The 282,325-nt window shown below is 49.5% G+C and overlaps 6 protein-coding genes, 1 long non-coding RNA gene, 1 other non-coding gene and 2 pseudogenes across 19 annotated transcripts in view; 6 read left to right on the top strand and 4 right to left on the bottom strand.

The window, feature by feature from the left end:
- Window positions 1–36,405, top strand: part of EP300 (EP300 lysine acetyltransferase) — an 83,674-nt gene extending 47,269 nt beyond the window's left edge. For both annotated transcript variants that reach the window (XM_086712175.1, XM_086712174.1), the window contains 21 exons: window positions 4,835–4,912; window positions 6,353–6,462; window positions 8,740–8,877; window positions 9,506–9,943; window positions 11,185–11,364; window positions 11,582–11,726; window positions 13,560–13,678; window positions 15,304–15,543; window positions 16,397–16,485; window positions 18,483–18,563; window positions 20,877–20,933; window positions 21,745–21,822; window positions 23,538–23,605; window positions 25,768–25,918; window positions 26,038–26,184; window positions 26,779–26,892; window positions 27,835–28,000; window positions 29,011–29,175; window positions 30,237–30,398; window positions 32,522–32,803; window positions 33,063–36,405. In XM_086712175.1, coding sequence (XP_086568301.1) covers window positions 4,835–4,912; window positions 6,353–6,462; window positions 8,740–8,877; window positions 9,506–9,943; window positions 11,185–11,364; window positions 11,582–11,726; window positions 13,560–13,678; window positions 15,304–15,543; window positions 16,397–16,485; window positions 18,483–18,563; window positions 20,877–20,933; window positions 21,745–21,822; window positions 23,538–23,605; window positions 25,768–25,918; window positions 26,038–26,184; window positions 26,779–26,892; window positions 27,835–28,000; window positions 29,011–29,175; window positions 30,237–30,398; window positions 32,522–32,803; window positions 33,063–35,273 — 5,219 coding nt within the window. In that variant the 3' untranslated portion in view covers window positions 35,274–36,405. The remainder of the gene's footprint in view (window positions 1–4,834; window positions 4,913–6,352; window positions 6,463–8,739; window positions 8,878–9,505; window positions 9,944–11,184; window positions 11,365–11,581; window positions 11,727–13,559; window positions 13,679–15,303; window positions 15,544–16,396; window positions 16,486–18,482; window positions 18,564–20,876; window positions 20,934–21,744; window positions 21,823–23,537; window positions 23,606–25,767; window positions 25,919–26,037; window positions 26,185–26,778; window positions 26,893–27,834; window positions 28,001–29,010; window positions 29,176–30,236; window positions 30,399–32,521; window positions 32,804–33,062) is intronic.
- Window positions 15,691–91,966, bottom strand: LOC147578870 (uncharacterized). 3 transcript variants are annotated; one of them, XR_015253280.1, is made up of 8 exons: window positions 91,343–91,966; window positions 91,173–91,229; window positions 90,589–90,628; window positions 67,571–67,664; window positions 66,664–66,766; window positions 37,183–37,269; window positions 19,439–19,746; window positions 15,691–15,960 (listed from the first exon to the last, which is right to left on the bottom strand). It is a non-coding gene; the product is annotated as an uncharacterized LOC147578870 (long non-coding RNA). The 3 variants fall into 3 exon arrangements; XR_015253278.1 differs by lacking the exon at window positions 15,691–15,960 and adding an exon at window positions 18,991–19,181 and having other exon boundaries at window positions 91,343–91,965; XR_015253279.1 differs by lacking the exons at window positions 15,691–15,960; window positions 66,664–66,766 and adding an exon at window positions 18,991–19,181 and having other exon boundaries at window positions 91,343–91,963.
- Window positions 25,315–25,409, top strand: LOC112863952 (U6 spliceosomal RNA; annotated as a pseudogene).
- LOC112863836 (large ribosomal subunit protein uL23-like) lies at window positions 36,526–40,058 on the top strand (annotated as a pseudogene).
- LOC112863970 (small nucleolar RNA U13) lies at window positions 79,186–79,292 on the bottom strand. Its single transcript, XR_003223916.1, has one exon. It is a non-coding gene; the product is annotated as a small nucleolar RNA U13 (small nucleolar RNA).
- Window positions 91,967–99,160: 7,194 nt separating the features above from the next.
- Window positions 99,161–119,447, top strand: L3MBTL2 (L3MBTL histone methyl-lysine binding protein 2). Of its 3 annotated transcripts, none has more exons than XM_086712173.1 (17): window positions 99,161–99,303; window positions 101,137–101,380; window positions 102,683–102,816; window positions 106,025–106,148; window positions 106,909–106,988; window positions 108,596–108,713; window positions 109,144–109,278; window positions 109,550–109,638; window positions 112,459–112,690; window positions 113,129–113,205; window positions 113,384–113,488; window positions 114,156–114,303; window positions 114,708–114,790; window positions 115,114–115,348; window positions 115,831–115,896; window positions 116,880–116,996; window positions 118,809–119,447. In XM_086712173.1, the coding sequence occupies exons 1-17, from the start codon at window positions 99,280–99,282 to the stop codon at window positions 118,817–118,819; spliced, it is 2,022 nt and encodes a 673-aa protein (XP_086568299.1). In that variant the 5' UTR covers window positions 99,161–99,279; the 3' UTR covers window positions 118,820–119,447. The 3 variants fall into 3 exon arrangements, with proteins under 3 accessions (XP_086568299.1, XP_025782448.1, XP_086568298.1); XM_025926663.2 differs by having other exon boundaries at window positions 117,382–119,447; XM_086712172.1 differs by lacking the exon at window positions 118,809–119,447 and having other exon boundaries at window positions 116,880–117,375.
- CHADL (chondroadherin like) lies at window positions 116,853–131,108 on the bottom strand. Its single transcript, XM_025926662.2, has 6 exons — window positions 127,796–131,108; window positions 126,120–126,288; window positions 123,878–125,578; window positions 123,122–123,288; window positions 122,042–122,240; window positions 116,853–117,072 (listed from the first exon to the last, which is right to left on the bottom strand). The coding sequence occupies exons 1-6, from the start codon at window positions 127,801–127,803 to the stop codon at window positions 117,046–117,048; spliced, it is 2,271 nt and encodes a 756-aa protein (XP_025782447.1). The 5' UTR covers window positions 127,804–131,108; the 3' UTR covers window positions 116,853–117,045.
- A 2,561-nt stretch (window positions 131,109–133,669) lies between these two features.
- On the bottom strand, window positions 133,670–166,526 carry RANGAP1 (Ran GTPase activating protein 1). Of its 3 annotated transcripts, none has more exons than XM_086712170.1 (16): window positions 166,253–166,526; window positions 162,406–162,555; window positions 157,206–157,333; window positions 153,966–154,025; window positions 150,617–150,796; window positions 147,796–147,930; window positions 144,886–145,044; window positions 143,526–143,639; window positions 143,010–143,109; window positions 142,839–142,923; window positions 141,665–141,845; window positions 140,606–140,725; window positions 138,490–138,592; window positions 137,206–137,294; window positions 136,827–136,948; window positions 133,670–134,740 (listed from the first exon to the last, which is right to left on the bottom strand). In XM_086712170.1, the coding sequence occupies exons 2-16, from the start codon at window positions 162,515–162,517 to the stop codon at window positions 134,671–134,673; spliced, it is 1,758 nt and encodes a 585-aa protein (XP_086568296.1). In that variant the 5' UTR covers window positions 162,518–162,555; window positions 166,253–166,526; the 3' UTR covers window positions 133,670–134,670. The 3 variants fall into 3 exon arrangements, with proteins under 3 accessions (XP_086568296.1, XP_086568297.1, XP_086568295.1); XM_086712171.1 differs by lacking the exon at window positions 166,253–166,526 and adding an exon at window positions 163,041–163,144 and having other exon boundaries at window positions 162,406–162,548; XM_086712169.1 differs by lacking the exon at window positions 166,253–166,526 and adding an exon at window positions 162,936–163,087.
- A 9,788-nt stretch (window positions 166,527–176,314) lies between these two features.
- Window positions 176,315–237,227, top strand: ZC3H7B (zinc finger CCCH-type containing 7B). The gene is made up of 23 exons (XM_086712168.1): window positions 176,315–176,454; window positions 201,467–201,525; window positions 205,573–205,606; window positions 205,740–205,937; window positions 206,895–207,053; window positions 209,861–209,941; window positions 210,758–210,814; window positions 217,233–217,275; window positions 217,819–218,012; window positions 218,361–218,682; window positions 219,646–219,704; window positions 220,532–220,631; window positions 222,073–222,234; window positions 224,289–224,494; window positions 225,566–225,666; window positions 226,617–226,798; window positions 228,979–229,064; window positions 232,568–232,701; window positions 232,874–232,979; window positions 233,122–233,230; window positions 233,495–233,628; window positions 233,747–233,910; window positions 234,299–237,227. Exons 2-23 carry the CDS (start codon window positions 201,473–201,475, stop codon window positions 234,543–234,545), a joined length of 2,931 nt encoding a protein of 976 aa, XP_086568294.1. The 5' UTR covers window positions 176,315–176,454; window positions 201,467–201,472; the 3' UTR covers window positions 234,546–237,227.
- A 4,179-nt stretch (window positions 237,228–241,406) lies between these two features.
- On the top strand, window positions 241,407–264,749 carry TEF (TEF transcription factor, PAR bZIP family member). 5 transcript variants are annotated; one of them, XM_086712167.1, is made up of 4 exons: window positions 241,407–241,625; window positions 254,754–255,086; window positions 259,607–259,827; window positions 261,041–264,749. In XM_086712167.1, exons 1-4 carry the CDS (start codon window positions 241,523–241,525, stop codon window positions 261,254–261,256), a joined length of 873 nt encoding a protein of 290 aa, XP_086568293.1. In that variant the 5' UTR covers window positions 241,407–241,522; the 3' UTR covers window positions 261,257–264,749. The 5 variants fall into 5 exon arrangements, with proteins under 5 accessions (XP_086568293.1, XP_025782583.1, XP_086568292.1 ...); XM_025926798.2 differs by having other exon boundaries at window positions 241,411–241,625; window positions 254,769–255,086; XM_086712166.1 differs by lacking the exon at window positions 241,407–241,625 and adding an exon at window positions 250,593–250,785 and having other exon boundaries at window positions 254,769–255,086.
- The last annotated feature ends 17,576 nt before the right edge of the window (window positions 264,750–282,325 follow it).

The following is a 282,325-nucleotide window of genomic DNA, read 5'->3' as shown; positions in this document are numbered from 1 at the left end:
GGGTCATGAGTTTAAGTCCCCACATTGGGTCTTAGATCTTAAATTAAGAAGAAAAAAATCGGGCACCTGGGTGGCTCAGTCAGTTAAGTGTCTGACTTCAGCTCAAGTGATGATCTCACAGTTCGTGAGATCGAGCCCCACATCGGGCTCCATGCAGACAGTTCAGAGCCTAAAGCCTGCTTCAGATTCTGTGTCTCCCTCTCTCTTTCTGCCCTCACCCCTTTGTACTCTGTCTGCCTCTCAAAAATAAACATTTTTTTAAAAAAGTCAGTAGAGAGATGATAGACCTATAGAAAAAAATTTGAGAGATTTGGAAACCCAATGTTAGGTACTATTATCCCCATTTTACCAGTAAGAAACTAAGGCATAGAAAGGTTGCCTAACTTGCTATGGTCACACAGTTAGTGAATGGCAGAATCAGGAGTCAACGCCCCCCCACCCCCCCCCCCACCCCCCGGCATTTTGTCTTCCCAGTCTGCTGTAAATCGTTCAGATATGTTAAATAAAGAAAATTGTAATTAAAAAGTAATAGAAGAAAGTTTTCTTGAAAGAAAAGACAATTGCCCAACCAAACCTAGCTCATCACTGTTTTAAAGTAGATGATGAAACATCCAGAAAATAAAATCAAACTATAAAGAAAAGGAATGATTAATTTGATTAGGTTAAAAAGCCCAAAATGCACCATAAGGAAGAAACTAGTTTAATAAGGTAAACATATATGCACCCCCATGTTCATTGCAGCATTATTTACAATAGCCAAGATATATCCATCGATCAAGAAAATGTGTGCTCAGGCACACACACACATACCCAGAGTACTATTCAGTCATAAAAAAGAAGGAAGTCTTGCCATTTGTGACATGGATGGAATTTTTTTTATTATTATTATTTTTTTAACGTTTATTTATTTTTGAGACAGAGACAGAGTATGAGCGGGGGAGGGGCAGAGAGAGAGGGAGACACAGAATCTGAAACAGGCTCCAGGCTCTGAGCTGTCAGCACAGAGCCCGACGCGGGGCTTGAACTCATGGACCGCAAGATCATGACCTGAGACGAAGTCGGCCGCTTAACCGACTGAGCCACCCAGGCGCCCCAACATGGATGGAATTTGAGAGCATTATGCTAAGTGAAATCAGTCAAAAAGACATAGCATATGATTTCCCTAGAATTTGGAATCTTAAAAAAAATGAGTTTCTAGATAACAGTTTGGTGGTTGCCAGAGGCAGGGGCGGGGAGGGATGGCAGCAGTATGGGGTGGCTGAAATATGTAAAAGAGATCAAAAGGTTCAAACTTGCAGTTATAAATAACTCCTGAGGATGTGTAATATACAACATGGTGACTGTAGTTAATAATACCGTAGGGGCACCTGGGTGGCTCAGTCGGTTGAGTGTCAGGTCATGATGTTGTGGCTCATGGGCTCAAACCCCACATCGGGCTCTGCTGACAGCTCAGAGCCTGGTGCCTGCTTTGGATTTTGTGTGTCTCTCTCTCTTGCTCCTCCCGCACTTGTGCTCAGTCTCTCAAAAGTAAACATTAAAAAAAATTTTTTTAATGTTTTTAATAAAAAAATAATACTGTATTGGGCATTTGAAACTTGATAAAAGTGTATCTTAAAAGTTCTCATCACAAGAAAAAAAAACTTGACAAAGACGTACTGTGGTCATCGTTTGTAACATATAAATATCAAATCATGTACGCTTGAAACTAATGGAATGTAATACCAATTATATCACAGTTTTCATACTCATTTAATGTGATATACTGAGTATGATTTATTTCTATCTCATTTGTATATTTGCATGAGAAAATGATTACGGGTAAGAGGAAGGAATATAGAAGACTTGAACTTTCCAATTTTTATATTTCTGTAGTTTGTTTTGTTTGCAAAGGGCATGCATTATATAATCAAAGGGTGGCTATGGTAGGTATTTGTATTGGCCTGGAAAGATGTTTATAATAAGTGGATATAAGCAATATACATTATATGTAATGTGAAAATGATGAACCTAATTATTAATGAGGTTGAATAAGTGGCTGACTTCTCAATTTTTTTTTTTTTGCAAACATAAAAACTTTGAGAGTTGACAAGTATGTATATTATCTGTGTGGTTGGACGGGAGGAGGGGTTGTTTTTTGTTTTTTGAGAGAGCACATGCACCAGCAGTGTGGGGAGGGGGGGGAATCCCAGGCAGGCCCCACACTCATCCCAGAGCCCAGTGTGTGACTTGATCTCATGAACCATGAGATCATGGCCTGAGCCAAAATCAAGAGTTGGATGCTTAACTGAGACAACCAGGTGCCCCAATGCTAATTTGTTAATATTGGTTGCTTGGGGGGGGGGGGGGGGGTAGGGGGTGGTGATAGGCTTACTTGGATATATTTAGTGTTGTGTGTTATAAGGAATTTGTTCAATCTAGGTGTGTATTTTGCCTTGGGGTATTTATCTAGATGTGAATGATAAACATTTTAATTAATGGTTTCATATGTGTATGTATATATACATATCTTTTATCTAAATAAAAATTGTCATCAAAATGTTCTTCAGATGTTCATTATATGTTCCTTATGATAAAATTTTTTCAGAGTTTTTTTATTTTTAACATCTATTTATTATTGAGAGACAGACAGAGCATGAGCAGGGGAGGGGCAGAGAGAGGGGGAGACACAGAATCCGAAGCAGGCTCCAGGCTCTGAGCTGTCAGCACAGAGCCTGACACAGGGCTCGAACTCATGAACTGTGAGATCATGACTTGAGCTGAAGTCAGTCGCCCAACTGACCGAGCCACCCAGGTGCCCCCCTTATGATAAAATTTAAGAGCTGCCTCCTGGGCCCACAGTAGGTTTCATTGCACATTTATACCATGCAGTCAGTAAAAACCATCATGTGCATTATAGTTGTAAATGAAAGTGAGCCAGCTGTAGGCAGTAGAATTAGGTTTTTGTTTTTTCATCTTAATATTTTCATGTATTTGAAAAGATTTTGCATAGGGGTGCCTGGGTGGTTCAGTTAAGTGTCCTACTCTGGATTTCAGCTCAGGTCATGATCTCACCATTCATGGGTTCAAGTCCCACATTGGGCTCCACGCTGACCATGCGGAACCTGGTTGGGATTCTGTCTCCCTCTGTCTCTACTCTCCACCACCACCACCCCCGCCCTGCCTTGCAATAAATAAACTTAAAAAAAAAAAACACTTAAGAATATATAGATTCCTGGTTTCCTTTAGAGATGGAAGGATCTAGCATATTTGGCCCTGTCTTCCCCACAGCAGCACCACAGTCTCTCACTAGAGTAATGGCTGCTTGTCATCATAGTTGTGCTTTTCCCACTTCCTCTCAGTTGCTCCCTTTTCCCTGTTTCAGATGCCTGGTCTTTCCCACTGACTGGTACTGACTGCCTGGTCTCTGCTGGCATTTAGCTTGCAACACTTATCTGTGTTATTGACAGGGAAAAAGTTCCTTGTATATTAAGTGAAAATTTTGCTTTTATATAAAGTGTAGATGAATATACATGTGGAAAATTAAAACTATACAGGTTTATCTCTATTCTCTAATTTTTATATAGTGACCATAGGGTATATATGTAATTTTTAGAAATCTTGCACAATTGTGGATAAAAGAGTATATGAATAAATGTTCAGAATTCTCTCCAGTATTCAATTTGACTGTATTATAGTTTTATTAGGAGCAATATTAGTGGCAAATCTTGATGGATTTAGTTAACTTGAATTGCACTAACCCACTTAGTTGTGTGATCATTTCTGTTACTAGTTAGTATAGCACACTGTAGGCTTCTCTTTAGAGCGTAGTTGTCACAAGTGTGTCTGAGATTTGAGTGCAGTAGCACTTTGGGTCAGGAGGTGTCCAAGGCAGAGTTGGGTCACTACAAGCATCCTGTCTTTTCCCACGGTGCTATAGAAATATTATTTGATCTACACAATGATGTGGAGAAAAGTTGGAAGGTCTATGCTAGAAGATGTGCAAATAATCCATGAAAATACTAGAAATTACATACAGTTGACCCTTAAACAACCAAGGGGTTAGGGGTGCCAACCCCTGCACAGTTTAAAATCCACATAAAACTTCTGACTCCCAAAAAAATCTGTTGACCAGAAGCCTTAGGGATAACAAACAGATAACACATATTTTGCCTGTTAAGTATGTTAAATACCGTGTTCCTATAGAAAAATAAGCTACAGGAAAGAATCATAAGAAATACACGTTTACTAAAAAAGTCCACATGTAAGTGGACTTGCAGAGTTCAAATGTTGGTCAAGGGTCAACAGTGTTTACATTTTGATGTCTTTTTTAATTCTTTCTACTTTTGTATTTAAGAGGTGTGCACAATATGTAGAGCAATAGAGTACCTGAATTATTTAAAGTCAGTGTTCACAATGGGTTTGTGCGCATAAAAACACCTATTATTGGGGTACACAATCAAATCTGGTCACTGAACAAAATCTGTAGCTATCTGTTGAAGACATTCTCCTGCATAACAACCAAAAACAACTTAATTCAAACAGTTTAGTCAAATAGTAGCATATTAAATGCTATAATAGCCTTTCTCTTTTCTTTAAAGTTAAGAATTTACATTATTTTCTTGTCAGCACTGAAAGAAAGCATAGGATATACTGTAGTTATTTGGAGGCTTTTCTTATATTCCAGAACTAACAGTTTTCTTCAGGTTCTTGTCTAAATTCATAGCTTTATTCTTTGGAGATTCAGGCTGAATTTTTCAAGATACTACTAAAGATATTTTGTGTTTTGTTTTTTTTTTTAAACAAAAGTGCCGCTTGCCAAAGATAATTTTCTAACCATTTCTCTATTCTACCCTAGATGGCCCTCTGCCTGACCCATCTATGATCCGTGGCAGTGTGCCAAACCAGATGATGCCTCGGATAACTCCACAGCCTGGTAAGTTATGAAAGAAATCCATATATTTATTTAGCCATGGCTTTTTTTTTTTTTTTTTTTTCTTTTCAGAGTAAGCTCCACGTCCAACATCCAACATGGGGCTTGAATTCATGACTCTGAGATCGAGAGTCCCATGCTCTACCAACTGAGCCAGCCAAGTGCCCCTCACCATAGCTTTTTTATTTTCAAAGTTTGTTTTGAGGGAGAGAATCACAAGCAGGCTCCACACTCTCATCGTGGAACCCAATGTGGAGCTCGACCCCACAGACTGTGAGATTGTGACCTGAGCCAAAATCAAGAGTCAGATGCTCAACCTACTGAGCCACCAAGGTGCCCAACCATGGCTTTTTAAAACAGTCTCTGGTGTACTATAAAATTATTCTTGGGGCGCCTGGGTGGTTCAGTCGGTTAATCATCTGACTTCGGCTCAGGTCATGATCTCGCAGTGTGTGAGTTCAAGTCCTGTGTCAGGCTCTGTGCTGACAGCTCAGAGCCTGGAATCTGCTTCGGATTCTGTCTCCCTCTCTCTCTTCTCCTCCCCCATTTGCACTCTGTATCTCTCTCAAAAATAAAGATTAAAAAAAAAATTTTTTTTAAATACTATTCTTGTCACCTTAATTCCTGCCTCAGCCCAGCAGCGTGTATCCTACTTGAGAAATCAGAACATATTTTGGATTTGGAGCCCAAGGAGAAAGGAAGGGTGTGGAACACAGTTTGGCTGGCAGGTGGCAAAAACATGAAATGGTCGAGCATCCATTTAAAAACAACCAGTCCAAGGGCGCCTGGGTGGCTTAGTGGGTTAAGCATCCAACTTCAGCTCAGGTCATGATCTCACAGTTTGTGAGTTTGAGCCCCGCATCAAGCTTGTGCTGACAGCTCAAAGCCTGGAGCCTGCTTCAGATTCTGTCTCCCTCCCTCTCTGCCCCTCCCATGCTCATGCACTGTCTCTCTCTAACTCTCAATAATAAATAAATGCTAAATTTTTTTTTTTTTTTTTTTTTTTAAAAAAACAACTGGTCCAGGCACCTAGGTGGCTCAGTCGGTTAGGTGTCTGACTTTGGCTCAGGTCATGACCTAATGGTCTGTGGGTTCGAGCTCTGTGTCGGATTGTGTGCTGACAGCTTGGAGCCTGGAGCCTGCTTCAGATTCTATGTCTCCCTCTCTCTGCCTCTGCCTATCTTTTGTGCTCTCTGTGTCAATAGTAAATGCATAAACTTAAAAAAAATTATTAAAAATAAATAAAAACAACCGGTCAAGATGGATTTTATTCTAAATTGTAAAATTTTATTCAGAGACCTTATGTTAATGGAACCAATTCATTCACAGTTGAAAACTGGTTCCTTTATTTGTCCTGATAAAATGTCACAGAATCAGAATTCTGTCTTTAGTTCTCCAATTCCATGAAGGCATTCAGATCTAATATTTTGTACTTACTCACAGGTATGAATCAATTTGGCCAGATGAGTATGCCCCAGCCCCCAATTGGACCCCGGCAAACCTCTCCTCTTCAGCACCATGGACAGTTAGCTCAGCCTGGAACTCTCAACCCAGTAAGTTTGACATCTTTGGGTAATTATCTTGGCCTTTAACATTTAAAAATCCTTTTTATCTGTTTGTACTTTGTAAACAATGCTTATAGTTGCTTAAATAGCTAATTATAAGTGAGTAATTTTAATCCAGATTTTTATCTTTAATTCTATTGTATTTGGCCTTTATTATACACTTAATAAATGATTCTATATGTGTTTTGGAGTTGAGGGTAGTTATTTTTTTAAAGTGGAGTAAGAAAAAACTAAACCATATACCATAATTAGGCAGGCAGTAAATACTAAAATCCCTGATTTTTATCTATCTCTTTTACCTATAAATTGTTTTTAGAAATGTATTCTAAAGAAATCATCACTAAGATACCAAAAGGACATCATTTGGAGAAAATTCATGTTAAGCATCTTGTATACTCTGTTTTGAGGGGGGGGGGGTGGAAAGTGGCATCCTGAATGTGCAGTAGGGGATTCACAATGGTTAAATTATGGTACATTCATAAATTGTAATGCTCTACAAGCAATAATTTCAGAACTTACATGTTGGCATAAAAGCTGTTTACAGCCTTAAATGAAAAACCAAGTTTCTAAAGTGTATGTATTATAGGATCCAATATAGTTAACTCTCTTGATTATAATCTGTGTAAAATAAACACTTAAAAAATTTTTGTTTCCAAGTACTATTCATAGTCCTAGTACTAGAAAACTCATAAGAGCATCCAGTCACCTTTCCCTGGAGTTTCATTGTTTAGTAGTTTGCACACTTTGATAGTCCTTTCTCTTTTATAATGCTCATCAAACATACAGCCTACCCAGGTAGGAAACTGTCTTTTGCAACAACGATGGAGGAACAATTGCTTGGTTCTAGACACTGGAGAAGAGGGACTCTGAGCATCTCACTGCTCCTTTTGCAGTCCACCTTTCCATGTTAACCCCAATCCTAGCCCTTTGAGAATTAGCTAGCGCCTCTAATCCTTGAGCCATTTTGGAGTTGTCTAGCATGTCTTGGTGCCATACTGCCATTGTTATAAGATAAATATCTTATTATTGTGCCAATGCTGTATACAAAAGCTGTGGCTGAACTTGGTAGCATTCATGGTCCACAAATACTTGAGGATTGTTACTTTTTTTTTTTTTTTTTTTAATGTTTGGTGAAGTTTTTGGCCTTTGGTATTTCATAATTTCTCTATTAAAGGCCTGTATTGGGGGCGGGGGGGATTTTAGACATGAAATGTAACAGTCCTCAAGGTAAAGCACATTTCCACTGGAGAGTACCCTCATGCCTCCTTCTACTTAATTCCTATCCCCTTTAGACAATGGATACCATGATTTCTGTAACCTGGATTAGCTTTACTTGTTTCTTAACTTCATATAAATGGGATCATTCAGATGTACTGTATTGTGTCTGACCTTTTTGGCACAACATGATGGTTTTGATGTTCACCTACACTGTTGTTTATATCAATAATTCATTAAAAAAATTTTTTTTTAACATTTATTTTTGAGAGAAAATGCGTGAGTGGGAGAGGGGCAGAGAGAGAGAGGGAGACACAAAATCCAAAGCAGGCCCCAGGTTCTGAGCGTTCAACACAGAGCCCGACATGGGGCTCACACTCATAAACCATGAGATCATGACCTGAGCCGGTGTTGGACACTTAACCAACTGAGCCATCCAGGCCACCCAGTAATCCCATTTTTTATTGCTGAGTAGTATTCCATTTTGTGAGTGTGCCACAATTTGTTTATTCTTTGCTATTGATGGACATTTCGAATATTTCCAGTTGTTGACTATTATGAATAAAGCTACTATAAACATGTTTTCACCAAAAATAGAAAGAGATGTAACAGTCCTCAAGTATTTGTGGACCATGAATGCTACCAAGTTCAGCCACAGCTTTTTAAGATTTTAATTGTACCGATTATGGAGTCTTATAATTGTGATGTTACAATGTCATGACATGAGCAAAGACCTCATGAAGTTGTAGTTCATGATCACTTAACAAACAATATGCAAAAGCAGTTACTTCTGTACCTTGTCAGGTGCATTTGTGTATTGGGAGAATCGGTTTGTGTGTAACCTCCTGTAATTGCTTTAGAGTAGGCCTTGGTCAGCTTTGAGGGTGTTCTCCACTATCTTTGCATGAGAGTCCACTGTTGCACACTTTCTTCCTTTCCTACCCCACCTTCCCCTCAGCAGAACCAGAGTAGTTGGGGATTCTGGCTGTAGTAGAATAACCACAATGAAGCAATTTGGTGCTCTGTGTTTATTCTTTCCCCCCTCTGCAGCCAATGGGCTATGGGCCTCGCATGCAGCAGCCTTCCAGCCAGAGCCAGTTCCTTCCCCAGACTCAGTTTTCAACACAGGGAATGAATGTAACGAATATGCCTTTGGCTCCGTCTGGCGGTCAGGCACCGGTGTCTCAAGTATGTCCCACGGATGGGTTTTTTTTACTTGTTTTTGTGATCCTTGAAACTTCTCTTGATCTGGCAACAAATAATGCGTCAAAATAGATTTTTTTTTAAAGTTTTTAATAAGAACAATTATGGACATATGGTATTCTGAATGTGAGTTTACCATGACATAGCAATGCTACTAATTGTTACAAACAAAATAGATTAAATTGATTAAAGTAGCAAACACTTTTTAAAATGAATTCTGAACATGAGATTACTATGACATAGCAATGCTACTAATTGTTACAAAGTAGATTAAGTCGATAGTTGTAACCATTTGTTAAAGTAGCGTACACTTTTTAAAATGAAATCTTAGAACTTTAATGCAAAAGAACTGTGACTGAAGAGAGCAGAGCCAGGCAGAAAATACTGTGGACTCAACTGTCCCGTGCCTCTACAGTGGCTGTGGCCATTCTGGTGGGTTTTTTTGAAGCCTACTTAATTAAATACTACATTGGTTGGATTATCTGAAGACATGCCCCTAGTAACAAGATTTTTGACATATTTTGAAGTGGAAGCATATTGCATATAGGCTGCCTATGTAATTACTTCTTGCATTGTGTTCTGAGTCGTCATGTTGTTGTTTCTCATTTAACAGGCACAGATGTCCAGTTCTTCCTGCCCTGTGAATTCTCCTATAATGCCTCCAGGGTCTCAAGGGAGCCACATTCACTGTCCCCCTCTCCCTCAATCAGCTCTGCATCAGAATTCACCCTCTCCAGTACCTAGTCGCACCCCCACGCCTCACCACACTCCCCCAAGCATAGGGGCTCAGCAGCCACCAGCAACAGCAATTCCAGCCCCTGTTCCTACACCTCCAGCCATGCCGCCTGGGCCACAGACCCAAGCTCTCCATCCACCTCCAAGGCAGACACCTACACCGCCACCAACGCAACTCCCTCCCCAAGTTCAACCTTCACTTCCTGCTGCCCCTTCCGCCGACCAGCCGCAGCAGCAGCCTCTCTCACAGCAGAGTACAGCAGCATCTGTTCCCACCCCAACGGCACCGCTGCTGCCTCCACAGCCTGCGACTCCAGTAAGCAGAGACATGTGTTTTGGCAGAATCCTTCTAGCTGTACCCTAGTGTTAGATTATTTATGTGCGGTTTGTATTCTGTATTGTGCCGTCTCCCCAGTTAGACCAGAATCTCTCTGTAGTTAGGGACTTTCTTTTCCTTCCTGTTCTTGCCATTGTAGTACCTAGCATGGAGGGAGCTCAAAGGTTTTGTTTAGGTCCGATGTTGACCATGGTGTGTTTTGTCTTCTACTCCAAGGCTTACAGGCATGTAAGTGGGGTGGCAAGCAGAAAGAATCCATAGTATGTTTAGCACACCACGTAAATTTTATATATTTTAAAGAATCTTTTTTCAGACAGTCTGACCTGTAATATTTGAGAGCAAACGAACAAAACCATGGATCTATGAATGTCTGTGGTCCGAGCCAAGGTTAGAAAATCATGACCTAAAATGAGAAAAGTATGGGTCTGAAACAGTCTGTAACTTTCTTGTGAGAGGCTCATTATGTATGTAGCAGAAATGCAAGTTCACATCTAATAGCTACATCGTTACCAATTCTCTGTGTCAGGGCATAGAACTTTCTACTTGTTAACTGATACTTAATATTTTAGTTTCTGTCCTGTTAGTAAGCCAAGAAGTCCCATGAGTCACAGCTACTTCATAAAACACCATAAGTAAGCAACTGGTTCATCCCAGCCTCTGATAGGTGAGGAACGGCAGAGTGCACAAAGGGAGCTTTTGATTCAGGTAGTTCCTGAAAATACTAACTACTCGGTATGAGGTTTCTTATTGGAAGACTTAGGATAAAGAAATTACCAGTTATCCCGTTAAAACGTGGTGAGTGTGGGAGTTCATTTTATTCTACTTCTTTTGTACATTTGCAGCTTTTCCTGCTGATAAGTTCAAAACAAAACAAAATAGCCAGTCATCCTTCTTTTCTTTCTATTTCTCTGTAAACGTGAGCTCTTCGGAGGCAGTCAGCTCTACGACCCCATCCCTCCCACACTGCCACAGAATGACAGCCAGTGCGGGCTCTCTTAGGTACAGCAGCCAGTCGGCCTTTGCAAGTCCTCAGTCTCTTGTTCTTAAGCACAGTTTACTTCAAGGGAGTGAAATAGGCCGAGTACATGAAAGCACCATAAACGAATAGAATGATACTAGCCTCAAAATAGGTGGTTAATCATACCATCCTGATGCGGAGCTTGAATTCTGGTTGTATACATGGCAAACTTTTGTGTTTTTTCCCCCTCTTTTCTGTCCAGCTTTCCCAGCCAGCTGTAAGCATTGAAGGGCAGGTATCAAACCCTCCATCTACTAGCAGCACAGAAGTGAATTCTCAGACCATTCCTGAGAAGCAGCCTTCACAGGAAGTGAAAATGGAGGCTAAGATGGAAGTGGATCAACCAGAACCAGCAGATACTCAGCCGGAGGACATCCCAGAGGTGAGGGTAGGGCAATGGCTGCTGTTACTTGGGTAGGACCTCTGTCTAGGAACCCCACTAAACCTGTTACAGGAAAGTATTCTGGTAATTAGGTCTCATTTCATGATTTCCACATGAGAAAGACATTTGTCCACAGGAGAGAGTAAATAGGACGGTGATCTTACTGTTTCCTGGTGACAAGTCTTTGGAATAATAAAAATTTCACCTTGTCTTTCAGACTAAAGCAGAAGACTGTAAAATGGAACCTACAGAAACAGAGGAGAGAGGCACGGAGTTAAAAACTGAAACAAAAGAAGAGGAAGACCAGCCGAGTACTTCGGCTACCCAGTCATCTCCAGCCCCGGGACAGTCAAAGAAGAAGAGTAGGTCTCTTAGGCTCTCTGTTCCTGGAGGCAGGGAAAAAAACACAAACTTTGAATAGATGGGGTCGGGTTCTTGGTCTCAGAAATTGACTTTGATGTGATTTCATTAAGCTTGGAGCCCTTTAGGCCTGGTCTCTGTGTTGTTACTGGTGTTGGAGAAGACTTTGTCTTTCCTGTGGTAGGTATATTTGCTTCCTGCAGTCACTGGGTCAGTCACACCCTTCATTTCTCCAGGGTTGGGTGCTTAACAACCTCTCAAAATTGTCTTTTCTTCAGAGGAAGAAATTGTTACGTACCCTTGACTAAAATGCAAGAAACAGTAGCAGCGATAATAAATAGTACTACGTATTGTCAGCCTACTGTATGCACCAGGTACCATGCCACACACCTGTACTCTCCCATCTACTAACTTTACAACAACTCTGGGCAGTTACTGAAAACCTGAGGCTGGGCAAGGTTAAGTAGCTTGCCCCAGCTCACTCAGCTGGTTAAGTGAACCCAGGCAGACCAATTTCAGTCTGCTCCCAGCCAGCTCCTAAATATTAATGAGTCAAACCGAGCAAGCAGCTCAGCTTAGTACAGAGTGTTAAACTCTGTTTAATTCCCACAGAAACTGATTTACCAACTTTGGGACTAGGACTTCTTAGGGCTCTAGTGACACCCTCTATGGCACAGGTAAGGCTTCTTTCAAGGGAGGAATCTGCCGGCTCCTAAAGATGCTGTATATAAAGGTGTTCCATTAATACAATGCAGCTTAAAATGTTAGGGTTAAAAATTTACTTGGATTTAAATAAGGTTTATGTGATCAAGGTGTATTTTAAGGTAGGCTGCAAGAAACCCAATCTCACTGTTAGGAATCTGTCTTTAAAACAGCTAATTTCACAAGTTTGTTCAACTTTGTTCTTTTGAGCACAACCAGATATGAGAAACAAAGAATCCTCTCCCATCTGTTTAATTTTTTTCATGGCTGCCCCACTATGAAGTGAAAAATATCTAAAGTACTAACAAATAAGCTATCTTGAAGATAAAATGATTTTGTAAACAGAAGAAATAACAAAGCCTCTGCTCAGAGTGTTTTAAAGCTCAAACCTGGACCCTTAATGAGTAGCTTCTTAAATAATAGCTTAAATTAATTCCATTTGGGACATACCAGCAAATCTTTCCTGACTTTAGAAACATACCCAAGTACACTGGAATGAAATTTGATCAGTTGAGTCTGTTGTTTGGGCAATAATAATTTAGTTCTCTCTTTGTTTAGACTTGAACCTACCATTTGTTATTAAGATAATAAATATATGTATTCCTCCTAAGCTCTAAAACATCAAGCAGTTTAATGAGGGACTCTTCCCACCAGGGGTTCTGATTCCTTTAGTGGTGAGACAGTATCAGGTCTTCTGACTCGTTATATACTCTTCTCATGAGTGAGGACCTCTTTCTGTTCTTCTTTGACAGCACACCCCCCTCTCCCCCGCCATCACTAGTGTATTTTGGAATTTTTTTTGACCAGTGTCTTCATAAATTTCTGGAATGCTTAGGATGCTGTTTCTACTTGGTCAAGACTATTTTAACTGAATTTCTGATCGAAAAAGTAGCTGAGCTGTTCAGGGTATTTAAAGCAGACTAGACATGGTGTCTACCTGACACCATTTAAAGGCACTACCTGATGTGGACCAAAAATTAGAAATAGGAAGTGTGCTGTAAGTGGTATTTCCATGGAGATGGTACAGGCAGTTTTGTGTTTTGTGGCTCTTGAGATTTGTTTTAATAGCTTCAGCTTGAGCGTTTTCTTTTTCTTTTACTTAATTGATAACTAATTTCAATTGTGCTCTTAAGTTTTTAAACCAGAAGAGTTACGACAGGCACTGATGCCAACATTGGAGGCACTTTACCGACAGGATCCAGAATCCCTTCCCTTTCGTCAACCTGTGGACCCTCAACTTCTAGGAATCCCTGTAAGTATGTGGTGGCATTTTTTTTTTCTTTTTCTTTTTTTTTTTTTTTTTTTAGTGTTCATGCAGGTGAGTTGAGGAGGAGCAGAGGGAAAGTGGGGGAGAGAATCTTAAGCAGGCTCCGTGCCCAGCATGGACCCCAGTGCTGTGCCATGCTTGATCCCCTGACTGAGATCATGACCTGAACCGAAATCAAGACTCAGACGCTTAACCAACTGAGCTACCCAGGTGCCCCTGTGGTGGTAGTTTTGATTTTTTTTTTTTTTTTTAATTTGTAACAGCTTTATTCAGCTATAATTCACATATTATTCAAGACACTCAAACTGTACAATTCATTGATTTTTGTGTATTGACAGATTTGTGCAGCCATCACCACGGTCAATTTGGGATTATTTTCATCACCCCAAAAAAGAATCCCTGTGTCCATGAGCCCTCATGCCCATTTCCTCCCCCATCCAACCACTAGTCTACTTCTGTCTCTATGGATTTGTTTATTCTGGATGTTTCATTAAATGGAATTATATAGTATGTGTTTCTTTGTGACTGACTTCTTTCAGGGTTCATTCATAATGTAGCACGAACCAGTACTTGATTCCTTTTTATGGCTCAGCAATACTCCATTGTACGGCTGTGCCACATTTTTGTTACCCATTCATTAGTTGATGGACATTTTAGTTGTTTACACTTTTGGGCTATTGAGGATCGTGCTGCTGTGAATGAACATTCATGTATAAAATTTTTGTGTGGTATATGTTTTTGTTTCTTTGGGGTATATACCTAGGATCGTGATTACTGGGTCGTAGGCTTATTTATTTTTATCACCTGAGTAGCAGTAGCTCTGGTAGAAAAGATGGACCCAAAGTAACTTCCTCTGTTTTTATTTATTTATTTATTTTTTTTTTTAATTTATTTTTGGGACAGAGAGAGACAGAGCATGAATGGGGGAGGGTCAGAGAGAGGGAGACACAGAATCGGAAACAGGCTCCAGGCTCCGAGCCATCAGCCCAGAGCCTGCCGCAGGGCTCGAACTCACGGACCGCGAGATCGTGACCTGGCTGAAGTCGGACGCTTAACCGACTGCGCCACCCAGGCGCCCCTTCCTCTGTTTTTAAAATTGCCTTTGCACACCAGACCGCTGGCACACTTCATTTGAGGCTTGTCAGTGGTATTGGATAAGGCAGTGGAGTGCTTACAGGGGCAAAATTCATTAGGAACTTCTTTTTCCCTATATTTTTGAGGCCTTAGATCACTGAAGTTCACTGGGCTTAGTTTTCTCAAGAGTAGGCCCCTTTTAATACTAAAATGTTAAGGCTGTTTTACTTCTTGGTGTTTCAATGGATCACACATACACTGTGGTAAAGTATCTGGAGTTGTTTTAGTAGATCATCAGCCTGCTGTCTGAAAAGTTTATGTAGTGACTCTTGTTATTTCTGCCCTCTGAGTTGCTTCATATCTCTGTAGCCTAATAATTTAAAGAAGTGATAGGTATCAACTTAATTCCTTGGACATATAGTCAGGACAGCAACTTAACTTTTCTGGAAAATTAATGATTATAGGAAGAAACACCAGCTACCTTAAATATACTGAGACTTTGGGGTAATGTTGCTTGGTGTCACTTACCCTTCTAGGATTACTTTGATATTGTGAAAAGCCCCATGGATCTTTCCACCATCAAGAGGAAGTTAGACACTGGACAGTATCAGGAGCCCTGGCAGTATGTGGATGACATTTGGCTTATGTTCAACAATGCCTGGTTGTATAATCGGAAAACATCACGGGTGTACAAATACTGCTCCAAGCTGTCTGAGGTCTTTGAACAAGAAATTGACCCAGTAATGCAAAGCCTTGGATATTGTTGTGGCAGAAAGGTAAGAAATTTTTGCATGGTAAGAATTATTGAAAACTTGACTAATAGAATCCTGAATCATCAGATTGTAAACTCATAATAGGGCTTTGGATCTTACTTATCTATGGGTGCACAGTGCCTGGCACGTACTGTTGTTTTCTTGCACACCAGTTCACATGTAGCTCCTCTTGTCCCATTGAGTTTTTTTGCTAAGTGGCTGAAGGATATGACTGCTAAGCCTACCTCGGAGTGGTGACATAATACTGTACCGTAGTCTCTCCTTACCTGTGGTTTCACTTCCCGCCATCTCAGTCAACCATGGTCCAGAAGCAGAGATTCATCTTCTGACGTATTGTCAAAAGGTCAATATTGTTTATGCTACATCACAGTGCCTCCATCGTTCATGTCCCTTCATCTCATCACCTAGGCATTATATCTTCTGTCATCACAAGAAGGGCGGGTACAGTGCAGTAAGATATTGAGAGAGCCCACAATCACGTAACTTTTATTACAGTATGCTATTGTAATTGTTCTATTTTATTACTAGTTATTAATCTCTTACTGTGCCTAATTTGTAAGTTAACTCTGTCATAGTTACGTACGTATAGGGAAAACCACAGTATGTATAGGGTTTGGTGCGGTCCACAATCTTAGGCATCTACTAATGGTCTCTGCCTGTGGATCAGTGGGACTGCTATAGTATAGTCAACTAGAATGGTTGTGGTTCTGTGTATTGCCTTGGAAACTGAAATAGCTCGTTAACTGCATAAATGAGAACTAAGAATTCACTGACTTTTGTTTCTGATTTGCCAGTGTAAATATTCTAGCTTGTCTTGCAGGTGTGTGTACTATTTAACAAATGGTTTCTGTTGCAGTTGGAGTTCTCTCCACAGACACTCTGTTGCTATGGCAAACAGTTATGCACAATCCCTCGTGATGCCACTTACTACAGTTACCAGAACAGGTAAGCTCAACTATGTGTGGACCATGGTCCGTGTATCCGTGTGTCCAGGGACTGCATGCGGATGGACCAGCACACATACATTCATGGTCATGTGTACCTTGCTTGAAAACAGCTGTACAGCACAAGTTCTGGTCCTAGCATTCTGCCTTTTTTGCAGGATTAGTGTAGTTTTCTAGCAGGAAGTAGCCTTCTGTCAGTTATCTGGCCCCTTATTTTTTATAAGGCAGGAACTCAAAGCCTTGGGAGGTTAAGCAGCTCAAAGAGTTGGTGGCATAGATGGGATTACATCGTGGCCCCCGCTTCTCTTTCCCATTTCTGTTCACAGCTTACCACAGCCTGAGGCAAACTGAGAAAATTTGTGAACGAATTAGTGTTTTCTTGTCCATGAAACTGCTGCTATCGCCTTTCCCAAAAACTATCCACAAACTTTTAACCAAAAGTTTGTTAGCCAGCTGTATCATTTGGGATATGTTTCATTTTTGTGTGCAGCCTCTCCATAAATTGTTCTTCTCAGAGCATTTGAAAACAGGATTTCAGAGTTTCTGCTTTGCCCGGGTTAACCATATAAAAAGGAGTACCTCCAAAAATAGGTCTGCACCAGACTTACTTAAAAAAAGACTTGCATATGACAGTGGATGGTAGAGTTGTAATAAATTAGGTGCCCCTGCTTTATCTTCTCCTGCCCAAACAATGGCTGTAATCCCAGAGATGGCATTCAGTAATCTATTTTAACTAAGATCTGTCTCCTAGATTCATTAATTAGCCTACAATATAACATGCACAGAATGTTTACTTGGGGCTCTGAAACGGTAATAACAAGGCTGGGCAGTTAATATCTTTTAATAAAACCAAGCTCATCGTGGTGGTTTTTGCTGAACTTGTGTGCTACAGATGCATTTCCAGCTTTGAAAAAGTCACTTGAACTTTTTGTTTTGATGACAAAAAGGTGCGCTCTCGTAATGGTTTGTTGTAATCATTAGAATCCACAGTTTTTCACTCTTAATACCTGGGGAAAACCCTCAAGTTGTTAAAAGCACTTGCATTTTAAAAAAACAAGTTAACAACTGGCATGAAGTTCTTCTCATGCTGCAGTCTTGACATTTATACCAGTTTGGATTTTTTAACATGAATCTACAGTGTTTGTAATCTTTGTATCCAGAACATGTCATCATGTGCCTGCACACACCACTGCCTTTCTTTCTTGCCTTTTAAACTATGTCAGTTGATGGCTACGATCCATATTTAAGCACTTGTGCAGATTTTTCATTGAAAAATAGAGAATTTTTTAAATTTATGTGCCTTCCTTGGGAACCAAAAAGAAATTTTGTGGGTTTTTTTCAACCCAGGGCTGTTTTTAGGTAATTGCTTCCTGGTCTTGTATTCGTAGTGAATTTTTTGTTATTTATTTTGCTGTTATTGGAAATGGGGAGAAGTGTGTGATTGCTGTGTTTCAGTAATAGATTAGCAATTCTTCTCTCTCCAGTATGTTTATCCTTCCCCTTTTTGATTATTTGCATCAAATAGCATTAATTACTAAAATGAAAGAATGTAGGTCTGTGTAAGTGATACTTTTTTGTTTTATTTGCTGTAATCATTTGCTGCTTGTGATCCCATTTGAGATATTTAATGCTAATCTGTGCTTTGCCTTGGCTTTCTGCTTTGTGTTGTCTTGTCTTGCTTTTATGTTTTTTGTTGTCCTGCAATCCCTCATTTCTTCGTTTGTTTTGTGTTTTTTTTTTCTCCCTCATGCTTGTCGTTGTCTGCACTTGGCTTTGATTGCAAAAAAAAAAAAAACAAAAACAAAAAAACAAAAACAAAAAAACCCAAACTGTGGGGCCCATAAATCTGCATCATTGAATGTCCTTGTCGCCGTTGATGACCTGCTCTCTGCTCCCGTCCCCCTCCTTGGCCTGCTGTGATTGGTGGCTTCGTTGCTTGGCTTGGGCTGTGTTGTGTGAACGGAACAGTTCACCCCAGTATGGCCTTCTTGCCGACAGGTATCATTTCTGTGAGAAGTGTTTCAATGAAATCCAAGGGGAGAGCGTTTCTTTGGGGGATGACCCTTCCCAGCCTCAAACGTAAGTAACTGCATTATTTTGGGAAGTGCTGTCTTGGTGTGTTGTCAAGTGCTGATGCTAAAGCTTTTTTAAGTGGTCTTGAGTTACACGGCCTGTGTAGTAGCCGTTAGCCGGTTTGCTATTTAAATACAAATTAATGAAAAGGAAATAAAACATTATACTCACGCTGCAAGTGCTAAACTAAACAGACATTTGTGGTTAGTGGCTGCCATGTTGGTCAGCACAGATAGAGAACATTTCTGTCACAGCAGAAAGTTCTGTCAACCCTAATCTAGGAAATATATCAACACTGGATGGTCATTTCGATCTCTCTTTATAAGGAAACAATGAGCTTTTTGCCTAAAAACTGGAAGACTGTAGTGCAAGAGAACTTTATTATTAACGGTTTTAAGTTTGCGGGAATTGAACAAATAACTACCTTACAGCCTTCATCACATAGCCATTTATTAGAGTGACCTAGAAGAGAGAGACTGGTTGGGTGTTTGCAGTCTCACAAGCTCTTGCTAAATTCCAGGACAAATTTCAGATGTAGGCTAAATTAGTTAATAGTTCTTCTGATTGCTAAGATGTAGTTAGTGTGCTTTTAATATTCTTGGGTTCCTTCTTTCCTGGTTTAACCTATAATAAGCAGAAGCGGTTCAGAACATTCCAAGAAGTGAGGAATTGTTATATTACTAGTTAATATAGGGCTTCTGAGGAAAAACTGGTTCGCTTTTCCAAATTAAGTCTTAACGTTGCACTTTTCCTTCAGTTACTATTGAAATATGATGTGGTAGAGTCTAGCCTTAAGGAAATTTTCTGACCCTTGGGTGAATTGAATTAGGCTGACAGCTCTTAACTAGGTTTCCCTGATGTGGAAAGGAAGGCAGCCTTACCGGTACAGTTGAGTGACTTCCCACATGTCCTAAACGTTAGGACAGTGCATCTCTTACACTGAAGACTATAGAAACCCCCATCCGATTCTGCAGGTCTGTAGTGGGCCTGAGAGGCTGCATTGTTGACCAGCTTCTGGGTGTTTCTGCGCTGCTGGTCTTTAGAAGACACTTTGAGTTGCAGTGCCTTCGGTCATTTAGAGAATAATGTCTAGAACCATAACCAGTAGGAAACGGTTTGAAGGTGGAGATGTCCTCATTTTTGTGAAGGGGAGTTGCAGTAGTCACAGTTGGGCCTCCTGAAGTTTATTCTAGGTGGAGAAGGAATAAGACTGTTAGCGTCTGTATTTGTGAGGCTAGGAGTTGTGTGGTATGCTAGATTTCAGGATAGGAGGCCATGTGAAAGTCTTAAATACTATAAAATGAAGAATTTTTACCCTTTAAAATTACCCTTTCTGGGTAACTGTAAATAACCTGAAATAGGTATTCTTAATATTGAGGCTTTTTTTATTTATATAAAAAGTTTGACTAGAGTATTAATTTTAGTGGTTTAGCTTCTTCCATATACACCATCTTTCATAGCTCAGTCTAGGAACATTCAACTATTAAATGATACAAATACTAGGGAAACCTGGCTGGCTCAGTCAGTGGAGTTATGTGACTCTTGATCTCAGTGTTGTGAATTCAAGCCCACATTGGCTGTAGAGATTACTTAAAAATAAAATCTTTAAAAAAGAAAAAAAAAGGTATAAACACCTGATGTTAAGAGTAGTAGACAAGATTTAAAAAGGAAAAGAAGAGGGGTGCCTGGGTGGCTCAGTCAGTTAAGCATCCAACTCTTGATTTCGGCTCAGGTCATGATATCTCCAGTTCATGAGTTCAAGCCCCGTGTCAGGCTCTGCGCTGATGGTGCGGAGCCTGCTTAGGATTTTCACTCTCTCTCTGTCCCCCTCTCCCTCTCCCTCTTCTTCTCCCTCCCTCCCTCCCTCCATCTCTCTCTCTCTCTCTCTTTCTCTCCCTCCCTCTGCCCCTCTCTTTCTGCCCCTCCCCTCCTCGCTTGTTCTCAAAATAAATGAGTACATATATGCATACACATAAATATAAAATTACATATATATAAATAAGTTATAATATTTAATATATATTAAAATTCTCCAGAAAGAAAAGAACAGACTCATGTTTCCAGTTGTTGAGTTCCTGGGTTCTCCATTTCCTATAAGGGGAAATAGATTTACTATAAATTCCTTTCTAAAAACAAAGGCATTCCTTTATGTTATTGTACGTTTTGTGGGAGCCAAGAACGTACCTGTTTAATGATATTCTCAGTATTTTCTTAGAAGTATAATTCGTTTACAAGATTTGTTCCTTTGGTTAGAATAGTGGTCAGACTGCTTCTCTCTCCATATCACTTTTGCTCATTGCGTCCCTCTTTTCTCCTTAGTACAATAAATAAAGAACAATTTTCCAAGAGAAAAAATGACACACTGGATCCTGAACTGTAAGTAATTTCCCTTGAATAATCAGTACACTTTGGTGTTCCTTCTTCCTTCGTTCTCTTGGTTTGCAGAGGCAGTGAGATGGTTCTATATCCTGAGGATACCTGTACATAACATACGTGCAGCATAGATGGTAGAAAGGTGGAAGTTTGCTTTATAGTCCATATTCGTTTAGATTTCACTAAATCCAACTGATAGTTTGGTGCTTTATGGGCCCATGTGAAGCCACAACACACCTCTGCTCGGTGTCCTGTGTTCTGTCCCTGTTTCCTGGTGCATTTTCAAACGTCTTCATGCTCCCCTACTTTGTAGCCAGGCCATTCAGAGCACTGAACTGTGCCAGTACTCTGGGCACGCCTAAAATGGGTAGGATGGTGTCGGACTTCTTTGGAAGTTTAAAAAAGCAGCAGTGAGCTTTCACTTATTACTGTCTACCCACAGTCCATTTAAAATGGTCACATTCAGGGGCACCGGGCTGGCTCAGTCGGTAGAGCGTGCAACTCTTGATCCCAGGGTTGTGAGTTTGAGCCCCATGTTAGGTGTAGAGATTACTTAAAAATAAAATCTAAACAATTAAAAAAATTTTCCCATTTGGTAGCTTAACTTAATTGCTTTTGAATTTGTTCTGCCTGTTAATATTAAAGAGCTTTTAAAAACTAAAAACCTTTTTAAAAAAATAGCTATTAATTCATTTCTTTGAATGTGATGTTTGGCTATCTTTTGAATTGTTCAGAAATCAAGGGAAATGTTGGGAAATTTTGATTTGGTTAAAGTTTTGGATTTCATCTTGACTTTTTGGCTTTTCATTTTCAGGTTTGTTGAATGTACAGAGTGTGGAAGAAAGATGCATCAGATCTGTGTCCTTCATCATGAAATCATTTGGCCATCTGGGTGAGATGGCAGTATTTTTTCTAGAGTTACTTTTCATTGTGCATTTTAGCAAGTTTTTGGTTTTGCAGTGGGAATGGGAAGAGATAATTAAAATTCACTTTTAAAACATTTAGTAAGCTAGAATCCAAAAATATAGGTCTTTTAATTTGCATGCATTGCTTTAATCCAAATACAGATATTTTACTCTGTTGGTTTTTAAAGTTCTCTTGTAAAGAATTTATATCAAAAATAAATGTTTTTGAAAAATCAGTAGAGATAAGAAATCTCTAGCACCTGAAAACTAGCAAAGGGGTGTGTTAGAAGCAATTAAAGTTGCCAGGTTTTGAACGCTGCTTATACTGGCAACAGTAGAAAAATGGGAAGATCTGGAGGGTGTTGATGGGGCAGCTCTGTTGTTACCTCTGAGAAAATGTCATGCTGTAAATGATACGCTAAATGGTGATGCTGGTTAGGATTTGATGTTTTGGGGGTTGGACGTAAGTTTCATGGCTATCGTCCAGTGAAGACAGTTTCATAAAAATGACTAGGTACAGACTTTAATAAACAAGCTATTCTTTAGCCCCATGTTCTGTTTCTGAATATTCTCCATGTATTTACTCAAGCTTCATATTATCAAAGACTTTGTCAGCAATGAGTGGATTTTTGTCCATTCTGACACTTGTCTGCTACTCTGGGTCTCCTGTTACTCTCCAGGAATGGGAGTTGATCCCAGCTCTGTTCCAAGGGTGGGAGTGTCTATGCATGAAGTGACTCAGATGAGATCTAGGGGTGCCTGGCTGGCTCAGTCAGAAGAGCATGTGACTCTTGATCTCAGGGTCACAAGTTCGAGCCCTATATTGGGATAGAGATTACTTAAATGAATAATAAAAACTTAAAGATGGGATGTCTGCACTGCTCTACGCTTTGTTGATGCTGGTTTGGAGGTCACAGAAAAGAGGCAGCTAATCTACACATTTCTCAAAAGTAACACACAGGGAAAATCACAGTCATTTGATGTGTATATGGCTTGTCTTTAGATATGCCTTTTTCCTGTTCTCCTTAATTACAGAGTAGGTAGGAATAGTTGAGAGACTTGCAGTGCTTCTTGCGATTTACTGGTTAATGAACGCTTGTATGTTCTCAGGTTTTTGTAAGAAATTCTACTTACGCACACATCCTTAAATAATTCGGACAAAGAGTGTACCTTCTAAATCTGTTGGTACTGGGGCTCCTGGGTGGCTCAGTCTGTTAAATGTCTGACTCTTGATCTCAGGGTTATGAGTTCAAGCCCTGCATAGATACGTAGATAGAGATATATAGATACATATAAATAAATCTGGTACTCCTCTCAAAGTGTACTTATTTACATTCCTGCCAGTAGGCATTTGGATTTTTGCCAATGTGATTGGCCAAACAAATTCTTGTTTTCATCTGTAATCCATCATCTTGTCACATGTCAACCAGTTTATATGCTTATATGTTTATATGCTTAACATTTCCTCATGGTTTTTTGCATGTTTTTCAATTATGGTTTTTATACTTTTTTTTTTCTTTTAGTGATTTCTTCATAATGCTCTTTGTATATTAATTAGATTAACTCGTTAAATATTTAGAAATATTTTTCTCAGGTTGTCTTTTGGATTTAACTTGGTACATATATATGGTAAATTTTGTGGCATATGTTACTTTAAGTGTTTCTCTAAGCTGTGTAAGCAAAGTTCTGGTTTACGTTTTAGATTTGTCTGCGATGGCTGTTTAAAGAAATCTGCACGAACCAGGAAAGAGAATAAATTTTCTGCTAAAAGTAAGTTTCATTCTTACAAGTAAATCTTGGCAATACTTCACTGAAGCATAGTTAAAAATAACCATCCAAGGGGCACCTGGCTGGTTCAGTTGGAAGAGCATGTGACTCTTGATCTCTGGTCATGAGTTCAAGCCCCTTGTTGGGTATAGAGATAACTTAAAGATAGGTAGGTAGGTAGGTAGGTAGGTAGATAGATAAAGAACTTATAGATAGATAGATAGAACATACATACATAGGAAGGAAGGAAAGAAAGAATAAACCATCCAAAATGAATTTTCTTCCTTCAACCTTATTTAAAATATTTAATTAAGCAAAGTCAGAACCAGAACCCAAAATTTTTTCTATAATCTACCTAAAGGTAAATAGTAAATGTACTTTGTGGTGTAAAATTCATTAGACCTGGGGCTCCTGGATGGCTCAGTCAGTTAAGCTTCTGACTTCGGATCAGGTCATGATCTCATGGTTTGTGAATTCAAGCCCTGCATCAGACTCTGTGCTGATAGTGCACATGATAATAATAAACATTACTTAAAAAAATTTTTTTAACGTTTTATTTATTTTTGAGACAGGGATAGACAGAGCATGAACAGGGGAGGGTCAGAGAGAGGGAGACACAGAATCTGAAACAGGCTCCAGGCTCTGAGCTGTCAGCACAGAGCCCGATGTGGGGCTCGAACTCACGGACCAAGAGATCATACCTGAGCTGAAGTCGGCTGCTTAACCGACTGAGCCACCCAGGCCCCCCAATAAACGTTATTTAAATGTTTAAATAAACATTAGAGAAATTTATTAGACTTAAGGGAAAAAATTGTACATGTGGAGGATATGTGGTTTTCTTGTTTGTTTGTTTGTTAATGTTTCTTGGAGGGAGGGAGACCTCTGGGGGTAGATGGGCAGACAGAAAGGGAGAGAGAGAATCTGACACAGGGCTCAATCCCACAAAACGTGAGATCGTGGCCTGAGCCAAAATCAAGATTCGGATGTTCAACTGACTGAGCTACCCAGGTGCGCTGGATACATGTTTTTCTTTTTCCTACATTTCTTCATTTTGGGGCATTTCTTAACAGGGGCCACATGTGGAAATATTTGTCCAGAGTTGCCATCCCATGAGTCATTACCTCAGTTTTATCCATACCATTAGTTGGGGCTTCTTTTATAATCTTGATTGGGGATTTGGGGGAGTGGTAGTCAAAGATTGTATCATACAGCTGGTATTATCTCGCGATAGTATTTGATTTAATTTTGTAGATGCCTTTGCAAATTTTTGCTGACCTACAGGTTGCTTTTACTCCTGCAAGGTTTTTCCCAATACCCAGCCATTGTTATTTTTAAATATTACTACAGTCAAGGGAAAGTGCATATGGATGTTCTTTGTTTTAACATCTGAGATTGGAAATTTTCCCAACTAAAAGGTTAGGGGAGAACATTTAAAAAGTATTGGCTACCAGGGCGCCTGGGTGGCTCAGTCTGTTGAGCGTCCGGCTTCGGCTCAGGTCATGATCTCGCAGTTTGTGAGTTCCAGCCCCGTGTCGGGCTCTGTGCTGACAGCTCAGAACCTGGAGCCTGTTTCGGATTCTGTGTCTCCCTCTCTCTCTACTCCTCCCCCACTCATGCGTGTGCTCTCGCTCACTCGCTCTCTCTCTCAAAAAATAAATAAACATTTAAAAAAAATTTTTTTTTAAGTATTAGCTACCATGCCTGCCTCACCTATACTAAAATCTATGCTAAAATTGGAATGATATAAAGATTTGCATTGCTCCTGTGCAAGGTTGGTACACAAATTTGTGGAATAGTCCATATTTTTTTAAAAATTGTTTTCAAGTATTGACCACATTGTTTTTTGGTTTTTGTTTTAATTTTTGTAATGTTTATTTTTGAGAGAGCAGGGGAGACACAGAATCTGAAGCAGGCTCCAGGCTCTGAGCTGTCATCACTGAGCCTGACACAGGGCTCGAAGTCATGAACCATGAGATCATGACCTGAGCCAAAGTCGGACACTTAACCGACCAGGCCACCCAGGAACCCCCACATTGCTAGCTTTTAATAAAAGTTTATCCTATTTATACCAAAACAGAAAGGATATTTGATATTGAAGTCTAAGACTTGATAGAAATAAATTTGCACTGTGGTTACAACTGAACTTTTCACTTCTCCATTCCTAGGGTTGCCATCTACCAGGCTTGGCACCTTTCTGGAGAATCGTGTGAATGACTTTCTTAGGCGACAAAATCACCCTGAGTCAGGAGAGGTCACTGTTCGGGTAGTTCATGCTTCTGACAAAACTGTGGAAGTCAAACCAGGCATGAAAGCAAGGTATCTAGTAATGTTCCCTTTTCTTCTCCTATGGTTCTGCAAATGCTTATACAGTCACTGCTGATGATTCTGATCTGAATGAGGTGTTGTGGTTTTTCCCTCTAATCTGAATTGTGTAGGTTTGTAGATAGTGGAGAGATGGCAGAATCCTTTCCATACCGAACCAAAGCCCTCTTTGCCTTTGAAGAGATAGACGGTGTTGACTTATGTTTCTTTGGCATGCACGTTCAAGAGTATGGCTCTGACTGCCCTCCGCCCAACCAGAGGTAGGAATTAACATCTGCCTTCCAATTTAAATGGGAGTTTGAAGTTTAATAGGCAAAAAGCATCATGGGCAGGAAACTGATGTACTTGGTTTGGAAATGGAAATGTGGATTCTCACTGCTCAGTAACACTCTTCTGTGGCCTTAGTATATCAGGAAGGGGATATGAACAACAGCCTCAAATCAGAAGTGGGAAGCAGTGGGCTTAAATCTAGATTGTGTTAACAAGCACCTTGCCTGAGAGGTATATGAAAGAATGTCACACAAAAAAAGTTAGGATATGGTTTTGAATTTCTTGTTTCCAAAATAGTATAAAGGCCAGAATAAGAACACTGCCAGAATACATTTGGATCCATAAATACTGATTCATATACTCTGCTTCAGGCTCTACTGGGCACTGAGATTAGAATAGAGCCATAGGCTCATGAAACTCCCCTGAAGTGTTCACAGTCTAGTCATTTATCTGTGACTACGTGATGTGCATTACAAATGAGGTTTAAAAAAAAAAAAAAAACCCAGAAGAGAGAAAATATAATGTCACAAGTCACATAAGGAGTTGGTTTCTTGACTTGGTTTCTTTCTCCCCACTTCGTATAGGAGAGTTTACATATCATACCTCGACAGTGTTCATTTCTTCCGTCCTAAATGCTTGAGGACCGCAGTGTATCATGAAATTCTAATTGGATATTTAGAATACGTCAAGAAATTAGGGTAAGAATATTGATCAATACTATTTTTACTTTTTTGTGGTTTTTTTTGTTTTTTTCTTTTTTGATCATTTATTTTTGAGAGTGCATGAACAGCGAAGGGGCAAAAAGAGAGGGAGACAGAGGATCCGATGCAGGCTTCGCACTTACAGCACAAAGCCTGATGCGGGGTAGAACTCAAAATCCGCAAGATCCTGATCTCAGCCAAAGTCAGACACTTAACCAACTCAGCCACCCAGGCACCCTGATAAATGCTATTTTTTAAAAGCAATTAGCTTAAACTAACTAGGCTTTAAACTAATCACTGTGTTGTGGTAAGACCTAAGTTAAAACGTACAGATATGTGACTTTTTGGCCCCTTTTCTCAGTGCTGCCAGTCTGACAGTAAGGGATATTTTGACCCTAGTTGTACTTGTCCCAGATTGGTTTTATTTAGTTCAGTTAAGCTGTTGGGTACAGTTTGATTGGAAGGTTGATTGTTACTTAAGGCCAGAATCTTAAAACGGCAGTTGATCTCTGAAACCTGGGTTTCAGAACCAAAAACAGACTAAGGTCGGGAGATACATATATCAGACTGGTTCCTTACCTTCAAGTATATGTATGTGTGCTTAAGAATATTCACCACTTCACCTTGCAAGTTATTACTCTTAACATTTTGCATCTCGTTTAGCTCTCTTGTTGGAATGGACCCATATTCCTTTGCATTGTAGTTTTTGGGTCTTCAAATGCACCTTTTGGGGATCTTTTTTTTGGGATTTTTAGATCCAGGGTTATGCCTGGTTCTGGCCTAAGAATTTTGGTCTGATGCTAAATTGTACACTTTTGTATTATCTTGTAAAAAAAAAAAAAAAATCATTGGTTTCTGTACTGACTCCATCTTGTAGCATTCTTTCTGGAATGGATGATAAATTTTTCTCTTGAATATTCCGTCTATTTGTGTTGATAGATATACAACAGGGCATATTTGGGCATGTCCCCCGAGCGAGGGAGATGACTATATCTTCCATTGCCATCCTCCTGACCAGAAGATACCGAAGCCCAAGCGACTGCAGGAGTGGTATAAAAAGATGCTTGACAAGGCCGTGTCTGAGCGAATCGTCCATGACTACAAGGTCAGGAGGAGTGAGGGGCGATGACAGAACTGGAAATTTACTAATCCTGCTGCTCTGTATTCTGTCATTTGACTATCTTAACAAAAATCTTCTGTTTGTTCTCCCTTTTTCAAAGCAAGAAAAACTGTTTTAAGAGAGACTTAGATCAACAAATCTCTTTTAAAGATGTGACGAGAAATGTATTTTAGCCATTCGTGATTAGAGAGCATCTCACGATAAGAACTTGAACAGATAAGTTTCTTATCTGTTGTTAACTCCTGGGGAGAAAAGCACCAACTGGTTGTTTCCCGAGCAGCATAGAGAGCGGGTCTGTAGCCATGCAGTTTCCAGTATTTGTAGTTTAGGTTGTTTTGAACACATTTCTCAGGAGGTGGGGGATGGGTATAAGGCAGGCATTCCTCACATTACAGTGTCTTGTGTTATCAGGAGTAGTAAAGGCCACAGTGTGATTGATGATGCCTCTGCCTCTGCCATTGGTCCTAGCAGGATAATTTCCTACTTTGTATAAAGGCAGGTAAATCTCCCTGTCCTCACAGGCAAAGAGGAAAGACAAAACCAGAAATACTGACTGCAGACCATGATTTTTCATTGTTTATGACTGAATGTCTCCTCGGGCCATGGGGCTTAGGTATAAAATCTCTGCCACCTTTCTTCCAGATGACATTTTATTATTTTTTTTTTTTTAATTTTTTTTTTTTAACGTTTATTTATTTTTTTGGGACAGAGAGAGACAGAGCATGAACGGGGGAGGGGCAGAGAGAGAGAGGGAGACACAGAATCAGAAACAGGCTCCAGGCTCTGAGCCATCAGCCCAGAGCCCGACACGGGGCTCGAACTCCCGGACCGCGAGATCGTGACCTGGCTGAAGTCGGCCGCTTAACCGACTGCGCCCCCCAGGCGCCCCCCAGATGACATTTTAATCTTTCATGTTTCTTGTGTCCATTAGCTATGACTGTTTTTGTATGGTAAATGCTTTTTTTAAAAATATTTGTACCTGGGTATTTTCACAGGATATTTTTAAACAAGCTACTGAAGATCGATTAACAAGTGCAAAGGAGTTGCCTTACTTTGAGGGTGATTTCTGGCCCAATGTTCTGGAAGAGAGCATTAAAGAACTGGAACAGGAGGAGGAAGAGAGAAAGAGAGAAGAAAACACCAGCAACGAAAGCACAGATGTAAGGGCTTTGCATTTTCTTTCCAGCTTCTGCCTTGATTCTCATGGGTAATCAGGAGCGGGCTTCAAGTTTTGACTAGGTCTAAAGCTCTCAGGTGTGAAAGAGCTTCTTAAATTGGTCAAGAAATAATTGGCTTAGATAAGTTACTAATGTTCTCTTTCCATGGTTTTAAACCTTTTTAACATCAGATGTTGCCCTCCCCCCCTTTTAAAATGGAACTTTGGATTTCTGGTAATGGAAAACAGAAGGAAGGAAACCCTGAAAAACTGATAGAAGAATCACCTATATAGAACAGGGGGTGGCAAAGTACTTCCTGTAAAGATCCTGATCGTGAATATTTGGGGCTTTTTTTTTTTTTTTTTAACACTACTTTATACATGTACATACCGTTCTTAGCCATATGAAAACAGGCCTGGGCCAGAGTTTGCCAGTCGTCCATACACGACCTGGCTTTTGTCAGAGGACCATCTGAGATTTTCCTGGTCAGTTATTTCTCCATAGCGTAGCTAGAATGGTCTTCGTTGAGTCCAAACTACTAAAGTCACCCTTTAAGTAGCCTGTTGAACTCTTCATAGCCTTGTAGTTTGAGTTGTCTTTTCAAGCTGTTGTTTTATTTTTTACAGTAGACTCATAAAATTCTAGAATGTGAGTGGAAGGAAATGAAACCAAGGTGTTTGGCTCCCTGCTTCCAGTGTATTCTTCAGTATCCCACACTGCTACTCCTTGTTCCCTGTCCTCAATTCTGGAATAGGATGGATAGATCTCAGGAGTCTCCACAAACTGTGAGGCTCTTGTCAAAAAGCTAAGACTGCCATTGCCTTATTGAGGGATCTTAGTGTAGGGATTCTTCACTGGGAGAAAATTAGTACAAAAACTTTAGTAAACTTTAGTTCACCGTAAGTAACAGCTTAAAAAATAGGGTACGTGTAAAAGTTGGCAGAAGGCATAAGATTAGAATCTCTAGTGTCAAAGAAAAGGAGGATCCTTCTACCATTAGTATTATTCAAATCACTTCTTAACAAAAATGTTAACATTTTCTTGTCCCCTCTGTTAACCTGCAGGTGACAAAGGGAGACAGCAAAAATGCTAAAAAGAAAAATAATAAGAAAACCAGCAAAAACAAGAGCAGCCTCAGTAGGGGCAACAAGAAGAAGCCAGGCATGCCCAATGTGTCCAACGACCTCTCACAGAAGCTGTATGCCACAATGGAAAAACACAAAGAGGTAAGGTGTGGCCATTTTGGGAGGAAAAGCAGGGCAGGGGTTCTGAAACACTGCCTACCATGGTTGGCATTAAACACGAGCACAACAGACCATTTGAAATTCAGAAGAAAGAAATCATCCGAGGAGTAAGAAGGAAGAAAAGAGGCTAGCTAGAATAGGAGGTAAGAACAGGAAGTGATACGGATGCTTTGATTTGCAGCTGTGTTAGAAATCTTGATGGCTTTGGATCGTGCTTCATACATTAAAAGCATAAGCATAGCCTGTCTGGGGTTTTTTTGTTCGTTTGTTTGTTTTTGAGAGACAGCATGAGTGGGAGAGGGGCAAAGAGAGGGTGGAGACAGAGGATCTGAAGTGGGCTCTGTGATGACAGCAGAGAGCCCGACCTAGGACTCAAACTCAGGAACTATGAGATCATGACCTGAGCTGAAGTCAGACACTTAACCAACTGAGCCACCCAGGCACCCCCCTGTCCAATTCTGTTTGTAACCGTCAGGACTTCTGAGTTCTAGTGGGTGCCTCATTTGATATTCTCAACCATTAATAGTTACTATTTCAAGCAATATTTTGTGTCACAAGATTCTAGCATAACAGAATAGTTGGGAAGTACCCTTAGAGTACATTGTAATACGTTTGACTTAAGTTGTGGATGTAGTCTATGATTTTATTTACTCTGAAGATGTAAATAGTGGGAATTAGAGTCTGAGGTCGTCAACTTGGGTTTGTTGTCTTAGCTGGAGGGTAACATACAATGGAAGTAATCATGATCGTTACTGGAAGGTTGGCCATAGTAAAGATTTCCAAGGGAGTCACCAGATGATTTTATTTGCCTCTGTTTTGAGTGATTTAGTACAGGCATTCCCCACTTGTTAGATTCAATGCTTTCCTGTGTGTCACATTTTCAAAATGCTCTTCCTTGCTTTGAATGCTTTCTTTGAGCCACAATATTACAAGGTCTAGCGCACGTCAAGGTTCTTTGATGCTTTTAACTTTTGGCATCTGTTTGAGATGTGTCTCTACTAAGTGTGCTCTCTTGCTGTATGTTCTTTTTCTGGAAATGTGTCTTAAGGCTCTTGTTTTATGCAAACACTGCTGCCCAAGTATATTACAAGTGTTACTGCCAGTTCGCTGGTCTCTGGGAAACTGGTAGAATATAGTGTCCAGTACCACAGTTGCTCACAAGGTCCTGATCTCTTAAAGGTACATTTTTCAGTGTAATGAGGTTTCACATTTAGAGACTAGTTAATGTAAAATAGACCTACAATATCAGCTTCCTGTTGCAGCCTTTACACTAATGGTTATAGTAGTTCATGGTGATTGGGTCCTTTCAGAATTTAATGAACAAAACTTTTGCTGTTTCTGCAGCAAGAGCTAAGAAGGTTTTGTTTTGTTTTGTTTTTTCTTTCCCATCCCCACCAACTTTTTAACATTTCAAACTTGCGGAGAGTTGCATAGTGGACCCCCTGCCATAGCCCTCGCTGAGATTCACCAATTGTTCGTGTTTTGCTACATCTTTTCTTTATCCCATTCAAGCTAAGGAAGAAGACCTCCTTTGCTTAACCACACTGTGGCTTCACACTCAGGAGACTTCCCCCAGTGCCACCATCTAATGTCTGGCCCTTCCGCTCCAGTTAAGGATTGTGTGTCAGGTTGAGCTGCCACGTCTCGGTTCCTGGCTTTCTTTTGTTTCATAACATGGCCGTTTGTTGTAAGTCAAGGCCAAAAAGTGTTTCGTAGGATGTCCCTCAATTTGGATTTGTCTGACTTGTTCCCTCTCGATTCAGGTCCAACCATGGATTCGGTCTTAGAGTAGACCACTTTGGGGCAAAATGTGCACTGTCCACGCACTGTGCTTGCCCCAGACCCTTCTTGTTTTGAAGGGATTATTAATGAGAAGGTAACAAGTTGTCGATTTCAGGCCCATTGTAGTCGTTCTCAGAGAAGAGACGAGAGGCTTGTGAGCAGGAGAAAGCAAGGGCTATATCGTGGGACCTTGTGTGATTGTAAGCTCTTCCAGTGGCCCCGGCCTCACGGGCATTCAGCTCGACTCACCTGTTTGCTGCCATTGGCCTGGTGCCACGCGGCGCTCTTGTTCCAGAGTCAGACTGAGGTTGTCTGCTTCACAGGTCTTCTTTGTGATCCGTCTCATCGCCGGCCCTGCCGCCAACTCCCTGCCTCCCATTGTCGACCCTGACCCCCTCATCCCCTGCGATCTGATGGATGGGCGGGATGCCTTCCTCACCCTCGCAAGGGACAAGCACCTGGAGTTCTCTTCACTGCGCAGAGCCCAGTGGTCCACCATGTGTATGCTGGTGGAGCTGCACACCCAGAGCCAGGACCGCTTTGTCTACACGTGCAACGAGTGCAAGCACCACGTGGAGACGCGCTGGCACTGCACCGTGTGCGAGGTGGGCCCCAGGGGTGGGGAGCAGAGGGTGCTGGGGTGTTGTGGGTTCCTGAGAGGCAGTGCCTACAGATGTCACACAGGGCTGCGCTCGGTGCCAGGGGTGAAAAGTAGCGCAGAGTGGGACGGGCCTGCTTCTCAGATTTTCATGGTAGAGCTGAAGAGTCTTTCTCAAAGGGGCCTTTGGGACCCCAGCAGAATACATGCAATGTTTCTGAATGACTTAAATCTTAGAGAGTTGACTGTGCCTGTTTCTCCCCCAGGATTACGATTTGTGTATCACCTGCTATAACACTAAAAACCATGACCACAAAATGGAGAAACTAGGTCTCGGCCTAGATGACGAGAGCAACAGCCAGCAGGCCGCGGCCACCCAGAGCCCAGGAGACTCTCGCCGCCTGAGCATCCAGCGCTGCATCCAGTCCCTGGTGCACGCCTGCCAGTGCCGCAACGCCAACTGCTCGCTGCCGTCCTGCCAGAAGATGAAGCGGGTCGTGCAGCACACCAAGGGCTGCAAGCGGAAAACCAATGGAGGCTGCCCCATCTGCAAGCAGCTCATCGCCCTGTGCTGCTACCATGCCAAGCACTGCCAGGAGAACAAGTGCCCGGTGCCCTTCTGCCTCAACATCAAGCAAAAGCTCCGGCAGCAGCAGCTGCAGCACCGGCTGCAGCAGGCCCAGATGCTCCGCAGGAGGATGGCCAGCATGCAGCGGACCGGCGTGGTGGGGCAGCAACAAGGCCTGCCCTCCCCGACTCCCGCCACGCCCACCACGCCCACCGGCCAGCAGCCCACCACCCCGCAGACGCCCCAACCCCAGCCCCCCTCTCAGCCCCAGCCTACCCCTCCCAACAGCATGCCACCCTACTTGCCTAGGACTCAGGCTCCTGGCCCTGTCTCCCAGGGTAAGGCGGCGGGCCAGGTGACCCCTCCGACCCCCCCTCAGACTGCTCAGCCACCCCTTCCGGGGCCCCCACCTGCGGCAGTGGAAATGGCAATGCAGATTCAGAGGGCGGCTGAGACGCAGCGCCAGATGGCCCACGTGCAAATTTTTCAGAGGCCAATCCAGCACCAGATGCCCCAGATGACTCCGATGGCCCCCATGGGTATGAACCCACCCCCCATGGCCAGAGGTCCCAGTGGGCATTTGGAGCCAGGGATGGGGCCCACGGGCATGCAGCAACAGCCGCCGTGGGCCCAAGGAGGCTTGCCTCAACCCCAGCAACTACAGCCCGGGATGCCAAGGCCGGCCATGATGTCAGTGGCCCAGCACGGTCAGCCCTTGAATATGGCTCCCCAACCGGGACTGGGCCAGGTAGGCGTGAGCCCTCTCAAACCAGGCACTGTGTCTCAACAAGCCTTACAAAACCTTTTGCGGACTCTCAGGTCTCCCAGCTCTCCCCTACAGCAGCAACAGGTGCTTAGTATCCTTCACGCCAACCCCCAGCTGTTGGCCGCGTTCATCAAGCAGCGGGCTGCCAAGTATGCCAACTCTAACCAACAGCCCCTCCCCGGGCAGCCTGGCATGCCCCAGGGCCAGCCGGGGCTGCAGCCACCTACCATGCCGGGCCAGCAGGGCGTCCACTCTAATCCGGCCATGCCGAACATGAACCCCATGCAGGCAGGCGTCCAGAGGGCCGGCCTGCCGCAGCAGCAGCCACCGCAGCAGCAACTCCAGCCACCCATGGGAGGGATGAGCCCCCAGGCTCAGCAGATGAACATGAATCACAACGCCATGCCTTCACAGTTCCGAGACCTCTTGAGACGGCAGCAGATGATGCAGCAGCAGCAGCAGCAGCAGCAGGGAGCCGGGCCCGGAATCGGCCCTGGAATGGCCAACCACAACCAGTTCCAGCAACCCCAGGGAGTTGGCTACCCCCCACCGCAGCAGCAGCAGCAGCAGCAGCGGATGCAGCATCACATGCAACAGATGCAACAAGGGAACATGGGACCGATGGGCCAGCTCCCCCAGGCCTTGGGAGCCGAGGCAGGAGCCAGTCTGCAGGCGTATCAGCAGCGACTCCTCCAGCAACAGATGGGGTCCCCCGCTCAGCCCAACCCCATGAGCCCCCAACAGCATATGCTCCCAAACCAGGCTCAGTCCCCACACCTCCAAGGCCAGCAGATCCCTTCTTCTCTCTCCAATCAAGTGCGTTCACCCCAGCCTGTCCCTTCTCCACGGCCACAGTCCCAGCCCCCCCACTCCAGCCCTTCCCCGAGGATGCAGCCTCAGCCTTCTCCACACCACGTGTCCCCACAGACCAGTTCTCCACATCCTGGACTGGTAGCTGCCCAGGCCAACCCCATGGAACAAGGGCATTTTGCCAGCCCGGACCAGAGTTCAATGCTTTCTCAGCTCGCTAGCAATCCAGGCATGGCAAACCTCCATGGTGCAAGCGCCACGGACCTGGGACTCAGCACCGATAACTCAGACTTGAATTCAAACCTCTCACAGAGTACACTAGACATACACTAGAGACACCTTGTAGTATTTTGGGAGCAAAAAAATTATTTTCTCTTAACAAGACTTTTTGTACTGAAAACAATTTTTTTGAATCTTTCTTAGCCTAAAAGACAATTTTCCGTGGAACACATAAGAACTGTGCAGTAGCTGTTTGTGGTTTAAAGCAAACATGCGAGATGAACCTGAGGGATGATAGAATACAAAGAATATATTTTTGTTATGGCTGGTTTCCCACCAGCCTTTTTTTCCCCCCTTGTGTGTGTGGTTCAAGTGTGCACTGGGAGGAGGCTGAGGTCCGTGAAGCCAACCATATGCTCCTGCCTTGCACCTCCAATAGGTTTTATTATTTTTTTTAAATTAATGAAAATATGTAATATTAATAGTTATTATTTACTGGTGCAGATGGTTGACATTTTTCCCTATTTTCCTCACTTTATGGAAGAGTTAGAACATTTCTAAAACCAGAGGACAAAAGGGGTTAATGTTACTTTAAAATTACATTCTATATATATATAAATATATATAAATATATATTAAAATACCAATTTTTTTTCTCTGGGTGCAAAGATGTTCATTCTTTTAAAAATGTAAAAAAAAAAAAAAACAAAAACAAAAAAAAAACTCCTTTCCTCCCCTCAAGTCAACTTTTGTGCTCCAGAAAATTTTCTATTCCGTAAGTCTGAGCGTAAAAACTTCAAGTATTAAAATAATTTGTACATGTAGAGAGAAAAATGACTTTTTCAAAATATACAGGGGCAGCTGCCAAATTGATGTATTATATATTGTGGTTCTGTTTCTTGAAAGAATTTTTTTCGTTATTTTTACATCTAACAAAGGAAAAAATTAAAAAGAGGGTAAGAAACGATTCCAGCGGGATGATTTTAACATGCAAAATATCCCTGGGGTTTCTTCTTTGCTTGCTTTCTTCCTCCTTACCCTGCCCCCACCCCCCATACACACATACACACACACACACACACACACACACTTTCTGTAAAACTTGAAAATAGAAAGCAAAAACCCTCAACTGTTGTAAATCATGCAATTAAAGTTGATTACTTATAAATATGAACTTTGGATCACTGTATAGACTGTTAAATTTGATTTCTTATTACCTATTGTTAAATAAACTGTGTGAGACAGATACCTGACCTTGTTTCACTTCTTGCCATCACATCTTTGTCTTAGCACACATTGATCTGATTCAATGTCTGGTACGTGGGGTTCAGAGGAAAAAACAAAAGCACTAGTTTGCAGCCTTCCTACACTATTACATAAAGTGAATTCACAAATAGATTTTGGTAAATTTATCCAAAGTTCAGGGGAAAAACCAAATACCAGCTAAATGTCAATTTCACCAATTTTAATTGATATTCATTAGCTTTTCACAGCCTGACATAGGACCTTACAGGGATAAGAGTGAGCACCTCAGCTGGATCATACCTAAGTCAGAAGTAGCTCCTTGAGAAAACAGCACTTGCCTTGGGCGACATAAGTGCTTACCCTCTGTTACACTTTGGTTTTGCTACCTGCTAACCAGTAAGTCGATGAGAGGGGACGCGGGGTGAGGATGTAAGAGAGGAAAATGTGTGGAAGTAAAATCTGGAAACCTAAGAGATTACAACAATGAGTCCAGTATTGTGCTAGGTGTTTACAGAATGAAGAGGTCTCCAACTAAATCATTAGAAACTTAAAAAGCAGAATACTGTTAGCTGCTTTGGCGTCATCGGGCAGTCCTTGTTTTTGTCGTAGAGCTTTACCACAGTCCACTAAGGACTAAAGAAAGATCTTCGAGGAGCTTAATTCAAACACCTATTCTATTTTATATTGTCTCAACAAAAATAACCAGCATCTCGATGTGAGATGAACTCGCGCGCTGAGCATTAACCAGAGACCACTCCAGAAAATGTCACGCACCTACCTGCCTTGGCTCGGTGGTCCAGCAGATACACCTGGAGCACCTCCGTTCTGTGCCAGGCAGGATGGCACACAAGGACAGGACGCAGCCCTGCAAGAAAAAAAGATGCTTAAGGGGGATAAAAGTAGAAAGCGTTGATGGTACAAGCAGGGAACAGGTGCAAGTCGGCAAAACCTGCTGATGGGAAAGTCTGGAAAGGATAGTACTTAAAATGGATGTTGGAAGGGCGCCTGCCTGGCTGGCTCAGTCGGTAGAGATGCGACTTAATCACAGGGTCCCAAGGCCGAGCCCCTGTGTGGTGGTGTACAGTTTACAATACATGCGATACTAAAAGAAAATTTAAAAACCAACCTTGGAGGGAAGATGGAAAAGGTGGAGCATGAGTAAGGAGAGAGAAGAATCCGACCCTGTTGGAAAAACAGCTTCAAGGTCCGCTTGACACCAGATTACAGAAGAGGGTGGACACACCTGCTACAGAAAGACCCCTGCCCACCCGTTTTCTCCCTAGTTCTAGGGGCCCAGGATTAATCGGAGCCCCCAACAGGGAAATAACTCAGAATTCTAAGCTATTTCCAAGCAGTAAATACTAGCCTCTAGCTAAGGACAGCTGGGTTGAAGTGTTCAATCATTTTCACTACAATGTTGTAAAGAGGGAGTAGGGGCGGAAATAAGCGGGAAGGGGGGAAAGCTGTCCTTCCCCAGGCCAGGGTCAGTGTTAGGGGGGTAGGTAAGGATGAATCCAGAATCAGGAATACAAGAAGCTGATTTCAATGTTTCTGTGTTTGAATATTCTCACCACGAAAAGTTGGGAAGAGCTGAAAGGCCCAAGTCTCTGGGCTGTTAATAACACATCAGTCTAGGAAGTGGACCCAATGGGGGCGAGTAGTGTTCCAGGTGCTTCCATTTACCTTGCTTATACACAGCCCCAACAGACAAAGGAAAAGTGACAAGTCGCTCAAGGTCGCACAGCCAGTAAATGGCTTCCCACAGTCAAAGGTCTGTGGAGCTCCAAAGCCTCTCTTCTCCGTATCATTCATCCCCCTTAATAGGGAGAAGCCCTAATGACGGCATCAAATTAACCACATACAACACAGGGGCCCCATTCCAAGCAAATGCAACATACAGACTAAAACCTGAGGGGGGGAGGGCAGCAGAGGGGGTGCAGGGAACAAGGAATCATAAAGATAAGTTCCCCAGACTTCTTTTACAACCAGATGGATGGTGTCCTGGAATGCTACATTCATGATGAGGTCACCCTGGTTAAAGAGCATAGACCAGTATCAAAAGTAATAAAACGTTTAAGAATAAAGTTAACAAAAGAGGTGTAAGATTTGTACACTGAAAACTGAAAAAAAAAAAACAAAAAAACAAAAAAACATCGTTCATGGATCAGAAGACTGGGAAGACCTCACTAATGCTGGGCAAAGGTTACGCTCCAAACCCACCTAGAGATTCAATGCAACCCGTACCAAATTATCTGCTGGCTTTTTTCTTTTTCCTTGGAAGACACTGAGATGCCGATCCTAAATTGTATATGGAAATGCAAAGGAGCCAAATAGCCAAAACAATCTTGAAAAAGAAGTATAAATTTGGAGGACTCATACTTCCAAATTTCAAATTTAAACTACAAATCTACATTTCACGAAGATGGCGCTAAAGGCAAAGAAGGAAGCCCCTGCCCCTCCCAAAGCTGAACTGAAAGCACAGGCTTTGAATGCCAAGAAAGTGGTGCTGAGAGGCGTCCACAGTCACCAAGAAGAAGAAGAAGAAGAAGAAGAAGAAGAAGAAGATGATGATCCGGGGCTCCTGTCTGGCTCAATCGGAAGAGCACGCAACTCCTGATCTTGGGGTTATAAGTTCAAGCCCCACATTGGGGGTAGAGATCATTAAAAAAAAATACACTTTAAAACAAAAAAAGAAGATCCGCACGTCACCCACATTCCTATGGCCCAAGACACTGTGTCTCCTAGGGCAGCCCAAATATCCTTGAAAGAGGCCCCCTAGGAGAAACCAGCTTGAGCACTATGCCATCATCAAGTTCCCCCTGACTACTGAGTCAGATATGAAGAAAACAGAAGACAACAACACACTTGTGTTCATTGTGGATGTTAAGGCCAACAAGCACCAGATCAAACAGGCTGTGAAGAAGCTCTATGACACTGATGTGGCCAAGGCCAACACCCTGATCAGGCCCGGCAGAGAGAAGATGGCATATGTTCCAATGGCTCCTGACTAGGAGGATGCTTTGGATATTGCCAACAAAATTGGGATCATCTAAACTGAGTCCAACTGGCCAAATTTAAACTTTTTCACTGTAAAAAATTTTAATACAAAATAAACTACAAATCCAAAGTTGTTAAGATAACAGTAGTAGCATAAGGACAGACATTTAGATCAATGGAACAGAGTCCAGAAATAAACCCAAATATTTCAGTTGAGTTTTGGCAAGAGTGCCAGGAGAACTCAATGCAGAAGGAATAGTCTTTTCAACAAATGGTGCTGGGACAATGGGATATCCACAATGTGAAAGAAAGAAGTTGGACCTCTACCTCATGCCAAATACAAAAATTAACTCAAAATGTAACAGCCAAACCTACAAAAGTCATAGAAGAAAACAGGTATAAGTCTTCATAACCTTGGATTAGTCAATAATTACCTAAATTAAAGCACAAGCAACCAGGAAAAAAATTGGACTTGAACATAATTTGAAACTCTTGTACATCAAAGGATAGTATCAGGAAAGTGAAAACACTCCCATGGAATGGGATAATGTATTTGCAAATTCTATCTGATAAGGGTCTGTGTATCTGGACTATATAAAAACTCTGATACCAAGGGGCGCCTGGGTGGCTCAGCAATTGATTAGTTCAAGCCCCACTTTGGGCTCTGCACTGACAGCGTGGAGCCTACTTGGGATTCTCTCTCCCCCTCTCTCTCTCTCTCTGCCCCTCCCCTGCTCGCTCGCTCGCTCTCTCTCTCTCTCTCAAAATAAATAAACTTTAAAAAATGGAATCATCATGGGGCGCCTGGGTGGCTCGGTCGGTTGGGCGTCCGACTTCGGCTCAGGTCATGATCTCACGGTCCGTGAGTTCAAGCCCCGCGTCGGGCTCTGTGCTGACAGCTCAGAGCCTGGAGCCTGTTTCAGATTCTGTGTCTCCCTCTCTCTCTGCTCCTCCCCAGTTCATGCTCTGTCTCTCTGTCTCAAAAATAAATAAAAGTTAAAAAAATAAAATAAAATAAAAAATAAAAAATGGAATCATCATGATGTATCATCTTAAAAAAAAAAAAAAAAACCTCTCATACTCCACAATAAAAAAAAAAAAAGATACATAACCCAATGAAAAAAATGGGCACCAGATTTGAATAGATGTTTCCCCAAAGATGAGATACAAATGGGTAATCAGCACATGAAAATGAAACGGCTATAAAAGTACAAGTGTTGGGGCGCCTGGCTGGCTCAGTCAGTAGAGCATGCAACTCTTGATCTCAGGGTTGTGAGTTCAAGCCCCATGTTGGGTGTAGAGACTACTTAAAAATAAAAACTTTTTAAAAAGTACAGATGCATAGACATAAAGATAGACACACTAAAGCTTCAGCAAAAGGCTGACTTTAAACTGAGGAATTCTTCTCTTCTTCATTTTTGAAGCCTCCTCCTCCACCTTCACTTGTTGTTCTGTAGAATCCTTTGTTCCAGGAACTTTTTATCAATATAGACATCTCGGTGACCTCAATGTATACTTAGTAACAAGATTCAGACAGCTGTTGCCAGGGCTGGTCATGAGACCACCTTGAAGACATGACGAAGGATCGTGGCTGGCAGCACATACCAGATTCTTATCAAAACAGCCTAGATCCTGTGTTTTCCTATAAAACCCTTCAGCCTTTCACCCCAGGCGGCTCTACAGTTTTTCTTTTTTCTTCTTTTTTTTTAAAGCAGTTTCCATACCCATTGTGGGGCTTGAACTCACAACCCCAAGATCAAGAGTCGCCCGTTCCACCACTGACTGAGCCAGCCGGGTGCCCCTGGTCTACAGTTTTGAAGACATCAGCCTGTGGCAACCTCTCCTGCCTGGCAAAGTAATACAATTATCGTCGCTCTTTATCACCAAACTGTCTTCGTGTTCTATTTCGGCTCCGGAGCAGGAGCACAGAGGTCAGTTCTCGACAACAAAAAGATACTCAACGTCATTAGTAATTAGGGAAACACAAATAAATCGAAACTACAATGAGATGCCACTTCACACCCACCAGAATGGCCATAATCGAAAATAGACAATAACCAGTGCTGGCGAGGATGTGGAGAAAGTGGAATCTCACCCACCGCTGGTGGGGTGGAGAATGGTGCAGCCACTTTGGAAAACTGTAGCAGTTCCTCTAAAAAGTTAAATATCTGTATGCGTAGGAATGATTTATACACTGCAGAAAATTTATCTCAGTAAATGTCTGTCCATAACATAAGAAGTAGTTACATACAGAGTTACGATATGACCTAGCAATTCCTCTCCTTGTTATATACCCAAGAAAACTGAAAACATACGTTCACACAAAAGTTTGTGCCCAAATGTCCATGGCAGCATTACTCATAAAGGCTGAAAAAATAAGCAATTCAAATGTCCATCCAATGGAATAGGATCCAGCCCCTGGAAGCAAGGAAGGAGGGATTTACACAACAACCTGGCTGAATGTTGAACACATCGTGCTCAGTGAAAGGAGCCAGACACAAAAGACGACATACTATATGGTTCTATTTATATGAGATGTTTCAAACAGGCAAATCCACACAGAAAGAGAGTAGAGCAGTGCTTGCCAGGGGCTCAGGAAAGGGGAGAATGAGGAGAGACTCTTGATGGGTACAGGGTTTCTTTTTGGGGTGATGAAAATGTTCTGGAATTAGACTGTGATGATGGCTGCACAGCCCTGAAAGTACTAAAAACCACCGAATTGTAAGCTTTCAAAGGGTGAATTTTACGATATGTGAATTAGATCTCAATTCAAAAGGAGGCCACAGACCAGCCGGAGGGACAGTGCTCTTTCGAGCCGCCTCCCAAGAGCCCCACCTGAAGTTCCAGGGGTGTTCAGTGGGCAGGCGGGAGGCCTGGAAAGTCAGAAAGAGTGGGTCTGCGGGATCATTGAGAGGAAGACCTGTTGTCAGGTGCAGATTTGGGCAAAGTCTGTCCCAGGAGAAGCGGGGCTCCCTTGGGGTGCACGTGAGTTTCTACTCAGTGGAAGAAACAGACCTCTAAGATCGCCGGAATCTTTTATTAAAAATACAGATAGAAGGGCTCCTGGCTGGGTCAGTCAGTGGAGTGTAAGACTCCTGATCTCAGTGTTGTGAGTGCGAGCCCCACGCTGGGTGCAGAGATAACTTAATAATACAATCCTTAAAAATAGAGAGAGAGGGGTAGAAAAAAGTGAATAATGTACTTCATAAATGCTCGATAGTGATACAATGATTTTACCTAAGCCTGACATTTTTGAGAGGGAAATTTGTCATCCTTCTTCCTGGCTATGCAGAAATTAACCCAAAAGGGAGAAAAAGCAGCAGATAACATCTCCCAGCTAAAACCCTAAACCTCAGCTCAGTCATTGCCCATTTATGAAGCACTGAAGGCCTACTGTGTGTGAGAACCCCTGGAGACAGAAGAAGGAAGAACCAAAACAAAAAAACCAAAATGAAGCGACAGCCAAAGTAAACCGTAAAATCAAAAGGTTTGGGAGACAAGTGCCAACAGATGAACGCGTCGAGGAGGCCTGGGATAGGTACCAACGGGGTGGTATCCCGCCTTGAGAAAGAAAGAAATCCTGCCATTTGTTACATCGGTGGCCCTGAAGGGCGTTATGCTGAGTGAGGTAAGTCACACAGAGGGAGACAAATACTGCAGGCTCTCAGTTATATGGGGAATCCAAAAAAAGTCAAATGCGTAAAAACAGAGTCAAATAAATGATGGTTACCAGAAGCCCAGAGGTGGACAGACTTGGGGCATCTGCTGTTTAAGGCTATAAACTTGGAACTAGCAGACGCACGCATCCTGGAGACCTAAAGCACAGCACGGTGATTATAGTCAACAGTTCTGTATTATCAACTTCAAAGGCACCGATAGGCTGGCTCTGAATTGCTCCCACCACAAAGAAACAAATAATTATGTGACATAAGAGGTGTTAGCTAAAATGGTGGTAATCATATCACAATAAGTAAGTGTAGCAAATCAACGCATTGCCCACCTCAAACTGACACAGTGCTACATGCCAGTTATATTTCAATAAAGAAATATCAAAAGGTTTGGGGGCAACTGGCTGGCTCAGTTGGTTAAGCGTCTGACTTCGGTTCAGATCATGATCTCACGGTTCATGAGTTCGAGACTCGCATTGGGCTCTGCTCGGACAGCACAGAGCCCACTTCAGATCCTCTGTCCCCCTCTCACTGCCTCTCCCCCACTCAAGGTCTCCCTCTCTCTCTCTCTCTCTCTGTCTCCCTCAAAAATAAACATTTAGGGGCGCCTGGGTGGCGCAGTCGGTTAAGCGTCCGACTTCAGCCAGGTCACGATCTTGCTGTCCGCGAGTTCGAGCCCCGCGTCGGGCTCTGGGCTGATGGCTCAGAGCCTGGAGCCTGTTTCCGATTCTGTGTCTCCCTCTCTCTCTGCCCCTCCCCCGTTCATGCTCTGTCTCTCTCTGTCGCAAAAATAAATAAACGTTGAAAAAAAAAAAATTTAAAAAAAAAATAAATAAATAAATAAACATTTAAAAAAATCAAAAGGTTTGGACTAATGACTATGGAGACAACTCACCAGTCTGTAACCTTAGGCAAGCAACTCGACCTCAATGGTCTCAGCTGTGAAATGGAGAGAATGTTGTCCACATTCCTCACCAAGCAGCTGTAAAGATAAACGAGTACCAGTGAGGATGTGCAGAGACCAGAACTCTTGCGTGTTGGTGGTGGGAACGTAAAATGGTACGGCGACTGTGGAGACGGGATAGCAGTTCCTCAAAAATTAGACATAACATTATCCTATTGGCCAAGAATTCCAATTCTGAGTAGATACACTAAAGAATTAAAGGCAGGGACTTGAACAAATATTTGGACACCCGTGTCCATGGCAGCATTATGCATTATTCACAATAGCCAAGAGGTGGAAACAGCCCATGCGTCTATCAACGGATGTAATGGATAAAGAAAATGGGGTATATCCATACAGTGGAATATTATTCCTTAAAAAGCAAGGAAAATCGACAAATGCTACGACATGGACGAACCATGAAGACATGATGCCAAGTGAAATAAACTAGACACAAAAGGGCCAATATTCTATGTTTCCACTGTGTGAGGTACCCAACTAGTCAAATTCATAGAGGTGGCAAATAGGATGGTGATGGCCAGGCGTTGGGGACACGGGACTGGGAGATTATTGTTTAATGGATACGGAGTTCAGTTTGGGTTGTGGGACAACGTGAGTGTGCTTAATGCCACTGAACTGCACACTTAAAAATGGCTAAAATGGGGGCGCCTGGGTGGCTCAGTCGGTTAAGCGTCCGGCTTCAGCTCAGGTCACGATCTCGCGGTCCGTGAGTTCGAGCCCCACGTCGGGCTCTGGGCTGATGGCTCGGAGCCTGGAGCCTGTTTCCGATTCTGTGTCTCCCTCTCTCTCTGCCCCTCCCCCGTTCATGCTGTGTCTCTCTCTGTCTCAAAAATAAATAAACAGTAAAAAAAAAATGGCTAACATGGTAAATTTTGTGTTCTGTATAGTTCATCACAATAAAAAGATTACATAAAATCATGTTAATGAAACTATGCTGCAAACTGTAAAGCCCTGACTCATATACTGTTTTTCTCTTTCCTTCATGGATGCTGTCAACCAATTAGTCAAAAAGGAGCCAACTATATATTATTACCTGTGATGGCGAGATTTCTGGCCGTGAATCCTAGTCCTTCCTCCTAGTTCACACACGCAACAGAGGCCGATAGAACAGCACCGCCAAAAGGAAGGGGAAAGACGGCTGCGTCCTTGGGGCAAAAACAACAGGGTAGGCACGATTTTCCATATATGGCCTGGTGATGAGAACCACAGGAAATGAAGCAGTAGGTGGTGACATCCTGGAATACGAGGCACAGAACAGTACCCTCGATTCTCAGGGCTACCAGGTGGTCGAGGGAAAGAAGAAAAAAGACACACCACAGAAGGAGTGTACGATCGGACACACACACAGGACAAGTACTTGGGTGCTGTCCTGAGCGGGGAGCCGGCGGGGGGGGGGGCACTCATGCCAACAGATGGCCCTTCCAGAGATGAACAACACCGTGTCTGGAGTGGAAAGTTAATGAATGGGTTTAACAAAAGATTTAATATCACAGAAAATTATGATTGGTGAATTAGAAGATACAACGATACAAACCATCTAAAATGTAAAGGAGAGAAAAAAGACCGAAAATACTATCAAGCATATGTGTAATTAAAGTTCCAGAAAAGGGGGTAGGGAAAAAAAAATTTTTTTTTTTGAGAGACAGGGAGAGAGAGAAAGAAACACAGAGTGTGAGCAGGGGAGGGACAGATAGAGGGAGACACAGAATCCGAAGCGGGCTTCAGGCTCTGAGCTGTCAGCACAGAGCCTGACGCGGGGCTCAAAACCAGGAACCGCGAGATCATGACCTGAGCCGAAGTCAGATGCTTAACCCACTGAGTCACCCAGGCGCCCCAGGAAAAATAGTTTTTGAAAAAAATGACAGAAAAATTTGCAAATTTGATGAAAAGCATAAGTTCACAGATCCAAGAAGCTCAACGAACCCTAAACAGGATAAACACATAGAAAATAAAACCAAGGCACATAATAGGAAAACTGCTAAAAAGCATGAGTAATAAAGAAAAAAAAATGCTAGAAACAGTCAGAAGAGGGTGCCTGGGTGGTTCAGTCAGTTAAGCGTTAAGCGTCTGACTCTCGATTTCTGCTCAGATCATGATCTCATGGTTTCGTGAGTTTGAGCCCTGGTCGGGCTCTGTGCTGACAGCCCGGAGCCTGCTTGGGATTCTCTCTCTTGCTCTCTGTCTCTCTCAAAGATAAATAAATAGGGGCTCCTGGGTGGCTCAGTCAGTTAAGTGTCCAACTTCAGCTCAGGTCATGATCTCGTGGTTTGTGGGTTCGAGCCCTGCGTCGGGCTCTGTGCTGACAGCTCAGAGCCTGGAGCCTGCTTCGGTTTCTGTCTCTCTCTCTCTCTCTCTCTCTCTCGGCCCCTTCTCCACTCACACTCTGTGTGTGTCTCTCTCAAAAATAACCATTAATTTTTAAAAAAAAAAGATAAATAAACATTAAAAAAAACAGCCAGCAGACAAAAAGACACTTTATGGAACAAAGATGAGTGTAAATTTCTTATCAGAAACTCTGCAAGTCAGAAGTCAATTAAAAAACAAAACAAAACAAAACTCTCAGGGCACCTGGGTGGCTCAGTCAGGTAAGCGTCTGACTTCAGCTCAGGTCATGATCTCAGGGTTCATGAGTTCAAGCCCCAAGTTGGGCTCTGTACTTACAGTGAGAAGCCTACTTCAGATTCTCTGTCCCTCTCTCTCTCTCTCTCTCTCTCTCTCTGCCCCTCCCCCACACCTGTGCACTTTCTCAAAAATAAATACTTAAAAAAACCTGTCAACATATAATTCTTTTTTTTTTTCCAATGTTTGTTTTTGAGAGACAGCGTGCGCTCATGCATGCACGAGCAGGGGAGGGGCAGAGAGGAAGGAGAACAGAGGATCCAAAGCGGGCTCTGCACTGAGAGCAGACAGCCTGATGCGGAGCTCAAACCAACCAACCGTGAGATCATGACTTGAACTGAAATCAAATACCTAACCGACTGAGCCACCCAGGTGCCCCGAAATAGAATTCTATACAAGAGAAAATAACCTTTAATTTAGTAATTTTTAAAAGTCCATTTGAAAAAGTCTGTTTGCCTTCATATTTAAAGGTTGGGGCACCTGGGTGGCTTGGTCAGTTGAGCCTCCGACTTTGGCTCAGGTCATGATCTCACAGTTCGTGGGTTCGAGCCCCCTGTCGGGCTCTGTGCTGACAGCTCGGAGCCTGATGCCTGCTTCGGATTCTGTGTTTCCTCTCTCTCTGCCTCTCCCCTGCTTGCTCACTCTCTCTCTTTCTCTCTTTCAAAAATAAACATTTAAAAAAATAATGTACAGGTTTAAGCCTAGATTTCTAAAACTAATGAAAATAACCTTTAAATATAAAGACAAATAGACTTTTTCAAATGGACTTTTATTCATGTATTTTTTTTAAAGTTATTATTATTTGTTTTGAGAGAAACAGGGACAGCATGAGCAGGGGAGGGGCGGAAAGAGAGGGAAAGAGAGAGAATCCCAAGTGGGCTCTGCGCTCAGACAAAACCAAGAGATCATGACCTGAGCTGAAACCAAGAGTTGGACACTTAACTGACTGAGCCACCTTGGTGCCCCTTTCTCATGTTTTTTAAAGTAAAGTCTACAACCAACATTGGGCTCAAATTCATGACTCCGAGAACAAGAGTTCCATGCTCTACGGACTGATCCAGCCAGGTGCCCCTCAAACAGACTTTTAAAAGTTACTAAATTTGGGGCGCCTGGGTGGCTCAGTTGGTTAAGTGTCCAACTTGATTTCGGCTCTCTTGGTTCGTGGGACTGAGCCCCACATCAAGCTCTGTGCTGGTAGTGCGGAGTCAGCTTGGGATTCTGTCTCTCCCTCTCTCTCTGCCCCTTGCTTGTTTTCTCTCTCTCTCTCTCTCAAAATAAATAAACTTAAAAAAAACTTTTTTAAGTTACTAAATTAATGCAAAAGATTACAAAGAGCAGATAGAAAAAGAGCAAGGTGTGAGATTTAAACTCAACCATAGTATTTATAGTAAATGTAAATGTTCCAAACACTCCAATTAAAACGTAGACATTATTAGATCATATTTTAAGAAAGACCAAAACACAACTATATACGCTCCATAAGAAACCCATTTTAAATGTAAAGACACAGATAGTTTAAAAATGAAGGGATGGAGAAAGACAGACATACAGATGTTAAAAGAAAACTGAAATGGCAATATTAATATCAGGAAAAGCAAACTTCAGAACAAGGAACATCAACAGGGATGAAGAGGGAGATTTCCTGACGGTAAAGGTGTCAGTTCATCAAAAAGATGTAGCAATCCTAATGTGTATGCCAATATATCTGACCACTTATATAAAATGGAAACATTCCTTGAAACATAAAATTACCAAAACTGGGGTGCCTGAGTGGCTCAGTCAGTTAAGCGACTCACTTCAGCTCAGGTCATGATCTCGCGGTTTGTGAGTCGAGCCCCGTGTCGCGCTCTGTGCTGACAGCCTGGAGCCTGGAGCCGCTTCGGATTCTGTGTCTCCCTCTCTCTCTGCCCCTCCCCTGCTCACGTTCTGTCTCTCTCTGTCTCTCAACAACAAATAAACGTTTAAAAAAATTTTTTTAATTACCAAAACTAACAAGAAAAATAAAAAGTCTAAATAGCTCTACATCTATTTAAGAAATTCAACTGATAATTCAGGGGTGCCCGGGTGGCTCAGTCGGTTGAGCATCTGACTTCGGCTCAGGTCATGATCTCACAGCTCGTGAGTTCAAGCCTCGCCTCAGGCTCTGTGTTGACAGCTCAGAGCCTGGAGCTGCTTCGGATTCTGTGCCTCCCTCTCTCTCTGCCCTAACCCACTCGCATTCTGTTGCTGTCTCTCTCAAAAATAAATATACATGAAAAAAAAATTTTTTTAATTCAATTCATAATTCAAACCTTCCCACAAACAAACTTCCAGGCCAAGATTATTTCACTGATGAATTCTATCAAACATATAAGGAATAAATAACAGAAGTCATATATGATTCTTTTAGAAAATAGCAGGAACACTTCTCAACCCATTTTTATGAAATCAATGTTACCCTGGTACCAAAAATTTTTTCAGTTATAAGAAAACAAAAGACCAGTAGCCCTCATGAACATAGATGTAAAAATCCTAAGCATCTACCCAAAAGAATAGCTATTACATCATAAGTGTAATATAATGAGAGCAAAGGATTTCTCCCTAAGCTCAGGAATCAGGCAGTAATCTCCATTCTCACCAATTCTTTTCAACATTATACTGGATGCTTTTGGCAGCAATATAAAACAAAAAAATAAATAAATCAAAGACAAAATTGTTAGCAAGAAAGAAGTGAACTGTTTTTATTCTCGGTGTCATGATTGTGTAAATAAAAAAACCCATTAGGAATCTACAAAATAGCTATTCAAACTAGTAAGTTAATTAATCAAGGAAAGAAGACACAAGAAAAGTAAACAAAGATCATTAGCATTTCTATGTATCAGCAATTAACACTTAGAAAATGAAATCTATAGGGGCATCTAGGTGGTCAATGGAGTAAGCTTCAGACTCTTGATCTCGGCACAGGTCATGATCCCACAGTTCGTGGGATCAAACCCCGCACTGGGCTCTGCGCTCACAGTGCTGAGCTTCCTTGGGATTCTCTCTCTCCCTCTCCCCCATGTTCTCTCTCTCTCTCTCTCTTAAAAATAAATAAACTTTAAAAAAAGAAACATATATTCTATGGGAGCCTAAGTGGGGTGGCTCACTCAGTTAAGCATCTGACTATTGATTTCAGCTCAGGTCATGATCCGAGGGTCCAGGGATCAAGCCCTGCATCAGGCTCCTCGCTGAGCATGGAGCCTGCTTAAAATTCGTTCTCTCTCTCTTTCTGCCCCTCTCCCATTCATGCAAATACATAAATAAATAAAATATATATTCTAAATATGAGTCTTTTGTCAGATATGTGGTTTGTAAATGTTTTTACCAGCTTATAGCTTATTTCCCCATCCTCTTAACAGGGTTTTTATGCAGTCCAGTAATACAATTTTTTCTTTTATGGATCATGCTTTTGGCATCATGTCTAAGAACTCTTCAACCAGACCCTAGGTCTTAGAGATTGTCTCTTATGTTATCATCTCAAATTTTACAGTTTTATGTTCCACAGTAAATCTAAGAACCATTTTGAGTTTATTTTTGTACACAGAGGTTTGGCTTGAGGCTTGCTTTGTTTTGTTTTTTTTTGTTGTTTTTTTTTTTTTTTTGCCTACAGATATCCATCCAGTTACTCCAGCACCCTCGGTTCCAAAAACTATCCTTTCTCCCCAAAATGACTTGTATCCCTTTGTCAAAAATAAAACAAACAAATGAACAAAAGTTGGTCATACTTGTGTGGGGCTATTTCTGCATCCATGGAACCGTATGTGCGTTCCTCTGCCAATACCACCATAGTGCTGATCAACGCAGCCCAAAGTCTAAAAATCAAGCAGAGCGATTCTTCCATTTTTCTTCTTCAGAATTGTTTAGCTATTTTGGTTCCTTTGTTTTCCCCATAGAAAGTGTGGAATAATCTTGTCAAAATATACAAAATAATCTTGCTGGAGTTTTGATAGGAATTGTGCTAAATCTATATATCAACTGGGGGATAACTGACATCTTTACTATATTGTATCTTCTTGTCCAGGAACACAGAATGTTTCTTTATATCTCTTTGATTAATTTCATCAATGTTTTTTAGTTTTCAGCATGCAAGTCCTGTACATGTTTTGTTACATTTACACCTAAGTATTTTTTTTCTTCTTTTTTCTTTTTTTTGGGGTGTGTGTGTGTGAGTGATGACTTTTTTTATCTCATTTTTTAAGAATTTTTTTTAATGTTTAATTATTTTTGAGAGAGAGAGAGACAGAGTGCAAGCAGGAGAGGGAGACACAGAATCCAAAGCAGGCTCCAGGCTCTGAGCTGTCAGCACAGAGCCCAATGCGGGGCTCAAACTCACAAACCGAGAGATCATGACCTGAGCTGAAGTCAGCCACTCAGCTGATTGAGCCACCCAGGTGCCTCTTCATTTTTATTTTAGAGAGAGAAAAATATTGAGAGTGCATGAGCAGAGGAGAGGAGCAGAGGGAGAAAGAGAATCCCAAGGAGGCTCCACACCGTGGAGCCTGACATGGGGCTCGATCCTACGACCCTGGGATCATGACCTGAGCCGAAACCAAGAGTTGGACACTCAACTGACTGAGCCACCCAGGCACCCCTGTAATTATACATGCTATTTTTACTTTTAATTTTGATTTTCATTTTTTAAGTCTTTCTTTTTTAATTTACATCCAAATTAGTTGGCATATAGGTTTTTTTTTTTATTTCAGTCTCATTGATAGTATACAGAAAGAAATACAGTTGACTTCTATATGTTCATCTTGTATCCTATAACCTTACTGAACTCATTTATTAGTTCCACTGAGTTTTATTGCTGTTGATGCCACGGGATTTTCTACATAGACCATCATGTCATCTGCAAAAAGAAATGTTTTATTCCTTCCTTTCTGATCCATATCCCTTTTATTTCCTTCTCTTGCCTCATTGCACTGGCATGAACTCCCAGTATATGTTGACTAGCAGTGGTGAGAGGGGACATTTTTGCCTTGTTTCTGATCTTAGAGGAAAAGTATTCAATATTTCCATTAAGTATGATGTCAGTTGTAGGTTTTCTGTAGATGTTTTTTAGCAAGTTGAAGAAGTCCCCTCCATTTCTAGTCTCTTGAGTTTTTATCATGAATGGGTATTGAATTTTGCCAAGTATTCTTTCTATATCAATTCATACGATCATACAATATTTCTTGGTAAATTACATTGGTTTATTTTCAAATACTGAACTAGCCCTGGATCTCTGGAATTAACTTCACTTGGTTGTGATGTACAATTCTTCTTATACATTTCTGAAATCTATTTGCTATTATTTTGTTAAGTATTTTTGAATCTATATTCATGAGAGATATTGGTCTGTAATTTTCTTTTTTTCTTTTATTTATTTTTTGTTTATTTTTTTACTGTCTTTGGTTTTAATATCAGGGCAATACTGGTTTCATAGAATGAATTGAGAAATGACTGAAATGGCTCTCATCTTCTATTTTCTGGAAGAGATTATATAGAATTGGTGTTAATTCTTTAAACATTTTTTTAGAACTTTCCAATGAAACCATCTGGACCTGGAGACTTCTTTTTCAGGAAATTTTATGAATTCAATTTCATTAATAGTTATAGGGCTATCAGGGCTATTCAGATGATCACTTTAATATTTGATGAAGTGAGGTAGTTTATACTTTTTAAAGAATTGATACATTTCACCTAAATTATCAAATCTGTGTGTAGAGAGTATTTTGTGGCATTCTATTATCCTTTCAATGTCTGCAGATTCTGTAGTGATATTCCCTATTTCATTACTGATCTTAGTAATGTGGTTTGTCAATTTTGTTGATCTTTTCAAAGAACCAGGTTTGGTTTCATTGATTTTTTTCTATTTTTCTGTTTTCAATCTCAATTTTTTAGCTTCATTATTTCCTTCATTCTATTGGCTTTAGAATTTTTTTTTTAATTTTCTATGTTTGTTTTTGAGAGACAGAGAGAGACAGAGCACAAGTGGGATGGGGGGCAGAGAGAGAGAGAGAGGCACAGAAAATGAAAAAGGTTCCAGGCTCTGAGCTGTTTGTGGCTCAGGCTCACAAACTACAAGATCATCACCCTAAGTCGAAGTCAGATGTTTACCCAACTAATCCACCCAGGCTCCCCTGCTTTAGGGCTTTTTAAATCTCTTTCTGATTTCCTGAAGTGGGAGTAAAGATCATTGATTGATTTGAGACATTTCCTCTTTCCCAATAGAAACAGTAAGTGCTATAAATTTCCCTCTCTATTCTGCTTTAGCTGCATCCTACAAATTTTGCTATCTTGTATTTCACCTAAATTCGGTTCATTTTTTTTTTTTTAATTTCTCTTGAGAATTCATCTTGGAGCCATGAAATATTTAGAAGTGTCTTGTTTAATTTACAGGTGTTGGGAGATTTTCCTATCACCCTTCTGTTACTGATTTCTAGTTTGGTTCCATTTATTCCAGTGGGCAGAAATTTTACTTTATATGATTTCAATCCTTTCAAACTTGTTGAGATTTGCTTTATGGCCCCAAATATTATCAATCTTAGTTCCATGGGCACTTGAAAAAAGAATGTGTATTCCGCTGTTGTTGGGTAGATTGTTCTAGAACATCTGTAATGTCCATCAGATCTTGTTGGTTGATGGTGTTATTGAATTGTATATCCCTGCTGATTTTATGTCTAATTGTTTATACTTGTTGAGAAAAGGGTGTTGTCTACAGCCATAACACCCTGAACGCGCCCGATCTCGTCTGATCTCGGAAGCTAGGTCGGGCCTGGTTAGTACTTGGATGGGAGAAAAGGGTGTTGAAGTCTCCCAACTGTAACTGTGGAGATGTCTATCAGTTTATGCTTCACCTATTTTGCATCTTGTTATTTGGTGCACAAACATTTAGGATTCTGTCTTCTTGGTATATTGATTCTTTCACCATTATATAATACCCCTCTCTGTCCCTAGTAATTTCCTTTGTTATAAAGTCAACTTTGTCTAATATTAACATAGCCACTCCTGCTTTCTTTTTATTAATGTTTGCATATTTTTTTCTATCATTTTACTTTTAATCTATAATTATTATATTTAACATGTGATATTTAAAATGTATTTCTTATAAACAGCATATAATTAGGTCATGTTTTGGGGTGCCTGGATGACTCAGTCAGTTGGGCATCTGACTTCAGCTCAGGTCATGATCTCACAGCTTGTGAGTTCAAACCCCGCCTCGGGCTCTGTGCTAACATCTCAAAGCCTGGAGCCTGCTTCAGATTCTGTGCCTCCCTCTCTTTCTGCCCCTCCCCTGCTTGTGCTCTGTCTCTCAAAAATAAATAAACATTTTTTAAAAATTAAAAAAAAAGAATACTCTGTGCTACCCCAGTAGTGCCTAGATGTAGACACACATAAATAAGACATATTTTTAAAAATTATGCCATGTTTTTATGTTATTTTTTTTTTAACGTTTACTTATTTTTGAGAGAAAGAGAGTGAGCAAGCACACAAGGGGAGGTGGGGCATAGAGAGAGAGGGAGACACAGAATCTGAAGCAGGCTCCAAGCTGTCAGCACAGAGCCTGATGCAGGGCTCAAACCCATGAACCATGGGATCATGACCTGAGCTGAGGTTGGATGCTTAACCAACTGAGCCACCCTGGTGCCCCTATTTTTAAATTTTTTTTTAAAAATATTTCTCAGTAATCTCTACACCCAATGTTGGGCTCAAACTCACATCCACAAGATCAAGAATCACACACTCTATGGACTGAGCCAGCTAGGCACCCCTAATTGGGCCATGCTTTTAAACCCATTCTGCCAGTCTCTTCTAACTGGTGTGTTTAGGAGATTTCCACTAATGTAATTATTAGTATATTAAGGCCTCAGTTTGCCATTTGTTTTCTGTTTGTTCTCTCAGCTTTTCACTTCTGTTTTCTTTTTCCTGTCTTACTGTGCTTTACCTGAATATTTGTAGAGTTCCATTTGAATTTATGTGTAGTGTTATTTAGTGAATTTCTTTGTAAAGTTTTTTAGTGTTTACTCTAGCTATTTCATCATTTACACATAACCTATAAAGTCTCTTGGTGTTAACATTCTACCAGTTTGAGTTAAGTACTAAAATCTTCACACCCCTTTATCCTGCCTCATTCTAGTATCTTCTACAAACGCTGAGGACCACATTAGGTCATACTAAAGGTTTTGCTTCAACTGTCAAATACAATTTAGAAAACTCAGAAAGAGAAGTCTATGTATTTACCCATATTTTTACTCTTACAGTGTTCTTTTTTCCTTTCTGATGTTGTAAAATTCAATTTCTTTTATTTCCTTTCTGTTTAGACAACTTGTTTTTGTCATTCTTTTAGGTTAGGGCTGCTGGAGACAAACTCTCTTAGTCTTTATCTGAGAATGCATGGATTTCCTCTTCATTCCTGTCTTGCTAGGCTTCCCATTTCCTGGGCCTTTGGCTTGAGGATTTGTTTTTGTCTGTGTCTGTTGACGGTTCCAGGTTCCAGGCTTCTCCAGATCCAGTCTGGGAAGCGTCAGGCAAAAGGAAATTCAGGAACTCACCGCCATGTCATTCTTTGTGTCCAAACATCCCTATCCGGTCCACCTTCTCTCCACCTTTCAGAATTTTCTTGTTTGTTCAGTGTATAGTCTCCGTATATAGAATGCCCAGGGCTTTTAGCTGTACTTAGCAGGGAAAATAAGGAAAACTATGTCTACTCCATCTTCCTGGAAACAGACACCCAGGAAATTATTTTTTTTAATACTCATATTTATAATGGCATTAAAATATGAAATACTTCAGAATAAATCTAACAAAACATGTAAAATGGCTGTACAATGAAAAGGACTAAGCACTAGTAAAAGAAATTTTAAAAGCCTAAGTAAATGGAGTGACATACCATGCTCCATATTATCCAATATATCCATCCAATATTATTAAGATGATACTTTCCCCCACGTGAATTATAGATTTAGTGCAATCACAGTAAAAATCCCAGGGTGGTTTTTTAATTGATAAGCTGATTATAAAATGTATATGGAGATGCAAAGGATACAATAGCCAATTTTGAAATTGTAATAGCAAACAATCATGAGAAGGAAAGACTAAGTTCAAGGACTTCTACCTGATAAAGACATACCATAAGTTACAATAATCAAAAGAGTAAGACATTATCATAAGCATGAACAGGCAGAACAATGGAACAGAACACAGTCCAAAAAGAGAACCACACATTCATGGACAACTCATGTGCAACAAAGGTGTCAAGGTAATTCAACAGTGACAGAATAATCTTTAGAATAAGTAAAAGTGGAACAACAGACAGAGATCAACAAAACAACAAAAACCCCTTTGATCTATACACCAAACTACAAAATATTAACTCAGACTTTATTTATTTTGAGAGAGAGAGAGAGAGAGAGAGAGAGAGACAGACAGACAGACAGTGAGGAGGAGGGGCAGACAGAGGGAGAGAGAATCCCAAGTAGGCTCTGCACTGTCTTCCTCTGCTCCTCCCCACTCTTGCATGCGCACGCACACGCGCTCTCTTTCAAAATAAATGAACTTAAAAAGAAAGAAAGAAAAGTGCTTACCAGCATTCATCTTCAGGGGAATGCAAATTAAAATGACAATGAGATCTATTATACGCCCACTAAAATGGCTCCGATTAAAAAGACGGTCAATACCAACTGTAAGCACAACTAAATTTCTGTTTGGCATGTAAAACGCCTAACTTTGGAAAATAGTATGATGGTTTTTTATAAAGTAGATGATACCCTTACCACGAAACCCAGAAATTCTACTCAGAGGTACTTACCCCACACGTCTGTCCATGGTGTATGCCTGTTCACTGCCGCTTTGTTTCCAACAGCCCTAAAGTGGAAACAACCTAAATGTCCATCACCAGGCAAAAAGATATCCATACCCTGGAATACTACTCAGCAATGAAAAGAAATAACCTAATACGTGCAAAAAAAAAAAAACATGGATGAATCTCAAAAACTTTATGCTGGGTGGAAAAAGCCAGATATAAAAGTATATACTATATGACTCCATGTGTGTGGAATTCTAGAAAAAGCAAAGCTAATCTATCAGTAGCAAAAATCAAAATGGTGGTTGCCTAGGGCCAGGATACTGGGGGTAGAGTGGGAATGACTGCCAAGGTGAGAAGTGAGAACTCTTCTTTGTGGTGGTTGGTGGCTACATATCAAACTGTATCCTTAAAATGGATGCATTTTAGGGGGACCTGGCTGGCTCAGTTGGTAGAGTGTGTGACTCTTGATCTCAGGGTCACGAGTTCAAGCTCCATGCTGCATGTGGAGGCTACTTAAAAAAAAAAATGGATGCATTTAATAATATACATGTCCTATCGAAATAAAGTCGATTTAAAAGACATTTAACTTTTTTCCTAATTTCTTCACATCTTTCTGCAAGATGTGATGCTCTTCCCACTCCTCGCTTCTAAAACACTGTCTTTGACTTCCTTAATATCATCTGTCTTGATTTTCTTCCTCCTTCTCCAACCACACACCTTAAACTTTTCCCAAACAGGTTTCACAATTTTGGCCAATTTCTCGAGTATTGTTTTTTTGTTTTTTTTTTGTTTTTTTGTTTTTTCAGATTTCTGCTGCTCTCTCTACACACTTTCCTGGCTGACCTCCCCTACTCCCAAAGTTTTACATTAATTAATAACCTCTATTTGGGGCCCAGATCTGCCCCCTAAGCCGCTGGCCCACATTTTCCCCAAAGGCAAGGGAAACAGTTCCACCTTGAATATACTAGACACCTCCAACTTCACATGCCCTATACTGGGCTCATCACCAAACACTTCGGTGTCTCTTTAATGACCACTGAACCCCAGCTACTCAAGTAAGAAACTATGGAGTCTTCCTGGCTCCTCCATCCTATTCATTTTCCATCCAGTGCAAGTCTTGGCTACTCTATCCTCTAAGTTATTCAAGAACTTGTTTCCTTTTGGCCACCCCCACTGGCATATGTCAGGCCCTCAGAGACTCTTTCCTAATCTATCACAGTAGCTTCCAAACTGGTCTCCCAATCTCTGGCTTTTCTCCCTAAATGCATCCCCCTAACCACAGCCAGATTACCTGTGTCATCCTCTTGACTAAAAACTTTCTAGAACATAAATTATCCATAGGTCAGTTTCCAAATTCCAAATTCGCATGACACTCACAATCCGGTCTCGCTCCCTTCTCCAACGTCGCCACCTTCCAACACCATGTTGTGACAACTCCGACATGCAGGGTGTCACATTATTTCTCATTAAAACGTGCTCTGGATGTGTCCTCTCTTCCCTGGGCTCATGATGTTTCCTCTGGAATTCCCACTCATCCTGCAGGACCCAGCTCCATATTCCTGCTCCATGAATATTCTCTGGCTCTCCCTCCATGTCCCTAAAGAACCCCATTTCTGCCTAGACTCCAGCATACGAGCACATATGACACTGTGTCATAACTTTCTCCATTTGAGTGTGTCTCCCACCAGACTGACCTCCTAGATACTGTCATTCATCTTTGTCTCCGGGCCTGGAGCACACAGCACAGTGCTCAGCACAGAGCAGCTGCTCAATAAATGTTGGACGGACGGATGGATGGATGGATGGACGGACGGACGGACGGACGACTAAATGAATAAAAAAGGAAGCTCTTTGGCCCAATGGTTTCTACTTTGTAATATGATGCATCCATATGCACACGTTCACATCCATCTTCGATTCATTCCTTCTAAATATTCCTGTGATTTTCTTTTCCTTCCTGTTATATTTTACGAAAAACTGAAAATTCTCGTACAAGCCATCACGACGTGTTGGCCTGGTCAAGCAGTTGTCATGGAAACAGGAGACTTCCTGCACAAGCAGTTCTAGAGACCCCTGATGCTCTTTAGATCATCGCTGTTTCTTCCTCCTCCCCCCAGCTGGCAGGAGTGCAGAGAACATCAATGAGGGCAGTCTGCAGTGGGGGGGGGGAGGGGGAGTTCAGAACTTTGAACCCTAATTTTTCCTTGCAACTGATGAATTCTAGGAAAAAATCCTGAAGTCATAAGGAGCAACAAAGGAAGAGGAGGCGGTGCAAAAACAAGTCTGGGTTGTTTCCTTCTTAAGGGAGTGAAGCAAGGCCCAGCTCAAGGTTCAGTGTCCCATGGAGCCTACCCCTACCCCAACCCTCTGCACACATTCTTAGTCCTTCTTGGCTCTCTTCAAGATTCAGTGAGCCTAGAAGGAATTTTTCAGCTCACACAGGCCCCTCCAGTCTGCTAAGAGTTTATCATGAGTTGACTCATAGACATGTCCCATCTTATCTCATCTAGACAAACCTCCTGGCCAGGGGCCACACCTTTTCTAGCCTCCCCCCCTGCCCCAGCACCAGGCCACCAATCCCAACAACCACTTGAACTTGGCACCATGCACTATGCTTTATATTCATCATTTCACTGAACTCTCCAGAGAGGACACGTGTGATGGTGGAAATGTTCTAGCTCTTCATTGTCCAGTACAGAGCCACCAGCCACAGGTGGCTACTGAGCAGTTGAAAGGTGGCTGATGCAACTAGGGAACTGATTTTTTATTTAATTGTAATTAATTTAAACTTGGATAGTCAGGGGCGCCTGGGTGGCGCAGTCGGTTAAGCGTCCGACTTCAGCCAGGTCACGATCTCGCGGTCCGTGAGTTCGAGCCCCGTGTCGGGCTCTGGGCTGATGGCTCAGAGCCTGGACCCTGTTTCTGATTCTGTGTCTCCCTCTCTCTCTGCCCCTCCCCCGTTCATGCTCTGTCTCTCTCTGTCCCAAAAAAATAAATAAACGTTAAAAAAATAAATAAATAAATAAACTTGGATAGTCATACGTGGCTAGTGGCTACTGTGTCACACAGCACAGCCCTAACTGCCCCTGAAGTGGGGATGATAATCCTCATTGAACCAGTGAATAAACCGGGGTTCTTGTGAGGTCTTTGTATCGGTACGCAAGGGAAATATTAGGGTTCTCCCAACCACTCAGGGGAGACAATGGAAACGTGAAATGGAAGGTCCCCTAATGGATGAGCTCAACACTACAAAGTCACCACAAGAAAAAAAGTAGGTCCCAAGTCTACATGGACGTCCATGACTGATGTTAACACACCAGAAGAAGGGCCAGACAACAATGGCAATAAGGAAAAAGGATGGTCAGACACACGCACCCTGCTCCATCACCAAAGGGCAGTCACCTCATATACACATCCCAGCCCTGGCAAAGGGTCAGCCCAGACATGCCTACAAGTCTTCAGGCTCCCAGAGTTCAAGGACACGCACTGCTAACCAATTCCCCCTGCACAAATCCCACATCTCCCAGCAACGGCCTAATGATAATCAGGTGTCCCACTTGGCCTGTCTCCCAGAAGAGCGTGCTCGATCAGCTCCCAATTTCTCCATGTAAGTCTACGAGCTAGTGCTTGTTCTGTTGGCCTCTGCACCCTTGCTGATCACGTGGGGGGTGGGGGGAGGGGGCTCTGAGGACAGGAGGTGCTCTCCCAGAGCTGAGCTGGGTTTCTGAGCCTGCAGGAGATCCCGGATGACAACTACAGCTGGCTGCCTAGCGAGATGCCCATTTGTCTAGGACCAGCTGATCTTTCCCAGGTAACTCCCCAGCTTTTCCACCAGTCTCGTTTCCAGTTAACTGTACATGGCACTTAGCACAGAGCCAGGGTGCGCCGGAAGCACCCAGTGCTGGTTTGAGGCCCTCCTCTCCCAGAAAGCTGCCCTGAGCACGGGCCCACACAGACTCCTTTCCTTTCAACCCACAGAGACCCTTACGCTCACAGCACACTTGAGCTCTGGTCACACACTGTTCCCCCTACACACGCTGCCACATTCCTGGTCACCCTGCGCCAGGCTGGCCTGTCTTCCGGGCTCACCATGCTCACTCACGTCAAGGCGTGTACAAACCGGCCCTGCCTCGCCCAGGACCGTCGCGTGACAAGCTCCGCCTGGTCATCAGCTCTCAGCTAAAGTATCACCTGCTCGGGGCGCCTGGGTGGCTCAGTCAGTTAAGCGGCCGACTTCGGCTCAGGTCATGATCTCGCGGTCCGTGAGTTCGAGCCCTTCATCGGGCTCTATGCTGACAGCTCGGAGCCTGGAGCCTGTTTCGGATTCTGTGTCTCCCTCTCTCTGACCCTCCCCCGTTCATGCTCTGTCTCTCTCTGTCTCAAAAATAAATAAACGTTAAAAAAAATTAAAAAAAAAAATTAAAGTATCACCTGCTCAGAGAGGCTCTCTGACTCAGGCTGCAGAAGGCACACTCTTGCCCCCCAGCACATTGCCCCATGTTCAAGCGCCCCAGAACCCTGTCACTGAAATGTTTCCTGTTAATTGTTTGTTTCAAACTGGGCTCTGTGATTTTCGCCAATAATAAAAATTATAGCTCAAAGTTCCTGAGAAGTTGTGACCTGCCAGGCACTGCTAACCTCCATTAATACTCCCAAAACCATGGGACGCCTGGGTGGCTCGGTCAGTTAAGCACCCAACTCTTGGTTTCAGCTCAAGTCATGATCTCACGGTTCGTGGGTTCGAGCCCCATGTAGGGCTCTGTGCTGATGGTGTGAAGCCGGCTTGGGATTCTCTCCTCTTCCCCCCCACTCTCTCTCTACCCCTCCGCCCCTCCCCTGCCCACTCCCGTGCTCTCTCTCTCAAAATAAAGAAACTTAAAAGTTTTTTTAGAAAATACTCCCCAAACCCTAGTGGCGTAAGCGCTACTGTTACTCCAGTTTTACACGTGAGAAAAGTGAGACTCAGGAAGATTGAAGAACTTGCCCAAAGCCATGCAGAGAATCAGTGATAGAATGACACAAATTCCTCTGTACCACAGTGCCCTCACCCAGAACGGGAAGCTCGCCTCTCAGACGAATAACAGTAGAGAAGACAGTATCTCATACAATTCCCATTAGCTTCTCCTTTCCCGCTAGGTACAGGATGTCAGGGCTGTCTGGAAGCCAGGGAGCTGGTGGCGGGCCTGCCGATATGTCCACCTGTACAGGGAGGTACAGATGCTGGTGGAGGCATCGCTCTGCTGGCGACGGGGATTGTGCACATGCGAAGACCACATAAAGCACGTGCTTAGGGACGACGGAGGCACACGGCCCTCTCGGGTTTAGAGCAGATGGGATTTTAATCTGTGCCTCTGTAGGCAAAGTTATTACATGAACAAGGAGGTACACTAATGCTCCCCTGGGGAGAAAATCAGTTTGGGGGATGTGAACTCAACTCCTCCTGCTGAGTGCTGGGATAGTAAGCTGGCCTGGAATAGAAGACCATGAGGGAGAAACAGAGCTCAGGAAGCAGGAGGAAGCCCACAGATCAGTCGGACTTGCTGCGGGCGGCGTCCGTCGGGGAAGAACGGGAACGGAGCTAGCCACACACATCCGACCGCTGTGGCCCGCTCGCTGCAGGACGAGGTCACGAAGAAATTGTGTATCTGCGTCTCCACTGCTACGGTATTACTGCTTAAGCGTCTCTTGAGTCCCAGGAAAGAGGTTTTCAGGGGATGATAAGAAAATGGTAGAAGGGATGGGGAAGGCAACCAAGCTCTGGGGATGCCCTGCTGGGAGGAGGGAGCCACAGAAGGAGCCCCAGAGTCTGGAATGGCTCCCTTCCAGCCACGGGGTGACTCCTGAGCCCCGACACACTCGCTGGTGAGACCCCCAGATGCCCAGGGGGAGGCTGAAGGCCAAACAGAGGTTTTAGCAGCCACCCCCTGCAGGGGAACACCAGTTTGGAGTGTGAGCCCTGCCAGCTCAGTAAACACCTTGGCTTTCTACTGACACCCCAAAAGAGCTGCACTGGAGGGGTAAAAACATCTCAAGGACTAAGGGATTGATCCTGCCGTTAAAGGTAAAACTATGATAGGCTGCCCCAGTCAACCCTAAAAACAAGCCACAAGATCAAAGTGGCCCTCCAGGAATTCAACCACCCATCCGGAGTCACTATGACCTGTCATCCATAATGACCAGTAGATAATTAAATACATAAATAAATGTAATTAAATGTAAATGTAAATGTAAAATTAAATAAATGTAATTAAATAATTAAAGGACATACAAAAAATCGGAAAATGTGATCCACTCCGCAAAGGACTGCCAGGCAACAGAAACAGGCACACAGACCCATACTGGAACTGGCAATCAAACTATTTCCTTATTAAAGTATAATGAATATACATCGTTACATTAGTTCAAGTGGCAGTCAATCTTACAGCTACAATATCTTTTCTAGTACCATTTATAATATCTCCAAAAGAAAGAGGGGGGGGGAGGAGGAGAAAGATCTAGATATAAATCTAATAAACTGCGTGCAGGATCTTTGCGCCGCCAGTACAAAACATCAGTGAGAGAAATCAAAGAAAACCTAAACAAATGGAGAGAGATGTCATGTTTACGGATTGGAAGACGCAGCGCAGTAATGGTGTCAATTCACTCCAAACTGATCTGTGGATTGAACACATTCCCAATGATTATTCCAGCACTGCTTTCCATAGATACAGACAAGCTGATTCTAAAGTATATGTGGAAAGTAAACATTAAAAAAAGAAAAGAAAAAAAAAGCAGCATGGGTGGCTCAGTCGGTTGAGCATCCGACTTCAGCTAAGGTCATGATCTCGCGGTCTGTGAGTTCGAGCCCCACATCAGGCTCTGTGCTGACAGCTCAGAGCCTGGAGCCTGCTTTGGATTCTGTGTCTCCCTCCCTCTATCTCTGTCCCTCCCCTGCTCACACTCTGCCTCTCTCTCAAAAAATAAACATTAAAAATTTTTTTTAAAGATTTAAAGTATATGCGGAACTAGAGGAGCCAACAATTTTGAAAGAGAAAAACAAAATGTCAGAACTAATGCCACCTGATGTTAAGACTTACTATAGAGCTACAGTAATCAAGACGGCATGCTTCTGGAGAAAGAACAGACACACAGATCAAAGGAACAGAATAGAGAGGCCAGAAATAGATCCACACAAATATGGTCAATTGATTTTTCACAAAGGGTAATTCAGAGGACAAAGTATACTTTTTTCAACAAGTTGTACTGGAATATCTGGATACCCACATGCAAACAACCTCAACCTACACCTCACATCGACCACAAAAATTAACTCAAAGTGGATCATAGACGTAGATGCAAAAAATAAAACTATAGGGGCACCTGGGTGGTTCAGTCAGTTAAGTGTCCAATTTCAGCTCAGGTCATGATCTCACAGCTCGTGAGTTCGAGCTCCTCATCGGGCTTGCTGCTGACAGCTCAGAGCCTGGAGGCTGCTTCAGATTCTGTATCTCCCTCTCTCTCTGCCCCTCCCTTGCTCATGCTCTGTCTCTCAAAAAATGAGTAAACGTTTTAAAAAAATTAAGAAATAAATAAAACTAAACATAGGGCAGAGACAAAACTAAGCATGGGTCAGTCAAAGAACTCTTACATAGGACTCTATACCATGACTCAAAACCATGATAAAGTGGACTTAATCAAGATTTCACTTTGCAAAAAGAATAAAAAGACAAACCACAGACTGGGAGAAAATATCTGGAAATGACATTTATAACAAAAACTGGTATCCAAGAAATTAAAGGCAACAAAAACAAAAGTAAACTTGGAGCACCTGGGTGGCTCAGTCAGTTAAGCGTCCGACTTTGGTTCAGGTCATGATCTTGCAGTTCATGGGTTCGAGCCCCACATTGGGCTCTGTGCTGCCAGTGCAAAGCCTACTTTGGATCCTCTGTCTCCCTCTCTCTCTGCTCCTCCCCTGCTCACTTAAATGCTCTCAAAAATAAATATTTTTTAAAAAGTAAATAAATGTACTACATCCAAGTGAAAAGTTTCTGCACAGCAAAGGAAATCATCAACAAAATGAAAAAGCAGCTTATGGGGCAACTGGCTGGCCTACTTGGTAGAGCATGTGAGGCTGGATCTTGGGGTCATAAGTTTGGGCCCCACGTTGGGCATAGGATTTACTTTAAAAAAGCAGGGGCGCCTGGGTAGCTTAGTTAAGTGGCTGACTCTTCACTTTGGCTCAGGTCATGATCTTGTGGCTCGTGAGATCAAGCCCTGCATCAGCCTCCACACTAAGTGTGGAACCGACTTGGGATTCTCTCTCTCCCTCTCTCTCTGCCCCTCCCTGGCTCTCTCTGGAAATAAATAAATAGGTATTTAAAAAACTTTTTTAATGTTTTAATGTTTATTTTTGAGAAAGAGAGAGACAGAGTGAGTGGGGGAAGGGCAGAGAGAGAGGGAGACAGAATCCAAAGAAGGCTCCAGGCTCTGAACTGTCAGCACAGAGCCCAACGTGGGGCTCGAACCTGTGAACCGTGGGACCATGACCTGAACCAAAGTCAGATGTTTAACCAACTGAACCACCCAGGTGCCCCCAAAAAACTTTTTTTAAAAGCAACCTACTAAATGGAAGAAATCATTTGCAAATCCTATGTCCGATAAGGGGTTATTATCCAAAATAGATAAACAACTCATACAACTACATTTTTAAAAATCCGAATAAAAACGGGCAAAGCATCTAAACAGACATTTTCCCAAAAAATACATACAGATGGCAAGTCAAAACCACAATGAGGTATCCCCTCACACCTGTTAGAATAGCTACCATCAAAAAGACAAGAAATAACAAGTATTCGTGAGGATGTGGAGGAAAAAGACCACTTTTGTGTCCTGTGGGCAGGAATGTAAACTGGTACCACCACTCTGGGAAACTTTATGAAATAACTAAAAATAGAACTATCATGTGACCCAGCAATTCCACTTTATCTTGAGTGAGAGAGCACACAAGCAAGCGGGGGAGGGGCAGAGAGAGAGAGGGAGAGACAGGATTCCATGCACGCTCCATGCTATCAGCACAGAGCCCGTCTCAGGGCTCAATTTCACCAACTGTGAGCTCATGACCTGAGCTGAAATTAAGAGTCACTCAACCGACTGAGCCACCCATATACATATATACACACACACACACACACACACACAATGGAATTTTACTCAGCCATAAAAAAGTAGGAAATCCTGCCATTTGCAACAACCTGGATAGAACCTGAGGGCCTTATACTATGTGCAATAAGCCAGATAGGAAAAGATAAATACCATATGATCTCACTTATGTGTGGAACCTAAAAAAAACAAACAAAAACCTTGAACTCACAGATACAGAGAATAAAGTGGTGGTTAATAGAGTCGGTGGGGATGTAGGCAAAATGAGTAACGGGGGTCAGAAGGTACAAACTTCCAGTTATAAAGTTTTAAAGTCCTGGGGATGTAATACATAGCATGGTGACTATAGTTTATAATACTGTATTGAAGGGGCGCCTGGCTGGCTCAGTTGGAAGAGCGTGCGACTCTTGATCTGGATCTTGGGGTCATGAGTTCAAGCCCCACGGTGGGCACAGAGATTACTTAAATAAAAACTTTAAATAATAAAAATTAAAAAATAATAATATATTGCCTATTTAAAAATTGCTAAGACTGTAGACCTTAAAAATTCTTATCGCAAGAAAAACAATTGTAACTATGTGTGGTAATGAACATTAACTCAACTTATTGTGATGATTTCTCACTATTTCACCATATATAAATTATATCAAATCATTATGTTGTACACATTATGTTGAACGTATAATGTTATATGTCAATTATATCTCAATTAAAAAAAAAAAACCAAACCTAGTATCCAAAACATATAAAGGACTTCTATCTCAAAACTCAACAAGACAAACCAAACCCAATTTTTCAAAGTGAGCGAAAGATCTGGACACTTTGCCAAAAAAAAGACATACAAATGGCAAATAAACATGGGGAAAAGAGACTCATTATTAGACATTAGGGAAATGAAAATTAAAACCACAGTGAGATATCACAACACACCTATTAGAATGGAGGGGGCAGGGGAACCTGGCCATAGGGTCCTGGTGAGAATGTGAATGAGGGACTTTCATGCTTAGGGGATGCAAATGTACAACCACTGTGAAACAGTTTGGCAGTTTCTTATAAAGTTAAACATACCCAAGGAGCCCCGGTGGCTCAGTCAGTTAAGCGTCCAACTCTTGATCTCAGCTCAGTTTTTGATCTCAGAGTTGATGGTTGAGCTCCACACTGAGCATGAAGTCTACTTAAAAAAAATAAAAAATAGGGGCACCTGGGCAGCTCAGTTGGTTAAGCGTCTAACCCTTGATCATGGCTCAGGTCATGATCTCACAGTTTGGGAGTTTGAGCTCTGCATCAGGCACCTGGCACTGACAGTGCAGAGCCTGCTTGGGATGCTCTCTCACTCTCTCTCCCTCTCTCTCTGCCCCTCCTACACATATTCACTCTCTCAAAATAAAGAAATAGACTTTAAGAAAAAAGAAAGAAAGAAAATACAGCACACATTTTTAAAATAATAATAATAAAATTAAGGGGCGCTGGGTGGCTCAGTCGGCTAAGCGGCCGACTTCGGCTCAGGTCATGATCTCGCGGTCCGTGAGTTCGAGTCCTGCGTCAGGCTCTGTGCTGACAGCTCAGAGCCTGGAGCCTGTTTCAGATTCTGTGTCTCCCTCCCTCTGACCCTCCCCCATTCATGCTCTGTCTCTCTCTGTCTCAAAAATAAATAAACGTTAAAAAAAATTTTTTTTTTAATAATAAATTAAAATAAATAAAAATAGGCCTCCTGGGTGACTCAATCAGTTGAGCATCGGAATCCTGATTTCGGCTCAGGTCACAATACCAGGGTCGTGGGAAGCAGCCCTCCTTTGGGCTCCACACTGAGCAGGGAGGCTGCTTGGGATTCTTTCTCTCTCTCTCTCTCTCTCTCTCTCTCTCTCTCTCTCTGTCCCTCTCCCCTGCTCTCTCTCTCTTAAAAAAAAAATAAAATTTAAATTAAAAAATAGAGTTGGGGGGGCAAAAAAATAGACTTAAACATACCCTTACTCACCTTATAACTCAGCAATCGTACTCCTAGATATTTATCCTAGAGAGAGGACAACTTCCGTTCACATAAAACCTGTACGAGAATGTTTGTAGCAGCACTGTTGATAATCATCAAAAACAGGAAACTGAAATTAGTGTTTTTTCTCTCCCAAAGATTTTTTTTAATCATGGCAGGATATGGTAAAATTAAACATTTAACCATTTTCACGTGGGTAGTTCAGTCGTGTTAGATAGATTCATATCATCTTACAACCATGCCCAGGATTTATTTCATCCTGCAGATCTGCAACTCTGTACCCACTAAACCCGAACCCGGCCCCACTCCCACCAGCCCCTGGCAACAGCCTAATTTCTGTCTCTATGTGTTGACTACTCCAGGTACCACACATAAATGGAATAATACAGTTTGTCTTTTCCTGACTGGCTTATTTAGTAAAATGTCCTCAAGATAAATGCACAGTGTAGCATGTGTTAAAATTTCCTTCCTTTTTAAGGCTGAATAATATTCTTCTGCGCATATATATATATATATATATATACACACATTTACATATATATGTAAGATACGTATGATAGACCTATATAAACGTGTATATATACACATGTGGGAATGTTATATATACGCACACATTATATACACATATTTTTAAATTTATTCATCTGTCAATGGACATTTGGGTGTTTCTACTTTGGGCTACTGAGAATAATGCTGCTATAAATATGGGTGTATAAATCTCTCATCAAGGGGCACCTGGATGATGGCTCAGTTGGAAGACTGTGCGGGGTGCCTGGGTGGCTCAGTGGGTTAAACGGCTGACTTTGGCTCAGGTCATGACCTCGCAGTTTGTGAGCTTGAGCCCCAGGTTGGGCTCTATGCTGGCAGCTCAGAACCTGGAGCCTGCTTCAGATTCTATGTCTCCCTTTCTGCCTCTCCCCGCTTGTGCTCTGTCGCTCTCTCTCTACACACACACATACACACACACACACACACACACACACACACACACACGAGTGTGCAATTCTTGATCTCAGGATTGTGAGCCCGAGCACCACACGGGGTGTAGAGATTACTCAAAAATAATTTTGTTTTACAGTTTATTTATTTTGAGAGCAAGCAGGGGAGGGGCAAAAAGAGAGGGAGAGAGAGAGAGAATCCCAAGCAGGTTCCACACTGTCAGCACAGAGCCTAACACAGGGCTTGATCTAACAAACCGTGAGATCATGACCTGAGCCAAAATCAAAAGTCAGACACTTAATGGACTGAGTCACCCAGGTGCCCCACAAAAATAAGTTCTTAAAAATATATATAAATATAGGGGCGCCTGGGTGGCTCAGTCGGTTAAGCATCCGACTTCAGCTCAGGTCATGATCTCACACTCCATGAGTTTGAGCCCTGTGTCGGGCTCTGTGCTGACAGCTCAGAGCCTGGAACCTGCTTCGGATTCTGTGTCTCCCTCTCTCTCTGCCCCCCCTCCCCCCCTGCTCATGCTCTGTCTCTGTTTCAAAAATAAATAAAAACATTTTTAATATATATATTATATATAATATATATATATATACACACACACACACACACGGATATGTATACATACGTATACATATCTTCACGACCCTGCTTTCAATTCTCCTGGATATATACTCAGAAGTAGAATTGGATTTTTTCCATTTTTAGTTTTTTGAGGAACCACCATACCGTTTTCTGCAGCAGCTGCATAATTTTTTGCATTCCCAGCAGCAATACAAAAGGACTCCAATTTCTCCATATCCTTGTCAACACTTGTTATTTTCTGTTGTGGTTCTGACTTGCATTTCCCTGAGTGATGATGAGTGATGTTGAGCATCTTTTCACGTGCTTGTTGGCCATCTGTATATCTTCTTTGGAGAAATAGCTATTCAAGTACTTTGCCCATTTTTCAATTGGGTTATTTGGGTTTTGTTTCATTTGAGTGTACAAGTTCTTTATATATACTGGTTGTTAACCCTTTGTCAGATACAGGATTTGAAAATATTTTCTCCCATTCTGTAGGCTGCTTTTTTTTTTCTTAAGTAAACTCTACACCCAACATGGGGCTCAAACTCACAGCCTCGAGATTAAGAGCCACATGCCCTACCAACTAAGCCAGCCAAGTGCCCATGTGGGCTGCCTGCCTTTTCACTGTTGATTGTGTCCTTTGATAAACAGAAATTCTTGATTTTTTATATAGTCCAATTGATCAATTTTTACTATTGTTTCCTGTGCTTTTAGTGTCAGAGTCAAAAAAAATCACTGACAAATATACTGTTCTGAGGCTTTTCCCTATGTTTCCTTCCACGAGTTTTATAGTTTTAGCTCTTAGGTCTTTTTTTTTTTTTTTAATGTTTATTTATTTTGAGAGAGAAAGAGAGCAAGGGAGGGACAGAGAGAGAGTGAGAGAGAGAATCCCAAGAGCACACACCCAACGCGGGGCTTGAACCCACAAACCATGAGATCATGACCTGAGCCAAAATCAAGAGTTGGACACAACCAACTGCACCACCCAGGTGCCCCTAGCTCACAGGTCTCTGAAGTTCAGTCTCGTGGGTCTCTTAAGTCTTTGATCCATTTTGTGTTAAATTTTGTACATCATATAAGGTCTTTTACATGTGAATAATCTAGTTTTCCCAGGACTACTTGTTGTAGTGTTTTTACATTTTATTTTTTTTAATTTTTTGACAGAGAAAGAGCACAAGTGAGCAAGGGGCAGAGAGAGAAGGAGAGGGAGACTGAATCCCACGAGGGGCAGAGAGAGAGAGGGAGAGAGAGAAGTAGGGCTCACCCGAAGTGGGACTCAAGCTCACAAACCGTGAAATCATGACCTGAGCCAAAGTCAGATGCTTAACCTACTGAGCTACCCAGGTGCCCCTTCTTCAAAAAAATTTTTAATGTTTATTTATTTTTGAGAGAGTGAGTGAGTGGGGTAGGGACAGAGAAAGAGGGAGACAGAGAATCCAAAGCAGGCTCTGCACTGTCAGCACAAAACCAGATGTGGGGCTCGAACCCACAAACTGTGAGATCATGATCTGAGCCAAAGTCAGATGCTCCCCAGGACTACTTGTTGAAATGACTCCTTTCCCCCATTAAATGGTCTTAGCACCCTTGTTGAAAATCATTTGAGCTATTTTTTTTTAATATTTTTTAACATTTATTTATCAATTTTTGAGAGAGAAAGAGACAGAAGGAGAATAGGGGAGGGGCAGAGAGAGAGGGAGACACAAAATCTAAAGTAGCCTCCAGGCTCCAAGCTACAAGCTGTCAGCACAGAGCCCGACGCAGGGCTGGAACTCACAAACCTCAAGATCATGACTTGAGCCGAAGTCGGACACTTAACTGACTGAGCCACCCAGGCGCCCCGAGCTCCCTATTCTATTGAGTGTTAGTGTTTAATGAGTACAAAGTTTCAGTTTGGGAAGACGAAAAAATTCTTGAGATGGATGGTGGTGATAGTAGCACAATGGGAATGTACTCATACAAACTCCTTCAGAAAGAGGAAGAGAAGGGAATACTTCCCAGCTTGTCTTATGAGGCAGCATAACTCTGATACCAAAGTCTGCTACTGTGTAAAAGAAAATTGCAGATAATATCATTCATGAACTTAGACCAAAAAATTCACAAATTGAAAAATATCACTACCAAGTTGTAAAACAAAATATTAGCAAATTAAATCCAGCAATATATAAAAATGATAGTCATATCCAAGTGGAGTTTATACTAGTAATACAAGGTTGGTTCAACATTTGAAAAATCACGGGCACCTGGCTGGTTCAGTTGGTAGAGCGTGCAACTCTTGATCTCACGGTTGTGAGTTTGAGTCCCACATTGGGTGTAGATATTATGTAAAAATAAAATCTAAAGAAAAAAAAAAAAGAAAGGAAAGGAAAGAAAAATCAATGTACTCCACCGCATTAATGTAATAAATGAGAAAAATCGATACCATTTCAATAAATACAGAAAAGTATTTGACAAAATTTAAGATAAAACTTATTCAAGATCAAACTCCTCACAAAGTAAAAATGGTAGGTGATTACTTCAAACTAATAAAGAGCATCTATGAAGAATCTATAGTAACAACATCATACTAATTGGTGAAACAGTCAGTGCTCTCCCCCTAAGATTAAAAACAATGCAAAGATGTCCACTCTAAACACAGTCTAGTCAACATTGTAGCGATGGTCTCAGTCTATATAATGTAAGAAAAGAAATAAAAGGCATAAAGATTGGATATAAATAAGTAAAGCTGTCTTTATTTGTAGATCACATGATTGTGTAAATAGGAAATCCTAGAATATACAAAAAAGCTACTGGGATAGATGAGTTTAACAAAGTGGCAGGATACAAAGTAAATACTCAAGACAGTATAGTATTGAAGTAAAGTTAAATCAATGGAACAACAAGAGGTCGAAAATTCTCACATATACAATCAATTGATTTTCAATAAAAGCAAATTAATTCTATGAATAAAGAACATTCTTTTCAATATGTATTATTGGAACAACTGGATATATACATTATGAAGAATTAATCTTGATCCCTACCTTACACCAAATATAAAAATTATTTTGGGATGGATCATATATCTAAATGTAATATCTAAAACCATAGAATTTCTAGAAGACAACACAGGAGAAAATCTTTGCAACCTTAGAATGGCCAACAATGTCTTAGAACACAAAGACACTAATCATAGAAGAAAAAGCTGGAAAAAAAAAAAAAAAGGCTGATAAATTGGACTTCATCAAAATTTAATTTTTCCGAAGCATCTGGGTGGCTCAGTTGGCTGAGCGTCTGACTTTGGATCAGGTCATGACCTCATTGCTTGTGGGTTAAGCCCCACATCGGGATCTCTGCTATCAGCATGGAGCCGGCTTCAGTTCCTGTCTCCCTCTCTCTCTGCCCCTCCCCAGCTCGTGCTTTCTCCCTGTCTCAAAAATAAACTAAAAAAAAAATTTGTAATTAAAATTTTCTGCTCATCAAAAACTGAAAAGGTAAGTCTTAGATTGTGAGAAGATATTCATGATGACAAAGGACTTACAATCAGGTTATACTTTTTAAAAACTCCTAAAACTCAATTAAGAAAAAAAAAAGACCACCCCAATTTTTTTTTCAATCCAATTTATAAAAATGGGCAAAAGTTGTGGACATTTCACAAATGAAGGTATAAAACTGGCTAATGACCACATTAAAAGATACTAAACATCATTAGCCTCTTCCCGTAAGCAGCCTGAGGTGATCTCTGAAAATGGTTCGCTATTCACTTGACCCGGAAAACCCGACAAAATCATGCAAATAAAGAGGTTCAAATCTTCGTGTTCACTTTAAGAACACACGGGAAACTGCCCAGGCCATCAAGGGTATGCATATCCAAAAAGCCACCAAGTATCTGAAAGATGTCACTTTGCAGAAACAATGTGTGCCATTCCGACGCTACAATGGTGGAGCTGGTAGGTGGGCCCAGGCCAAACAGTGGGGCTGGACACAGGGTCGGTGGCCCAAAAAGAGTGCTGAATTTTTACTGCACATGCTTAAAAATGCAGAAAGTAATGCTGAACTTAAAGGGTTTAGATGTAGATTCTCTGGTCATTGAGCACATCCAGGTGAACAGAGCCCCCAAAATGCGACATAGAACTTACAGGGCTCATGGTGGGATTAACCCATACATGAGCTCTCCCTGCCACACTGAGATGATCCTTACTGAAAAAGAGCAGACTGTTCCTAAACCACAAGAGGAGGTTGCACAGAAGAAAAAGATATCCCAGAAGAAACTGAAGAAACAAAAACTTATGGCCCGGGAGTAAATTCTGCATGAAATACATGCAAATAAAAGTAAAAACAGAAAAAAAAAAAAAAAGATACTAAGTATCATTAGTAATTATTGCGAAAATTAATAGAGAAATCTCACTACAGTAGTCTTGGAGGCTAGGAGGGGAGGCTAGAAGAACCTACCACTCAAAATCAATTACAGGAAAAATTGTCAATTACAGACCCAACAGAAGAATGTCAACAGGAAAGAATTGTCAATTGCAGGCCCCAACAGGGAAAGATGCACATTGCGTCTCCTACAAGAAATTAACTACCCTTTCGACTCAGCCAATGATAAACTGTTGTCTCCAATGGACTTTCATTCAAAACAGCCCCTTCAAACCACCTCCTTCTCCAGAAAATAACATTCCTCTCCTTTGTTTGGTGGACGTGCCTACGGTTTTGCTCTAGCTTGCGTGTTCCAGATTGCAAGTCTCTCCATTCCTGAATAAACCCGTTTTCGCTGGGAAAATAACTGCTTTATTTTTAAGATTAACATTATGAAAATGCGGATCAAAACCACTGTGAGGTCTCACTACATACCTATTAGAAGGGCTGACATAAAAAAGACTGACAAGACCACGTTTTTGTCAAGGACACGGAGAACAGGAACCCCCACCTGCTGCTGGTGGGAGTGCAAAATGCCATAAACACTTTGGCAGTTTCTTCTAAAGCTAAAATGTACTTAACACACCACTCAGCAGTCCCACTTGTATTTACCCAAGAGGGAAAAAAAAACAACTCTATGTTGGCACAAAGACCTTCATGTGCTTTATTGATAACAGCCAAACCATGGAAATAGCCCAACAAATGGTGAGTGTATAACCAATCTGTGACATAGGCACATGGTACATTATTGGAGCAACTGGGTGGCTCAGTCAGTTAAGCATCTGACTCTTGATTTCGGCTCAGGTCATGATCTCATGGTTCGTGAGTTTGAGCCCCGAGTTGGGCTATGCACTGACAGCGCAGAGCCTGCTTGGGATATTCATTCTCTCTCTCTCTCTCTCTCTCTCTCTCTCTCTCTCTCTCTCTCCCCCCACCCCTCGCCTGCTCGGGTGTGCACTCTATCAAAATAAATAAATTAAAAAAAAAAAGAAAAAAGAAAGAAAAAGAAACACACTACTGAGGGGTAGAGGTAGGGCGGGTTAAAAACAAACTACTGATAAACACGACATGACCAAATCTCAAAATCGTTATGCTAAGTGGAAAAAGCCAGATGCAAAAGACTAAATACTGGATGAAATTCTAGAAAAGAGCATAAAGAAAATAAAGCAATGGAAACTCTCATACCATGCTGGAACAGAGTAAAACCATCCTGAAAAAACTTGGCCATTTCTTGCTTTGCTTTTTTAAGATTTTATTTTTTATCTTTTTTTTTCTTTAAGTTTATTTATTTTGAGAGAGAGCTAGCACAGGGAGAGCACAGGCAGAGAAAGAGGAAGAGAGAGAGAATTCCAATATACTGGCCTGATGTAGAACTCGAACTCACAAACTGTGAGACCATGACCTGAGCTGAAATCAGAGTCAGACAATTAACCGACTGAGACACCCAGTGCCCCTAAAGATTTTATTTTTAAGTAATCTCTACACCCAACGTGGGGCATGAACTCACAATTCCAAGATCAAGAGTCACATGCTCCACCAACTGAGAAAGCCAGGTGCCCCTGGCCATTTCTTATAAAGTCAATCATATACTTTTCTTCTGACCCAGCAACTCTACCTCTGGTATTTATTTAAGAAAATGAAAATATTTGTCCACAGAAAAAATGTTCACAGAGCTTTATTCATAGTAGCCAAACCTGGAAACCATTCAATTGTCCATCAACAGGCAAATGGATAAATAAACTGATACAATGGAATACTACACAATAAACATGAATATACTGTCAGGGCACGTGTGTGGCTCAGTTGGTTAAGTGGCCGACTCTTGATCTCAGCTCAGATCATGATCTCATGGTTCGTGAGTTCAATCTCCAAGTCGGGCTCTGTGCTGAAAGCATGGAGCCTGCTTAGGATTCTCTTTCACTCTCTGTCTCTCTCTCCCTCAAAAAATAAACATTAAAAAAAAGAAGATGGGGGCACCTGGGTGGCTCAGTTGCTTAAGCATCTGACTTCAGCTCAGGTCATGATCTCACACAGTTCGTGTGTTGGAGCCCTGCGTCAGGCTCTGTGCTGACAGCTCAGAGCCTGGAGCCTGCTTGGAATTCTGTGTCTCCCTCTCTCTCAAAAATAAAATACAACATTAACAACAACAACAAAAAAAGAAGGTATGTTTAAAAAAATAATAAAAATATATTGGATGAATGAGTAAAATAAAGTAAGTTGAAACAGGGATTAAGCTAGTATACGAATGTATGCCATTAGTCCTATATGCTTGCAAGAGGAGGGGTTACAGATTTGATTTTTAGCTTGTTAGCCACAGAAGCAAAGAATAGAAAACAACTGGTTACATGACTGCAGCCAAAAGATCAGAAAAAAAGTATTTCCACAATTTTTGGAACAGGGATATGAGAAAATTCACTCACTGATCCTCATGGTGGACAAGATTCTCGACAATACCCTGAGTTTACACATGGAATTCCATTAGGCTATAGTTTAAAAGGTCTTGTGAGGTAACAACAAAATGAAATTCGGTTCAAGCAGTTCCATGAGAGGTCGTGACACATCTCTAATGGTCTAGATCATTCTAAAGGCAAGCATTTGATATTCAGGGATGAATGACATCAGGGCAGATGTCACCTCCACAGAGGGCTCTTCCAGCCCCTGACATTGAGCAACCCAGGATGTCGTCACATTACCCCATTTTATTTTCCGCATAGCCCTTACCCCTGGTTGGCACTGTTTACACATTTACTGTCTAATTCTACTGACTGGAATGGCTGCTCCATGTGGATAATGACCTTAGCTTGTCTTTTTCATCATCGTATGCCTAACATGTAGTGGGTGCTCAACAAATACTCTGAATGAGAGAACAATCTATTATTTCCCACAACCACTCGATGGCAACCACATCCCTCCAACTCAGACTAAACAACACGGGGTCACCACGCATATAAAGAAAGACAGCAAACTTTGCTGGGCACACTCTCACTGCCCTGTACCAGTCCCTCAGGAGTGAATGCTGGCTTCTCAACGTTTCCAGAATCAGACTCTCCTCACACCTCCTCTGACTACTCTGGCCTCACTATATCCTGTCCAATTTTGCCAGAACCTCTTGCCAGGTCTTCCTACTCCAACCCTTGCCCCTCACTACTCCCCAGTTATTCCTAGTACGCCAGAGAGAAAGACCGAATCTTGCTGTTCCTCTGTGAACCACCCACCCGTGTGGTTCCATCTCACTGAGAGTGAAAGCCCAAATCCTCACCAGGGCCTCACGGGCCTCATGTAAGCAGGGACACTTCCTTTCTAGTCTCTCACCCAACCCAGCCCCAGGGTGTCTGTGATGCTGTGGAACTTGCCAGACTTTTTCCTATGGCCGTTCATCCTGCCTGGAATACTCTTTCCTCAGAGACCAGTTGAGCAGATTCCCTCACCTTCTTCAAGTCGATTCCAATCTCGCCACCCAATTTAAACACAGAACCCGCCCCCTCTTAAGAGCTCCCACAAACACACAGGACTTACTAGGTGGCGGGGACGGTTCTGAGCCCTTCAGCTTTCCTCCTGGGTTCCCGTGTGCCAAAACCATTTTATTTCTGCCCTTCTCCACCCCAACCCCTGCGCGGCTCCTGCACTGAAACCCTGCGTGTTTGTGAAATAGTCACCAGCCACCTGCCCAAGTCCCGGTGGCATCTCTGTGGAACGCTAACCACTAGGAACTGCTCCAAACAAAGCTCTATGTTTTCATCTGCCACCGAAAAGAGGGTGTAACTACCAATGTCACAGCTTCCTAAGGGGCCAGGAGTGCCTGGTGACGGGGAATCAGGGAATCACGTGCCTCTTGAGTAAACTTTCCTGAAGAATTCTTAGCCAAGGGAGCAACTCTTAACACTTTCTGAGACCACTATTAGTGAAAAGCCTCAGGGGCATAGCTGGCTACCTTCCTCCCCACACAACCCACCTTAAAAGCCTGGCTCTTAGAGCAGTTCTGTATTCAGAATGGCCGTCTGAGCATATTCTCAAGCAGAAGACACATCAGAGAAGTGCCCGGGAGAACTCAGAGGGCCTTGGGCTTATCCCCAGAACCCAAATACGATTCCCAGTGTTCCCAGTGGTGGCGGCAGAGAAATCTTCCAGATCCCCCAGACCTATTTCAACACAAGACACCCCTTAGTTTTATCTTCCCAATAAATAAAGACACCTTATCTTCTTTGGGCTTCACAGACCTAATCCCTTCATCTTTCTTCTTGGGTTCCATGTTCCAAAAACATTTTACTCTCTGTTCTCCACAGGGCTTAAAGGCTCCCATCCGCCTCCTCAGATCTGGTTAGTAGTGGAATTCTCAAGTGACCAGAAGTGAACATCCTCATGGTTCTTTTCTAATCCTTGTTCAAATTCTATGCCATCTTTTATTTCACTGTATTTTTTTTTTTTTTGATGCTTATGTATTTTTGAGAGAGAGAGAGAGAAGGAGAGAGAGAGAGAGCACAAGCAGGGGAGAGGCAAAGAGCAAGGGAGACACAGAATCTGCAGCAGGCTCCAGGCTCAGCTGTCAGCACAGAGCCCGACACGGGGCTTGAACCCTCGAACTGTGAGGTCATGACCTGAGCTGAAGTCAGACGCTTAACCGACTGAATCACCCAGGCGCCCCTCACTGTATTATTTCAACAGGTACTGGAACTAAGCTGTTCATCTCACAAAGCAACGCTAATAATGTTTCTGTAAAGCACTTCATAGTTTACAGAGTATTTTTTTTTATATTCCTTCTGTCACTTGAGGCAAACAAGATGTCACACATCTGCTAGAGAACACACCATTAACAATGAACACTTTTTCTCGACCTCTGAATTACAGATACAGAGTTGGATGGACCAGAGCGGTGGGGGCAGGGGGTGGGGGCGGTAGTTCTAAAGTTCATTTGTATTATTAATTTATCACAATTCAGGACAAAGAACTGGACTTTTAACTTTGCAGGAACAAGATTTTATTATTTTAATGTTTATTTATTTACAGAGAGAGAGAGAGAGAGAGTGAGTGAGTGAGTGAGGGGGAAGGGATAGAAAGAAAGGGAGAGAGATCAGGCAGATTCCATGCTCATAGCAGAGCCCAGATTGAGGCTCAATCCCACGAACATAAGATCATGACCTGAGCCGAAATCAAGATTTGGCACTTAACTGGGCCATCCAGGTGCTCCAAGATTTTATTTCTTATTTTATTTATTTTATTTCTTCTAAGTTTATTTATTTTGAGAGGGGGGAGGGACAGAGAGAGAGAGAGAGAGAGAGAATCCCAAACAGGCTTCCTATTGTTAGTGCAGAGCCCCATGTGGGGCTTGACCCCATGACCCCGAGATCATGACCTGAGCAGAAATCAAGAGTCAGAAACTTAACTAACTCAATCACCCAGGTGCCTCTATTATCTTTTTTAATAGGCTCTACGTTCAATGTGGGGTTTGAACTCACGACCCTGAGATCAAGAGTTGCATGCTCTACCAACTGAGACGGCCAGATATCCCAGAAACAATCTTTTATATTTCTTTTATATTTCCCTGTCTTTCAAAAGGCACATGGTAAATACTCATTAAAATATTTTTTGATTGCTTAGAGTTGTATAATTCCCACAGCCCTCTTTTTACTTCACTAAATGGGTAGCTCTAATGGGGATACTTAAACTTGTTTATGAGCTTCTAGATACATTTGTTTCCACATCAGACAGGTAATGTGCCAGTGCCATAATAAGGTTTGAGGGAAGCACATCTCACACAATAACAGCATGAACTCTCAATCATCACATCTATGACCCACAAAAGGTTCTACAAAAATTTTTTATTAGACTTCTAATTTTTAGAGTTTTAGGTTCAAAGCTAAATTGAGTGGAAAGAGGGGCGCCTGGGTGGTTCAGTCAGTTAAGAATCCGACTTCGGCTCAGATCATGATCTCATGGTCCATGAGTTCGAGCCCCATGTCAGGCTCTGTATTGACAGCTCAGAATCTGGAGCCTGCTTCAGACTCTGTGTCCCCCCTCTCTCTCTGCCCCTATCCCGCTCATACTCTATCTCACTCGGTCTCTCAAAAATAAATGTGAAAAAATTTTTAATAAAAAATAAATTGAGTGGAAAGTACAGAGATTTCCTATACGCCCCTGGCCCGCATACATTCATGGCTTCCCCCATTGTGAACATGTCCCACCAGAGCAGTACATTTGTTATAACTGATGAACCTACATGGACACATCATTATCATCCTAACTCCACAGTTTACTTAGGGCTTACCCTTGGTGTTGTACATTCTGTGAGTTTAGACAAAAGTATGACATGCATCCACCATTATAGCATCACATGGAATACTTTCACTGCCTTAAAAATCCTCTGTGCCCTTGTCTCTTCATCTCTCCCTCCCCCTAACAACCACTGATCTTTTATTGTCTCCATGGTTTTACCTATTCTAGAATGTCATATAAGTGGACTCATACAGCACGTAGTCTTTTCAGATTGGCTTCTTTCACTTAGTTACACACATTCAAGGTTCCTCCATTGTCTTTTCATGGCTTGCTAGACCGTTTCTTTTTAGCACTGAATAATATCCCATTGTCCGGATGGACCACAGTTTATCTCTCCATTTGCCTTTTGGCAACTACGAAGAAAGACACTTATGAACGTCCATATGCAAGTTTTTGTGTGGCCACAAGCTTTCAACTCCTTTGACTGGACACCAAGAAGTACAATTGCCAGACGGTAGGGTTAGGTTATGCTTAGTTTTGTTAGAAACCATCCAACTGTCTTCCAAATTGAATGTACCATTTTGCATTCCCACTACCAGTGAATGAAAGTTCCTGCTGTTCCGTATCCCTGCCAGCATTTGCTGTCAGTATTCTACATTTTGGCGATTCCAATGGGTGTATACTGGCACCTCGTTTTTTTGCAGTTCATTGCTGTTACATGATGTAGGGCATCTTTTCATATGCTTACTTGCCATCTGTTGTGTCTATTAAGATCTCTGGCCCATTTTAAAATTCAGGTTAGTTTCTTATCATTGCATTTTAAGAGTTCTTTTTGTATTGTGGATCTTGGTCCTTTATCAGAGATGTCCTTTGCAAATATTTTCTCCCAGTCTGGCTCTTCATTCTCTTGACAATGTCCTTTGTAGAGCAAAAATTCTTAATTTTAATGAAGTCCAGTTTCTCAATTCTTTCTTTCATGGATCACTCCTTTGTTGTATCTAGAAAGTCATCACCATGGGGTGCCTGCCTGGCTCAGTGGGTAGAGCGTGGGACTCGATCTCAGGGTTGTAAGTTCAAGCCCCACAATGGGTGGAGATTACTTTTAATAAATAAATAAAAATCTTGGGGCGCCTAGGTGGCTTAGTTGGTTAAGTGTCTGACTCTTGATTTTGGCTCAAGTGAACATGTCACAGTTGCGAGACTGATCCCCTCTGCTATCAGTGCAGAGCCTGCTTAGGATTCTCTCTTCTTCTCTTTCTGCCCCTCCCCTGCTCATGTGCTCTTACCTTCTCTCTCAAGAAGAAAAAAGTTAAAAAAGTCATCACCATCTCCACAATCATCCATATTTTTACCCTATGCTATCTCCTAGGGGTTTTATAGCTTTGCATTTTACATTTAAGTCTACGATTCATTTCAAGTTAAATTTTGTCAAGGATTGAGGTGCCTGGGTGGCTCAGCCAGTTAATCATCCAACTCTTGATCTCAGCTCAGGTCATGATTTCAAGGTTCATGGGTTCGAGCCCCCCATAGGGCTCTGGGCTAATGGTCCAGAGCCTGCTTAAGATTCCGTCTCTCCTTCTCTCTGCCCCTCCCCTGCTTGTGCTCTCGCTCTCTCACAAAATAAATAAATAAATAAACTCAAGAAAAATTAAAAAAAAAAAAATAAGTTGTCAAGGATGTATGGTCTATGTCTAGATTCTTTTTTTTTTTTTTTTTTTTTTGCATATGGATGCCCAATTGTTCTACACCATTTGTTGAAAAGGCTACCTTTGCTCTATTGCATTGCCTTTCTCCTTGGTCAAGGAGTCAACTGTTTTTATGTGGGTCTATTTCTGGGCTTTCCATTCTGTTCCATTGACCTATTTGTCTATTCCTCACCAATACCACATTGGCTTGATTACTGTAGCTTTCTAGGAAGTCTTGAAGTTGGGTGGTATCAGTCCTCTGGAGATGGAGAAACCAAAAGACTCCATAAAACTCTGCTCTTTGCCAGGTGCCTGGGTGGCTCAGTCAGTTAAGCATCTCACCTCGGCTCAGGTCATGATCTCGTGGTTTGTGGGTTTGAGCCCCGTGTCGGGCTCTGTGCTGACAGCTCGGAGCCTGGAACCTGCTTCGGATTCTGTGTCTCCCTCTCTCTCTGCCCCTTCCCCACTCATTCTCTCTCAAAAATAAACAAACATTAAAAAAAATTTTTTTTAATCTGCTTTTTGCTCCTTTTCCCACTTCCAATCTTGCTAGGACCTGCACACCTCACTTCACACAAGCCTCATAATGCACATAGTGGACATCCTCCTTGTAAGGGACAAGGAGTTGATGATTTCTTTAGAATAGACAACATCTAAAGGAGGACCAGTTGAGAACGACCAACAGAACCATCATATGCGTATTCCAGACCACAGGTGCTAGACATCTCAATGCCAAAACCCTCTGGCGCCAAGGAATAACACTTGAGCCTTTGTCTTTGTTCTAACAGGTTCCTTGATGCCTGAGAGGGCACATACACCAGACTATAAGCCTCAGTCAAAACCCCAGATCCTGAGCAAAGATGAGACCCTCTCCTTTCCTCTCTCAGTCTCCCAGACACTCTGTACCTGCACTCTCTTTGCACCTTCAGTAAACTCTCCTCTCACCTCCTGCTGGCCTGCATTGGATCTCTACCCTGCGTGCAGCTAGGCATCCTCTCGGCTGGTCCTGTAGGAACCCCTTTAGATCCTTGGACCTGGTCTGCCCGCATCGCTCAGACTTTGCTCTTTTTCTTTTTCATGTTTATTTATTTGGGGGGGGGGGGCAGAGAGAGGGAGACACAGAATCGGAAGCTGGCTCCAGGCTCTGAGCTGTCAGCACAGAGCCCGACACAGGGCTCGAACTCATGAACCGTGAGACCACAACCTGAACTGAACTCGGACGCTTAACCAACTGAGCCACCTGGGTGCCCCTGACTTTGTTCTTTCTCAATGCTTAGTTATTCTTTTTGCCTCTACATACAAACTTTAGAATCCACAAAAGAACTTGTGGGATCTTGAGATTGAACTGAATCTATAGATCAAGTTGAAAAGAACGGACATCTTGAGAATATGGAGTCTTTCCATCCATAAACATGAAATATCTCTCCCTTTACTTAATCTTTAAAATCTTTCATGAGTTTCGCAATTTTCCTCATACAGATCTTATAGGATATAAATTTTTAAAATGCAACTGATGTATTCAATATGGAGTTTGTCCGTGTAATTGCGGTCTTTGAGGTCAGGGCCATGTCTGTTTTGTTTTGTTTTGTTTTTTAAAGTTTATTTATTATTGAGAGAGAGAGAGAGAGAGGCAGAGCGTGAACAGGGGAGGGGCAGAGAGAGGGGGAGACACAGAATCTGAAGCAGGCTCCAGGCTCCAAGCTGTCAGCACAGAGCCCAATGCAGGGCTCAAACTCACAAACCGCGAGATCACAACCCGAGCGGAAGTTGGACACTGAACCGACTAAGCCACCCAGGTGCCCCTGAGCCATGTCTGTTTTTAAGCAGCAGATGGTCATGACAACATCTGCAGGTGTGGGTATGGGAAATGCTGATGAAGAGGAAGAGAATCTGATGGATTCCTTTAGAATCTGGATTCTAGTCCCAGCTCAGCCACTAACTTGCTGTATGACCTCTGGCAAAAGATTTCCCTTTCTAAGACTTAATGAAGGGGTTAGGCTAGACAGTGGATCCTGAAACTGACCCAGGGCTCAACTCCCAGATACTTTTTTCAATAGGGTCTCGGGTGGGACGTGGGGAAATCTGTAGAATTAAAATCTTTGCTGACTTGTTTGGAGTAAAGGCTCCCAACTTTTCACAATTCATGGGGCAGCCGGTGTTTCAGTAATTGTTTCATGACTCCCTAGGTCTCCAGAAATACCTAACAGTTCTGTTCATTAAGCAGATAAGCCCAAACAAACTCAGTATTTCTGTCCCAAGAACTGAATGCCTGTTTAGCACCGCACACCTCCTCAAACCTCGGAATCAGGAATCATTTCTGGTTCCACATCATGCACAATACTTTTTATCACAACAACATCTAACAAACTCAGCTTTGCAGACACAGGATGGCACCTAAAGGAATGCAGTGTGAGCTCCTGCTGAAACTACCTCAAGCCGGCAGCTTTGTGCAGCACCAGACAGATGTCACTTGTGTTATGGGCTCAACTGCATCCCAACCTCTTTAAATCTGTGACTGTGACTGTATTTGGAGACAGGGCCAAGATATAATCAAGGTAGGGGCACCTGGGTGACTCAGTTGGTTGAGCATATGATTTTGGCTCAGGTCATGATCTCACAGTTTGTGAGTTCAAGCCCCTTGTCGGACTTTGAGTTGACAACACAGAACCTGCTCAGGATTCTCTCTCTCCCTCTCTCTCTGCCCTTCTCCTGCTCTCTCTTTCTCTCTCTCTCAAAAAATAATAAACATTAAAAAAAAAGATATAATCAAGGTAAAATGAAGTCATGTAGGGGGGCCCTATGACTGGTATCCTTATAAGAAGAGATTAGGACACAAACACGTGCGCACAGATGAATGACCATGGGAGGACACAGCGAGAAGCTGGCATCTGCACGCCCAGGAGAGAGGCCTCCGAAGAAAGAAAACCTGCCGACACTCTGATCTTGGACTTCCGGGCTCCAGAAAAAGTAAACTTCTGCTGTTTATGCCACACAGTCTGTGGCACTTTGTTACAGCAAACTAACACGCTAGAGTCAGCCAGGAAATTTCCATTCAACAGAAATACACATTTCTGCCCTTTAGGTCACGGTCTCATGGTTTGCAAGATGAAGCCCCACGCTGGGCTCTGCACTGACAACACGGGATCCTGCTTGGGATTCTCTCTCTCCCTCTCTCTCTCTCTCTGCCCCTCCCCTGCCAGTTCTCTCTCTCTCCCTCTCTCTAAATAAACAAGCTTAAAAATATATATTTCTGCCCTAATAGTGCACCTGATTCTTTGCTTCAGCAGATACCAATAAGCAGTCAGAGGAGGTGCCTGAGGCCAGTGATTTAGGTACCCACTGGGAGGTAGTAGTGACATCTAGGACAAAGTCAACCAAGAACTGGAGAAGGGTGCTAGCAGTGGGAACGCAGCAAGTGGACATATGGAGATATATATTATAGGTGAGAAGTTCTGCTTCTTTGCAGAATTTGCAGAAGGAGTTGTGAGTGGCAGAGAGCAGAATCAAGGCTAATTCCTAACTTTTGGTTAATAATGTAGTTCTATTTCTATTGTGACTACAATCTTTCATTCCACGATTGTAATTAAGAGCCTGCAAAACACCGTGCAATGTCCAAGGTGCTGGGACGCAGAGGTGGGAAAGATAAGGTGTCTGCTCTCACTTAATTAAGAGTGTGGGTACAGGTTTCCCCAGAACTAGAACACATGGTTAAAATTTTGTTTGGAACCACAAAAGATCCTGAATAGCCAAGCAAATCTTGAAAAAGAAGAGCAGGCTGGCACTATCACAATCCCAGATTTCAAGATATACTACAAAGCTGTGGTAATTAAAACAGTACGGTGTGGACGCAAAAAATGGACACACAGATCAACGGTAAAGAGTTATGAGCACATGGGGCGCCTGGATGGCTTGGTAGGTAGAGCATGCGACTCTTGATCTTGTGGTTGTGAGTCTGAGCTCCACACTGGGTATAGAGATTACTTAAAAATAAAATCTTGGGGGGGGGGGGGCACCTGGGTGGCTCAGTCAGTTAACCATCCAACTTTGGCTCAGGTCATGACGTCATGGCTCGTGAGTTCAAGCCCTGCATGGGGCTGTCTGCTGTCAGCAGAGTCCACTTCAGACTCTCTCTGTGCCCCTCTCTCTCTGCCTCTCCCCTGCTCATTCTCTCTCAAAAATAAACAAACATTTAAAAATAAATTAAGTAGGGGCGCCTGGGTGGCGCAGTCGGTTAAGCATCCGACTTCAACCAGGTCACAATCTCGCGGTCCGTGAGTTCGAGCCCCGCATCAGGCTCTGGGCTGATGGCTCAGAGCCTGGAGCCTGTTTCCGATTCTGTGTCTCCCTCTCTCTCTGCCCCTCCCCGTTCATGCTCTGTCTCTCTCTGTCCCAAAAATAAAAATAAAACGTTGAAAAATAAATAAATTAATTAATTAATTAAGTATATTAAATTAAGAAAAAAAAAAGGAATAGAGAACCTGGAACAAAATCCACACATATGCTTAATTAATCTACAACAAAAGAGGCAAGGATATTCAATGGGCAAAAGATGATCTCTTCATTAAATGTACTGGGAAAACTGGATATCTACATGCAAAAGAATGAAACTGGACCACTTTCTTACACAATACACAAAAATAAACTCAAAATGAATTAGAGATCCAAATGTGAGACCTGAAACCATAAAACTCTTAGAAGAAAGCAGAAGCAGTTAATTTCTTTGATAATGACACTAGCAACATTTTTCTGGATAAGATTCCTCAGGCAAGGGAAACAAAAGCAAAAATAAACTATTGGGATTACACCAAAATAAAAAGCTATTGTTGCACAGAGAGGGAAACCATCAACAAAAGGAAAAGGCAACCTACTGAATGGGAGAAGATATTTGCAAATGATATATCCCATAAGGGATTAATACCCAAAATATATAAAGAATATAACTCAAAGCTAAAACAAAACAAAAATCCCAAAAATCCAATTAAAAATGATCAGGGGAGGGGCGCCTGGGTGGCGCAGTCGGTTAAGCGTCCGACTTCAGCCAGGTCACGATCTCGCGGTCCGTGAGTTCGAGCCCCGCGTCAGGCTCTGGGCTGATGGCTCAGAGCCTGGAGCCTGTTTCCGATTCTGTGTCTCCCTCTCTCTCTGCCCCTCCCCCGTTCATGCTGTGTCTCTCTCTGTCCCAAAAATGAATAAACGTTGAAAAAAAAAATTAAAAAATTAAAAAAATTAAAAAAAAAAAAATGATCAGGGGAGGGACGCCTGCGTGGATCAGTCCAGCTCTTGGTTTTAACTTGGTTTTAACTCAGGTCATGATCTCAGAGTTCGTGAGTTCAAGCCCCTTATCAGGCACTGAGCTGACAGTGCAAAGCCTGCTTGGGATTTCTCTTTCCTTCTCTCTCTGCCCCTCCCTGGCTTGCTCTCTCCCTCCTTCCCTCTCTCTTTCAAACAAACAAACAAACAAACAAACAAACATTTAAAAACTGGGCAGGGGTGCCTGGCTAGCTCCGTTGGTAGAGCATGCTCAACTCTTGACCTTGGGGTTGTGAGTTAGAACCCCATGTTGGATTTACAGATTAAGAAAATTAAAATTTAAAAAAATGGGCAGAGGACCGGAATAGACATTTTTCCAAAGAAAACATACAGATGGCCAACAGACAAATGGAAAGATGCTCAATATCACTCATCATAGGGAAATACAAAACAAAACCACAACGAGGTATCACCTTACACCTGTCAGAATAGCTAGCGTAAAAAAGACAAGAAGGGGCACCTGGGTGGCTCAGTTAGTTAAGCATCCAGCTCTTGATTTTGGCTCAGATCATGATCTCACAGTTTGTGAGATTGAGCCCACATCAGGCTCTGTGCAGATAGCATGGAGCCTGCTGAACAGTCTCTCTCCTTCTCTCTTTGCCCCTCCCCTGCTCATGTGCATGCACTCTCTCTGCCTCTCTTTCTCAAAATAAATAAATAAACATTTTTTTTTTAAGACAAAAAATAGGGGCACCTGGGTGGCTCAGTTGGTTAAGCGTCTGACTTCAGCTCAGGTCATGCATGATCTCTTGGTTTGCGAGATGGGGCCCTACGTTAGTTGTGCAGAGCCTGCTCGGGATTCTCTCTCTGCCCCTTCCCCACTTGCACTCTCTCAAAATAAATAAACAAACTTTAACATGTATATGTGTGTATATATATACATATATACATACATATTAAAATAGATATGTATGTATATAAAATACATATGTATATATACATACATACATATTAAAGCACTTGGAATAGTGGCTAACAAGAGTAAGCATTCGATAAGTCTTAGCTATTACAATTCAGGGAAGCAGAAAATAAATAAACACTAAATAGTATATTGTGGTAAGTTCAATGAAGATACTTTAAGTTTTTTTTTTAATTTTAATTTTTTTTATTATTTATTTTTGAGAGGGAGAGAGAAAGACAGAGCACGAGTGGGGGAGGCGCAGAGAGAGAGGGAGACACAGAATCCAAAGCAGGTTCCAGGCTCTGAGCTGTCAGCACAGAGCCCCTTGCGGGGCTGGAACCCACAAGCTACGAAATCATGACCTGAGCTGAAGTCGGATGCTTTAAGATTTTTTTTTTTTAATGTTTATTTATTTTTGAGACAGAGAGAGACAGAGCATGAATGAGGGAGGGTCAGAGAGAGAGGGAGACACAGAATCTGAAGCAGGCTCCAGTCTCTGAGCTGTCAGCACAGAGCCCGACGCAGGGCTCGAACTCACGGACTGTGAGATCATGACCTGAGCCGAAGTTGGCCGCTTAACCGACTGAGCCACCCAGGCGCCCCAGTACAAACCAGACCCGACCCTGCTTAGCTTCTGAGATCAGACAAGATCGGGCGTGTTCAGGGTGGTGTGGCCATAGATTCAATGAAGAAAACTTTAAGAGGTGATACGGTAGAGAGCTTCACAAACTACATTGGGTGCTCAGGAAAGGCCTTTCTGAGGAGACATTTGAACTGAAACCTAAATGGCAAGAAGCAGCCAGACATGAGAGTATCTAGGAAAAGAACATTCTAGAAAGAAACTACAAGTGCAAATTCCCCAAGGCAAGAACAAGCTTGGCATGTTCCAGCGACAGAAAGAAGGGGCAGTAGGGCTAAAATTCAATGAGAAAGGAACAAAATGAAATGGGCTAGGCAGGTAGCTGACAGATCATATAGGCCCCTATAACTCAAGGTAAGGAATCAGATTTTAAGAGTGATGAAGGAACCAGGCACGTGTTTTAAGAAGGAGGAGGGCATCGTTTGATTTATATTTTATTTTTGCAGCTTCTATGCATTTTCATTTTTATTCTTCGTAAGTAATCTCTACGCCCGACGTGGGGCTCAAACTCAGGACCCCAAGGTCAATAGTCTCATGCTCTACCCATTGAGCCAGCCAGGTGCCCCTGATTTATATTTTAAAGAGATCATTCAGGCTGTTAGGTGAAGAATAGGTTTTCAGTTGGCAAGTGAAGACACTGGGAAAAGAGGCATCTACTGTAGGACCACAGGCAGGAAATGATGGTGACTCATCCGGGGTAGGAGGGTAAGGAGGTAAGAGGGCAGATTTGGGATGTGTCTGAGATACAAATCAACCAGACTGGTACTTTATACGGCAATTTCCGCTGTACAAAGATCTGGATAGTCTGCCTAATACTAGTCACAGGTGTTTATGTCTGCAACATAGATTTAGATTTGCAGCCTTAAGGCTTTAGATTCAGACAGACGTGGATTTGAACTCTGGCTCTATCACTTAGTCACTGTGTGACCTTACACAAGTCACCTGCATAGCCTCCTACCCCGTAAAATGGGGATAATGAGATTTAGCTCAAAGATAATGCACACACAGCCCCCCACACAGGAAGAGCTCAACGGATGAGAGCTGTTAGCATTTTTATCAGTTACTGGACACCTTCACGTTCATTCCAATTAACTAACTGCAATAGTTCTTTTCCTGACCTCCCTGCTTCCAGTTCCACCTGCTCCAATCCATCCTCAACTCTGCCGTAGGACTTCACCTAAAGTATATACCCATCCTGTCACTTCCCTTTCAAACACTGTAGTGGCTCCCACTGCCCACAGATTAAAACTCAAATGTCTTAGAATAACATCCAAGGCCCTTCAGACTCGGAACTGTGCCTCGCCCACCTATTCAGCCCCCTTCCCACAGCCTGGCTTATAGCCATGTCAGAATTTCCACCTGATGTTTTTTTATAAGTAACAGCTAATTGGTCCAAGTGTCGGATCAATGGTTAGTGCCATTAATCACTATGTGTGCATCTATCACAGGAAACCAATGGCATTTTCAGACTTAATTGTCACCAGTGGGAAAAAATGCTCTTGCAACTCAATTTGTCATACAAGTGCCACATTCTGTGCTCTGCACCAACCTTTTGAAGAGGTCAGGACTATATTAAAGGAATTGCTGCTGTTGGTATCCCCACAACACCCATCATATTTAGAAAGGGGGGGCATAACATTCCCGTGGACTTCCACATGCTTATCTCCTGTCCTACATGAGGGAGTGGACTATTTCCTTTGAATGCTTGCTAATAGATTGCAAGCAATCAATAGATTGCTAATAGATTGCTAAGGTGATCGGCTGAAATGAGCAAAAGGCACGACTGCCTGTCATGAGGATTCAATAAAATACTCAAAAGCACCTGGCGTAAGTAGATGTTCGTTAAATATTTGTTGTCTCTGAACCCGGATCAACAATGTGAAAAGTGTGGTTTAGTGAAAAGTTGTTCTGGCTCCAAGAAGGCTGGTTTACTTAGCCTTCCTCAGCTTAAGTCTCATTTCTAAAAAAGATAAGAACTCCTCCTGCCTTTTAAGTGTGTTGTGAGGATAAAAGTGGTTACAGGATAAATGAAAACATTTAGCCCAGAAAACACCTGGTATCCATCACAGACATTAGGAAACAGAGTGCCCATCTTCCCTTTAACAGACCCATAGGGACTGAAAAAAATTGCATCTCTCGGGGTGTCTGTCGTGTTTGTGAGGACAGACTGCCTGCCACCTGTGTAGACCTCTCCCCATGTATTATGAAATATACTCCTCAAAAACGGGCATTTGATAAGCGTCTACCAATTAACTTTATACATCCTGAAATGGTTATCACCACATTAACTGCCAGTATTTCCTAAATAAACAGTTTAGGTTCCTTTAACTGATACTTCAAAATCCCTACTTACATTTCTCATGTTCATTCCAAACATTTGCTAGGAGGTGGACCTGTCAATAGGAAGGACAAAATTATTATTATTTATCACCAATGCCCTCAAAATAATTGTTACTTAGGAGGACCCAAAACAGTTGGAATATTCAGAATGCAACAACTCCCCATCTGACTCCCTCTCAGTTGTGACTTTGCCTGAAGGACTCATCGCAGCACAGCCAAGACCCGAAAGAAATATTAAAAATAATAGCTGTGTCGTAGCAGTTTGGGTTGCGTGGGTACAGTTTGTTAACAGTCGGGAAGGGCAAGCAGATTCAGCAAAAGTATTTTAAACTAGCAGATGATGAGGTCCCAGGATGTTCGAGTTCTTGAGTTTTATGCTCATCCAAGGCAGTTATCCTGAAAAACCTTTGACTTATTCAATATAATGCTCTATCACTGCTATCACTGCTCCCTGATCTAACAAAACTCTCTAGAACACAATGTCTTCATCTTCCAAGGAGGCTAATAAAAAAGCTTACTAGGGGAGTTAATTGTGAGGCATTACCTACGACAACGTAATTGAAAGTGCTTTTTTATGCGTTGCAAAGCACTACTTACATATTAGTCATTAGTTTTCCTAAGTCCAGCCATTTTTACGGTGGAGGAAAGTGTAGCCTACTAAGAAAAAAAAAAAGATAAAAGTCTTCCCACGGGCGATTAGGGCTGAGCTCGCCCGGTTATTGCCACTCATCAAACCCTTCCAGGTTTTCAAATCCTGTTTCACATACACGTTTTCCTCATCCTGGCGCAGTGCGGGCCAGGAGCCACATGTCCCAGGTTCGTATCCCAGCTCTGCCTCTTCCACAATTCCAGGACACATGCTTGTATCCCGTGTGCCTCGGCTGCCCCCTCGGGAAGGAAGAGGCGGTGACTGCTCCTGGCCAGCCCGGGGTGCTTAATAATGGCAGTTATCCTCCGTCAGCCCAGTTATCACTCCCTTTCTGTTTCCCCTCCCCCCACCCCCGCACAGTGATTGCAATCAAGGCCGGGACACTGCAAGTCCCAGTCGCTCCAGGCCCGGCGCTGGGCTAATTGCTCTGGCCGGGCGCAGCCCCCCACCTCCGAGTACCTAAGACAAAAGGGGGAGGGGTCTCGCCGCCCCCGCCCCCACGGCGGAACCCGGGGGCGGTGTCCCAGCTCTGCCGGCCCCCAGCTCAGTGGTTCTCCAGGGCCTGGTGGCCCGCTACACCCCCCGGCGCCTCCCACCTACACGGCCGGCACTGACTGCCCCCCCCCCCCCGGCCTGGGCCCCGGTGCCCAGGCGAGCCCGCGCCGCGCTCCTTCGCGCTCCGGCCGGACTCGCTCCCCAAAGGGCTTCAGCCTTCCAGCCCCGGGGAGGGGCCGGCCGCCCGCCGGGGGCGGGGCAGGCGGGGCTGCCGGCGGTTGACGCTCGGAACCTGCGCGCGCCCCAAGCCACGTGGCCGCGGGCCCCGCCCCCGCCCCGCCTTTCGGGGCTTGGAATTGGCGGGGCCTGGGAGACCACCACCTCACCCCTCCGCTTTTACCTCCACAACGTACCAGTGGAGCGCCAGGGGCTGGATCTGCCCGTTGTCGTCCCATTTTGCAGAGGAGGCAAACTGAGGCCTGCCCAGAGTCACAGGTGGCTCGGCAGGGTCAAAGCTGTTAGCACCTTGTGGGCCCGAGGTCACGACCAGAAAGAGTTAGGCTCCTTTCCTTTAGATCACATTGGAATGGAAGTTCCATGAGGACAGGAACTGTGCCACCCTCCTTGCCCCTTCTCCCAGAGGTCTTGTAAAATAATTGGGGGAAGCCCAGCAGACGTGGGGGATTTGGTATAGAAAAGAGCACCCAACCTGCAAATCAGTGATTGGGGGGAATTAATCGATCCAATTTATGGGTTAGGGTAAAACAGGAGACCAGCTAGGAGGCTCCAGTGGCATCCAGGGGAGGGATGATGGTGGTCTGGATTTAAGCAGTGCCAGTAGGGATAGAAAGAAATGGAAATATTTGAGGCAGGTTTTGGAGAATTAATGGGATTTGTTGATGGATTGAAAGGAGGGATGGATTTGCTGATGGGTTCAAAGTTCTTGAGTGCTTAGTAGAGCTGTGTACTGAGATGGGGAAAACTAGAAGAGAAATAGATATGCGGTAAGGGAATAAAGTGTTCTGTTTTGTGGTTTATGATGCAATTTCCACTTGTCATCTATAAAGATGGGTATAGGAGTCTGGAGCTCAGATGACAAACACATGGGCTGGAGATGTGAATTTGGGGCATATAAATGATATTTAGAGCACTAAAAATAAAAGACGTCACTCATGGTGAGAAGTAAAGAGAAAAATGCAGGCCCAGGACAGGGCCCTGGAGAACGCCGATATTTAGGGTTCAGGTAGAGGAGAAAAGCCCTAGAAAGGAGAGAAGGCTGGCCAGAGAGGCAGGAGGAAGACCAAAGGGGACCCAAGAAAGGACAGCATTTCAGGAAGGATGGAATGATCACTTATGTCAAATGCTGCTGAGGGAAGAAAGGTGTGGCTATACATCAGAGAAGCTGTGTGTGAACTTAACAAAATCATTTTTGGTGGAGTGTGGGGACAGGTGAAGAAGGAGAAGCAGAAGTAGAGGTGGTGTGTGCAGACAAGTCTTCCAAAAGATTGGGGGTGGACTAGCACAATACGAGGGATGGAGAAGGTGGGTTCCAGGGATTTATTTGTATAGTTTGGGTGACACAAGAGCACATTCGTGTTGCTACTGAGAATGATCCAGTAGCAAACAAGAGATCAATGACCCCCAGAGAGAGAAGCAGTGACTCACAAAAGGGAGACCCTGAAAAGAGAGGGGTGTAGGAGGTCCATGTGTAAAGGCATGATTCAGATTTTTCTTAATGTTTATTGATTTTTTGAGAGCAAGAGAGAAAGAGAGAGACAGAGACAGAGCGTGAACAAGGGAGGGGCAGAGAGAGGGAGACACAGAATCCGAAGCAGGCTCCAGGCTCCGTGCTGTCAGCTCAGAGCCCAACGAGGGGCTCAACCCCACGAACTGTGAGATCATGACCTGGGCTGAAGCTGGACACCTAACCAACTGAGCCACCCAGGCGTCCCCGAAGGCATGATTCAGACCAACCAGAAAGGGTACCTGCCGTACATACAGCATGAGACCCAGGCCCAGGAGCTCTGTGGCAAAGGAATGGCCACATGTTTCAGTGGCCACTGTTGCTTAGCAACCTGTGTTGAACAAGATGTTTCAACTGAATTCCTAATTAATAGTCATTTCAACTTATGCTAACGGTTCCTGCCACTGGGGTCCCCACTCTGCTTCTTTCCCTTTCTGAAAGTCTGGTACTTTTGTTGAAATGCTCTGAAACTGGAAAGCTCAAACGTCTACTTTCTTGTACTGTTGATACATTACAGAGCAGATGGATTTAGGGACTCTCAACTTTATTTATTTATTTATTTTACATTTATTTATTTTTGATAGAGAGAGAGCACAAGTGGGAGAGGGGCAGAGAGAGAAGGAGACACGGAATCAGAAGCAGGCTCCGGGCTCCGAGCTGTCAGCACAGAGCCTGAGGCGGGGCTCGAACTCACAAACCGTGAGATCATGACCTGAGCTGAAGTCTGAGGCTTAACCGACTGAGCCACCCAGGCGCCCCTAGGGACTCTCAATTCTATTTATTTTTTTTCATTATTTTTTTTAACGTTTATTCATTTTTGAAAGACAAAAGACAAAGCATGAACGGGGAAGGGGTAGAGAGAGGGAGACACAGAATCTGAAACAGGCTCCAGGCTCTGAGCTGTTAGCACAGAGCCTCACGCGGGGCCTGAACTCACGAACCCGTGAGATCATGGCCTGAGCCGAAGTCGGATGCTCAACCGACTGAGCCACCCAGGCGCCCCGGGACTCTCAATTTTAAATGGAGGATGCCCAAGCCTGCAGGTTAAAGATCAGAGCCCTCCAATGAACTCCAATTGCCCTCTTGCCCTCTTGCCCTCTTCCACATAGGCATCTCAGACTAAGCAGAATCCTTAATGCCTGCTATTCATCCACCCAACCTCACTCATTCATCTTCCAATTTTTAACTATTAGAAAACATACTCCCAGCATCTACCCATTTGACATGTCTTCCCAGAGTCCTTCTGGATTCCTCACTCTACCCCCTCCATACAATGAATTACTGCCTCCATCACATTTCTCAAAAAGTCTACTTTTCAGCATGCCTCGGTGGCTCAGTTGGTTAAGCGTCCAACTCTTGGTTTTGGCTCAAGTCACGGTCTTGCGGTTTGGGGGTTGGAGCCCTGTGTGAGGCTCTGCCCTGCTGGTGTGGAGCCTGCTTGGGGTTCTCTCTCTCACTCGCTCTCTGCCCCTCCCCCACTTGTGCGCATGTGTGCGCACGCACTCGCATGCACGTTCTCTCTCCCTCTCTCTAAATAAATAAATAAATAAACTTAAAAAAAAAATCTACTTTTCTGCATGCCCTCTGAGTCTGCCCCATTCCAAGTAAACATCGTCCTTCATCAGGATCATTACAAAAGCCTTCTAACTGGTTTTCCTGCTGCTTCTCTCAACCCACCTCTAATCCATTCTCCACACTGCAGCCAAAGAGTGGTCTTTCAAGGCAAAACCAAATTGGGGTGCCTGGGTGGCTCAGTCGGTTAAGCATCTGACTCTTGATTTCGGCTCAGGTCATGATCTCATGGTTCTTGGGATGGAGCCCCACATAGGGCTCTGAGCTGGCATCAGGGAGCCTGCTTAGGGTTTGCTCTCTCTTTGCTCTTCCCCCGCCTGAATACATGAGCTCGCTCTCTCTCTCTCTCTCAAAATGAATTTAAACATTTTTTTAAAAAGCATAATCACATCAATTCACTCCCTCATTTAAAACCTACAAAGGTTTCCCATTACATTCTCCTGACAACTAGAGCTGTTCACCACCCTCCCTAACTTCTGTGTCTCGGCCTGGAATGCCCTTCCCCTGACAACCTTCTCATCCTAACTGGCTACTTCTCATCCTGAGAGTCATATCCCTTTCTAGGCGCTCCCTTCCCTACTCTACATCACAGCGCCCTGCCAAGTTCCTTCTCAGTGGAACCATATGCTGTTTTCACTGTCTCTCTGCGGGAAGGAGGCAGTGAATTCCATGTGGATGGACAGAGATGTTCACCCATGTTTCCCAGAGTCCAGCACTGCGCCCGGCATGCAGTAGACACTAGATATTTGATGAATAGGATGATTTACTATGAGCAGATTCCCTGCCTGTGAGATTTATGGTTGTACTTTTTTTCCTTTTTTTTTTTTAAGAAGCTCTATGCCCAACGTGGGGCTTGAACTGATGACCCCAAGATCAAAAGTTGCCTGCTCTACCAACTGAGCCAGGCAGGTGCCCCTATAGTTATACTTTTCCAATAATTAATAAAAGATTAAGCAACTCATAAAGGGTATACTTCTTGGCTGTTTTATTCTTCTTGGTGCTGCCATTCTGGTGTCTAACAGGATGATGATAACTATGATTTTCTGTGTCTAGTATGTGACAGGCACATTTCTTAGTTATAATTCTTACAACAACCCAGTGAGGTGACCTATTATTTCCACTGCACAAATTAAAACTTAGACTCTATCTGTTTATCATGCTCAATGTTGGATCTTGTTTATTGCACTTTGAAGTCATAGAAGTCTTCAAGTTGAATGATAGTAACTTTTTTTTTTTTTAACGTTTATTTATTTTTGAGACAGAGGGAGACAAAGCATGAACGGGGGAGGGTCAGAGAGAGGGAGACACAGAATCCGAAACAGGCTCTAGGCTCTGAGCTGTCAGCACAGAGCCCAACGCAGGGCTCGAACTCACAGACCGCGAGATCGTGACCTGAGCTGAAGTCGGCCGCTTAACCGACTGAGCCACCCAGGCGCCCCAGTAACTTTTTTTTTTTTAAGTTTATTCATTTATTTTGAGAGAGAGAGAGAGAGAGAGAGAGAGAGAGCATGCAAGGGCACATGCACGCACCAGCAGGGGGAGGGGGAGAGAGTGAATCCCAAGCAGGCGCTGTACCGTGGCCCGAACTCATGAACCATGAGTTCATGACCTGAGCCCAAATCAAGAGTTGGACGCTTAACCAACTAAGCCACCCAGCCACCCCTGAATGAGAGCAACTTAATCCAGTTTACCTGATAAAGAAGGTGAGGCTCAGGGAAGGAAAGCCTAAGTCTCCTCATGAAGGAACTGGACCAAGAACCCTGTTCATGTTAAAAACCAAACAGTTCACAAGGGTCAGAACAGCAAGCTACCTAATCCAGTGCTCTACCTTTAAGAAGCAGCCTATTGTGGGGCGCCTGGGTGGCTCAGTCGGTTAAGCGCCCGACTTCAGCTCAGGTCATGATCTCACAGTTCGTGAATGCGAGCCCCACTGTTGGGCTCTGTGCTGACAGCTCAGAGCCTGGAGCCTGCTTTGGATTCTGTGTCTCCCTCTCTCTCTCTGCCCTCCTCCACTCATGCTCTCTCTCTCTCTCAAAAATAAATAAACATTAAAAATTTTAAAAAATAATAATAACAATAAAGTCCCTGAAGGGGCTCCTGGGTGACTCAGGTCATGATGTCACAGTTTGTGAGTTCGAGCCCCACACTGGGCTCTCTGCTGTCAGCATAGAGCCCACTTCAGATCCTCTGTCCCCTTCTGTCTCTGCCCCTACTCAGCTAGTGCTCCCTCTTTCTCTCTCTCTCTTTCTCTCAAAAATAAGCATTTAAAATAAGTAAATAAGGTCCCTGAGGAGGTGACTTGGAGCTGGAATTTGAAAAATAAAGAGCCATCCATGAGAAGAGCCACGAAAGAATGTCCCACACAAAGAAGAGAAGTGCAAAAGGTCCCAAGGGGAACTTGAGCTTGGCTGTCAAGAGCAAAAAGTGAGTGGATGGGTGCAGTAAAAGGGTCGCACAGGCAGCAGTAAAAGAGAAAGCTGTGGCCAGGTCATTCGGGGTCTTGTGGAATGTTTGGATTTTATTCAAAGTGCAAGGGGAAGCTTGCATTTCCCCTTAAGCAAGAGGATGAATTTGATCTGGTTTAGGATTTTAAAAGGTCACCTGTGGGTTGAAGAAGGTGTAAACTCAAGCAGGGGCCTGTTGGAGGTCTGTTGCAGCGGATAGTGGTGGAGGGATACAGGATACATTCTGAATGGAGAACCAACAATGCTGGATGACAGCAGGGATATGGGGTTGCTGGTAGAAGGGGTTGAAGGAAGGAAAAATCAAGAAATGCTTTCACATGAATGTGGTGGACCTCCAGTTTAGAGATATTTTTAACATATATTTAGCCTCCAATTACTACATTTAGATTCTTTTTTCCTTCGTCTTTTTTTTTTTAAGTTTATTTACTTATTTTTGAGAGAGAGAGGGAGAGCGCTCATGTGCACAAGCAGGGGAACAACAGAGAGAGAGAGAGAGAGAGAGAGAGAGAGAGGGAATTCCAAGCAGGCTCCTCACTGTCAGCACAGAGCCTGATCTCAGGAACCATGAGATCATGACCTGAGGTGAAATCAAGAGTGCATGCTCAACTGGCTGAGCCATCCATGTGCCCCATATTTTTCATAATCTCTACTAGCAAATCTCTGCAGCCACCGTGGGGTTCAAGCCCATGACCCAGAGATCAACTGTCCCATGCAGCTCTGACTGAACCAACCAGGGTGCCTCAACGTTTAGATTCTTTTTTTTTTTTTTTTTTTTTATGTTTATTTATTACTGAGAGACAGAGAGACACAGAGCATGAGCAGGGGAAGGGCCGAGAGATGGAGACACAGAATCTGAAGCAGGCTCCAGGCTCTGAACTGTCAGCACAGAGCCCGATGCGGGGCTCAAACTCGGGAATGGTTAAGATCATGACCTGAGCCAAAGTTGGACGCTTAACTGACGGAGCCACCCAGATGCCCCTTAGATTCTTAATTAGAGCGCAGCATGGCACAGGGAAATAATTTGGACTAACCTTAAATTCCAATCCTATGTAATCCTGGAAAGGGTCTATACCGAAAGAGCCACCGCTTCACCTTTCTTAGGGTGATGGCCTGTCTTCAGATTTGAGCTGTTTGTAAAGCTATACTAACAGCCCCTAGAATTCTGAGTGTTTAAGGAGGTTGTGGGACATCCAAAATGAGTGAGGCAGAGTGCCTCATATTCGAGGTTTATTCAGGAAATGGTGATAGAGGGACAGTGTTGCGGGAGTTTGAGCATTTATAGCACTGGGCATAAGAATAGCACAGTTTCTGCCTGATTTGGAAATGAGTCTCTCCACTAGTCATCCTGGCGCAAGGGCACCTTAAAGTTCTAATCAGGGAGAATGCGATGTCATTCCTGGTGCCTAGAACAGTACCTATATTACGTGCTTAATAACTGTTTGATAAAGAACGAGATAGGGGTGAGAGGAGGGGGCTGGCGTGGAGAAAGGAAGCCTGCCCCAGCTTCGGCACAGCCAGCGGGCCGGGATTTTCATATCACTATAGCAACGCCCTCTTCTCCGCGCACCCACGGGGAAACTACAAGTCCCACAAGCGCCCGCGGCTTCCCCGCCCCCAGGGGCAGGGGCGTGAGTGAGCGCGGAACCGGCTTATCCTTTTTCCTGGGGCGTGATTGGCCCGCGGCCCTGGGAGGCGGCCAATGACTGCGCTCGGGTAGAGCCGCGAGGCCAATATGGCTTCCTGCACCTGGTGACGGTTGAAGAAACGGTGTTAGGTCTCATGGAGAAGACCCGGGGCGTCGAGGTGAGAGGGAGAGGATTTCTCGCGACTGGGAAAGGGAACCCCGAGAGCCTCGCACGGGCGACCGTTCTTTAGGCCTTTTAGCGACGCCTGGAGGGTGGAGAGTGGAAGGATGGATAAACTGAGGTAGTTAGGCTGAGCAGGGCCAGAGGCGATTGGCGTGGCCTTTGGCCCCCACACTGCTGGGGCCCACGTCCGGCGAGTGGTTGAGGGCGGAACTGCCTCCCCGGCCTGGGGGAAAAGGGAACTGAGTTCAGGATCTCCAAGCTCCTGAATATTCTTCGTCCTCCCTCTCTCGGGGTCGTCTCTTTAGGGATTAGGAGGCCCGTCACCTCCTGTGGGGACGTGAAGGGCTTGAAAGTTTAATGAAAACTCCGCGCCTGCAGCGTTCACGTGCATGATCTCCTAGTGTACTCACAACAATCCTGTGTTACTGTTTCGTTGTTAGGGTTAAAGTAGCCGAGGCTTAGAGACAGGTGGTGACTCCCCAGGAAGACCACACAGCTGGCAAGTGAAGGACATGGGCACTCAGTCCGTCTGTCCGGCTCCGAAACTTCCCCCGCTCTCCTCCAACCTGTAACCCACGCTCCCTTGAATCCTTTGGCTTCTGGTCACCTCCTATTTAAATGCGGCCTCTTTTCTAGTACGTTGGCGTGTGTAGTTGTAAACCCAGAACGGAATAGCCCAAAACTTCTATGAGGGTGAAGGAGAATAAGAATAATAGCTCGCGCTTGTAGAGCTGTCACTACCAGCTGGAAACAGAACTAGGCTTTGCATATGTCAGTCTTCACACCAGCCCTCTAAAGAAGGCGTGTTGTCGCCGTTGCCCTGATGAAGAAACCGAGAGCAGCGAGGTTCAATATCTTGCACACAGTCAACAGAGACGGGTAGAGACGGGATCCAAACCCAGGCAGATCTGGTTTTTGAAGGCCCGTGCTTTTAGCCAGTAATGACTGCCAACGCGTATTGACCACTTGCTACTTGTAAGCCGTTTGGAGTGCTGTACTTGTCTTCCCCCTATTTATCCCGCAAAGCTTCTGAAAGAGGTGGTGTTACCCTCATTTACAGGTGTGGGAACTGATGCACTGAGGGATTGACTTGCTGCAGATCATACAGATAGTAGTCAGCAGTAGAGACCGTATTTGAGCCCTACGACCTCTTCTACTACATGCCAGTCAGGTTGATATGCAGGATCTCATTTACATTTCGCATCCTGTCCGCCAACTACGTTTCTTATTTCATAGATGAGAAAGTTGAGGCCCACAGAGGTTAAATGACTTGCCCAAGGACCCACAGCTAGTGAGGATCGGAGTCCAGAGCTATGGTACATACCACTGTGCTAAGACTAGCGTGTCATCTGCTTCCCAATTCCTCCTTAAGGCAGTCTGCATCCCAGATTAACTTTTCTATGGCTGAAATGGTTTCTGAATTGAGATTATTTTGGTGTACATATGCTGAAGGGGGAAGAATGATTTTCCAATATATGTCTTCCCCAGGAAGTCTTTACGAGATAATTTGGGGTATTTTCACATCATTGTATTCTATTTGAGTCATGTTAAAAGGTCATCATTTATGAATCCACAGGAGGAGCTTGGTAAATTCCTAATTCGTACTGTCTCGTTAAGCTATTCTGATGAGTTGCGGTTAAGAATTGTACAAACAAGAGTAAGGAGCCTGGTGTTTGCTAAAGGGGTATTTGATTCTGCGTGCCACTTGGCTCAGAGGTGTTGACTTGACCAAGAACTGGCAAAGGGAGCTGAGAGCCCACCTGCAGCCTCCCTCTGCATACACTAAGTCAGACCTGATTTCTCCTGCCTGGTTTGTATCTTTCATTAGGAAGCTCCATCTTCAGAACCTATGGAGGAGGAAGAGGAAGAGGAGGACGATTTGGAGCTCTTTGGTGGCTATGACAGTTTCCGGAGCTATAACAGCAGTGCGGGCAGCGAGAGCAGCTCCTATCTGGAGGAGTCAAGTGAAGCAGAAAATGAGGATCGGGAAGCAGGGGAGCTGCCCACCTCTCCCCTGCATTTGCTCAGCCCTGGGACTCCCCGCTCCTTGGATGGCAGTGGTTCTGAGCCAGGTGCTTTGAGAGTGTCCCCTGAAGATGGGGAGGTTTCAGGAGGCTATGGAGGAAGGGTGGGCAGGGGGACATAGGCCACGTGGGCAGAGCCATCCAGGTGTAAGGAGCCGTTTGCTCTGATGTCTGAGGGCCTGTGACAGAGACACAAGTACCCCAAGTAGCCCCAAAGGGTATTTCCTCTGCTGCAGTCTGATTTCAAATTGCAATTTCCTTTGTTCTTTCCTACAACTATATTTATTTGGAACATATTAGATGCCAGTCATTAATAAGGTGCTTTTACATTTGGGTGAGTAGCTGGTTGATTTTTAAACCTGGATGTTGAGAAGAACACCTAAAATGTTCTGATTACTATCTGGGGAAGGTCAAGGAATAGCTTGTGGGTTGGATGTGAGGTGTGGGGGGAATACAGAATCCAGTGACCCCCGAGGGAGAGGATTACTGATGACAGTTCCCATGGATCATCTGGAAGCTAGTTACCTTCTGAGCTGTGATTCTCACACAGATGCTGGACCCCTGTGTCAGGGCCTCCAGTGTGTGGACTGCCTGTGAAGACAGGCTAGATGTCTGTGAGGATAGTCCTGTCCCTTGGTGCCTGAAAACTCTAATACTCTGCCACTTGACTCTTCTTTTCTACCAGTCTTCTCCCACCCCCACCCCTGCCTTATTTATTTATTTATTTATTTATTTATTTATTTATTTATTTATTTATTTATTCTCCCTTCTGTCTTCTTCCAGCCATTCTTTTAGAATCTTAGAACTTTGGAACTAGAAAGAACCATTAGAGACTGTGGAGTTCAGGTGTTCTCTAGCCTGGCTGTACATTAGGATCACCTGGGGAGGTTTTAACAGACTACAGATGCCTTTGTCCCACCACAGACCAGTTAATTAGAATCTCAGGCTGGGTATTTTTAAAGCTACTCAGATGATTCTAATATGATGTCAGGCGTGAAACATTGATCTAGTTCAGTGGCTGTATAGATGAGAAGAAAAGATACCCACAGAAGTTAATGGCATTTTAGCTTCTCATTTTCTTCTTTACAAACTTTCCAATACTCACCTGTTGCCCTGTGGATTTGCCTTAGCTCCACTGTTGACATATAACCGAGGGATGCCAGGCAGCTTACCTCAGACAAAGCAGATTCAGTTGTATACAAACCTCCTCCTCCTGTTCCAGGCCTGTCAGTCTGAGTGGGGGCTTGGATTCACCTGGTTAACGTGCTGTTCGGGTTTTGAAGGGCCCATCATTTTGTTTGATCTGGGGTGACCGTATCAGGTGGGTCACATGCTAAGTTCTCTTCCCAGCTGTCTGTGAGATGTGTGGTATCGTGGGTACAAGGGAAGCCTTCTTCTCCAAGACTAAGAGATTCTGCAGCGTCTCCTGTTCTAGGAGCTACTCCTCCAACTCCAAGAAAGCCAGTATCTTGGCCAGATTACAGGTAAGAGGCAGTTACTCGGAAGACCTTTCCTGGGGCCCTGGGAGCTGAGACAGGAACACCCACCTGGCTGATGGCAAAGGGGCCAAGAGAGCTTTGGAAGGAGTTTGCTTGTGGCTGTCTGAGGTTGTAAACTTCCTGCTATTTATTATGCTCTCAAAATTTAGCCTGCAGGGGAATCAATCTGTAAATTACACACTAATAGAGGTGCCCTTCAATCCCCACCTTCCCCTGCCTCCAGGAGTCTAATGCCTTTAGTAAGTTTTAAAGAAAAGAAGAGCCTTGGGGGAGTCTGGTGCCCTTTGGTCTTTGCCTCATACTTTTTTTTTTTTTTTAAAGTTTGTTTATTTTGAGAAAGCTAGGACATGAGCAGGGGAGGGGGAGAGAGAGGGACAGAGAGAATCCCAAGCAGGCCCTGTGCTATCAGCGCAGAGCCTGACGCCGGGCTTAACCTCATGAATGGTGAGATTCTGACGTGAGCCAAAATCAAGAGTCAGATGCTTAACCAGCTGAGCTACGCAGGTGCCCCCGCCCCATACCTTTATAAATGCTCTGAAAGGAAATTAGGAGACAGGCATACATTTACCAGCCACGGTGGGTTTAGGAAGTTGATGCCTGGTCTCTGATTCCATGTCATAGGCAGCCACCTAGAAAGTCTTACTAATCTTTAGTTAATTATTGACATTCATAGAAGTTTTATAAATGGAAGCATTCTCAAAGAGATGTGTTGTCTCACCCACACATTAGTTGAGAAGTGTGCTGAGGTTCAGAGAGGAAGAGGGACTTACCTAAGGTGGTTCTGTTGGGGGAGCAGCAGAACTGGGACTGGAATGTGCTCTCAGGCGCCTAACGTTGTGTTGTGTCCTGGTAACTATGGCCACCGTCCATGACACCGGTGCTCACACCTTGCCTGCACGTTGGGATCACCTGGAGAGTGTTTAAAATATTAATGTTTGGTGCAACTTTTGATCTCGGGTTCATGAGTTCAAGCCCCACATTGGGTGTAGAGATTACTAAAAAAAAAATAAATAAACAAGCTTTAAAAGAAGTAGTAACAAAATATTGATGCTTGGTCTTACTCCCAAAGATTCTCATTTAATTGGGATGGAGTGTGGCCTGGACACATGGGCTTTATAATTATTATTATTATTGTTGTTGTTGTTTTAAGTAATCTGCACCCAACATGGGTCTCTAATTCCTAACCCTGAGATAAGAGTCTCATGCACTGCCTCTACCACCCTAGCCAGCCAGGTGCCCCCTGGACATAGGGGCTTTAAAGAGCCCCACCCGGGGCGCCTGGGTGGCGCAGTCGGTTAAGCATCCGACTTCAGCCAGGTCACGATCTCGCGGTCCGTGAGTTCGAGCCCCGCGTCAGGCTCTGGGCTGATGGCTCAGAGCCTGGAGCCTGTTTCCGATTCTGTGTCTCCCTCTCTCTCTGCCCCTCCCCCGTTCATGCTCTGTCTCTCTCTGTCCCAAAAATAAATAAACGTTGAAAAAAAAAAAAAAAAATTTTAAAGAGCCCCACCCAGGTAATTGTCATGTGCAGCAAAGTTTGAGACATTTATTGAAAGTCACAGTAGACCATGTCTCCTGCTTTGTGCTTCTGTATACTTTATCTCTCACTTTTGTGCATAATCATTGTTGTTTCCCTCACTGTGTAGATTTTAGTTAGGGCATAGAAAAATCTCTCTCCTCAGTGACCTAATAAATAGTATTGTTAATAGCTACAATTCAGGGATACTTGCTAACTGAATCCAACCAATCAATGCTCTCTTAAAAATGAATTTTTAAAGTTTCCTATTTTATTTTTTTAAGATTTTTTTCCCCAGAGAAATCCCTACACCAAACATGGGGCTTGAACTTACAACTCCAAGATCAAGAGTTGCATGCTGTACTTACTGAGCCAGCCAGATGCCCCTTAAATTCCTATTTTATTTAATTTTTTTATTATTTTTTTAAAAATTCCTATTTTATTATTATTTTTTAACATTTATTTATTTTTGAGAGACAGAGTGCGAGCGGGGTAGGGGCAGAGAAAAGGAGACAGAATCCGAGGCAGGCTCCACACTGCCAGCACAGAGTAGAAGTCAGACATTTAACGGACTGAGCCACCCAGGTGCCCCTATTAATCTTTTTTTTAATGTTTATTTATTTTGAGCAAGCAGGGGGAGGGGCAGAGGGAGAGGGAGAGAGAATCCCAAGCAGGCTCCTAGCATGGGGCTCAGTCTCACAAACCGTGAGATCATGACCTGAGCTGAAATCAAGTGTCAGACACTTAACCGACTGAGCCACAAAGGTGCCCCTTAAATTCCTATTTTAAAGGCTCAAAAGGGTCGCCCAGGTGGCTCAGTCGGTTAAGTGTCCGACTTAAGTTCAGGTCATGATCTCGCGGTTCGTGAGTTCAAGCCCTGCTTCGGGCCCTGTGCTGACAGCTCAGAGCCTGGAGCCTGATTTGGATTCTGTGTCTCCCTCTGTCTCTGCCCCACCCCTGCTTGCACTCTGTCTCTCTCTGTCTCTCAAAAATGAATAAACGTTAAAAAAAATTTTTTTAAAGGCTCAAAAATTTTTAGTAACTTACTCAAAGAAGTTACAAATTGAAGAGCCAGGACTTTTCCCCAGGTCTGTGTAAACTCACATTTTTATTTCACTGATTTTTTAAAATAAATTCTCTGGGCCTTTCTGATCAGTGCTTAAGTTACAAGCTGTAGACTAGATTAGTGGCCTTTCACTCTTGGGGAGGCCCCGTGGAGCATCTGATGAAAGCCACAGACCTGCTCTAGAACATTCCCATATGTGTACAAAATGTTGCCTCCTAGACCTCTGTGAAGCCCACTGTCTGCCATAAATCTGTGGGAGCACCTGATGAAGGAGATGGCTGAGAGTTGAAGCCACTGGGAAAAGTCCCTGGAGGAAACAAAGGCTTAAAAGACAGAAAAGATACAAGTGTCCCTCCCTGCCCTGTAGCTCCAAGTGACCTATGCCTCCGCATTTGAACAATAGCTAAGCACTTACTGAATGCCAGGCATCAGACAGTAACTCACATCCTTGCAGCCCCCCTTTGAGCCAAGCATTGTTATTGTTATGCACTTGATTTACAAATGAAGGAACTGAAGAGGTTGAGGGACTGAATCCCAGGATTTAAACCCAGACCTTCCAGATCCAGCACTCCATTCTCAGCCATTAGGCTACCCACGTGCTCTCCTCCCTCCAGGGAAAACCACCTACCAAGAAAGCCAAAGTCCTCCACAAGGCGGCCTGGTCTGCCAAAATTGGAGCCTTCCTCCACTCCCAAGGGACAGGACAGCTGGCAGATGGGACGCCAACTGGGCAAGATGGTAAGACAGCAGAACACTGGTGCTCAGAAGCTGCCAAGGGGTTGGGAATGGGGTGCCAGGCCTGGGCTGGCCCTGCCTAGGAGCCGGGAATGGGAAAAAAGGACAGCTACAGAGTGGCCTGCCCCAGGCTCACTGTGGACTGCCATCTTCCCTATTTGGTAGGGATTGTGCAAATTACCCCAGAAAATCCCTTTAGTCACTTCTGAAGTACTAGGACCCCTACTCTTGATAGTTCAGAAACCCAGAATTTGCTGTTTTTCTTTTGTATCGCTCTTAGCCCTGTGGCTTCTGTGTCCCATGGGCAGTGGAGACCCCTGTCTGGTTTGGAGAGGGGTGGCGGGATAAGGAAAGTAACCTGAGTGTGCGCAGCAGTTTCTAAGCGTGCAGGCAATAAGCAACTCTGCTCTAGGTGGTCTGTTTTTGGCTGTAGCTGAGCTCTAGACCCACAAGGGTTGGAGGGGCCTACGTGTGTGCCCCTCCCATCCATTCCAATCGGCTGTGACCAATGAGAGGTTGAGGGAGGTCTAAAGAATTTAAGCCCAAAGGCCTTTGAATTTCCTTGTCTTTTCCGGGGAAGAAAGATCAGACATTTCCCCCTGAATGCTTCCTCTACTCCTGAGAGTCTGTCACCCTTTGGATAAGGTCCAGGCCTGTTCTGATGGCCACCAGTGGGGCAGGTATGGGGCTGCCTGGGTGAGGAAGGACCTGCTTCTATGGCTCCTGGGCGTCAGGTTCCAACTCTTCTCTTTCTGCTCTGCAGCGCTGGTCTTGGGTTTCGACTGGGGGAAGTTCCTGAAGGATCACAGTTACAAAGCTGCTCCTGTCAGCTGTTTTAAGCATGTGAGTGTCCTGGAGATGGGGGGCAGGGGAGCAAGCCGGGAACTCGGGTGCTCGCCACCTGTCTCACCCGCCAGCCTCATAAGCGTTCCAAGCTGGGCACTGGCACCAGAGAGCGAACAGTGATGAGGTCTGGGTGGGCGCAGTCCAACTTTGCCACTTGCTCCGGTTTCCCTTTCTGTCTACCTTTTTTCAGAGTCCTCCCACAAACCCTCACTGAGGCCTTCTAGCACTGCGCTTCCTCTCTGAGGTCCTCACTCTGCTTGTTTACGTACTGGAACTTCGTGCTAGAAGTCCTTTCCTTCTGTTTTCCCCTGTGTTCGTGTTTTCCCATTGAAAGCTTGGTGCTTCTGGACTGCCCTGAGCCCCCGGGTTCCTGGGAGGCAGATGTGGATGCCTCCTGGAGCCCATTTCAGCACAGAGAAGCCCCAGTAGAGTGAGGCCAGGAGGAGGGGTGGGGTGCTAGGCCTGGAGTGGAAGCGCAGGCAGCACGTGTAGCCTGTGGTAGCCTGCGGGCCAGGGAGCCGCCTAGAGCCACGCTCTCCTTTGGTGTTTCAAGCCAGTTTGCTAACACCCAGGAAGTCAAGGAGGAGGCCTCTTGACTCGTGGAGTCCTCTGACCAGAGTCACATCCTAGCAGCTCCTGGACTCCGGGTGGAGTGCCGTGGACATGGGACAGTGGGAAAGTCTCACTCTAGTCTCACTCTAGTCCCATGCTAGTCTCACTCTAGTCCAAGACTCACACCTTCCTTAGTAGGAAGCTTTTTTGCCCTGAGTTTTCACTGCAGGGGAATTCTGTCACAATTGCACTCAACACACTGGATTTGATAAGCTCTGCCAGGCCGGCCCCTTTGCGCCTGGGTAGCATAAAGGTTTCTAGATTCTGTGACAGACCCATTCTCTGGCCAGAGAGGTAGAATGGGATACCCCGAATAGTTTAAGCCAGGGCTGAGAATGAAAAAACGGTGAATTTCTCCAAAGGAGAATCAAGATGCTCTTGGTTCAAAGTGAGGTTTAGATATCAGGGAAAAGCCAACAAAAATGGTCCGCTGCTGATGGAGAGCATCTGAAGAGGAGAAGATGGGTTAGAGAGGTAGAAAAAGAATGTGCCAGAAATAGTGTGTGAGTAGACCACTGTGAGAGCCAGCATGGTGATAGCTGAGACACTACTGACCAGGCTTGAGTGAGGATTGAAAGAGGTGGTATTTGTGCCAAGGACAGTGCCTCGCTGGCACTGCGATGTGGCGAGCGCTAGGAGGTGTCATCACTGGCACACAAACTGTCACAGGTGTGCTATGCCCAGGATGATACAGTGAGGAGGCAGTCCTGTAAAGATCAGTATTTGGGGATGACTCTGGATGTGTGACCACTGCACCGGCCCTCCCCTCCCATCGCCCCCACCCCATGCCCTGAATCAGCTCTTTGAGGACAGTGGACTCGTTTTGCTCATCTCTTCATCCCTAGTCCCATGCCTGGCTTGGAGTGACAGTGAGTGATGTGAGAAGTTGAGGGGCAGAGAAGGCCACAATGACTCATGAGGCCAGCCACTCTTCCCTGTCTGCTCAGGCAGCTCACTGTCCGCCCCCCCCCAATGCTCTTGTGCCCACACAGGTCCCACTGTATGACCAGTGGGAGGACGTGATGAAGGGGATGAAGGTGGAGGTGCTCAATAGCGACGCTGTGCTCCCCAGCCGGGTGTACTGGATTGCCTCTGTCATTCAGGCCGCAGGTGGGTATTCCTCTGGCCAAGGCAGGGTCTGAGTTTGAAGACTGACATCCCCATATGGCGGGGGGGGGGGGGCAGTGTTGCAAGCAGAGGTTGGCTGCATCAAACACAAAGCCCACCCACTGGAGTTTCTGCCTCCCTTCTTGGCTTCCAGGAGGCCACAAAGCATGGCAAGTTTAGAAACTCCCCCTTTTAAGTTTTTTCCCAGGAACAATCAGGCTATAAAAAATTAACTCTCATGCGGTGCCATACTGCTTTCCCAGGACATGACATGGGTTTGTTTTGGCTGTGACCGTTGTGGACAACAGGGACCCCACTTGCCTGGAAGGAGTTCTTGGAATAGGAGTCAGTTTAGGCTGGAAAAGAGGGAAGGCCTGAGAATATACCTTTCCCCATCCCACTCTTCCTCATTGGTGCCCTTTCCTTCTTTCAGGGTACCGGGTGCTGCTCCGGTATGAGGGCTTTGAGAATGACGCCAGCCATGACTTCTGGTGCAACCTGGGAACGGTGGATGTCCACCCCATTGGCTGGTGTGCCATCAACAGCAAGATCCTGGTGCCCCCGCGGAGTGAGTTGATGAGAACATTCCCTGTCCTGGTTCCTGCAGAGCCCATGGTAGAAGGGGGCACTTTTGTCTTAGGTTAGACCAGAGCAGAACTCACTTGCCAGCCTGCTGCCTGTCCTCCCCAGTTCCAGAGGCCCCGGGGCAGACAGGTGGTACAGCGGGTTTTAAACATGTGATTGCTGGCCTGAAGAGGCAGAAATCAGTTGCTCTGGCACCCCCTGTTGGCGGGAGTGTTGCCAGGCTTTGTAACGAGGATTCTGCTGTGTCTCCACAGCCATCCATGCCAAGTTCACCGACTGGAAGGGGTACCTCATGAAACGGTTGGTGGGCTCCAGGACGCTTCCTGTGGATTTCCATATCAAGGTCTGGCAGTGAGTCCTTGGGGTCTCCTAACTGATCTCCTTCCTGCCCCTCTCCCATTTTCTCTGTCCATGCTACTCACTGGAGTATTTTCCCAAAGACTCCCTTGCTTGACAGTTTTTAGCAGCTTCATGTTTCTTTTGTTGTTGTTTTAATTTTTTCAATGTTTATTTACTTTTGGGAGAGAGAAAGACAGACAGAGTGTGAGCTGGGGAGGGGCAAAGAGAGACACACAGAATCTGAAGCAGGCTCCAGGCTCTGAGCTGTCAGCATAGAATCCGATGCAGGGCTTGAACCCATGAACCGTGAGATTGTGACCTGAGCCAAAGTCGGACACTTTGAGCCACCCAAGCGCCCCACCAGCTTCCCGTTTCTCAAGGAAGGATGTTGGTTGCTCTCTCCCTTCCCAGTTTTTTACATTTTTTAAGTTTAAGTCATCTCTACACCCAACGTGAGGCTCGAACTCACAACCCTGAGATCAGAAGTCACATGCTCTGTCGACTGACCCAGCCAGGCACCTCTAAGCACAGAAATAATTATAAATAGCCTTGATTATGAACCGGAGGTGTGCCTCCAAATCATCGCTGTGGCTTTTGATTTTAATTTTTAAAAATTTAGTTAACTTAAAAAATCACACACATGGTAAAAATTCAAAGGGAGTACAGGATTCATGGTGGAGACTTAGTGTCTCCCACCTCTGTATGCCAGACCTCCTGTTGTGGGGCTCGCTCGCATAGGGGCTTGGGCTGCCTCTGAGGCTCCTGGTCAGTGCTCACAGGTGCATTTCCCACCTTGCCGTGGTAAGCTTCACAGCAGTGAGCAGGGGGACGCAGAGCAGGTGCTGCCGTGACACATGGCTAAACTGGCCTTGTATCAAGGAAGTCTTCATGGAGAAAAGGCATTTGAATTCTACCCTGATGGGTAGGGTGTGGGTGGTATGGAAGCCAACAGCTGAAAATAGGGAAGGAATAGAAGTTGGGCCCATCTCATCCAAGGTACCGGACCCCTGGTGAAGAGGTTGCCACCGCCTGGCTGGTGGAGAGTGGGCCTTTGGTAAGGAATGGTTCCAGCAGCTCAAGGAAGCATTCGCTGGCTTTTTTCCTAAAGTAGAAATGAATTTTCCTTTATTTGATCTTGTTGGGTACCATCCATTTGCTCTTTATTTCTCTGTATTTTGCTAATTTATCTTTTCATATCCCCTTTCCAAAACCATAAGCTTTGTCTCCTCTGCTTCTCAGAATGCCTTGCATGGGTGATGGATTCGACATTTGAAATTCACTCAGCTAGCCTTTGTCTGAAGGCAAGGCAGATGATCGTGGGTGGTGCGGGCCACTAGTGTCATCAAGGTGGCCTGTTCTCTGCTCAAACTAAAATGAGCTTGATTTCTCAGTGGCAGAGCATGGTTCCATGTGAACTGGTCAGGAAGCACATAGTGACTAGGTGTCACATACCCAATCCTGCAGTGGATACGGAAGCAGCTGCCTCTGAGGTTTGGCAGCAAGTAGGATAAAGGGGGTGGGTTTGTAAATGAATCCCTGATCCACATCCAGTCCAGTTCCGTGGATGCCCGCAATATGATAAGGGCCGGAGTACAATGTTTTGAATGAAATGCTGAGTACAGTGTCTTGAATGAAAGACCCGCCAGCCAAGGCCAAGGGTGTGTACATGTTTTGTCAGGCGAGAAAAAAACATTAACTGAGCACTAACTCTGTGCCTAGTTGTGTGCATGGAGCCGAGGAGGTAGAAATGAATTCTACCAAACCCGACTTCTGCCCCTACTGGGCTCAAGTTCTGGGTGTCACTAACCAAAAGGGGCACCGAGGTGGTATTGGGCTGTGGGCTGCGCTGGGTGGGTGCAAAAGAAAGGAATGACGGGAAGGGCTAGGAGGGGGAGGTAACCCAGGGGACCCCAACCCAGGCCTCACCTGAGTCTCCTAAATGAGCCAGTCAGGCAGTCCGTCTGGGGGTGTTCCAGGCCTTGAGGGGGAGGGCTGAAGGGTCTGTGGTGTAGGACTGTCCGCTTTTCCTGGTGGCTGCTTTGTGATCACTGAGGTGCTCCCCCTCCTGGTGGGCTTTGAAATCGCACTACTCAGCCCACACCAGGGCTAGGCTGGGTGGGGCTGGAAAAGCCCTATGGAGCTCACTGGTCCCATTTCCCTGCCCCAGGCAGGCCAGCATCAAAGTCACAGTGAACCAAGAGAATCTCCTACCCCTTATCCGTGGCCTGCCATCAGGGCACTAAGGACAGCTGTGGGTATTTTGGTCCCCATCCCTTGCTGGGTCAGAGTAGGAAAGCCGTTCAGAACAGCAGCCCAGGGAGTTCAGAGCTATAATTTGACATTTGGAGACACAGGGCTCTGGACATGAGTGTAGTATGTGCCATCTGCCCAGGGGTGGCAGGAAGTGGGAAAGAGCACAAGTCTGGACCCTAGGACAGTTGCAAGGCTCAGCTATGGCACCAATGGCTCTGGGTAAGTGCGGCTAAGTCACCTGAGCTCTCTGGGGTACCCGTTGCCTTAGTCTGAAACGGATCTCGTAATTGCCATCATATTGACTGACTGGCCTCTTGGTGCATATGTTGTAAGCTGTGTGCTGCTCTTCGGTATCATTCTGGGGAATTAGGGTTCCAATTGGCGTTCCCGTCCCACAAGGGTTGAATTTGGTGGGAAGGGAAGGCTCATCTGCACACTTCCTTGACTTAGTGTTGAGTGTGGTTTTCACACCTTCCCTGATCTCTGGTTACTTTTAAGAGACAGAACAGGAAGGTGGGGGCAGGGGGGAGGGTCCCCAAGACCACAGCAGGCCTGTGTTCTGATGTTGCAGATGGTGGAGAGCATGAAGTACCCTTTTCGGCAAGGCATGCGGCTGGAGGTGGTGGACAAGGCCCAGGTGTCACGGACCCGCATGGCCGTTGTGGACACAGTAATTGGGGGTCGCCTTCGGCTCCTCTATGAGGATGGCGACAGCGATGACGACTTCTGGTGCCACATGTGGAGCCCCCTGATCCACCCAGTGGGTTGGTCACGGCGCGTTGGCCATGGCATCAAGCTTTCAGGTTAGCAGAGCCCCAGGCCAGCGTGACACGGGTTCTGCTGCCCCAGGTCCTAGGTAGGAGCATCTCTATACCCCACAACAATCCTCTGTGGTAGAGGTGAGCATTTCTATCATGTAGTTGGTGATAACAAGGTCCAGAGAGGTTGGGTGATTTGACCAAGGTCACTCAGCTTGTAAGTGGTATGATCGATCTGAACCCAGAGGCTGCAGACCCCATCCTCTCCCACGTGATGTGGGAAGCATCTGGATCTGAAGGGTTCAGTAGTCCCTACAGAGAGCTCCTGATGTTTTCCGTCTTCTGGTCTGGGGGGATAGGCAGGTAGGGGGTGCTGAGATACAGGTTAGAGCATATGCAGGGCAATCTCCACATTTCTGGGGATAGTATGGAGGTGGCCCTGTTGGCAGCCTTCAACTCCCTTCTCTCCCTTGCTCCCAAAAGAGAGGCGCAGTGACATGGCCCACCATCCCACCTTCCGGAAAATCTACTGTGATGCTGTTCCTTACCTGTTCAAGAAGGTGAGGCACAGCCCTTGGAGACTTTCCATCTTGTCCGTAGGTCCATTCCAGACCTTGGGACCCTGGGATGTTCCTTTCCTTCCCCCGTCTCCTTCCCAAGCCTATGGCAGGTGAGGCCTGCTCCCCCACCCTCCACCTGGACCACCCAGAGATTCCCCAGCTGCCCCGTTCCTTTAAGGTTCGAGCTGTCTACACGGAAGGTGGTTGGTTTGAGGAAGGGATGAAACTGGAAGCCATTGACCCCCTGAATCTGGGCAACATCTGCGTGGCAACCATCTGCAAGGTGAGCCTGGGCCCGACCCTACAGCCTCTAGTGCGGTTTTCTGAAGCCTTTGAGGAGGCTCCGAGCTCTGCACACCTTCCCCACTCCGGCTGCTCCTGGAGTACCGGACTTTTGTGAGGAGAGGGCTCATCTGCTCCTTGCTCAACATCTGCTTTCGTGTCGGGTCCGAGGCACAATGGACAGGTGCTTATTGAACACCTGGCCCGAGCCTGGTCCTGTGTCAGGTGTAGGCCCCGCGCCGTCAGCCTCCCTGGAGGCCTTTCTGCTGCCTCGTGTCCTCTCCTCTGAGGGCTGGAGCCACAGCCATGCTGACTTTGCTGCACACTGTACGTTATTGCTGCAACCTGAGGAGCAAATGGCCCCCGGGGGACATGCTGATTTGTCCATCCAGCCAGACTTCTCCAGGCTGGGCCCGTGTGCTCATCACTGAAAACACTGGCAAAAAGATGTAGTCCCTGCAGGAACAGCATTTGCTGTCCAGTGAGGAAGGTAAATAACGTCACACGTACGGGTTACAGGGGCGCTGAGTGCTCCAAAGCAGAAGCTCGGGGAAGGCCGAGATCTAGCTCTCCGCACACCGCTGATCTGCCAGCTCTCTAGCCACCCGCCCCTTGGATGGGGGTATAGCTCATGATACCGTGGTGTCTGCCTTCTCCCCACCTGCCAGGTTCTCCTGGACGGCTACCTCATGATCTGTGTGGACGGGGGACCTTCCACAGATGGCTCAGACTGGTTCTGTTACCATGCCTCCTCCCACGCTATCTTCCCAGCTACCTTCTGCCAAAAGAATGACATTGAGCTCACACCACCTAAAGGTAAGACCGGCCTTACAGTCAGAAAGGGTAGAGTGTGGCCACAGGCCCAGATTCCTGGCCAAGCCAGACCCTGGGGCTTGGAGTCTCAGAGTGGATTGGAAAGGTGTCTGAGCCACCCAAGGCCAACACTACCAGCCCTTACACTGGGCTGACCGGGCTCTATGACTAGTGTGTGGTTTGGTGAGCAGAGCTCCAACTGTTCCTTTGGGCAGTGAACAACCTGTACAACAGGACCATGGTCCTAGAGCAGGTACCAGTCCGGGGAGGAGAGAAGAAGGCTGCTGGGGAGACTCCAGACTGGGTCCTGATCCAGTTGCAGGTGCCCCTTTGGCATGTGCTCCTTTCTTGGATTCCCTCCTGCCTCCCCTCCTTTCCCTCCACGTTTATACTTTCTGCTTCTCCAGGCTACGAATCACACACTTTCAGCTGGGACACCTACTTGGAGAAGACCAAGTCAAAAGCAGCTCCATCAAGACTCTTTAACATGGTAAGGAAATTGAGGAAGCACGGGGCCTGGGTGGCCCTGCCTGCTCTCGGGGTGTTAATTCCAACCCCCTTCTCTTCCCTCGAGTCAGTACTGCGGAGACCAGCCACTTCTGGGGAGAAGTCCCAAACTCTGCCATAGGCATTCTACCTAACAGTCGAGCCGGTCCCTTTCCCGGAGGGACTGGTGCTTGGGAGCAGAGGGCAGCGGGATCACTGTCAAGGGACCCTTCCCCACAGGCGCTCCCAGCCCATTGCCTCTCCCCAGTTGTGCCCCACCGGGGCCGGGAGCTGGCCATGGTCACTGCTGCTTCCTTCCGTCCCTAGGACTGCCCCAACCACGGCTTCAAGGTGGGCATGAAGCTGGAGGCCGTGGACCTGATGGAACCCCGGCTCATCTGCGTGGCCACGGTGAAGCGGGTGGTGCATAGGCTCCTCAGCATCCACTTTGACGGCTGGGACAGCGAATACGACCAGTGGGTGGACTGTGAGTCTCCGGACATCTACCCCGTCGGCTGGTGTGAGCTCACCGGCTACCAGCTCCAGCCACCAGTGGCCGCAGGTCTGGGCTCTCGCGGCCCCAAGAGGCTCTTGACGTTGCTTTCCTTTTTCCTTCCTGCCAACCACTCCCACTGCCCCGTGCCTACCTCATTCTTTGGCATGAGATCGAGAAGTCTCCTGGACCACTTCTAACTAGAGTGGCCCTTGTGTCCCCACCTCCCGCTCCTGACTTCTCTGTCTTCCTCTCCCTCTGGCCTGCAGAGCGCCTTCCTTGATCTTGCCCACTCTGTCATATGCTCGTGCCCTTGTGCACACAGGTAAACCTCCCAGGTCCCTCGGAGCAGCCCTGGTGACGAGGATGGGAAGAAGGGACAGCTGCTCTCCAGTCCCTCCCCCATTCTCATTGCCCAACTTTGGCTTTCCTTCTTGGGGTGTCCCATGTGTAGGGGAGGCAAGTGAGGGGTGGGCAGGGGGTCTTGGGACGTGCCTATACCTTGTTCTCTTAGAACTCTCTTCTTACCTCTTACTCTCATCTTTTAACAGAGCCGACCACACCTCTGAAGGCCAAAGAGGCCACGAAGAAGAAAAAGAAACAGTTTGGGAAGAAAAGTAAGTGATGCACTAAAGCAGGCGGGGCTGGTGTGGGGCCTGGGACCAGCTGGGCCTGTGTCCCTGGACGTAGAGCAGGAGTCACCACTTAGGTAGCACTCTTCTCGATCCCTCCATCTCCTCTTCCTTGCCCTTTGGCCCCAACATACCTGTCAGCCTATGTCTTAAGGGACCTGAGGACACACAGGGAGTCTTCAGTCTCTGGCACTGGTCAGGATGGCGAGGAAAAAAGGCAAGAGATTGTAATTATAAGCGAGAAAGGGGGGAGGGATCCCCATCTCTGCTGCCATGTGGTCAGAGTCGCTGCAACCCCGTCGGCTGTTTGAAAGTATGAGGTATGGAGGGGGTGGCGGTTTCTCCCCAAGCCTGTCATTCTTCCCTTGTGACACTCAGGGATGAGAGGGCAGCCACTGAACTTTGGTGTCATCTCCTTAGGCGAGACCCCACTCTTAACAGATCCTGAACCCTGTGTGGGCTCAGCTTGAGGGGACAGCAGGTGGGGCGGGGTAGGGAGGAGAGAAGGTAAAGCCATCCTTCAGAGCCGCTGGCGTGTGGCCATGAGGTTGTCTCCATGATGTGGCACCATACACAGAAGAGGTTGTCCAGAAATAAGGAGGAAACAGACGGGGACCCTGGGTGGGATTAAGGTCGTATGAGGGTTTGGGTTTGATCACATGGGAAGACCCTGTACTGTTCACAGTAGTGGGGCTGCGAAAGTCACTTCACAGGTGAAGGAAGGAAAGACCGGAAGAGGGAAGGAAGCTCCGCAAGCAGGACGGGGTGGTGTTAACCCCCTACTGGAGAGAGCCTCTCTGAGCCTTGGGCACACAGCTCTGAGGGGCAGCGTCAGCGTTCAGGCCCTTGGTTCCCCCAGATTGGCTCTTCTGATGTCACCGCCCCTGCTCGCCGCTGGCTGAGACCCAGCCTTCAAGCCGCACGTGGATACCGCCTTGTGCTGGGTTTAATTCTGTTTTTATTCAAAGGGAAAAGAATACCACCGAGCAAGACCCGGCCCCTCAGACAGGGGTCCAAGAAGCCCCTGCTGGAGGACGACCTGCAGGCCGCCGAGAAGATCTCATCGGAGCCTGTTCCTGAAGAGAGTAAGAGCCTCCCGGGCGGGATCAAGGCAGGGCCGGCCTGCGCCAGTGCTCAGAGGCGGCCCTTCTCCTTCCCCACCTGGGCACAGAAGAGGAGAGTCAAGTGTGAAGGGACTTCTCTGGGCACCCAGCAGTCCTTGTTGGACCACTGGGCCTGGAGAGCTTCCCAAACACCCACCCCCGACTCTGAACGGAGCCGCACACCTCCAGCCGGGCCCTCTCCATCTCTGCGGCCCGCCCCGCAGGGGCAAGGCGCCATTCCCGCCTCCCCGCCACTTCCTGAGGGCCCCCCTTCATAGGGAGCCAGAGCCTGAGCCCCCTGCCCTTCCCGAGTTTCACGCACACTCACTCTGTTCTCCCCGCCCTCCCCACCTCCCTTCCTCTTTAGTCATTGCTGTGCGTGTGAAGGAAGAGCATCTAGACATGGCCACACCTGACAAAGCCCCGAGTCCAGAGCTGCCTGTTCCCATCGAGAACATCAAACAGGAGACAGACGACTGAGCCTTCCCCACAGCCACCCCGGGGCTTCTCTGTTGCTACCGCCCCTCACCCCACTTTAGTTGGGAGAATGAGCCTTTTTTGCTTAAGTTCTGCCAGGTGCTGTGAAGGCCAGGCCCCCAAGGACCTCTGTCCTCCTCCCTGGCGAGGCCTGAGTGACTGGCACTGCCTGAGGCCTCCGCGTTGGTCTCTGAGTGTCTCCTCCAGCTAGAGTTCCCAAAGTTCTTTCTACAGCAACCTCCCTCCACACCCACCACACCCCTCGGCCGCCGGGGTCGGGGGCTGCCCCCCATCACACTGCAAGACAAGTTCGTGAAGGGTGTGTGTGTCTGAGCAAGTCCTGTAATAAAGGCCTGGAGCAGCTCTGAGGGGGAGGCCGTTGCGGGCTGGTGGTGGGTGGCGTGGGTGCCTGAGAGCAGCCACGTGGAGCAGCCTCTCGCCTCTGGGGTTGGCATCCTGCTTCTCGCACCCTAGGGAGACAGGGAGCCGTGCAGGCACCCAGCCCTGGCAGCTAAGAAGCAGTGACCGGGATACAGGTTTCGGTGACTTGTGGGATGACTTTGACCTGTTTTTGCTGTTGACATGAGTACTGACCCCCATTTCTTAGTGTAGAGGTGGAGTCTGCTCCCCAGGGCAGGGGGCTAGCAGGGACCTGGGGAGGCGAGGACCACACAGGCCCCTGTGCCACTTGGGGAGCTGGAGGAGGGGGCTGCAGAGGCGGCAGGGCCGGAAGGGAGACGGCCGCCAGAGCTGTGCTTCACCTGCTCGGAGCCCAGCTCGGCTGGGACCTGCCCTTTCCACCCCACTTCTCTTCTGGTTGACAGGGAGAGAGTCGCGGGGCCTTGGTGAGGGGCAGTGGTCAGCTCTGCTGGCTGAGGGGACCCTAAGGGAGCCCCTGGAGGAAGGGAGATGAGGGTAACGGGACACGCTTCCTGGCTCCCTGTCCTTTCCTGTCCATGCCCCTCTCTGATAGTACATTTTAGAAGTTCACCTAGTGTCTGCCCAAATTTCAGTTGCTTTCATTTTTCCCAGTTAACCTCCTTGGAAACTGTCCCCTCCCTCTGTCTTTCCAATAACTCTTCCCAAACGTAAGGTGGGGCAGCTGACCTTTATTTCCTGTCTTTGGGTGGAGAGGCGCTGCCAGGTGGGTTCCTGTGGGCGTCCAGCTGCCTCCTCTGAGCTGGTCAGGCTGCCACCGCCTGTGCTTGCTGGGTAGGGTGCTTGGCTGTGCATTTGTTCAGGACCTGGGCTGTTTGGGCTTCCCCAGAGATGGGGTGACCCGCCTAAGCGAAGCTGATTTCCAGTCATTTCTTCCAGAGAGAATTTGATCCTGACTCCTTTGCTAAAGGCACTAGGAAAGCCCGCCCGCTGTAGAAACCAGGCCCAGAAAGTGGCCTGTCCCTGCAACCTGCATTCCCCAGAACGTGACTAGATTTGGAACCTGTGAAGATCAAGGACAGAGGGGCCGTGCCCTCCCCTGCTATTACTTACACCCCAGACCTGGGCGGTGATGGATCAGTGGCCTTAGACCCCCCCACCCCACCGCCAGGAGGAAGACAGCCTGGGTATGCACTTTGGCTCTGCTGTGCACCCACGGAGGGCTTGCAGGGTCGTGTTCCCAGCTGAAGCTAGCTCATCGCCCCCAAAGCCCCTGCAGTTTGGAGGGCCAGCTCCGGGGCTTCTGGGGAAACTGGACCATATAAGATCATCACCTTTAGCTCCTTCCTGGATGAAGAAGTGATGCCTGCGCGTGCCCCAATAAGGATGGCAGGGGCGGAGGACAAGTCTGGCTGCCATTCCAGCCCTCAACTGGCCTCCCCGGACTTCCTGAAGTCGTTTGTCAGACTTCCGTTTCTTAGAGCAGAGTGTATTGTGATCGGGCACCTCCCAGTATCGATTACGAAGGCTGGCTTCACACAGGAGGACGATGAATAAATGCTGCCTGTCATCTTTTGAGTGCCCCATCTCCATAGCAACCACATGCTGGATGATCCTTCTTTACATTTCTGCCATTCCTCTCCTGTAAAACCCTGAGTTCCCCAGAGGCTGGGCCTGTGCCTTGTCTGCCCCAGTGGCCTGGTCCTAAGTTACCCCAGTGAGTGTGAGCGCATGACACGAAAATACGTAACTTGTGTTGCTGGGGCCTAAAGGTCTGTCTCTTCCATCCTGAGTGGAGGTGTCTGTTGGCTTCGGAGATGCTCACATTCCAGGCACGGGACCAGCTTTGCACCTCAGTTGCCCTTGGAGGGAACTGGTCTGGAGTCCTGGGGGGAGGGGGGCTGCTGGCTGGGAGATCCTCCTGAAACACCCCTTCCCCACCTCGTGCCACTGCTGCCTGATCTGCAGTGGCTCCCTGGTGCGGACTGGACCAGGTGCAAACGCACACACCCCCGTCACCCAGTCTGGACACTTGGCTCTACTTGAGGGATGGGGGCAGCAAGGGAACTGCCATTCATAACAGCCTCAGGTGCTAAGTCAGACACATTTACACAGTTTAGTTCGTCTTCACAGGAGCCCTGAGGTGCGGGTCAACTCCCATTTTACGGATGAGGAGAAGGTTTATCATACTAACTTCGTTTCTTAAATTCACAACAGTAAAATGACAGCAGTGGGATTAAATCCAGGGTGGTCTGCTGTGTTACAACTGGTATTCATTCACTCATTCATTCACTCATTCATCATCTTCCACATGCCAGACATCACGCTAGAGTTTGGGGCCTCAAAAGAGACCAAGGCGTGCGTGGTCCAGCCATGGCCATCAGCAAGGTGAACACGCCCAGCCCAGAAGAGGGCCCAGGGCCTTGTGTGACCCTTGAGGTCAGGGCCCTTCTCTTCCCACTCCACCCCCCCCCCTTTTGTTAAGTAGTCTCCACACCCAACATAGAAACAAGATAACGAATCCCACACTCTACCACCTGAGCCGGCCAAGCACCCCTGGGCCCCTTATCTTTCAATTCCTTTGTATTCCTGGGAGGAAACCCCCCAAATAAAAATGAAAGACCTATGTAACGCCAGGGCTAGCGTTCAGGGGATTATCTCCATGTCCGAGGGGTTGGAGGAAGGGGACAGCCTCAGACATACCGATTCCTGCTGCAGCCCGGATGCGGGGACAGGGAGTCAGGATTGCGGGGTCTTTCCTTTTAACAAGCCCTGGCCTGCAGCTGGGCCCGTCAGCCTCAGCTCCTGAGCCAAGCTCGGCCTCCACACGCCCTCCCCCGGGGCCGCTGTCGGGAGGGAACGCTGATGCTGTTCGTTAGCCTTAGCCGGAAGTCCCTGCCACACGGATGTCAGCCGAGATTAATGCCACTGTCATTGACACCAATTCCAGATCTGATCTCAAAGGCACAATTGCTCACCTTCAGCTTGGGGTTGTAGCAGTTCCTCCCAGCCTACCTCACAAGGAACACTGAATGGTGTAACCCCCCCCCCCCCCCCCCCGGCAAAAAGAAGATGTACCTCAGAGTGAGACCTCAGAAATAGGGTCTTCACGGAGGTAATCAAGTTAAAACAAGGTCATTAGGTTGAGTCCTAATCCAGTATGACTCCTGCCCATAAGAAAAGGGGGAATTTGGACTCGGATCTGGCAGGAAGACATGAAGGGACGGGGAGGTTCCATATGAACTCGGACAGAGACTGCATGGTGCCACCACAAGCCAAGAGACATCTGGGGCTACCAGAGGCTGGAAGGGGCACAGAAGGCTCTCCCCTGCAGCCTTCAGAGGGAGCACAGCCCCACCGGCGACACCCTCATCTCAGACTTCGAACCTCCAGAACAGTGAGGCAAAAATGTCTTGTCCTAAGCCGCCCAGTGTGTGGTACTTTTTTACAGCAGCCCCTGGGAACTGATACACCTTCTAATGGACCCCAGGCCCCCCAAGTCTTCACCACGCAGGTCCAGAGGCAGGCTGAGCCTTCGTCTCCCCAGGGCCCACTTTTCTGTTCTCATTTTCCTCAGGACTGGCCTCTCCCCTAGAGCCCCCACTGCCCCCCCACCACACAGCAGCAGTTCCCACGGTCAAGGGCACCCGGATCCTGCTCCCCCTTCTCTGATGTGCTGCGTAACTTGGCTACAACCAGGGGCTCGAGGATGTGAGCATAAATGTCAGGCGGGTGATGGAACGACACGGAGCGGGGTGCAGCCTGTGGCCAGCGAGCAGTGGGAGGCCACGACGGCCCCTGCGCTCCTGCTCTCTCTGTCCCAGGTGTGAGCCCTGGAGGTCAGGAAACTGTGGGATCAACGATGATCCGGCAAATACGGTGACGGTGGCATTACTTTTAGGGACACGTTGGGTCCAGGTATTCTGTGGCTTATCGGAAAGGCCAGCGTCCCACAGGATGAAATTGTGCAGTTGTTTCCTCACAAACCCATCTGGGCCCAGCCAAAGGTGGGGGAGCTGAGGAGCGGGGACAGATACGACCGAATGGAAACAGCAGAGTCATTGCCCAGGTCTGGAACCACATGAATTGGGACCAAGAGAAGTCAGATCTCTGCTACCCTGGGGGCTTTGGAACCTGACCCACCCACCAAGGCCTCCCACCAACCTGCCAACCTTGTCTGCTCTCCATCGTCTCCCCTTCCCGGGGCTGCTCCTGGCACTGGGCCTGGCGGCCGGCGTCCGCTTGGCCTTCCTGGCAGCCCAGCCTGGGCAGGTTTCAAAAACAGTCGTCGCAGCCTTCACCCTCTGGCCATGGGCACTGGGAGGGCTGGCACACGTGGCCCCCACACGCAGGTTCAGCCCAGTGAGCCACCTGAGGAGAGGAGAGGAGATCCTCAGGAACCGGCTGCGAGGGCACACTCTGGAGGGAACCCTGGCCCAGCCCGTCACTGATTAGGGGACCCAGAGCAAGTCACTTCAAACCTCAAATCCCTTCTCTGTAAAAAGGGGATAGGAATAGTAATAAATAGTTACAGAGGGCTTAGGGCGCTCCAGACAATGTTCAAATCAACCTATATATGCTAGCTGACAAGGTAATCCTTTTTTTTTTTTTTTTTAACTTTTTAACGTTTATTTTTGAAAGAGAGAGAGGGAAAGAGTGTGAGCACGAGCAGGGAAGGGGCAGAGAGAGAGGGAGACACAGAATCGGAAACAGACTCCAAGCTCCGAGCTGTCAGCACAGAGCCCGATGTGGGGCTGGAACTCAGGAACGGTGAGATCATGACCTGAGCTGAAGTTGGACGCTTAACCGACTGAGCCACCCAGGGACCCCGACAAGGTAAGTCTTACAAAGAACGCCTATGAGGTGGACACAGTTCCTGTCATCCCCTTCACAGATGAGGGAATGGCACAGAGAAGTCACCAGGCCCAAAGTCAATCGCAGAGAAGGACTTGAGTTCTTTTTGCTCTCCTATGAAATCAGTGACATGCCCACAAGTATTTGTTAGGTTCCACCCCCTCCCCCAGGCTGGGTGGATCTCATTCCCGCTTTGTTGATGAGGGAATCCGGGCCCAGACAAGTCTACCCCAAGCCTCACGCACTTCTGGCTCCCTCGGGAAGGGCAGGGGGCTCTGGCGGCACCCTCCCCCCGGAAGCCGCAGGCTGGCACAGACACGGTGCCCTGCGAAGAGGGCGGGGGGGGTGGGGGGGGCTTGACTGAGAGCAGCTGGTGGGTGTCCAGCTGGGGAGCTCACCTGTGCAGCGGGAGCAGTTGGCAGTCGCAGTGGAAGGGGTTGCCGCTGAGGTCAATGAGCTCCAGCTGGCTGAGATGAGGCAGGGCAGGCACGGCCCGCAGCTGGTTCTTCTGTAGGTACAGGCTCTGGAGCCGGGGTCCCAGGCCCGAGAAGGCCCTGGGAGAAATCTGCAAGGAGACGCCAGGCCTCGGCGTGAGCTCCTACCGGGCCCGTCTCACCCCTAGGCCCGGGAGGTAGCCCCGTGCTCTCCCAGCAGAGGGGAGGCGGAGAGCCCAAGAACCCAAGGTGGCCAGGGCAGTAAGGGCCGTGCTGGGATGGAGACCCAGGCTGGTCTGATCCCAAAGCACTTGCCCTTTGCACGCCACTCGGAGGCCCAGTTCATGGTTCTTTCTGCTCTGCCTGAACACGCCCCCCTAAAGGCAAATCCTCTTGGTGGCTCCAGCCCTCCCTCAAAGTGTGCAACAACCGCATGGACCCACATTCCTCCTTCCTCCATGCTTAGGCGGTACCCTCCCTGGCAGGCCTGTGTGGCACCGAAATCTGCTTGGTCTGTCACCACCCCTAAGCTCCCTGGGCCGGGGAGGGGGAGGGGGGGCGCGGGGGGCAGGTGTAGTGTCTGGCTTATCTCAGGGTCACCACGCCCCAGCCTCAGGCCCGGCACTGTGGGGGCAGCAGGGTTTGTTGAGTGAACGCATGCTGCATGAGGCCTCTTGTGGCCCGCCCTCCTCCCTTCCCCCCTTGTAGCCCTGTGCCCACCTGCTCCAGGCCACTGCTGTTCAGGAAGAGGTGCCGCAGTGACTGGCCCACAGACCGGAAAGCCCCATCCGGCAGAGCTTCGAGAGGGTTCCCCGAGAGCTGCAGCTCCAGGAGGGCAGGCAGCCCCTCCAAGGCCCCAGTGGGCACCTCTCGCAGTTGGTTCCTGTCAAGGTGCAGCTTCTCCAGCTCTCCAGCCGGGCCCACTGCCCCGGGGGCCACTTGGGCGATGCGGTTGCTGCTCAGGTAGAGCCAGCGCAAGGCCTGCGTGCCTGCCAGGTCCCCGGGTTCCAGGCGGTCCACGGCGTTGCTCTGCAGGTGCAGGGAAACGAGGCCGGGCACGGCGCGCAGGGCGGCCCCCGGCACTCGCCCGAAGCGGTTGCGCTCCAGGTACAGGTAGCCGAGGCGGGGGGCCCCCTCGAAGGCAGCAGCGCTGAGGCCCGAGAGCCGGTTGTCAGAGAGGTAGAGGTAGATCAGGCTGCCCAGCCCCGCCAGGGCGCCCGCCTCCAGCTCCGTGATGCCGCAGTGCTGCAGGTGCAGCGACACCAGGCGGCCCAGGCCCGGGAAGGCCGCCCGGGGCAGCACGGGGAAGCGGTTCCGCCTCAGGTCCAGGAGCTGGGTGTCGCCGGGGAAGCCGCGGGGCACGGCCTGCAGGCCTCGGCCCTCGCAGCCGCTGTGCCGGGACTCGGAGACGCACACGCAGGCCCGCGGGCAGGGCTCGGCCGCCCCGTCGTCCCCCTTGGAGGCGCCCTCGGGGGCGCGGGGGCGCGCGGCTGCCAGCAGCAGCTCTTCCTCCTCGTCCTCCGCCCTGCCTCCGGTGCAGCGCAGGTCTGAGGGCCTCAGGGCGTCCAGGGCCTCGCCTCGAAGGCGCCGGGGGCCCCTGCACGCGCCGTCCGCGCGCACACGCGCCCGCGCCAGCCACTCGAGCAGCGGCCGGGCCTGGCAGCCGCACCACAGAGGGTTCCCCTGCAGCCTCAGCCGGCGCAGCTGCCCGGGGCCCTGCAGGGGCGGCAGGGTGTCCAGCTGGTTCCCACGGAGGTCCAGCGTGTGCAGGCGCGGGCAGCGGGCGAAGGCCCTGGGCTCCAGGGCCTGCAGGGCGCCGTGGTCCAGCGTCAGCTCCCGGAGGCCCGGCAGCGCCAGCCCGTCCTCCTCACCCACGTAGGTGAAGGGGTTGTGGCCCAGCTCGAGCCGGGCCAGGGCGCGGGCCTGGGCCAAGGCTGCCCCCGGCAGGGCCTGCAGCTCGTTGTGGTGCAGGCTGAGCCGGCGCAGGGCGGGCAGGCCGGCCAGGGCCTCGGGGGCCAGCACGCTGAGCGCGTTGTGGGACAGCTGCAGCCAGCGGGCGCGCGTCAGCCCCTGGAAGGCCATGGCGGGCAGGTAGACGAGGGCGTTGTGGGCCAGGTTCAGGGTGGCCAGCGCACCCAGTGCCCCGAACGTGCCCGGCCGCAGCTCCTCCAGCATATTCCCCTGCAGCTCCAGCCGCTGCAGTGAGCCCAGCCCGTCCAGGGCTTCCTGGGGCAGCGAGCTCAGGCGGTTGGAGGCCAGGTTGAGGAGGAGCAGGCGGCCCAGGCCCCGGAAGGCGCCCTCGGCCACCAGCTCCACCTGGCAGTGCCGCAGGTCCAGATGTGTCAGGTAAGGCAGCTCCTGGAAGGCAGCTGGGGGGATCACCTTCAGCACGTTGCCTTGGAGGTCCAGCCGCTGAGTCAGCTGAGCGGGGAGAAGCAGGGGGGAGGCTGAGCGGCCCGCGCGCCTTGCCAACCTTGGCCTTGGCACGCACTGTTCCCTCACCTGGACGCTCCTCTCCCCCACACCTTTCCCTCATTCTCTTCATCCTGCTCCCTGACACCTCCTCCAGGAAGCCTTCCTCCTTAGCCACCTGGGCGCTTTTCACATTGAGCTGTCCCTGCCCGTGTACTTTCTCTCCTCTCCACTAGTTCCTGACTCCAAAGAGCAGAGACCGTATCTTATTCCAGCATATCCCCTGTTCTCTCCACTTCTCTCCCACATGCTTTGTAGTTCATCCAGGACTTATCTTACAGGTCGCCTACTTGTTCCAAACACATAGAACTTTAACTAGGTCGTCTCCCCAGTGTTGGTTGTTATTCCCATGTTACAGACGTGAAGACTGAGGCTCGGAGAGGAAAAATGACTTGTCAAGGTCTCCCAGTTAGGCAGAGACAGATCCACTGGTGCCAACCCAGGTTCCCCCTGCTGTCCTCCCTGCCCACCCCCCCCCCACCCCGCTGACCTCAGGGATGGCGTTTGGCACCTCAGTGAGGTTCTGGTGCCGACAGGCGACATGCCACCTGGAATTGTCGCAAACGCACGTCTGTGGGCAGCGTTGGGCAGCCGCATGCCAAGCTGGGCCTGGTGGCAGCAGCAGGGGAAGCAGCAGCACCAAGGAGACACTCTGGGTCCTGGGAGGGGGAGGGAGGGTCAGTTCACGGGGGCAGATGTCCCACGCTGGCCTTTCACCAAGCCCAGCTCCTGTTTCCAGAGCCCCTCGGATGTCTTTCTCCTTTGGCCCCAGGAAAGTGTCATTGCCCTGAGCCTCACGATGCCCCGTGCAGCAGAGGCTCCATTCTTAGCCTGGTTTAACGCTGGAGGAAACTGAGGCTCAGAAAGGAGACCTGGCAAGTCCCTTCGACCATCTATCTGCCCCATGGCTCGATGAGTACTTGCTGAATGTGAGGATGAGCCAAGGGCTCAGAGGGTGTGCCGGGCTGTGGTGAGGCTCCGGGGTCCAGGGGAAGGCTGGGGCCTCCCAGTGTCAGGGTGGCAGAGAGAGAGGCAGCCAGGCCTCAGACAGATGTGGTGCCAGCTCCATGGTGGCAGGGAGCATACAGGCACCCACAGTGAGAAGACAGCCTGGCAGCCAGGGGGAAACTAGGCCAGGCCCCAGTTTGTAAGGCAAGGTTTGGGGGACCAGATATTGGGTCTGAGAGCCTCAGGGAGCCTTAATTGGCAGGTGAGCAGGAGGCTTGGGCCTCTGTTTATGCCCCTGTTGTCCCTTCATCTTTGCCACCGCTCCAGTTCAGACTGGGGTGGGGGAGCTGAGCAGACAGACGGGCTTGGGCTGTGCTTTGGGCAGCTCTGTCCCCTTACCTGTCCATCGTCCCCCAACTTCTCCACCCATTACCCAAGTGGACCCCTTGGCCTCACAACTACACCCACTGCTTGTCACTTCTTAGGGATGACTGTGCCCCAGGGCTCTCCTGGCTCCCCCACCCCATGCTTTGCCCACCACCAACCAGAGGGAACTTTCCAAAATGCAGATGGGCCCTGACGCCACCAGCTGAGAACCTTCCAGCATCTCTGCACGGCCTTTGGTGGAAAGCCCTGACTCCTGATCCCACCTGGAATGTGCTCAAATTGTCCAGTGTCACCCTCAGCTCCCTGACCATAAACACACATGACAGACCTTCCTCCTCGCCACCCGACACCTAACTCGCCCAGCTCTTCCTTCTGTTCTCAGCTCACATCACAGCCTCTGGGCCGGGCCTCCACCCTCAGCCTCCCCAGCTCTGCTCACCGATGGTCACCATCTGTTGTTCAGTCTTCTAGAAGGCCGGGGCCGGTGACATCCTCCAGAGCCTGGGGTGAGGCCGAGGCTCCGGGTGGACAGGGGACAGGGCCCGTGGGGGCAGATCCCTCAGGGACAAGTGTCCAGGGCTCAGAGGCCTGCTGAGCTCTCAGACAAGCCCTGGAGGACTAGCCCACGGGAGCTCGCTGGAGCAGCTGCACTCCATTCACCATCTTCCTCAGAAACTGCTTCAGGGACACCCTCGGGGGATCTCTCGCCCCAGCAGATCCCATAGCCCCTGTCCCCCAAGCCCTCAGAGGCCCAGAGAGGGCCAGGAGCTTGCCCGCAGCCCCTCAGCTTCTCTAAACACCCCCTTCTGCCCCCAGGTCCCAAACACTCACCCCTCCATGCCGTCCGGCTCACACTGCCAGTCGGCCTGGATGCCGCGGGAGCCCCCCTCTCTGGCCCGCAGGCCTGGCAGCAGGGACAGGGCTGAATGGGAGGCATTGTGGGCAGTCCAGCCGGAGGCTGAGGTGAAGGAGGGGCGGGCAGGGGCGGGAGCGGCGGCTGGAGTTACAGGGCCTCCTGCCCGGCGCCGGCTCAGGGCTCCGTATGGTGGCCCGGGCCTGAGAGCCCAGCCTGGGCAGCTGGTCCCGGGCTGGCTGGCAGGGAGCTTCTAGCGGCCAGCCTGTGGGTCTCGGCCCTGGGCTCCCTCCCAGCTGTGGGCTGTCCCGTCGGGCTGCCCCTCACTAGCCTCAGTTCCCTGCTCTGTGAAAAACAGTATTAGTAAGTAGCTCACAGGGTTGCCGTGGGGGTCCAGGAAGGTACCTGGAACATAGTAGGTGCTCAAGAATGGTTACCTCAGTCCTTTCTGCTTCACACATTTACATACAGTGTTTAACACCGTACAGACAATATTCTGCAATTTTTTTTCACCTAACATCAAATTATCAGGAGTGATCCTGGTTGATTCTTCTTAGTCGTGTTTTAACTGTTGTCTAATATTCCATTGTATACAGGTGGCAACTCCACTTATCCGTTAATCTTGGAGATTTTGGTCGCCTCCAACTTTGTTACAAACGATACTGCAAAAACAATGTCCAAATACTTACCTTCCTGGACACACTTGCAAAGTTCATCTCAATCATAGCAAACTTCAACATATCCTGGGATTGTTCAGATCCATGTTTCTGGTGCATTTGCTTCTGTCATTATTCAGTTTGCTTGGGTTTGGTTTTGTTTTGAACCAGAAATGGCGCCACACCACACAGACTTCTGTATGTGCTTTATTTCACTCAGCAGATCTCATGCCAGTGGCATCACTGAGTGTGAACTCCTGTAGGTGCTTTTTTTTCCATTCGACATTATGTCTGTGGGCTTCATCTGTGATGCATATTTTAAGAATGTGTTTATTTTCATCTTTATATACCATTTCAGCACTCCATTCCATAAATAGTCCACAGCAGTGGCATGGGGGCAGAGGTAGGAGAGCCATCTGCCCCAGATGCAGGCAATAAGGGGGTGTGCTGTCCGTAGGGAACTTCAATGCAATGAGACCCACTGGTTTGCTTTTTATTGTCATCACGTGCTGGCTGACGATTCTAAACAACGCCAATGCTAAAATATTCTTCCCTGCTTAGGCGGAGGATTCTCACCTCCACCTTTTTTTTTTTTTAATGTTTATTTTTTGAGAAAGAGAGCACGAGCAGGGGAGGGGCAGAGAGAGAGGGAGACACAGAGTCCGAAGCGGGCTCCAGCTCTGAGCCGTCAGCACAGAGCCAGATGCAGGACTCGAACTTACAAACACAAGATCGTGACCTGAGCTGAAGTTGGACGCTTAACTGACTGAGCCACCCAGGCAACAATCCATTCCACTCTTGGACATTTGGGTTGCTTCCAGGGTGAGGCTATTATGGAGAGCGCTGTTTTCCATGTTTGCGTGTCTTTTGGAGAACATGGCGAGACCTGTCTCTGTCGGGATATACTTACAGGTGGAACTTCTGGTGTTAGAATATGCTTATTTTCAGCTTCAGTGGATACTGCCAAAGTTTCTCAAAGTGTTTGTACCGATTTACACTTTCCCCCAGCAGTGTGGGACTTCCGTTGCTCCACACTGTCACCAGTGCTTGCTATGGTCTGTCTTGTACCTTAGCCATCCTAGTGAGGGTAGGACAGCATTACGGGATGATTCGAATGCGCGTTTCTCTGAAGACTAATGAAAGTAAGCACCTATTCATATGCTTTATTGTGAAGCCCCCAAACCTTTTGTTAGTTTTCCTATAGTCTTATTAACTTGTAGGAACTCTATATATTCTGAATTTTTTTTTTAGTTTATTTAGAAAGAGCATGAACAGGTGGGGGCAGAGTGGGGGAGGACCCCAAGCAGGCTCCACACTGTCAGTGAAGAGCCCGTTGTGGGGCTCGAACCCACAAACCATGAGATCATGACCTGAGCTGAAACCAAGAGTTGGGTCCTTAACTGACTGAGCCACCCAGGAGCCCCTCTGAATTATTTTAGAATATATATTGCAGAGGTGCCCGGCTGGCTCAGTCGGTGGAGCATGTGCCTCTTGATCTTGGGGTCGTAAGTTCCAGCCCCATGTTGGGTGTAGAGATTACTTAATACAATCGGGGCATCTGGGCGGCTCAGTTGGTTAAGCATCTGACTTGGGCTCAGGTCATGATCTCATGGTTCATGAAAGTTTGAGCCTCACATCACACTCTGCGCTCAGTGAAATTCATTTATTAACATGAAAGCAGACAGCTCCTGCATCTGCTGTATTCACTGCCACACATTAAGAAAAAATTTTTTAAGCTTTTAAGTAACCTCTACAACCAATATGGGGCTCGAACTCAACCCCGAGACCAAGAGTTGCGTGCTCTTCTGAGCCAGCCAGGCGCCCCTTAACTGCTGATTATCTCATTGCATGCACACCCTGTAATTAACCATTCTTTTCCCAATGGACATTTAGGTTATTAATTTCCTGGAATCCTTTATTAAGTTGCCCTTATAATTTGTCGCCTCGTATACACACAAAACGGTTTCTCTAAGGTAGATCCTTAGAAATGGAATTTGAGGTCACAGGCTACACATACCCTCACCTTTTTTAGTATCTGCCAAATTGTTATCTAAAGTGGTTTTATTAGTTTGACATCCCTCCAGCAACATACAAAATGTAGGAGATTCATTGCTTTCCTGATGTCACCTCTACATGACATTTGCCAGTCTGGTCCAAAATGATGCCTCTGTGGTTTTGTTTTCATTTCCTTAAATACCAGTAACGTTGTTTGCTTTTCACACTTCATCACCTGTGAACTCTGTTCATATTCTGTGCCCAGTTTTCAATTTTATGTATTATTCTCAACACTAACTCTTATATGTAAGTCACAGTGTCTTTTTGTACTTTATCACCTTGCCAGTTCTCATGGTATTTTTGGTTGTTATTCACTTTCTATTTTGACAGAGGCAAATTTCCTTGTGGCTTGTGCTTTTGGCGTGTCAGAAAATGCTCTTGTGTTGCAGCATCCGGTGGCTCAGTCAGTTAAGTGTCCGACTCTTGATTTCATCTCAGGTCATGTCTCATCTCACAATTCATGAGATCAAGCCCCGCATCGAGCTCTGCACTGACATCGTGGAGCCTGCTTGGTATCCTCTCTCTGCCCCTCCCCAGCTTGTACACGTGCTCTCTCTCTTTCAAAATTAAAATAAACATTTAAGAAATTATTTTTTTTAATATTTATTTTTTGAGAGAGATAGAATGTAAGCGGGGGAGGGGCAGAGAGAGAGGGAGACACAGAGTCCGAAGCAGGCTGCAGGCTGAGGTGTCAGCACAGAGCCTGATGTGGGGCTCGAACCCACAAACTGCGAGATCATGACCTGAGTCAAAGTCGGACGCTCAACCGACTGAGCCACCCAGGCGCCCCTAAAAAAATTTTTTTTAAATGCTCTTGTGTTCTACTTCCTTAAAAAAAAACTATGGCTGGTAAATGGATGGATGAGGATCACTCTGAACGTTGCAAACAACTGTGCTTCCACCCCATCCTGGCCCCTGCCATCCCCAGACCACCGCCCACCCTGAATGCAGGGTTTATCACATACAAGCATATGCTGAAGATCTTCACCCGACATCCGGATTCATCCGTGGTATGCATGTGGCTAGAGCTGATGCGTTGGCTCTCAGTCTTCCAACCCTATACTGCATAGCTTTGCATCTGACCCGTGTTCCTGATGTTGGCCAGAGGCCTTTCTGGGTTCTTGTTGTCAGGAAGTGCTGCTTGGGAGACCCTTTGGCCATGCTTCCTGGGGGTTTACTAGTTTGAGCTTCAGAATGGAACTATTGCTGGTTTAGCCCCAAGCCCATGATTGAACTCCCTTTGTGAGAACAGCCCGGTGCTGAGCGGGCCTTTCACACGTGGCGGTTACGCACCATCTAGGCTGAGGCACCTCTGCCCTTGCAGATTCCAAGTCATGGTGCTCAGGGACCTGGAGCCTGTGCAGTCTCGGGACTAGCTGTAGCTCTTGGGAGCATCTGAGTCAGAAAAATTCCAAAGGCTACACAGCTCTCTCGGTACACAGTGGAGACCTGACCTTGGAGCTGGTCTGAAGGACCGAGTAGGGCTGGGCCTACACTCCTGGGACCACAGGATTCTCCTCAGTGTGTGGCCCCGAGAAGCCAGGAGTGCTGAGCCGCTGCAAGGTTAAGTGAGATCTGTGGGGCTCTTCTCAGACCGAAGCTCACACTCACGTAACCTGGGAGGCACCAAGGGCCAGCTCCAGGCAGCCTGGAGGGAAAAGCCAGGCCCCAACTCAGCCCTGAACCTCAGTCTCTCCTTTTGTTCAATTATCACTCGTGAGAAGTTGTACTCGAATGTGAAGACTCAGGTCTTGCATCCCTAACTCTTTAAGACTTCCCTGGCCTCACTGCCCACCATTCTGACACTGGACCACCATTGTTGGTCTCCTACACCACAGTGGGAACCCCCGCCCAAAGCTGCGGCTGTGGCCCCAGAGCTCAAAACAGGGCCTAACAAAGGGGTGGGGGTCAATTGGACATCCACCCGCCTTCTGCCACATCGCCTCACATGGAGGATAGGAGGGCAAGGCACGGGCATCTCCTCCACCACCTGGTCAAGAAAGATGTTACCTGGGCACCTGGGTGGCTCAGTCGGTTAGGTGTCTGACTTTAGCTCAGGTCATGATCTCCCAGTTTGCAGGTTCGAGCCCCGCATCGGGATCTGTGCTGACCACTCAGAGCCTGGAACCTGCTTTGGATTCTGTGTCTCCCTCTCTCTCTCTGCGCCCACCCCCACACATGCTCTGTCTCTCTCTCAAAAATAAACATTAAAGGGGCACCTGGGTGGCTCAGTCGGTTAAGTGACGACTTCAGCTCAGGTCATGATCTCACGGTTTGTGAGTTCGAGCCCCACATCAGGCTCTGTGCTGTCAGCTCGGAGCCTGGAGCCTGCTTCAGATTCTGGGTCTTCCTCTCTCTCTGCCCTTCCCCAATTCGTACTCTCTTTCTCTCAAAAGAAATAAAACATTAAAAAAAACAATAAAAAAAAAAAAAGATGTTGCCTGAGTGGTCCACAGCCAAGAAGGAAGCGCTGTCCCTTAAAGAAACTTTGAAGGGGTCTCTTCAATCCTGTGGGAGACACGGGTTCCCCAAGTGTGCCTGCTGTCTAAGGAGGGCCCTAAGGAGGGTCTGCTTAGCTGTCCTCGTACCACGTGTAGCAAAGGGAGGAGGGAAGGCCCCCAAGGGAGGTGCCCTCCATTCCAGGCCCTGGAGCCTGATACCCTGTGGCGGCTTCCCAGACAAGCTCAACCCTACAAGGTGACCTTGCTAGACAGACCCAGGAGGCTCCTGACTGTGCAGCCAGTGGGTTTTGTGGCAAAATCTGGACAGTGTCTGGCTTAGGTCCATAAATGGAGTGATGCAGGGGCCAGCAGCCCAAAGGCTAGGTCAAGGGTAAGATGGTGCTGAGCAGATGGAAACAGGCCCAATTCAGGGCCCTCAGTGCCCAGAGAGGAAGGGCCTCCCACCCTCCCTGGCCCCCAGGAATGGCTGTCCCCTGCTGAGCACCAACCAGCCAGCTGTTAAAAGGGGAGCTGGCACAACTGGATACATCTGGGCCTGGGCAGGAGAGGCTGCCCCACGGGACAAGGCTGGCACAGGAGCTCCTCTGGTGATGGACAACCCCGTACAGACGGAGGTGGGACTCTGGGCATTAAGGCCCTGAGAACCGCCCACTTAAGGGTTGAAAGACTTTTCAGTCTCCACAGTTGCCACACATGACTTGACTTTATTTGTGAAGCCCCGGGCACAGCCCAGACACACAAAGAGCACAAAGGGGAAAGCACAGAGCTTCAGGGGGCAGCTCCAGCCCAGTCCCCACCCTGTCTGGGTCCTTTAAGAGCACCAGAGCTGCAGCTCACACTCAGTGGGCCCCGCCCCTGCCCCTGGGCCGGAGAACAGACTTGGGCCAGCCAAAGAGCCCCCTCCAGCGTGGCCCTCGGGCCAGTCACAGACATCTCAGCAGCCAGGAGATGGCCCCATGGGTCTGGAGCCAGCATCATCTACCCGCGACTCCTGCTCCTAGACACCCAGTGTTGCCACTGGCTTTTCTTCCTGTCCACGTGGCACGGGAACCAGGGCCTTGCCTTCTACTGACTGCCCCACAGCCCCACGACGGTGGCAGTCGCTGCCCCTCAGGCTGCAGAGATCAATACAGCAGGGATGGACAACGGGGATGACAATGGCTTTAGGACCAGGGCTTAGTGACAGGAAGCAAAGGCAGCACTAAGTGAGCAGCCCCAGGCAGGGCATGAAGCGCAGCCCGGCCACAGCACAGAGGGAGGGGACAGTGCACAGACCGCAATTCCCTAGGCGCTGGCGCAGCCCAGAAGGGTAAGGAAGGCAAGGTGGGAGGGGACCGCCACAGGGCCTGGAACTGGAGGCACGCATCAGCAGAGCGCCCTCAGGTGGTAACAAGTTTAATGGCAGAGCAGCTCTCAGCCCTTTCATGGAGGGGGGGGGGGGCGGGGGGCGGGCCAGCTCCTCTCCAGCGGGACCAGGAACAGTCCAGCAGGGAGACATTAAAAACCCAAACCCCAACAGGAAGCACACACCTGCACACACACCACACCGACACACATACTCAGGGACTGACATGACGCACGAGACAAAGACCCTCCCTGCCTCTGGCCAGAGTCCTTCATCTGAGTCCCTTCCCAAGTCACTGGTTCAGGCCAAGGGGTGGGGAGAGGTCGGTTTCGCATCTACACCTTGTACAGCGTCTGCAGCAGGTTGTGGCGGGCAAAGGAGCAGGCCTCCAGGGCACCGTTGGGCCTGTGGGGAAAGAAGGGTCAGTGCAGGGGGTGGGAGGGCACGACACACACCACTGGGGCCCAGGGAGTTCAGGCTGCAGCAGGGGCCAGTTTCCCACCTGTGGAGAGGGAGTGGGGGCCATTTCTGAGGCTAAAAACATGCGCATCCAGTTTTCTAACTTTCAGGACGACTTTTCCAGGAGGCGGGGGCGGGCGGGAGTGGGGGGTGAAGCTCAGAGGTGGCAGCACACCCAAGGCCGCTCAGCCCAGACTTGGCCAGAACGCAGGCCTCTGCTCTCCACCAGGCAGCCCTTCCCAGGGCATCCTCACAGACCCTACAGTGCCACCTGGGCCCTCACGAGTAATGGGCTGGCCACTGTCACCATTGAGATCATTAACATCACTACACAGGAAGAACATGGGCGAGACATCCAGGGGGCCAGGCGAGTGTGGGGCGCAGCCAGGACCCGCAGCCCACAGACACCTTAGTCTAGCGCAGCTGTGAGACCCCACACCATGTGGCCAGGAGTTGAGGGAGGAAAGATGTGCCTGTCACTTCAAGGCCACTCGGTCACCTCAAAGAAAATCTAAGGGACAGCTTTTATAAATCCCCGTTTTAAAGTGGTATAGACTGAGGCCTGCACTGAGGGCGGGCAGGCGGCTGAAGGAGGCACCTGTGACAGACCAACAAGGGCAAGGGCTTCTTCTCAGAATAAAAGAAAGCCCAAGGGAAAAACGCCAACTAGAAGCTGACGGGGACAAAAGGAGCCGGACTTTTGTGGGGCGGGGGGGGAGGCAGGGACTAGGGCCATTGACTGGAGATGCTCCAGCGAGCTAAGAGCTGGGGTCAAGGCGATGTCCCCTGCTGTGGGAACAGGCATGGGGAGAATGCAGCTTGCTGGGAAGTCAGGGCCATGAGACGTGCGGCCACGGTGAGGGCTCGCGCTGGACTCTGGCAGAGGGGCCACGCACTCAGCTCTACACCCGTGAGGTTCAAACTCATGACCCCGAGATCAAGAATCGCACATGTCACCGACTGAGCCCGCCTGGCACCCCTCGGCCCAGCTTTTCACTCGGGCCAGTCCACCTGCAACAGAATGGGTGGCCTGGGCAGCCGCAGTGGCGAGGGGCAGGTGTGGAGGCAGGCAGGTGGGCAGACATGCGAGAGTGTGAGGCCTGAGGAGGCAGTGCTGTGCGCAGGGAACCGCAAGATGCCGCGGTGGCGGAGAGGCCACGGTGCGAACAGTCCCAGAAGCCAGCCAGCGTTCCTCACTGTGCCCTGAGCCAGACCACCCCCGACACTTCACACACCCAGGCACGACCCGATGGCACGAGCCACACGTATGTCACCCCCACCCCCACGCCAAGGCGAGGGGGAGTTTCTGTCTCTCTCCTGCCTCACTCCCACTTCCCTCCCAAAGCACCGGATTCACGGTAAGTACGGGTGGTCAGAGCCCCCAGAGACCACCTCATTCAGCAACTTGGTGGGGCAGATGGGAAGACTGAGGCCTGAGGAGGGCCAGAGGTCGGCTGGGGCTACACAGGGCCCCAGTGAGAGCAGGGGACAAGCCTTCTGACTCATCCCTGGTGGGCACTGGAGTCTGAAAGCTCCTTGTTACTAGCTATGGCTACTGCCCCACCAGGCGCCAGGACCCTCCTCCAGGACACGGCCAAGATTTCCAGGTCTCTGGGCATTTGGCATTTGCAGGGGAGGGGCCTGTGGCTGCGGAAGACGGGTGTGACAGGCCCCTTCAGCCTCAGCCCTATAGCTGAGAGAATGGACACAGAACTGCTCGCAGAGACATCCCGGAGTACAGGACCTTGAGCACCAGGGCGACCATGGGCAAACTCCTCCCCTCCTGTGCTGTTTCCTCGTCTGGAAAATAGGGGCCTTTCCACGTTCTCTCTCTCAGGAAAAGACACTATTCCTGAGCCCCCTGTCCTCAGCTTGGCACAGGGGAGGAGAGACTGAAACATGGATGCTGAGAGCCCAGGAGGCATGAGGGTCTCTCATAGGCCTGAACGTGCAGGCCAGGGAAGCCTGCACTGACGAGGGGCCTGCAGACGCCAGAACCGGCTGCCGTGTGAGCCAATGAGGGCACACTCACTTGGTCATGAATGCCAGCAGCAGGGGTGCGAGGGCCTTGGGGAAGTAGTCCTGCTGCACCATGTGGTTCAATGCCATCAGAGGGCCATACAAGTTGGCAATGGCCTTGACCTTGTCTTCACTCTGTAAGGGGAACACAGAGCACAAACAGGGTGAGTGAGCTACAGGGCCACCGGGGTTTGGGGTGCTGTAGGTCTCCACCACCAGCCCCCTGCCCAGAGAGCCCCATGGCCAAGGTCAAGCTGAATCCCATCACCAAGGCGAGGCTGCTTAAGCAGACCCAGAGACAGGGTGGGTGACAGGTCCCCCAACAGGATTCAAGGTGTGGGACAGGGTGGGTGGGTGGGCAGGTGTACTCCCTTCCTCCCCTGAAGTTGCACCTTGAGCAGACCCATGTGGATGAGAAGCCTGGTGAGGAAAGCATTGGAGTTGAAGGAGGATGAGCTGAAGGCCTTCTTCATCAAGGCATCTGCAAGACAGAAGCAGCAATGGGGCCACAAATGAGTTTGTGGCAGCAAATGGCTGGTCACCAGCCAAGGTCACGTAGCTCTGGCACACACAGGTTGGGTCCTTTCTTCTGCACTGATCAGGTGAGCACAGGGCAGCAAACCGTGGTCCCAGGCTGAGGGGACAGCCAGGAGAAGGGCTCAACCTACCAGCTGTGACACCTTGTCCTTCTCATGCTGACTTCACACACTGCAAAAGGGCTTGGGGACCTTGCACAACCAAGGTGGGGCAGGCAGGGGGCAAGTTTAAGTGAGGCAGATCACCCTGGGAGAGATTTCAGCGGTTCTGTAGAGGTGAGGGGGAATGAGCAGAGAAGGGAGGCGAAGGAGTGGCCGAGGGTCTACAGGCACTGTGTGGGCACACACTTCCGTACTAGGCTGTTCTGGGAAACAATTCAGGTTACTTGTTCCCATCAATGCTCATGGGGATGGGACCTCAGGGAGCAGACTTAGTGACTCCATCTGGGCCTCGCCAGCCTACCCAGCCTTGCTCCCCACTGACCCTCCTGCCTCAATGCCACCCAAAGGGCACCAATCCAGGAGAAAGCATCGTGTTTCTCCACTCCTCTCTACTCTTCTCCACGTGCTGGGCCCTTCCTTCCCTGTCTGCCTTCCCAAGTCTGACCACACTGCAGAGCTCAGACATGCGTGGTCAAGTGGAAGGTGACAGGTGCTATGATGGAGGTAACAGGGAAAGGGGTAGTAAGGGAGAGTCACGACAGGACCAGAGATCTTGGGAAGCCTTGTGAAAGAAATGGGGAAAGCAGGCATCCTCCAGGGTTGCAGGTGGAGGGGACTGTGTGCAGAGGCTCAGGTGAGGACAAAAGCTCAGCTCTCTCATGGCCTCTCCTCTGAGAGGACTGCTCCCATCAGGGCCTTGGGGCTGTGACTATCTGGTCTTCCTACAGCAGACACCTGGCTGAGTTCTAACTGTATGTAACTGTATGGCTTTGGAAAGGCCTCAGTTGCCCCATCTGCAAAAAATAGGAGAGCAGCCAGCCTACTCCGTGGCAGGAACCCAACAAAATAGGTAGGAGGGGGTGGAGAGCAGTACATACTTTAGTGTTGGAACAAAGGGTTCCAGCCACCGTAAATGTCATCTGAGCCCTGATGCAGCAAGAAGGCAGGGCCATCCGTGCCCCGCCCACCCCACGTTACCTACTGCATCTTGCACTGCTGTCCTCACTGTGGCTTCATCCTTAAACACAGACGACACCTTCAGGAAGGCAGAGACCACCTTTTCCGGGTCAGATGTGTCAGTCTGAGAACACAAGAGACAATGGCTAGTCACCAGGGGCCAGAGCCCCAGGGAAGATGTGCCTGCACTCTGCTGCTGGCTTGGCTGGAAGAGGCCTTGGTGAGACACGGGCCTCTGGTGGGCAAAGATGGGTCCTGCCTCACGCCCACACTGTCCCCTTCGAGCCAAGCATGGTCTGGTCCGTGGCAGGTATGCAAAGCATACAGGGGGAGTGCATCAGTATTAAAATGGGTTATTCCCGTGACCCAGTGCTCCTCTTCTTATAATCTAACCTGAACAAAATAATCCAGGATATAGGCTAGACGTCATTCAACACAAGGAAGTTTAACTTCACCTAACTTCACTGGGGTGGAGATAGATGGAAGCAACGTGAATGTCCAGAAACAGTGTCTGAGTGCTATACCCACTCACTGGTGTAGTGGGCATGGTTCCTGACACAGGAGATGGCGAATGGTATTACATGAAAAAGTGGGCCTTTAATCTCATTTGTCAGGGAAAGAAACAGAGAAAACATGAAAAGGAAGTTAGCCAAAAGGCCAAGCCAGCTCTGAGAGCGGACACATTTTATTTCTCTGTATTTATCATTTAACTTCTCTGAAACCCTGCTGTCTCAGGTGTAACCCAGCGTAACGGGGTCTACGCTCTGGGCTGCCCAGAGGGTTACATAATGAAACCATGTCTAAGTACTCGGAGCAGTGCCTAGCCAACAGGAGGCACTGAACAGTCACCTCAATATGAATCAGGGAATGAGGAAGCGAACAAATGGATGAACAAGCCAGCGAACCAACAAACGAGTGAGGCGGGAGCAAGGGCACACTAAAGCACGTGACCTCCACAGGAGCCCTGGGCAGGACAGCTGTTCTAGAACACAGGAAGGAAGCCTAGGTGTGTGCACACGAGTGTGCTGGGAAAATGCCCCAGGTGTCACTAGGTGCAGCAGGCCTGCCCTTCCTGCAGCCCAAGTGTGTTCCCGGTGGCGGGGTCCACTTCTGGAGGTTGACAGATACACTGGTCACACTCATTTATGTGTATTTTTAAAATGTGGGGGAGGGGCCCTAGCTGGCTCAGTCTGAAGGAAGGGTATGCAACTCGATCTCGGGGTCGTGGGTTCGAGCCCCATGTGGGTCACAGAGACCACTTAATAAATAACACTTGGGAATGCAAGCCGGAGCAGCTACTCTGGAAAACAGTATGGAGGCTCCTCAAAAAACTAAAAATAGAACCACCCTACACCCCAGCAATTGCACTACTAGGCATTTATCCAAGGGATGCAGGTGTGCTGTTTCGAAGGGACACACACACTCCAGTGTTTATAGCAGCACTATCAACAATAGCCAAAGTATGGAAAGAGCCCAAATGCCCATCGACAGATGAATGGATAAAGAAGATGTGGTATATATATACAATGGAGTATTACTGGGCAATTAAAAAGAATGAAATCTTGCCATTTGCAACTACGTGGATGGAACTGGAGGGTATTATGCTAAGTGAAATTAGTCAGAGAAAGACAAAAATCATATGACTTCACTCCTATGAGGACTTTAAGAGACAAAACAGATGAACATAAGGGAAGGGAAACAAAAATAATATAAAAACAGGGAGGGGGACAAAACAGAAGAGACTCATAAATATGGAGAACAAACTGAGGGTTACAGGAGAGGTTGTGGGAGGGGGGAGGGGCTAAATGGGTAAGAGGCACTAAGGAATCCACTCCTGAAATCATTGTTGCACTATATGTTACCTAATTTGGATGTAAATTTAGAAAAATAAAAAATAAAACAAGTTAAAAAAAAACAGCAAGGAAAAGTGGGCCAGTTGAGCCTGATTAGTATTGATTGGAATTTCTTGCCACCAATAAATTTGCCTATTGATGTCGAAAAATAAATAAATAACACTTAAACAAACGCACCTGGCAGTCCCCACTCCCGCTGACAGTGTCCCCTCCCAATCCCATGCTCTGCTCGTCCCCATCTCCACGGCACGCTGGGCTCAGAGGTTGGAAGCGTGGCCGCCTACCTGCTGGGCTATCAGCACGGAACTCTTGGGCCCAAGGCGCAGCAGCTTCTCTGGAGAGGGGAAAGCCAGGAAAGTGGAGACGTCTGCAGGAGGCGGGGAGGATAGCACGGGAGCTGGCTCCTGAGGGACAGGCGGCACAGGTGGCTCTGTGGAGGTCCGAACCCAGACTCTTCACCCAGAACATGCAACCTTCGCTCTAGGTAGTCAAGGCTCAGAGTCTTGGATTCTTCCTCCCACTCACGTGCAGCCCCCAAAGGGTGAGGGGCCCGCAGACGCCGGCCCTTGCTGGCTCCTAGCATGGGAGCCTCTGGGATGGGGGCAAGCCACCTCCTTAGGCCAAGCGCCTCCTTGCCATGACATACGACGTCCCAGAAGTGATGTAAGAAGTGCGTGGGGGCCAAAGTGGACCCCACCAGGAACTGGAGTCTAGCCCAGATAAGCACTGCTAGTGAGGTGCCCAGAGAAAAACTAAAAACTGGAAAGTGTCTAGCCACTTGTCGAAATGCTTCCATAAACCAGGAAAAAAGTGAAATTCAACATGAGTGTGGGGGTCCTCATCCAACCTGTGGTTCGCCAGAGTTTTTAGTCAGGAGCTTATGAGGAAAAGGACACGGTAGCCCTGACTCCACCAGCCCTCCTGGCGAGGCGAAGGGACACCGAGTGTTCAAGCTGGACCAGTCTCCAGAAGGGGGGGCTGTCCCTGCAGGTCGCCAAGATGGGTAGGAAAAGAATTTCTATTTATGCCTATTTTTTACTCTCTTCTTTTAGAGATATTTATGTATGTTTCATACTAAACGGTACAGCCACGTCATATATGCTATATTCACATCATGATGCGTAAGTGAATAAACGCATCTGTACTGGGATAAATATAAATATGGATGAATACAGCTATATTGGGATGACTTTTCCTTTTTCACTTACAGGGGTGCGCATTCAAAAATAGTTTGCACCCAATGTACTTAAGTGGATTCCACACCCACCGCCCCCGTGAAGATGTCCCAGGACTTCATATTCGAGAACCAGGGCTCTGATCCTGCCAAACGACAAGGAACTCACTCCACTGTTTGGGTCCAGAATCTTCCTTGATGGTGTGGATGACTCCTCTCCTTGCCCTTGCTGTGGCTCTTCTTCCTCCTCCTCCTCTTCCTCCTCCTCTTCCTCTTCTTCCTCCTCCTCCTCTTCCTCATCCTCTTCCTCCTCTTCCTCCTCCTCCTCATCATCCTCACCCTCATCGTCACTGCAGAGGGGAGTTGGCTAAAGCAGACCCTCCCTGCCCAGAGGCCCATGTTGGCTCTGAGGCCTGGCTCCACAACCCACAGACCCCAATCAGGTGGGAGGGAGCCTAGAGAGGATGGGGGCGCCGCTGCTCCCAGGGTGAGGGCATGTGGGTCACCAGGGAGCCCATCATCCAACTCTCATCACCCAGGGAAGCCCATGTTGTGAACACAGAGAAACCACATATCCACCCTCGCCCGTAGTCCCCCACTGGGGAGACAGAAAAGGAAGAGAACAGTCCGTCACAGCTGAGGCCCAGGGCTTGGCATGAATACTGCCCAGGCTGAGACGCTGTATCTCACTGCTCACAGGAAGCTGTGGCTGGCGGGGGAGGGGGGATGGGGATTTCTGGGACTGTGAGCCCCTCAAGGCCATCTGAGCCCCCAGTTCCTAGCAGCAACACAGGCATAGAACTGAGGGGACACAAGTGAGGGTCTGACAGGTGAATGAAGCCAACCTAGGGGCCAGAAGGGCAGAGGGAGCAGGTGCTGATGACGCAAACTGACTCCCACCCACACGGAGGAGGCAGCCCTGCCATCACGGCCATGGCCACAGCCCATGTGGCTCCGCAAACCCTGAACTCCCTGCTCTCTTGCATCAACCTCCTCCTTTCTGAACTCTGTCTCCAAGTCTGGTTCCACACCCCCATCGCCGCCCTGACCTCACTGCTACTCTACCCCATCTGTCAGCTCAGACCAAAGGTCATCCCTTCAGAAGCCTCCCCACCTCACCCACTCCAAAGGGTGACCACTCTCAGACCTTCACTGTCTCTGAACATACAGGAACTTAATCATTCTTGGCTGCCCGTCCAGCCAGAATGAAGTCCCACGAGTCAGAAACCTTCACTGTCTTATCCTTGCGCCCCTGATGCCTCGCACAGCATCTGACACATACAGGGGCTCAAACAACGGTTCCTAAATGAATAAAAGGAGAACCACAGCCCACAGCTCCCTACCTGAGGGAGGCCAGCACCTTGGCCATGTTGAAGCCGTCTAGCACCTCCTGGAGCTGCTCGCAGCCTTCTTCTCCCAGCGCGTTGCCTGCTCGCGGAGAGGAGGAACGGAGCGTCAGGATGGGCAGCAGGGCCCGCCCGGCAGGCGTGGGCCAAGGCCATCACTCCTATTACCATTGAGGTCCAGCTTCTCCAGCTCAGCCTTGTCGGCCACGGCCTCAGCAACGGCCAGAGCAGCATCTCTCTTGATTTCACAGAACGACAAGTTCAGCTCCTGAAAATAAGAGAAAGGAGTAGAGGCCAGCAGAATCACAGGCCAGGAGACCACGTTCTCCTCTGAAGCCTGTTTTCCCCGAGGGAAGGGAAGGCAGGCTCTGAGCTCCAGCTGGGCACAGTGACAGCGACAATAATAATGCCAGTTAGCTGGCGATGCACCAGGTACTCAAGGCGCTCTCTTACACTATGCTATGATGACCTCCATTGCTCCCTCCTCCCATTTCCAAAATGATGAAACTGTGGCTCACGTCACACAGGTGAAGAGAATTGCACAAAATGAGAGAGATGTGGCAGGGCTGAGCCACAAACCCAGGCCCACCTGGCCTTAAAGACCACACCCCTGCCACCCACGGCGGCAACCCCGAGTGTGGGGGAAGCCCAGACCCGAGGGGAAGACACGGGTGGCGCCGGCACCTTCAGCTTGGGCAGGCCCCCGCGCACGGCATCTGCAATGGCGACAGCACCCTTGGAGCGCACCAGGCAGTCCCCGAAGTTGATCACCTCCACCTGCCGCAAGGTCTTCAGCGTCTGCGAGGAGGAAGCAAAGGCCAGGGTGAGGGTGTAGGCCCCCCAGCAGCCCTCTGAGGGCCAACGGCACACCCCGTGTCAGCCTCCACACTGTCCTCCTCCATCCAGTCTGGCCTTCTCAGCACCTCACCAGCTTTTGTCACCTCCTGGCCTCTGGCTAACCTCCCTCCACTCTACTTCTGTTATATCCAGAACCTTCCTGAAGCATAAATCTGACCAAGTTGCACGCTAGCTTAAAACACTGCATGGCTGCCTATTACTCATGGGAGAGCCTCAGAATCAGCAAGGCCACGAGTTTTTGCCTCCCTCTCCTATTGTCTGACCCTCAGACACCTCCTGAACCTTGCCTGTTTCGAACCAGGACCCTCTCCCATGCTGCTGATCCCTTCGCCTGAAACACCCCTTTGTCCAAGGTCCATTTGTCTTATACAACTTGGCCAAAATGTGACCTCTTCCAGAAAGCCTGCCCTAAGTCTGATCTGAACTTCCTGTACTTCCCCTACACTTGCAGATGCTTCTGCCAATCCCCCATAGCAGCAGGACTAGGCTTTTGTGGAGTCTTAGGGTCCAGCGAGGTCTTGACACCCAAACAGCCCTACGTTCACAGCCCTGCGCTGTCACAGGCCTCTCCCCTCCCTCCATGAACTAGGGACTCCTTGAAGGCAGAGTCTGACTCAACTCTGCATGGCCCACACTTGGCACAGCGCTGGGCACTGGACAGGGCTCGATAAATAGCTGATCAAAGAATCAATGAGAAAAGCAGTCGGGCTGGAACCATCTTCCATGCAGATTCTGAGAACTAATCCAGCACCAACAGCTGGGTTTACACAGAGGCAGCTCAGGAGGAAGGCAGTATGGACACTCAGAGCTGCCCAAAGAGAGCGCAGGTAAGCTTCTGACACATGGCCTGTTCTGTAATGTACCCATGAGGTACACATCCGGTGGGTGGGCAGAGCAGCTCACCTGCTGATACGTGCATTAAAAAGGCAGCAGCCAGGGGCACCTGGGTGGCTTGGTTAAGCATCCAACTCTTGGTTTCAGCTCAGGTCATGATCTTATGGTTGATGGGTTTGAGCCCCACAATGGGCTCTGTGTGGAGCCTGTTTGGGATTCTCTCTCTCCCTCTCTTTCTTTGCTCCTCCCTTGCTATCTCCCTCTCAAAATAGATAAATAAGTTTAAAAAACAAAAGAAAGGCAGCAGCCAGACCCTGCTTACTGCTCTCTGACCCTGCCACTCCCGCCTCACCTTGGCCATAGCCACAGCGCCCTTCTCAGTGAAGGTGTTGTCGTTCAGGTTGATGACCCGTAGCAGGGGGTTGATGGCGAAAGCCTGGGCCAGGGCAGTGACACCGGGGTGATTGATCCCATTCTGTGGCATGTGGACCTCCTCCAGAGTCCCGATGATCTGTGAGGGGCAGGAGGGACAGAGCAGAGTGGTGGGCTCCCGAGCTCCAGGGACATCCAGTAGGTAGGAAGGTGGCACTACACACTAGATACGGGGAGAGGCTGCCATCCACTTGGGCACGGGCTTGTCCACGGATATTTTGGGTGATCTCAAAGCAGAACTCTGGGCATGGCTGTATCTGATCCCCTCCACAGCCTCATGAGGGAGACTGACCTGGGATTAGGAACTCCACCAGACAAAGACTAGGGATCAGAAAGGCTAAGTAACTTGTGCAGGGTCACACAGCGCAGAACACAAGTTTCTGGGTCTGGTGTCCTCCACACAGGGAGGACCCTGGGTGTTGGCCCAGGAGTCTGCCCTGGTCCTTCTTTGCACATTGCAGCTCCACTGGGCCTGTCTTTCTTGGGGCTCTCCTGCCCTGTTCACACGGTACGACTGGTACCCCACATCTACCTCCTTTTCTAGGGGGCGAGGTCTTCCCCAACCACCTAGCCTTTCTTCATCCCAACCTTTTGACACTTCCCTTCTCTCTGCTTGGAACACTCTGTGTCCTTGTTTGTTGGCATTTTCTTGGTAGACTGACTCCTATGCAGTCTTCCTATATACCTCTCATTTTGGATACCTCCTCTCCCAGGAGGGCTTCCAGGATGCCCCCACCCCCACCCCAGGCACAGGCCAGTGCTCTGCCTGTATCCCCAGAGCACTCTGTCCTTCCACTATCATGGCGTCCGTCATCTGGACTATCAACAACACCTTCCTGTCTACATTCCACCAGTTTCTGAGCTCTGAAGGAGCCCATGCCCCAGTCTCCGCTTCCACCAAGGATTGAAGCCAGGCCTGCAAGAACTCTCCAACTAGGGGCCTTTCGTTGTTCCAGGGTACCAGAACAGCGCAGAGGGTTCACAAGCAAATACAAGCAGGCCAACTGAGGAACGCTACCAGTCAGAGCTGCTCAATATTTTCTGTGCCGCAGACCCTTCCGGTGGTCTGGTAAAACCCCGGCACCCTTCTTAGCATGTTTAATAATTTTAAAACAAATTATATAGGACTACAAAGGAAATCAACTCAACTGGAAGACAATCCTCAAAATAGTTAGAAAAAACCCCAAAGGTATACTGTAGTAATATGCGTTCACCATATTACAAAGGCACTGAACAACAGCACCTCGGGGCAAGTCTGCAGTTATTGTGACGCTACCGCATGAGAAACGTTTCTGTAGATCTGTACAACTATTTCACGTGAAAACATTTGTGATTTCTACCATCAACACAATCACGGGCGGGTGTTTTCTCTTTTATCTTTATTTTTTTTAAGTTTATTTTTTGAGAGAGACAGACAAAGTGCAAGAGGGGGAGGGGCAGAGAGGGCAGGGACAAAGGATCTGAAGCAGGCGAGCCCGATGCGGGGCTCAAATTCTCGAACCCTGAGATCATGACCTGAGCTGAAGTCAGACACTTAACCGACTGAGCCACCTAGGTGCCCAATCGTGGGCATTTCTAAAGCAGCTGAGGCTTATCATCTACTTTCACAACTGAAGGTAACACTACATCTTAAGGGCACCTGGGTGGCTTAGGGCATGATCTCACAGTTCGTAAGATGGAGCCCCGTATCAGGCTCTGTGCGGTGGCTGCTTGGGATTCAATCTCTCTCTCTCTCTCTCTCTCTCTCTCTGCCCCTCCCCGCTTGCACTCTTTGTCTCTCAAAGTAATAAAAAAAACCACTACATTTTAGTTACATTAGTGTTAATAATCATGCAATCTTCCCCCATCCACGTTCAAAGACTCCCTGGGTTCTATCCACAGACTAGAGGCATCCTACGGACCCCAAGTCCAAGAGCACAGAAGGACATCTGATGGATGCTTAGCACAACCACAGCACATCCCCATTCCCACCCACCACACTGGGGACAGCAAGGTGAGGGAAGGGGCGCAGAGAAGGCGTAACCTTTAATGTCATGATCTTTATAAGGACGGTAACTAGGCTCCTCCGGCTCCAGAGGCAGCAAGAGCTCTCCTGCAGCCCGGGGTCCAGTAAGGCACTTGTCCCCCACTATTCTCACTCTCTGCCTGAGGCAGGCGCTCCACCAGGTAGACCGTCTTAACTAGCAACACTATGGGGAATGTTGCTGTGGCCTGAATACAGTTAATACCGCTAGGATACTGTCTACCACAGAAAACATTTACATTAAGTGAAAAGACAGACTCCAACGTTCCCAGCCCCATGGGGTAGGGGTGGCCCTCTCCCGGAGCTCACAGTCAAGATCTCAATAGTGTCAGGGGAGGGGGCAGGGCACCAGGGCAGCTATGAGGAGAGAGGAGAGTGGAAGGAGAGGAGTAGGGGGTAAGGGCACCTGTGCCACTGCCCCCTACCTCCGTCTCAAGGCTGAGTCTGAGGACTCACTCCATCTCTGTGCCCCACCCACTAGAGGCAGAGACACTGACCTTCAGGGAGCCCAGGCCGATGTCATGCCAGGCTGTCGTCCTGCTCGCTGCTCTGGCACCCCTGACTCCCATATCTGAGCCAGGCAGACCTCGCTCACTGATCAGAGCCACACACAATCTTCTCAAACAGGATTCCAGGAGCCACTACCAATTCACTTGCAGTGCTGGATGGGGTGGCTTTTCAGACACATCACAGGGACTCTGCCCCACTGCAGAATGAGCCAGCAGGCTCAGAGAGGGGAAGCGGCTCACCCTAGGCCTCGCAGCTCAATTCCAGAGTAGGGATGCAGACCAGGATTAAAAGCCTCACCCCGAAAGCTTCCGCCAAGGCAGTGGCTCCATCGTTCTCCAGACGGTTTCTGCCAGCCACGAAGACCTTCAGGCCCAGTGGCTTGCCCTGGGCACTGGACTTCCGGTGACACTCAGTCAGAGCCGCTGCCAGGATCTGTGGGGGAAAAGGCAAGGGGCCCAGCCCTGAGGCAGGAGGCCTGGTCTTCAACCTCCCATGCCACCTACTGGCGGTGGACACAGGGACAAGAACTGCTCGTAAGCACCGTGGCCGTACTGCACGTGTGCCAGCACCCACAGCTTACAACAAAGGGCTTTCCCATATTCCACTTCATTTGCGTGTCCCACCACCCTGTGCCTCTTAGAGACAGGGAGATAGAGACCTGGCAGGAAGGGAGACACCAACATGGACAGGTCAACTGAAAGACAGGTCCTAGGGAAGGTGCTTCAGTCAGCTCACTTTACTGCCAGATGCCCTGTCAGATGGGGACCATCGTGATTCCCACTTTCTGGCTAAAGAAACTCAGGTTCCAAGAGGGACAGAAACATTCCTCTAGTCGGTAAGCAAGTGGCTGAGTCTGGACCAGAACCTAAATCTTCTGGCATCTCTTGCATGTTCCCCAACACCTAAGGAGAGCTGGCTGAGACCATGGCCCTGCCACACTCATCGGACACATGCCTGTGCCCAGGCCAGCCACCCACGGCAGGGTCTCAGCTGCTGGGAGGAAAAACCGGAAACCCAGTTTGTCCTGCTGCTGAGGTGGTGCCAGGAGGTGGCTTCTACATGGGTGATACCAACAGAGCCAAGAGTTAAAAAATACTGGCTGGCTGCTGGGAATCAGAGACACCACAGTAAATAAAACATAAAAGATTCACAAGAAGGGCATCAGGAGAGAAGCAATGTCTCCACAGCACCGACAGGCCATCAGCATGCTCAACGAGGGTCCTCTTGCACCTCATTTCAACCTCAAGACGAGCCTGGGAGGCAAGGGGTATTGGCTTTCAACTATAAACAAGGAAGCCGAGGCTCAGACAGGTAACTGAGCTGGCCACGGTCCCACAGCAAATATGCGTCGGAGTTGCAACTGACAGCCAGGTCAGCCTGCCTGCACAGCTCTCTGTCCCTGGGAGCCACCACCAGCCTGACTCCTGATGCGGTGAGCCGTGCACATGCTCAGTAGAGACTGTGGACTTCCGCCACCAACCAGCCTCCTGAGGAACCTTTGCAGAGGAGGCAGCCAACTGTACCAGCACCCCCCATTCTCCCCAATTCCCTCTGGAGTCACTGTGGTGAGGTCATCGCTCCTACAAGAGTCCAGCTTGGGGACTCTGGGTCTGGAGAGCTCCAAGTAGAGGGCTATGTCTCATTCCCACGTGAATCCTCGAGGCCCCTCCAATTCCCATGTACGTGGCACACTGGCCACACTGAATGCATTCCAGCTGGCGGGAACAGAGACCCTGGTGCTTGCGGCCCCCGGGAGGTTCAGATCAGCAAGGCCAGCACCCACGAGATGAGACAAAAAGCTCTCACCGAATGAGTGGTGAGGAAGGTAAAGCTAAGTACAAACCACATTCAAGAGTGGAGCGGGGCTGCTAGGAGGCCCCTGGCTTCAAACTGTTGTGTTCCCTGGGCCATCCCATGTGCTGAAGTAAGGGCAATGCCTGACAGCCAGTTCTGGAAGCTCAGTCCCCCCTGACGCTGCACAGCAGAAGGCAGCTAATGGAAGGCTGAGGCAGATTACAGGCAGGTGTCCGGCTCCCCCAGCACACCCCACTCTAGGTTGGGCTGGACCTGTTTTCTGTGCTGATGTCAGCACCTTAATGTCTTAACACATGCACGGCTTATTGCCCAATTAGACTGTTGGGGGGCAGGTCGAGACAGCTGGGAGCACGCCCCAAATCTCCCTCCCAGGGGGCGAGAGGCAACAGGCACCCCCTGCAGGGGAGGCCGCTCCAGGACCTCAGCCTGGGACACTGCGAACACAAGTTCCCCTTGCTGCTCTGATGGGTGCATGGAAGCAGGTCCAAATCCCACATTAGTCCCACCCTAGCAATGCCATCTGGGGGCTTGACCCAAGTCCAGTTAACTGGAAGACTGGGAAGAGCATCACCCCCCATTTCAGCATGAGTGGGAGAATGAGGGTGTGCATTTAACACACCTTCAAAAAGATGTCCCCAGTCGCTGTAAGTCCCTGTGTCCCAACCCTTTTTTTCTTTTGTTCAGAATGTGAATGGAGGTAGGGAGGATGGGAATTGGTCTTTCTGGTATCTGGGCCTAAAGGAGCCAGAACGACGGAAAAGAGAATAAGGCCGGGCTCCCCCAGTACAGGTCTGGGAAGAGAAGACACGCCTTTCTGTGCTGACCAGCCCAACTGGTTGGGAGGACGGGGGGGCCCTGTCCAGGAAGAGGGTGAGCTGTACCCAGGCCCAAGCAGTTTCTCTTCCTGGGTTCCCTCCCCTACGTGCACACACTGGGCCTCACGTGGCTCTGCCAGCTGTTCTGAGGGCACAGCGAGTCTGGGATGCCCAAGCGCTGCACTCTGCAGAGCCAGCAGGTCGAGCATGTATGCGACACTGCCTCTGTGTTGCCAAGACAACACCGAGAACCGGGGAACGGTTGCTTGGCAACCCCGCCCTCCAGGCCTCCACCTCCTCTCCCCACTGGCCACAGGCAGCTGCCTTTGAGGCCTTTCTCCTCTGAAGAGAAAAACAACAACCCAGCCATCCCAGATGGTGGCCAAGGGCACATATTTCCAATGGATGCAAACGCAGCAGGAGACCAGACAGGGAGGGAAGAAGGGTGAGGGACAACAGGCACATGTGGGAGGGCCCGCCACACCCACCTTGCCACCTCCGATGCCCATGCCACAGTTGTTGAGTTTGAGCTCGTGAAGGGTGAAGCAGGCGGAACTCTTGAGCAGGGCCTCGAAGCCTCGAACGCCGTCAGGCCCAAACGCGTTGTCGCTCAGGTCCAGCTCAACCAGCTGCGCCCCGGCTGTGATGAGTCCCTCCCCTAGTGAGGTCTGGGCACAGAAAGGGCTCATCTCAGAATCACAGACACCCACCAGATGTTGCTTCTATGCCAGGACCCCTGCCCTCAGGAGGCACCCAGGCAGAGACACAAACCGTTTCAGTACAGAGCTGTCCCTATTTTATATCCAGGACTGGAAACCCTGAAGAGGGCTCCCAATTCAGGTGGGGCGTGGGGCTTGGTATACATGGGGGTGGTCAAGGAAGGCTTCCTATAGAAGGTGGCATTTGAGCTCAGGCTGGATGAGAATCAGTTAACCACACATGAGGCAATTCCAGCCAACAGTAAAAACACGAACATAAGCAAACAAAAGAACATAAACAAAGACACAGGCGCGAAGCAGCCTACTGTGTGTCTAGGACTCCAGAAGAGGTGGAGGCTGGAAGGAAAGGGAGGAGTCAAATCAGGCAAGCGCCCCGAACACTAGGCCAAGGACTGTGACCCTATAAGCCCGAGAGCAAAGGGCTCTGAGGTGGGTGAGGGACAGAGAGGACATATCCTCCAAGTCTGAGGAGGGCACACTGATGTGCAGAGGGATGCCGGATATACCGACTGCCCGCCCAGGAGCATGAGACAGTGATCCAGGCAGCAGAGGAGGAAGCTGGCTGGCCAGCGTGGTGGGAGATGGGAGACATGAGCCCCAGGTCACAGGCCTCACAGAGGGAGGAAGACCTGCAGAAGCTGGGCGTTCAGAGGATGTGCAGGAGGGAGGCAGGCACTGCTGAGGCCTCCGGGGTTTCTGGCGGGCACCGGGCAGATGGGTGCCTGTCTCCGAGCCACAGCCCAGGACCGACGTGGCATGGAGACACTGAGCTCTCCTGGGAACCTGCTGGGCTGGGGATACCTACAGCTCCCCAGGAGATGGGTGAGGAGGAGGCTCTACCAGAAACTGGGGGCAAAACAGGCGGGGCACTCATCATGCACACGGTTCCCAGTGGAGGGCAGGGGGTAGCAAGAGACACCGTCCCTGCCCAGGCCACAGACAGGATAGCTGAGGCAGTTTCCACTGTCTTCCCCACCACTGACTCAGCAACAGAGGGCCATTCTCTGGCTGCCCCAACCTTGGAAGAAGGCCACGCCCCTGCCATCTGGCGCTGAGGACCTCCAGCCCTCCAGCAGTCAGAGTTGCTGAACCCTCTGTGTCTGCTCCATCATCCCTGCATCTCACGCCTTTCCCTGACCCCAAATTCTCTTATCTGCCTTTCTAAGATTCACTCTTGTTGCTGGTAATACGGAGATAAGAATATCTCCTTTAAAGATGGAGAAACTTGGGATGCCTGAGTAACTCAGCTGGTTAAGCGTCTGACTCTTGGTTTCAGCTCAGGTCATGATCTCACCGTTTGTAAGTTTGAGCCCGCATCCGGCTCTGGTCTAACGTGCGATTCTCTCTCTCCCTCTTGCTCTCTGCCCACCCGTGTGTCTGTACACACACACACACACACACACACACTGTCTCTCAAAATAAACTTTAAAAAAATTTGAGAAAATTAAATGCTAAAATTCAGGTAAAATAATGCACACAGGGACCCATAGTTCGTATCCAACAAGTATGTTTCCTTCCCTCCCTCTTCTAACTTTTTTTAACTTTTCTTTTTAATGTTTATTTTTGGGAGAGAGCACGAGCAAGTGCATAAGGGAGGAGCAGAGAGAGAGGGAGACACACAATCCAAAGCAGGCTCTAGGCTCCGAGCTGTCAGCACAGAGCCTGATGCAGGGCTCGAACTCACAAACCATGAGATCATGACCTGAGCCGAAGTCAGGTCGGACGCTCAACTGACTGAGCCACCCAGGCATCCCAACCTCTTCTAACTTTCAATCCTTTTACATACAAACCTCCAAATGAATTCACGAAATTTATACTCTAAATTCTACCTTCACCTGGTTCTTGTTCACCCTTTGAGGCTGGTAACTTAACCAGCTCCCCAAGGGCTTCCTCAATCCCCCAACAGAGGAGCCCTCCCTCTGGAGTCCCCATTAGGGCACCTGTCACTTCCTGAATCACCTTTAGTTGTTTACCAGACCAAGGTGCTTTATTATTTTTTAAATATTGACTTATTTCAAGAGAGAAAGAGAGAGAGAGCACACTGTGCACATGAGATCAGGGGAGGGGCAGAGAGAGGATCCCAAGTTGACAGCACAGAGCCCAACTCAGGGCTTGATCTCGCCAACCAGGAGATAATGACCTGAGCTAAAATCAAGAGTTGGACACTTAATCGACTGAGCCACCCAGGTGTCCCATTGTTATTATGTAAATTTATTTATTAATATATTTGTTTATAGATCTATGCATTCATTTAAATGCAAGCTCTACACCCAACATGGGGCTTGAACTCACGATCCTGAGATCAAGAGTCACACACTCCACTGAGCCAGGTTCCCCCAGAGTGAGGTGCTTTAGAAATGAAGTTGGTGCATGGGCACCTCAGGAACCCCTGCATTGACTAGAGGCACGGAGGACTGAGAAGGCAGCCTGCACAATCAGGGTGAGAGACCCATAACACAGATGGTCACAACAAATAACTGACCAAGAACCTCACCGTGAAGGCATCTCATGTACTAGGCCCCATGTTACTGAAAGGTGGCCTATTACCAGCCCTGCCTCTTTCCCTTGAGCCCCAGGCAAGCCACGTTCTGCTCAGTGATGCCCCCTCTCACCCCACCCACCGAACCCCAGGCTGGGAACCTGACTCGAGCCAAGCTGAGCCCCAGGAACAGGGAAATGGAAAACAGTGTGGATGGAAGCCACCCATGATGAGAAGCAAAGCAAAAACAGTGGTATGGAGAAAGGGAGGGCCCAGGGGGAGATGGGGGGGGCCACAGAAGGGCATGATGGGGAGCACAGGGAAGTGCAAAGCTAAGAGAGGAGTAAGAGCGGAGGGAGTGAGATCTGCGGTGAGGGTGAAACCACGAAGCTCAGGAATGAACCCTGGAATCCCTGGGCGCTGCTGTACCTCCTATCACTAGGCCTCGAGTCTCCATTCTCACCTGTACCCCCACCTGCCCATCAGGACACAAGACAGATGCTGTGCTCCCCTGGCTTCTATTCCAGCATCTTCATCACAGGGTGAAGAAAGTGTGGACAAAAGTGTGAAAAAAAGCCCTGGGAACTGCTAAAGGGGCTCCTGTGCCCAGGGGAGGGGAGCAGCGGACTGTGCACTTACCAGGGCTGGTGGGATCTCAGACCGCAATCTCCCTGTGAACATGTCACTCCAGTGGCATCGCTTTGGAAGGAGGAGGAAGAGAAGCATTAGGAGTGCCCCTCAGAGGTGGCCTGCAGGCAGCACCTCACCCTCGTGGACCACTGACAGTTACAATGCTTTTTAATTTTTAATTTGAGTTTCCTCAGCAAAAAGCTGGCCCAGCTCTGGCGGAAGTTGGGGGAACCTGGCGTCCTCCAAAGGCCATATAGGGCTCAGCAGAACTGTCAGGAAAACCTGATTGGCCCAATCCTCTCGTTTTCCAGGAGAGAAACCAGGCTGCGAAGGAAAAGACCGGCCCCAGGCCCAGGGCAGTGGCAGGACCAGGGCCAGTATGCCAGACTCCTGGCCCAGCGCTCGTTTCCAACATCAGTTTCCCCATACACTGTGGGTGAAGCAACACATGTCAGGATTTGGGTGGCAGGGGCAGAAAATAAGCAATATAGGATCCAGCAGCCAGGAAGTTACTAATTTTTCAAGGCTTTTTTTTTTTTTTTTTTTTTTTAAGTAATCTCTATGCCCAATGGGGGGCTCAAACTCATGACTCCGAGACCAAGAGTCTCATGCCCTACTGACTGGGAGAGCACCAGCCACACACCCTTCAAGGCTCTTTTCAACCCTCTGATCACCTCCAGAAGGTAGCCTTGCTCTGGGGCTGGTGGATCTTGCCCAGCTCTCCGCTCCTTGCTCATCTGCCTTTGAAAAAAGGATGAGCAGGGGGCGCCTGGGTGGCGCAGTCGGTTAGGCGTCCGACTTCAGCCAGGTCACGATCTCGCGGTCCGTGAGTTCGAGCCCCGCGTCAGGCTCTGGGCTGATGGCTCGGAGCCTGGAGCCTGTTTCCGATTCTGTGTCTCCCTCTCTCTCTGCCCCTCCCCCATTCATGCTCTGTCTCTCTCTGTCCCAAAAATAAATAAAAACGTTGAAAAAAAAAAAAATTAAAAAAATAAAAAAAAAAAAAAAAAAAGAAAAAAGGATGAGCAGGACTCAAGCTCAAGAGGGGACAATGCGTCAAACCAGAATTTAATAACACTATTTTGTTTCCTTTATGGTAAGGAAAACCACTTTACATTTACAGAAGGGATGTTTGCTTTTACATGACATCAAAGTGAGCTGATTTAAACAAAATATCAGGTAATGGCACCAAGGCGGCGGCTCTATGATAGGCCAGCAGAGTTTAAAAGCTCCAAGCACACAGCCTTACCCTTCAACTCTGGTTGCTATGTCCACCCAAAATATCAACTCAGGCAGCTCCAGCCTTTCCTGGGCCAATCCTGGGAATGATGGAACCCAAAGCAACTTTCCCTTGAAAATCCAGTCCTTGAAATGTCTGAACTAAATGAATCGAACCTTAAGTACTGGGCAAACTGGTTTCCTTAGAATTCTCAAGGCCTCCAGTAAACAAATCAACACCCGCAGGGCCTGGGGGGCGGGGCTGGGGGGGGGCAGTCTACATGGGTGGGCTCAGTGAGTCACATCTGAAGACCGGTGCTCAGGGCCAGGACAGGCAGCCACAGCCTGAGCGCCAGAACCCTAACAATTGGCACCTTACCCCGAAGCTTCCCAAACCCATGTCTGATGGCTCAAGGGTCAGCATGGGGATTTGGAGCACAAGGACTAGGTTCCAATTCCATCTTAGCTGACTCCAGGCCTGCCACTCACCATGCCCAGTCTCTGACCCCTGGGATCCCCTCTTTGGAATGAAGCTTTTGGCCTCAACAATCTCTAAGTGAGCAGTAGCAACCGCAGAGCAGTTATGATGCTGGGCTGTTGTTATCTGGACTCCGATCCCGCCTCACTCCTGAGATGTCTGACCCTGGACCACACTTTTCTCATCTGTCAAGACCTAGCTTATGCCTGTGTTGCAAGAAGGGTGGTAACATCTTAACTCGAATCAGCACCCCTGCCCAGAACACCCCTGCAACCAGGACCCTGACCCAACCCCGGCTCCCTCCTGCACGCGCAGAGCTGAGATGCTGGGCGGAGCGACTCAAGGCGCTAGGTCTGCACAGGATGACAAGATGCACAAGGCACTCCTGATGGCCAAGCTCTCTCACGACACAAGCCTGCACAAGCCTGGTCACCGAGGCAAACTCACAGGGAAGAAAACCCTTTTACAGAGGAGCCCAGACTCAGAGCGGAGTTTGGTGCAAGGCCACATAACGCAGATAAGGTGGTGGTATCAGGGCTTAAACCCAGACCTCAGATGTCAAAGCACAGCTCGTGTGGCCTCCGGGCCCAGGCCACAGCTCCTCCATTCCTGCCCCTTCACTGGTCGCTGGGGTGGGTTGAGTTCTTTTGCAGGACAGCGTCCCAGCTTATGCTCAGGAAAACAACAGGCAGTGGGCCGAAGAGAAGAAACAGCCAACGGCTTGGCTATTAACCTGACCGCCATCTTCCTGAGGAAACAACAGCAAGGCCACCTCACGAACTAGCTCTACGTCCTCACTGGGCAAACCCGCTCTGCTGGCCCTGGCCCTGCATTCCTTCCCTTCAGAAAGCACAGTGGGGCTGGGAAAGAGCACTGGACTTGAGAGTGTGCCATGTGGCTGGGCTACTTGTCAGCATTAGGATCCTGGGCTGTTTACTCAGCTCCTCTGAGCCTTGGTTCCCTTGACTTACAAAAGGGACCCAGTCTTTATTCCCCAGGGTGCAGTGAGGATTAAATGACATGTGCAGAAGAGCCCAGCACAAGCCTGGTCCCACAGGCACTGAGCACCATTTGCAGTTGGGAAAGTAGGGCTCTCCCTCGTGGCTCTGCAGAGGCTTTAATGTGCTAATAAACAGTAGGATTCCCGGGAATGGAGAGCGTGCAGGGACACCTTCCTGACGATTTAAACACATGATACCCCAACTCTTCTCACAGAGCATTTTGAAGGACTGGAATTTCATGGGAGTCCCCTAAAGTGGGGCTAGCTGAAGGCTCTCTCTGTCCAGTTCCGCTTCTTTCCCCTTTATCTTTCATGGATGTTACTGGATAAACCTGACATTCGTATCTGTTACTGGGGGACCCAAGTGGACATATCATGCAGGGAGAGGGAGGGGCTCTGGCCAGCACCGGGAGGCCAGAGCAACAAGAGGAGCTGTTCATGGTGACTGCCAACAAGGCAGGACCCTAGAAGGGTCTAGACATAGGCAGGGGTTGTGGTGGCCTGAGTGGAAGCTTAGCCCCAGCCAGTCTGGGCCTGCTCGCCCTGCAAATCTTACCTTCAACTCTGATTTCTTCTCCAAGGCCTTGGCGATGACCCTGGCTGCCTCCACGCCCACCGTATTGCCCTCCAGGCGCAGAGCCTCTAAGCCATCAAAGTCTTCGATCTCTTTAATCACATCTTTGGCTAGAAGGACCAAAGAACAGAACCTTAGATTCTGGAATCACCAATAACTGAGGCAGAAGAGAGCCCGGCCACTACCTCATCACTCACAATTCCAACAGCCATAGTATGCCTGCTGTGTGCTGGGCCCTGGCTTGCAAAGGAGACTGGACAGGCTCACATTCTACCAGGGAACACGGCTACAAAAACAATTCCTCTGCAGTGAGTGTTAAAGGAGGCAGGTGTATGGAAGGCTTGGGAGACAAAGGAGGAAAGAAACAGGCCGCATAGGGCAAAGGGGCTTGAAGCACTTTATAGGTGGTGTGTGCGGAGGCTCTCTACATGGGGGGTGTTTTCCAAGCAGGAAAACAGCATCCAAGTCAGAGGACAAGGGGTACAACCACATGAAGGCTGTCAGTGTCACAGGATTCATGCGTGGGGTGCTCATTACTGTATTGTTTTTGTTATGACGAAAAATCCCAAACAAGCTAAACGCCCATCAGCAGAGAACAGGTTAATTCACTGGGATACATTATATGGTTACGCTGCCATCAGCATGAATGGCGACACAGGTGTTTACCTGACTTGGAAAATACTCATGTTATAGTGGTAAGTGAATAATGAGGTTTTCCACTGGTGTTTGGTCTGACCACACATGTAAAATATTATACCTATTAAAAAATACATACGGGGCACCTGGGTGGCTCAGTCGGTTAAGCGTCCGACTCTTGATTTCAGCTCAGGTCATGATCTCACAGTTTGTGAGTTCAAGCTCCGCATGGGGCTCTGTGCTGACAGCAAGGAGCCTGCTTGGGATTCTCTCCCCACCCCCTCGCCCCCCACCTCCAACTTGCACGTGTGTACACACTCTCTCTCAAAATAAACTTTTTTTTTTTAACGTTTATTTATTTTTGAGACAGAGAGAGACAGAGCATGAACGGGGGAGGGTCAGAGAGAGGGAGACAGAATCTGAAACAGGCTCTAGGCTCTGAGCTGTCAGCACAGAGCCTGACGCGGGGCTTGAACTCACGGACCACCAGATCATGACCTGAGCCGAAGTCGGCTGCTTAACAGACTGAGCCACCCAGGCGCCCCAAAATGAACTTTTAAAAAATAAATAAAAACAAAAAGATAAAATGTATTCTATCTCTCTTTCTCTCCCTCCCTCCCCGCCCCCCCCCCACACCCTCTTCTCAAGGTCTAAAAGGATAGAAACCCAATGTTCAAACAGTTTTCTCTACGTGCTGGGATTATGGCTGATTCTGTGCTTTTTCCATCATGTGCTTGATAAATTCTTTTTTTTTTTTAATCTGCTCAATATATTCTTGATATACCAGGTTATAAAGCAACTTTTAAAGTACCTGTCATTATGATCCCAATTAGTAAACAAGAAAGAAAGAATGAAGGAAGGAACTCACCTATGTTTAGAAAAAACACTGGAAAGAAAATGCACCAAAATTAACAGTAGTTGTATCCTGGGCTGTGAGATAATGAAAGGTATGGTTTTTTGCCTTATTTCCATATTTCTGTATTCTGTAACGAGCATGTATTAAAATTTTACAATCTGAACAAAAACACACCAGATGCACGAGACAAAGCTCATCTAGTCCGGCTGGCACGAGATGCAAAGGGGATGAGGTGGTGGGGTGGAGGTGTGTGTGGGAGAGAAAAGCTGGACCTGACCTCTTAGGTGACAAAGACCACAGACGGGGCTTCAGGAAGGTGGGAAGGAGCTCCCTGAGAAGCTGTCCCAGCGGGGCCTTTGTACCTGCCTCCCTCCCTCGGCCTCCACCCCAGCAGCAAACTCCCAACCTGCCTGGCAGGTTTCACAGCCCTGGTCTCCTTGCAAATGCCGCCTGCTACAATTTTACACTCTTCTACATGATTACTTGATTGTTATGTGGAGACTTTACCCCCTTCCTCACTGGGTCCTGCTCCCATGGACTCTGCCCCCCAGAGACCAGTGCTTAGCATTCTCTCCCACACCTACTCAAGTAATTACTGTTACATCTACTTCACAGTTGAGTAAGTGGAGACACAGAGAAGGTACTAACTGCCTACTAAGGTCACTCGGCCAGACAGTGGTGGCCGGCATTCATTTTCCTTTTCTCATGTCACGACCAGGAGGGCAGGCCAGGGAAGAGCCTCCCACATTATCTAGAAGGGGACACTGAGGTTTCAAGGAATGAAGCAACTCTGCCCAGTTCAGGAAAACAGCAGAGTTAAAGCTTCAGACTGGTCCTCCAAACTTCTACCCATGTGCTCCTCCCCCATATCCTTGCTTTCTATACAACCAGGGACTTTATGCAGCCCCCCGGCAGGAAGCCCCTAAGACACCCCCCGCCCCTGGGGGGCCACTGTGGAGCTGCAACTCCGGGTCCCAGCTGCCCAGGCCTCTTCTGCAGCTGGCTCACAGCACCAGGGCTGAAATAACCTCTCAGCCCCTTGAAAGACCTGCTCAAAAAATGGAGCCCCTCTAACATCCAGGTTAACGAGGAGAATGGAGCACCGCTCAAGGGAATGTTTATGCAGCCCTTAAGAGTAAGGTGACAGAGCTGTCAGGGCCCCAAGGGAAGACAGACACCCTATTAAGGGACGGAAGTACAGAGATTCATGGGCAGTGTGCAGAAGTTCAGCCCTGGGGAGAGTCACAAGCGCAAAGTGAGCCTGGAAGAAAAAGCACCAACACAGGAAAAGCTGGGACAGGAGAGGGTGATCACCGCTGGGTTGCCTCTCTCACTTGGTTTTCAATCCAAACGGAGTTATACGTAACTTAGCAACGGGTTAGGGATGGGTCCCAACCACCCCTGAAAACCACCTGTCACCAGGCTGCGCCGCAGGGACCGCCTTTCAGCCTCCACCACTTCACAAAGTACCAAGTTCCGTGTGTGTACGACTCGGCCATGTAAAGCAGAAAGTCCTTTCTTTGGTCCTTAAATGACCTACTGGGGAGAGTAAAGAACCTTGTTCCGGTCATCAGTTTCATGGCTTCCTCACACAGGCCTTTGACCTCTCTGGACTGTGCCAGCTCACTCCCGGCCAACCTGGAGTGCCTGTCTGGGCCCAGGATTAGGCTGCCAGGCTCCTCTGCACAGCATTCAAGAGCCTCTGCCCTGGCCGCCCTACGGCATCCTGATTTCCTTTCTCCTAAGCCCACCCTGTGTGTCTCAGCTCCTGTGCCTACCTCATGTGGCTCTCCCTGCCTACAGTGCCCTTTCTCCTTCAAGGACAGTTCAACAAACACGACCTCATCCATGGAGACTTCCTGGGCCCTCCTCAACTAGAAGTGACTCCTGTGCCTTGCCTTTCTTTCTAGAACTTGCTGTTCACGTTTCTCAGAGCATGTCTCGCCTTCTGTCCCCTGGCAGTTATTTGAGTACCCCCTTCCCACTCCAGCTTAGGAGCTCCTCAGAAGCTGGGGCTGTAAGTGGGGCCTCCCTGGTGACCTACAAAACGGAAGCAGCATGTCCAGCCTGCACTCATGAAGTGGTTATCTGCACAGATTTCTTTTTTTTTTTTAAGCAGGCTTCAAGCCCAGCGCCAAGACCAATGGGGGGCTTGAACTCAAGACCCTGAGATCAAGATCTGAGCTGAGATCAAGAGGTGGCCACTTAACTGACTGAGCCACCCAAGTGCCCCATCTGCATGGATTTTAAGGCTAGACAAACTTGAGTTCTAATCCCGCTCCATTGCTTATAGCTGCGTCCTTAGGCAAGTCATATCACCTCCTTGGGCTTCAATTTTCCATCTCCAAAATGCGGACGTAAAGCTACCTCAAAGACTTCTGTGAGGATAAACTGAGATATTGCTTGCATGGCACTTAAGACTGCCTGACTAGGTATTCGGTGAATGGCATTTACTTTACAGCAAGAGAGTGTGCGCATGAGCGAGCAGGAGAGAGTAGCAGAGGGGGAGGGACGGAGAGGGAGAGAGAGGGGCATGGGGAAAATCCTAAGCAGGCTCCACACACAGCACAGAGCCCAACACAGGGACTGATCCCACAACCCTGGGATCGTGACCTGAGCTGAAATCAAGAGTCAGATGCTCAACTGACTGAGCCACCCAGTGCCAGGCACCCCAGTGAATGGCATTTAATAGCAAATTCATGTTTCCTGAACTGAGCTGAATGTCTACTGAGAAACACAGGCACAGGGATTCAGCTAGGTATCAGTTAAAATCCTGGCTCTGTTATTTACCAGCTGTGTGATCTTGGGCAAGTTAGTTCTTCCAAATCTTTTTTCCTTATTTATAAAATGGTAACATTTCTACCTCCCTCCCTCAGGCATGATGCATGACTGAAAGTGATAACAGCACAGGCACAAACTCTAAATCTTAGGGCCTTTCAGAGATATTCGGAAGATGTGCTACCACGTTCCCAGCCACCCAAGGACTCAAGTCGTTTCTAAGCCAGCGCAGAGGAGCAAGCCAGGCAAGTCCAGACCAGAACTTCAAGAGGCCTTACAAGTACTGATGTAGGTGCCTTCACTTCCAGACACCAGGGGATGCAGGGCTGACCGGCGTTAGTCATGAGTTGGCCAGGGATGAAAAGACAGGGCCTGAATTCTGATGCCTAGTTCCCTCCAGCCCTGGTTCCTGTACACAGACAAGAACATCCATCCATCCCTCTCCCAAGGGCATTCGGCTACCTGGACTAGACCTCCCAAAAGGGCCTGGATTATTGTTTTAATGCAGCTCCACAAGGTTCTTAGCTCTGGGGAAGGCACCCAGGATTCTCAGACCGGGCTGGGTCCGTGGTGGTAAAGGTCTGAAGTAAGAAAGTCATGGGCTATATCCTGGGACTACTGTCATGGTCCCTCATTGCTTACTATCCCCTCTAAGATACAGCCCACCTGCCAACCTAAAGCCATCACCAGCAAGGATACCTTCCAAAAATGTGACAACAGGCAGGGAAGTCTGCATGCACTTGTAGGCACACCACCTTTGAGCCTTACTGTGAAATGGGCCCAGTGATATCTCACAGAGCTACCAGGAAAACAACATGATAATGGAGCTAAACAAGCCCAAGCGTGAGTAAGAGTAAGCGGTCATTCGCACACTCTCTTTCTTCCCCTGGGCCAGCCCAAGCAGAAACTCACCATCTTCCGCAGTGTTGAGTTTGAGGCTCTTGCCCTTGAAACTCAGCTGTCCCCCGGCCACCTGGGTTTTGGCAAGCGTCTCTGCCAGCTTGGCAATGTCTTCAGAGGCCATGCTGGCTATGTTGTCGGGCTCCCCTGGAAATCTGCAAACTGAGCAGGCCGAAGTTACATTAAAAGAGAGAGCTCTCCTAGGGCCCCTGGTTGGGGAGGGCCAGGTAAGAGACAACCCATTTCAGGGGCTTGATCCTACCTCCCCCTGTGCTCTCGGGACTCCAAAAGCTAAACTACTGGAAGAAATGGAAACAGCATTAGGGAAGGAACAATCCTAGGAAAGATGGAGAAAGTGGCAAGAAAGTAGTAAAATCATGTTTTACCCTCTGAAGAGTTACCATTTCACTTTAGCTTCCCTGCCCAACTGCCCCAGCTGGGACATCAAACATAGCCGTGTGAGCTGCCCATTTCCTGGGTCCCAGTGAATGGCAATCGAGTCCCAGACCGACAGTGGCAAAGAGCCTGCCCCCAACACATACCTGCCTGATCATCTTGGTTGCTCTCTGTTTGAGGGTCCCATTTCTCAAACAGGACTAAGATGGCTAAGGGATCCAGTTCATCCATCCCAGGAAATGCCCCACCACCCTGGCTGGCATGTCTCTGGGGCTGGGGAACAGGGGTCAGCCCACCGCACGTCTGATTTCAACCCTGGCCAGGAGACTGGGGAGCCCATGGTAGCCAGACCTCAGGTTCCTAGGAGACCAGAGGTCTCTACATCACAGCAGCCACCATCACAATAGACCAAAGGCAGAGGTGAAGAAAGGAGCTTCCAGCCTGGAGAACTCAGCAGACTGGCAGAAAGACCCACTCCATTTCCCTAAAGAGGAAATGGCATGCAATCAGGGGGAGACCAAGGAAAACTGATGTGGAGGATAGAACTAGGAGGTGCCTACAGAGACTCCTCATCCAGAACATGTCCTTCCCCAATCTATTCATCCTTGAGATACAACTGTGATGGCTCCCATATCCTCTCTTTCCCCCAGGCTTTCTCTGGGCTCAAAAGGTCTGCTTCCCACTTCCTTCTCCTTACCTTAACCCTTATCACCCTGGTTTGCCTTTTTTATTATTTTAAAGTTCACTTATTTCGAGAAAGAGAGAGCATGAGAGCAAGAGCAGGGGAAGGGCAGAATGAGGGAGAGAGGGAGAGAAGGGGAGAGGGGGAGGGGGGGGAGAGAGAGAATTCCAAGCAAGTTCCACACTCAGCGCAGAGCCCAACGTGGGGCTTAATCTCATCACCACAAGATCACGACCCAAGCCAATATCAAGAATTGGATGCTTGGAGCACCTGGGTGGCTCAGTCGGTTAAGCATCCAACTTTGGCTCAGGTCATGATCTCATGGTTCCTGAGTTCAGGCCCTGAGTCTGGCTCTGTCTGCACTGTGGAGCCTGCTTGGGATTCTCATTCTCTCTCTCTCTCTCTCTCTCTCTCTCTCTCTCTCTCTCTGCCCCTCCCCAATGTGCACTAAGTGCGCTGTCTCTCGCAAATAAATGAACTTAAAAAAAAAAAAAGAATTGGATGCTTAACCTGAACCACCCAGGCGCCCCCCGGTTTGTCTATCTTTATCAATAAGCATGAATTATTCTTCTGGGTAAGAAAGCATCTAATCACTCATTCAACAAACTTTTATTAGTACCACTGTGTTCTGGACGATGCTCCAGATATCAGGAGCACAACAGTGAATGAAACAAAAATCCTGCCCTCTTAAAACATGTGTTCTAAACAAGATAGTATCTTAAGACAATGACAAGAACAAAAATAAACAGAGAAGGTGGTAAGGTATATTCTGGGGGTTGCAATTTAAAACAGGATGGTTAGGGGCGCCTGGGTGGCGCAGTCGGTTAAGCGTCCGACTTCAGCCAGGTCACGATCTCGCGGTCCGTGAGTTCGAGCCCCGTGTCGGGCTCTGGGCTGATGGCTCAGAGCCTGGAGCCTGTTTCCGATTCTGTGTCTCCCTCTCTCTCTGCCCCTCCCCCGTTCATGCTCTGTCTCTCTCTGTCCCAAAAATAAATAAACGTTGAAAAAAAAAAAAATTAAAAAAAAATAAAACAGGATGGTTAGAGAAGGTATTATGAGGAAAGAACAAAGACTTGAAAGACATTAAGGATTGGGCCAGGCAGATATCTGGGGGAAGAGCTTTCTTGCAAAGGGAGTAGCAAATGCAAAGGCTCTTCTTGGGGGTGGGAGTGGGGGGAGGGAAGGGGAGGGGAGGGGAGGGGCGGGGAGGGGAGGGGAGGGGCGGGGCGGGGAGGGGAGGGGCGGGGCGGGGAGGGGAGGGGAGATCAGAGGAACTGCTGGAGCGCAGAGAGGGAAGGAAAACAAAATCAAGAAATAAGAAAAGAATTAACAACAGGCCCAAATCACAGAGCCCATTTAAAGAATGTAGCTTTTTGTTTTTTAAAGAAAAAAACATTTTTTTAATGTTTATTTATTTTTGAGGGGCGCCTGGGTGGCTCAGTCGGTTGAGTGTCCGACTTCAGCTCAGGTCACGATCTCGCGGTCCGCGAGTTCGAGCCCCGCGTCGGGCTCTGGGCTGATGGCTCAGAGCCTGGAGCCTGCTTCAGATTCTGTGTCTCCCTCTCTCTCTGCCCCTCCCCCATTCATGCTGTGTCTCTCTCTGTCTCAAAAATAAATAAAGGTTAAAAAAAAAAATTAAAAAAAAAAATGTTTATTTATTTTTGAGAGACAGAGAAAGCGGGAGGTGCAGAGAAAGAGGGAGACACAGAATCCAAAGCAGGCTCCAAGCTCTGAGCTGTCAGCACAGAGCCTGACACGGGGCTCGAACTCGTGCTCCAACCTACCAACTGTGAGATCATGACCTGAGCTGAAGTCCAGCGCTTAACCAACTGAGCCACCCAGGCGCCCCAAGAATGTGGCTTTTAATAGAGCCACTGATAGGTTTCTAGCAGAGAAGGGACAGGCTCTGACAGACGTTTTGACAGCATCACTTATGTGCAACCTACGGCCTGGCATCTAGAAGGTGCTCCAAGAATGAAGACGTGAAACTGAATACAAATTAACCTGAAACCTCACCACCTCGGGCAGTTGTGCGATGGGGCGATTTGAGGCAAGAAAAATGGCGGTGGGGCTCCCGCATAGGTTCCCATCGGAACACAGAACTTATCAGCTAGAAAAAGGCTTATTCCTCAGTGCAGTCGGTGCACATATACACCGTCCACTCTAAAGACTGCGAAAGCGAAGCACACAGGGGTGGCTTGATGTGTCCAAGGTCTGCGAAGGGTAGGCGACAGAGCAAAGACAAACAGTAGACACACAAACAGCCTCTCTCCCTTCTGGGCGCGAAAGTCTCCGATTTTCTCAGGTGCACGTCTCTCGCTCTTGCGAAGCGTCAGCAGTGACTCATGTCGATCCCAGGGGCTGCGGCGCCAGTCCAGGCCCTCCGCGGGCGTGGGACTACTGGGAGGCGGCGGCAAGGGAGCGACGCGCGAGTGCGGGCCGCAAATGACAGGCGGGCGGCGCGGGAGCCCCATCCGGGATCCCTGGAGGACGCGCCCCCAGTTGTCACCGACGCCAACAGGAGACGCCGCTGCTGGCAGCTTCGCCAGACACCCTCTCCAAGCCTCAGTTTCTCCACCTGGGAAAGGGGCCTGCGCCCCTCCAACGCCGCCTCTCTCAGCCCCTCCGCCTTGGCCGTCGACGCGCAGGGGAGAAGGCCGAGAAGAGACCCAGAAGGCGCTCAGGGGCGCCACACCTTCCACGCCCAGCTGCAGGGCCGCGCCGCCCCCCGCCCCCATCCCAGGCAGGTGACGGGGAAAGGCAAGGGACCCCGACCCTTACCGCGAACAGGAGGCGCCGCCGCGTGGGGCGACCTGAGCGCGCGCGTCCGCCCCGCAGGGGCGGGGGCTGATTTAGGGTCCGGGTCAGGTCAGGTCAGGTCGGGGTCGCCGCCCCCGAGCCCAGCGGTCCCGAGGCCCGGCCCGCTCTTTCGTCTGCTCTCCCGGCAGTTCTCGCCACTCCTGTCTCCGACACCACCTGCTCCCCGCACCACCGCGGATGATGGCGGAGGAGGAGGATTTTGAAAGCCGGCAGTTTCTTTCCTTCGATTTGATTTGTTCAAGGCCCAGGCCGGGTTCCCCTTCCCCCGCTCGAGTGGCCTGGCGGGTATGGTAGTCCAGTCCTTCTGCGCGGAGCGCGGCGACCGCCTCAGGAGGGCGCCCGCGAACTACGAGTCCCGTCATGCACCGCGTCCCAGCGCGCCTCCGCTAGGCTCCCTCTGCGCCCTCCCTTTTCGGCTTCTGGCTCTTTCTCCGGGAGGCCACAGGGCGGCGTGTAGCCTCGAGTGCCCAGGGAGACTACAATTCCCGTCGTGCCTTGCGGTCCAGCAGCCTCAGCCCTTCCGGAAAGGATCATGCGCACGTAACTTTATTGACAAAGGCTGGAACTGCCGAAGGCAAGCTGGTAGATCTGTTCTGCAACAAATAGGTATCCGTTTCCTCAAAGGAAAGCCTCGCCTTTTTTGTCCCATGAAATTGAGAAGTCATTCAAAACCTTTCACATGAATAACCGCAAATTGTTTGATAATTAAAAAGGGGAAATAATTACCCTATGGTAGAGAAGCTGCGACACCATCTTAACCAAATGGTTCACGTTAACATCAATAACTGGACAAACGGACATCCGTCGCACACCTGCTGATGTGATGCACCGAGAAGGACACGGCATCACCATCCAGTCATCAGTGCATAAAATTAATCTGATCATGAGAAAGCAGTAGACAAACCCAAACTGAGTTACAGTTTATTCTACAACAGAATAACTGGTCTGTACTCTTGCAAAAATGTCTGTGTCACGAAAGACAGAAACGCTGAGGATCTGTTGCAGACTAAAGGAGACTAAGAAACATGACAACAAAATGCAATCTATGGTCGTGGACTGGATCCCGGGCTGGGGAGGAAGTTACTGCTGAGGGCAAGATGGAGACAATTAGCAACACTTGTAATAGTATTACAATAGATTGTAATAGTATACAATAGATAATAGTATTGTATCATTGTTACATTTATTGATTCTTATTATTGTGCTGGGTTATGTAAGAGACTGCCCTTGTTCTTGGAAATACATGCTGAAACAATTAGGGGTGTGACATCAGCAACTGACTCGCCAGTGGTTCAAAAAATGTGTACATGCATATAGAGAGTGCAAATGTGGCCAGACGTTCACAATACGCGAATCTGGGTGAGGGGTAAACGGGGAGTTCTTTGAACACTTTTGCCACTTCTCTGTAGGTCTGAATTTTTTAGGTATCAGAACACAAATAGCTTTTTTATCTTTTTGCAAAGAACATTTTATCCATTATATAAATAACGTGTTTGCTATAAATACTTTAGCCAACATAGAACAGGATAAAGAGAAAAGTAAACATTACCCGAGAAACTCTAGCACCCAGAGATAATCACCATCAACATATGCAGCCTTCTGCAAAGTTACCTCTCACAACTTGGCCCACGCACATGCTTTTGCTTTACCTGCAATTGAAAGTTAAATATATTGTGTGCCAGATCCTTTCACACACAGTTCATTTACTCTTTACAACCACAAAGGAAGCGGGCATCATCGCCACCCCTTCCAGCACAGAGATGAGAAAGAGAGCTCCATACCCTGGTTCGGTTCGCACCACTGCTGAGATGTGGGTCCTCTTTCCATCCTCCCTCTCCTCTGCATACAAGGCCCATATCAAAGGCCACCTCCTCTGGGAGGCTTGTCTACAGCACTCCGTCCAGAATGAGTCACCTTCCTCTGGGCCCCACAGCAAGCTGCAACCCCCCACAGCAGTTGATCTGAAGCTCTAAGGGCTTTTCCCACACAGCTAATAGTAATATTGGCAGCTTCCTCAACCTGCAAGAGCCTTGGGGCAGGTACTCTACCCATCTTGACAGCATCTTTTCCGGGATTAGGCTATCACAGGTGCTTCATTTTCCTCATTTGAACTGGATTCCCATCAGAGTTCCTGGATATTTGCTTAAAATGAGTCCCCATTTGAGAAGGCTGAGATGCTCCCAATTAGGCCTGGTGCTATTCCTGTGCTGATTACAACCAGGGCTGATCAAATCAGGCTGGATTTCCCTTGGGGTGATTTCCCAGCCTCTTTTTTCCAGTTTTACTTCCTGTGGCCTTCCTTGGCCTTCTGACAAAGACTTCCTAAAGGGAAGAGGAAGGTGGAGGTAGAACATCTTAGGTGATCTTTCCTGCCCTCACCTAGCTGATGGATCATAGGATTTTCAGGACTGGAAGGGATTTTTTTTTTTTTTTTTCCCTAAGGACTGGCAGGGAATTCTTAGCAGAAACAATAGCCTTCAGGGTGCCTGGCTGGCTCAGTTGGTAGAACATGTGACTGGATCCCAGGGTCATGAGTTCAAGCCCCACATCGGGTATGGAGCCTCCCTAATGAAAGAAAGAGAGAAAGAGAGAGAGAAAGAAAGAGACAAAGAAAGAGACAAAGAGAGAAAGAAAGAAAATAGAGGTATTAGAAGGTAGTGGGGACCTAGTGGAGCTTGTGGAGAGCCAGAGAGTAGGTATTCTGCCTTAAAATTCACATTAAAGCTAAAATCGCAAAACAATCCAGATTCTGTTTAACAATCCAGATTCTGTTTGCTACTCCTGAATCTAGATTCTATCTCAAACCACTTTAAAATGGGGAAACTGGGGGTGCCTGGGTGGCTCAGTGGGTTAAATGTCTGACTTCATTTGGCTCAGGTCATGATCTCAGCCTTCGTGAGTTCTAGCCCCGCATCTAGTTTCTCTGCTGTCAGTGCCTGTTTTGGATTCTCTGCCCTCCCATGCTCATGCTCTTGCTCTCTCTCTCTCTCAAAAATAAACATATACACCTAAAAACGATAATAAAATAAAATGGGAAGACGGGTTTAAAAAGGAGGAGGAGGTTACCTGAGGGTTCACAGTGAGTCAGAGGAGTCCAGAGCCATCATTGTTTCCAAACAGCAAATTTCTCATCTCTCCTCTCTCTCCAACTCTCTCTTTCCCTTTCAAGTTATCACCTGAGAGCTAGTTTGTTTTCCAGACCCAGCAAATGGCATCATAGCCTTTGACAGATGGATAGAGCCATCTTAGGCCACCCCTTTCTTCTTTTCAACAGACAAGAATTGAGAACCAGAGATGTTAAATAACCTGCTCTAATTACACAGTAATTTAGACAAGAGACAAAGAGACAGTAGATTTTTTTTTTTTTTAAATAAACTGTGCCCAACATGGGGCTTGAACTCACGCCCCTGTGATCAAGAGTAGCATGCTCTTGGGCTCAGTCAGTTAAGTGTCTGACTTCAGCTCAGGTCATGATCTCGCTGCTCTGTGAGTTCCAGCCCTGCATCAGACTCTGTATTGACAGGTTCAGAGGCTGGAGCCTGCTTCAGATTCTGTCTCTGTCTCTTTGCCCCTCTCCTGCGTGCTCTCTCTCTCTCTCTCTCTCTCTCAAATATAAAATAAAACATTAAAAAATTAAAAAAAAAAAAAAGTAGCATGCTCTACCAATTGAGACAGCCAGGCACCCCAAGATAAGAGACTGCAGAAGCCAGATTGCTGGGGTCCATTTCAACACACATGCAAAACAAGTCATTTTGTGAGTATGAAGTGGGTATAAGGGGAAGGGGAATGTTTTAGATCTTTCTGTCTCTGTTGTGCAGCTCCCCCCCCCCTTTTTTTTTAAAGAATGTTTTGAAGAGAAAAGCAGGCTGCCTCTGATTAGTTTGGTTTACTTTAACTGAGTGTTTTAAATTCCACTGTGGAGCCTGAAAACAATCTTAATTGCCAATTGTAAATGGAATAAATAACAATATTTATACTGGTTTCCTGAAGAGCTACCAAGGCTGCAGACTTGCCATTTAGTGAGATCAAAAACAAATGCCTGAATTATGCCAGACATGTGAGGAATGTGGAGAGACATTCCCAAGATCTAACCGGGTGCGGGTGCTCCCAAGGCCGCTAGAGAAAGATGGTCCCTCAAGGGTCACCTCCCCTGGTGGGAGGGGTTTGCTAGATCATCTGTTAAAGACCACTCAAACCACATTCTCCCCTGGGTTCAAGCCCAGGGCTCCCCATCAGAATACATGACCTTTTTAAACTTTGATGACTAACCATAATTAAAATAATTCATTCACCCCCACAAATCCTTATTAAACATCTACTATGTACCAGGCACCATTCCAGCTCTGGGAATCCAATGGTGAATGAGATAGAAAAGGATGGCATCTGTAGGGGAGCTTAAATTTGGGTCTAATGTTTACGGAGATTTTCCTGATACCAAATGCTTTCTGTGGATTATTTTCTCTTTTAAGAATTCTTTTGTTCCAAAATGAAAATAATGTTTTAAATGAACACTGACAGAAAATTTTAAAAATAGTATAAATGCAAGAGAGTCTTCAGAATAAAGTTAAGGGTGGGGGTGCCTAGGTGGCTCGGTGAAGCACGGGACTTTGACCCAAGTCATGATCTCATGGTTCATGAGTTTGAGCCCCGCATGGTGTGATATTGAGCCCTGCTTCAGGTGAGCCCCTCTTCTCTCTCTCCCTCTGTCTCCCTCTTTGCCCCTTGTGGGATTCTCTCTCCCTCATTCACTTGTGCCCTTTCTCCCTCAAAAAAAAAAAAAGTTAAGGGGCACCTGACTGACTTAATTGGTAGAGCCTGAGACTCTAAACCTCAACCTCGGGGTTGGGGTGGAACCCCACGTTGGGGGTAGAGTTTATTAAAAAGAAAAGAAAAGAAAAAATTAAAAATTACCTGTTTTAGGGGTGTCTAGGTGGCTCAGTCGGTTAAGCATCTGCCTTCGACAGGTCATGATCTCACAGTTTATGAATTCGAGTCCCACATCAGGCTCTCTGCTGTCAGCACAGAGCCCACTTTGGATCCTCTGTCCCCCCAACTCCCCGTCCCTCCCCCGCTTGTGCGCTTTCTCTCTCTCTCCAAAATAAATATTTTTTTTAACCTTAAAAAAATTGTTGGGGCGCCTGGGTGGCTCAGTCGGTTGCGCATCCGACTTCAGCTCAGGTCACGATCTCACGGTCGGTGAGTTTGAGCCCCGCGTCGGGCTCTGGGCTGATGGCTCAGAGCCTGGAGCCTGCTTCTGATTCTGTGTCTCCCTCTCTCTCTGCCCCTCCCCCGTTCATGCTCTGTCTCTGTCTCAAAAATAAATAAACATTAAAAAAAAATTAAAAAAAAATTGTTACCCGTTCTGTTTTAATGTTTATTTATTTATTTATTTATTTATTTTGAGAGAGAATGCTACAGCACAAGCAGGGGAGGGGCAGAGAGAGGAAGAGGGAGGGGGAGAGATAATCCCAAACAGGCTCCATTCTGTCAACACAGGGGCTGGATCTCATGAACTGTGAGATCATGGCCTGAGTCAAAACCAAGAGTTGGATGCTTAACCGACTCAGCCACCAAGGTGCCCGCCCCTGTTTTGTTTTGTTTTTAACAAAAATGTTATGTAGATTGTTAGGTGGATGGATGGATGGATGAATAGGTGATAAAGTAACATAGCAAACTGTCAACAATTTAGCATAAACTAGGGCATGTGAGTATTCACTTACAGTCCTTTCAGCAATGTGACCATGTTTTTTATTTTTTTAAAGTAGGCTCCGTGGCCAGTGCGAAGCCCAATGTGGGGCTTGAACTCACAACCCTGAGATCAACACCCGAACGGAGATGAAGAGTCAGCCACTTAGCCGACTGAGCCACCCTGGAGGCCCGTGGCCTTGTTTTATTGCCTGCATTTCATCTCCTGTATACTAGTCTGGTGGGTAGCCTCTAGGTTCATGGGTCCCTCCCCTTCTCTCTCCCTCTTTTTTTTTTTTTAATTTTTTTTTTAACGTTTATTTATTTTTTTGAGACAGAGACAGAGCATGAACAGGGGAGGGTCAGAGAGAGGGAGACACAGAATCTGAAACAGGCTCCAGGCTCTGAGCTATCAGCACAGAGCCCGACGTGGGGCTCGAACTCACGGACCGTGAGATCATGACCTGAGCCGAAGTCGGCCGCTTAACCGACTGAGCCACCCAGGCGCCCCTCTCTCCCTCTTTTTAAAAATGTTTATTTATTTTTGAGAGAGAGCGAGCGAGCATGTGCGCAAGTGGGGGATGGGCAGAGAGAGGGGGACAGAGGATCCGAAGTGGGCTTTGCACTAATAGCAGTGAACCAGATATGGGGGTCATGGGGGTCGAACTCAGGAACCACAAGATCATGACCTGAGCCAAAGTCGGATGCGTAACCGACTGAGCCACCCAGGATCCCCCACTTCTCTCTTTTTAAGTCACTCTCATCTCTGAGAATCTGAATTCTATGATTAGTTCCTAGAAGAACATATTACTTAGTTTTAGTTAGTTGCACATTTATCAATGTTTTGCATGCAAGCGCTCATTTAATACTCAGAGTGACCCTATGGGGAAAGTATTCTTATTATCACCAACCTAAGCCTCAAGTTGTACTTCCCTTGCCCCAAGTTAAGATCCCCTGCTGGAGGGCTGGGATCTGGGACTTTCCTGGAGCTGTGGGGACATGGGGTTTCTCTGTAGTCTAGGACCCAGTGTGGGGCCTGGCAATGAACCTTTGTGTTTGTTGAGTGAAGGAATAAACTTTGCACATGGTTGTGGCAAAGGTTGCCATGCACTCAGGCTCTCCCCAGTCCTCTCTGGCGGCCAGGCCATGGCAGGCCTAAGCTTGGTACAGGAGGTGATCACTGGAGAAGGGATAAGTGAAAGACATAACTGTCATTTCCTGAAAGGTGAGAGCATGAGTGTCTGACTCTCCTTCTCTAGCAACCCTCTCCGGTGATTGGTCCTCAGATGTAATAAAGGATGCATCCAGACTTAAGTTGTCTCCATCATGGCGCAGGGTTCAGGCTTTCTAGGGAGACAGGCCAGGGACTAAATTCTGTTTCTGCCCCTTTCTTAGCTGTGTGACCTCAACCAAATCACGTAACTGCTCTGTGTGTTTTTTCACCTCAAAATAGGTAAAAACAATCCCCACCTGATAGGGTTTTGGTGGGGGGGGGGGGATAAGAGAATCAACATGTACAAAGTACTTGGCCCACAGTAAGTAAGCGGTGGTCTACTGCTACTTAGGCTTTAATGTGAGGACGCAGAGCATTTGCTGCCCCATAATTTTGGGGCTTTCCAGAAAACAGCCTGCTGGTGCCAGCCTCGAGAGTTTTCTTTCAAAAACACCACCACATAGGGTTGACATGTTGTAAAGGCCATTTACCATCTCAGGCGGCTTAGATAGTTTAGTTGATCTCCAATTGAGAGGGGGAGCTGATGTCCAGCTGAATCCCCTTTAAATGACGGACAGTCTTTTAAGAATGTTATTGTCCTGGCAGATTGGGATGGTGGAATTATATCATTTACCAGCTAGTTCATTTGAGGCAAGATGTGGTGGTCCAACTGGCCTCAGCATTCTCTTCCGTAACATGGGAGTGATAAAAAATAGTGGTGTCTAATCTCATCAACTGTCAAGAGTGTTTCACTGTCAGTTGTAAAGGGGTTATGTTTATTAGGTGTTCTTATCCTTATTTTTAATTTTTTTAAAAATTTTATTTAAAAAAAAATTTTTTTTATTTTACATTTATTTATTTTTGAGAGACAGACAGAGCACAAGTGGGGGAGGGGCAGAGAGAGAAGGAGACAGAATCCGAAGCAGGCTCCAGGCTCCGAGCTGTCAGCACAGAGCCCGATGCGGGGCTCAAACTCACGAACGGTGAGATCATGACCTGAGCCGAAGTCCGACGCTTAACCGACTGAGCCACCCAGGCGCCCCTATTTTTAAATTTTTAAAAAAGTTTATTTATTTGCTTTGAGAGAGAGAGAGCAGAAGCTTGAGCAGGAGGAGTAAAGAGAGGGGGAGAGAAAGAATCCCAAGGAAGCTCTGAGTTGTCAGTACAGAGCCCAACACGGGGCTTGAACCCACGAACCATGAGATCATGACCTGAGCCAAAGTTGGACGCTTAACTGAGCCAGCCGGGCAACCCTGTTCTTGTCCTTACTTTACAAATGAGAAAACTGAAGCTGTGAGACTGTCTAGGGTCCCCCAGCTAGCAAGTGGTGGGAGCTGGGACTCTGACCCACCTTGGCCTTCCTAATGCCAACATACCACCCCACCTCCCTAAATTGCCAGGCTATACATGTGGCTGCCTTCAACCCATCATCTTGGGGACACCTAGGTGGCTCAGGTCATGAACTCACGGTTCGTGGGTTCAAGCCCTGTGTCGGGCTCTGTGCTGACAGCTCAGAGCCTGGAGCCTGCTTCAGATTCTGTGTCTCCCTCTCTCTCTTCCCCTCCCACACTCACACTCCGTCTCTCTCTCTCTCAAAAATAAATAAACCTTAAAAAATTAAAACAAAAGCAAATATGTGGTTTCTGTAAAAAAAAAAGTTTCATTTTAAACGAACCCCACTCTGAAGGTCTCTGGACACTGCTTTTCATTTTTTAAAATTACATTAATTTGTTTAATTTACATCCAAGTTAGCATATAGTGCAACAATGGTTTCAGGAGTATCTCAGCTTTTCATTTCTGAATAAAAAATCCCCATCCTCTTCATGCCAGAAGCTACCTTTTATGTTCTTTAATCTTAGCGTATCTAGGAGACAGGAAGCACACACAGAAAAAAGAGTCTGAGAAATTTCGAATGGTGCAGGTGCATTCCCCACCCCCCCTTTCAAGGCTTCCTTAAGGCAAATAGTAGAAATCGTAGGAGTATGTGTAGAACACACAGGCTCTGGAGTCAGAACTGCCACCTTGGACGGGTCACTCTCCCAGCCTTAGTTTTCCATCTGTAAAATGGGCATGCCAAAACTAACCTTCCAGGATCATTGTGAGAATGAAGTAAATAGACACAGCCCCAGGTTCTTGTCCCACCTAGCACTTACCACAGTGTGTTTAAATGTTTAAAATTTGTTCCACCGCTGTATCCCAGCTTCTAAGATGTGTCTGGCACAAATGTTTGGGGAAAAGATAACATTTATAAAAGTCCACCAGGCTCACAGCTGATCTTCAATAAATTAAATGCACACATACACGCGTGTATATACATACACACATAATATATATATATATATACACACACATACATATACCTATGTGTAAATATACGTGCATATATATGTGTGCACAAAATTAAGAGGTGGAAAGAAGGAAATCTCTCACAGAGATGTGGGAGTCCTCCGGAATCAATGGAACAGGTAGTAATAGCGTGGATGACATTGTATTGGGATCCGAGGCTCTGGGTTCAAATCCAGTCTGGTCCTGACCAGCTCTAAGGGTGCGAGAAATACAGCCAGTCTCTCTGGTTAATCTCCCTTCACCTATTGGATCTTCTAAGCAGCCTCAAATCCTTTCTGGAAAGATCTCACACATAAAACACCAGCCGATTGAGGGTCTGATTCCTCTCTGAGCCTCCGGTCGGTCGTCATCCGTGAAAAGGGCACAAGCAGCTAAGGTTTGGGGGAGCCTGCAGTGAAAGCACCTGGCAACCCGGGGGGGCCTTTTACACCCAGGGGGAAGGGCCGTGGCGCGGAGTCTGACCAGCATCAGTCCAGAAATGCAGACTTGCCCAACGAAAAAGCCCTGAAAGGGCAGGCCACGTTTAAAGAAAATAAAGGTGGATTCCAGGCATGAGCTTACCACGGGGCAGGGGGACTTCCCCGCCCCCAGGTGCGCCGCCCGCGCCGCCCACCCCGGGCGCCAGGCGAGGGAAGCCGCGCTCTAGGACCCGAGGAGGAAGAGCTGCGGGGAGACGGTGCTTCCAGCGGGTGCTGCCGCGAGCGGCCGGCCGAAGGGGCTGGAAATGAAAGTAAAGCGCTCCGGAGCCACATGGACGGAGCTGCCGGGGCGGCGGCGCCGGGAGCAGGATGCGGCCGCCCGTAATTAAATAGCATTTACTCTTATTATTACTAATAATAATAACGTAATCATACCTCTAGTCATAGCATACCATTTATCGGGCTCGGCGCAGGCCCGCGGGGAGCGCAGCCCGGCCGAGGTGAGTGCTGCGCGGGGCCCGAGCCCGGAGGGGCAGAGGCCGGGGCCCGACCGCGTCCCGGCGGCGGGCGGCGGGAGGGCTCGGGGGCGCCCGGGGGCCGCGCCGGGCGGAGGCGCGGGGGATCCGGGCCAGGCCGGAGCCGCGCGGGGCCACCTGGAAAGTGCATTTTGCAGAAATAAAGCAAGAGCCGCCAAATCCTCATTTCCTCCTTTTTGGGGCTCCCCCTCCCCTTCCCCGTGCCTTGCCCCAAAGTTTCAAAGTTGTGCGGCCGGGGGCACCTGCCGCTGGGTGATTTGGCTGTCCCTGCAGCTCCCGGAGGGGGGGTGCTTTGGAATTTTGTGTCGTGGGGGGCTCCCGCCCCGGCGTCCGGAGCTTTGGGGTGCGCGGATGCTTTGCCGGCCCCCGCGAAGGGGGCCGAGGAGGCTGGCAGGGGCGTCTCTGGCAGCGCGCCCCTTCCTTTTGTGTGCGCAGCGCCAAGAGTTGGAGGGACCGCAGCAAGGGCCGTGGACCGCGGCCGCCGACGGGCCGCCTCTGCCGGCTGCCGCGGCCACGCGAGCCCGGGGATCCGGGGCCTGCGGCCCGGCCCGAGGGGAGGGGGTGGCAGGAAAGGGGGGCGCGGTCTGGGTAGGGGGGAATTTCCGGTCGCAGGATTCATCTCTGGGCTCGAAGGAGTGATCCGGCCCGGCAGCCGGGCGGGGAGTGCGCGGGGATTGCGGGGTGGGGGTGGGGGAGGCAGCTCCAGCACCTGGGGGGCGCCCCGCGGGGATGGGCGCCCCGGAGCCGCGGACCCGGGTCTCGGACCCTCCTCCCACTCTCAGAGGGCCTCAGGGACCCCTTCGGGCGTACCCCCTCCCCCCCCCCCCCTTTCCCCTTAAAATCTGTCTGGCTCGGATGTTTATAAGATGTCTGGTTTGGGGGTCTTTCACACAAAGCAGTTTTCCCAGGAAGAAAAAAAAATCGTAGGAACGATTTACTCTGACCCCGATGGCTGGGGTGCCAACAGGGCATCAACGGGGAAGAGAAGGGGCTGGGGGCCGGAAAGGGGGGCTGGGGAGTCTGGGGTAGAAAAGCATATTGGGCCTGGAGTGGGGGACTGGGGGCCCACAGCAGCTTTGTTAGGGATTTCATTTCTCTTAGATTGCACACACAGACTTTGGTGCCTAGGTACCAGACTTTGAACCCCAACTTCTTACCATTTTCCTCAGCGTCTGCAATTCATCCAGCCCCATGAAAATAGCAGAATGCAGATCCTTGGCTTTTCATACAAACACGATAATTATAGTACATTTAGCAACTGTTTAACCCAAAATTCCGGCAGAATCTTTACGTCTACTACCAAGACTACTACAACCCCTCTCCCCACATACAACCAACCATACCCGCCAAGGTCTTCTTTCCCCATTTGACATCCCATAGAAATTAGACTGCATACAAGGGATGCATGGCCAAAATGCTATTGGAACAGGTTTGAGGCATGGGGTACCTTAAGCTGGGAAGGAGAAACCTATGTTCAGGAGGGATGAGATCTGAGCATGGGAGAGAGATTTTTGTTGGTCCTTGAGCTGGGATGAGGTTTGTGTTCTGTGGATGCCATGAATTACAGGCTGTTGGCTTTTTGTTTGCGATGGACAGTTAAGAATGTGGGTGTGGGTGGATTATTTGGGGCTAAGAAGCTCTGTGGGATGAGCTAGTCTCTAGGTATAAGAAAGTTAAGGCGTCAGTAGGTTTGGCTTGGAGAATCTGAAAATAAGAATCCCTTAAATAGCACTTTTTGGTTTATAACAAAAGGGCTTTCACATATGCTGGCTCATCTGTCCTCCATAGCAACCACATCAGGTGGGCATTTTTCAATCCTCATTTTCCAGGTGGGAAACCTGAGGCTTATAGAATCAAAGGTCTCTCTGTCACATAGCAGAGCTAGGATTCCCACTTAGTTGTCTGGCTCCAAATCTTCAGTCTTTCCAGAGTCCTGGGCCACCATAACAAGTTAGTTTTCAAATGTCTCCTGTGAGCATGGTGAGGTGCCAAAGGGCAGGCTTGGGGTTGAGTTTGTCACTGAGAGCCTGACCGGAACCCACGATAGGACCAGGAAATGCTCTAATACCAGAGTCAATGCAGTGGGAGTGAACAGGAGAGAGAGCTCTCAGGGTAACCTGGAAAAGTTAGGAGAGGCTTCCTCCAGGAAGTGGATCTTGAGCTTGAAAGAATGGGGAGGCTTGGCTGGGGGACAGAAGAGGAAGGAATTCCTGAGCTCACCATGGTTGCTTCTGTGCTGGGAGGTTGACGTACATTCTCTCTGATTCTTACAGTGGTACCATGAGGAGTGGGCATTATTCTTTTTTTTTTTTAAGTTTATTTATTTATTTTGAGAGAGAGAGAGAGAATCCCAAGCAGGCTCCACACTGTCAGCACAGAACCTGACGGGGGCTCAAACTCACAAACCATGAGATCATGACTCGAGCTGAAGAGGGGCGGGCATTGTTATCTCCATTTCACAGATGAAGAAACTGAAGAACACAGGATTTATGTGGCTGGCTCGATGTCACCCAGTTGGATTTGAACCCAGGCCTTTGTGACTGTTGAGTGTGTTACGTTGGAATCGGTGTCACAATTGGACCACCTCCATTTCGAATATGTAGAGACCAGGATAGTGTGACTGGGCAGATGCAGTGGGGATGGGGGCTTAAGCCCAAAGACCAGCAGGCTCTCCAAAAGGCCAGGGAGTTGTACTGAACTACCGTATGTCCCAGGGCCTGGTCCTGTGAAAGTATTTAGGAGATTTCTGGGGCGCTTGGGTAGCTCAGTCAGTTAAGCATCCGACTCTTGGTTTTGGCTCAGGTCATAGTCTTGCGGTTTGTGGGATCAAGCCCCACATTGGGCTCCACACAGTCAGCATAGAGCCTGCCTGGATTCTCTCTTTCCCTCTCTTCCTCTTCCTGCTTGTAATGTCTCTCTCTCTCTCTCTCTCTCTCTCTAAATAAACCTAAAAAAGAAAGAAAGTACTTAGGAGATTTCTGGAAGCATGCCTCGAGAAGGCAGGATGAATGGTGGTGAAGGAGGTCTGGGCTCTGAGTGTGGAATCTTAGTCCATTTCCCTAATGCCTATGGGTGTCTGGCTTGACACCTTGAAGTAGCTTGTAGATTGGAAAGGACAAAGATATGGTTGATTAACCCGAGCTTCCCAAGAGCAGAACTGGGTCTGATTCATCCCCTGTGCCCCAGGCTCAAGTGGAGGTGCCAGGAGGACGCTTTCGGCCAGTGTGTTGTCATGTTGAATTATACCCCAAGTGTAGAGGAGGAAGGTTTATTTTGCCCCAGGGTGGAGGATCTTTGTAGAAGAAGTGCCATTCGAACATTTGAGAGATGGGTTCAAGAAAGGCCAGAGAAGGCTTTCTGAGAAGAGGCACCGAGTCGGGCAAAGGCAGCGTAAACGACGGGGCAGGTCACCTGGTGCGGCCACCATGTGGGTGGCAGGCACAAGATGAAGTTCAAGTCAGGCTCTACCGCTGTGGTCCCTTGGGCTCTCTGGGCCTAAATTTCCCTTCCTGAAAGCAAGCCTTGAGGTTTGATTGTGTGATGGTAAGCTGTGGGAGACGCCCAGTGCCTGGGGATCGGGGCAGGAGAGTCGATGAGAGGAACTAGAAGTGGAGGGGTTTTTAAGTTTGTCATCATTTAGCCATTAACCAATCCAGCAATTACTGATAGTCAAGCCCTGTTGTGAGTGTTTTTTTCCTAGATGAGCTTACTTAATCTTTGTAACAGCCCTGAAGGTAGGCACTGTGATTGTCCCCATTTTACAGATGAAGAAACTGTCAAGGGAGGTTAAGTGGCAGAACTGGAGAGCAGACCCAGACGACCAGGCAGCCTGGCTCTTGACTTGGCCCAGCGTGGGACGACGGGTGGCTGGGAGAGGCGGGGCAGGGAGGGGAGAGCGACAGGCACCCTCCCCCCCCCACCCCCCCTCCCCCGCAGTGGTAACTTCAGGTGGAAGAGGAGGAGGTGTCCTCTGAGGAGGTCCCACTGCAACCCGAAGCCGGAGCCTTGGCCCAGGCTGATGAAGTGACTGCTACGTGTCTGCTCCCAGGAGCCTCCACAGAAGCCAGCTCCTTTCATCACATTTAATGGCCCATAGAAAACGGGCTCGGTTTCCTCTTCTCTGTCATCACCAGCTCCGGGGCTCCTTCCCGTCTTATTTATTTCCCTAGGAAGTCTGTTCCCCTGCGAGTACCCTGATGGCTTCTGCAGGTGTACGAGCACTGTGTCTGCATCAGGCTGTGGGGACCACTGCTGCGTTCCAGAACCCAGCTGTAGCCGACTTCAGTTCGGCCGCACATCCCAAGCCCCGAATCCGAGGTTGACAACGCAGGCTTGATGGCAGCATCGGCAGTAGTGACACCAGCCACCGCGTATTTAAGGCTTCTGTGTGTGGCCTGGCGCTTTCTGGGCCTTCTCTTATTGACTCCGCTTCACAGCTCTTGGAGGCAGGAACACGTATTAGCAGCCCCATCTTGCAGATGAGGAGATTGATGTTCCAGGATCACATGGCTGTGGCAGAGCAGGGAGTCGGCGGGGAGGGGTCAGACAGAGCCAGGCATCTGACACCCCTGAGCCCAAGGTCTTTGCTGCTATGCAGGAGAAGTAACTTCCAGTTATTTTATTAGTTAGTTAGTAGTCTGTACACACAACGTGGGGCTTGAACTCATGATCTCAAGATCAAGGGTCTCATGCTCTGCTGACTGAGCCAGGCAGGCACCCCTCAAGTTATTTTAGTCTCCATGAAGGTCTTTTCTTATCCTTCTGGAAATCCCAATTATCTGTTGTTTGTATTGTGCTTTTGGCCATATTCTCATTAATCCTCTTGATGCCCCTTTACGGTAAGAAGTCCCTCTTTTGCAGAAGAAAATTGAGGGGTCCAGCCTCCAGCTCTTGCTACCCTGTCCCTGCTATGACTTTGGAAAGGGGACAGGGTGTCACATTCCCTTGGACCAAGAGCCACGTCTTCCTAAGTGCTGGGGCCGGCCAGCGAGCATCCACTGAGCACTTCCTGTGAAGGCTGCAGGGGGAAGTGGAGGCTGTGACCCTTCTGGGGTTAACAGAGGTCCATCTGTGCTCTTGTTCTCTGGCGCATTCCATGTCATGCCCTGTCCCCCTGCAGCCAGAAGAACTTAGGGCAGGGAGTCCAAAGTCCTGAGTTTCACTCCCAGCTGCAGCACATACTAGCTGCATGTTCAGGGCACAATCATATTATCACTCTTGGCCTCAGTTTCTTGTTCTGTGAAATGGCCTCACTGATTCAGTTCTACCTTCCTTGAGTTTGCTGTGAGGCTCAAATGAAGAGGATTTGAAAACTATAAAGGCCACTGGTGTGACAGCGTGGTTGTGGTGGCCATAACCTCCAGAATGTTCCTGAATCTTCTCCACCGCCTACCTCGATCCAGGCCTGGACCACTGCCGTAGCCTGCTAACTGACCTTCCAGCCTCACCTCTTGTCATCTGTCTTCAATGCAGCAGCCTAAGTAAGGGATCTTCTCAAGATTTAAGTGGGACCTTGTCACTCCTCTGCTGAAAACCTCCCAGTAGCTTCCTGACTCAGAACACAGTGCTGGCTCCCCAGTGTGGCTTGCACGCAGCCTTCTAACCAGCCTTACTCTGCCCCTCGAAACTTGCTTCCTGCTTCGCTTGCCCTCACTCCAGCGCTGCGGTCACACTGGCCTTCTGTCTTTTCCTTGAACATTCTGAACTTGTTCCCACCTCAGGGCCATTGCCATTGCCGTACCTTCTGCCGGTGCACGCTTACCTACCTTCTGTGTTCCCATGGTGGGCTCCGTCTTATTTCTCTTAAATGCCACCTCCCTGAAGGGCCATCCCTAAACTCCCAGCACTGCTACCCCCTGCCCCCCATCACTCCCTGCCACATTTCCTATTTCAGCGTGTTTGTCACTCTCTGTAGCTTTGTCTTGTGCATTTAACATTGCCCTGTTTATTTGTCTTCCCACGCCTGGACCACGTGCTCCACGAGGTCAGGGACATTATTAACCCTGTTCCCCCAGCATCTGGCATATAAAGGTGTTCTTTGGTTATTTGTTGGATGAGTGAATAATAGTAGCAGGGTGGTCCAGATCAGCCCTTGCCAAAAAAGAGTGGCCTAGATAGATAAACTGCAAAGGAATTGGTGTTGACTGATCAAAAAGCGCTTACAGGGTAATTTTGCAAGTTGCCAGCGCTCTCTGACAGTACAGGTTCAGCAGAAACACAAATTTCTGATCTCCTCTTGGATGTGGGGGTTAGGGGCCCATGATATAAACCTGCAAAGCAGCCTTGCAAGTTGGGTGTCATTAGCTCCCTCTTCCAAATGACAAAACAGAGGTTCAGAGAGGTGCCCTGAAAGCCAGCTTGGGGCTGTGGTGGACTCCCGGGCTCAGAGTCCTTTGCACTGCCCCAGCCTGCCTCTCTGTCTTCAGACAGTGAAGCGGGCTGAGCAATCCATGGAACACTCTTGGTGCCCAAGTGGTATGACCACAAGGATTCCTGAGCTTCTGTGCACAGGGCCAGTGACTTCTCAATTGCTCAAAAGAAAAAGCACTCCACAATAGTAAGTGATCACTCTGAACTATGGGACTTTGAATGATTTCTCTCCGCCCCACCCCCCGTGTATTATATTTGCCCATAATTCCCAAGCCTTTTGCAATAAGCTTCTGTTCCGTTCCTTTCCTTTCCTTTCCTTTCCTTTCCTTTCCTTTCCTTTCCTTTCCTTTCCTTTCCTTTATTTTCTTCCTTCCTTCCACTCTCCCCAGACCCTGACCATGCTGGTGCCAGCAGTGTGAGAAATATAGAAATGCATCTCTCTTGTTTTTAAAATTTTTTTAAGGTTTATTTATTATTATTTATTTATTTATTTTTGAGAGAGAGAGAGAGAGAGACAGAGCACAGTGGGGAGGGGCAGAGAGAGGGGGAGACACAGAATCCGAAGCAAGCTCCAGGCTCCAAGCTGTCAGTGCGGGGCCCGATGCAGGGCTCGAACTCACGAACCGGGAGATCATGGCCTGAGCCGAAGTCGGATGCTCAGCTGACTGAGCCACCCAGGTGCCCCGAGCTTCTGTTACCTTTCTTTGAAAGAAAAGTTAGTTTAAACATCTCATCTCCCTTGATAGCTGGGAAGTTGTGAAGAAGCTGGAGCCTGGACCCCTGGAGACACAGATGTGGGATTGAACCCTTCCTGTGCAGTTTGGCCCCCAAGTAGCTGGGAGGGTAAGGCAAGAGAGTAAAAGCCCTTTGTAACTGCTGACTCTTAGTTTGACTTATGGTGGCGCCGTGGGGGAGGCCTGAGGGAGGTTTCCTGAACTTTGGTTTCTGTTCAAGGTAGTTAAAAGAAAACAAATTGCAAGTTGCTGAGGCCTGTGGGTGGTACTTTTCTCTCGTCATTCCTTGACAGGTGGTTTCTGGTGGAGCCTGAGGTGGTACCTACGCTGCTTCTGCCTATCTTCCTCAGCTGCTGGGTGGCCTTGGGCAAGTCGCGGTCTCTCCAACCCTCACTTCTTTTTAAAAGATTATTTTTTTCTTTTCTTTTCTTTCCTTTTTTTCTCCACCCCCCCACCCCCTGTCCCCTTTTTTTTTTTTTAAATTTTTTTTTTCAACGTTTTTATTTATTTTTGGGACAGAGAGAGACAGAGCATGAACGGGGGAGGGGCAGAGAGAGAGGGAGACACAGAATCGGAAACAGGCTCCAGGCTCTGAGCCATCAGCCCAGAGCCTGATGCGGGGCTCGAACCCACGGACCGCGAGATCGTGACCTGGCTGAAGTCGGACGCTTAACCGACTGCGCCACCCAGGCGCCCCCCACCCCCTGTCCCTTAAGTAGACTTCATGTCCAGTGTGGAGCCCAACCCGGAGCTTGAACTCACAACCCTGAGATCAAGACCTGGGCTGAGATCAAGAGTTGGATGCTTAACTTACTGAGCCACCCAGGTGCCCCAAGACTCTATTTTATTTTTTTCAAGCCTAGCTTTTCTGTGGAGAGTGGACATGGTGGCACCTACCTTTGAGATTATTGTAGGGATAAACATGATTCCTTAGGACAGAGCTTCTAAATCATCTCTGTCCTGCAGACCCATTGGGCAGCCTGGGGAAGCCCCTGAACACCTTCTCAGAATACCGTTTTTAAGCGCATAAAGTAAAATATGCAGGATTGCAAAGGAAACCCAATTCTCTCGAACTGTAGCTGGGCTTTTCATCAGTGCACTGAGAACCAGATCTGGCAGTGAGTCTAACATAAGCGCCATAATTCTGAAGTTGTGATGAGTGTGAACAATATTTTGTTGTGCCTGCAGTAGCTGAAATGTGAAAGAGCTGTGATTCCTAGCACGACACTATTGCAGCGTGTTGCCTGCTTTTGTAATTGAAGGGGATGCTAAATACCAGGTAGGGGGTAGTGAAAAAAACTTCTAAATGTTTTCCCATCCAAGTTCATGGACTCCTGAGTTCTCTCTGGGGGCCGCAGGCCTAAAACCCTTGGCATAAAAGGTGGATGACACCCAGCACATAACCTCCAGAAATGAGCCAAGACCCCTGCTCGGCCTCTTTGGAGCAGAGGGGCCTCAGGTGGACAGACAGGGTGCATGGGGACCATGGGGAAGAGATTCGTGCAGACCCGGAATTCTGACTGGTGAGGTTGAGGATGGCGAAATTGAACCTTTGCTGGTCTCTGAGTAAGCTGTCGAGGGCCTGGTGAGTCAGGAGAAGTGCCAGGCATCTTTGGAGATGACGTAACCTCAGGTAGTGTTCATGCAGTATACGAGGCCAATCTGTCATACGCGGCCAATCTGGCACCGACCGCTCGCCTTTCATGAAACCTGGGGTAGGTGAGGGCCAGGCTGGCGGAGTGTGAGATGAGGCTGGAGGCAGCCTGCGGGGATGGGAGAGGAGCACCTTTGAGTCGGGAGGTCAGAGTGTGTGGGCTCCAGAGCCCAACTGCCGGGGTTCAGGTCGCCGCTCTGTCCCTTATAGCCTGGGTAACTCTTGCAGGTTAGTTCACCTCCTTGTGCCTCGGTTTCCTCATCTGTAAAATGGGGATGATGATAGTATTTTCTTATGGCGTGTTGTGAGAATTATGTGTTCTATTTAAAGTTCTTTGAACAATATCTGGTAGGCGAGAGCGCCTGAAATCAGCACCTTTGCTGTTATTCGAGGGTCTGTGAGATTCCGCTCACATAGTTGGAGAATAGGTTGGAGAGCGCGGCTTCTCTGTGCTGCCCAGAGATGAATCAGATGCAGCGTCTGCCTTCAGGAAGCTCAGGGTTTAGGGAGAGGGGGACATAAGCGCACGCTGTCCTTTAGCTAGGGTAAGTGCAATGGTTGTGCCGAGCTGGGGTGCTGTGTTAGCTGGGGGTTGGGGAAAGGGTCTTCCCGGTAGAGGAGCCACCTCAGCTGAGCTTTAAAGAGGCGCCGGGCACTAGCCAGGGTGGGAAGGAAGCAGTGGGTGCGAAGGCTGTTCCACACAGAGCGGGCAGCTTGGGTTTGACATTGTCGGAGTGTGACATTCCAGGCCAGTCATGGAGCCGGACGGGAGGCGAGGTACTTCCTATGGTGTGGTGTGCCTGGGGGGAGCCGCTTGGCCTTCGTCCTCCTGGTAGTGGGTGTCATGAAGGTTTTGTTTGTTTTCGATTTTTTATTCACAGGAAGTAGCAAAAACAGTACAAAGAATTCCCTTCACCCACCCTCCCCTGCTGATGGTATATGGTGGTTGTACATTATCAGAATCAGAAAATCGGCATTGTTTCACTGTGAGACTACTGAGCTTATTCACCTTCCATCTTTAAAAAAAGTGTTTTTTTTTTACGTTTATTTATTTTGAGAGAGAGAGAGAGAACCAGCAGGGGAGGGGCAGAGAGAGAGAGGGGACAGAGGATCCGCAATGACAGCGGAGAGCCTGATGCGGGGCTGGAACTCACAAACTGTGAGATCATGACCTGAGCTGAAGTCGGATGCTTAACCACAAAGCCACCCGGGTGCCCCACCTTTCATCTTTAAAAAAAAAAAACAAAACTGCATTCATCTGTGTGTGCACCTGTGTGGACCTGTTAAGGGTTTTGAGCAGGGGAGTGATGTTGACATGTGTGTTAGGCAAATCTCCTCAACCACCAAATGGTAGATTGGAGGGGGCTCGTTGGAGGCTGTTGGCAGGAGATGCTGAGGGCCTGAGACCCGTGGTCATGGAGATGGCAGGAGGAGCTGCAGGGTGGAGGATGTTTCAGAGGTAACGGTGGAAGGAACTGGGGACTGAGAACAGGATGGCAGTTGGAGCTATGAATGGAGTTTGGGGAAAATGGAGGAGGAGCGGGAGCAGGGGAGATGCTGCGAAGTTTGGATTGTGGCAAGTTGGAGGAGCACCCAACTGGGATGGGCACCAGGGAGGACTTTGTGGACACATGGGCATCCGAACTGGGTCTTAACGGATGAATAGGAGTTGGCTAGGTGTGTGTGTAGGGAGAGGGCATTCCAGGTAGAGCGCCTAGGATTAAGAAAGGCATGGAGGTCATAAGCGGCCTGGGTGTTGGACATCTAGGTGGCACTGCCCAGGGGTTAAGAGACATGAATCTGAAATATTGGGGAGGGGGTGAGCCTGGCAGGAGGAATAGATTTGTGAGTCATCGACATGACTCACGAGATCATGACATGCAAGAGCTCCTCTGGGGAGAGCATGTAGAGGGAGGAGGACAGAAGCGCTGTCCCTTAAATGGAAGCTCAGGTGCGCTGGTCTTGAGACCTGGGCAGAGGAAGAGGAGCCCCTGACAGAGCAGGAATGGTCAGAGAGGTGTGAGGAGGACGTGGCAGACGCAGCCGAGAATATACTGAAAAAGGCAAGTGAAGAACTGTCCCTCTATGGGACTCAGCAACTAGAAGGTTCCTGGAATGGGGAGGACCCTTGGCAAGCACCTTCGGTGGAGTGGGACCGGGGCTGCTGAGATGTGGGGGGTGCAGGGGGAGGTAAGGCTCTAGAGACAGTGTGGACAAGAAATGTTGCCAAGGAGGGGCGTCTGGGTGGTTCAGTCGGCCGACTTTGGCTCAGGTCATGACCCCGCGGTTCATGAGTTCAAGCCCCACTTCGGGCTCTGTGCTGACAGCTCAGAGCCTGGAGCCTGCTTTGGATTCTGGGTCTCCCTCTCTCTCTGCCCCTCCCCTGCTCATGCTCGCTCTCTCTCTCTCTCTCTCTCTCTCTCTCTCAAAAATAAATAATAAAAACATTTTAAAAAATTAAAAAAAAAAAAAACAAAAAACAGAAGAAAAAGAAATGTGACCAAGGAAAGGAGGAGAGGTTGTGCATGATCCAGAAGGGGAGGGAGTTACTTGGAGGTGGGAGAGACACAAGCATGCTGACAGGGGTCCTGGGACTGGGTCCTGTTGCCTCATGGGTAACAGAGATGGTGATATGTGTGGGCCCTGGGGCCAGGCTGCCAGAATTTGAATCCCAGCTCTATCGTGTACCAGCTGTGTGACCTTGGGCAAGTCACTTCACTTCTTTGTGCCTCTCTTTTCCCCTCTGCAAAGTGAGACTAATAGTCTATCTCACAGGGGGTGCTAGAAGATATTATGTATAAAGAGATCATGACGTGCCTAGAAAAAAAGAGAGGGAGATCACGACAGCCTCTGGCATGAGGTAACCACTCAGAAAATGTTATTATTACTTGATTATTTCAAGTATTTCTGTTTTTGTCATCTATTTAACACTCATTGGTTCTTTTTTAAAAAAATTTTTAAATATCCATTTATTTTTGAGGGAGAGACAGAGTGCAAGCGGGGAGAGGGGCAGAGAGAGAGAGAGAGAGAGAGAGAGAAGGAGACACAGAATCTGAAGCAGGCTCCAGGCTCTGAGCTGTCAGCACAGAGCCTGACAAAGGGCTGGAACCCATGAACCAAGAGACCATGACCTGAGCTGAAGTCAGATGCTTAACCGACTGGGCCACCCAGGCGCTCCAACACTCATTCATTCTTATCTATATAATGCCTGGGTTAGATGAGTTAATATTCATTCATCCATTTCTTTTACCACCGTTTATGGAGCACTTGCTCTGCACCAAGCACAGGGCCAGGCACCGAGATTTCAAGAGGCTGGTACAGTCCCTGCCTGGTCTGATGAAGATCTGAATTTCTGAGTCTTTCATCTTCAAACTCTTCTCCAAAGTGGGGGGGGGGGGGGGGGCGGGGGGTGGAAACACAAAAAGCAAACAAACAAAAAACCCGTTCATGGTTCTCAGGTCAATGGTTTGGTTTTTTTCTTGGGAAGAACAGCCCGTGGACATTCGGGCAGACCTGCAACACTGGGTTTAAAACCAGGCTGCTGGTTCCCACTTGGGCTCTGCCCTACTGGGTTGATCTCAAGTCAGTCATCTCATTTTGCGTTTTAGATTCAAGGTGAATACTTACTCTGTGGGAAAAAAAGAATCTAAATCATTCTAGGTGTACAAAGCAGAGTGTTCTGTGTCCTGTTGCCCCTTGGCAGGTCCCAGTCCCCAGAGAGAACCAGTTAAATTGGAGAATATCTTGCAAACTTCTTGATGTAAACGCACATTGCACACAGATGTGATCATACGACACACAGTGTTCTGGAATCTGCTGCTTTTTTTCTTTCTCAATGTTGTATGGCGGCATCTCCATGACGATGCACGTGGATTCAATAGCTGCACTGTAAGGGGTATTGTGTAATTTAACGGATTAAGCTAATTCTCTACTGGTGGACATTGAAGTTCCTTCTAGCTTTTCACTCTTTAAAAAAAGACATCCTGTGCAAATATAATTGAGTGCTTGTACAAGGATTTGGGTAGATTAAGTTCGTGGAAGTGAAGTTTCTGGGTCGAAAGGGCGCTTTATCATTTAGGAGTTTGGCTGCAAGTAACAATTCCTACCTCAAAACCGGAGTTCATTATAATCTCACGTGATTAATGAGGCGGAGCAGTTCCAGGATCAGCTAACTTATTGGGCCAGACACGTCATTCATCAACTTTGCTCTGTCTTTGCGCTCTGCCATCCCCAGCGTGTGCATCTTCTCGATACTCCCCGTCCTACGGCAGCAAGTAACAGATCATTGCTTCTGTCCTGTACTAAGTGTGAAGAAAACCGTTCCTTGGCTGACTTCCCCTCCTCTCATTGGCCAGGACGATGTCACATGCCCTTACCTAAGCCAATCACTGGCAACCAAAGGGACTGTTGTGATTGGCTTAATCCAGTGCAGGTTCACCTGAGTGACTGGGAAAGGAACAGCCTTGGGGCTGTGCAGGGAGGAAGAGGGGCAAACCGGCTGGCTTCCTGGTTTTGGTAGATGTTGCTACGCCACTTCGCAGCGATGCTGCCGTTTCGCCCTCTCAGTGTACTTGCAGTGTTGGAAAGTGCCCATTCCTGCACCTGCATCAACTAGGCTCTCTTCTCACCGTGGTCTCAGAGGTGAAAAGTTGCTGCTTATTGTGTGGTTCTTTTATCAGTGAGTTTGAGTGTCTCTTCTTCATGATTCATGTTTCCTGTGGGTTTCCTGTTTATGTTCTCTGCCCCTCTTTTTAAGTAATCATAATGATTATAAAATAGTAATGGTTGACATTAAATGCTTATCCTGCCCCGGCATCTCATTGAACCTTCGCAACAACCCTATAAAGAAGGTATTAGTTAAAAAAAAGAAGAAGAAGAAGAAGGTATTAGTATCCCTGCGGGGGTGTGAAACACAAAGAACTCAAGCAGCTTGTATACAGTTAATAGGAACAGGTCTCGAATTTGAACCCAGGTGTGAACCTGGGTATGTGGTCACAGACTGTGCTGACATGTTGGAATTGTTTTCTGTTGGTTCCTTAATTCATGGCTATTTCTGCGAAGAGCCGTTTGAGGTAGGTCCCGCTTGAAATTCCCAAATCATAAGAACATGGACCTAGAGTAGGGGGGAGGGGACTTCCCCACTTGGCAGTCCGGTCCTGGGGAGACTTGGGCCTGTTTTCTCCTTTGACATTTTTTATCCCTTGCACTTTTTTTCTTTAAAAAGATACAAGATTTGGGGTGCCTGGGTGGCTTAGTCAGTTGAGCATCTGTCTTCGGTTCAGGTCACGATCTCACAGTTTGTGAGTTTGAGCCTTGCATGGGGCTCTGTGCTGACAGCTGGGAGCTCAGAGCTTGGAGCCTGCTTCAGATTCTGTCTCCCTCTCTCTCCACCACTCCCCCACTTGCTCTCTTTCTCTGTCTCTCAAAAACAAATAAACATTAAAAAAAAAAAAAAGACAAGATTTGGGGAGCTGGGCAGCTCAGTCAGTTAAGCATCCTACTCTTGGTTTCAACTCAGGGCATGATCTCACAGTTTGTGGGTTTGAGCCCCATGTCGGGCTCTGTGCTGACAGCATGGGGACTGCCTGGGATTCTCTCTCTGCCCCTCCCCTGCTCGCTCTATCTCCTTTTCTCAAAATAAATATTACAAAAAAATAAAATAAACTCGTTTAAAAAAAAAAAAAACAAGATTTGGGGAGCCTGGGAGGTTCAGTTGGTTGAGTGTCTGAGTCTTGATTTTGGCTCAGGTCACGAGCCCCACGTTGGAATCTGCACCGAGAATGGAGCCTACTTGAGATTCTCTCTCTCTCTCTCTCTCTCTCTCTCTCTCTCTCTCTCTCTCTCCCTCCCTCTGCCCCTCTCCCCTAGACACACACAGTCTCTCTCTCTCAAAAAAAAAAAAAAAAAAAAGACAAGATCCATTTGGCCCATGTGCTCCTTGCTCTTCTAGCAAGTGCCCTGAGCATGTCTCACCCCTACCCTCACCAACCATGCCCTACCCCTACCCTCATCATCAAGGAACTCACCTCCCTCTTCAGCTGAGAACAAATGGTCTTTGAACCACTGTCTCAGTGTGCTGGGGATGCTATAACAAAATACCATAGACTGAGTGGCCTAAACCACAGAAATCTATTTTCTCACAGTTCAGGAAACTAGAAGGCCCAGGTCAAGGTGCTGGTGGATTCAGTTTCTGATGAGAACCCTCTTCCTGGCTTGCATATGTCTGCCTTCTCATTGTGGCCTTATCTGGCCTTTCCTCTGGGTGTGGACAGGGAGAGAGAGGGAGTGCTCTCGGGTGTCTCCTCTAATAAAAACACTAACCCTGTCAGACCAGGGCCCCCACCTTATGACCTCTGTAGAGGCCCTATTTCCAAACAGTCATATTGGGGATTAGGGCTTCAACATGTAATTTTGGGGGGATACAAGCATTCAGTATATAAATTCTGCCCCTTACCCTCCTCCCAATTCATGTTCTTATGTGCAAAATGCATTCATTCTGTCCCAACAGCCCCCAAAGTCTTAACTCATTCCGGCACCCACTCTAAGTCCCGAGTCTCATCTAAATATCTAAATCAGGTCTGAGTGAGACTGGAGGTAGATTCATCCAGAGTAAATTCCTCTCTGGCTGTGATCCTGTGAAACCAGACAGGTTATGTGCTCCCAAAACACAATGGTGGGACCGGCGTAGGATAGACATTCCCGTTCCAAACAGAATCAGTCGCAAAGAAGAAAGAGGTGAGGTGCTCCAAGCAAGTCTAAAACCTGGTGGGGGCAAATTCCATTCGCTTTGAAGGCTTGAGAATCGTCTTTGGCTTGCTGTTCCTTCTTGCTGGCTCGCTGGGGCACAGCACCGGCCCCCCAACGGCTCTTGCAGTGGGTCACCCCCTGCAGCTCTAAAAACGAATTGGTGGCCCCACCCAGGCAGCTCTGATCATCTGTGGATCAGGGTCAGACTTCCTTTTTTTTTTTGAAGGATAGAACGTGTTTGCATCCAGATAGCTCTATGGTCCGGTCCTGCAGAATTCAAGAAGTCCAGCAGCCTTCCTGCATTCTGCTGTCCACTTTTCTCTGACCCCTTTGGTTCTAACGGGCAGAGTTTCTGTTGGTATAACCCCGTCTCTATTTCTGACTTCTGCCGCTAGCTGATTAAGTCTGTGGTTCACACCCATACTCACCTCATCAAATGGCTGTTCAGCCACATCCTTACTGTTCTCTTCAGAACACGTGTTCCTTTTTTTTTTTTTTTCCAATATGAATAGGCTGAGAATTTTCCAGCTCTTTGAATTCTGGTTCCTTTTGTTTAACAATTCTTCAATTCATCTCTCGTCTCTCAAATTTTACTATAAGCAGTAGGGAGGACGCATGCCACACCTTCCATACTTTGCATAGAAATCTCTTCTGCTAAATATCCATTTTCATTGCTTGCAGATTCTACCTCTCAGAAGAAACTGGAACACAATTTATCTATCTATCTATCTATCTAAGTTTATTTATTTATAATCTCTGCACCCAACATGGGGCTCAAACTCACAACCCTGAGATCAAGGATCGTGTGCTCATCCTGCTGAGCCAGCCAGGCTCTCCACTAGAACACAATTTAGCCAAGTTCTTTGCCACTTTGGGACAAGGATCACCTTTTCCTGAGTTTCCAAGAACTTATTCTTCATTTCCATCCGAGGCCTCACCAGAATTGCCTTTAACATCCTTATTTCTACCGGCCATCTCTTCATGGCCATCGGGGTTTTTTCTAGCTGCACCTCAAAGCTCCCTGAACCTCCTCCGTATGTTTAGGTATTTGTTACAGCAGCACCCCCACCTCTTGGTACCAAAATTTGTACTCGCCTACTCAGGCTGTGGGAATAAAGTACTTGCTCAGAGCTCTACCCTAATGACCTCACTTAACTTGAATTATTTCTTAGAGGCCCCATCTCCAATACAGTCCTACTGGGGATAGGGTTTCAACGTATGTATTTGGCGGGGACACAAACATTCAGTTCATAACAACCACCCATACAAAGGTTCTCCCAGAGGAAAGACATTGGGAAGGAGGGAGGCGTGTGGGGACTTAGGTGTTTGCTGGGGCTTAGGGGGCTTTTGCTTACTTGGCACTTTAACAAGGCTGTCCAATGCCCATCTCTCCAGGCCCTTTGAACCCAGGCTGTAGGGTCACTGTGTGGCCTTGAGCAACTTTCCTGGCTTCTTGGAACACTTTTTCCGTCCCTGATGGGGTTGTAGTGAAACTTCAAAAAAAAAAAAAAAATCACATTTATTTAACGATGTCTCATTTTCAGGTACGGTAAAGCCAGACACAGAGCTGCTTTTTTGTTCAAAACCTGTGACTTCTCATCTTACTTTAGGGTGAAGCCACGGCCCTTGCTCTGCTGATGGAGACCTCACATATGGTCTTCCCTGGTAATGTCACAGACCTTCCCATACACCACTGTTCCCACTGCCCACTCTGCTCCATCCACACTGGCCTCCTTGCTCTTCCTCAAATACACTGATCAGTCTCTACCTCAGGACCTTCGCATTCACCGTTCTTTCTGCTTGAACACGTTTCCCCACGTGGCTTGCTCCCTTCCGTCATTTTGATCTCTGTTCAAATGTCAAAGAGGCCTTCCCTGAGTCTGCTATATAATTATAGCACCCTGTCACTCTATCACCTTATTTTTTTCCTTTCCTATGTGTATCCTTCCTGTGTGACGTTATACATTTATTTCTCCTATCTCTCCTCCACCTGCACATATACTCTAAAAGAGGACTTTGTCACTTTTGTTAATTGCTAAATCCCCAGGGCCTAGAACATTTTAGGAATCCCTTAAGGGCTCATCGCACAGGTGGCTGGCTGGCTGCCTCCAGTGAAGCTCCTTTTTCTTCATGTTGTGGCTGTGTCCCTGCAGCCTGGTTTCCCCACTAAACTGCGAGGGGCAGGGGTTTCGTTTCTGTCATGGCTGAGTCCCCTGCCTCCAGAGCAGAGCTTGGCACAGTGGAGGAGCCACTCACATTTAATGACAGACTGAGGTCCTGATTGTTGCTCTGCCCACTTCCCCCTGCTCGCACAGGGCCACTGCCTGGCAGCCGCTGTGGTTTTCCTTTCCAGGTGGTGTGCTTCATACTTTACTTGCCCCTTCCATCTGGGTGTCTGGCACTTAGCAGGTGCTCTCTAGCTTACTTTCTGAGAGGCGCACGACTGGGCAAAGCCAGACGTATTACCAGACCACGCAGCTCTTGGGGTGGTCTGTCCCCCTCCTCATTAGCAGGGCCCACGAGAGCGACCAGCAGAAGGTCCTTCAATCAGGGAGAGGTGAACCCAGTACCTGGTACATGGTAGGCACCCGGGAGACGTGGGTTTCCTTCCCTTCCTGCCACCTGACCTTCCAGCTTTCTCCTAGTTGTGGGCCAGGCCTGCTGGCCGACCCCTGTTGGCAGCCTCGAGGCGGGTTGGGGCCTGGGCTTCCCCATCCTCGTGGCTGTGCAGATTGAGGGGTGCCACAGGGACTTGTTGGGGGTGGGGGGAGGCTCAAGCCAGTCTCAGTGTGAGTGTTTCCGGACAGGTGTCCTGTAAGGAATGTCCATTCTCTCCCAGTCTTCTCAAGAAACTTGTCATTCTCCTTCACATCCAGCTCAGGAACCACCTCCTGCAGAGCCTTCCCTGGTTCCCCCAGTGGACCCACCGCTCCTTCCTCTCAGGTCCCAGGCCCTTTGCACCCACAGCCAGCCTGCATCACAGCTGACGGCCCACCTGTCTTTCCCCCCGCCCTCCGCCCCCCGCACTGGACCAGGAGGTCCTGGTGGGCGGGACTGGGCCTCAGCCACCAATTCATTTTGTGTCTCCCCTGCCCCCACACCTAGCACCAAGTAGGGAGGACATAAATGTTGGTTAGACTGAACTATACCCTCACTCTCCGGGGCTCTCTCAGAGGATACTAACTCACCAATGTGTCGGGGGAGTCAGAAAATCTTCCCGAAGGAGGGGGGAATTCCCTCCACATCCTGGGCCCCAGTAAGACCTGGGCCTCCAGCTTGGTGTTACTTTGTATTACTCTGAATTTTAGCAGTGGTTATACTCTCACTGGAGAGGGGGTGTGTGAAGGCCCAAGCCATATGCATCTCCCCTAAGCATCCCTGGTTTCTGGGTGATCTTGCGTATGGTGGCACTTTTTTTAAGTACTGCAAGGGCCCAGCCCCTTGGGACAGCCCTACCAGCCTCTACCAGCCTGGCAACATTGCTTATGAGATAAAATCGGTTTGCCAGCCCTGGCCTAGGGTCTATACACTCAATTGAATGACCCTAGAGTGGTCGATAATAGATCCTAGAACAGGACATTGGAAGAAGCAGAATATTTTCACACAGAAGTCTTCCCCCAAATTGCCCCAGAGACCTCTGCCTTTCCTGGGCCATGAGTATTCAACACCAAACACAGGCTGAGGTGCCTAGGAAGGCTCCTAAGTGGTTCTACCTCTACTGTACCCTCGAGGAGGTAGAGCAGCAGCCTCTTTCCTGACCTAAAGTCAGCATTTCCAGGCCTGGCCCCCACTTGCTGGCTGCAGGCCTTGTGACCTCTGTGAGCCTCACTTTCTCCATCTCTCAAATGTGGGTCCCAGATCGTCTCAGCCCCGAGGGTCATCAGTCAAGATCAGATAAAATGTGAGAGATGTCAGGGATTTCATGAACTATTGGATACAGCCTGACAGAAGGCCTTCCCTTCCCTGACACCAATGAGCCAACTCCTATTCACCCTTCAAAGCCCAATTCAAATGTCGCCCCCTTTGTTTCCCAAATGTTTCAACTTTTTTGTGCCTCATCCCAGCCTGCGTTTTTTACCACAGAAGTCTGGTTTGGGGTGGAGTTGGTGGGATGTTCTTGCCATGTCTCTAATTAGGTTATAAGACCTGGGTGCAGGTGGCCACGCTGGCCTCACCTTATAAAATGGGCCTGTAGCAAATGTTGAATGCCCCCCATAGAAATCCTGATCTACAAGCTACCACTTGTAAAGTGTCTGCTATGTGCCAGGCTCTGAAATGAGGACCCTCTTCTGTATTCAGCCCACCAGGAGGTGCTGTTTGTAATCCTCATTGTACAAAGCGGGAAGCTGCTAATCAGGGAGGTAGAGTAGCCTGCTCTGGGATTTGAACCCTTCTCCGTGGTGCGGGCACACAGCAGTGCTACTGCTCTGGGTTTTTGGTGGTCAGAGAGGAGGACTCGCCCGAGGCTGTGTGAGGAACCTCCTTCATAACCACCTGGGGCAGGGAGTATTTTTTTCCTTGGCATTGGATGCGGACTTAGGAATTCTCACTTGGGATGGATCTGGCCAGTGCTTGTTTCTGGTAGGTCTGCTCAGACTCCAGGGCTGGGAGGAGACTGGACAACACTCCCCTCTGACTGCTGCAGTTTTCTGAGAGAACTACAGGCTGAACAGGGCTGGGGGAGGGCAGGGGGGCAGCCGCTCCCACCTGGTGTGAGCTGGTGTGGGGGTTTGGGGAAATGTGACCAGTGGGAGAGGGTCAGTGAAAGAGACTCGGAGTTAAAGAGAGTCATCAGACACTCTAGGTAGGGGAGGGCAGGGTCGGATTTGTGGGCCTGAAAGCACCCCCCCCCCCCGCCGTGATGGCCTCAAGGAGGTGGGGGGTGGGCAGTGAGGCAGCTGGTCCCCTTGGCTGGGGGCAGGAAACAGCCCAGGTGGTAGGGAGGGATGGGGGCTGGATTCTGACCTAGGGCAAAGTGACAGGGCTTGGTGGTCATGGCCGTGACCAAGCCCTGTAGTGCTGGTTGTCTAGGCCCATGGGGGTCTGCTCCCCTGCCACAGGCCTGCTGCCCACGCTGGGCCACACTGTGTGGTGACGGGTGCACCCTTGCTTCTCCCACCAGGTGAACCTCTCTTCCAGGGCCAGGACTGGTCTCACCCATCTGTGGTTCCCCAGGCTCCCAGGAAACAGGACAAATGGGTATATGATGGTCCCATCAAAGGGAGGGAGAGAGGGGCACCTGGGTGACTCAGTCAGTTAAGCATCCGACTTCGGTTCAGGTCATGATCTCGCAGTTAGTGGGTTTACACCCCGCGTTGGGCTCTGTGCTGACAGCTCAGCACCTGGAGCCTGCTTCAGAGTCTGTGTCTCCCTCTCTTTCTGCCCCTTCCTCCTTCCTTCTCTCTCTCTCTCTCTCTCTCTCTCTCTCTCTGTCTCTTCTCTCTCTCTCTCTCTCATGAAAAAAATAAATTAAAAAAAAAGGGAAGGAGAGAGACTCCATGGAGGAGCTAGGCTTTGAAGGAGGAACGGGATTTCCTTCACAGGATGGCTGCCCAGGTGGAAAGAAGTGCAATGGCAAAAGTTGGGGGACAGGACGACCACCACAGACCGTTCTGGCTGGAGGCCTGGAGGGGAGCTTGAGTGTGGGCACGATGAGCACTGGTTTCCTAGACAGGGAAGCTGAGGACAGAGAGACCGACCAAGAGGTGTGCTTGGCAAGGCAAGGCGGTCCAGACCCATCACTGCCTGCCTCCTGCAGGAGAACAGGGTCATCCCAGGAAACACTTGAAGTTTTTTTGCAGGAGGGAGGAACAGGGTTGGATAACACATATCCCCAAGGTTGTTGGACTTTATTTATTTATTTATTCATTCATTCATTCATTCATCCATTATTTTTTTTTATGTTTACTTTTGAGAGAGAGAGAGAGAGCACGAGCAGGGGAGGGGCAGAGAGAGAGGGAGAGAGATCCCCAGGCAGGCTCCGCACTGTCGGCGCAGAGCCCGATGAGGGGCTCGATCCCGCGAACCCTGAGATCATGACCTGAATCGAAATCAAGAGTTGGTTGCTTAACCGACTGATCCACCCAGGTGCCCTGTGGTTGTTGGACTTGTCCTGCTCCAAGCGCTCTGCACGTGCTGTCTCCTGAGCCCTCCTGACAGCCAGTGGTGCAGGAGCTGCCTTCAGCCCCATTCTCCCCATTAGGAGACCGTGGCCCAAAGTCACACGGCAGGTGTAAATGCTGGCATTCACACTCCCATCTGTCTGAGTCCAGAGCCCTGACTCATGGCCCTGGCAGGGCAAGCAGATGTCTAGTGGGCACATGGGCCCTGGCCCTGACCAGTGTGAGGATCTGATGCGGAGTCTGAAGACTCGTGTGGCTTCACCCCTCCCTGGGAAGGACACATGGGAGGAGCGAGATCCAGGGAACCGAGATTCCCGATCTCACACTCTTAGAGCCTCACAGCCACCCTGCCAGGCAGGGCTTATCAGCTGACAAGTTACACAGAGGAGGAAAGTGAGGCACAGAGAAGTGAGATGGCCTGCCCTGGCCACAGGGTGTCTCACAGCTGTGGGCGTGGCCAAGGATGTGGCGTTTGGTCTAATAGAGCTGTTTGCCTGCTCATTGGTTGAGTGGCCTTGGCAAAGAAATTTCATTCTTTGTGCCTCCCTGTCCTCATCTGTAAAATGGGTTAGTGACACCTGCCCCTCTTACTGGACAGGATTGTGAGGATGTGGTTGACCAGATGGAAATAAAGAACAAGGTAAGGAAGTTTTAGAAGGTATTAACACACTTGCTCCCTCCCCAAAGTAGCTGGGTGTTTTTATACCTGTTTTTTTTTTTTTTTATCTTTTTTAAAAAATTATTTATTTATTTTTTAATTTACATCCAAGTTAGTTAGCATATGGTTTCAGGAGCAGATTTCACTCCTGAAACAATGATTTCAGAAGTGGATTCTTTAATGCCCCTTACCCATTTAGCCCATCTCCCTTCCCACAGTCCCTCCCTTAACCCCCTGTTTGTTCTCTATATTTAAGTCTCTTACATTTTGTCCCCCTCCCTGTTTTTATATTATTTTTGCTTCCCTTCCGTTATGTTCATCTGTTTTGTATCTTAAAGTCCTCATGAGTGAAGTCATATGATATTTGTCTTCCTCTGACTAATTTCACCCAGCATAATACCCTCCAGTTCCATCCACATAGTTGCAAATGGCAAAATTTCATTCCTTTTGATTGCCGAGTAATACTCCATTGTATAGATATACCACATCTTCTTTATCCATTCATCCACCGAGGGACATTGGGCTCTTTCCATATTTTGGCTATTGTCGATAGCGCTGCTATAAACATGGAGGTGCATGTGTCCCTTCGAAACAGCACCCCGTGTCCCTTGGATAAATACCTAGTAGTGCAATTGCTGGGTTGTAGGGTAGGTCTATTTTTAGATTTTTGAGGAACCTCCATCCTGTTTTCCAGAATGGCTGCACCAGCTTGCATTCCCACAAACAATGCAAAAGGGATCCTCTTTCTCCGTATCCTCGCCAACATCTGTTGTTGCCCGAGTTGTGAATGTTAGCCATTCTGACAGGTGTGAGGTGGTATCTCACTGTGGTTTTGATTTGTATTTCCCTGATGATGAGTGATGTGGAGCATTTTTTCATGTGCCGGTTGGCCATCTGGATGTCTTCTTTGGAGAAGTGCCTATTCATGTCTTTTGCCCATTTCTTCACTGGATTATTTGTTTTTTTGGGTGTTGAGTTTGATAAGTTCTTTGTAGATTTTGGATACTAACCCTTTATCTGACGTGTCATTTGCAAATCTTCTCCCATTCCGTTGGTTGCCTTTTAGTTTTGCTGATTGTTTCCTTCCCTGTGCAGAAGCTTTTTCTTTTGATGAGGTCCCAATAGTTCATTTCTGCTTTTGTTTCCCTTGCCTCTGGACACATGTTGAGTAAGAAGTTGCTGTGGCTGAGGTCAAAGAGGTTTTTGCCTGCTTTCTTCTCGAGGATTTTGATGGCTTCCTGTCTTACCCATTTTGAGTTTCTTTTTGTGGATGGTGTAAGAAAGTGGTTCAGGTTCATTCTTCTGCATGTCGCTGTTCAGTTTTCCCAGCACCACTTGCTGAAGAGACTGTCTTTATTCCATTGGATATTCTTTCCTGCTTTGTCAAAGATTAGCTGGCCATACATTTGTGGGTCCATTTCTGGGTTCTCTATTCTGTTCCGTTGATCTGAGTGTCTGTTGTTGTGCCACGTTTTTATGCCTTTTTACACCTTGGTGCCCCTGTTCACGCCTTCGTACCAGCCTTCTGCTGATGCAGGCCCACCTTCCCGGCTGCCCACCATCCTCTCTCTGTAACCACTTGATGGGGGGAGAGTGAGGGCCACACTGTGGGGCAGAGTATGGAAGAGGCCCGTGAGTGGCCTGGACGGAAAATGCTGGCTTGAGACCAGGCAGCTTCCAGCCCCTTTCCCACGGGGTGATGGAGCCCCAGGCTCAGGTTCTGACTCAGGAGGAGGCCCACCCCACTCTGGGCTGCCACTGGGTTGGACCAGCTGATCCCAACTGATCTTCTAGCCCATACATAGTGCCACGGAAGCCAGCTGGGCCATCTGGGTCTGGGGGGGAGCTCCCAGCCCCTGGGGGCTTTGCCCTAAAGACCAAACCTCTAGCTCTACTGCCGAGCCTCCCTTCTCCTTAAGCAGTTTCCACTCGCTGCCTCTCTGGAGCAGGCCCCCTGCGTGTGCTCAGTGCCATTCAATTGCTGTGCAACTTGAGGCCTGTCCTCAGCCTTGCAGAGCCTCTGTCTTCCTCATCCAGAACATGGGCGATTCCCTCCCTTGCCAAGACAGGGCACACACCATGCCACCTGGCCTGCTCCAGGCCAGGCTGGTTCAAAGTGCAGAGGGGCTGCTGGTGGTAAAAGAGGATGGCCTGGGTTCAAATCCTGCCTCAGCTATGAGCGGGCTCAAGACTGGGGCTCCCTGAACTTGTTTCCTCCTTGATAAAATGGAGACAAAATGACACCTGCCTCGTGGCACTGTTGAATGATTCAAAGAAACCCGTATACAAAGTGTGTGGTGCTGCATTGTAGCTATAGTCACTGGCATCGTTTTGCATTTTCCCTGTCTCTTCTCCCTGGACTGAGTTTGCTGTTCAAACAAGGTGTTTTCCTGGGACTTGAGGGTGTCTGGTGCAGCACTGCAGCCCAAGCCATGTGTGAGAAAGGACAGGAGGCCTCCATGCAGCTCCCTGCCCATCAAAGGAACAGCACAGAACCAGAGTCCAGTGGGGCCTGGGCGTGCAGGGCAGGAGCTGCATGGTCTGGTTCAGACGGTCTCTATAGGTCACTGCCCCTCAGCGTCACCTGTGAAATGGGATGAGTGCAGGAATGAGAGGGAGTGCACAGTGGGATGGGGACAGCGACCAGCCACCGGCCCCTGCTGACTAACTGATGGACTGTTCTCTCCCCCAGAGACTGATGGAGAGGCAGAGACGGAAGGCGGACATCGAGAAGGGGCTGCAGTTCATTCAGTGAGTGTGGGGCTGGCTGGGCGGGCGGGGGGGCCAGGGATGGCAATGCCCGGGCTCTCTCCAGCTCTCCCTTTTCTTCTCACTCATCCTTTGCTGCTCAGGCTCCCTTGTGTGCTGGGGGGTGAGGAGGTGGGTTGTGCTAGGAAGGGGCTGGCATGGCAGGGGCTGGGCAGCCGGTGGGCGATCTGTGAAACCACCCCCATGCACACACACTCCCTGACCCTGGTCACCCTTCAGTCCCGCTCAGCATCCCACTGTACCCTCGCCCTCCTTACACGCTGGCACGCTCCCTGTTAATTCTCCCGCTTGCCTGTGCACAGCTTATAATCAATCAATAAATCAGTTTCCATTTATTAAGCACACCTCCCAGGCTCTGTGCTGGGCCCTTCATGTCCATCATCTTCTTAATCCTCACAACAGCCCAGTGAAGTAGGTGGTCTTTTCTCCATTTTGCTCGGAGACGTTAAGAAACCCATTTATGGTCACACAGCTATAAAGTAATAGGATTCTTTTTTTTTTTTTATGTTTTTTTTTTTTTTTCCCAACGTTTTTTATTTATTTTTGGGACAGAGAGAGACAGAGCATGAACGGGGGAGGGGCAGAGAGAGAGGGAGACACAGAATCGGAAACAGGCTCCAGGCTCTGAGCCATCAGCCCAGAGCCTGACGCGGGGCTCGAACTCACGGACCGCGAGATCGTGACCTGGCTGAAGTCGGACGCTTAACCGACTGTGCCACCCAGGCGCCCCCTTTTTTTTTTTATGTTTACTTATTTTGAGAGAGAGCACAAGCAGGGGAGAGGCAGAGAGAGAGAGGGAGAATCCCAAGCAGGTTTAGCACCGTCAGTGCAGAGCCTAAGGTGAGACTCAAACTCACGAACCGTGAGATCATGACCTGAGCTGAAATCAAGAGTTAGACACTTAACCGACTGAGCCATCCAGGCGCCCCCAGTGATAGGATTCTAACCCAGGTCTAGCTGACCCCAAACCCACATTTCTTTCCATTATTTGTCCCTCAAACACATGCCATATTTGTTTTTAATTTTTTTCTTTACACACAAAATATTTTCAGTAATTTTTTTTTTACCTCTTAAATAGATCTCCAGAGGCGTATTTATCACGGCACTAATGAAGTGTAAGCTGCAGGGCCCCTGATTTGTGTGGGTCCTTCCCAAAGCCCTGGAAGGCTCCCTTAGCAATTCTTAGTTTCTAATTTTGTGTTCTTTTTCTTTTCTTTCTTTTTTTTTTAATGTTTAATTATTTATTTTGAGAGAGACAGAGAGCAGGGGAGGGGCAGAGAGAGAGGGAGACAGAGAATCCCAAGCAGGCTCCTTGCTCAGCAAAGAGCCCACCATGGGGCTCGATCCCAGCACTGAGAGATCACAACCTGAACGGATATCAAAACTTGGACCAGAAAAAAAAAAAAGTTGGACCGATATCAAAAGTCGGATACGGGCACCTGGTTGGCTCAGTTGATTGAACCCCCGACTTTGGCTTGGGTCATGATCTCACGGTTTGTGAGTTCAAGCCCTGTGTCGGGATCACTGTTGTCAGCGCAGAACCCACTTCCAATCCTCTGTCTCCCTCTCTCTCTGCCCCTTCCCCCTGCTTGTACTTTCTCTCAAAAATAAACGAACATTTAAAAAAAAAGAAGAAAATATTTTTTTAAAAAGTTGGATGATCGGGGCGCTTGGGTGGCTCAGTCGGTTAAGTGTCCGATCCAGATTTCCGCTCAGGTCATGACCTCGCAGTTCGTGAATTTGAGGGCGCATGGGGCTCCACGGCGGAACCTGCTTGGGATTCTCTCTCTCCTCCTCTCTCTGCCCCTCCCCCCCTCCCCCGCTCACTCACTCGCGTGTGTGCACACGCTCGCTCTCTCTTTCTCTCAAAATAAATAAAGTTAAAAAAAAAAAAGTTGGATGATCCACCGACTGAGCCGCCCTGATGCCCCTTGTGTTTCTTCTCTTAAATAGGAATCCCCACAAAACTAGGATTTATGTCTACATACCCTCATATAAACTCCCCAATTTTTTGTTCTCTCACACAGACCTCTAAAACACCACCTGCCTCTTCACCACAGACTGGGTCCCTTGTCACACACACGGTGTCCCCATCGCTCTGATGGTGCTTGTGTTGACATTCACATGCTGTCCTTCCTCAGCTTGCAACATGGTCACTTTGTCTTGTTCAGGCCACTGCAAGGGCTGTGGCCCACCTTTCCCTCTTCTCTAGGCCAGTCTTCCATTTGGGGGAGGGATTTTTTTTTTTTTTTTTAAGTTTATTTATTTATTGTGAGAGTGAAAGAAAGTGCAAGCGGGGGAGGGGGGGAGAGAGAGAGAGAGAGAGAGAGAGGGAGACAGAATCCCAAGCAGGCTCCTCACTGTCAGTGCAGAGCCCGATGCGGGGCTCAAACTCACAAATCGGGAGATCATGATCTGAGCCGAGATTAAGAGTCTGTTGCTTAACGAACTGAGCCACCCAGGCGCCCCTAGGGAGGGCTTTGATTTGGGGGGAGTGTTCAAATTTTATTCAGAGGCCAGTCTTGCAGATACAGTGTTTCGTAAGAACTCTGTCTTTAACTTAAGTCACTGATTTCCGTGGAGCTGGACCTTTGAGCCCTGCCTTCTGAGTCTCCCCCCACCCCCCCACCTCCCTGGGTGATGTCCATACCTGCGAAATGAGACAAGGCCGCTTCCCTCACAGAGGCATTGTGCTGGACGTAAATGGTAGGTCGCTCTGTGTCCTCCTTCCCCTTTCCAGAGGGGGGCTCCAAGAAGGTTCAGCGATAGGGCAGCCTCCCGGGAACCCCTATGTTAGTCTCCTAAGGGATTGCTTTACAGGGTAACACAGTAGGACCTGCTGGTTTTAAAATTAACTTTTATCACATGTAGATTTTGTGTGCTTAGCATTTATTAGGCACCTCTGGGCACGGAGCACTGTAGGAGCTGTGAAGCAGCTTGCATGGGTGGGGTGGCACTGGCTTGTGTGGATGAGGTGACCTTCAGGTCAGACTGTGCCCTACTGACCTGGGAGCTGGGGCTGGAGGGGAGAGGCTGGAGGTGGGAAGTCAGGCAGGAGGGTAGCCATGGGGCCTGGCTGGGCAGTACAGGGAACAGCGATGGGCCCTGGTCCCTGACAGTGGGGAAGCAAGGAGGGCAGGATGGGAGCCCCATTGTCACAATCAGGGACACCACCTCCCTCACACACACAGGGGAGGGACCTCGGTGTCTTCTCTCACCCCTTTGGCTGACTGGCTCAGGCTGCTCTCTCTTGCCCAGGTGCCGGCAGCAGCTCTGGGCAAAGGAAAGAGCCCCAGCCCTGTGCTTTAGTCCCGGCTCTGATGCCGACCTGCTGTGTGACCTTGGCTGAGTCACTGTCCACTCTGAGTGTCTGTTTTCACCTCTGTGACATGAAGGACCAGGAGACAAACCCCAGCTGCTCTTCTAGCTTAGCCCTTTAGCCTAACAGATGTGGCTCTGTTCTCCTGGACTGATGCTTTCTTCTATACTGGGCTGGCATTTTGTGGGCCACAGGGGAGGAGAGGGTGCCCACAGCCCCATCTGCTGGGCTGGAATGAGGAGTCAGGCTCTGACCTGGCATTGGCCAAGGTCATGTGTGTTTTGGGGGCTGGGATGGGAGAAGGGCAGAAGCTGTCCAACTGGGGGGACCTGAGGTGGACTTTTCCTGCTGCCTGGGGCCTGCATTTACAAGTTTAGCGTGTCGGGGGCACGGTCATTCCCAGAGAACTGGTTTCTCAGGAAGAGGCCAGCTGGCTGGCCTTCTCAGCATCTGCACCCGGAAAGCCTGGGGCAAACACAAGGCCTTCCTCCCTCTCCCTTCCAGCAGAAATGGAAGACCAGCATGTGTTGGTCTGGGGAGAAAAAGCTGCTGTTTCCTTACCCCAATCCACAAGGTGACATCTGAGGTCTGAGGTAGAGGCGCCCACTCCTGGCATGATCTGTGGCCTTTGGCTCTGGCTCCTGGGGCCTCCATGAGGCTGAGACCCCTGGGCTCACCCAGACTCTGTGTCTCTCTCCTTTTCCTGCTAGGTCGACACTACCCCTAAAGCAAGAAGAATATGAGGTGAGCATCGGCGGCGGGGCCGGGGGAAGGCAAAGGGCAGGGGTGCCCAGGAGAAGGGGGTGTAGAGGCCGGGTGCCAGGGCTGGGGCTGCATGCAGACCCCTGAGCCCCCTCTGCACCCTACTCCCTGGCAGGCCTTTCTGCTCAAGCTGGTGCAGAACCTGTTTGCTGAGGGCAATGACCTGTTCCGGGAGAAGGACTACAAGCAGGCCTTGGTACAGTACATGGAGGGGCTGAACGTGGCCGACTATGCTGCCTCCGACCAGGTGGCCCTACCCCAGGAGCTGCTGTGCAAGCTGCATGTCAACAGGGCCGCCTGCTACTTTACCATGGTGAGCCCGCACCCCCTCCCCTCTTCACCCTGCCCGCCGTTTCCCGCAGATGCCCAGCCAAGCTGGGCCTGCACCCTAGTGAGCCTCTGTAGGCCCGGCTCCTCCACCCCCTCCTGTGGGAGTGTCACCGCCTGCTTCCGTGGCTCTCAACCCCAGCTGCACCACAGACTCACCTGGAGAGCCCTTAAAGTGCTAATACATGGTACAAAAAGTGGTTTGTAAGGATACGGATGCCTGAGCCCCACCCCCGATGAATTAAGTTAGATGTTAGACTGTTAGACGCTCATCAGGCTGGCCTGGGCATGGATAGGAGTCTGTAGGGAGTCAGGGTTGAAAACCGCTACCCTCATCGTGCACTGCCTCTTTCTGCAAACCCCTGGCCACTCCTGCTCCTTCCTCCTGGGCTCCCTCCCATCTCCCCCCATCCTCCCGAAAGCTCTGGCCTCCTCCTCTCCTTGTCCTGCTTGCTCACTGACTCAGTCACTCACCAGATCCTTAGGGATGCTCTGCCGTGAGCTCTTTAAAGGACCCCCTAACACCTCTGCAATCCAGAGTGGACTGTTCTGGATAAGCAGGTCTACCAGGTACCTGTTCACACTGTGTTCTGTACCCTGAGCTGCCTTCTTGATTTCACTTCCTCTCAGAGGTACCTTGATTACTCTTGGGCCATGAAGTTCTCAGCTGAAGGCAGATATGGAAGTAGGTGTGTCTGAATGGCCAGGATCATTGCTGCAGAATTTGAAGGCCATCCCCCCACCTCCAGTGGCCTGCCAGTGCCCGTTGCAGCCCCCTGAGCTGGACATACAGTTGCCCTTGACCAGAGTATGAATGTCAGAGGTGTTTCCTGGAGCTCTGGAGCCCCCTCCCCGATCCTCCAGCCTCCCCCGTCTCTGCAGGGAAAGGGGTGGGAGGGAGGTAACCAGAGCTGACCGTGTGGCCTCCCACTCCTCTCCGCAGGGCCTGTATGAGAAGGCACTGGAGGACAGTGAGAAAGCGCTGGGCCTGGACGGCGAGAACATCCGGGCGCTGTTCCGCAAGGCACGTGCCCTCAGCGAGCTGGGGCGTCACAAGGAGGCATATGAATGCAGCAGCCGGTGCTCCCTCGCGCGGCCCCACGTGAGTGCCCTGAGTCCTGGTGCAGGGCTGGACTCTGCTGAGCCTGTGTCCCCCTCCCCGTGCTGTGGACCGACAGATACTGATATTTACACTGAGCTCTGGTTGTGTTTCAGACACTGCTGAAAATACGCAGTGTGTATTAACTCACTTAATCCTTGCATCAGCCCTTTGAGTTAGACGGAGGAACTTACCCGGGAATCACAGCTGTGGGCTGCAGAGCTCACACTTGAACCCAGGCAGTCTGATTCTAGAGTTGGCATTCCTTTTTTTTTTTTTTTTAATTTTTTTTAATGTTTATTTTTGAGAGAGAGACAGAGCATAAGCAGGGAAGGGGCAGAGAGAGAGGGAGACACAGAATCCGAAGCAGGTTCCAGGCTCTGAGCTGTCAGCACAGAGCCCAACGTGGGCTGAAACCCACGAACCGCAAGATCATGACCTGAGCCGAAGTCAGACGCTTAACTGACTGAGCCACCCAGGAGCCCCTAGAGTTGGCACTCTTAACCTCTAGGGTTGCAATAAGGACTCAAAGGGGTGTCACATGTGTGGGGGTCCTGATGTCCAAGCTGTCACTAGGTGGGAGAGAGGCAGGGAATTGACCAGTAGTGAGCCTTGCTTGCCCTGGCCCACACACAGCTGGGCGCATGCCCCCTCCTCCTTTATTCACCCACTTCTTAAGTACTTAAGTATTTACTAAGCACCCACGAACTATCCAGATCTGTGCCCTTCAGGGACCCACAGTCTGCTGGGAGATGTGGAAACATCCCTGGGGTTTAGGTCTGACTCCACCACTGACCCCCAGCATGACCTTGGACAAAACACTTCCCCCGTCTGCACATCAGCTCCTTGTCTATGAAGCACCCCTCCTATTTTATCCCTGAAACAATGAGTGTAAAAGGGCTCAGAAAAGGCTCAATTCTGCCCAGGAGTGATCAGGATCTTGGAGGGCTCCCTGGAGGAAGGTGGGCTTGAGTGGGACCAGAAGAAGCAGGAAGGACCTGGTGGTCAGAACAGAGAGTGGGAGGCCATGTGCATAGTGGTCAAGGATGTTGGTGTCAGAGAGCTGGCCTGGGTTTGAATTCTAATCTTGGGTTAGCCACCTACTAGCTGTGTGACTTTGGACACCAAGCTTAGTCTCTCTGAGCCTCGGTTTGCGCCCCTGTCAAACGGGGGTGGTAATATACCAGGCATCATAGAGCTATGAGGATGGAATCTGAAGATCACACAGTAGGTTCAGAAAACATGCACTGTTACAGTCCTTTTGTTTATTATTCATGCGTCTCCGATTCAGCTTAGTTCACAATTGAGAACCTTTCTTATGACAATAGTCCATGGTCCTACAGCGTTTCCTAGTGTCCCCAGCAGGTCCACATCCAAGTCTCATGTCTGCCATTCCTTGGCAGGCAGGGTGGTGCTTACCTCACTGTACAGGTGAGGACTCCGGGGCCCAGTTAGGGCCTCTGACTCTGAGTTGGGGGATCCCCCCGTGCTCCAGTCTTTGTTGGCAAATACTGGCTGAGCCCTGCTCCGTGCTGGGTACTGGGGACCAGAGATGACTCAGACTCTGGCCCTGGGTTCCAGGAGCTCGTCAGGTAGGGAGGTGGACAAATGCTCGGGGTATTATAGCATCCCTGTTGCCTCTTTGCTGCCTGGACCACAGTCACCGTTTCTTTTTTACTGGTTAGTCTCTCCCACTAGACTGGAGCCTCCTCGAGGCCTGGGCCCCATGTGCCCTCTGCTAGTGGCGTCTCTGGTCCTAGCCCTTGCCTGGCACTTAATGCATATACAGTAACAGCCTTGGAGGGAGGAAGGGATGCTGGGTGCTGTTATTGAGCGCTAACTGTGGGCCGGCTGGCTATGTTCCAAACTTCCCGCATTCTCGCTCCCGTGGGCCCGGGCACGACCCACATGTCCTTCCTTGCAAAGAGTTCCGGGACATCGTGTGGTGAAAGCAGCAAGTTGTAAGTCGTAGAGCAATAGGTGTAATGTGATCTCACTTATGTTAAAAAAAAGAAAAAAATCCTCACGAAACAAAACTGAGCATCCTTTATAGATCTGTAGGCACGTTATGCACATTCCTGGAAAAGAGCTGCAGGGAAGCACATCAGACCACAAGGCATGCTCCCTCTGGGGAGGAGCCTAGTGTGAGGATGGGGAAGGGGGTGATCCAGGGGAGCTCTTGCTCTCCCTGCAACATTTCAACCGTCTACAGTAGAGTGACACTACGCCTTGCTGAATTTTAGAAATAGAAAGATAATTTAATTTTACCTCTTTTTCAAAAAAATTTTTAAAGTTTATTTCTTTTGAGAGAGAGAGGGGGGGAGTGCAAGTGAGGAGGGACAGAGAGAGAGAGAGAGAGAGAGAATCCCAAGCCAGCTCAGCACTGTCAGTGCAGAGCCCGACGCAGGGCTCAAACTCATGACCCCATGAGATTATGATCTGAGTTGAAGTCGGATGCTTAACCGGCTGAGCCACCTAGGTGCCCCTAGAAAGAAAAAGATAATTTTAAAATCCAAAGCAAAAATTATTCCTTTCCCCTCCCCACAGTGAAAGGGAAAAAGGGAAGCGTGGGTTCTGGTTCAGCCCCACCACATGCTAGTTGTGTGACCCGGGCAGCCAGTGACCCCTCTTAGGGCCTCGCCTCCTTGTCAGTAACATGGGGTGGGGCGCTCGGCTGGTTCCATCTGTAGAACTTGGGGTAACAGCAGACCCCCCCACCCCTTCCCTGCAGTGCTGTTCAAGGTCTCTGGAGCATAGCTGCGTGAGCTAGGGCAGACTAACCCCCTCCACCCTGTGTCTTGCTGTTGCAGGATGAGAGTGTAACTCAGCTTGGTCAGGAGCTGGCTCAGAAGCTTGGGCTTCGAGTTCGGAAAGCGTATAAGAGGCCCCAGGTAGGTGGGCTCTGGGTGCTGGGAGTCCACGGGGGTGGAGATGGGGAGGTCTGAAGGGAGCCCAGGCACCTCTGGGGAGAAGTGGGGGAGGGTGGCCAGGGCCAGGCCAGGACAGAGAGGAATGATAACAGGTGATCTTCCCTCTCTGTTGGCCGAAAGCCCTGGACTGACTTCCAGAACCTTTCGGAAAAAGGAGAGAACAGTCAAAGCTTCCAATTCACCTTAGACACCAGCTGCTAACACCTCCTCCTTCCCCTGGCCTGGCCGACTTAAGCACCCCCGAGATGGCCTGAGATGACACCGGTGTCTTTTCCGCCTCATGTTCTCACATAACCTCTGTATGGTGCAGATATCTATTTGGCTCGTTTAGATCCACACTTATTCACTTGGCACCTATTGTATGCCAGGAAGCTGCATGTAGGAGAGGGTACAGCTCTAGAGTCTGCTGTGACCTTGAGCGAGTTAGTTCTTTCCCCCCTGTGGTTTTTACATCTGGAACATGGGGATAATTATGCCCATCTCAGGGGGTTCCTGGGCGGATCATCAAAATCAAAGAATGTTTGATGTGGCACCTGGCACACAGTAGGAGCATGTATGTGGAGGTCCGTCCTCTGCCAGGTCACAGTTACAGGAAGAAAATGTCCAAATCTGCTCCAGAGAGAGAACAGGTAACTTCTGACAGGACTTGGGGCAGGAAGCCTTAGGGCACTATGGACGCCAGCTGCGTGTGTTGGGGCCCCTCAGCTGCCCTAATTGATGGGACCCTGAGCATCTTTCCCGAACCTTCATCTCTTCCCACCTCTCTAATCCCTGCAGGAATTGGAAACATTTTCTCTGCTCAGTAATGGCACTGCAGCTGGCCTGGCGGATCAGGTAGGATGGGGGCTGGGACCCCAGGCCTCCCTCCCTGCCCCCAGTATCAACCTATCTTGGTTCATCCCTCATGAGAGCTTTGGATTCACTCTCTGGGGTATCATGCCCCCAGCAGTGGATCCTGGGCGATTAGACAGAAGGGCTAGGTTCAATCTGTCCCAGCCCCCACTGATGTGAGCCATGCACCTGGCTGATAGCCTGGGCCTGGACCAGACTAATAACACCTCTGGGACGCACAGCACCTCCACCTCTTAAGAGGAGCCTCCTGTGACCACAGGGGCAAAGTGTGGGGACAGGCCGCGGCCACTATGGGCAGGGAAGTCTCACCCCCACCCTTCTTTTGCTGTTTTCCTCCTCACTGGCCATTCTGCATCTAGGCCTCTGGGTCTCAAATGTCTCCCCTCCTCCATACCCTGCTTTCTCTGCCTTTTCATTTTCAAGGCCCGGCTCAAGTATACACCCCCCACTGAGACCCTTCCCGATACCCCTGCCTAAGCAACTGCCAGGGAGATGCACAGAAGTGGGGGTCAGAGCTCACACCTGAGACTCCCACAGCATGCAAGCTGTGGTCTTGAGCAGAACCTTCACTTCTGAGCCTCAGTTTTTAAAGCTGTGAAACGGGGGTGTTGTCCCTCGCCCAGAACAGGGGAGTATACCCGGAGGAGTGTGGCACCGAGGGAGCTGAGGAGCAATAATTGCTGAGACTACAGCATTACCCTGGGTTTGGGACGTCCCCATTCCTTGGGGCCAAGACCGTTGTGCCACCACCAACAGACCTGGCTCACCCTCGGGTCGGTGCCAGGGCCCAGCACACACACTGGACTCTCCCACTGCTCACCACACATACTCAGGTAGACTTCGACGCCTTTTGGAAGACCAGGGACGGGCTCTAAGAGCTCTGGTGGAGGCTGGTGTCCTGCCTTCTTGTACGTAAGGGGAGACTGAGGCACAGAGTGAGGATGGGACTTGGCCAACATCCCACAGCAAAGCAGCAGCAGGCCCGCCTGCCTTCTTAGCGTTAAGGGTTTTCATTTACTCACTCAGCAAACTCCCAGGGGACCCCTTCTTGGCCCTGGGCTGGGAGCTGGAACATAGCTGAGTTAGGCACATCCTTGCCCTTGGGACTCCTGGGTGCTGAGGGAGACCAGTGTGGATCTGCCCGTACAGCCCTCCTTGTGGATCATAACCAGATATTGGGCTTGGCACATGCTGGATGCTCAAAAAAAAGCTATAGCATTTTGCTCTAACAAATTGCCATGAACTACGTGGCTTATAAACAACAGTAATTCATTTCTCACAGTTTTGGAGACTGGGGAGTCCAAGATCAAGGTGCTGGCAAATTCAGTTTCTGGTGAGGACCCACTTCCTGGTTCACAGATGGCACCTTCTAGCTGGAACCTCACATGGCAGAAGGGGCAAGGGAGATTTCTGGTGTCTCTTTTATAAGGGCACTAATGCCATTCATGAGGGCTTCACCCTCAAGCTAATCACTTCCCAAAGGCCACATTTCCTAATACTATCACTTTGGGGCGTAGGATTTCAGCATATGAACTTGACATTCGTTGAACATATCACAAACATTCAGACTATAGCACTGACTGACTGACTGAACAACTGCAAATAATTTCACACTGCTTGAGGGAGGTACTGCCTACCCCTATTACCAAGGAGAAACCAAGAAGTTGGGTGACTTGTCTGAGTCCACTGAGCCTGGACTAGGTACATGGAAAAGAAAACAATCGTGGTTCCTGCTCTCAAAGAGCTCACAGTCCAGGTCGAATGGACACTAGCCTGATTATTTGTGGTTACAAACCATCATGAAAGCTGTAAAGACAACGTGTGGGGAGCCATGGGCCATTGGAATAGGGAGGCCTGATTTAGACTGGGCATCAGTCACCTTTAAAATGAGACCGGAAGTTTGCGGAGTAGGCAGCGCATGGGGTGCTGGTAAAACAACATTTCAGATGGGGCGGTATATGCAAAGGCCCTGAGGCTTGGAGGAGCTCAGAGTATGGGAGGAACCCAGAGGAAGGGAGGCAGGGGACTAGTGGGGCTGGAACATTAGATAGAAGCCAGACCACCTACCCCCTGGTGAGGTGAGTCTTTGTCACAGGAGTGTTGGGAAGGTATTGGAGGGGAAGAGTATTGATTCAGTTCATTGATTCAGAAGGGTGGTGTTTTGTTTTTTTGTTTTTGTTTGTTTTTTTTTTTTAGTTTATTTATTTTGAGAGAGAGAGAGAGCAAGGAGGGGCAGAGAGAGAGGGAGAGAGAGAGAGAATCCCAAGCAGTCTCTGCTCTGTTGACACAAACAGATCCCACAAACAGGGAAATCATGACCTGAGCCAAAATCAAAGTTGGATGCTTAACTAAGGGAGCCACTCGGGTGCTCCTGATTCAGAAGGGATTTATTGAGGGCTCCTATGTGCCCAGCATAGAATTGACTGAGGCACTGGAGATACAGCCGAGAAAGAAATAGTCAAGGAGCCCCACCCTTGTAGGACTTACAGTCTAACTAGAGGAGACAACAAATAAAAAGTGATAAGTGCTGTGGAGAAGGGGGCTGGGGAATGCTGGGGCAATTGGGAGGGGTTGCAGTTTTCAACAGTGAGCAGGGAAGACCTCAGTGAGGAGACACTGGAGCAAAAACCTGAAGGTGAGGGATGTGCCTTGAGGAGGTCTGGGGGACCAGGCAGACAGAATGGCTAGTGCAAAGGCCCTGAGGTAGGAGTGTGCCCAGTGTGTGGGGAGAACAGCCAGGAGGCCATATTGGCTAGAGGGGACTGTGCAGGGCTCCTTGTTCCTCTTTCTAGAGGGTTTAGGGAGGCAGGGAGTTACTCAGGCAGATCTTTTTTTTTTTTCTTTCTTTTTTTTTTTTTAAAGCTTCCTTCCTTCCTTCCTTCCTTCCTTCCTTCCTTCCTTCCTTCCTTCCTTCCTTCCTTCCTTCCTTCCTTCCTTCCTTCCTTCCTTCCTTATGCAGATAGGGGAGGGGCAGAGAGAGAATCCCAAACAGGCTCTGCGCTGATCAGTGTGGAGCCCGATGTGGATTCAGATTCACAAACTATGAAGAGATCATGACCTGAGCTGAAACCAGGAGTCAGCCGCTTAGCCAATTGAGGCACCCAGGAGCCCCCAGGCAAATCCGATTCAGAGTTTCTGGGTATCAACGGCTCCTGCCTCATTCCTAGAGCTCAAGCAACAGGGGCTCCCTTCTGTTTTCTGCTGATAGTGACATGTTGTACCTTAAAGGACTACTCTGGGGTGATCCTGGCTAGGTACGTGATGGGGTACCCCTGCTCCTTCCTTCTCTTCCCACAGCGACCGCCCTGGTTAAGGCCACATCCCAGTCTTCCAGGTTGGGCCAGCCTCCCCTTCTTGTCCCCCAGGGTGAACTCTGACAGCCAGGCCTCATGAGTCTCTCCCCAGCATGGAGACCCTCAGTGGTTATTAATTAAAGCATCTGTTTAGAAGTAATAACTCCGGATACTCTTGCTTGGCGTTCAGGGCCCCCTGCAGTCTAGATCTGCCATCCCTCTCCTTCCTCACCTCCTCCTCATGCACCAGATGGTGTGTGTGTGTGTGTGTGTGTGTGTGTGTGTGTGTGTGTGTGTGTCGGCTCCTTGACAAGCTCATCTGAGAGCAGGACCATGGCTTCCTCTGTTCAGTGCCTCTGCCTGGCACCACTTCGGAGTCAGGTCAGGGATGCCCGGCTCCACAAGGGCCCGCCCTCAGTGTCCACTGAGTCTGCAGCCAGGGGACCACGATGGTGCCACGCACGGCATTGGGCACCCCAGCCCCTGCCAAACCATCCACGCATCCCCGCAACCGTGCTGGGGCCCCCACCACGTGCACAGGGGCCAGGGCTGGCCATGGGGGTCGGGGTCTGTGAGGAGCCCAAGCAGAGTGGACCCCACAGATCCTGCCTCTGTGGGCCACGTGGTGCCGCGCGTGTCCACATGCACACACGCACGTGCATACGCCCAGTCACATCCACACGCTTCTGTGTCCACGTACCACGCACACACAGCCACGTACTTACATGCATACGTACACACACGGTACGTATGTGTGGAGCCTAAGGCTCCACAGAGTAGTGAGGGGGGAACGTTCCAGCCAGATCCCCTGACCCGGAAGCTTGACCCACACACCGTGTGTGAGCCTGGCTGCGGGGATCCTGGCAGGGGTCCCCAGCCCAGGAGTCCCAGTCATTCAGCCAGTAAGTCATTCCACGTGTGTGACCGGCAGTGGGGACTCATGAGCTGCAGCCACCGGGAGCTTCTTACGACCTGGAGATGACACGGGCAGGCACAGGGTCTGTGCCAGCGCTCCCGTCGGCAGTGTGAGGGGCGAGACACAAGGAAGGCCGTGAGTTCTAGGAACAGGTTAGAACCTGAGGCAGCCTTGGTTGGGGAGGAGGGAGCCAAAGTCAAAGACAGAGACACAGCTCGAGCACGGGCCTAGCGGCAGGAGAGAGAAACGTGTATCCCAGGCCACAAGACTAGTTCTAGTTCGGAAGAAGCCGGGCGCTACAGCTGGGCCTGTGTTTTGGTTCAGGTCTTGAGCGCACCCTTATCGGAGGTGGCCACTCCACCTCCCGGAGAGCTGCCGGGGCCTGCCGTTTTGTGACAGCCACGGGCACAAGGCTCGCCGGGGCGGAGGCGCTCCATGCTCGTTGCTACCTGAGTGTCCCTAGCAGGAAGGGGCAGGGAGAGATGATGGGCTGGAGCTGGGTGGCTGGCAGGGGCCCCGGCGAGCCGTGGACAGCACCGAGCAGGGAGACGCACGGCCGTGCCTAGAGACGTTCCTCTGGCACCTCTGTCCCCACCTCACGTGTCTCATATGCTTCCCGTGGGAGTAGCAGCTGCGACCCAGCACGGCAGCTCTGGTTTGTGCAGCCAGCCCCCGCCCCGGACGTTGAATGGCACAACTTCTCCGTGCAGGGCCAGGCTCCAGGGCACAAGAAGGAGGTATTCTGTGCAGGTGCCCGGGCTGGGGTCAGACAGCCCCTCTCTGGCCCCGGAGTGGCCACGTCACTGGAGCAATGTCTCCTCTGTGTGGGGGAGAACACCTCTCAGGGCACCTAGACCTGGGGCTGAGCTTGTCTGGCTGTAAATCGCGGGCCCGGCCTGGCGTGAGGCAGGGCCCTGGGTAAATCTTGTTGCTGTTGGCGCCACTGTAGATCCACGGGGCCACATGGCTAGCAGTGAGGCTCTGGTCCCCCTGCTTCCCTCGGTGGGTGCACAGAGAACGTGGGGTCACCCACGGGCCCCGCTGGGGAAGGGGAGGATGTGCCAAGCTCGAGAAATGACTCGGGCCACAGCCAGAGGGGGACGCCAGGCAGGGACGATGCGGCAGGCGAGTCTGTGGGGACAGAATGTGGAGGCTGGTGAGCGAAAACACCCGGGCCCTCCAGGCCAGCCTCCTGACAGACACAGAGAGCACTTCCTGTGTGTCAGGCACTGTTCTGAGTTCTATGCAAATGTCAAGTGATTTCAAACTTCTATCTATCCTAGAAGGTGGGCGACTGTATTATCCTTACTCCACAGAAAAAGGAACAGGCCTAGAGAGGATGAGGAACTTGGCAAGGCCACAGAGCAAGCTCAGGCCCAGCTTTCCCTCCAACAGCAGGTCCACCAGTGGCAGTGGAATCTCACCAGGGCTCATTCGGCCTGGGGCTGTAATTGGGGGAGTGACACTGGTGATTCGAGGGGTGGCACTTTTGTCATAGAGCTGCAAACTATCCACGCAGGGCACAGGTGTAGGAGGGCTCAGTAAAATCCTAGCCACCCGGCCCGGGGTATGCTGTGATGGGTAAGGAAACCGAGGCTCAGAGGTTATATCTCTCCCCGCCCGGGGCTCTCCTCCAGCAAAAGGCAGATGTGAGACTTGTGTGACTCCTGCCTCCTGACTCTTGCCTGTCCAGACCCGTGCTTAATTCCATCAATAAGGCAACTGGGTGGCTCAGTCGGTTGAGCATCCAACTCTTGATCTCAGCTCAAGTCTCGATCTCAGAGCTGTGAGTTCAAGCCCCGTGTTGGGTTCTGCACTGGGTGTGAAGCCTACTTAAAAAAAAAAAAAATACCAGGGCGCCTGGGTTGGCTCAGTCAGTTAAGTGCCCAACTTCGGCTCAGGTCATGATCTCACAATTCTTGAGTTTGAGTCCCGTGTCGGGCTCTGTGCTGACGGCTCAGAGCCTGCTGCGGATTCTGTGTCTCCCTCTCTCTCTGCCCCTCCCCCACTCGTGCTCTGTCTCTCTCTCTGTCTCTCTCTCTCTCTCTCTCTCTCTCTCTCTCTCTCTGTCTCAAAAATAAGTAAACTTAAAAACTACCAACAGTGGTCACTGAGGTGGGGTACCGTGGAGGAGGTACCATGGCCTTCCCAGCCCATGTCTGCCTGACCCTCTGTGTCTTTCTTCCCACAGGGAACTTCCAATGGATTGGGGTCCATAGATGACATCGAAACAGGTAGTGTCCCTGATTTGAGGGGACAGGGTGGAGATGGGACCCCAGGGAAGGCTCAGACGCTCCCAGCCTGGGCCTGAGGGCTCCCTGCCCTGGGGTTTCCCCCTCAGGGAGAGGAGGGTGGGGGGTCTGCCACACAGTAAAGTAACACTGGTCTCATGTCCTCCACTCCAGGCCAGCCCCTCTCCCAACTGAGAGTCCCCTTCTCTTCCTCACTGGCTTCCAGGAAGAGTCACATTTAAAAAGTGTCCCTTAGAGAGGGCATTGCTTAGCCCAGAGGGACAATATTCAGGCACTGGGCCAGGCCCATTGGAGAGATATTGTAGGACTGAAGGTCCCTCTTCTGTTTTGTAGAGGCCTTCTTTCACTATGACTGAGCCTCCAGGCATGGGGTCAGGTGGGCGGGACAGGCAGGATTCCTGACAGGAGCTAGGGAGAGGAGGGAAGGTATTGCAGGAGAACCCTAGGGCCCTGGATCACCTCCCCATCCCACCCCTCACCAAGCAGGACCCCCTGCAGCTACTGAACCCTCCCTCCCATCCACAGACTGCTACGTGGACCTGCGAGGCTCCCCGGCCCCCCTCCCCTCTACCCCCACAATGCCCCTGTTCCCTCACGTTCTGGACCTGCTGGCCCCCCTGGACAGCAGCAGCAGGGCCCTCCCTGGCACTGAGAGCCTGGACGACTTCTCCGACGGGGATGTCTTTGGTCCGGAGCTGGACACCCTCCTGGACTCACTGGTGAGCCATGCTGCCACCATTCTTCTGCTCCCCTGATCCCCTCCCCCTCCCCAGGGCCCCAGCACCTTCATCACCTGTCCCACAAGGGGTGGAGGGAGGGTCCCATTCCCATGTCACAGTTGGGGAAACTGAGGCCTGGGGAGGGAAAGGGACCTGCTTGGGGTACAAACCTGAAGCTCTAGAATACACAACCAGAGGGACCGCAAAGATCCTTAGCTCCACTCGTGGGATGGCTCTGGGCTGAGGCACAGAGGAGTCGGCTTGCCTGGGGTCCACAGTGCCTGTCTCTGCCCAGGCCTGGGTGGTCGAGTTCTCCTCCAACCCCTCCCTCTGTTCCCCACCTCGCAGTCCCTGGTCCAGGGAGGCCTGCCTGGCAGCGGCGTGCCCAGCGAGTTGCCCCAGCTGATACCCGTGTTTCCCGGTGGGACCCCACTGCTGCCACCTGTAGTGGGTGGCTCCATTCCCGTCTCCAGCCCACTGCCCCCTGCCTCCTTTGGCCTCGTCATGGACCCCTCCAAGAAGCTGGCCGCCTCTGTGCTGGATGCCCTCGACCCCCCAGGCTCCGCACTGGACTCCCTCGACCTGCTGCCATACTCGGATACCCGGTTGGATGCCCTCGACAGCTTTGGGTCGACCCGTGGCTCCCTGGACAAGCCCAACTCCTTTGTGGGTGAGACCTGGGTGGGCACATTCACCCCCACCCCCTTGGCTGTTCAAGTGCCACCACATCGCCAATCTCTGGAGACTGGAATCAAGATTACGGCTCTATTCGGCCAAAGCCCAGGCCCTCTCACCCCATTGTGGTCCAGAGCCACAATGGCCTCTGAGTTGCTGTGTCTCCTGCAGTGCTCAGCACAGTGTGGGGCTGACGCCAGAGGGGTTGGGTGTCTTGTTCAAGATCAAACAGCAGAGCTGGGATAATCCAGGACTCCAGACTTGCAGTGTGTTGCTCTCTGCCCAGACTTCTGGGGCAGGCTGGTAGGATCCCATGGGGATGTTCCTGAGGCTGGGGGAAGCAGTGCGAGCCTGCAAGCTCCTTCATCACCACTCTGAGCTGGGTGCCAGGGACCCAGAGAGGAAGCAGACCTGTCTGGGCCCTTACTGGACCAGCTTTCTGACAGTTGGACCTAGCCCAGGGGATGAATCCCTTGGGGATCCATGAGGCTGCAGGAGCACAGATGTGCTTCACTCAGCTCTGGGGTCAGAGGAGACTTCCTGGAGGAGGTAATGGCTGAGCGAGGTCTTGAAGGAGAAGGTCTTAAAATAGCAGTAGGATACAGGCCTGCCTGATGGACAGACTTGCTGACAAGCAGAGTAGTCAACCAGAGGGGAAGGGCCTTGAAGACCCGAGGCTGGTGCCAGAGGACCTTTGAGCCAAGCTGAGAGCTTAGGCTTTCTCCCAGGGGCAGTGGGGACCACAGCAGGTAAGCACAGGATAGACATGTGCAGGCTGGGACACTTCTCTGTTCCTGGGCAGTGGTCTTGAGAGTAGAGTCAGGGGATCAGCACAAATTAGGAGTGGATGTGTGGCCTGCGGGGTTCCTACAAGTTAGAAATGCATACAAAGAAGTCCTCAGAGGGCTTCTCACGCCCTTCAGAGCAGAACAGGTGACCCCTGTGTTTTCTTGCCCAGAGGAAACCAAGTCCCAGGACCATCGTCCCCCAAGTGGTACTCAGAAACCAGCCCCCTCGGTGAGTACTTGGCCCAGATCCGCAACCAGGCACTTTGGGCCCTCCCAGGGGCGGCAGGGAAGTGATTGTGGGCTTGAAAGTAGGGGTGAGCCTTCTGCATGAGATGGGGTACTGCATCTTCCAAGGAGAGGCACCCTCAGAATGGATGGGCCAGAGATGATCTCTTCCTAGCCCTTCTGGACTGAGCCGCCTGCTGGCGGGGTGAGCTGAGGGCACGGCCCAACCCTTGTCCGACAGAAGAGGCCGTTGAGGCTCAGAGGGGTTAAGTAACTTCTCCGGGGTTCGTAACACCCCTGTTCTCGGGACTCAGCCAGGTTCTGAGTTTAGGAGAGCACTTGAGCAGGTGTCAGGCAGCCTGCGCTCTGCACTCTGGCCTCAGCCTAGACACAAGCTGTGTGGCCCTCGGGAAGTAACCTAACCTCTCTGAGTCTTGCCTCCTTCCCCATCTGCTGATGTGTTGGGGGCTTGGGAGATAGAGGCTGGGAGTGGGGAGGGCATGTGCACAGGTCCCAGTCGGGCCATTCCTGTTTCTCTGCTTTCATGTTGGGCTTTTGCTCAAAGGAAGATTCTGGGCCAAGGTCACGGTCACCCGTGTACCCCCACTAGGGTATTCTGATCCCTATGTTATAGATTCTTGGATCATGTTACAAGGAATTCCTTGCCCGGGAGGGTAGGAGAAATAGGAGGGTAGTACTGGGCTACAGTTCTGATCTTGGGTGGGTTGCGGGGGGCGGTCACGGAGTCCCCCAGCCTCTGGTGCCCAGGCTGGCCCTGGTGGCTCTGGCCATGGTCCAGTGCCCAAGATGGCCACCCTCCTCCCATCCCAGCCAGAGCCCTCCATGCCCAACACCGCCTTGCTCATCAAGAACCCCTTGGCTGCCACCCACGAGTTCAAGCAGGCCTGCCAACTCTGTTACCCTAAAACAGGTAATGTCACCCCTCTGTCCAGAGATATTGGGAACCTGGGGAGTATCACATCCCAAAATAACAGAACCCTCGTGTACCCGTCAGAAGCATGGGAAAACAGAATCCCCGCCGGGTATTTCAAGCAGGTGGGCGGGGGAGTTTGGATGGCATAGAACATGGGAGTTTGGGCTTTCAAAACTGCTAGAAGGGCTGGAGGAGCGGAAGCTGGGAGGCTCCACTGGCCTCTAGGCTGCTCTTCCACAGGCTGAGGACCAGAGTCGGGGTGTGCTGCTCCACACAGCGATCGGGGGGCCGCTGGACCTTCTGGCCTGAACCACAGCCGCCCACAGCCCGGAGGCTGGTTCCTGGCCATGGAGTGGAGGCCCGCCGGCTGCTGCAGGGACACCTTGGCCCACACCTCACTCCACCTCCACCTCTTGGTCCGCTTCTCACGACTGCATCTCCTTGGCGAATGCAAACTTTGTCTGGAACCCAGGTGGCAAAGGAGTCTGGGAAATGTGGTTCCTAAATCCCCAGCTCCCAAATCCAAGGGAGGCTACAGAAGTTTGGAATAGATGCCCAATGCCTAGAGACCATTTTCAGCACACCTGGAATCTCAGAATTCTAGACTAAGACTCATTTGCCAGAAGCCCTGAAGTTTTCATGGGATACTCTCTTAGGATGCCAGGGTTAAAACTCTTAGCAGTCTAGAATTCTCTGTCTCAGGGGCATTAGGGTTAACAGGACCTTAGAGGTTGTCTAGTTGCGGTCGTCTACCCCCTACAAGACGTCCCCCTTCATCCCCCTGCCACGTACATGTCACCCATGAGAGTCATCTCACCAAAGTTCCCAGGGGCTTGCGGGGGTGGGGAACAGAGCGCCATCTTGTTGGATGGCTATGCCCACGCCGAAGTTCTTCCTCACAAGGACCTCGGACTGCCTCCCCAGTCCACACGCCCGCTGCCCCTGCGCTGAGAAGCTGACAAACGCCCCATGAACTGCTATGCACCTGGTGCTGGCACAGCCAGGTCATTCGGGGTCCCCACAAGGGCTGATTCCTCACTGTCAGGGCAGAGGAGGCTCTGCGTCAGAAGACTTGGCAGGAGCAGGGCGGGGGAGGGTGAATCGGGGCAGTGCCACGCTGGGCAGGACCAGAAAGGGGCCAACCTGCTCTCTGCCAGGTACTGTCTTCACGATACCTTCTAGGGAAACACAAAATGTCTGGCTCACTGGAGGGTCAGGAAGGGGCTGGGTGCCTTAGAAAGGGTGCTTTGGAGGGGGCCTCCCCTCAACCTGCCTCCAGGGAACGTGTGGCCAGGAAGAGTGTGGCAGGAATTGGCAGGAAGCCCAGGTGAAGGAGGTGTGTTTTTCGGCAGGAGTCCAATTCCCATGGCTTGGGCCCATCCACTGTCACCCTTCATTTCTACATCTGAAGTTCGTCTCTGTCCACGTGTACCCACAGGCCCGAGGGCGGGTGACTATACCTACCGGGAGGGCCTCGAGCACAAGTGCAAGCGTGATATCCTGCTTGGCCGGCTCCGCAGCTCCGAGGACCAGACCTGGAAGCGGATCCGGCCCCGGCCCACCAAGACCAGCTTTGTGGGCTCCTACTACCTGTGCAAAGGTGGGTGGGCTGCGGCAGGGGTGGGCAGCACAGCCGGGGCCTCGCTCCTCTCACGCCCACCTGGGCTCTGCCCCTCATCACGGGTAGACGGGTGGCCATTCACCAAGGATGAATCCCACACCAGAGTGAGCATCTAGCTCCCCACCCTGACAGCTCCACAGACTGGTGGGAATATTCGGGATGTTCCGTTCCAGCTGGAGCCCCTACTGAGTGGGAGGGTCAAGCAGTTCACAGAGAGTGGTGGTTGTCACTGCAGGGTCGCAAAGGCTGTTGGAAAGATGTGGAGAGAATCCACATGAAGCATCTAAGACTGGCACATAGTAAAGGGCTTGATGAATAATAGCTTTTATTTATTTGGTTATTTATTTTAAGTTTATTTATTTATTTGTGAGAGAGAGAGAGAGAGAGCACAAGCAGGGGAGGGGCAGAGAAAGAGGAAGATACAGAATACAAAGCAGGCTCCAGGCTCCGAGCTGTCGGCACAGAGCCCGATGCGGGGCTTGAACCCACGAACCGTGAGATGATGACCTGAGCTGAAGTCGGACTCTTAACCGACTGAGCCACCCAGGTGCCCCTATTTATTTTATTTTTTTTTCAGTATCACTTTTAGGTTTTTATTTACATGCTAGTCAGTTAACATAGAGTGGATAATAGTAGCTTTTAAAGCTGCTTATGTTGTCATTTTCCTCACTTCTGGCTCGTGTGGATTTGGCCAGTATTTGACGGACGTTTGTCACATACCTTATTTGGGGTCTTCTGTTTCCCGACCAAGTGTCTTGGCACAGTCTACGTGGCACTGCATGAACAGTCATGACCTTGTAAAGCACTTTATCGTGCCACCCTTCTGTACGCACCATCACACTCCTCACAACTCCACGTGAGGAAACTGAGACTTTGGGAGGCTCTGCCTTTGTCCCCCCACCCAGCTCATGGCAGTAGCCCCAGGCTTTCTGGACCAGCTCGCTGTCCTCCCAGCAGGATTTTGAGGACATGTCACTCCTGGGCTCAAAGGCCTCAGCTGTCCCCTGGCCAGTGTGGGTGAAGTCCAAATTCTGCGAGCCTTACAAGTCCCCCCCTCTGCCCTAACCACCCCCCAAATACACTGAATCCTGACTCCTTTGCACACTCCTTTGAACTTGGTCAAGCGGCACCCAGATCTTAGGAAGCCACTCCCTGCTGCAGGGCTCCCCAAGGGGTGCAGGACTGGTTCCAGCACAGAGCAGCCAGTGGTGATCGTCTGTGCACCGGCTCACTTGTCCTCGTGTGTCTGCAGCCTGGCAGCAGGATGGGGCAGCGCAGACTTAGAAAGAGCGTGAGCAGGGGAGAGGAAGGAAGAAAAGCAGTTCCTGCCCCCAGGAAATGGCAGGGCTCTGGGTTGTGAGCCTGCTGCCCTCCCGGCTCCCTGGTCCCCAGGAGTTTTTCGGTTTTTGGTTTTTTGTTGTAAAGTAGGCTCCACACCCAACGTGGGGCTTGGGCTCACAACCCCAAGATCAAGAGTCGCACGCTCTACCGCCTGAGCCCGCCAGGCCCTCCTGGTCCCCAGGGGTTTTATTTATTATTTCACTTAACCCTCACAACAACCCAGTTCTCTGTTTATGGGACCGACAGCTGAGGAATCCCAGGGAATCGCAGCCCAATCTGCCTAGGCCCTTGACCAATGGTATTTTCCTGGTGAATAGTAAGAGAAACACCCCTCCTGTTTATGTAGAGGCTTGTGTTCCTCTCCAAAGCCCTTTATCCTACCTTTCATCCTGCCCGACCCACATAAGGCTGCTTTGTGAGGTGGTGGGGTGGGGTAACTGCATGCTTTGTAGATGGAAAAACAGGTCCTCCCCCCAACACAGGTGCAGGGCAAAGAAGGGACCTGGCCTGAGAAGGGCTTTCCCCAGCTCTGCTGCCGGACCCCTCCCCAGTCCTGTGATGAGCAGGCCAACCCCCCCACCCCCTCCGTGGCGGAGATGAACCTGGGCCCGGCCTGCCGCAGTGGCGGTCCCAGGAGCTCTGCGGGCTGCCGTCCCGCCTGGCAGAACGTGTGTCCTGTTGCCTCTTTGCAGACATGATTAACAAGCAGGACTGTAAGTACGGGGATAACTGCACCTTCGCCTACCATCAGGAGGAGATCGACGTGTGGACAGAGGAGCGGAAGGGCACCCTCAACCGTGACCTGCTCTTTGACCCGCTGGGGGGCGTCAAGCGTGGCAGCCTCACCATCGCCAAGCTCCTTAAGGAGCACCAGGGCATCTTCACTTTCCTCTGTGAGGTATCTGCCCACTCGCCTGCCACTTCCACGGTCAATGGCGCACATGGGGCTGGGGGAGGGGCTCCCCAGTGCACTCCATTATAAAATGTCCATCTTGGAACCGTGGGTTTGGGAGGCCTGACTTTAGAATCAGTAGGTCCTTGGACTGTCAGAAAGGTCCATTGGACCCTAGCATGCTAAAGCCCAGATCCTATCCAGCCCCCTCATTTGGGGGAGGCTGAAACTGAGCCCAGAAAGAGAGATAATCATACCCCCTCTTTCCTTCTGACCATCAAAGGCCAGGCTCGGCACCGGGGGCTTTCAGTACTCATCTTCCCCACACCTCCTTGTTTCACTGTGCTGACTCCAATGCCCATTACAGCTTCCTGCCCACTCCCCTGCCTGTGTCCAGGCTGCCCCCTGTCCTGGGAATACCCTCCCTGTATTTCTGCATCTCAGACCCTCCGAGGCTCCACTCTGATCCCAGCAGCGCCACCAAGTTGTTGTTAGTTCCTTCCCCTGAGTTGCCCCAGATGACCCTGCTGGCCCCCTGCTTCCCCCCGTCCGATCAGAGCATGATGAGGGCAGTGACAGTGTCAGGCCCACGTCCGTGGAGTGAGAACTCCGGATGCAGGCTGCTGGTGCAGCTCAGCCCAACCCCGACCCTTTGCATGGCCGGCCCTTCCCCCCAGCTCTTAGAGCAGGTGGACCAGCTGCTCCCTTCAGAGCAGTCAGCCTGGAATCACCGCTCCCAGCTGGCAGCTGCATGTGCTCTCAAAGCACTCGCCATTCTGTTATGTCCTTTCTGAGCTTCACAGTGAACCCATGGGACAGCAGGCATGGTTACCCGTTTACAGTTGAGGAAACTCGGGCTCAGAGAATTGGAGTTACACCCCCCCACCCCAGGCATTTGGGGTGGGGGGATCAGAGAGAGCCACAGTCCAGGCTGTGAGCTAGAGCCAGAGAGATAGGGGCCACAGATCCTGGGGTTCCCTTTCTCACTCCCCTGACTCAGGGCAGGGCTTGCAAGGACCCAGTCTGTCCCTCCCCGGGTGGCCATGCCAGATCCCAGCCCACCCTCTCCCCGGACAGATCTGCTTTGACAGTAAGCCCCGGATCATCAGCAAAGGCACCAAGGACTCCCCGTCTGTCTGTTCCAACCTGGCTGCCAAGCACAGCTTCCACAACAACAAGTGAGTGGGACTCACAGCCCGGGCCTGGGAGCAGGGGCACACAGAGGCTTGGGGTAGTTCAGGTGCCTGGGGAGCAGCTGAGGCCAGAGGGTTGACTTAGGGCGTCAAGGCAAGGGGCAGAATCCAGCATCCATCTGGAAAGGACGAAACCCCATTTATTGAGATCTATATTCCAGGCATTCTCTTGGGTATTTGAATGGTCTCCTCTGTCTTATGAGGGAGGAGACACAGTCTCTGTTGTACTGATGAGGCTTGGGAGTAGCTCACGCAACAGGCACGTGGGAGGCCACATCTCCGACTCCCATCTGGTGCCCTCCACTGTCGTGACATTGGCCTTGGACAGTGAGTGGGAGGGGCTGAGTCAGGTCTGACACCCAACCTTTGCTCCCTCTGACTTCCCTCTGGACCTGATAAAGTCCAGGCCCTGGGGTCAGATAAACCTGGGTTCAGATCCCAGCCCGATCAATGCCTGTTTTATGCCCTGCGTGCAACCCTTGGTTTCCCTGTCTGTAAAGTTGCTAGGGTTGCTGTGAGCGTAATTAAAATTCCTGTCCCAGAGGAGATGCTCAATGATCGTTCCCCTGGCCGCAGGAGTGGCTCTGGAGCACTGAGCTGGGGAACCTGCCCCTTCCCCCATCCACGGGCCCTCCCTTCTCCCAGCCTCATAGCAGGTGACATCTGTGCCCTCCTGCTGGCAGCTCCACCTTTGAGCTGGCCCTGCCTTGAGGCCAGGGGAGAAGCATACAGCCGAGTGTAGGATCCCCATGTCTTGCCTATTGTGGTGTCGTGTTCTAGAAGTGGTTAATAGGGCAGGAACACCCAGGGAGAAGCCTCTCCCCGCAGGCTTGCCCGGCACTGGGGAGACTGGCCCTGTCCAGAATAGTGGCAGTGGGGGTAGGGGGTGTTGGGGCTGCAGACTGCATTGTGCCTTCCGCCCCTGTGCCCGCCAGGTGCCTGGTGCACATCGTCCGCTCCACCTCCCTCAAGTACTCCAAGATCCGCCAGTTCCAGGAGCACTTCCAGTTCGACGTGTGCCGCCATGAGGTGCGCTACGGCTGCCTGCGGGAGGACAGCTGCCACTTCGCCCACAGCTTCATCGAGCTCAAAGTCTGGCTGCTGCAGCAGTACTCTGGTGAGGGGGCTGGGCAGGGGCGGGCAGAGGGCGGCGACAATTGGCTGAGGGTGGATGGGCCGGCCCGTGGCAGGTGGCAGAGGGGGACTCGAGTTCAGGAGGGGCAGTTAGCAGGGGAAGGGGTGCCTCTGCAGGAGCCAGTGCTCCCCAGACATCACAGAGGACACAAAGCTTTGCTCTCCGGGAGCTTCCAGGCTTGGAGGGTCCTGAGTTGATCCCTATCCAAGCCGTGCTGGGGAAACACATATGGAAAAAGGAGAGGGGGCAGAGCCGGGCTGCCTGATTGGTCATCAGCAAGGTCACTTCCCCCTCACTGAGCCTCCGTTTGCTCATCCGTGAACTGGTGATCCTAATCTCCACCTCAGAGCTGAGGAGATGAAAAGATATCACTCCCTCACTCATTCATCTAATAGGATGACGAGTGCACCTGCTCTGTGTCAGGGACCGAGCAAGACTACCCGAGGTCCTTGCTCTCAGAGAACATCTGATATCTGTAAGCGGGGGCAAGGCAGGCAGTGCAACAAGTAGGTAATAAATCCCGTATTCCATCTGTTCGAGGATGCACATACCCCCCCATCCCCCACTGCGTGTGGTAATCTAATTAGCATTTGGGGGGGTGTAACATAAAATAATGGTGCATCTAACAATTGATGTCTTCTTAGAGTTGATGAAATAGGGTTATGTAATTTCAGATGTGCTTAGTGCTGTGAAGAAAGTAAGGCAGAGCAATGGGATGGGGAGGGACTCAGCCTGGGGCATTTGGGATAAGAAGGTCAGGGAAAGCCTCTCTGAAGAGAGTGGTATTTGAGCAAGGAAGGGTAAGGGGAGCATGCCTGGCAGAGGGAATGGCAAAGCTGGAGGCCCTGAGGCCGGAGCAAGCTTGGTACAGAAAGGCTGCCTGTGACAGCCGAGTGGCTGGGCATATGGGGGGAGGAGGGCCTGAGAGGTAGGTAAGGACCCACGTGTGTACAAGTCTCTAGGCCGTACACAGAGTTAGGATTGTTCTAGATAGGATATGCAGAGTCTGGAGTGTTTAAGTGGGTAGATAGCGTCTGATCAGTATTTTTAAAAACTCGCTCTGGCTACTGGGTAGAGAATACAGGGGTGAGGGTGGACAGAGGGGGCCCAGGGAAGGTGTGGCTCAGGCCAGGGTGACAGCAGCAGGGTGGAAGGAGTGATCAGATTCTGGGGATACGTTGACGGTGGAGCCAGTGGAGTTGTCGATGGACCGGATATGAAGCATGAGACAAAGGATGGCATCAAGCAACTGCAAGATTTTTGACCAGACTAACTGGAAGAACGGAGTGGCCACGTTCTCAGAAGGGGAGGCTGTAGGGGGAGCAGGTTTGGGGGGTCACAGCAGGGCTCGGTGTGGGAAGTGGAGATGTTGAGCAGGCAGCTGGATGTGGAGGTCCGGAAGTTCACCACCGAGGTCTGGGCTGGAATATTTGGGACTCATCAGCCAGCAAGTGTGTGTCAGGGACAGTGCCTGATCCAGAGTAAGCCCCAGTGACAAGCAGCCACCATGGAGCAGGAGGCCTAGGACAAGGTTGAAAGGAAATCGGTCTGAGAAAGAGACTGGAAGGGATGGGAGCAGGGTATGCTTCACGAAGAGGCTCCACGCTGTACCTCAGAAGGTGGGCTCGGCGTCAACAGTCAGAGTGGGAGGGTCTGGGCCACCAGGGAGTGTCTGCCCTTTGCTGACCTGCGGGGGTCCCGCCATGAGCTAGGGAGCCAGGCTGGGCCAGGCACGGAGCCCTAAGAGCCACTGGGCTAGCGGGGGCCAAGCAGGAGTGAGGCCTGAGGCCCCACTGAGCGAGGTAGGGGTGCTTCCTCAAGTCGAGGAAGGGTGCTGAGCAGCTGCCCCAAGAGACGGAGCAGCATGAGGGCAGGAGAGCCCCCACACCATGCCGCAGGGCCAGCCTCTCTCTTGCATTTTCCCACTCTTGGCTGCATTTTCTGCTCCTGCTCCCTGGGAGGGCTTCGAGCAGGTCCCCCATTCCCAATTGCACGTGAACAAACAGGCCCAGAGAGCATGAGTGCTCTCCCCGCACCCCACGTCTTTCTGTGGCAGGGCCCACTTGGGGGGTGGGGGCCTGGGCGTGGCACCTGGAGATGCCCCGCCTTTCTCCTCACTGAGCCCCTTCACCGACGCCTGCACGTGGTGCCGCCCTCCACAGGCATGACCCACGAAGACATTGTCCAGGAATCCAAGAAATACTGGCAGCAGACGGAGGCCCATGCAGGGAAGGCCAGCAGCAGCTTGGTAAGGCCCTGGGTCGGCGCTGGGCGGGGGGTGGCATCAGGCCCCTGAGGGCCACTCCCCATTCCTTCAATTGAACATAATTTCAGACTTACCAGAAATTTGTAAGAATAGTACAAAGAATTCATGTATACCCATTTCTCGATTCCCCAGACATGAACCATTTTACCACATTCCACTCTCACTTTGTCCTGGTATGTGTGTACATCCACACAGAGACACTTATCTACAATTATAACCTACCTTTTTCTGAATCACTTGAGAATAAGTTGTAGCCATGATGCCTCATCATCCCCCAAAACTTCAGTGTGTATTTCCTAAAAATAAGGACACTGTCTTACATAATGACCGCAGTACAATTATCAGCATCACAGAACTAACATCGGTTTAATTATTCAGATTATGATGTCCTATTTATTCAGATTTTGTGAATTGTCCCCAAGCCCCAAGTGACACTGCATTTGTTTGTTGTGCTGTCTGGTCTCTTAATCTAGAGCAGTCCCCCAGTCTTTCTTGTATTGCATGACATTGATGGTTTGGAGGAGCGGCTGTCTTATAAAAGGTCCAGCCGGAGGCACCCGGGTGGTTCGGTTGGTTAAGTGTCTGACTCGTGATTTCGGCTCAGGTCATGATCTCACAGTTCGTGAGATCAAGTCCCGTGTTGGGCTGTATGCAGACAGCTCGGAGTATACTTGAGATTCTCTCTCTCCCTCTCTCTCTGCCACTCTTTCTCTCTCTCTCTCTCTCAAAATAAATAAGCATTTGGGATTATCTGATGGTTCCTCAAACCCCAGAGGTGATGTTCTTCTCAGTTCACTCATCAGGAAGCACATCATCTCAATTTGTCCCATTACTGGTGATCACTTGATTGAAGGTGCCTCTACTATATGGGTTTCTCTCTTGTGAAGTTACATTTTTCCCCCTTTGTAATTAATAAGTACATTCTGGGGAGATACCTTGAGACCAGGTAAATATCCTGGTATTCCTCAAACTTTTCACCTACTGATTATGTCATTTCCATCTCTTTTGATCCTCATCCTGCTCCTGAGGAAGTGAGCTGTGGCATTTGCAGATGGGGAAACTGAGTCTTAGAACATGCTAGAGACTCACCCAGGGGCACACTTAGTGGAGTAAATGCCTGGTTCTCTGACATCTTGTCCTGAGCTCACTCTGCCCTCCCACAATTGTGCACCATTCCTGCCACCCCTGAGGATTCCTAACCCATAAAATGGGGTCATAATCCTGCCTCCCATCTCCCAGGGTAGGTGTGAGGGTACAGAAGCTGACCAAGCTATAGCTTGCTGGGTCCCTGCTCTGCACCAGGCCCTGTGCCATCCCGATCCTCATATGCTTCCCTAAGAGGGAGGGATCATTATAGCCATAGATGACAGTGGGGACAGAAGGGGTGATCTCAGGCCCAAGAGATAGCGTGAGCTGAAGCCCCTGTGCCATCCAAGAGGACCCCCTCCCCAGGCCAGGCATACCTACTGGTCAGCTTGGGAGAAGGCCGGGCCCCTAGCCCCTCCTGAGGCCAGCATGGGTGTGGCAGTGAGCCAGGGAGCAGGGCAGGCTGGTCGACGGGGCTGCCTGGCCCCCTTGGGACTTCCCTCCTCTCTCTCCCTAGTCCTTCTTTCTGTTCCTTTTTCTTTCTTTCTCTCTCATCTTCTTGGCTGTTTCCCTCCTCCGCCCCTTCCTGTGCAATCCTCTTTTCCCCTCCCTCTCCCCCTCCCTGCCATGTGGTTTATTTTTTGCTCCTGGCCAGGATCCCGGCTGGAAAACAGTGAGGGGCTTAGGTTGGATCTGCAGTGTTATCTTCTAAGAGAACTCGGAGTCCTTACCACCTCTACCCCTTCTTCCTACTCAGGGCTGCTGCAACGGTCCCCAGAGATGGGGGCAGGCCCGGCTGCCCAAAGGTGCCATGACTGACTTCAACCCACTCTTGCTGCCAAGGCCCACCCCGGATACCACCCTTGGGCCTGGCTCAGGAACAGGGCTTCTGTGCCAGTCCTGGCCGTGACCAGGGCATGAGGGATCTTGGCTTGGCTGCCATCAGAGGGCAGGGCCAGTAGCACCGTGAGGCCAAGAATGAGATGCCAGGGTGGGAACTGTTGAGGCCCAGTGCCCATGGTGCCATAGCGGCGCCATCCCACAAAGAAGCATGAGCACCCGCCTCTTGCCAGGTCCCTGTCCTCAAGCCACTTACCCGTGGGGGGATTAGTAACCTCTCTGAGCCTCTGCTTCTATCCAGTCAAGTGGGAACGAACCCACCTGCCCCCCAGGGCTGCAGCAAGGAGCTGGTGAGGTTGTGCGGTTGTGGAAAGGGAAGGCCAGTGAACTGGCATGGCTGTTCATTAGAGCAGTCCCCACTTACCCCACCTGTGAAATGAGTTCCCTCAGGCTTCTGGAAGAGTCCAATGGAACACCTAGAAATCAGTAGTGACATGGAGAACCTACTGTCCGCTCTGACACTGGCCATGCCCCAGCTACAAACATGCCTCTACCTTGTTACCAAGGTGACGTGTGGGTTGTCCTGGGGCCGAGCCAGGCTGCGAGTGTTCCAGCACCAGGCCAGGGTTCAGTTCACACACACGGACAGAGCCCCTTCCTGCTCAAAAACAGGCCCTGAGCTAGGTAGTGCCAGGGACACAGAGTACTCTCATGGGAAGGGACATGTGCCCTCCAGCCTAGAGGAGTGAAGGCTGCCCGGAGGGGTAACCCTACACCTAAGGCTCCAGGGAGGACAGGGAGGCTCAAGGTGACAGGAAAGCTCATAGGTTAGCCAATATAACTGGGTGAGGGGGTTCAAAGTGGCAGAAGACAAGGCTGGGTGGCCACTTCCCCCACCTCTCCCCCTACCCCCACCCCAGACGTGCAGAAGACCAGGCCCTCCTGTCTGCAAAGGAAGGGCTGGAGCAGAGGATGGGGAGTGAACAGGGTGGGGCCGGAGGGAATCCAAGGCTGCCCAGAAGTCTGTTCCACGGCAGGCTCCTGTGCAAGTGACTTCCCACCTGGGCCCTGCTGTCCACAGGCCCGGCCCTTGTAACTAGATAAGTTGATCAACATGAGGTAGTTCGGGTTCTGTGGGAGCCCCTAGGATGGGCGGCTGCCACTTAGCAGAGCTCCGGGGAAGGTGTGGTGGTTGAGCTGAGGTTTGAAAGTTTCCAGAATAAGCCTGAAGCAAAAAGGAAGGGCATTCCAGGCAGAGGGAACATCATGTGCAAAAGCGTGCCATGCTCAGGAAAATGCCAGCAGCTGCAAAGAGCAGACCCACGGGGACTAGCTGGATAAGGCAGAATGTTCAGTCAGGAATCTGGAGCCCCGTCCCAGGCCTGGCTCCCACACTGAGAGGCCATGAGCCATGGGGTGGGGAGGTAACTCCCCTCTGGTAGTGGACTGGCTCATTCTAAGGCTCTAGGTGGCTCGAACACGGTTGGAGGCCACCTGCATGACAGACCCCAGGCCTCAGCCCTGGTGCCTGTGGATTCACCAGCCCCTTTCCCCAACAGGGTGCCCCTCGGACACATGGGCCCAGCACCTTCGACCTGCAGATGAAGTTTGTGTGTGGCCAGTGCTGGAGGAATGGGCAAGTGGTGGAGCCTGACAAAGACCTCAAGTACTGCAGTGCCAAGGCCCGGCACTGGTGAGCCAGGCGACACTCGGGGGCTGGGCTGGGGGGTGGGGAGCCCACCCAAGCGCCGTGAGTCGGGAGTTAGGAGGCCGGGGCTCTCTGTGGAGTTCACACAGCCCGAGGCTCTGCCCTGAGCTCTCCCAACCATCTCCCCCCCTCCCCCCCACCCTGCTCTGCCCTACAGCTGGACCAAGGAGCGGCGGGTCCTTCTGGTGATGTCAAAGGCCAAGAGGAAATGGGTGTCGGTGAGGCCGCTGCCATCCATTCGCAACTTCCCACAGCAATACGATGTGAGCGCCAGGAGTGGGGTGCAGGGTGGTGGTGGGAACTCCGACGTGGGGGCTGAGGGGCCTTCCGAGGGCTTGCCTGCCGGCTGGGGCTGTAACACAATCCAGGGGAGCTCAGCAGGCTCTCCCCGCGCCCACCCGGCAGCTCTGCATCCACGCGCAGAACGGCCGCAAGTGCCAGTACGTGGGGAACTGCTCCTTCGCACACAGCCCGGAGGAGAGGGACATGTGGACATTCATGAAGGAGAACAAGAGTGAGTGGGAAGACTGGGCAGGGTGGGGGCCTGGCCCAGTGTCCCCTCACTGCCAGACACCCCGAGTCATCAGTCGGCCCAAGAGCACCTGCTGTCTCTCCCTTTGCCACCGCCCAGGCCCTCCTCCTGCCCCCCGCCCCCGACCGTGCCCGCCCAACCGCAAGGCCTGGGATGCCCCCAGCTCCCAAGTCCAGGGGGTGTCGTGGGGCAGAACGGATGAAGAATCCCCTCTCACCAAGCACTCTGGCCTCCATTGCCCACCAGTCCTGGACATGCAACAGACCTATGACATGTGGCTAAAGAAACACAACCCAGGGAAACCAGGGGAAGGGACCCCAATCAGTTCTCGGGAAGGGGAGAAGCAGATCCAGATGCCCACAGACTACGCCGACATCATGGTAACCCCCTCACGCGTGCGCGGGCCCGGGTCTGAGCCAGACCTGGGAGGGCGTGGGGTGGGAGAGCGGTCCAGGCGGAGGTGCGAGGAACGGGCACCCACGGCCGTTGTGCCCCCAGATGGGCTACCACTGCTGGCTCTGCGGCAAAAACAGCAACAGCAAGAAGCAGTGGCAGCAGCACATCCAGTCTGAGAAGCACAAGGAGAAGGTCTTCACATCCGACAGCGACGCCAGTGGCTGGGCCTACCGCTTCCCCATGGGCGAGTTCCGGCTCTGTGACAGGTGCTCCAGGGAGGGCGGGACCCGTGGGGCGGGCATGGCGGGCCTGGAGGAGCCTGGCAGGCTGCAGGGTGGGCCTGAGATGAGCCTGGGGTCTGGAGATAGCGCGCAGAGGGTGTTGTCCTGAAACAGCTGCTCCTGGATGTGAGGAGCAGGGAGAGCGGGAGCAGGGTGGGGAGGGACGGGGTGGGCTCAGAACTGCCAGACCCCTGCCTGCAGCCCTGAGGCAGATCCTCGAGGAGGCTAGGACGTGCCAGCTTTCACCAGGACCGAGGCTGCCCAGGGGAAGGCTTGTCTTGCGAGGGGAGGTTGAGCCGCCGGCCCGAGGTCCGCAGCCCGTGGTGGACAGGGCTCGGGCTTGGGCAGTGAGCCTCCTGCTGCCTGCCCGCAGGCTCCAGAAGGGCAAGGCCTGCCCAGATGGGGACAAGTGCCGCTGCGCGCACGGGCAGGAGGAGCTCACCGAGTGGCTGGACCGGCGTGAGGTGCTGAAGCAGAAGCTGGCCAAGGCCCGCAAGGATATGCTTCTGTGCCCGCGGGACGACGACTTTGGCAAATACAACTTCCTGCTGCAAGAGGATGGGAACACCGCCGGTGCCGCCCCAGAAGCCCCTGCTGCTGCCACTGTCACTGGGGAATAGGGCCATTTGTGGGCCTCGGGTGAAGTCCTAGGGTCAGGGGGCGGGGGTGGGGACAGAGGTCCTGATTGGAGGGCCAAGGCAGGCCAGGGCTGGGGGCGGGGGGCCGCCCTCGTCAGGCAGCCCCCGGCCCCCTGGGGCCCCGTCTGTCCTCCGTCCTCTCTGCCCCCACCACCTGTGTGCATACCCAGGTGCGTGTGCTGTAGCCCTAAGCGGTCCCAGGGTCCTCGTCCTGCTGGAACACCCTGGGCAGACACCCCAAGCCCCCGCTCTCCTGGTTGGGGAGGGAGGGGCTTGGCTGACCCCTCCAGCTTCAGCCTACAGCTTTAACTTCTGTCTGCTCCTAAAGGGGGCCCAAAGCTCAGGGCTGGGGAGCCTGGGGTCCCCACTTGAATCTGCAGCAGGAGGGTCCTTTTCCCTGCCCCACCCTCACCTCATCCCCACCTCCCTGGGGGCAGATCAGTACACAACAGAGGGCTGGCGGGCCCCAATTAGCTTTAAAATGCAGCCCCAGGGTGGAGCTGGGAACACAATACTGGTCGCTTGCCCTCTGGGGCCTCAGTTTCCCCTTTGGTTGGAAGAGTGGGAGGGGCTGGGCTAGATGATCTCTAGAGCCTCTCCAGTCCGGCCACCAGCCCAGCCCTCCTCCCTTGTGAGCCACCAAATGTAGACTTTAGGTCCTAAGAGTCCTCAGAGATGACTCAGCTCAAGCCCCCCCTATTGCAGATAGGAAGACTAAGGCCTGGAAGGGAGGGGTGATCTGCTCAGGGTCTCCCGCCCACGGCACAAGGTAAAGCCAGAGGCAAACTAGTCAAAAGGCTCAGGGCCAGTTGTCTGCTGGAGCCTCCAGGCTCTTGGCAGGGATATGACAGTCTCTGAATCAGTGTGCCACGGGGGCTCCAGGCAGTGGAACTTGTTGGCTGAAGAAGGGAGGCTCAGGGGATTGGTCATGGCAGCACCCTGTAGAGGGACGGTCCCCTCCAGAGGATGGTCGTAGCAAGTGTAGCAGCAAGTTGCTTCCCACGCCAACTCAGGGCGGTGGTAACAGGCAGGGCACCATGGGCTCAGCTCCTGCATGATGCACTGGGAAGAAGGGGAAGGGTGGGGGTCAGGGAACGTGGAGAGAAGGGAGATGAATGCCATGGGCCACTCTAGGATCGCTGAGCACCATGGGTCACTTTAGGATGGGACACAGCTCCTCTTTCTTGAGGACCCAACATGGCCCTCATCCCTTTCTCCCCAGACCCAGAATACAGTCACGCCTGTCTGTCCCAGCCCTCCCTGATTCCCGGCCCTGCCAGCTGCCTGGGACCTCAGCTGACCCCCGGCCCCTACCTCCAGCCACCAAGCCCTTTCCCATGCCTCTCGTCTGACCTGTCTGCGTGCACCCCCTCCTCTCCATCCCACCCGCTGTGGGCAGACCCGGCCTCCCCTGGTTCCTGAGACATTCCAGAACGCCCCACACTGTTGGCACAAGAAGTGGGGCCCCCCGGAAGGAACCGGGGACCACAGCTGGAGTCAGGGGTGGGGGGTGAGAAAAAGAAAATGGAATCCCCCTCATTTCTCCTCAAGCAAGGATCGATAGTGAGCAATGATGTGATTATGGGCACCCCAGACGCAGAGAACCTTGTTCCTCCTGCTGTCACTGCCCAGCCTTTCCCAGTAATCGTGGCATGCATCCTTTCTTCTCCCTGCCCCCTTCCCCCAGCAGGCCAGCAGATTCGTGCTGGTGGCGTGGCTGGAGGGGAGGAGAGACCACACCCGAGGTGGGGGCCGTGGCTGTGAATGTCGATGACACTTGTTTTCCCTGATCCGTGGTGTTGCAGTCTGTCGTCACCAGCCTCGTTTTTAGTGTGTATATATGTCGCCCCCGTGATGCATATATACACAGGTATTAAATATATCGCTCTATATAATATTATATATGTGTGTGGTATCCAAGGAATCACTTCTAATGAGGGCTAAAGATAAAGAATTTGGCCAGAAAATGCAGCCATCCTGGTGTGTAATTAAGAGGGATTTTTCAGATTCGGGGACTTGGAGCCATGGGTTGGAGGTGATTTCTCAGCAAGGGCAGGAGTGGCTTCGCCTGGGCCCAGTTTCCAGACCACTCCAGCCTTGCCGGGAGAGAGCAGTGGTGCTCCAGGAAAGAAAATGATTGGTGTTTGTCTCCGCCCAGAAGAATAGGATTAGTGTCCAGATTTTTCTTCAACATGTTAGCCATCCAGGGTCCCCTGGGATCTGGGGCTCCCTGGCCTGGCCAAAGCTGGATCCCCCACAGGGTTGGGAAGAGGGCCAGAGGTGGGGGACCTGGGGACAGGAGTACACTTTGAAGGATGAGGGTGATTATTTCAGTCATGACCCTGACTGGGAGGCTTGGAGAGTTGAATCAGGGGCCCGTGCCTACTGCCAGCAGGCAGGGACAATACTTTAAACATAGTGATGGGGGGGGGGGGCAGGCGCCCCCAATGTGAGTATCCCTTTGGAGTAGGGCGAAGGAGGGACGCTGCATTTCTCAGCTGGGCAGTAATCAATTTAATGGTCCTTTTAAAATGTCTGTGTATTAAAAATTTAAGAATACCACACTTTAATATTAAATATTCATAAGGTCTAGTATCTTGATAATAATGTAGATGTTTTAATAACAATTTTTGTCCTTCTTAAAATAAAATGAAAGAAACTTGATTCTTTTAGCCTTTGTTCTAGAAAATAAACGTGTGTACTTTGACCTCTGTCCTCGACCTCTGTCGCTCCTGTTCCTCCCTGCCTGGAGCTTGTGCCCAGGGGCCTGGGCTGCTCTGTCCACTTGGAGCAGAGCTGCCTGGTGCTGGGCATGCCTAAAGGCAGAAATTCCGAGGGGTGAGGGGCAGAAGGTCTGTGTCCCTGTGTAAACAGGGCCACCCAGCTGACCCCAGCTCAGGCAGCGCCTCGGCTGGCAAGGACAAGCTGTGCTGTGTACAAGAGGCCCCAGCAGCCACCCTTCACTGGCTCTCCTGCAGCCTGCCTGCTCACAGCCTTCCGCATGGGGGTCCTGAGGTACCCACACCTCCCTGCCTTTATCAAGGACACTGTCCTGAATTCCGGAGGGTCGGCTCTGTGCCCTTTCTGGGTGTGGCTTTTCCAGAATAGCGAGGAGGCATGCCATTGCTTTGGAATATGATTCTGACTGCAGCCTGGACTCCTCGGGACCCAGATTTCTCATCTTTAAAAGGAGAGAGTATATTAGATTGGGAATTCTCAATTCGGGGAAGTCCATATCTTCTGGGATGGGAGGTACTTTCTCAAATCTCTTGGGTTGTGTGTGTTGCAAGGGATGGAGGGGGACCCTGATGGGAGGGGCCACATATGTTCAAGAGCAAGCTCTCACCAGATAGCTGTCAACTGCAGTGTGGAGTGACACCAGGAACAGGGGGCCATAGGTGCATAGGGGCTCAGGTGCTTGATAAATGACCGGATGAGCAAGAGAAACCAGCAGCTTGATTGAGCACCTGTGCACCAGACACTGGATGCAGCATGTCTGTTCCCCGTGACAACGCTGCACATTTGGTGTCCACATCTTAGAGACATTTCAGCAAAGGTTCCAAGGACCCTCAGGAGACAGTAAAACAAGAAACACTGGGAACTGGGTGATTGGCAAAGGTCCCTTCAGCGCTGACGGTCTGGGGTTCTCAGCACCCCTGGTAGCACCGTGAAAAACCAAAGTGGCATGGCAAAGTACAGGCCCCCAAAGGAAACCTCCAGACCCATCCTCAAGCTGGAGAGATCACGAACCTGCATCCAGACCTCCCATGAATTCAGAAAATCAAAGACCGTAAGATAAGCAGGACTTCAATGTGCCTGGTGGACTAAACTCTTAAATTCTCTACATTCCCCTAAATTCTCTTCTGGGCCTCCTTTAGCTCAAGTTGGTAAACATTCACTGAGCACCCACTCTCAGATCCTGGGAACAAGGTTACTGAAGAAATGTGGCTTCCCTTGAACCCAAGTCTGCCAGCGGATACAGACCTACATGGGAGAGGGCAGGATGGTTTGACAGGCACTGCGGTGGGAGGCATTGCAGGTGCCAGATCCAGGGAGGGCTTCCTGGAGGAGGTGAAACTGGGATAGAGGCTTCAAAAGATTGCTGTCCCATGGTTGTCAATGCGCACTCATTGTCCCGCATCTTTCTTTTTCTCTCAATTGTATTTCATGCGTGTCTCCAAGCCCTGATGTAACTTAGGTATTATGATCAGTGGCCGACACTTTATTCATCAAGGGACCGGAGCTGACTTGAGCAGCCCCCAGTTATTGAACACACATCTGTTTCTGGTCTTCCCTCCTGTGAGTAAGGGTCACAGTGAGCACCACCACCACCACCATGGAGCCCTAGCAGGCTTCTCCCTGCCTCTGAGGAAGCTGCTTCTGAGGGAGGCCCTGGGCAGGTGGGGTGACTGTCAGGGACCTGCAGATGGTGAAGGGGCTCTGCACCTCTCTAGAGAAAGCCCTTGAGGGCTTTGCCAGAAACTGCATCCATATATACCCCCTCCCAGGGGAGCCATCTCTAGTAGGCATCAGACCTCTGAGCCAGGAAACCCAAGAAGTGCAGACAATCCCAACACGCCTGCCATGCGGCCCCTTCCAAATGTCTCCGGGTTTCTATGCGGCCTCCCCTTTCCCCATCTCTACCCTCTCCAGCCTCTTGACCCAGCAACCTGCTGATGTGGCCTCTGTGGGAGCACAGGTGACACTGCCAACTGGGCCCCCTGGAGTAGGGGTGCCACCTGGACTGACTTGCAGTGGCATGAAAATTCCCTAAGGGCGGGGACCTGCCCGGCCGGGTTTCTGACTTAACTTTGAATCTCTCACAAAGTCTTGGCTGGTGCCAGGTATGCAGCAAGTACTCACTTATGGTCTTAGATGCTTAGCACATCTGTACATTGGAAGGGTTCTGCAGAGAGTTCATAGGGACAAATGTCCGAGGACGGAATGTCACTTATCAGGTGGGTATTTTTGCGACACAGGGCGTTTCCTGTTGCCTCTGGAATCATGCTCTGTGGGCACCTACCCACTGCACCTTTGTGGTAAGCCAGTCTAGCACACCAGAGAGTTCTTAGGCCAGGGAGTGGTTCAGTCAGCTCCAGCCTGCAAATCCCAGGTCAACTTGAGGCAACCTGAATGCGAGGCCCACCTCACCCTCACTGCCCAGGGTCTCAGAAGCACAGGGCACTAGAAGGATAAATAAGAAACTAAATTTGTTATGAGGTAGAGGAATGGGGAGGAAGGACAGGGATAGAAATTACATATGTGCATATAATGTTTATGTATTTTTGAGAGAGCTTGGGAGTGGGGGAGGGGCAGAGAGAGACAGGGACAGAGGACCCAAAGAATCAGGCTCTGAGCGGACAGTAGAGAGCCCGATGCAGGGCTCGAACTCATGAACTGTGAGATCATGACCTGAGCTGAAGCCAGGGGCCCAACCGACTGAGCCACCCAGGCACCCCTGACATTATATTTCTAAAGTATACCTTTATCAAAAGTGTTGAGCTTTGAGCCATATAATGTTCTTTGTATTCAAAACTTGAAATTAACTTTTAATTAATTTGGGAAAAGAGCATAGTTTGGGGAAGGCTGTTAGGGAGGAGGGGAGGGTATGTAGAGGACAGGCTGAGGGCTGTTGGAGAGGCCAGGGGGGTTCCTGGAGTATTTTTGCTTCTGTACGAAATATTTTTGGAAAACAGTGAAGAACTGCATAGAAATCATCTATGCACAGGGAACCAAATGCTTATTGCATCTACTTGGATCGTCAGAGACAGAACCAGAACTGAGAGGAACTTTAGAGGTCACAACACTGAGTAGTTTTGGAACTGAGACCCAGAAGGGCTATGCAACTTGTTCAAGATCCCATGTCCGTGTGCGGCCTGACACCATCCCTCCCACCCCCACCCCCACCCCGCCGGCCGAGTTTGATGTCAGTCTTCAATGGAGGGAGACATACAAAATCTTGGCTTTGACCACACATTCAAGTGGCCTGGGGAGGCCAATGTCCTGGTGAGAGGGCCAGAGAGCGGGGGCTACAACAAACAGCCAGTTGCCACGCAAGTCCCCAGGATGGGCTGGGCAGCAGGACGTCACCCGAGACCAGCCTCTACCAGGTTGGCAGAGCTTGCTCCCTTTCAATGGTGCCTGCTCTGCCTGCCCTCCCAGGGCTTGTCTGCTGGGCACCTGCCTCTTTCCCCTCCCCGGAAGACCAAAGGAATCCCAGGCTGCAGATATTCTCACTTCTTGTAGGAGCGCAGACTTCAGGCTCTGCAGATGGCAAAGCCGCAATTGCACACACCACACGCAAACCTGTGTGCCTTGCAGGACACATGTGCGGAGCATACGGATGCCTGCCTCAAAACATGCCAACAAACCTCTCTGGGCTCACGAGCTTGCAGGTGAACGTGTGATGCCCCTTCCCGTGCTAGTGTGTGCCAACACAGAGTATGTCCTCTGTCCTGAGCTGCCTGGGGTGCCAGGGTCTCAGGTTCCAGCCCAAACTGATCTCCATGGCCGGCCCTGCCCTCTGCTGCACTTGGCCACCGGGGCCCCTCGGCCGAGCGTGCCTGAGTGTGCAGGGCACACTTGCTGTGGGCGTGGAGCCATCTCCCTGTTCTCACCTGGCAGGCCCCGGTTATGGCTCCCAGCCTGGGGGAGAACTTCCCTTTGCAAAGTTAGATAACAGCCCGGGCTCTCTGTCAGAGGATTGGCGCGGCGGCTCCACGTGCTACGACTGGCGCAGAGCCAGGCCCGCCCTGCCAGGCAGCGGGAAGGGAAGGCCTGGCTGCAGCCGGAGCTGGCGGGTGGCCGAGCTGGGGGCGGACGGGTGGGCCGGGGCCCCTACTGCCCATTGGCTGCCTCAGGCTCCCGCCCCGCCCGCCTCCAGAGCCTGCGGCTCCCGGGCCCGCTCCTGTCTCTCTAGCTGCTTCTGAACTCCCGGAGCAAGCACCTCCTGCCGGGCCATGTCGAGCTGTGACCGGATTGGAGTGGCCCCTGCCATGGACATGCCTGAGGTCCTCAAGTCCCTGCTGGAGCACTCTCTGCCTTGGCCAGAGAAGAGGACAGGTAGGAACAGAGGTGGCCTGCGTTGGCTGGCTGCCCATGTGCCTGAGGGGTGGGGGCAGTCACAGGCACCAGTGGCAGGACGGGCGTCTCCAGGCAAGGGAGGGTCCTCGGTAGGGGTCTGCCCTTGGCCCCTTCCCGGGCAGGCGGAGGGCTGGGTGCAGAGAGGGACACAGTGGGGGAGAGCGCCACTGCAACTCGGGGGCTGCCTCCGAGGCCTGCTAGCTTTGGGAAGCCACGGCCAGTGTGTGGCCGCTGACAGGTGCTGTGCTCACGTGGGACGAGGGCAGGACCGGAGCGCCCTGCCCAGAGAATGCACTGAATGCTGACTGCTTATCTGGTTCCTTCCCTCCGCACGTTGGGATGGCAGCGGGCTGGCAGAGACTGTAGATGTGGGCAGCCTCCTGTGTCTGGAGAAGAGGCTTTCCTCCTTTCGCCTGCTTCAGCTCCCGCTCGCTGGAGGGCTGAACCCCTGGATGGGATGGAAGCTGTTATGTAACAGGACCACAGGCTCGCAGCCCCGGTTCCTAGGATACACAGGCAAACACGAGGCCAGGGAGCCAGCAGAGAGGGCGTGGACCGAGGGGCAGCGCCAGCAGCCAGCGCCAGGTGTCTCCTGAGTTCTGCCTGAGACACCGAAGCCCACGGTTAGATTTGGGGGCCAGGGTTCTCGGAGTGCGCCCTCCTGATACATCTCTCTCCAAATCTCTTCTAAGGTGTCCGGGGCTCACACCCAGGTCCTCGGTGCTCAAAATCCACATGTGCCTTTAAAGGAGCCCAGCAGTCCTCTGCTGCCAGTGTCTGACTTAGGAGCCCCGGGTGTCCTAGGGACCTTTCTTAGGCTCTCCCTCATCCTGCTGTGCTGGCGCCAGATCTGTCTCACCACCAGAGCCCTGGTTGTCCCCACAGGACTTCCTTACAAAGGACTCTTAGCTATTCCCAAACTCTGGAGCCTGAGGACAGACACCACAGCCCCTGCCCTCTTTCTCACCCCACTGGGGAGTGAGGAGACACTGCCCAAGGCGGGGAAGGTGGCTCCCAGAGCTCAGGGCACGGTCCCTGTGGGCTCTCTCACAGAGCTCTGGGCCCAGGCCCCTCAGACCACCCCCCGGTGGTTTTGAACGCTGAGGCAGTCGGGGCCACCCCAGAGGTGGGTATCATTAGAAGGAGTTGGCTCAGGCCCCCAGCTGTTAACCAGGAGAAGCCCATCTTCCCTGGAAACCCTCAACTCAGCCTGGGCAATAAAGCTGCAGCTGACTTTTTCTTGACATCTCTGAAGGGCCGTGTGGGTGGATGAAGCTAGAAGTCCTTGCAAAAGCTAGATGTAGGTCCAGGCACGCAAGGAAGGTAGGGTGTCCCCGGATGGCCCAGTGCACGCACAGGGAGCACCTGGGCGACCAGCAGCCCTGCAGGGACAGCTGTCAGCTGGGCAGGGAAGGGTTCTCGGGGCAACTCAGGACCAGGATGACAAGGCTTTAGAAATATGACAGCAGCTGCTGGCCGCTGGCTTCCAGCTGGTCCCTAGAGCTAACGCTGGAAAGTCCCCATTGCTTTCTGTGGATGGGCAAAATCGGGGTCTGGCACTGAGGGGGCTTGCCCAGGTTCTCAGGCCGAGCTTTTCCAAGAACTGGCGAGTTCTGGCTGAAAATCAGTTTGGCTGGTACGGCTGCGTTGGTCCAAGGGTCATGGACCAGATTCTCATGCCACCTCCTATCATGTCCCTCTCCTCATCTTTGATAAAAATGAATGTACCTACCTGAAAACCAATATTCCTTGGTGAAAAGAATACACATGCCACACGGAATGAGAATCTCCAGCAGTCATGCAGCGAGTACTTTATAAGTTTTCTTCCCCTGTGTCCCCTGACACTGGCATCTGCGCTCAGTGGGAGAACAAAAGGGTCGGCTAGTCGCCCCAGAGCGCGGCCGGTCCTCGGGATTGTTCACCCTTTGCTTTGGTGTGAAAGGGGTGGTTTCTCCGTGGGGGACGGCGGCCTGTTTACAAACCGCCCCCCCTTTCTCCAGCCCAGTGACTGCTTCGGCACACATTTAGGTCACATGCAGAGCATATCTTGGGTCCAGCGTGAGGGAATTTTAGAGGCAAGCCGTGCACGGTGTGAAAAAACCCAGGTGTGCTCTCATGAGACCCTGCTCTCCCTGCAGCCGTGTTCTAGTATAAAGATGCTCCCTAGCACCCAACCTCGGGGCCCCTCTCCCTCTTGCTGCCCTGGGCCTCCCACCCCAGCCTGTGCCGACCTTCACCTCTTTCCTGTCCCTGGTCGAGCAGACTTTCTCCAGCACAGCTAACCAGGATGGAGACTTCCATGGCTTAAGGTTGTAGTGGCCACCTGGTGGACCCTCACTCTGGCCGCCAGGGTGACTGACTTTCCTGAGGGCAGACAAATTCATATCCAGCCAAAGAGGGGGTCTGTACCCTAAGCCCTGACTCAGTTTCTTCTCTGTCTCTGGTCCCTGATCCCTAAGGATTATTCTTGTTTCCACTCCTGCTCTTTCTCCTGAGGATCCTCTTCCAAGAGGTAATTCTGTTCCCGCACAGTCTATCTCTCACTTTCTTCTTCAGCTTCTGGAAAGACTCCGGTTCCCTCAACCACACTTAGATCTTTACACCCTGTCCTTACCTCAACGCACGGGGCCTCAGCTACGCTCAGAGGCCGGCCCCCCATATTTCTACCACCTTTGGTCCCTCGGGCCTCCTTTTCAGGGAGATAAGTAGCATGAAAACACACCCAAGGTTGAACAAGTCCCTCGCTTTGAGCTGGGCAGACAGGGTACCTGCCTCAGGGAGCTTTTGACTAGAATTGTTTTTTAATGTTTATTTATTTTTGAGAGAGAGAGAGAGAGAGCATGAGCAGGGGAGGGGCAAAAAGAGAGAGACGCAGAATCTGAAGCAGGTTCCAGGCTCTGAGTGGTCAGCACCGAGCCTGACTCAGGGCTTGAACTCATGAACTGTGAGATCATGACCTGAGGGGAAGTCAGACGCTTAACTGATGGAGCCACCCAGGCACCCCTTGACTAGAATTACTTGTGGGCCACCCACCAGGGGAGCCTGGACATGCCCCCCCCTCCCCACCTCCCCCCCAGTCTGTAAAAGGGCAAAAAGAACACCTGCTTCCCAGGTATGTTGCCAGGATTAGAGGAGTTGTCCTATGTGGAAGCCTTTGCAAACCGTGAAGTGCCACAATTTTCTCTGCGAAAGACAAAGAGCAGCTGAGCCTGGTATTCTGCTCCTTCCACCAACATCACATTTGTAATCTGACCCTCATTCCCTTCTTTCCACCCTCCTTCCCATGGATATTCTCCTTGAAAGAACTGGATGTTGCAAGTTTGTGGGAGCACACACACAGGGCTGTCTCCTTGGAAACACGAGCTGAGGCTCCCAGGGCATGGTGCCATTGTCTGCACCTAACGGTGCCAGCTGTGCTGGCCAGAGAAAGGGCTGAACAATAGGCTGGATCCTAGGGGGACTTGCTAGGGCAAAGGCAGGGGTGCACAGGAAGGGCCTGGGCGTCCTCCCCTTGGAGGACTGAGTTAAGTGGCCCAAGAGGTAGGCTCAATGCAGCCTGGGCTGTCCTGAGTTTGGCCTCAGTAAAAGTCCATGTGGTTGCCTCCACTCCCAGCCTGGTGGAACCAGAGAAAAACTGGGAAATCGGAAGTTTGCTTTCAGGGAAAAGGAGGGGAGCTGGTCTTCTCTGCACTGGGCTTGTTACCTCCTTTAATCTTCACTGCCGCTTTTAAATGAGGAAGTGCACTCAGAGGGATCGGCTACCCTCCGGCCCGGTGTGTGGGCCAGCCTCTCTTCTTCCCTCCCACCACAGGGACCCAGAGCCTTCTTTTCTGTATGTTCCCCACCATCACCAGGCAGAGGAATGTGATAAACTCATTCTCATCCAGTTCCAGAAACTATCAGTTAGTGTCCAGGAGTGCCCCTTCCAGGTGGCTCTGCATCTTTATGAGCTTGGCCCAAAGCTAGGTTGCCAAGGGAATGAATCCTGATTTTAAAAGCGCTGTTTCCAGTGTGAGCTTTTACATCCCCATGCGTGAAGTGGCTTTGCAAGGGGGTATGATTGTCCATTCCACAACGAGGAACGCTCAGGAAAGGGAAGGCCGCATGCTTGTCAGGAGTTCCAACCCTGCTCTGCCTGCTCCCAGGCTCCTCCCCTCCCACAGGATTCCCCAGGGTCTCTTCAATCATCCAATCAGATGTCCTGACTGCTTATTGAGCCTTTGCTAGCTTGTGGCACCGGGGAGAATGAGGCAGACACTGCCCCCTCACCTGCGTTTGCATTCCAGTGGGGAGAGGCAGACAATCAGCCAGGAGGAGGGTCGTGGCCAGCCTCCCCGAGGGAAGGGGGTGACACTGGAGCTGAGGCCTGGAGAGTGAGGAAGAGTGAGCAACCCCAAGAACTTTCAGGCTGAGAGAACAGCACCTGCAAAAGCCCTTTCCTAGGGGAGGAAAGACACGTGTCTGGGGAGTAAAAGGCCACCATGGTGGCCAAAGGTGAGCAAGGGGGAGAGAAGGAAGAGGTTAGGTTGGAGAGACCCTCAGGGGGCAGAGCCTGCAGGGCCCTGAAAATCATGAAGAAGAGTGAAGCTGTTACCGCCCTGCCTGAAGGTCGCCGCCCACCCCCACTTTTCTTGGGGAAGTGGCAAGTGGGGACGAATGAGGTATTCCCAGAACAACCCAAAATGTGATTATGCTGAGTTAACTTCAATGGAGCACTTGCTCTGTGCCAAGTGCTGTTCTCCGCAGCATGCCTGCATTGTCTCCTTTTGACATTCAGGCACAGAGAGGTTAAGTAATTTGCCTAAGGTCACACAAGAAGTAGTCAAAGTAGGAACCGGATCCAGATGGTCTGGTTCTAGAGCCCACACCCTACCACTGTGCCGTCAACACAGCTTTCACTGGAGACACCGTGGCTGTCAGGCGGTGGCTGTTGAGACGTGGCACAGGCTGGATGGAGGTGATGGCTTGTCTGGAAATGGCCCTCTCAGGGCAGCTCTCCATCTGTAATCCGAACCCTGGGAGTGGACAAGATGCAAGCCAAACAGGAAACTCGCATTGAAGAGATGGGCAAGAGTTAGTGAAGAGCCTCCACCCACCACTTCTCCCCTAGAACACACTAAGACCAAGGTACACACCACAGCCCAGAACTATGCAGCCACAGGTATGTGGGTCGTTGGCCAGGCTTGCGCTGGGGGATTTGCCACAAGGATGGCTCCTGTTTGTTATTCCAGGTTCCGCTGTGAATCAACACGACGACTGTTCCTTAACGTTAATAACATTCCAAATGTATATGACTTGGCTCTGAAAGATTTTGTTAACCTTCCTACCAGCAGCACTGCCAACAAAGCCAGCCAACAGCTTTTTATCTACTACCTTGAACCAAGTTTTGTGCCCCCCTGCGTTGGGTGTTGGCAAAGCACACAGATAACCGGGCTTTGTTGGAGCTCTGGGGAAGCCTTCGCATTGTCCTGCTCGCACACGCACCATGCTCACGTCACATCTCAGTAGGCCAGAAGATGAGGTCTGTCCTACCAGATGCTGAGCATGTGGCCAAATAGATCATCGTGGGGTATCTGGCCAAAGGCTCCCTTGCTGGAGTTTTAGCTCCTCTGAACTTCAAGTTTAAATAATACTCCAAGTCTACACGATGGCTTAATGAAAGGTACTTGTTCTGTATATGCTCAGTTAAGTTTTGAACTGGGGTTGGTCAGCAGGTTTCCGGAACACTAGGGAGAATTTAAAGCCAGCCTCGCTATGGAAAATGGTCATTTCACATCCATGTCTCTGCTGTAGTTTGACTCTAGAACCCAGCCTCCCCAAAATAATTCTGCTCCTGACCCAACAGCACCTGAATGAAGGGGAAGGGTGGAGACCCACCCACTCCATGCCATACACTGTTCAGGCGGGCACCTGAGAGCGCTTGTCACACATTATCCTCATAACTGCTCTGTGACGTAAACACACCCATCTGTTTCCGAGAGAAAAATCACCGAGACTTAGGCAGGAGAAGCCCCTTGCCCAAGGCCAGGTGGCTAGTCAGCGGGCTGAGGGGAGACCCAACCAGGCCTGCCTTCAAGCCCACAAATTCACTGCCGCCCCCTGGACCACGCTTCCCTCGAGACGTCACTGAATTCAAACCCTGTCACTAAAGAACACTGAGGTACCGCTTCATACCTTTAGAGTCTTAGCCATGTAATGACATGTTCTTTTTATGGAGATTTTCTTCTTCGTAGGGCTCCCAGACACTGTGGAAATCAGCTAATTACTCCTCACAACACCTATTCCTCCTCTAGGAGAAGGGGTGAGGCCACGATGTTGTTCCCACTTTACTGATAGGAGACGGGGGTAGACAGGGGGCTACCGGCCAGGGAAGCCCCAATGGAATGGCTCCCGCCCCACCTCCAGGGAGGTGCTGTTGAAGCTGCCGGTCCACAATGTAGCTAACCTCCTAGTTTACAAGCAAGCACGAGAGAGAACACGTTTGTAGTGTTCCCACAGTGCTTGTGACACACCATTTAGCCTGCGGTTATCCAGGAGGAAAAAAAAAACCCTTTCTAGGGAGTGCCAGGACACGAAAAGAGAATGGAATCAAAACTGAGTTGTAAAGCCCTAACCTGCTTGTCTTGCTCACCAGTGTCGTTGGCCTGTTAGGTTGGTCGCTCCAGGCTGGGTGGTAAGTGGAGTTGGCATTATGCCCTCTGGATAACTGTAGCTTACAAAGATACCTAAATCTTTACTCCTTCTTACTACACCCCACCTTTGTTATAAGCAAATGTTAAAACTTTCCACTCTTAAATGATCTCAAATCCAAACGTTTTTTTCCCCTTCAGTGATGTCATATTAGCCATGAAAATATACATTTAACTCTAATGCAGCAAGTCTCTCCATGGTCAATCTAGCCATTTTTTTTAATGTTTATTTATTTTTGAGAGAGAGAGAGAGAGAGAGAGAGAGCGAGCGCGCACAAGCAGGGGAAGGGCAGAGAGAGAGGGAGACAGAGGATCCGAAGCGGGTTCTGTGCTGACAGCAGAGAGCCCAATGCGGGGTTCAAACTCCCGAATCGTGAGATCCTGACCTGGGCCGAAGTCGGCCGCTTAACCGACTGAGCCACCCAGGCGCCCCAAAGTAGCCATTAAAAAAAAAAAAAAAAAAAAAAAAAATCATGTCTATTTCCTTGGGCTACCCTTTGAAATGTGTTTCTAAAAACCTCTAGGTCAGTTTCTCCTAAAGATATCCTTATTTTTAAGGATTTTATTTGTAAGTAATCTATACACCCAACCTGGAGTTTACAATCCTGACATTAAGAGTCCCATGCTCCACCAACTGAGCCAGCTGGGTGCCCCCTAAAGATTCCTTTGCTCGGCCACACTCAGAACTCTCACGAACAAGTCTCCAACACAACAGATTTTCTGTGCACAATTTTGGTATTTCTACTAAACAGAGAATCACACGGGCATACATCAAGCAGTAGAGTTGTACCCAAGAGTTTTAGTAAAATTACGAAAAATACCAGTTGTTGCAGGGTTACAGTTGTGCTAGTGCATTGGCTTATGGAAACCCCACAACGTAGATCCTGTCCTATCTCCATTTGATATATTAGGAAAGGAGGCCTGGCGAGGTGAAGCAATTGGCTGGAGGTATGAGCCAGAAAGTGACCGAAGTCTAATGAGCATGGCAGTCAGAACTTGAATTTGGAGTCAAATTCCATCACCCTGTCCCAACCATCCCCCAGAGGCCCTTCAAACCTCCTGCTTTCCAGGCCTGCTCAGGGGCCCAACTTCTTTCCTCAACTCCCAGCAAAATTCTGATTGCATCAGCTTGACAGCTTTCAGCTAGCTGAGTGCTGCTCCTACACCTAGCCCCAAGGACTGCAAGCTGCCATTCCCCAGCCTGACTACTGAAGGCCCAGGCTCACTGGTGAGAAACGGGATAAACGGGCCAAAGCACCCCCTCCCCACCCACTCCTACCCGGCTCTGGGAGTTTAGACAGGGAGCGTGTAGTACTGTTTGGGTGCAAAGCAGAGCATCATTTACACTTTCATGAGATGCAAAGTTCCTGGGCGCTGTACAGGAGCAGCTTCCTCTACCGCCTCCACACTTTGTGGACCCTCTCACATACTACATTTTTACGTGTTTCCGGAAGAAGGCCCGGGGGGTTTTTGTGTTTTAAGGGGGGAAAAAAAGGAGGTTCTCCCACAAAGCGTGTAACCGGTACCCTGTGTAAAAGAATATTGTTTTGCTTCGCTTTTCCCCAGGAAAAGGAAGGAAAGGTCCTGCAGAGGAACAGAATTTCAGAGCTGTATAGGATTTTACAGATTAGCCCAACTCCTGAATTGTATGGATGAGGAAACAGGCTCTGAGTGAAGCCACGCGACTTTCCCAAGGTCATAAGCTAGTAAGTGGGAGGGCGGAAGCGTGTACCCGGGCCCCGGCTCGGGGCCGGCCCTTTCTCTCCACCCGCGGGCCTCAAGAATGCTCCCTCCACGCTAGTGTTTATCTGGCCGCCACACCCGCACCAGAAACCCGGATCAGCGGGGAACCTGACACCTCCTCCGCCCCAACCCCCCAGCAGCGGCCAAGCTAGCTCTGGCCAACCGTACGGGCAGGGCAGGTCGCCGTCTGCGGCCCTGCCCTCAGCCAACCTCTGGGTCGCGGGGGAGGAGGGGGTGCCACCGCGCTGGTTTTGCGTTCTTATCCCACGACCCTGGGCAAAGTCCCCGGAACAAAAAAGCCCGCCCCTCCCCTCCGGGCCGCAGCCCCGCACGTGCTGCGCCTCGTGCAACGCCCCGGACCCCGCCCCCGCCCTCCATTGGCTGCTCGGTGCCTTCCTCTTCTTTCCCCTCCCCCCACTAGACTAGGGCTGCGGCTCCACGTGACCCGCGGGGGGACGGCCGTGCGGCCCGAGCGGGCGATTTGATAGGCTCCCTCGGCCGGCCTGGCCACTCCCAGCCCAGCCTGTCTTCAGTGGCGCGTCGGGAAGGTGGCGAGATTGCGATGAGAGTGAAGGGGAAACGGTTACGGTGGTCTGGGAGGAGAGCGGGGGTTATGAAGAGGGAGGCGATGGTGAAACCACTGGTAGAGGGTAAGGGGCTGCGGCGGAAGAGGGCACGTGACACCGACTCCGGCAGGCGCCAATCAGGTGACACGGGCGGACGGGGCGGGGCCTCCGGCGTTACTCCTCACCTGGCCCCACACGTGCCTCGCTTACCCCGGCGGCCTAACCAATCACGGCCCAGAAGGCTGCGCCTGCCCTCCTCACAGGGTGGACCAATCCAAAGCTGCGATCCGGGGATGCTGGCCTGGCCTCATGAATAATTAATGTGCTAGAGCCAGTCTGCAGGCGGGGTAGGGATGGAGGGAGGTGGGGGTGCCGCTGGGCGCCTGCGCAGTAGCTGCCCGTGTCGGCAGCTGCGGCGGGTCGCACGGCTCCGGCCCATCTCGGGGGGCGGGCGGGGGAGGCGAGGCGCGCGAGCAGAGCGCGGGGCACGATGTCGGACGCGGGCGGTGGAAAGAAGCCGCCTGTGGAGCCGCAGGCGGGGCCGGGACCGGGACCGGGGCGCACCACTGGAGAAAGGGGCCTGCCGGGCTCCTTCCCACTGGTCCTGAAGAAGCTGATGGAGAACCCCCCGCGAGAGGCGCGCCTCGGTGAGGGGAGGGGGTCCGCGCGCGCCTGGGGGCGGGGTTTCCGCAGGGGCGGGGCCCTGTGAGGGCGGGACCGGGAGGTCGGAGGTCAGGTCCTAGCTGTCCTGCGGAGGGGCCTGGAGGGCGAGGCAAGGGGGTTGGGAAGAGAAGGTCGGGGTGAGTCGAGAGAGGCTAGGGCAGATGGGGGTTGGCGGGGAAGGGGCAGGAGGGAGAGGGTGGGGTGGGGGTCACGGTGAGGAGGTTCATTCGGGCAGCCTCACGGCGCGCGACGTGGAAGGGTTACTGAGAAGGCTGATGGGGGTCGTAGCAGCCACTTAAAGGACGCTCCAGGGCGCCTTCCCTGAGGATGTCTGCACCAGAATCAGTTGGGATGCTAGTTTAAAATGCTGGTTCCGGGGCCCCACCCATCGCCCACCCAATCTGTGGCTGTTGGGACAGGAATCTGCATTTGAAGGAGCACCCCACCTCTGTGATTCCAAAGTCCACTAAAGTTTGAGAAGCGCCAATTGTCTTTGTGTATGGACTTCCCCGATCCTGGGAGCAGGACCTTACTTCGTCCCTGCGTGTGCCTATCCCCGGCTACTAGGTACACACGGGAGCTTTTCTGATGCTGAGGTGGGGGAGGGGTGTCAGGAGAGGGGATGCGAGGCGCTCTCCCAGCGGGAGAATGGGGCCAGGCAGGAGGCAGGTAGAGGGACGAGGGTCAGAATGAGGCCACTGTGGCCCTTCACCTGGTTGTTTGGGGCTGAGTCTAGACTTCGGGGCCACTATAGCAGGGCTGGGCTTCTTCTGGTTTCCTAGGCCACAAAGGTCCCTGGGGCCTGTGTGGAAAGCAGGTTTGGCCCTGTTTTTCGGCCTGAGAACAGGAGGTTCAAGGCACAGAAGGAGTGCCACCTATTGTGAGGTTTTAGGGGCACTGAGGTCTGCTTTCTATCTGAGATCTTTGCATTTCTAAGAACCATCAGTGTAGTTCAAGGATTTGGGAAGGAAAATAAGCCCTCTGTGAATGACCTGTCTTGAGTTTATTTTCTTCTTAAAAATGCCATTTCTCTTGTTTTTCTGGGTGTGTTCTGAGGCTCCCATCTCTATGGCTGTCATTGTTGGGTTATAAATAGATTCAGCACATCAGGTAAGGCCAGGCTCCCCCCTCCTGCTTTGGAACCTCATATGCACAGACCCTTTTCTTTGTTTTGAAGGCACTGCATTATCCCGGATGTGAGGATGAGACAGGCTGCTGGAACAGGTGTACACATCTCTCAGGTTCTTATTCAAGATTACCAAGTAACAATCATCCAAAACAATAATTCTGCCTTACATTTGTATCGTGCTTACAAAGCACTTTGACATAATCTTACTTAGTCTAACATACTAGTCCTATAAGGTATTATCCCCACTTCCCAGATGAGGAAAGCTGAGGCTCAGAAGTGAGGATGCTTCCTCAAGGTCACCTAGCTAGGCCTTACAACTCGCAGTCTGGCCTGGTGCTTTTTACTGTATCACTGGCAATCAGTGATGTCAATCCCTGTGACCTGAGTGATGGGCCTAGTTCTTTATTATCTCTTATAATTAAAAGTCCATCTTATAAAAACACTGATTAAAAGTATCCTTGGGGCTCCTGGCTGGCTCAGTCAGTAGAGCATGCAACTCTTGATAGTGGGGTCCTGAGTTCAAGCCTCACGTTGGGCACAGAGCTTACGTAACAATAAATTTAAAAATAAATAAACTTAAAAAGTAAAAACTGAAAAAGGTATCTACTCGTAATTGCTTATGCCAGGTAAAACCTCGAATTTATTGTTACTTGTCCTTCAGTATAGCTGTTTTTCTACCTCTTTCCTTTTCCTACCTCCTTTGATCCCCATGATCCCACCCAGCACTGGTCACAGTTATTTCTGAACAGAATATAGAGTCAGGATTTCAGAGGAGGAGAACAGGGAGGCCATCTGGCCCACCCAGCCCACCAAAGCTTGGCTTTCTTACTTCCCATTTGGTTTTAAACCAAAGCTTGGTACAGAAGGCAGTTGTAACAATTCAAGTTAGAAGCCATGACCAAATTCTGTTTGTTAAAACCTCCACCTTTTTAACACACTGGGTGTGTCCATTTTTATTGGACCAACAGGCTGCTTTTTGACTGACTGTGGCCTAGGAGTCCATGCATGACTGCTTTATTTCCAACATAATCATATTTGATTTCTCTTTTTCACTTCAGAATCCAGAGTTCAAAGTTGTCTCCCTCAATTTGAAAGCCCATTATGAACTTGTCATGATTTTATCTCCTACTTCCCTGATTAGCCTCCCTGTCACTTTGATTTCCTTCTAACCTTGTCACGTTTCTTTCATCTTTTTTTCTTAGTTTGCCCTTTCTTGGATATCTACGTGCATAACTTTTGGGCTGAGACAATTAGGTGGGATCCGGTCTCCACTAATTGATTAGCTTTGTTTTGAATGGAAACAAGCTTTTCTTCTTCAGCTCCAGCCTCTCCTTCTTCCCAGAAAACCTGCCTTCAGTCTTCTCAGCTTATTCAGGGATAGAGGTCTCTTGAAACGGTTGCTCTGAAAAAGGTCCTGAAAAGACAGCTCCAGGCTCTCTCTATCCAATAAACCTAAAGGGAGGCAGGCAGTTCGCAGACCCAGCATTTTTCATTCAGTATGCTCATTTTCCCTTCGCTTGCTCCTGTAGTGGCCCTTGAGATCTAGAAACGAGTCAGACATAGTTCCTGCCCTCAATGAGCTCACAGTAATAGCAGATGCCTGCTGTGTGCCGGGAGCCCTACAGGACACATATCTCTAGGGGCACCTGGCTGTCTCAGTTGATGGAGCATGCAACTCTTGATCTTGGGGTTGTAAGTTCAAGCCCTACATTGGGTGGAGAGACTACTTAAAAACTAAAACCTTAAAAAAAAAAAGTTACCTCTAGTCTTCACCAAAGAGTCTGCTTTATCCTTACCGTGGAGTCCACTGAGGCCAGGAGAGGTTCAGTAACATGGCTAAAATCACACATCATAGCAAGTGGGTGGCAGAGCTGGGATTCAAGCCCTATTCTGGGTTGCTGTGGAGAAGAATAGCTGGAGGGGACAGGACAGGAGAACACAAAAGTTCTTGGCCTGAAGAATCCTAAAATATCCTTTCCTAAAATATCACTAAGATACCAGAAACTCCATTTTTTTCCCTGAAACCTGTCCCCTGCAGATGCCAGTCCCACAGCCTATTCTGAATTAAACCTGGGACCACATCAGGCCCTGGAACTTGTGAACATTCTGGCAAGCCCAAGCATGGATGAGGTCATGCAGCCATCTCTAAAGGAGGCCAGTGGGCCTGGGTCAAACAACAGGTTATAACTAGAAGGCAGAGGGGGCTCTTGAAATTGATGGGATGGATCAGGGCTCTGAGAGAGAGGAGTCAGCCCAGGGAGGCCCACTGCTTGCCTCCTGGGATTGAGTTACCCTCTTGTGTGGTGTCTCATCACAGATTCTGTGTCTGCAGATAAAGAAAAAGGGAAGGAAAAGCTGGAGGAAGATGAGGCTGCAGCAGCCAGCACCATGGCCGTCTCAGCCTCCCTCATGCCGCCCATCTGGGACAAGACCATTCCGTACGATGGCGAGTCTTTCCACCTGGAGTACATGGACCTGGATGAGTTCCTGCTGGAGAACGGCATTCCCGCCAGCCCCACCCACCTGGCCCAGAACCTGCTGCTGCCCGTGGCCGAGCTAGAAGGGAAGGAGTCAGCCAGCTCTTCCACAGCATCCCCACCATCCTCCTCCACTGCTGTCTTTCAGCCTTCTGAAACCGCGTCCAGCACAGGTTAGTGCCTGGCCACCTGTCCCAGCCCAAGAAGCCCAGTTCCCACTGAGGGCTGCTCAAGTCCACACACCCAGGGAGGCCTTTCTCTCAGAGCAGGTCCTAGGGGGCTTGCCGTGTGGAGAATTCCTCTGCTCCCCACCCTTCAGCGCAGTCCGCTAAGGCTGGGGATAAAAATAGAAGTTCCTCAGCGCAGTTGCTGCCTTTCTGTTGGTTGGTGTGCTGCAGATGGTTAGGACAGTGGAGTGAGCCCTTCCAGTCTGAGCCTTACAAGACACAGACCCCATCCTGCATCTCCTCAGTACTGCTCTTTACCTCTGCGTGCACTTGGCCACAGCTTATTGGGAAGCTCAGGCAGGAGTAATAATAGTAGTAGTTGTAACACTGGTAATAACAACAACAAGATCAACAACAACAACAACATCAACTAACATTTATTTACCACTTACTCTGTACCAGGCATTAACACATAATTCTCACAAGAACCTTAAGAGATTGATACTCTAAAACCTGTGTTTTTAGGTGAGGAAACCAAGAAGTTAACTAACTTGCCCAAGGTCACACAGTTGGTAGGCAGCGGAGGCAAATACTTAAAGCCAGGATGCCTGACTCCATAGCCACGTACTGCTTAGGCACTGGCACAAGGAAGGCATTCCTGCTGCCAGGACAGACATCACCTTCAGGACTCCTCCTTTATCCTCTCCTCTTGTCCTTTTTCTGTTTTACCTCTGGGGATGGGTGGGTTGGTGGGTTGGTTGGTTGGTTTGTTTTCATGATGCTTGGACATGAACCCTTCACAAGAGACATGGTCCCTGCCCCAGGGAGCCCTACAAAGGCATACAGACCAGTGGATCCCGGGAAGGATCCCAGGAGCCAGTATGGAACCCAGGGGACCCACACCCAAGGAAGTCTCATGCTCTATATTTATTTACTTTATTTTTTTACTTTTTATTATGGAAAAATTTTCAAATACAAAAGAGACAACTATAATGAACCTTCATGTAACCATCATTTGGCTTTCATAATTCTTAACTCATAATCAGTCTTGTTTTCTATAGCCTCTTCCATTCTCTCACCTGATGATTTAAAGTCAGATCCTAGATACTATATCATTTCACCTGTAAATATTTCAATATGTATGTAAAATGTAAGGGTTCTTTCAAAAAACATAACAAAAATACCCGTTTTCCATATAAAATTGACCATAAATCCATCAGCATTCAAATTTCCAAAAAGTTGTCTCATAAATGTTACTGTTTTGCAGTTTGTCTGAATCAGGATCCAAACAAGACCCACACGTTTCATTTAGTTATGTCTCTAATCTTCTGTAATCTACAGGGTCCCCTCTCCTTTTTTTCTTTGCAATTTATTTGTTGAAGAAACTCAATCATTGGTCCTGTAGAGTTTTACACGTGCTAGATTTCTCTGACTGTATCCCCGTAGTGCCATTTAACATGTTCCTCTGCCCCTTGTTTTTCTCCTGTAAAATTAGATCTAGAGGCTTCCGCTGATTGCAGCTGAATTCTTGCTTGAAGGCAGCTCATTTTGTGCTCCTCAGGTTATCCTGGAAGGCTGGGTCCGTGGGTGGGGAGGGGGCAGATCTGTAAATGAGCCCACATTTTATACCGTAGGCAATCTAGGTAGCGAAGCATTTGCCTTTGTTTTGTTTTTAAGTTATCCTTCTTAACGAAATACAGCATACAGAAATGCCCATATCACAGCTCGGTGCATCTTCACAAAGTCAACCCACCCACGTAATTACCACACAGATCAGGTTATAGAGCACTGTTGGTATCCAAGAAATGTCTTGTGGCCCCATTCAGTCATTACTACCCAGAGATAATCACTGTCCTTATTTCCATCACCAAAGATGCATGGAATTGTGTATATCGTACATGGAATTGTACATTAATTGAATATATGTGTATATTATATGTTATGTTTGTTTTTACCTATTATAAGTCAAATTATGTTTATATTCTGGCATTTATAGGTGCTTATAGCTAGCTTGATAATACACATACAAATTATGTGGGCATCAAAATCTTTTTTTTTTTTAAGCTTTATTTATTTTGAGAGAGAGCATGAGCAGGGGAGGGGAAGAGAGAGGGAGAAAGAGAATCCCAAGTAGGCTCCGCGCTCTCAGCACATAGCCCAAGGCAGGGCTCAAACTCACCAACCGTGAGATCGTGACCTGATTCGAAATCAGGAGTCGGATGCTTTACCGACTGAGCCACCCAGACACCTCAGAGGTTTTTTTTTAATTTTATCTATTATTTTTTGAGAGAGAGGATCCCAAATAGGCTCCATGCTGTCAGCATGGCATCCAGCATGGGAATCAAACTCACAAACCATGAGATCATGACCTGAGCCAAAATCAAGAGTCTGACACTTGACCAACTAACTCACCCAGGTGCCCCCAGAATCTCTTTACACTAACAAAATATATTTACAAAACATGCTTATGGAATAGCTCTGTGGCAGAAGAAAACCACAATACAGGTAAAGTAAGATTGATATTAAAGAATTCTACACGTGGTAGAAATGAAAGTAGCATTTCCTCTTCTGATTTTTCAGTTCCTTCTGTTAAAAGACATCAGTGGTATGTGTGCTCTGTCTCGCTTCTTTTCTCAGATTTGTGAGAATCGTGCCTATGGCAGTTTGTTCATTTTCATTGCTTGGATGATATTCCATTGTATGATCACACCACAGCTTATCCATTTTGAGGCTGATGGACATTGGAGGTGTTCCTAGTTTTAGGTTATGCGTGGCACTGCCGTGAACATTTATGTGTGTGTCTTTTGATAAATACATCTGTGCATCTCTGTGGGGCATTTACCTAGGAGTGGTATGGCTGGGTCATCAGACATGTATACTTTCAGCTTTTGTAGATCCCTCCAAATAGTGTACAAAGTGGTTGTAGCCATGTCTGCTCCTCCCAGCAGGGAGTGGGAGTTCTAGTTGTTAGTCTTTGGCACCTTGGCTCTTTGTTTTACAGGTGTAGAATTTGAGGGCTGCACTATTCTCATAGTTACCACATTGGTCCCTGGTCATTTCACTCTCCTGATTACAATTCTTTGTAATTAACTTCCTCTAATAGGATCCAGTGAGTACATGATCTGGTGAAAACCTATCATGTGACACCTCCGCTCAGAACCCTCCAGTGGCTTCTCCCATCTCAGGACAAAAGTCAGAATCACTGGCACTATTGACATTTGGACCAGATAATTTTTTGTTGTTGTTGGGGGAGGGGGAGGGGGAGGGACTGTCCTGTGCATTATAGATGTTTAGCAGCATCCTTGGCTTCTACCCACTGGATGCCAGTAGAACACCCCCCCCCCCCTTCTTTTATGTGGACAGAATCGTCCCTGTTGAAAACCACTGCTTTATTGGGATTAAAAGCCCTATATTTTATGTTTTGGACCAGTCGTGTCAGTCTGTCCTCTCACCCTTTCGCTTCAGCCACATTGGCTTCCCTTCTGTTTCTTGAACATACCAGTGCTTGCCTGCGCACATCCTGGTACACTTGATGTTCATTCTTTCTGAAATGTTCTCCTCCCAAATAGCCACATGGCATCCAACACTTTTATAGATATTTTTAATTTATCTTGTGTAATGTCAGCCTTCCCCCGCTAGAATAACATTCCACGAAGGCAAGGATTTTTACTTGTTTTGTTCACTGGTTTGTCTTTGCAAGGACGGTACCTGGCATATGGTAGATATTTAACAAATATCTACTGACTGAATATTTTGTGTATTCCTATCAGTAGCATTGAATGAGCAAGCCAAAGATACAGTTTTTTTGTATATAACTTATTTCTAATAATACGCAACTTTTGAATTCTGAAAGTGCCTTTAATCCAATGTCCACTCTAAAATGGTAGCCAGAAAGGGCAGGGAACAGGATTCAGAGTCAGCTAGACCTGGACCCAAATTGTAGTTGGGTCACCTACCCTCTGTGTGACCCTGGGAAAACCAGGTTGTTTCTCTGAACCTCAGTTTCTTCATCTGTAAGATAAGGTTAACACCTGTCTGTCTTTCAGAGTTGTCCAAAGACTAAATGAGCACAGTGACTGATATGTCTCAAGGGACTCAAAAATGGAAGCCATTTCATTGTTCAGTCTGTGTCCTTAGCTCATAGTATTTCACAGAGAAATTCGGCTGTTTCTCATTATTTGAGAACTTGAAACCACAGGAAGTAAAGGGGGTATAATGATTTAATGTTTTGCTTAACATTTCTGGGGGGAAAAACACAATCGGAAAATCCTGTCTTTTTTGAGAACCTCTGTTTCCTTTTGAGCATTTTGTTCCTAAAGGAAAGAATTCTTTCCATATTTGTGTTGTTGAATTGAATCACTTATGCCAGTCTGGCTTGGGAGTTGATGCTGCTGTGGTTTTTCTTCACTCCAAGTGGCAGTGGCTGGTGCAACCTTGAGATTCAAGCAGGTGTCTGGGTGTGTGACATGAGTGAGTCTTTCTGTCCAGCGGGCTGCTTTGGGAACCCCTGCCTCTGTGTCTTTCAGAATCCTCCCTGGAAAAGGAGAGGGAGACACCCAGTCCCATTGACCCCAACTGTGTGGAGGTGGATGTGAACTTCAATCCTGACCCAGCTGACCTGGTCCTCTCCAGTGTCCCCGGTGGGGAGCTCTTCAACCCTCGGAAGCACAAGTTTGCAGAGGAGGACCTGAAGCCCCAGCCCATGATCAAAAAGGCCAAGAAGGTCTTTGTCCCCGATGAGCAGAAGGTAACCTGATATCTGTTATAAATGAAGGTACAGTGTTGGTTCAGGAGCCCAGGGGCTGTGTTTCTTCCCATTTGATTTTATGTGGAGGACCCTCTCTCCTCGCAGATACTATTTAGAAAGGCATGAGTTCAGAGCATAGAGTCATATCCTGCAGCAGTTGGTAGAAAGAAAGGGAGTCAGGTAGCATTTGGCCCAGTGCGACTCCCTGTACCTTCTGTCTTTTCTTACCGGCCACCACTGTGTTGATGTTCCCACTTCCCTGGCTTTAGCCCAGCCTTCGGGCAAGAGCTCACCAGGCCACAGGAACTGGGGTTGAACGAGCCCTTGCTTTGAAGGACAAAAGATAGTTGTATGTTGCCATCCCCAGGGAGGAGCAAGCAGCTTTCAAGCTGATGCTTTTGTAGGAACTCAGAGAGGGGGAGAGAGAGGAGGATTTTGTAGTCTTTCCATCCTTTTTTATGAAAAACTCAAAGGAATGTATTTCATCCAAGGTTTGGAATCAAGCAGACCTAGGTTCAAACTCTATTTTGCCACCTAAGCCTAACTGAGTCTCAGAGTTCCATCTGTAAAATGGGAATAACCATACCTGTCTCTCAGGTTTCTGAGGCTTTAATAATAATGACAATGAAAATGGTAAACATTTGTATATATTTACCTTCTATGTTATGTAAAGCTTACTATAAGCCAGGGACTGTTGTAAGCACCTTGTACATGTTAACTCATTTAATCCTCAAACAACTCAGTGAGGTAGTTACTGTTCTTATCCCCCATTGTAAAGATGAAGGACAGGAGACATTGAGAGGTTAAGGAACTCAAACAGTTCCACCACTGATAAGAGGCAGAGCCAAGATTTAAATTCAGGGGACCAGATGCAGGGATGCAGGCCCTTAGCCATAACCAAAATGCAAGGCAAGTGCGCATACAGCCAGTGCCTTACATTGAAGTAGCACAGAGCAGGCTACCAGTGAACCCCCTTCCCTCCACCACATATCCTACCCAAGGACTTCTGTTTGTTATTCCACCTTCCTGGGGAAAGGTTAGGGCCCCTCCATGTCCTTGACACGTGCAACTCCTTCCCTGGGGTCCCAGCTTTCGTCTGGCTGCACCAGATGTGTTTTATGAGGAGCATGGAGCGTGGGGTGCGGCAGGAGGGGAAAGGTTGGGTTCCCTCCTGGGGAAAGAGGAGAGACCCACAGAGAACACTTTCCCACAGGATGAAAAGTACTGGACGAGACGCAAGAAGAACAATGTAGCAGCCAAACGGTCCCGAGATGCCCGGCGCCTGAAGGAGAACCAGATCACCATCCGGGCAGCCTTCCTGGAGAAGGAGAACACAGCGCTGCGGACGGAGGTGGCTGAGCTGCGCAAGGAAGTGGGCAAGTGCAAGACCATCGTGTCCAAGTATGAGACCAAGTACGGGCCCTTGTAACCCGTGCCCCTGCTTGGGCAGCACTGCCTGCACCTCAGACCTCTGCCTGGGGGCTCCCTGAAACCCCACACACGCGTGGAGACTTATGACTCGTCACGGTCGAATGGTGGCACACCTGCTCCAGGAGCGTTCACGTTCAAGCTTCATTATCACACGGCCAGCGCACGTGGCGACTTCTCTGGGGGGCCAGCCTCCTCACCAGTGGGGATGCGAGAGAATCTACGTAGACGGGTGAATCAGCCTTAGTTTCTATTCTTGGATGTCCCAGTTGAATCGGAAGGGGACCTCTGGGGTACAGATCTCCTTTCACAGGGCGCTCAGGCTTCCCTGACTCTCCCTCAGTCTCCGGCCTAGGCCATCGAGCCTTTCTCCACAGAATGAGTCGTGACCCGTGTCGCCCGATGTCTTCTCAGGTAGCGGGGCGCATTTCCAGGTGGGGTGTGTCTGTCATCCACCTCACCCTCCCCAGAAAGTCGTTGAGAGAGGCATCCGTTCCCATCCCCCTCAGAGGTAGAAAGACACAGCAGCTCCTCCATAGTGTCCACATGGGTACCAGGCCACAGGAGCAGGGTCTCTGCACAACCTGGGATGGGGTGTGGGTCTGGGGCCTGCAGCACAAGTGCACCCAGCTATTCTTAGCTCCCACACCCCTTTTCTCCTGTGGCTCTGAGGCCTGGAAGCCAGGGAGGAGGCCCTGGTGATGGTCTCTCTCCACTTTCCATTTGCTTTGGAGGAGGGACTCCCTGGGCGGCTGGTCTTTGAGTCTTGACCACAGTGCAGAGGGAGGCCTTCTCATTTCCTCTTCTCCAGGTCGGTCACTCATGGAGGCCACCTGAAACTTCTTTGTCCCACTACACTGGGCCTCTGGGCCTGCTGTTTCTTTTCACCCAGTGACCACGCTCAGATCTTGGATTTAAAAGGAAAACCCCCCTCGCCTAGGAAGCTTAACTTCCTGGAGCCAGGATGCACCTTCCGCATGGTGTTTAGAAAACCGGCCTCCATAGCCCCTTACACTGTGGGCGGAGAGCTGGGGCATGTTTCTCAAGAAGTTCCTGTTTTTTCTTGCTCTGCTCTCCAGTATGGGCCAGGCCAGAGTCCATTTTCCCTAAAAACAGAAGAGGGCTTCCCAGTTCTTGCTTCAGGACCCCTCCCCCGTGCTAGCTGCCCGGAGTGTCAGCCAGCAGGACCTGGTGAGGGATCACCAGGAGCACAGCTCAGCTCTTGCACGGAATAGCAGCCTCTTGGGCCGTGCAGTTGGGCTAGGGTCCCTTCTGTCTGCATCCCAGGAGACACGGGCCACCCACACAGGCCTGGCTGTGGTGTGGAGGGGAGGGGTCTTCGCAGCTGTGGCTCTGCTACCTCACAGCTGCTCCTTTCTCTTGTGTCGGCGGACTCAAGTCGTCCTTTTTCTATACCTGGAAGATTGAGGAAAGCCGTGGAACCCTCTGCTCACTGTGGTCAGCAGGGGTACCTGGAGATGGGTGTATTTATTTGCTCAGGGCGGGCAGCCTGTGGTAAAGAGGGGTCAGAGGTGAGAGGCGCACCTTGTCGTGCTTAACCACTGGCTTTATTTAAAGTGGTGGCCCCGAGTCCAGGCCCTGACCCTAAAAGACTTTTCATAACAGATGTTAAGACCGGGGGAAACCATGCACTGGCCATGGGCCACACCCCAGGAGAATGCCACGGCCCTCTGGGGACCTGCACACCTGCCCTTCCAGGGTACTTGACAAGGGTCCCCGAGGCCAAGGGAGGCTGCCCCCTCCCTCTTGATTTTTACTTTGTGGTTCTATAAAAACCGTGTTCACTTTCACTGTATTGTAACCACAACAGGGCCGTTGCATCCGGCATGTCCGTGTCCTGCCCCGGGCAGCTCGCCCGCCCGGGCACTCTCTCTCTGGTCTGGCTACCCACCAAGAGGGCAGTTCTCACTTTGTAATTGGTAGAAGAGCCTCCAGCTTAAAAGCTCTTCATTTTCTTTGGCCAGAAAGTATATGGCTCGTGTTTGTTTTGTTTTGTTTTGTATTTTTAAGGATGGACATTTAATCTCCGGATGGTGTCCATGTTCCGACCCCAGCGGGTGGAATGATGGCCTGGTGTCTCTCCTCTTTGTCTCACCTTCTGCCTGTTCGTTGCCCTCCCTTTCTTCCCCGCCAGGCAGTGGGTGTCTGGTTCCTTCCCAAAGTGCTTACTTGGAAAGAGTGTGGCTGCTGACCTCTTTTAGAAGAGCTCCTTTGAGTTGGGAGCCTGGCAGGGACAAGAAGGAGGGGTCCACAGAGGTTGACATTTTGAGGAAGAGGAGTGCTCAGGTAAAGCATGTATCCTTCCCAGGCCTAAAAATCGGGTGCTTGGAGCAGGAGAGGCCTGCTGCCTGCTCAGTATCCCGTCAGGAATTGAGAGTCTCCTTGACTCTCTCCTGGACCCTTTCCGTCTTGGGGCTGACAGCCAAAGAGTGAGGCTCCTGTGCTCAGACCTTTGACGTCTTTTAAGAAGCACTGGAGGCTAGGGAAGCCAGCTAAACGGCTTTCCTTGGGTTTATGATAGCTTGGGGAGTGCATGCCTTCCTAAGCTCCCTGTCTTCAGCTTCATGGCAGCCTCATTGCAACCTCAGAACAGACAAACCAAGAATGAGCTAGAATGTTGAAAGAATATACATATAATAAATGTATATCTAGATATAGAAATATATATATATATAAATATATATATATATATATATATATATATATATATATATATATATATTTAGAGAGAGAGCTTTCATGATGGCTAGCACCTTGTGGAGGAGAGGACCTGGGTAACTCGTACCCTTGGCCAAAGGAAGAGGTTTGCCTGTCCGGGTCCTGAGGTTGGGGAGGGCACTTGGCAGTGACCCTGGACTCTGGGTAAGCATTGCCCTGTGAAGGGGGCTGCTGTGGCCCCAGGCAGGCAGCTCATACAGTCCTCTAGCCTGAGGCGGGGTAGCAGGCCTGGGAACCAGCAGGGGAGAGCCCCTTTGTGCTGGGCAGCTCTCCATCCAGGCCCCTGGGGGCTCTGCTCCAGGTGACACAAAGGGCCAAGAACCCCTGGTTTTCATGGCAGAGCCCCACCCCAGAGCTCCTTTGACATCTGTTAATTAAGTGCAATAAATTTTTCTAGAAAATGGCAAAGATGACTTCCAGGTGGATATTGCTATCATATGGTGTTGGGGATGCCAGAACACCACTTGGTTTTATTTTTCTAAGTGCATGTGACAGAGTGTGTGGGGCTCTGCACCCTCCCCTGGGAGCTGGCATTCCAGCGGGCCCCTCGCCCCTTTACCTTTGGTGGGGGAAGGAGGCAAGGAGAAAACCCCTTCTTCCCAGTTGGAGAGGGCAGAAGCAGACTGTAGCCCATTGGCCTTATGTGCGTGTGTGCGTGCGAATGTGTCAGTGCTGGTGGGCCGGAGTGATGTGGCAGGGAGGGAAGCCGGGAATGTATCCTTTTCCAAACAAAATTAAATATTTTGAGATGAGAATTGTGGGGCTGTCTCTTCTGTCCTCCTCCCTTCCCATGTTTCCTCTGGGTGCATTTCAGCCTAGGAACCTGAGGGACGTCCAGGCACCCATGTGTCACCAGCTGGGTACTCTCGGCCAGGTCACCCAACCACGCTGTGCCTCAGTTTCCTCATCTGTCAGATGGGAGTAATTCTGCCTGCTTACCTCACAGTTCATTGAGGAACAACAAATACCAGATAAGAAGCAGTTTGAACAAGTAAAAGTGCCGTACACATACTAGAAAGACAGGGAACTGCTCAGGAAGACTGCTCAGGGAGCAGTGGGCAGCAGCTCGGTAAAAAGGAAAAAAGCATAAAGACTGAGAGTTGGGTCCTGATGGTGGGATTCTGGGGGGTTTCCTTTTCTCCTCTTGCTGAATATTCTGTCTGTGGCCATCAGACCATCACAATTAAAAGGTAAGTTTATAGGGGCATCTGGGTGTCTCAGTTGGTTAAGCGTCCAACTTGTGATCTCAACTCAGGTCATGATCTTAGGGTCAGGGTCACTGAGCACTGTGCTCCGTGCTGGGTGTGGAGTATACTTAGAAAAGAAAGAAAAAGTAAACACAAGGGTGCAGCCACTTGGGACCCTTGTTGTCACTACTGATTTGCTCAGCATTGGTGTCCCCAGGTCCACATCCCCTGCTCAGGGCTGGCCTGGGGTCCCTGGGGGCCTTCATCGGGGGCGGGGGCAGAATAGGGTGCACCATCCGACTCAGAGCCTGCTGCAACTTCCCATCCTCCTCCTGCATCTCCGCCCTGTCCTCGCCCTTCTCCCTCGACCCCCTCTGTGCGCAGAGCTGGTGGCGCCTGCTTCCCCCAGGAGGCCTGCAACTGCCTGTTTAAAACCAAGACTGTTCTGCCCTCTGCCTCCCCGTGCTGCATGGTAGAAGTGCTGAGGGTCGCTGTGTCTTGAGGGACCAGGAACCAGCCCTAATTTTGTTTCTGAGGGGGAAAAGTTTGCATTTAGAGTTTGGAGACGGCAAGGTGGACTTTTAAAAATGGCCATTTTACAAATAGAAAAGCAAAGTGATATGCCCCAAATAATAGCAGTGGAGCTGAAATTCAAACCCAGAGTGGGTTTCAAATTTTCAAGTTCAAATTCCCTGAACAGTAAAGGGAGGCAGACTGTTGTTGGCCCTGGGGTCAGGGCAGTACCATATATCCTGTCTTTTAACCAACTGCACCCGTGGGTCTTCCTGCCTCCACACAGCTTACAAAGGCCTTACAGCCCAGCCTCCTGCTCATGCCAGCTCCCAATATCTTGAGTATCTTCTAGTATCTTCTTTTAAACATTTTTTTAAATGTTTATTTTTGAGAGAGACAGAGTGTGAGCCAGGGGAAGGGCAGAGAGAGAGGGAGACACAGAATCCAAAGCAGGCTCCAGGCTCTGAGCTATCAGCACAGAGCTCAACGTGGGGCTCGAACTCATGAACTGTGAGATCATGACCTGAGCTGAAGTTGGACACTCAACCAACTGAGCCACCCAGGTGCCCCACTTCTATAGCCTCAGCCAGGGCTTGGTGTGTTGAGATACTATCTTGTCTGAACTTCACTGGGGGTGGGAGGAATGTTCACCCCATTGTACAGAAGGGGAAACCAAAATTTAGAGAAACTTCATCCAACAAATATCTATTAAGTGTCTATTCTGTGTCAGCTCCGCCTCCTGCCCTCACAGTCTGCTAGGAAAGACAAACATTCCACAGACGAAAATAGGGAATGATGGATTGTACTAAGTGATGTGGCTGTAAAGACTGGGGAACTATGAGAGAAACTAGTCCTACTGGAAGGGGTCAGGGAAGACCTGTCTGCAGGCAGCATTTAAGCCGAGACCAGAAGGGTGAATGGATGTGACTTGCCCTTAAGACTCACAAGTTGGGCACAGCTGAGTCCTGTGGGTGGCTTCTGATCTCTGTCTGTATGCCTGTTTCCTGGGCAGACACGGCCATCCTGCTGTCTAGAGGGGTGAGGCACAAAGAGACCAGTTAGGAGAAGACCCAAGGTGAGTGGAACCTTGACGCTCCCACCCTCTTGTCATTGAGGTTGGGAATGGGACACCAAGAAGCCTGGGAAAGCAGATGTAACTTAAACCGAAGCTCGGGCCCAGTGGCAGAATCCTCAGGCAAAGGCATTGTGTTGGCCTTTCCCCACCGCCTGAGCCACCTTGGGGTCTTCAGGGGGCTGCTACATGGTTACTGACCCAGCCCTGGACACAGTTCATTGGTCAACGAGTAAACATGTGACTAAACCGGGCCTATAGGGTAGTTCCCTGAAATCTGTTTCTCCCTGAAGGTGACCTGCCCTAACCCACTACTCTGTGCTCTCATAGGGATGCTCCCACCCAAAGCAGAGGTTTGTGCAGCCTTGGGAGCATAGGGGATTCGGGCTCAAAATATGGCAAAGCTACAAGATCTCTGCCGAGCATGTGGCAGGTAAGAACACAGGCTTTGGAGTTAGTCCTGGGCTCAAACCTTGCCTCCACCACCAATTCAGGGTGTGATCTTGGGCAAGTCACTGCCCCTGTCTGGGCTTCTGTTGTTTTGTTTTGTTTGCCTTCTTTCTTTTTCTTTTTTTCTTTTTTTTTTTTTTGAGAGAGCACAAGTGGGGGAGAGGCAGAGAGAGGGGGGGCAGAGGATCCAAAGTGGGCTCTGCATGCTGACAGGCTGACAAGCACTGGGCTTCTGGTTTTTTTTTTATCTGTAGAGTGGGACACCAGCTTCACAGGCACCTGGAAAGTGCTGACGCCACTGTAGCAATGGTATAGAAGGTGCGACACGGACCAGGCCTAGCAGCTGGTCAGTGTGGGATGCAGCCAGGCTCAGACCAGCTGTGTGGCCTGGGGTGAGTTATTCCACCTCCCCAGGTGATTTCTCTGTCTGCACAAGGTGAATGTGCTACACAGAGAATGTGTGAGTGCCTAACACCATGCATTTCTCCCTCCCACCTCACTGGAGGACAAACTTCCAAAGCTGGACACACACCCCCTTCCTTAACTGTACCCAACTACCAGACAGCCCTGGTACATCTCCCAAGGCTATGCCAGGCCAGCCCTGCTGGCAGCTCCTGACATCAGCTGCTAATCCGGGAAAGCTGCCAGCCAGAGGTAGGGGTGAACAGCAAAGGAAGTCAGAAACAGGTTAGAAGGTGGGTGCCCCCAGCCCCTGGCCCCCAGCCAGCCCTTCCTGTGCTCTCATCAGCTTCTTACTTCAGCAAACCCTCCCAGCCTCACAGACTGATGCCCGGACATGGTGGAGCAAGGGCCTCTTATCGTGAGCCACCGGCTCTGAGGCTGCAAGTGTCTCCAAGCTGGGTAGGGGGCATTCTTTTCGGCCTGGGTTCCAGGCTGACTCTAGCTGGTGCCATGTGGGCTGCAGAGAAAGCAGAGGAAGGAGGAATCTCACCCAGTTCTCTGAGCCTAAGCCAGGGACACCATCCCTCATGCTCTCCTGTCATCTCAGCCTCACACCACCCAGGATGTGCATCGTTTTACAGAGGAGGACGCACTGAGGCTCAGCCAAGTCCTACGTGACTTGCGCAAGATCTCATAGCTACTAAGTATCAGAGCGAGATTCTAACCCAGACCAGGTGGTTCCTGAGCCCAAGCTCTTCCTCCGTCCCAGCCATCTCCTGGCCAAGGTGCTGTGCTGCCTCGGCCTGTCCGCGTGCAAAGCACACCCCCACCCGCCACCTCCCTCGGGCCGGCGGAAGTCAGCCAGCCAAAGCAGCCAGACCAAGGCCTGGTCTGACATCTTCCCATGGACTGTCCAAGCCATCCTGGCCAGCAGTAGGGAGGCCAGGCCCAGCTGCTGGTGAGGGGGAGGAAAGACTAATGTTTGTCCCACACGCTGGGCCAGGACCTTCACAGTGTCCCCCATTGGACAAATGTGGAAACCGGTTTGGAGAGGGGAAGTGACTTCCTTGAGGCGATTCTGCTTCTCCTCCCCACCCTCCTCCCAACCTCTTCCTTGGTCCTCACCCCCCCGCCCCCGCCCCAGACCAATGTATTTCCTTCTCCTTCCCTTACAGCATGTCCTCTCCTCCTCGGTGCCAGGGCCAGAGGCTCTGGACCACAAGGACCTTAGAAGTTATCCTATCCAGGCCCTCCTTGAATGGATGGGCGAGGGACCCAGAGAGAGAGAGAGAGGAGCTACCCAAGGCCCCAGAACAAAATGAGATTTGGGCTAAGGGATCTTGCATCTCCATGTTTCCTATCTCCCTGAGATCACATCGAAGCTGGTGACCCTTCACTCAGGAGGGCACTGGCTGTCCCTACTCGTACCCAACCACAAGGTGCTCACAAAAACCTGGGCTCACATGGAACCAGCCTCATCCCAGGTCCATCTCCAGCTTGCTGTGTGCCCTCCTGCAAGCCACATCCCTCTCTGAGCCCCTTCTTCATCAGTGCCATGGGATCAGAATCCCCTGTCCTGCCCACCTATCAGGGTTGCCATGAGGATCCTATGAGGTGCTGGATAGAAGCCCCTTGTAAATTGCAAGGGATGGGACATAGGACAGTGTCCCATCCCAACACATTTGGGACCCAGAATATGATAGATGCCTCACTCCACCCTTACCCCCACCTCACACTCAAATCACTTCCCCATAGACTTGCCAACGTAGGCTAGTCCACCATTAGAAAAGCTGTCTGGAGGGCAGAGACAGGTAGGTAGAGGCAGGAGATAAGGCTGGAAATCAGCAGGGCCAGGCCACTCAGGGCTAAAGAGCATGGCTGTCCTCCTGAGTCTGAGTCCACAACTGCTTTAACCACATCTGTGGCAGGCTAGGCTATACCCCCAAGCCTGTTACTCTGAGAAGCTGCTGGACTGAACTCAAATCACCTTGAAATCCTATCCTAGAACTTTGCTGAGGCCCCAAGTGCAAGCCTCAGGGGTGTGACCAGAGCAAGTGGAAGCACCCAAAGCTGGGACTGGAGTCCTGGGCCAGGAGCCAGTGCCCAGCCTACCAGTTACTCACTGAGGCCCTCCTTGCTCTGGGTGTCAGTTTCTCCATGTGCCCAAGGATACTGGAACTGTGGGTCTCAGCACTGATGTTCAGATTCTGCAATATAGCATCACCAGGCCTTTGTCCATACTTGGGCAAGCCCAGCCTTCCCTTCTGCCTTTTCTCTGCCTCACAAATTCCTACTCATCCCTCCAGGTCCCAGTCAGCAGTCACCTCCACCAGGAAGTCTTCACCAACACCCCTGGGGACAAGCTGCCCCTCCTGCATGATTCCACACCTTCTTCGGCAGGCCTCCAGTCAGACCCAGTCCTGCCCTCAGACTTGAGGTGAGGCTCCAATTAATTAAAACACATGAAATCTGAAGAGCCTGGTTACTTCCGTAGCTTAAGTGTCTGACTCTTGATTTCAGCTCAGGTCATGATCTCACAGATTTGTGAGTTCAAGCCCCAAGTCGGGCTCTGACAGCACAGAGATTGCTTGGGATTCTCTCTCTCTCTCTCTGTCTCCCTCTCTCCCTCTCTGCCCCTTCCCTGCTAATGTGCACACATGCACTCCTTCCCTCTCTCAAAATAAATAAACTTAAAAAACTAGACATGAAATCCTTAGAATAGAGTAACACAGAGCAAGCAGCCATACAGATCATCTATACCCCAGCAACCTGCCCTGTGTACCTCCACCCACATCCTCTCCCCTAAGCTCCACACACTAATCTGGCACCTCCATGTGGTCGTCTCACAGACATTTCCCCTTAGCCTGCCCAGAGGCTCCTGGTCTCCCCCAAACCTGCTCCTCCTATGTCTTCCCTTCAAAGTAAAGGGCCCACTGTTCCCCAGGTGCTTAGACCAAAACCTAATTCCCTGCTTTATCTCACAGCCCCATCCAATCCATCCACAAGTCCTATCAGCTCTAGAATCCAGTGGCTCCGTACTATCCCCACTGCCACCCCTGGTGTCTGAGCTGCTTCTGTGTCCTACCTGGATGGTGGCAGCACTCCCTCCCCCCAACTTCCTCTTTTTTCACTGCCCAGTTTGTCCCTTTCATGGCACCTTTCAACTATCCACCATATCCCACGGCTCCCATCACACTCAGAAACAAATCCCAACTCCTCACCACAGCCTGAAGGTCTCTGTGACACCTGCCTGTGACTCTTTCTTTCCTCCCCCTCCAGCTCCAGCACCAGGCTCCAGCCACTTTGCCCTTGGGCTCCTCCTGGGTCATGCCCAGCTCCTTCCCATCTCAGAGATAGTGCACTTGCTGTCCTGTGTGTTGGAGTGCCGTCCCCCAGATCTTCTGGGCCTGGTCTCATTCTCGTGCCTGGCCTGCCCAGTCCTTGGCACACGGCAGCTGCTCACTGAACGTCTGCCAAACCTACAGGGGATAGGGGACAGGAACAGGGCTGGCCCAGCAGGGCCGGGTGTCGGCTGGAGTGTGGTGTCACCACCAGGTGGCGCTGCAGACACATCTCCGGGCTGTGACCTGGGGTCCAGCCTCCAGATTTATTCTCTCAGCAAAGCCTCTGGGCCTCCTGTGCCAGGCGTGCCAGGCGGTGCTGTCGGGCACCAGCTGACTTGGCCCCCGCCCTGCCCGTCCTCCAGTGGCTGGCTACTGTCGGATGTGGTCCAGGGGTGTCCACAGAAGGCTGGGAGGAAGAGAGGGAGGGCTGGCTGCCCCCAGCTTCCTCATCTGTCAGCAGTGACAAGATGGGACCCAGGACTGAAACCCTGTGGCAGGGAGCCGAGGTGGGCTGCTCTAACACAATGAGGCTGAGGGGCTTTCTGAGGGGGCCTCCCCAATGATGCGTGAGTGGGTGGTGTGTGCATCTGGGGAAAAGGCAGGTGGACAGGAAACCAGCCGCCCCTGGGGCCTCACCCTCCTGCTGCATCAAACAGGGAAAGTCTCTAGGGCCTCCCCTGCCATGAGCCCTGTGACCTGAAGAGTGGGTGTGTGTGTATGAGAGAGAGAGAGAGAGAGCGCGAGTGTCAGAGTCCCCAGATGTATGTGTTTGTCTATGCGTGTGTTTAAGCGAGTGAGTGTATGTCTGTGTGTGTCTACACCTAGGAGCCCCTGGGTGATGACGGGCTGCCTCTCACCTTGGCAGAGGAGGATCAGGGATTCCAGGGAACCAGGGGCTATCATCTCCCTGCCAAGAGGGGCCCTCAGGGCCTGGAGCACCTGCTCAGTCAGTACCAGGGCACCCGCTTCTGTTCCAGCCCCCAAGCACCTGGTAGCTGAACCTTCTCTCTCCATTGCTCCCCAAGAGCACCTATGCTGCCTGATTTGCATTCATTTGCATTCAGACCCCCCCACCCCCGGTCCCCACTCTCAATCCTGTCAGCGCAGTCAAGGAGGCTGTAGACTTCCCGTGGGTGAGGAGCCCGGGGTGAAGTTGGAGAGGCCTGCCCCTAGCCTGCCCAGACCCAGAGAGTCAGCCTGGCTCTTTCCCTTCTCAAGAGATACAATGATTAAGCACGTACTGTGCCGAAGTAGGCCACCAGATACTTTATTCACCTATCCATTACATCTTCACAGCAGCCCTGGAGGGTATCTTTATGCCCATTTCACAGAGGAGAAAATTGAGGTTCAGAGAAATGAAGTGACTTGGCTAAGATCCCACGGTAAAAGGCATTGGAGCCCAGCCCTGGCAGACTTTCTGCCGGCACGCTGGGGTGTGCGTATGGGAAGGGGGGGCACGGGCTCTCTTTCTTGGCTGAGGACTGGTGACAAGCCATCTGCCTGGCCACCTGGCTCTTACTACTTTTCACTCAAGTGACCCCCTGGGGAGATGAGGGTGGTGGTGGTGGTAGTGATGACAGAAGACAAAGGGGCTGCTGAGGTTTTGGGGGTTCCTGAGCTGATTCTGGCCTCCCTCCACACACCCACCCAGGTCCAGCCAGAAGGTTTTCTCTACAATTCTTCCTCCCAGACCAGCTGAGCTAGCTGTCCCCCAGCTCCTGGTGGCCCTGCCCAGACGCTGTCTGAAGAGGCCAACCTTTCAGGCCCAGCTTCAAGGTGAAGATTCAGTGACCGTTTGCTTAGGAATAATAATGATGATGATGATGATAATAATAATAATAATAATAATAATAATATCTGCTGTCAGTTGAGTACTCACTAAGCATCCAGCCTTGTGCCCAGTGCTTTTCAGGCAGTCTCTCAAAGCAATATTTCGCACAACTAGAATTGCATCATATTATTATCCACATTTTTCAGGGGAGGAAATAAGGCACAGAGAGGTGAAGTGACTTGCCCAAGATCACACAGCTAAGAAATACCATAAGCAGGTTTCAAACTGAGACTCCTTGGGTCCAGAGTCTGTGTTGCACTAAAGTGAACAGCCAAGAAATGGATATTCTATGGGCCTGTCCTGGCTAGTCACTGTGGGCTGCAGGGGTGTCTTAGACCACTGACTCTAGGCTGGGCTGTGTTGGGCAAAGTAGGCTCGCCTCACCTCACGTGAGCTAGAGGACAGAAGCTCCCTGGATTCCAGCCACTGCACAAGTCACTTTTCCCCTTCCAGCTTGGTTTTCCCCTTTGCTAAAGGAGGCCTCCGACCTTGCCCAGTCTCCCAGGGTAGCTGTGAGGATAGAGTCGTCAAAGCTGCCATTGTCAAATGGATTTTTCCAGTAGAATCTCATTTTCAACCACAATCTTACCCAGAAGGCCAACATATGGAACTGATAAAAAGGATGTTTCATCAGCATAAATTTCTAAGCTCAGGGTCCTGACAGATCCTTAGTCTAAAGTCACTCGAGGGGTGCCTTGGTGGCTCAGTCAGTTAAGTGTCCGACTTCAGCTTAGGTCATGATCTCGCCATTTGTGAGTTTGAGCCCCGCATAAGACTCTGTGCTGACCACTCGGAGCCCGGAGCCTGCTTTGGATTTTGTGTCTCCCTCTCTCTCTCTCTGCCCCTCCCCCACTTGTGCTCTGTCTCTCTCTCTCAAATAAATAAACATAAAAAAACACACTAAAGGGGCACCTGGGTGGCTCAGTCGGTTAAGCGGCCGACTTCAGCTCAGGTCATGATCTCATGGTCCGTGAGTTCGAGCCCCGCGTCGGGCTCTCTGCTGACAGCTCAGAGCCTGGAGCCTGTTTCAGATTCTGTGTCTCCCTCTCTCTCTGACCCTCCCCCGTTCATGCTCTGTCTCTCTCTGTCTCAAAAATAAATGTTTAAAAAAAAAAAAACACATTAAAGTCACTTGAGAGGGTAAATGCGTGATGGACACACATCCTGCTTGGGGTGTTGGTGAGTGCCATGGTGCCAGGAGCTACCCCAGCACTCAGTCTATTCCTGCAGCTTGTCTGAGCTACATGGCATCGTTTTTAAAAAATGATAGCTCCGAGCCACCAGCACAGAACCTGACGCGGAGCTCAAACTCGTGAACCGTGAGATCATGACCTGAGCCAAAGTTGGCCACTCAACTGAGCCACCCGGGCGCCCCTAAACAATGAATTTAAATCAAGCTCTGGTGGCAGCTGTATGATCCAGCCAGGGGTTCCAGGTGTCTACGGAGCCCATCTGATGACTCCCAGCTCCAGCCGTGGCACCCCGGGCAAGTCCCTTGCCCCCTTTGGGCTTCAGGAGGTAAAGGAGGCTGGGGTCCACCTTCAGTGGCCCATCTGTTTACCTCAGCAGGTCTGAATTTGGCGATCAGAGACACTTGGCAGATGACCTGGCTCCCCACAGCCCCTCAGAAGCCCAGTGGGTGCAGAAACAGAGTGTGTGGAGAAACCCTTCAAGGAGTGGCCTGGGGGCTCAGCTGGGATATGGGAGACAGCTAGGTGGGGTAAGGTGGGGTGGGATGGGGAGGGGACAGGGAGCTGACCTTGCTGAGAGTTTAAAAATAAATCCTGAGTGCTGTTAGCTCCAGCCAGCCCAGGCTCCCAGGGCCTGGTGACATCACCAGGGCACAGGATGTCCTTGGCAGGGCCTGGGGTGGCAGAGAGGAGGGCAGAGGGGGTCCCAAATTGCCTTTTCTGCTCTTTGTGTTTGGGGAGAGCCAGCCTGGGTTGTCTTGGGCAAGAGGGGCTGCCAGGGGTCCCTCCTCGCCCAACATTTGGGAGCATTCCATTTTGCACCTAAGAAAACTGAGGCTCCAACTTTAAGAGATTTGGCAGCTCCAGAACTTGAGGCCAGCAGTGCTAGCTCTCAGGTAGTGGTTCTTGAAGTCCGGTGGGCAAGGGATGAGGGAGCATTTGGGGAGAAGTCTCACCTGGATGGAGGGCAGGCGGAGGCACCAAATGAGCAAATGCCTAGCATTGTGCTTGACACTGCTCAAAATAAACACCCTCTTCCTAACCATCCTTTGCCTCTGCATCTCACTCTGACCCTGAGGAGAGACTGGCAGGGATTCATGCTGGCCCCATTTTATAGATGAGGAAAGTGAGATCCAGGGAGACAGAATCACCTCCTCTAGTCCTCACAGCCAGCGTTATCATGCCCAGGTAGGATAGGGTCCAGTATCCCCTGGCAGTCCCCAGCTTGAGCTGCTGACAGAGAGCTAAGGTGAAGCCAGAGTGTGAGGGCTGGGGGACAGAAGGGCTGCCGCGAGGATACAGGGAGGGTCTGGAAAGGAGACCTCGCCACCTCTGTTCCCACCATTCGGTGGGCCTCCCTCCCATCCCTCCTCTATGGACTTCCTGGCCCCCTGCACTCAGGACAGTCAGGCCTCCTTGCCTGGTCAAGGCTTTTCCCGCACATCCAGCCTCATCAGCCTCGTACCTGATGTGCTCTAAGCCTCAGCCTCAAACCGCTCATAGATTCCTACAGCGATTGCTATTTCGGGCCTCTAGCCGTTGAACAAGCTGTTCTTGCTGCCTGGAATGCCCCCTCGTGTATCTTCCTGGGAAACTCCTATTCATCCTTCACAGTTCAGCTCTGAGCTGTCAGTGCTCATCAGACCACGACTGTGATCTTGATTGATTGCTGTGGTTGCTGCCCACCTCTCTTCTGGAGGGACAGCTCTTATAGGGCAGGAGCTGTATCGTATTCCCCTTTCTGTGCCAGTGCCTAGCTAGTGCTTGGATGAAGGAATTCAACTGGTCCTGACCCTGCTCATTTCTCGCCATGGACCTTATCCAAGTCACATCCCCTCTCTGAGCCTTGTCAAGTGGGGACGAGGCCCACTTTGCAAGGTTGCTGGAGAATGGTGGAAACTACTGTACCCCTTAGTAGGCATTAAAGGGCTTTACCGGTGTGTGGGGGCCACAATTCAGACAGTATCTGGCCACAGACCCTAGTCTAACCTCCCCCCAGAGTAGGCCCCTCACTTGCTCTGCCCTATCTTTGCATCCTGCTCATCAAATCAAAGCAGGGCAGTCCCAACTTGCCACCCTCCTGCTGTTTGCTCGCTCCCTCCCCGAAAAGCAAGCCTTAAGAAGCCCAAGATTCTCCTAGTGAGCCCGTTTCAAACGCTGATTCCCAGGCCTCGTCACCAGAAGGCCCACTCAGAGGGGACTGGTGTGGAATCCCAGAAGCAGCATTGTTAAGCAGCCGCCCAGTGACCACGATCCTGTTTTAGGAGCCTCCTGGATGCAGCATGAAGTCCGAGATGACGCCCTGACCTGGGGCAGGGAGGGACAGCCAGTGCCATCCCGGAGGGGCCGTAGCTGCCCACAGCTGCCCGCAGCCTTTCCTCCTTTTCCCAGGCGGAGGAGAGCAGGCTAGGCTAGGGGCTTTGGCAAGGGGCTCCCTCCGTCTGCTGGCCAAAGGCGGACCCCTGGCCCGCCGGCATTTGCTGCACACGGCAGGCGTGCGGGCCCCCAGGCCGGCCCCGCTGTCGCCTCCCGTCACAGCCGTCTGCTGGGGAGCCAGACGCGGATATAAATAACAGCGAGGCCAGGCCGGATGAAGTAAGTGCGAGCGGAGGGAGGCGGGAACCGCCGCCGGGGAGCGGGGGAGGCAGACGCGCTCGGCGGGGAAGGGGCGGCGCGGGCCCGGAGCTCCCATGGGTCCCGGGTGACCTTGGAGGAGGAGGGCGGGGGCTCCGGGCCGCGAGGTGTGACGTCACCTGACCCGCGGGAGCGCAGAAGGGCTGCGGGAGCCGGGACCTGGGAAGGAGGCTCGGGGCACCGAACGCCGGTCCCGGGGAGCCAGCGGGGACCTCTGGGCTGGGAGGCTCGCCCGCCGGGGAGCAGCCTCGGCCCCCGCGCACGCGCCGCCGGCTCCCAGCCACGCTCCCCCAGGTGTCCGCTCGTCCCCCGCCCCCACGCGCAGCACGCGCGGGCTGGACGGGCGCGGAGGGGGCTGTTCTGGTGACTGAGGACGGAACAGCCAGGCTATTCCTAGGAGGGGCCGCCCCCATTGGCTGCCCTTCCCCGCCCCGCCCCCCGCGCCGCCCGTTACGTAACCCTCTCCCCTCCCCCTCCCGCCTCCGCTGGGGTTGGGGGCCAAGAAACCAGAGGCCCCGGTCGCTCTCTGTGTGCGGTCCTGCGTGGCCCCGCAACCTTCCCTTCTGCTCAAGGTCCAAGGGTAAACTGAGGCCGCTGTCTGGCGGGGCCCAGCGGAGTGTGTGCCTGCGGGGATGGGGGTGACCGAGCTGGCTAGGATCCTTGGGCTTACGGGGGAGTCCAGACTGTGTGGGAGGCGGTGACCTCCTCCTCTGTAAGGTTCTCTCCCTGGCCAGGGCTTTAGGGGCCCTGGAGGTGCCCTGCCCTTGGAGTCTTCCACAGCTGCTCCCCCCACTCCACTGTGCCTGGGCCACAAAGTATCTTGAATTCTAAAGTCAGGCAATGGTACCTAATGGTGACTGGTTCCTCCCCCCACCCTCTGGGTGACCTTGGGTAGACTTCACATCTTAGAGCCTCAGTAATCCCACCTGTAAACTGGGGCTGCTCATGGGCCCTCCTTCTAGTGTTGTAGGGGAGGATGGAGGCATGTCAGCACCTGCTGAGTACTTAGCAAAGTAACTGTAAACTGTCCCAGTCCTCCCCTAATCCCCAAGACCTGGTTCAGTGCAGGACCTGAACCTAGCCTTGGGCTTCTAGGCAGTGCCCCACTGGGCCAGTCAGCTCCCTGTGGACCTTGGCATTTGTCCGGGGAACACATGGTCCATGCCTGCCCTCTGGCCTGGCCCACAGCTGCAGGCAGGACTGGTCCTGGAGGGCGGTGCAGCTCAGGGGGCCTTTTCTGGTACCTTCTAAGGTCAGACTTTGGGACAAGAGAAGTATCTGCCCAGGCCTCCTGTGTGCTGCTCAGATTCAGTGGGAGCCTCAGTCCCTTCATCTGCAAAACGGAGATGATCACACTTCCCTCCTTCGCCTCCCGCCTGGACTGTGGGTCCACTGTGGGTCTTCCAGGTGAGAATTGGTGTCCTTTTACAGTTGAGGAAACCAGGAGGTGGAGTAAAACTCTTCCAGGTAGGGTGACCCAACTGTCCTGGTTTGCCCTGAACGGAGGGGTTTCCTGGGACACAGCACTTTCATTGGGAAAACTGGGAGTCACCATACCTATAGAACACACACCTCACAGGTTATGTTATCTGAGTCCAAAGTCTGGCAGTCGGTCCAGACTGTATTTCCCTCTATCAATATTTGCTAAATGAATGAATACATCCCTCCCCACAACTGTCCTTTGCTGGGCACCTTGGCTCATATATCTGGACGTAGTTTGGACTCTGCCAAAGTGAGCATGGTCTCTGGGTTCAGCTGCTGAGTTCCTAGAACCCCCTCAGGCCCTCCCTGCTTCAGCTTGGCCTGAGGGATTTCCCATGGGTTTACTCATTGGACTCTTACCCTTTTTCCCACAGGGGTGGGGAGCTACTTACTCCTAATATCAGCTTGTGTTCCTTTGCTTCTTAAAGCTCAGTTTTCTCACATATAAAATGAGGGTGATAGGGCCGCCTGGGTGGCTCAGTCAGTTAAGCTCCCAACTTCAGCTTAGGTCATGATCTAGAAGTTCGTGAGTTCGAGCCCCGCTTTGGGCTCTGTGTTGACAGCTCAGAGCCTGGAGCCTGCTTCGGATTCTGTGTGTGTGTGTGTCTCTCTCTCCTCCTCCCGGGCTCGCGCTCTTTCTCTCTCAAAAATAGATAAGCATTAAAAAATAAAAAACTAAAATGAGGGTGATAAAACCTGCCTTCAAGGTTGCTGCAGGGTTCGGGGGAAATGTAGGTAAAGTTCCTGGCACACAGGAAGCCCTCAATACATAAAGGTTGTTATTGTAGCTTATTAATGTAATTATAGCCAACTATTCCATCAAGTGCTTCTCCGTGAGGCATGAGGGTCACCATCCTAAATGCTCTCCCTGCGTTCCAGCCCAAAGAAGTGAGTGCCATTTTTTCAGGTGAAAATCTGAGTCTCAGAGAGGTGGTAACTGCCTGAGGTCACGGCAGGAAGGGGCAGGGCCAGCATTCCGCAGGGTTCTGTACTTAGGTAGGACTTAGCTCAAGTGATGGCAGCTGGGAATGGTGTGGGGAAACTAAGGCACGCGGTGGGGAAGGATGGCTGAGGTCCTCAACAGGGCACTGGGCCCCCGTGTCTCTCTCACAGACAAGCTGGTCCTCTCCTTGCCCAAGGTGGCAGGTCAGGTTGTATGAAGAAGCCCTTTGCTCAGGCCAGGCTGTTCCCCACCCCCAGTCGGCCGGCTGCCCGTACCCTCTGCCAGCTACTGTTCCCTGTCGGCCAGCCAAGTTGTGGAGCAGTCCAGGACATTGTGTCCAGAGAGAGGGCCAAGCAGGCCCCCCTACCGGTGGCTGATGACCTCCCGCCCTGCCCCTCTGGGCCTCAGGCCAACCTGGCCTGTCCTCCGCCCTGGCAGAAGCAAGAGGCCAGACCTGTCCTCCCAAAGGCCAGGACAGTGCCTCACCTCCTCCCGCCACCCCGCGAGCCCTGCTTGAGAGGGGTGCCCCCTGTTGCAACCCACGCCCTCTCTCCAAAAAGCAACCCTAAATCCAGAGGGGTGGGCCCTCCAGGGTGTCTATCAGGAGAAGCCAGCTGGGCTCCTGAGAAACCTGTTTTCCTACCGTTGGCATTTCTCCTCTGCCTGTCTCCAAATCCGGCTGAGCCAACGCGAGAGGCCCCCTTGGGCAGGGCACTGACTGTGGGGGGGCTCAACCCTGTTTCCACACTTTATGGCTAAGAGAGCTGAGCTGCAGAGAGAGGCCTGGATTCTGGCAAAGCCGCACAACCCAGCTGAGGCTGCGCCGTGCGGAGCAGGAAGGGGCTGGAGGGCAGCGACTGGGAGGGGCAGTCTCCGAGGGGCGGGGGCGCACAAGAGACAAGAGGGACCCCTCCGGTCTTAGTTTAACTGCCGTCTGCTCAGAGCCCCCTTCTCTCACTTCCCCCCACCTAGTGTTCCTGCCTTGTCGCCCGTTCTGTTTCCCTGAGGATATTTCTCCACATGGCTTCTGTTTGTTTTATCAGGTTTATTGTGGGTCTTGCCCACCAGAACGTGAGCCTTGGTGAGGGCAGGGACCGTGTTGTCCCTGCTGCATCTCCAGTGCCAAGAACACAGGGTTTTGCGCACAGTAGGTCAATATATGTTTGTGGAGCAAGCAATTGAATATTGGCTGTGCCTTTTAGTCACCAGAAGCAAGATCATGAACATATCCATCGCCCCCAAGAGTTTTCTTGTTGCCGTTTTTAATCCCTTTCTCCGGTCTCTTTCCCTCTTCCTCTCCTGTCTCAGGCAACCACTAATCTGCTTTCTGTCACTACATGATTAGGTTCGCATTTTGTAGAATTTTCTACAAATGGATTCAAACAATATGTGGGTTTCTTTTTTTGGATCTTTCACCCATTTTAATAGTTTGAGGTTCATTCACGTTGTTGCATGCATCAGAAGTTCATTTCTTGGGGCGCCTGGACGGCTCAGTCGGTTAAGCGTCCGACCCTTGGTTTTGGCTCAGGTCATGATCTCGTGGTTTTGTGAGTTCGAACCCCGCATTTGTCTCTGCTGGCGTGCGGAGCCTGCTTGGGATTCTCTCTACCTCTCTGCCTGCCCCTTCCCCACCCATGCTATCTCTGTCTCTCTCAAAAATAACGAAAAACTTAACACCAAAAAAAGTTCGTTTCTTTTTATTGTTGTGGAGTATTACGTAGTGTGATGTACTGGAGTTTGTTCACCATTTACCCCTTGAAGGACATCTGGGTCGGACAAATCCAATCTGGGGCTAACACATCAAGTGGCTGTGAACATTTGTGTACAAGTCTTTGTCCTGACATTCATCCCCTTTTCTTATGGGTAAATACTTAGGAACGGAATGGCTGGATCCCATTGTAGGAGTGTGTTTAACTTCTAAAGAAGCTTCCAAATTATTCTTCAGAGGGGTTGTACCATTTTACATGCCCACCAGCAGTGTATGAAAGTTACTGGTTCCTCCACATCTTCACTAATACTTGCTATCGTCTTTTAAGTGTTAGCTGCTTTAGCAGGTGTGTTTATTATGGCTGTAGTTTGCATTTTTGTAATGACCAATGATGCTGAACAGCTTTTCATGTGTTTATTCACCATTCATGTATCTTCTTTGTAAAGTGCCTATTCAGATATTTTGCCCAATTTTTACTAGGTTTTTTTTTTTTAATTTTTAAATTAAAAAATTTTAATTTAATATAATTTTTTTAAAAAGTAATCTCTACACTTGGGGTCCCTGGGTGGCTCAGTCTGTTAAGTGTCAGACTTTGGCTTAGGTCATGATCTCATGTTTTGTGGGTTCAAGCCCCACATTGAGCTCTCTGCTGTCAGTAAGGAGTCTGCTTTGAAACTTTGGTCTCCCTTGCTCTCTGCCCCTCCCCAACTCTCTTTCTCTCTTAAAAATAAACATTTGAAAAAAAATAATAAAGTGATCTCTACACTGAACGTGGTCTCAAACTCATGACCCTGAGATCAAGAGTCACATGCTCTTCTGACTGAGCCAGCCAGGAACCCCTTGTTTGTTTTCTTATAATGGGTTTTTTTTTTCTTTTTTTTGAGATATAATTGACTTATAACATTATATTAGTTTCAGGTGTATGACATGATTAGATATTGGTATATATTGCAAAATGATATAATTGAGTTTTGAAAGTTTTTTATGGATTCTGTATAAAACATTTTTGGCATATACATATAATTTGCAAATATTTTCTCCCAGTCTGAGGCTTGTCTTTTTATTCTCTTACTAGTGTCTATGGAAAGTGTTTTGTTTTTTTTTAAATAAAGTCAATTTATCAGTTTTTTCTTTTATGGATCATTTTTTTTTTTTTTTTGGAGTCATATCTAAGAACTTTGGTCTAACTCGAGATCATGAAAATTTTGTTTTCTTTTAGAGGTCTTTAGTTTTAGTTTTATATTTCTGCCTTTGGGATACCTCTGTGGCCTTTTTTTTTTTGAGAGAGAGAGAGTGCGAGCAGGGGAGGGGCAGAGAGAGGGAAACACAGACTCCGAAGCAGGCTCCAGGCTCCAAGCTGTCAGCACAGAGCCCGACGCGGGACTTGAACCATCAAACCGAAAGATCTCGACCTGAGCTGAAGTCAGACGCTTAACCGATTGGGCCACCCAGGCGCCCCTGTCTGTGGCTCCTTGAATGGGCCATCTTCATTTGCTGTGCCCGTGGCTTCACCTATCACCCATCTACTCCTGAGACCTGTCCTCTCCTCGCCTTGCCACCGACTGCCTGGAGCCC

The sequence above is a fragment of the Puma concolor genome, chromosome B4 (assembly GCF_028749965.1).
Source record: "Puma concolor isolate L17-30 chromosome B4, mPumCon1.1.hap2, whole genome shotgun sequence".
Lineage (NCBI taxonomy): Eukaryota > Metazoa > Chordata > Mammalia > Carnivora > Felidae > Puma > Puma concolor.
Note: the sequence above shows the minus strand (reverse complement) of the source record. Positions and strands in the feature narration are given on the sequence as shown.

Excerpts from the sequence above, each read along its gene's own strand:
- L3MBTL2 (XM_086712172.1), top strand. The coding sequence starts at position 99,280 with ATGGAGAAGACCCGGGGCGTCGAG. Across the intron at positions 109,279-109,549 it reads GATCCTGGTGCCCCCGCGGA|CCATCCATGCCAAGTTCACC; the intron begins GTGAGTTGATGA and ends GTGTCTCCACAG. Across the intron at positions 115,349-115,830 it reads CCAGCCACCAGTGGCCGCAG|AGCCGACCACACCTCTGAAG; the intron begins GTCTGGGCTCTC and ends ATCTTTTAACAG.
- CHADL (XM_025926662.2), bottom strand. Across the intron at positions 125,579-126,119 it reads TGCCAAACGCCATCCCTGAG|CTGACTCAGCGGCTGGACCT; the intron begins GTCAGCGGGGTG and ends CTCCCCGCTCAG. Across the intron at positions 117,073-122,041 it reads GACGATGGAGAGCAGACAAG|GTGGGGAAGGAGAAGGGCCG; the intron begins GTTGGCAGGTTG and ends TTCTGTGCCCAG.
- RANGAP1 (XM_086712169.1), bottom strand. The coding sequence starts at position 163,020 with ATGGATGAACTGGATCCCTTAGCCATCTTAGTCCTGTTTGAGAAATGG. Across the intron at positions 143,110-143,525 it reads GGGGCCTGCCCAAGCTGAAG|GAGCTGAACTTGTCGTTCTG; the intron begins GTGCCGGCGCCA and ends TCTTATTTTCAG. Across the intron at positions 137,295-138,489 it reads AGCAGTGCAAGATGCAGTAG|ATGCCTTGATGAAGAAGGCC; the intron begins GTAACGTGGGGT and ends TCTGTCTTGCAG.
- ZC3H7B (XM_086712168.1), top strand. The coding sequence starts at position 201,473 with ATGGAGAGGCAGAGACGGAAGGCGGACATCGAGAAGGGGCTGCAGTTC. Across the intron at positions 209,942-210,757 it reads AAGCGTATAAGAGGCCCCAG|GAATTGGAAACATTTTCTCT; the intron begins GTAGGTGGGCTC and ends TAATCCCTGCAG. Across the intron at positions 220,632-222,072 it reads ACTCTGTTACCCTAAAACAG|GCCCGAGGGCGGGTGACTAT; the intron begins GTAATGTCACCC and ends GTGTACCCACAG.
- TEF (XM_086712165.1), top strand. The coding sequence starts at position 251,135 with ATGTCGGACGCGGGCGGTGGAAAGAAGCCGCCTGTGGAGCCGCAGGCG. Across the intron at positions 255,087-259,606 it reads TGAAACCGCGTCCAGCACAG|AATCCTCCCTGGAAAAGGAG; the intron begins GTTAGTGCCTGG and ends TGTGTCTTTCAG. Across the intron at positions 259,828-261,040 it reads TTGTCCCCGATGAGCAGAAG|GATGAAAAGTACTGGACGAG; the intron begins GTAACCTGATAT and ends ACTTTCCCACAG.